The sequence below is a fragment of the Grampus griseus genome (assembly GCF_964374135.1).
Source record: "Grampus griseus genome assembly, chromosome: 5".
Classification (NCBI taxonomy): domain Eukaryota; kingdom Metazoa; phylum Chordata; class Mammalia; order Artiodactyla; family Delphinidae; genus Grampus; species Grampus griseus.
The window spans coordinates 90,199,486-90,487,843 of NC_138998.1; the positions used below are offsets into that span (position 1 = coordinate 90,199,486).

At 36.8% G+C, this 288,358-nt stretch overlaps 1 protein-coding gene across 1 annotated transcript; it reads left to right on the plus strand.

Moving 5' to 3' along the window:
• The first annotated feature begins 34,503 nt into the window (after nucleotides 1-34,503).
• On the plus strand, nucleotides 34,504-214,606 carry LOC309823267 (zinc finger MYM-type protein 6-like). The gene is made up of 2 exons (XM_082655438.1): nucleotides 34,504-34,551; nucleotides 213,193-214,606. Exon 2 carries the CDS (start codon nucleotides 213,211-213,213, stop codon nucleotides 214,240-214,242), a length of 1,032 nt encoding a protein of 343 aa, XP_082511564.1. The 5' UTR covers nucleotides 34,504-34,551; nucleotides 213,193-213,210; the 3' UTR covers nucleotides 214,243-214,606.
• Nucleotides 214,607-288,358: the final 73,752 nt, after the last annotated feature.

Sequence of the window (288,358 nt, forward strand, 5' to 3'; positions counted from 1 at the left end):
ATAATTATTGTATATTAATCTTATAACCAACCACTTGACTGTTTTCTCATCAATTCCTACAAACTTTGGATTTTTTTTCATTTTCTTGATTGTACAATATTATCTATGAGTAATGAGTTTTGTCTCTTCCTTTCAAATCGTTAATCCCTTATTCTTTGTCAAGCCTGATGCTACTAGTTAGACATTCTCACTAAACGTTGAATTGAAGCAGTTGAATCTTTGTCAAATTTCTGACTTCGAAAGAGATGCCTCTTAAATTTCACCCTTAACAGTAACATTTGCAATATGTTTTTATTAGACTTATCAGGTTAAGTAAGTTCATTTCTCTTGCTATTTTGCTTAGAGTTTTTATCCTAAAGGAGTTTCTATCTTTCCTGTTTTAAATATCTTTATTGAATCTATATATCACAGTTAAAACTTTAAGACCAGTGTACCATTCTCATTGATTTGGGCAATATGCACCTGTCCTTTTTTTCCATTATTTGGAAGACTTTGTATAAATTAGAAAGATTTTATCATTGAAAGCATATTAGAAATTGCATGGTAAATCACCCAAACCTGGAATATTGTTCTTTTTAGTTATTGATTAATTTTTATAATAATTCTAGGACTCTTCAGACTTTGTACTTTGTCTTGAGTTTTCAGTTCTGTTTTTTTATGAATTTGTCAATTTTAGCTGAGTTTATAAGTTTATTGACAAGCCTCTCTTTTATTCTCTCTTCTCTCTCTTTCTAGTGCTAGTAAACTAAATTTGGATCCTCTTACCTGTGCACAGTAAAGCCAATCTGCTGACACCAAGTTGTAAAAAAAAAAAAGGGGGCAACATTTATTGTGAGCCCAAACAAGGAGTATGGGTGGCTAATGCCCAAAAAACCCAAAGTTTCCTATGGCTTTCAGTGAAGGATTTTTAAAGACAAGGTGAGGGAGAGGGTCACAGGATGCTTGATCAGCTCATGGACATCCTTCTCATTGGTTGGTGGTGAAGTAACTTGGTGATGTTTCAGGAATCTCAATCATCAACCTTCTGTTTCTAATTTGCCTGAGATCTACATGCTGGTGGTCAGCAGTTAACTTCTTCCACCTGATGGGAATTCTAGTATCTGCAAAACAAAACAAGGATATGGCTCAGGATATTATCTGTAGCCTTTGAGGGGGAACTAAAGTTTCTTGACTTGTTTTGTGGCTAAACTATTATTATGTTGTCTTGCTTCACTGTTTTCCTTTATTTCTACATTTTCTCATTTCTGGTTAAACTATTTGCTCTTTAGAACTTGGAAAAGGCCTAGGAAGCTAAAACTTTTCTACAAAGAAGCGTGGAGGACACAGGAAGGTTGTGTCCTTGGGAAGATCCCCACAAGGTCCTGCTCAGTTTCACTATGACTCCAATTAGAATTTATTAGATCCATATTGCAATAAGTGAGTCACATGAAATTTTTGGTTTCCCAATGCATATAAAAGTTATGTTTACACTGTAATCTATTAGATGTGTAAAGCATAATATCTTAAAAAAATGTACATACCTTAACTGAAAAAATACTTTATTGTTAAAAAAAATGCTAACCGTTATCTGAGCCTTCAGCAAGTTGTAATCTTTTTGCAATAGTAACATCAAATATCACTGACCACAGATGACTATGATGAATATAATAATAATGAAAAAGTTTGAAATATTGCAAGAATTACCAAAATGTGACACAGAGATATGAAGTGAGCAAATGCTGTTGGAAAAATGATGCCCATAGACTTGTTCAATGCAGGGTTGCCACAAACCTTCAATTTGTAAAAAATGCAATATCTGTGAAGCACAGTAAAGCAAAACACAATAAAACGAGGTATGCCTGTATATATTTCATTTTTATATTTTCTATCCCATTCTATTGCACTTCTTTCATTTCAACAATTACATTTTTCATATCTAGAAATTCCATTTAATTGCTTTTCTAGAATTGCCTGATCATTTCTGAAAATCTCTTGAGGCTTGTTCCATTTCTGAATTTATCATTTTTTTAAATACGTTTTCCATTTTATATTTTGCACTTGACATTTCCACTCTCTTAAGGTTTTTGGTATATTAAACCTTTTTTGTTTGTTTGTTTCTGCTGCCTCACTCAGGAAGCATCTGCTTAATGATATTAGAAACTTACACTTGATTGATCTTAATCTGAGAATACCGTGGGCTTAAATTGTGAATGCTTTCCTTCACCTTTTGTTTCTGAAGAGAGCCCTGGGGGACCATAGATTTAGGACTCCATTAGTCTCTTAAGTGTCAGCTTTAAATTCTTCATTTGGTTGCTGGCCCAATGTTTAATGTAGTACAATTACAGTCGTATTATGGGTACCTGCTCTTAAGGGGTATGTTTCTCCCACTTGATTGCCTCTCCCTGCTTGCACATTCAACTCATAGTTTGTTCCTTCTGAGGGAGGGATGACAGACTTCCCTGCTCCTTGCAAGCACTGCATGCATTGAGAACTATGTTATCCATTATCTAGTTGATTTATTGTAGGAGAATCTCTCAGAGAATTCAGTCTGCCACACTGCCAGATGGAGAACCCTCACACTTACTCTTGGAGGATGGTTGAACTAGTACAGAATTCCTTCAGCTCTTTGACGATGTCATGTCATTATTTCCTAGCATTTATTTTTTGCTAATGAAAATTTTTCTGCCAATGTGATTATTATTTTTTGGTAAGTAACCAACTTTTCTTTCTGGTAACTTTTAAAATTTATATTTTATTATGCCATTTCAAATGTAGGCTTAAATTCCAGCTTGGTAATTGGAAGTCCTTTGGATTTGAGGTCTCTTTTCCTTCTTTACTTTGGGAAAAAACAGTCAGCCATAATATCTTCTAATATTGCTTCTCTTCCACTTTTTTTTGAGGGGGTAGATAAATTCCTATTCAAGCTGTCTTGGAGACTTTCAGTTATTCTCCATGTCTAGAAACTCTCCTTCTCCCTCCCTTCCTCTCTCCCTTCCTCCCTTTGTTTTTCTTTCTTTTTAAATATTTTTTACCCTCTGCACATGTTCATAGTGAATATCACTCTCTTCAAATTTAATAATTCATTAACTCAATAATATTATATCTGACCTATTGTTTTAATTTCAGTGACCATATTGTCAATTTCAAAAAAAAAAGAAGTGTTGATTGGTTTACTTTCATTTCTACCAGTTCATGTTTTATAATATCTGTTTTAAAAGTGTTTGGTTTTTTTTGGTTTGTTTGTTTGTTATTTGTAGCATTATTTGTCTTCATGTATTTTGGAGTTTTACTTTGCACAGTGTCTTCAATGAGATATTGTATTTTCTCTCTTGCTCTTGTCCTTGGCTAGTAGTTTTGTGGCTGCCACCACATGGCTTCTGGATCGTCTTCCACTAAGGGGGTCTCACTTCAGCAATTCCGAGTTTTTTTGCTGTGAGGGCTCTTGGAGAGTTTCATAGACAGTGCGACCTGTCCAGTGCGTGGCTTGGTTTAGGATCCAGTTTTAAAGCTGTGACCTTCCTTCTTAAGTTGGTAGCTTTATGTAAGCTATTCCCACATTCAGTTTTTGTTACTGAACACAAGTTTGTGTGCTTGATGCACACTGAGGCCAGACAGTAGCAAAACGTTGGAGTTTGGAGCAGAGAAATGTTTATTGCAGGTCAAAGCAAGGAGAAGGGAGGCGGGTGGGCTCATGCTCCCCAAACCCCTGAATTCCGTGAAGAGTTTCAGCGAAGCATTTTTAAAGGCCAGGTGAGGGAAGTGGGTGTTGCAGGGTATGTGATCATCTTGTACACAGTTCTCTGATTTGTTGATGTTGAAGTAACAGGGCAGTTAACATTATCAGTCCTTGGGTGCCAGTAAGCCTGGGGAACTACGTACTCATCATCATCAAGTATAGTAAGTCCCCTACATACAAACGAGTTCCGTTCCGAAAGTGCGTTCGTAAGTCCAATTTGTTCATTAAGTCCAACAAAGTTAGCCTAGGTGCCCAACTGACACAATCGGCTATATAGTACTGTACTGTAATAGGTTTATAATACTTTTCACACAAATAATACGTAAAAAGCAAACAAACACAAAAAATAAACATTTTTAATCTTATAGTACAGTACCTTGAAAAGTACAGCAGTACTGTACAACAGCTGGCATACAGGGTCTGGCATCTAGTGAACAGGCAAGAAGAGTTATTGACTGGAGGAAGAAGAGGAGGTGGGAGATGGTAGAGCTGAAGGATCGTGAGCAATAGGAGACGGAGGGCAAGCTGCAGTTTCACTCACACCTGACGTTGATGACACAGGTTCTGGTTCCTTGCTGGATTCAATTCTATCTACCCTCTTGAAAAACCGATCCAGTGATGTCTGGGTAGTAGCTCTTTTTTTCTCATGATAGTTGACACGGTAGCCCTGGATTGCATTTGGAACGGCTGCTGCACCCTTCCTGTACCTCTCCACATTCGGGTCCTGTGCCTCAAAAACTAACAGTGCCTCCTCAAATAAAAAAAAAATTTCCTTGGGGCTTCCCTGGTGGCGCAGTGGTTGAGAGTCCGCCTGCCGATGCAGGGGACATGGGTTCGTGCCCCGGTCTGGGAGGATCCCACATGCCGCGGAGTGGCTGGGCCCGTGAGCCATGGCCGCTGAGCCTGCGCGTCCCGAGCCTGTGCTCCGCAAAGGGAGAGGCCACAACAGTGAGAGGCCCACATACCGAAAAAAAAAAAAAAAAAAAAAAAAATTTCCTTGCCATTTCCTGCATTGTGAATCTTTTCGGTTCTTCAGTTACTTCTTCCTCTTGTCTCTCTTCATCCTTTCTCTGGGCCTCCAATTCCATCAGATCTTCATTAGGAAGCTCTTCGTGTTGCACAGCAACAGTACTGTACAGTAAAGTACACAAAAGCACAACCACTTGTAGAGGATGCATGGACATCCTCTTCAAGTTCACAACTTGAAGGTTTGTATGTAGGGGACTTACTGTAGTTAATTTCTTCCATTTGGTGGTGATTTTTAGCCTCTGAAAAACTCAGGAAATATGCATGAGAGATTATCCGCGTACTTCACAGAGGAACTAAAGCAGAGGATTTGGGGGAGGGATCTGTCCCGGGAAGGCACTAGAGGGTCCTGCTCAGTTACATTTTCTGGAGCAGTTTATCAGCCTCCTTTTAGGCACCAAGAAGGCCAGTCCTGGCTCATTTCTAAGCGATAAACCTGGTTAAGGTTTCCCCTCTTACCTTGGCCACCTTATGCCCTGGTGCTTCTTCCTGCTACTGGACTCAGAGCAAGGAGACCAGCAGCTTGAGGACTACTTGCCTCTTGATGTTCGTCTTCCATTTCCTGTTCACAAAAATATTTTCTTAATATCTATGAAGGCATTTGGATTTAGTTATAGTTGATTTAAACATGTATATCCTGGGCCATGTATAAACCATTTTTATAGGAATCTTTAATGCTTATTTTTATGATACATAATAAAATTATTTTGAAAGTGATGAAAATTAATTGACTGTACTTGCTGTTCAGTAAAAGTTTAAATTGCGTACTACTTTTTAAAAAAATATTTCAAATTCTCTTTTTTCAATGTAATATCCCCTAGAGATATCTCATTATATGTCCTTGGAAAACTTTATTTCGTGTGTTATCTAAATACTGCAATATGATATAGTGAAAGCAAAAAAGATTTTATTGTCAGGCAGAAGTAGGTTCCTATCTGAATTTCAATAGCCAAGGGATTGTGGAAGTTTCTAAACTGTGTTTTCTTTCTAAAAACAAAACATCATTTCAAATATGAAAGGGGAATTAGATCAACATGCAATATAATTCTTATTCAGCCTTATTTCATAAAAAGACACAAAATACTGTACTTGGCATGCAGATCTTCATTTATTTATTCATCTTGTGGTCATGGCAGGAATCACTAGTTAAACTTTGTAGTTTCCATCTGAGCCAAGATCCAGCTGCAAAATTCTCCACAAAGAGCACCTACCAGTTGATAAGGGATGACACTGTAGAAAACTGATAGGTGATTTTAGCTCTAAACCTATACCTTTCACCTTTTTCCTAATATGCTGCTTTTATTTATTGCTGATATGCATCTAACAAATAAATGTATTCAAAGGTCCAGGGAAATGTTAATATCTCACATGGTTTAATTTCACATGTGTCACTTTTCTTAAACAGATTAGGCTACAGAATAAGCCATTTTACAGAACGCATTCTATTCGAGTGGCAATAATTATCAAGTGGTAGAAAAGGATATGGATAAGAAATGGCTCAGCAGAATAATAGTTTAGCATAAAAGCACTTGACAGAGCATACTCTACAGGCTGTGAATAGGTGTTGCCAGAAAAAAGTTTTTCATGAGAAAATAATTTTATGATAAAAGTCTGCATTTAATGATGTTGAGGATATTTTTTTTTCCCTGACAAGAACTCCCAAGAAGAGGAAATAGTATTATTTTCCCAAAGTACTTGGCCATGGAACACTTTTTCCTAGGGTTTTAAAGGCTGATATGCCCACTATGTTGTTCTAGACAGTCCTTTCTGACTTCTGGGCAGTCATTCTTACTGGTTTCTGCCTGGTCCATACCAGTTGCTCAGTATTTTTAAATCACATTATGCAGAATATATTTTAGAAAATGCTATTTGATAGGTTGTGTCACTGATGAGTTAAATGTTATATAGGATTTTAATATATTATTATATTAAAATCATATTATAATGGAGACATTTATTTGTCTATTTTAAATTGTTTCAGATTTGTTGTTTTTTTGCAAAATAAATTTAACTTTGTATATTGATTGCTATGTGACATATAAAGTGCTGTTCTAGGCATTATATTTGTAAAAACACATTTATATGAAACACAAGTAATTCATATCCAGTAAAAAATTTTGGAAAACACAGATAAAGAAGAACTTAAAAATTAAAATATCATTTGGGATACTTCCCCCTATTCCTTTTGATAAGTACAGCTAAAACCCTGGACATTAAATGTTAAACAAACATAAGAAAACTCTGAAAGGTGGAAAGAGGAAGGCAGATGACCCAGGAATTTTGAGACCCAAGAAACAATATAGTGATGAACTCCTTGGGTGTTCTTCTTGCCTCATATATCCCAGACTTGGAGCTGAAGAAGCAAGCAACCTGAAACATCAAGGGCAGAGACATAATTAAGGATCCAAAAAAAGCAATCTCACGACTTTTCCTCTAAAGAATACCCCTCTTTCAAAAGTCATCAGTGAATTCTGTATTGCAAAATTCAACTCTTACATAGTGCATTAGTTTCCCATTGCTGTTGTAACAAATTACCAGAAAATTAGTGGCTTATAACAACATAAATTTATTATCTTACAGTCCTAGAGGCCAGAAGTCTGAAATGAATCTGCAGGGCCACATTCCTTCTCTCTAGGGGAGGATCCAATTGCTGGTGTCTTCTAGCTTCTACAGGTCATTGGTATTCCTTGGTTTATCTCTGTTTATCACCTCTTCCTCTTCACATCTCCTTCCCCAACTCTGACCCTTCTGCCTCCCTTTTGTAAGGACCCTTGTGATTGCATTGGGTTTGCCCAGATAATAATACAGTAAAATTTCCCATCTCAGGATCCTTAACTTAATCACACCTGCAAAGTCACTTTTGCCCTTTGTGAAGGTATCATATTCACAGTTTCTGAGGATTAATGCCCAAACATTTTTTGGGGGGGCATTATTTTACCTACCAAATATGGCTTTCCTTGAATTCCCTGGCTCTATACTGCCCTGATTTATATTTCTTAAATAAGTGGCCATTTTTTCTCAATTTCCTTTCCAGGATTTTATTCTCTACTCTTTCCTTAATTATTGGGTCTTTTCAGGTTCTCTTCTTAGCCCTATCTCCTCCTGGGCAATTTAGATCATCCTCTATGTGAATCCTAAAGATCTCTATATTTCTGACTCTGTTATTGAAATTTCATACAAATGACACAACACCTCAGATATAGCCTATCTCAAACTGAAATCAGTTTTGTACCATCAAAGGTGAACCATTTTGCACCCTTAGTGACTGCCACCTCTATGCACTCTTTGCCTAAATCAAAGAGGGATTATCCTTGATTCCTCTATCTGCCTCATATCCCCAAATCAATTAGTCCACAAACCACATAGGTTTGATTCCTCTATAAATATCCACATGCACAGCCACTCCCCAATTTAGGTTCCTTCGTCTTTTTTTCATATTTTGGCAACAGGTTCCCAAACGGTCTTCTATCCAAGTTTGTTTCCTTCTAATTTGTTCTCCACATTGCAGCCTATGATATTCCTGTTTAAAACCGTCCAACGACTTCTCAGTGATGTTAGGATAGAGGTGAGACCACGTGCTCAACTTGGTGTCAAAACTCCTATATAGTGAGTTCACTGGCTTTCTCTCTAGTCTCATCTCTCATTGTATTATTTTACTTCTTTACAGGCACTAATAATATCTCTTTCTCTCTCCTTTGGCCTCTACCAGCTGTCTTTCCTCCTGAGCCTCCTATATGCTGTTTATGCTATTTCTTCTATCTGAAAGATATTTTTCTCTCCTGTCACCTAGCTAACTGTTACTTTCTTTTCAGTTTTCCAATTCTTCCTGGAAGCATTTTCTGGCCCTGACTTCAGGTCAAATGTATTTTTTTAAAGGCTCCTGTAACACTAGTACTCCTTTGACGTGCATTGTAACAAAATAGCTTCAACCGAGGAGGTCAACGGAAGACCTGGACCAGTTATCTCCATCCCACAATAGTAAGCAAAGAATTGCAAACTACCACTTGAGGCTTAAGCACAAAGCAAAGTTTATTTAAGCATAGATACACTCTCAGAGAGGGGGAGAGAGAGCAAGAGAGAGAGTGGGCTGTTTCTGAGAGCAGGCAGTTTCAGCGAAGTGAAGCAAGCCCAAAGCAAAGTTTATCGAAGCAAAGGTACACTCAGAGAGAGAGAGAGAGAGAGAGAGAGAGAGGGAGCGGGCGGCTCTTTTCGCGAAATGAAAACAACCTTCCTGTACAGGCTTAAGGGCTCTATTAAGGAGCATTTTGCAGGGAAGCAGGGGTGCGTGACAGGGGATCGTTATTTCATTGACCGTCTGGAGCTATGGCACAAGTTTACTGCTGCACATGCTCTCACCTTTGAATCGCTAAGAAACGCCCACGGGGGCAGGGAGGGCAAAACCACATGTAGATTTTATTATAATGATGGTATAATGAGTTTGGGTTTACTATAGGTTCTACGCCTGTCTGGTCTGGGCATGCGCAGCTCGGGGGCGTTCCCTTGTGTTACTGTGCCCGTCTTTATCAGGATAAGCTGCCCACTACACAACCATAGTTTCGCCTGTTGTGAGTGGGGTCAGGGGAGAGTCCCCAGATGGTTGGGTGTGACTTGATTGCTTGCTCTTGTCTTTCTCGCCACTGTCACCTTCTTGCTGCAGATATCTAACTACCTAACACTTGTACATTGTTTCAGGTTACCCTCATGCCCTTTCATAACTGCCCATCATCAGCAGTAGACTGTACACACTGTGAGGGCAGACATACAGAGTTTGTATTAGGCATTCATTAATTATCTGATGAAAGAAGAAGTAAAAAATTACAATATTTTATGAAATACTAATTGTGTGTGAGGGATTGTAAATCTTCTTTGAAAAATAGAAACGTGCTTGAGTGTAAGATCTCATGTTTTCTTAAAAAGAGAGGAAGAGAGAAAAAGAACGAAGATAATCTTTAATATCTCTTGAGATAAAGTATTAATGCAAATGTTTCATTGATGGATTGACATTTTTGATATTTTTAACATTGAGAGCTTTAACTGTTTACTGTCTTTATCAAGGAACTTTACTGTGATAAGATATAAACAAAATCCCATGTTGTTTTTAGAACTGACAAACCTAATTTGGAATTGCCAACTATGTAATTGTGACTACCTGTAAAATGGGGATGAAACACTTGCTGAATTTAATTTTAGAAGGCTTCAAAAAGAAACTAGGGCTTCCCTGGTGGCGCAGTGGTTGAGAGTCCGCCTGCCGATGCAGGGGACGCGGGTTCGTGCCCCGGTCCGGGAAGATCCCACATGCCGCGGAGTGGCTGGGCCCGTGAGCCATGGCCGCTGAGCCTGCGCGTCCGGAACCTGTGCTCCGCAACGGGAGAGGCCACAGCAGTGAGAGGCCCGCGTACCGCAAAAAAAAAAAAAAAAGAAACTAGTTTATTTGGGGTCCTAAGGATTGCAACTTGGGGAAAAAAATGAGAGCATGTTCCTGGAAAGAGAAAGAGTCAGGGGCCAATAAAGACAAAAAGCCACAAGGTTGTTAAAGTTGCCTGGATAATTGTGGTCAACTCTGACACAAGTTGGGAAATATTTGGCCTTAAGGAATTATGAGTTATTTTGGGATAAGGGCCCGATAACTATGAGTTTCTGGCAGATATTCTGGATGCCTTTGTTAGGACAGTAGTGGTCAAAAGGTCCAATTCTATCCAGGCATAAAGGACTTGTATGATAGTCACACTTCCTGAGTGGCCTCCCTGCTCCATTTTCGAGAGCTCTATTAGCAATACTCCATTTTGAGAGTCCTTTCATAAGACAAAATACCATTGGTTCTTACAATAATTAGAAAAAGTTAAGGTTCAGAATTTGCATCTTCATTTCAATAGTATCCTTTTCTGTAAGTCTTAAACACATCTTAAATTGGACTTTTAAATTTTATGAGATAAATAGAGTTCTAAATTGTATGAAAGCACTCTGTATGTTAAAACTGCTAAGGTCTGAACATCTGTGTTCTTTGGTGCCCTATTTCCTTTGATTTGAAGTTTGAAATGAAAGATATTAAGTTCAAATGCAAAACAAAAAGCTACAAAAAATATGCTCCAACATAAAAACTGTTCCAAAAGAGTAATCATTCTTGAAACTCTGTAACTGTTTTGCAGATGATTTATTCACTTCCCTTCTCTAATCACAGGTTTTTCTGTACAGTCACAGAGTTAAGATTGTTTCCTTGAGGCGAGAAAGAAATGCAGAGGTCCTGACAAATAAGAGGTTGCCTTGGGGAAAGGAACTACAGTAAACACTCAGAAGTTCTTTCCTTAACAAGAAAACCTTTCAAAGTAAACATAAAAAGTGGTGTGGGTTACTGACTTTTAACCACATAACTTAACATTTAATCTTTTATAATCTGGTCATTTACAAAATGCTTCATATATGTTAAATATGTGGACTAAGAATGCCACCCACCATATCAGCAAACAAAGGATGTTGTGGCCCTCAAGTCATCAGCCACTGCAGCTTCCCCCCACGGTGAGCCCTGAGGGGACTCAGGATGGGAAAGAAGAGGATACTGGCCCTAGATAGCTGAGGTGCACATCAAGGGAATGATTTCATTGAGCCCAGACTCTTGCATCTTCCCATACATAGAAAAGGGCTAAATTCATTAACTTAACGTGTCTTTTTTTTTTTTTAAGTTAACAGTGATCTTTCGATGTTCTAACTACCTGGTTTTTGTTGTAAAAACTCCTATATATCCAGGGACCTCCCTTACCTCTGCGGAGCAGTCCCTCAGAGCTACCTGAGGGGCTGTCTTCTGGACTTAAGTCCTCAGAGTCCATTGAATAAAACATAATTCTCAACTTATAGGTTGTGCATTTTTTTCCAGTTGACAAATAATTGTTCCTAATAATACTACTCCACTGTAGATGAAGATTATTCAATATTAAAATTTTATTTATAAATACACAAATAAGAGTCATTCAGGTTTGAGAAAGTCACTAAGTAAATGTAACAAAGAGCTATAGAAAGGAATCCAGGATACTAAGGCATCTTTAAAATAAAAGAAATAATAAAGACCAGCTTAGTGGAGGAAAAGGCATTTTAGTTTTAATTAAAATCTGTATTACCAATGTTGGGCAAGTAATTTACGTTTCTAAAAGTCAGTTTACTTATCTGTAAAAGAGGTTTCTTCCTGGGGAAGCAGCGAGGATGCCTCTTTCAGTTTGTAGAGTAGTCCCTCGTTATCCAGAGGGGATCGTTTCCAGGACCCTCACAGATACCAATGTCTGAGGATGCTCATGTCCCTTATGTAAAATGGTGCAGTATTTGCACCTACACATATCCTCCAGTATACTTTAAATCAGCTCTAGATTACTTATAATTTCCAATGCAGTGTAAATGCTCTGTAAATAGTCATAAATACAATGTAAATGCTATGTAAGTAGTTGCTGGTATGCAGCAAATCCAAGTTCTTTTTGGAACGTTCTGGAATTTTTTTTAAAATATTTTCCATCCCCGGTTTGTTGAATCCATGGATGTGGAACTGGTGGATATGGAAAGATGACTGTATTCCATTTTTCTGACATATTTTGAGTTAAAATATCAGGGGGAGAAGAAATGGGGGTAGGGTTTCTCTGTGAGAGGCAGTAAACATTTGCTAGATTCCAATGGTAATAATCAATTACATCAGTTCCCACATGTTTGTTTTTAACAGTTGTTAAAACAACAAAGTTAGTTAACCCATATTAACAATTGTGTATACCCTCAAGTCTATCTACAGCTCATCTTCAAAATCTGGAATAACTGGATCTGTGTTTATTGTGCATGTAAACAGGTGCTGGAAGGGGAAAAAATAATTACTGCTATGGAGGGATACTAAATAGAAAATAAATGCTTAGAGAGATCTGAGACGTTTTAAAAAATAACAGAAATTAAAGCAAGTTCCATTTGATGATATTTGAGTTAAATATCAAAGTTTTTTCATAGTTTGAAATCATCAGGACAAATCTCTTTAAAATGTCATGGATGACAGGTTTGTAAAACTGTGTGAACCCATCATCCTCTCGAAATGTTAAACAGTGATGGTTCTAAAGAAAGTAAATGCAATTCTCTTGAATTTAATAGGAAATTTTGGCGGTGGTTTTTTTAACTTAATGTACCACCACATAGAGGTCGAAAATTCTTAAAGTGAAAGGAAATAAAGAATTATGCCAGTTTATCTCTTAAAAGAGAATTAACTGGTATATGAAGAAAGATGTAAAAGATGGATGAATGAAGAATTAGATACTTAACTGTGGTCAGAAATATTGAGAAAAAGAACTGAAGATTGAACCAAGCGTGAATAGCTGTAGATATTCACAGTTTCTCAGGCTGTGTATTGCTGTTGTAAAACATGAATAATTATGTGATCACTTATTTGGCAGCTATGAAACCAGTGCATTCTTTAACCTAAGATCATAGAAAAAGAATAAGAAAAAACATTTTCAGATTTTTATCATAATCAGACCTCTCTAGTTCCATATTTCTCTGAGGTTTTCCTTCTTTTCTAATTGTGTTCGGAACTTTTGATTTTGGACTGTGGAACACATTGAAAATTTTAACATATGTTTTCTCTTACTCTTTTCTTCAAGGATAGTCTTAGAGATGTTTTCAAACCACATAAATCAAAGACCTTGAATAAAATCTATCTCACACCTTCTCTTTGATCCTATTTCCTTTGCCCTCAAATGCTCTGTCCCTTTCAGAAAGTAAATGGGGTTTCAACTTTGCATTGTTCTTTTCCAATATGACTTTCAAAGACATTAAAATAATCCTTTCCACTTCACTAAAAGTGATTGTGCCCTGGGTTTTTTTCCCCCCTTTCTCAGTTATTAAACACCCCGAATCATTACATTTTTTGTGTGTTGATCTTAATTTGGGATATAGCCTCACTTATGAAATTAGTGAAAATCCTAAACTTTTTAGGGAATAAGGAATAAAGATTCCAGCCTTGAAGGGCATTGAGGTTTTCAGCATCATAACAATTTCTAACTTCTTAATTTACTGTAGTTAATTAAATCATCAACTAGACATATCCTGTTTATTGCTCTTTTGGATTAAATTAAAGCAGAAAGGAAATACAACCTAATTGGCCTTAGATAAGTTGTTACTGTTACTACAACAGTTCTCTTGGAATTCAGTAATCATAATTATGTGACTCTTAATTAGATAATTATTGTTGTGCAGTTTTTCTTGACTTAAGGGGGGAAATTCATTGGCATAATCAGCCATATCATGCTGTGTCAGAAACTTTAAATCAGAAAAAATGTTAGAGTAAGTTGTAGAGTGCTTTATTATTTATAGGAGTATAATCCCCTAGGCAACTAACAGAGGAAAAGTCTGAAAATACTCCTTGCTTGAATATTTGTTCTTTTGCGTAGTTGCCAAAGTATTGCTCTGATTTGTCAGAGTAAGACTAATGGAGGAAAGACAAGTCATCGTGCATGGGTGATTTTTCATCAAAGTAGACACCTGATAAAAGAGGCTCATGGATTTTTGGTTCTTTCAAGAATACATTTTGAATAAAATTTGAATAAATTTTTGTGTTAGCCCATCAGAGATTGAGTTTAGCCATTTCGTTTCTACTTTTCATATACAAACAAATCAAAGAAGGAGGAGAAATGAAGTGTTTCTACCATAACACATTATATGCATTCCTAGAAATTTACATATTCTGCAAAAGAGAAGAATGTGAATTTTGAGAAAAGTAGAGTTAATTAAAATAAAAATTTCTAACCAAAATGCTAACAAAAACAATGATAGGTATTTTAAGAGATAACTTGAACAAACCAGAAAGGCAGTTCAACATGGATAGAGGATACTGCAGTTACAGAGTAGAATGACTTATGGCATCAATAGAGTAGATAGAAGTGGATCTCTTAGCCAATATAGCTTTCATTGAGATGGTCACAGAGGAAGAACAACCTGCTCTGACGTTGGATCTGGCAAAGCTGAAATACTGCCTCTTGGGAGATCTGGGTTTAGGCGGCATTTGATTTTTTTACCGATAGAATTAATGAACCAGCTTTACAGTCCTCCTGGTTTTTTCATCAATGAATTAAACACATTTTTTCTCAACTTTATTCTAACTCAGCTTTTTAAATTTTGAAAATTGTAGCTTGATTGCTTTGGAGGTTACACCAGAGATTTCCAAGTAAATACATTCCAGAGCCATTTAAACAGTGTAGCGAGGGAATAAACATCTTCTTTCCTTGGCTCCCGAAGCAAATCCCAAGGACCAATATAACTTTATTTACCTTCACTGACTCTTTGTTTCTCCTCCACACCCCACACCCCGATTCTGTGCTTTTGCTTTTGTTTCTGCTTCTGGTTTCCTAAAACCTGGAAGTTATTCTTTTTTTTTTTTTTTTTTTGCGGTATGCGGGCCTCTCACTGTTGTGGCCTCTCCCGTTGCGGAGCACAGGCTCCGGACGCGCAGGCTCAGCGGCCATGGCTCACGGGCCCAGCCGTGCTGCAGCATGTGGGATCTTCCCGAACAGGGGCACAAACCTGCGTCCCCGCATCGGCAGGCGGGCTCTCAACCACTGCGCCACCAGGGAAGCCCTGGAAGTTATTCTTAATTTGCCACCACTGTATGTGAATTTGGTTTTATGGCCTATTTGATGGTCTTTATCAGGCAGAGACCTATCCTGTTGGGTGAGAGATGACAGAAAATTTTGTTTGTTGGTTTCCTTGTTTATTCAAGAATACATCAGCCTTCCACTGAAAAGGTTAAGAGCATTTCGACATGCAGTTTTGTGAGCTTTTGTTCTCCATGTTTATTTTAAGTTATGACTAATGGTATAGAACTAAAGCTACAAGCTGTGTGTCTGTGTCTGTAATTGCAAAAAAGTCTTTATCTCTCATTTTGTGTTAGAAATATTCTCTTACTTCTGGAAAAATAAGTAAATTAATTAGATATAAAATCTTGTAAATTAAGGAGTTCTATATTGATTGGTTTATAAATAAGGTTTATAAAAGTCTAATATAAGGGAACATACAATTTCCTAGAGAATTAAAGACACTAAATATCTAATGCTTTAAATATGGAACTCTTAAAAAACAAAAAATACCAAAAGAACACTTTTCACTGAAAATGCCAGTTTAAAAGCATTTAAAAAAAATACACAAGAATCCCGACTTCCGTAATTAAAACAAATTTTTAGACAATTCTGACTAGTCTGAAAATGTTTTTTCACCTACCTCAGTTACTTTATTTTTTTAATTGAAATATAGTTGATTTACAATATTAGTTTCAGATGTACAACATAGTGATTCAACATTTTTATATATTCTGTTCCACTTAAAGCTATAAAATAATGGCTATATTTCTCTGTGCTGTACAATATACCCTTGTTATTTATTTATTTCATATATAATAGTTTGAATCTCTTAATCCTTACCCTATCTTGCCCCTCCCCCTTCTTTCTCCCCACTGGTAACCACCAGTTTGATCTCTATATCTGTGAGTCTGTTTCTGTTTTGTTATATTCATTCATTTTATTTTTTAGATTGCACATATAAAGAATTACATAGAGTATTTGTCGTTCTCTGTCTGACTTATTTTATGAAGGATAATGCCCTCCAGGTCCATCCACATTGTTGCAAATGGCAGAATTTCATTATTTTTTATGGTTGAGTAATATTCCTCTGTGTGTGTGTGTGTGTGTGTGTGTGTGTGTGCGTGCATGTGTGTGTACACCACATCTTCCTTAGCCATCTGCTGATACACGTTTAGATTGCTTTCATATTTTGGCTATTGTAAATAATGCTACTGTGAACACTGGGGTACATGTGTCTTCACGAATTAGTGTTTTTGGTTTTTTTTGGATTTATAAACAGGAGTGGAATTGCTGGAACATATGGTGATTCTAAGCTTAGTTCTTTGAGGAAGCTCCATACTGTTTTCTAAAGGGGCTGCACCAATTTACATTTCCACCAACAGTGTATTAGTGTTCTCTTTTCTCCATATCTTTGCCAACATTTGTTATTTGCAGTCCTTTTGATGATAGCCATTCAGAAAGGTGCGAGGTGATATATCATTGTGGTTTTGATTGGCATTTCTCTGAATAGCAATGTTGAACATCCTTGCATGTGCCTGTTGGCCATCTGTATGTCTTCTTTGGGAAAATGTCTATTCAGGTCTTCTGCCCATTTTTTTAATCAGGCTGTTTTTTTTTTTTTTTAATATTGAGTTGCATGAGCTATTTATAAATTTTGGATATTAACTCCTGGTTAGTTATATCATTTACAATCATTTTCTACCATTCAGTAAGTCTTTTCATTTTGTCAGTGGTTTCCTTTGCTATGCAAAAGCTTTGAAGCTTAATTAGGTCTCATTTGTTTATTTTGTCTTTTGCTTCTTTTGCCTTAGGAGACAGATCCAAAAACATATTGCTATGATTTATGTCAAAGAGTGTTCTGCCTATGTTCTCCTCTAGCAGTTTTATGTTTTCTGCTCTTACATTTAGGTCTTTACTCCATTTTGAGTTTATTTTTGTAGATGGTATGAGAAAATGTACTAATTTCATTTTTTAACACGTAGCTGTCCAGTTTTCCTAGCACCACGCATTGAAGATACTGTCTTCTCTCCATTGTATATTCTTCCATACAAATTGTGAAAATTTTTGTTCTAATTCTGTGAAATATGCCACTGGTATGAAGAATAAAATATAAAGAATATTTTATTTTATTTTATTTTATTCTTTTATAAAGAATAAAATATCTAGGAATAAACCTACCTAAGGAGGTAAAAGACCTATACTCGGAAAACTGTAAGACATTGATGAAAGAAATCAAAGATGACATAAACAGATGGAGAGATGTACTATGTTCTTGGATGGGAAGAATCAATATTCTGAAAATGACTATACTACCCAAAGCAATCTACAGATTCAATGCAATCCCAATCAAATTACCAATGGCATTTTTCACAGAATTAGAACAAAAAATTTTACAATTTGTATGGAAACACAAAAGACCCCAAATAACCAAAGCAATCTTGAGAAAGAAAAACGGAGCTGGAGGAATCAGGCTCCCTGACTTCAGACTATACTACAAAGCTACAGTGATCAGACAGTGTGGTACTGGCACAAAGACAGAAATATAGATCAACAGAACAGGATAGAAAGCCCAGAGATAAACCCACACACATCTGGCCACCTAATCTATGACAAAGTAGACAAGAATATACAATGGAGAAAAGACAGCCTCTTCAAGAAGTGGTGCTGGGAAAACTGGACAGCTACATGTAAAAGAATGAAATTAGAACACTCCCTAACACCATACACAAAAATAAACTCAAAATGGATTAAAGACCTAAATGTAGGACTGGGCACTATAAAACTCTTAGAGGAAAACATAGGAAGAACACTCTTTGACATAAATCACAGCAAGATCTTTTTGGACCCACCTCCAACAGTAATGAAAATAAAAAGAAAAATAAACAAATGGGACATAATGAAACTTAAAAGCTTTTGCATAGCAAAGAAAACCATAAATGAGACAAAAAGACAACCCTCAGAATGGGAGAAAATATTTGCAAATGAAAAAACTGACAAGGGATTAATCTCCAAAATATACAAACATCTCATGAAGCTCAATATCAAAAAAACAAACATGGGCTTCCCTGGTGGCGCAGTGGTTTGAGAGTCCGCCTGCCGATGCAGGGGACACGGGTTCGTGCCCCGGTCCGGGAAGATCCCACATGCCACGGAGCGGCTGGGCCCGTGAGCCATGGCTGCTGAGCTTGCGCGTCCGGAGCCTGTGCTCTGCAACGGGAGAGGCCACAACAGTGAGAGGCCCGCATACCACAAAAAAATAAATAAAAAATAAAAATAAGTAAATAAAGTCTATTTTGTCTGATATGAGTACAGTATGTCCCCTACATACACCTTCAGAGATGCAAACATGTGTTTGCATGTCCAGTCATGTAAATTAGTTCACGTGTCTGGTGTACGTTGTCACGTGCATGCGTTCTCTACAAGTGGTTGTGATTTTGTGTACTTTGCTGTACAGTACTGTATAGAGTACAGTAGTATAGCATCTTTATTTCAAGCTCAGGATGTCCAGGAGCAAGCGTAAAAGCAGCAGTATATACTGATTATGTTAGTTGGGTACCTAGGCTACCTTTGTTGGACTTACGAACAAATTGGGCTTCTGAACACTCTCTCAGAACTGAACTCGTTCGTATGTAGGGGACTTACTGTATTGCTACTCCACTTTCTTGTCGTTTGCATTTGCATGAAATATTTTTTCATCTTCGAACACTTTCATTTTTTGTGTGTCTTTAGCTCTGAAGTGAGTGTCTTGTAAGCAGCATATAGATAGGTCTTGATTATTTTATCCAATCAGCCAACCAATGTCTTTTGATTGGAGCATTTAGTCCATTGACATTTAATGTAATTATTGATTGGTATGTGCTTATTGCCATTTTATTACTTGTTTTCTGGTTGTTTTCTGTTCTTTCCTTCTTTCTGTTTCTTTCTTTGTGATTTGATGGTTTTCTTTAGTAGTATGCTTGTGATTCTTTCTTTCTAGTTTTTGTGTATCTATTGTAGGTTTTTGATTTGTGTTTACTGTGGGGTTCGTGTATGCAGATCTATAACTATATCTACTTGTTTTAAACTGGCAGTCATTTACATTCAAGCAGATTCTAAAAGAGCTACATTTTCTACTCCCCTTGAGGTAAAATTTTGATGTCATATTTTACATCTTCACGTTTATAACTTTACTGATTATTATAGTTATACTTGATCTTATAGTTTTTTCTCTTTTAATATTTACACTAGCTTATTTAAGTGGTTGATCCTCAGCCTTACTATATATTTGCCTTTAATAGTGGGAATTTTCCTTTACTACAGATACTTACTGTTATATCCCCTTCCTTTCCAGTTAGAAAAGACCATTGAGGGTTGGTTTAGTATTGATGAACTAATTTAGTTTTTGCTTGTCTAAGAAGTTCTTTATCTCTCCTTCAATTCTAAAAGATAATCTTTCAGGGTAGAGTATCCTAGGTTGCAGGTTTTTTTCCAGGACTTTGAATATATCTTGCCACTCCCTCCTGGCCTGCAAAGTTTTTGCAGAAAAATCAGTGTATAGCCTTATGGGGGTTCCTGGGTATATGACTCTGTTTTTCCCTTGCTGTCCTTAGAATACTCTCTTTATCTTTAACTTTTGCCATTTTAATTATGATATGTCCTGGTTTGGGTCTGTTTGGGTTCATCTTGTTAGGGACCTTCTGTGCTTCCTGGACCTGGTTATTAGTTTCCATCTTCAGATTCAGGATGTTTTCAGCCATAATTTTATCAAATACATTTTCTACTCCTTTCTTCCTCTCTTCTTCTGAGACCCCTATAATGCGAATGTTGGTATGCTTGATGTTGCCTCTTAGGTCCCTTAAACTGTTATCTTTTTAAAATTTGTTTTTCCTTTTGCTGTTCTGGTTTGGTGATTTCCAGTATTCTGTCTTCCAGATCACTATTCATTCTTCTGAATCACCTAGCCTGCTATTATTTCCTTCTAGTGTGTTTTTCATTTCAGTTATTTTATTCTTCAGTTCCAACTGGCTCTTTTTTAAAAAATATTTTTTAGTTCTTTGTTAAAATTCTTACTGTGTTCATCTATTCTTGTCCCAAGTCAGTTAGCATTCTCACTACTAATGCTTTGAACCCTTTATCTGGAAAATTGTTTATTTATGTTCATTAGTTGTTTTTTCAGGGCCTTTGTTTTGTTCTTTCAATTGAAACAAATTTCCTCTGTCTTCTCATTTTGCTTAACTTTCTCTGTCTCTATGAAATTAGGTGAAACAGTTTCCTATTCCAGTCTTGAAGGGGTGTCCTCGTATGGGAGCATCCTTATATAGTCTGTGTGTACCCAGTGGCTTTGGTGCGAGAGCTGGATCTGATGTGAGCATGCGTCATATCTTTCCCCAGGGTTTGCTGGCAGGTATCACCTTGGTAGGAGGTGGGGCTGAGGATGGAGAGGATAGGACCAGAGTCAAGTGTAAGCCAGGCCTTCTCCTCTACTCAGTGTGCCCAGTGGCCAGCACCACCCTATTGGGGGTGGGCTCTAAGTTGCTGGAGCAGAAGCCATGAGGGTCAGCCCTGAGGTGGCTATGTTCCCTTTAAAATTTGTGTTCTTCCCACTCCCAGCACTGGCTGCCTTGTCCCAGAGGGGAGCAGTGCTGGATCAATAAGGGCTGTTGCAGGTGCTTGGGGTGGGTCTGGGTATGAGCTTTGGTGGCCCCAGCTACAGTCAGAGCCCAGAACTGCTTTTGATGGCTGCCTCCTTAGGCGCTGTAATGGCTGCCCCTACACTGTTCAGAAACTGATCCGTGTCTGTGCTGGTCCCGCCCCTCACAGTGGAGCTCTCTCCTTGACGGTGGCAGTGCTTACTCCAGTGTGGAGCTGCATCGTGAAACAAGCAGGGCCAGAGTAGGCCCTTGGCTGAGGCCGGGGCGCCCATTGGGCGGTCATGGGAAACTGGCCAGCATCCCACGCAGTTTCAGTCTACCTCTGCTCTATTTTAGGAGTAAGCAAGCATATGTGTTCCTCCTGAGTGGAGTCCAGGCTTCCCCCAGCCCTTCTGTTAGTCCTACCAGCTCTAACCAGCCAAGGGGACTTGTCTTCATGGTGTTGAACCCCAGGGCCGTGTGCGCAATCTGTTGCTCAAACCGTTCACTCTGTAGGGAGGTTCTCTGCCCATGTAATCCCCCTCCTCTTTTGAGTACCCTCCCTGTGGTGCAGGTCCCAACCTGATCACTTCTCTTCCCTTTCCCCATTCTTTGTGGTTCTTTCTTATAGCCTTGATTGTGTAAGAGTCTTTCTGCCAGTCTCCAGTTAGTTTTTACTGAAAATTGCTCCACGTACAGATGCATTTTTGTTGTGTTCCTGGGGAGAGGTTAATTCCGTGTCCTCCTACTCCACCATCTTGATCTATCTCCTTTGGGTTTGACAGTTTTGGTTTTAAAACAGCTATATGCATTTACCTTGTCTTATCTGTGTGATTTTTATTTAAACTTCCTAAACATATTATATACATTCTATACTTCTGGTATATCAATCAGATAAATAACATCATTCCTACAAAATGTTTAAGAATTTTAGGGGACAGAGATCAAGATGGCAAAATTGGAGGACGTGGACTCACCTCTTCCCACAAATGCATAAAAAAAGTATATCTACATGAGGAACAGTTCTCACAGAATACCTGCTGAAAGCTGGCAAAAACACTCATATAACCAAAATTGCAACAAAGATCATCACATAACTGAGTAGAACAAAAGAAAAGAAAAGAAAAGAAAGAAAAAGGAATCAGTACATGGCCTGCACCTCTGTGAGGGAGCTGTGAAAGAGAAAATGTTCCCTCACCCTCGGAACTCCCTTCAATGGCTAGAGGATTGGCCAAGACAGAAAGGGAGCTTCAGAGGCTCAGAGGAGAGTGCAGCACCTGGATTGCGGCAGGCAGAACAGAGAGAGACCAGTGCAGAGGGTCTTGGCCACCTGCCTGCAGTCCCCAGCCTGAGGTGTGCGTCTGCTGGTGTGTACGGGGGCTGGGAGCTGAAACTCGGGCTTCAGAGCACAGACTCAGGGAGAGGACTGGGGTTGGCTGCATGGAGACAACCTGAAGGGGCTGGAGTGTGGTCTGAGCTGCAATGGGGGCGTCCGCAGGACTGAGCCTAGGTCTGCTATAGGATCCCAATTTTTAACACAAGTGCTGAAGGGAGGCGTGGACCCCAGACATAGCGGCCTCATTCTCGGTGTGCTCACAGGAGGCATGGCTCCACCTCTACGAGACCTGGGAGCACCCAGGCACTGGCAGGTTGCCCACACATGGAGAGGCTGAAATCTGAGCCATCTCCTAGTGGCTGTGCTGCCCCCGGATTTACGTGCTGCCAGCAGCTTTGTAAGCTCAGTGCCTGTGGGACATCTGAGCAGATTACTGGTGCCCCCGTGGCAGGGGCAGAGCCGGGGTTAGCAGCTGTGGGCTTTGCGGGAGTACGCATGTGGAGGCAGGGCTGGGGTGTGGTCTGATTCTGTAGCTCCTGGCAGGGGGTCCAGGTGCATGACTATGGAGGTCCTGGTACCTGACTTCAGCAGATCTGTGCCAACAAATCTGCACTGGTGGCTGTGTGAGCACAGTGCCTGAGGGACACCTGGGCTGATTGCCTGCATTCCCATGGTTGAAGTGGGGCCAGGGGCAGTGCCAACAACAGTGTATTTTGTGAGCCCACACAGCTGGGGGTAGGCGACACCATAGAGTGCACTTCCTGGTGGACAGCTCCTGTGGAGGAATACCCAATGGTTCCTCTCCCAGCAGAAGTGTTCCAGTCCTGCCTGCCTCACACCACAGCTCAGAAATGGCTCTGGGGGCTTCTGCTCCAACAATCAGGGAGCAGACCCTGCACTCGACGGGGCTGTGACAGCCACAGAGCAAAGAGGAGGCCCCACTCAACATCCAGTGCAAGCTCTGGTCATCACAACACTGATCACACCCCTTATCAAAGGGGTGATGGCCAGCACACACTGAGGAAAGACATGACAGGCATCCATACTGAAAACAACCCTTATACCAACAATATTAATTTGAACAGACTGATCGCTAGAAGTGAAATAGAATCTGTAATTTAAAAAACTCCCTGCAAAGAAAAGTCTCAAGATCAGATGTCTTCACTGGGGAATTCTATCAAACATACAAAGAAGAACTTATACCAGTTCTTCTCAAACTCTTCCAAAAGATTGAAAAGGGGTGAACACTTCCAAAGTCATTCTATGAAGCTGCCATCACCCTGATATCAAAACAAGACAGGCAGTACCAAAAAAGAAAATTGTGGGCCGATATTGATGAATATAGATGCAAAAATTCTCAACAAAATATTAGCAAACTGAATCCAGCAACGCATAAAAAAGATCATACACTACGACCAAGTTGGATTCATCCCAGGGTCACAAGGATATTTCAACATACGCAAATCAATCGATGTGATATACCACATCGACTAAAGAAAAGACAGAAAACACATGATCATCTCGATAGGTGCAGAAAAAACACTTGATAAATTCAACATCCATTCATGATAAAAACTTCAAAGTGGTTATGGAGGGAACTTATCTCATCATAATAAAAGCTATTTATGACAAACCCACAGCCAACATAATACTCAGTGGTGAAAATGAAAGCCTTCCCACTAAAATCTGGAACAAGACAAGGATGCCCACTCACACTAGTTCTATTCAACATAGTATTGGAAGTCCTAGCTACAGCAGACAAACAAGGAAAAGAAATAAAAAGTATCCAAATTGGAAGGGAAGAGGTAAAATTGTCCTTATATACAGATAACATGATACTATATATAGAAAACCCTAAAGGTGCCACACAAAACTACTAGAACTGATAAATGAATTCAGCAAGGTAGCAGGATACAAGATTAACATACAGAAATCTGTTGCATTCCATTACACTAGCAATGAAATATCAGAAAAAGAAAGTTAAAAAAAAGTCCAGTTTAAAATTGCATCAAAAAATACTTAGGGGACTTCCCTGGTGGCACAGTGGTTAAGAATCCACCTGCCAATGCAGGCAACACAGGTTCGATCCCTGCTCCAGGAAGGTCCCACATGCCGTGGAGCAACTACTAAGCCTGTGCACCACAACTACTGAGCCCATGTGCTACAGCTACTGAAGCTGCACACCTAGAGCCCATGCTCCACAACAAGAGAAGCCACAGCAATGAGAGGCCTGCACACCACAATGAAGAGTAGCCCCCTCACCGCAACTGGAGAAAGCCCGCACGCAGCAACAAATACCCAATGCAGCCAAAAATAAATAAATAAAATATATAAATGTATAAAAAAATACTTAGGAATAAACCTGACCAAGGAGGTGAAAGACTATAATGCTGAGAAGTATTAAACATTAATAAAGGAAATTGAAAATGATTCAAAGAAATAGGACGATATCCCATGCTCTTGGATTGGAAGAATTAATATAGTTAAAATGGCCATACTGACCAAAGCAATCTACAGATTTAATGTGATTCCTATCCAAGTAACTGTGACATTTTTCACAGAACTAGAACAAATTATTCTAAAATTTCTATGGAGCCACGAAAGACCCAGAATTGCCAAAGCAATCCTGAGTAAAAAGAACAAAGCTGGAAGCATAACCCTTTCAGACTTCAGACAATACTACAAAGCTACAGTAGTCAAAAGAGCATAGTACTGGCACAAAAACAGACATATAGATCAATAGAACATAATAGAGAGCCCAGAAATGAACCCACATACCTAAGGTCAATTAATCTTTGACGAAGGAGGCAAGCATATCCAGTGGAGAAAAGACAGTCTCTTCAGCAAGTGGCACTGGCAAAGCTGGACAGCTGCATGTTAATCAGTGAAGTGAGAACATTCCCTCACATCCTACACAAAAATAAATTCAAAATGGCTTAAAGACATGACATCATAAAACTCCTAGAGAGAACGTAGGCAAAACATTCTCTGACATAAATCATAGCAATGTTTTCTTAGGTTAGTCCCCCAAGGCAATAGAAATAAAAGCAAAGATAAACAAATGGGACCCAATCAAACTTATAAGCTTTTGCACAGCAAAGGAAACCATAAACAAAATGAAAAGACAACCTACAGACTGGGAAGGAATATTTGCAAACGATGCAACCAACAGGGCTTAATTTCCAGAATATACAAACAGCTCATACAAGTCAACAACAAAAAACAAACAACCCAATCAATAAATAGGCAGAAAACCTAAACAGATATTTCTTCAAAGAAGACATACAGATGGCCAATAGGCACATGAAAAAATGTTCAACATTGCTAATTATTAGATAAATTCAAATCAAGATCACAATGAGGTTTAACTTCACACCAGTCAGAATGGCTATTATTAAAAGTCTACAGTTATGCTGGAGAGGGTGTGGAGAGAAAGGAACCCTCCTACACTGTTGGTGGGAATGTAAATTGGTGCAGCCACTATGGAAAACAGTATGGAGGTTCCTTAAAAACTAAAAATAGAGTTGCTGTATGATCCTGCAATACCACTCCTGGGTACATATCCAGAGAAAACTCTAATTCTAAAAGATACATGCACCCCAGTGTTCATAGCAGCATTATTTACAGTAGCCAAGACATGGAAGTAACCTAAATGTCCATTGACAGATGAATGGATAAGGAAGATGTGGTATATATACATGATGGAATGCTACTCAGCTATAAAAAAAATGAAATAATGCCATTTGTAGTAACATGGATGGACCTAGAGATTATCATATTAAGTGAAGTAAGTCAAACGCAGAAAGACAAATATCATATAATATCACTTATTTGTGGAATCTAAAATATGATACAAATAAACTTACTTACAAAATGGAAACAGACTCACAGACACAGAAAAATTTATGTTTACCAAAGGGTAACAGGGGAGGAATAAATTAGAAGTTTGAGATTAGCTGATACAAACTGCTCTGTATAAAATAAACTGTATAGTACCAGGAACTGTACTTAATATCCTGTAATAAAGCATAATGGAAAAGAATAGGAGAAAGAAATACATATGTATAACTGAATCTCTTTGCTGTACACCAGAAACTAATACAACATTGTAAGTCAACTATACTTCAATAAAAAAGAATTTTAGAAAAACATATTCTTTAAATTAAATACTAATTTCAATGATTTTTATATCAATAGTAATTATCTTCTGGATGCAACAGCTGAAAATATAATTTTTCAGGATTTTAGTTATTTTTAAAATATCAGATTTATATTTTCTTGTCATTAATTGATAGTTCTTTGGACTTGAATAATTTCTAAGCAAGATAAAATACTGAAAAATTGGTCATCATTCATGGTTTTACTATATATATACATTGTTTTAATATGTAATGCATATTTAATATAATATATGTGTATTTTACATATATAATATATTATATATTCCTGTGTTTTTTAATTTGATATGTTATAGAGTTGCTGTACCTTTGTGTGAGAATACTGTGATATGCCATTCAGATCTTCTTTTAGGAATAAAATGTTTATTCATCTAGGAGCAGAGAGTGCTAATAAAAGAAGACCCTTATCCCATTTGGAGGAGTGCCCCAGTTAAAGAAACCTGACTTGCCCTTGGTCACATCTTCCAGAGGCAGCTTATATTCAATGACTAATCAAACATGGGCATAAGAAAGTCCCTTTTATCAATTTGGACATCTCTCAATGGCTATCCCAGTCCTGAGATGTGTGGTCACCTGTGGCCTTCGTAATACTTGCATCCCAGCTCTACTTCTCCCCCTGCTCAGTACTGCTTCCTTCCCCCTACTTCCACAGGTCTTGATCCTAAAAGCACTCCTTGATAATTGTTGTGCATGCTCATCTCCATTTCATATTCTCATATGCTTTTCCTTTATGCATTGTTACAGGATATTGAATATAGTTCCCTGTACTATACAGTAAGACCTTGTTGTTTATTTTACATAGAGTAGTTTGTATCTGCTAACCTCCAACTTCTAATCTATTCCTCCCCCATCCCCTTTCCCCTTTGGTCACCATAAATTTGTTTTCTATGTCTGCTTCTGGGGAATCCAGACTAGGGCACTTTGGGTCTATCTATATACCTACCTACTTGTTATCTTTATCTTCATTATCTATCGATCTATCGATCTAGCTATCCATCCATCCACTCTAAGAAAGTGTAAAAAGGATGTGTGCACCTATAAAATTTTTGATACACCAAATGCTTGTAACAGTTCTCATTACCTATTCTCTAGTTCTCTGAAATAAAAATCAGTTATTTCATTACAAGTTGTAATGTGCATGAGTGATTACGGGTCTGTGAGCAATAGTGCCAAATTTTTTGACTGTATATTTAAGATTATGAGATGTGTTTTTGTTTATCAAGAAAAAATATGAGCTAATTGGTCTTATAGAAACATGTGCTGATGTAGAACAGGCTGTACCTCGGTAAATCTTGAGAATGTAGCAGAGAGTTTTACTGAGGAAACTGCAGTCAGTGATGTGAGTATGATACTTGGCAGAAACTTCTGAAAACAGTGTAGACAGAATTCTTTGGCACCTAAGCAACAATTCAGGAAGGATGACCAATGTTAATGACAACTAAGCAAACCTTTCTTATTTACCAGTCTCTGTCAAAGGAGGGCTATTGAGCAGTATTCATTTTTCAAAAGACAGAAAATAGATGCAGTTGGCCGAGGCTCCAACTCTGATTTATTTATTACCCTTTTGCACATATCATATAAATTCAGAACTTTATGACTATCACCATTTTTATTGGAATCACTAGCAGTAGCTTTATAATTTCTATTAACCCAAGTTTCTTCATGGCATGATCTCTGTTTATCACTTCTGCTTCATCTCTTGTGCTCTTCTTTCTGTCACACCCTGCCACCAACCCCACAAACCACCAATGTCACTTCTGTTGGTAAAATACTCTGTGCTCGTGCTTCAATACAGTCAAGTGGTTAAGAGGGTAGACCCTGCATTCGGTCCAGCCCTACATGTTTTCTGCCACTTCCAAACTGTGTGTCTACAGTCAGTTACTTTCCCACCTTGTGCCTCAGTTTCCTCAACTGAGAACAATGTTAGTACCTCACTTGGATGTGGAAAGATTAAGTGGAGAGTGCTTGATTCATAGTAGCTTACATACTGTTTGGTGCTGTGTTATTTGGTAGAAATTACATATTCTTGTTTAGGGGCTGTTCTGTTCCGTTTTGCTCTCCAAACCTATTACTGTGATTGGGAGTATAGTAAATGTGTGTGCTTAAACATTTCAAGTTCTACTTTATGAATATGTATGATATGTATGAATATGTATGATAAAAGGATTCATTTTGATAGAGTACTTGCACATGTAGATTACTGCGTAACTGTTGAGAAATTAATGAAAATTTTATTTAAAATGTTCCTGTTGCCTGGAGACAACACAGATGCTTGAAAGTATCTCTACAAATTTTGCATTGAACAACTGAGGTTTATGTGTGGATTTGTTTCTTCCTATAAAAAAAATTAGATGTGTAGAAGGCCCCAAGAAAAGTCTCTTTCCTTGTACCTTGACTGGTTCACTACAGGGAGAACATTCTGGAATTCTCTGGTAATCAGGCTTAGGTGTGATTCAAGAAGAGGGGCTGACCTGTGTGAGGAGACTGAAGTGCTAGTTCACATTCAGTTCCTCACTCTGGCTGTTATTACCACTAACGGAAATGCTGTGTGCCCAGCCCAGCTGCTGTGTCCGTATCTCTCTCAAACTGCAGAAAGGCTGCAGGAAGTCTTTAGAAAAGTAGATATTTGTTTTTCCAGGGATTAATGGCACCCTCCTTTGTCTAAGTAATGGATCTTACATGGTATATTTTAAACTTATTGAGCATTACTTAATTCCTATGATGCAGGCCAACAATGTGATTAAAGCTGATTTGCACTAGATCATTTGTCAGATTACTTGGTTACCAGTTAGCCTCCCCAGGTACAAATTTCCACTTCTAAGCACTAAAAATAGCATCTTTACAGAATCCTAAAAAATGCACACTGTAAACCAGTTGCCACATCCAAAAATGAAATTATTCAAGTATTTTATTTGCAACTGAATGTTTGACCGTTGTGGGAAATAGCAACGTAACAAATATGGGGAAATGTTTTGGACGTAATTTTTGCTCTTTTGACACTTAATTTGCTGTCATACATTGACTTCAAAACACTCAGAATCCCAAAACATTCCCTTCATTTGTTTGTTTTCCTTGATTCCATGTTAGCTTTCCCTGACTTCCCACAGACACTGCATTCTATTCACTTTTCTTCACATCTAAATTTTTATTTTCCTAATTCCTGTGGGAAAAAGTGAACAAACCAACATAGCATGCATCAGTTAACCAAAAGACCACCCAAATGTGATTATATATACATATAAATATATAAAGCCCAAGACTAGCATTTGTTTTTTTCTGCTCACTCAGCAAATCAGTCAATATATCCTCATATTGATTATTTTCTTGTCATTCTTTCTCAACTGTCTTGGTCTGGGCCTCATCGTTCCCTGCCCATGTTATTGCAATAGCTTCGTAACAGGTCCCTCTGTCTCTGGTTTATCCCCTCACTAGGTTCTTCTATTCAGCATGGCCAGTATAATTCTCCACTTTCATCATGTCATTTTTTTGCTTAAAACCTGACAATGCCTATTATTTATTTATCATAATGAAACTTTTCAACCCTTCTAACTTAAAGTCAAATACTGAGTTCTGGCCAGCAGAGTGTGGCCAGAGTGCCCATCTCCATGCCTGGACCACAAGACCTTCCACACTACATGCTTCCTCTCTTCCATCATCTGTTGACTGAATGTAGGCAATCCAGTGGAGAACTTGGAGGTGATAGGGGATGGAAGAACCAATAAAAGAGTAGGGTCTTTGAATAACTTCATGGTGCAGAGCTTCTTGCCCCCAAATCCCACTCTTGCCATTGGACTCTTATGTAAACCAGAAAGAAAATTCCATTGTGTGAAGACAGTGAAGTTGTTTGGGGTATTTGTTGAAGCAGTCAGCCGGTTATCCTAATATGTATCACTTTTGCAATAACAGTGTTATCAGTGCAAATCAAGATTAATGAACTTGCTGGGAGGTTATTATTTGGATTTGGGACTTTTTATGCACAGTTTTTTCATTAGTTCCTTCTATATGGCTTTTGAATATAATTGTCTTTTTACTTTTATAATTCTTTAAGCAAGTAATATTTAATACTGTTTTAGAGCATTCGAAAATGTCTATTCATTTGTTCATTCGTTCATGGATGCAACAAACATTTATTTAGCATCTATTTTGTCCTAGGAACAAAGAAGAAGAGAAAAAAGTTATCTTCAATATACTTTTAAAAAGTTAATGGTATATTACAGTCTTATCCTGAGCCCATTTACTACTTAATTTTTACACTCAGTGTAAAACCTCAACATTACCACTCTTCTCAGGGTTCCAAGGGATTAGAATCATTTTCAGTTCTTATCTGAGACACCCAGAATTGTTCTGTTGCCTGATTCTTCCTAGAGTTTGATGGTAGTGGAAGAGTTTTTGTTTGTTTGTTTTTCATTATTCCTTCTGAAGGAAAAATTCTCTTTTACTGAATTCCCACCCTTGTACAAAATCAGTATAGGTTTTCTTTTGCAAGCACCCATTACTTTAGGCATTCCTTTTCATGGCTTGAGAACTTTGATGGCAATACCTTAGTAAAGAAAGCACCTCCCATCACTCCTAGAAGCTGAGTTTTTGTTGGGTAACTAGGTCTAGGGACAGAAGAAGGAAATCACATCTTCTGACATGGTCCAGGACTGAAAGAGTGTGTCATTCTTGGCCAATTCTTTTTCAACCATTCTTCTCTCTGCCATCTGATAAAGTCTGTCTTGTATCTGAGGGCTTAAAAATGACATTTACTAGCTCCCCACTATGGAATTCACATTTTGGACAAGTACAGGGATGTCAAGAAGGTCTTGACACTTTATTTCAAAATCTTGTTTTGCTTCCCAATAGCACCAGTGGCTCATTCTTTGCATTTCCTGCTATAGGAAAATATATATGCCAAGAGCTTTAGATTTGACTCCTGGGTTACTTAAAATGCGAATTAACAGGTAAGCTTGGTCAATGCCATTCTCAGGTGTGTGTAAGAGCGTTAAACAATCCCTGATAATATCTTTCATAACCTTTCTGAGTGAGTAGGGGTTGAGGCATGTCAAGAAAGGTCAAGAAAGGGGAGAGGGAGGTTAAAAAGAAGCCTGATATTTGGTTTCTGAGCCTGGCTCTGGAACCAGATCTAACATATATACACTACCAAACATAAAATAGATAGCTAGTGGGAAGCAGCCGCATAGCACAGGGAGATCAGCTCGGTGCTTTGTGACCACCTAGAGGGGTGGCATAGGGAGGGAGGGAGGGAGATGCCAGAGGGAAGAGATATGGGAACATATGTATGTGTATAACTGATTCACTTTGTTATAAAGCAGAAACTAATACACCATTGTAAAGCAATTATACTCCAAAAAAGATGTTAAAAAACAGAACAAAAACAAAAATAAAAGCTCTAGGGACCAGTGCCAGCAACCGTAGAGACCATGCTGCTAGCCTTCTTTGTTTTTCCTATACATTAGTGGGCTCAATAAAATGATGACACTTCACGTTGTATTGTCATTGCCTGTCATTGTCATTTGTTTGTCTTCCATGTTTGAAGGAAAGGACCATGTGTTACCTTTGAATCTTGAAACAAACACATTCAATAAAGTTTTGGTGGCTAAGGGAGTGAATAAGTGAAGTGACCTCTACATTTGACCATCATTGTAGTATAATAGGATGATGTAATTGAACTATAGACTTGATCACGTATGAATCCTGTTCTCCCATTTAGGCTTTTTACAGAATAAGGGTGGAAAAGGAAGAAATTAGTAGCAAGAAAGAGGAATGAAGGGCAGGGTAGTGTAGATGGGGAGGAATGAGTGAAAGTTAATCATTAGAGAACAGAAGAGATTGCAAGGTGAGAGGAAATAAGATTTATAGATGGAGAGAGAGAGAGAGCTATGGAAGAGATGAACATGTTGGTGGAATCAGCCAGTAAGCATCCAGGATTATAGTCAAGTAGTTCTCTGACCCACCAAACAGCATGTTGGGAAGATGGAGTACAGTAAACCATGGAGTTTCTCAGAGGGAAGCTGTTGCATAGATAAGAGAGTCTGATTATTCCATATTATTATTTTCCTTTCATGTTGGGAGGATGTACCAGTAACAGTTGGAGTCTCCTTTCAGCCAAATAGCTCCCATATGCTACATAATTCTGCTGCTGATTAAAATCCTATGGAAGATTCAGGCTGTATCTGGAACAATAGCAGGCTGAATTCGATTTATCAGCCTTCAGGGGAAGAAAAGATAATCAAATTTCCCCCTTCAGCAACTTTGGGACCATGCCATTTGCCGAGATGACAATGGATGTGAGTTGTACACTTTCTGTTTGTACACCTGCTTCCTGTTAATCACAAGTTCCTGGCATTTTGTGATATATTTTTCCCTATTGATATCTTATGGGCTTTGTCATTTAAAGGCAAGGGCATTTCTGTAAAAACTGTTACTGAAACATGTATGAAAAATTAGGGAGACCAGTAGGGAGACAGAGTTGTGGATGATGTGAAGAAAAACAGTCTTTAGTCAGAGAAATCTGGGTTTCAGTATGCTTTTTAACGTTTTAGTATGTGACCTGGACAAGTGATTTAAGTCCTCAGAACTTTGATTCCCTTATCTGTAAAATGGGGATAATGATATTTACATCAGATGATTATTTTATGGATTAAATTACATAATTTATGTTTGGCTGTGCATTCTGGAAAAATCTAGGTAGTGAGAATTGCAGAGAACTCTCGGCTCGAAAACACCATTCAAACCCCGGCCCTCAGAGACTTGGCCAAACTTTAACATGGCTTCTAGCAGCCTAAGACCTCGTGTCCCTGGGACAACGAGCCCCCTTTGGAGTTCTTGTTTTGAAAAGCTCAGGGATGTCAGAAGAATTTACTGTTTGTTCTAGCCAACACCAGGTCTCTTCTTAGAGCATCTACTAAGAAAGTCTTGCAATTGTGAATCCTTCCTCTGAACCTTTAAGATGTAGATGTATCTTCCATAACTCAGAAGTGTCTTTCTCAAGGACCTGAAAAACATTCCTTTGAAATGTAATAATCAGGAAGGCCAGGGGCTCTATCTCCTACACTCTGGGAAGATAGGATCCTAACTTTAAGAATTGCCAGGTAGCAGAGTCAGCTGGCTGGCCTAATCATGTTTACACCGATCAGCCCTTGGTAATTTTGAGTCCCTGCTCGCTTCCCTTTTCTACACCGTCATTCTGCCTTTAAAATCCCAGTCACCACTGTGCAAATCAGAATGGAGCTCAGCTCTTTCCCCTACTGTCAGTATTTACTGAATAAAATCTGTTATCACTCTAACTAATGTCTGGCTTTGTTTCTCTTTGGAAGTAAAAGCTGGCTTTGTGGTAACACCTACCAAACCTCTGCCCCCAGGTCTCTTTTAATGGTGTGTGTGTGTGTGTGTGTGTGTGTGTGTGTGTGTGTGTGTGTGTGTGTGTGTGTGTGTGTTTTCCGAAGGAGAGAGTGAAGTTCAGTCTTGTCAGGAAAGGTCATGGGAAGAAATTGGGAAAATGTGAGAAGGCTGTTGTGTGTTTCCTGACTGTCTCTGGGGAATAGGCTTGAGGGTTAGTTTCTTCTCATACATTTTTCAAAGGCCAGAAATATAACTTAAACAGCTTTCATTATTTTAGCTTAAACCAAAATGGAATTTAAGATGGATCCAGCTTAGGGCAAGGTGGGATGCAGATATTTAAAGGATGAAATTAGGGCTCTATTTCTTCCTCTAGATTATGCTGTTCAGTAAAATGCTCTGTGTTTACAGAAATGTTTTATATCTAAACTGTCCAATATGATAGCCTTTGTGACTATTAAGCACTTGAAGTGTGGCTAATAGCAACCGAGGAAATGAATGTGTTAACTTAATTTTAATGACTTCAAGTGTAAAGCCACATGTGGCCGGTGGCTGCCCTGGTATAGGGCACAGCTCTAAATCATGCTCTGCTTGCCTCTTCTTGGCTTTATTCTCAGGCTGTCTCCATGTGGTGTCAGTGGCTCCTGGAAACTGCAGAATTAGTTGGTCCTCAAATAATATGATCTCACAGAAGGAGAGAAAACCACCTCTTCTTCAGCAGCCTTATCCATCCCTGAGAAGGATTCGAATTGGCCTTGTTGAGGTAAGTCATGATGTGCAGGAGGGTGGACACTCATGGTCCACCCTGAGTCACATCCCGTTGTGGGCCATTCAGTTCACTGTCTTCCAGAATTGCTTTGAGTTTGAGAGAAATAGTTATCAAGTAGTGGTTAAAGCAAAAGTAGACCAACTTTTTGAGACAGGGCAAAAGTAGTGGTACCTTGTGGCCTTGGTGACAGAGTGCTGCACGTTGTTGAGGAATGGAGCATTTCTTCTTCATCACAGAGAGGGTTTGGCACCTAAAGTCCTGGTCAGGCAGCAGCAGAAACCGTACAATTTATAAAGCAGTGTCGTCAAAACAACAACAGCAGCATCCAATACGCATTCAAGGAATCTTATGTACAGAGAGCAATAAAAAGGTAGGAGAGTAAAAGACAGTAAGAGCATGACAGGTGTTATGTGGCCCCTGCTTCATGAGCACATGACAGACACTCTTCAGGAACTCTCAGAACGCTAGAGAGGATCTGATAGGCATCCGGAATACCTGTGAGTAAAGGTGGGAGTTAAATACAGGAAATAAGGCTTTACTATTAATGTGACAATAGCTGTGTTCAAGGGCTGGTAATGCTGAAGTATTTGAATTACATATTTAAGCACTTGGAACTATTAGGTGCTCAAATTTTACCTGCCAGTACCAGTGTATGCACGTACACAAACACAGCCTACATTCATTCCTCCTTGAATAAGTACACAGTTTTTCTGTGCTTTATCGAAGTTGGTGGTATGAAGGGACATGCTAGAGTTAACTTCAGGATTTAGCATATCCTTTAGAACTCTGAGGGTTCATTTTCTGAAACCATAAGAGTTAGAAAAATTCACTGTTGAGAATGTTGGAAGCAAATCTATAGACCAGGACTAACATTCAGCATTGTACAACATATAGCCATATCTTTTATTAAAATATAAAATGATTTTGGATGGACCTGTTATATATAGCAACTTTCCTGAGTCTCTCAAGTTTCCTCCTACCCCTTATTGCTTAAGGCACTTCTGCCTCTTGCCACAATCCAGCAATGGAAGGGTTGAGTCTCAACACGGGCAGGGGCCTCCGGGACCAAGGCACTCTAAACCAGCTTATGTTCACATTTGTTAGTGGTCTTGCCATTCATTTTCTCTAAAATCCCAATTGCTAAGCACCATCTTTGGCTCCTCAGGAAAACCCACAATGACCATTCATGTTCCACTAGCGTTTTATTTTGCTTGTGTTTATTCATCCACCTAAGTTGTTACTGATTTGCTGATTACATAACTTTTACATCCTCTTGTGATCAAACAGTAATGGAAATTTTAAGATATGTTGCCTCGTTTTAGGGAAGCTATAAAGTCTTTGCTTTATATCAGATGAATATATTAAGAAAAAGGTGTTAAAATTTGATTTTGTAATGATAGAACGCACAGAATCTGAAAAGAAATGTTGCAAGTGTGCCAGGAGACTGTGTCTTTTCTAAAGAAAACTGCCATTGGTAGCTGTAAGTTAGATAGTCATGATTAAAGATTTATGAGTGCATAGGGGGCACAAGCAACTGGGACGAAAACTGTGATCCATAGGCGCCATCACTTCCAATATAATCGCCTCAAGTCCTTGCCTTACAGGTGAACACGTGGTTCACCGGTAGAGAAATCTGTGTCCTGACTGGCTGAGGGTGCTCATTTTCTGTCAGGAATTCATATGCCAATGGTTTGGGCTTTCCTTCAGGAAATGAATATTCACCTTCTTTACCACAAAACCAATTTCTCTCCATGGTTTTATCTTTATGATATATAAATTGGTATCTTGTCAAATACACACACACACACACTTTGCATTCTAGTTATTGGCATACATAGGTTGATTTAGTTAGGTTATGATAAAATTGTTTATGGAGATTTCTGTGGAGGCTAAGTGATTGAAAAGTTTGGAAAAAGCTGTGGCCTTAATTCAAGGCAGTTTGGATCAATAATTCTGAAGGCAAAACTGTAGCTATTAATAAGCCTAAAACCTTGAGGGAAACAGAATTTTTCAGCTTTAGGCCATAGGGAATAAGAACACATTGTTTTGCAGTGTTTTTATGGTTTAAATTTTTGAGAGCTTCTGCAGTATAAGTCTCAACTCTTTTGCCGGGTGATAAACTCATCATGCTAGAGATGAAGCAATGAGTTCAGATAGGATTTGACTTCTTTAAACCATTTTCCCTTTTTGCTCAAATATGGATCAAAACCTAGAGAGGTGACTCTTGTTTCCTCTGCCTCATTACCCTAAAACTGTGAAGAAACTTTTGAGTTTGTAAATTCCAAATGTGAATATCTCAGAGGTCAAATTTCTCTAACTCAAAATCATGTCACAGAACAATAATACATGAGCCAGCAACTCAGATCTATGTTTCTTTAGTTAGATTTGTTTACTGAGGAACATTATGGCAACGGCTATGACTTCTGAAAGTCCAACCTCAGCATTTGAGAGCATTTAATATTTAATCAAGTGGCAGAGCAGCAAACTCATTTTGAGTAAGACATTAAAAAGAAGAAAGAAATGTCATATGTCATCAGCTGGAATAATTTAACTTGCAAATCAGATGTTGGCAAGAGCTGGTTGACAGCAGATGGCTCAACTCTTCTGTGTTTGACTCCAAACCTATCCTTTCCCATTTTGCATTGGAAATCTAATTAAAAGCCTTTTTATCACCATCAGATTAATTATAAACATGCCTTTTTATCTGGTAGGAAATTGACCTGTGCTTAACAAATTTCCCCCAAAACCCTCTATTTTCCAAGATTTTCAAGAAGAATTTTTTTCCAAGCTTATTTATTCAGACTAAATGCACCTAATCTTTATAGGTTAAATCCCATGAGCTACTACTTAGGCCAAATATGAGTTACTTATTTACTATTTAGGACATAAACTGATATTAACTTAAGAGTACTTGCTAATTTAATTTCTTTACTTCTAGTTAATTTGATGAAATTCATTGAAAGACAACTTTCTTCCAAGTAAATAATTTGCCATGGCAAATAGAATCTTATAAAGCTTAATTTTAAAGTCTTTTATCATATGGTGGTGCAATTAATATCAGAAAAAAGAACGTGTTTCATTAACTTGTCTGTCACTCCATGAGTTTATGATGTGAGAACTGACACTTCTGTGCCATCTGTTTGTATATGACCATAATAGAAGCCGTACATGCCAGCGGACTGAAGTATTTTCATAGAGTAAATCCACAGGTATGGGCTCAACATTTCAATAAGTGTTAGATTATTCCCCACACATAATTTTGTCATTATTAGACTAATTCTTGTAGTAATGCATAAATTTTGAAAAAGCTAGTGCTATAAAAATGGGCAGGAATGAGTATATTTCCTCAATATACAAAGGAACTGTGTATTTCAGTGGTTAAAATAAAAGAGAGAGTGATCATCTGGCTTTTACTTAGGATGTAGAAAGCTGGAAAGAGCATCATTACTACCCTTACAATGAAAAAGAGAGATAATCTGCAAATTAATAGTTGTCCTTGAATTTATCAGAGAGCTGAGGTTGTAGAGCAGTCAACTAACTCAAAATCTAAAGAAAAACATTCTTCTGGAAGGAGAAGGAAAATATGAGCAATTTCTTTCCTGGGGTAAATGCTAAACCCCATGCAAGCTGTTCATGAGAATTCAGCTAAAATTTCTGACGAGTTACTTCAGACTGTGGACCGGCATGAGTGTATAGAATCTCTTGGGAGCTGCAGTCACAAGGGGAAATTGCCCATATGTACACGATCTTCTCCACAGACCATGTATGTACTTATAAGAGAGATTAGGGGCTGGGTTGGAGACCTGAGAAAGCCTCTATTTTGGTGAAGGTATGGGAGAGGAGAACAACAGCTCTTGTGGAAAAGGTGTAAAGCCTCACCTAGAACCTTCTCTCTTACCTTCTTTATGGGGTAAAAGCTTAAGCTGATGTGGGAAGGACAGCAGATATTGTCACCCTCAGGCCAGAAGTGAACATGCATTGCAATTAGGTGAAGGAAATAACAAAACACCATCTGCCCTTAGGGGAGGGACAGAAAAACACCCTGAGCCTAGACCACTTAGAGCTCTACCTTTGGGGGAGGAGTATGACCACAAAAAAGGCCTCATATCCAAGATCTGGACACACAGTGCCTTCCTCAGATTGAGGTTGAACCAGAACAACAGAAAATGATTCCCTGTTCCCCCTCTTCCATTCTTCTTTATCAGGCTGGCAAGTGACCCATAGCAGTTGTCATATGTATAATGCTGGGAGAAGGGCAAAGTGAAGAGAGAGATCTTTTCTCAGGCACAAAGGAAAAACCTAAAACTGAGAGGCAAGCAGCCCTTGAGAAAAAATCTTCTGAAAAAGTATTCCTCACTCTAAGTACAAGTTAAAACCAGAGAATTTTGTGGTGCCCTGAGGGTAACCATAGAAGCCAAAATAACAACAACAACAAAAAAAGACTCAGCTCAATTCCTGACTAGACTGACACAAACTCTTATAATCCAAAGAGAAAAGGCATGCCTATTTCCAGGCATAAATACTATTTACAGTCATCTCTACTCTTCCACACAAGATATTCAGCTTTCAGCTAAAATGCAGGGCATACAAAGAAGCAAGGGGGAAAAAAAGCAACAATACACTGTCAAGAGACAAAACAATCAACAGAACCAGATCAAATATGATTCATATTTTAGGTTTAAAATAGCTGAATAATGTGACAAAGATTCTGGAGGAAAAAGTAGACAATATGCATGAATAGATATGGAATCTCAGCTGAGAGATGGAAACTATGATAAAGAACCAAATGGAAATGGAAGAAATTAAAAGCATGGTTATCGAAGAGATGAATGCCTTTGATGAATTTATCAGTACAATCAATACAGTAAAAAAAAAAAAAAAAAAAAGAAACAGTAAAGTTGGAGATAGGTCAAGGGAAGTTTTCCAAACTGACAAGCATGAAACAAAAAACCATAACGGTTCTTCTAAGAGCTAAGGGACAATAGTAAATGGTATAAAATAAATGGAATTGGAATCATAGAGAAGAGAGACTGAGCAGAAGAAATGTTTGAATAGATAATGACCAAGAATTTTTCAAAAGCAGTAAATTATAAGAACTATAGATCTGTGAAGCTCAGAGAACACCAAACAATAAATACTTCCAAACACACCTAGAAACATAACTGTTCAAACTTCTGGAACCTGAAGATAAAGAGAAAATATTGAAGGCTGCCAGATAAAAAGTACACATTGTATACAAAGAAACAAAAATAAGGATTGGAACAGACTTCTCATCATGAACTATGAAATCTAGAGACAAGGGAGTAACATCTTAAAGTGCTGGAAAAACAACAACAAAACCTGTCAGCCCAGATTTCATACTCAAAGAAAATATTTTATAGAATTGAAGGAGAAATAAATACTTGCAGAAAAAAACAAGAACTGAGAGAATTCCTTACAAGCATACCTATTATTTATTCCTTAAAGGAAGTTCTTCAAAAATAAGGACTAAGATACCAGACAATAACTAGGATCTACACAAAGAAAGAGTGCTGGAAATGGCATTCATGAAGGAAAATTTAAAATTTAGTTTTCTTATTTTGAATTTCTGTAAAGATAGCTATGAAAAGCAAACATTATATCAAAGTATTACATGTTTATGGTATATATAAAGTAAAATGCATGACAATAATAGCACAAAGGATAGGAAAGGAATTTAAATTACAATGTTATAAGTTCCTTATAGTGCACAATTAATTAAATGTGAATATTGTAAACTCTACGGCAGTCATTAGGGTGTGTAAAACTTTTAAATAATAACCCCAAATTGGAGATGTTAGTAGATTTAAAACCAATCATTTAAATAATTACATTAAATTTAAACTGTGAAAATATACCAAATAAAAATTAGAGATTTTCAGATTGGATAAAAAAGTAGCACCCAACTGTGTCCTGACAACAAGATCTACTTTAAATATAATGAAATAGATTAAAGTAAAAATATGAAAATAATATAGTGTGGAACCATTAATCAAAAGAAAACTAAAGTGTCTATATTAATGTCAGAGAAAGTGGACTTCAGAATAAGGAATAGTACTAGGACAGTATTCATAGTGATAAAAGGGACAATTCAATAAAAGAATAGTAATCTTAAATATGTATGCACCTAACAACAGAGCTTAAAGTATATGAAATAAAACAGACAGAACTGATAAGAAAAATAAATCTACAAGTAGAGTTAGAGACTTCAACTTTAAGTATTAGATTAAACAAATAGAAAGTTGGTAAGGAAACAGAGGATTTCAACAACACTATTTACCAAATGGATCTGTTAGATACATAAAAAACACTTCAAATCACAGCAGTAGAATATATGTTTTTCTCAAGAGCATATGGAACTTTCACCAAGATAGATATTATTCAAGATAGACCAATAAAGATTCAAAATCATTTAAGGTTTGGTCTCAGATCAAATGGGATTTAAACTAGAAACCAGCAACAGTAAGATATCTGAAAGATTTCCAAATATTTGAAAATAAACACTTCAAAATAGCCCATGGTTCAAAGAGAATGTCACAAGGGAAATTCAAGCATGTTTTTAATCAAATGAAAATAAAAGTTCTATGTGTCAAAATTTGTGGGATGTAGCTAAAGAAGTTTAGAGTTAAATATATAGCTTTTAATGCTTTTTATTTGAAAAGCAAACTTTTATTTTTTTAATTTATTTTTAAAATTAATTAATATTTATTGGAGTATAGTTGCTTTACAAGGATTTTTTTCCTATTATAGATGGTTTATTATTTGTCGACCACATTTATGAAGACCATTATAAAATTTTGTTGAAATACAGTAAGGAAGATCTAAATACATGGTGAGCTATAACTTGTTCATGGATAGAAAGAGTTAGTATCATTAAGATGTTAATTCCTCCAAAATGGTCCTATGGATTACATGTAATTTCATCTAGACTCCCTATGGGGATTTTCATGGAATTAGACAAGTGAATTCTACATTTATATGGAAATGCAAAGAGCTGAGATGATCCTGAACAAAAGCAAAACAGAACTTTCCCTACCAGACATCATGATGTAGTCACAAAATGGAATAGTATACAGCAAAGAAAATGAACAAACCACAGATAATATGCATCAATATGCATGAATCTCAAAAAATATTAACATTGAGCCAAAACAAAAAAAGCCACAGATACGTAAAATATTCCAGTTTACACATTTAGAAAACAGGCAAGTGGAGCTATATTTCTTAGGGATACATACACATGAGATGAAACAATGAGGAAAAGCACAGGGATTATTAATAAAATCCAGAGAAATAGCTACAAGGGACTGATAATAATTAAGTTAGGTGGTGAATACACAGGTGTTCATTTTATTATTCAAAGTGTCTTCTTACACATTATTCTCTTTGTGTATATTTTATAATAAAACAGTTTAAAAGATGGAATGCTCAGAAAATAGTGAGTCATGTTGAAACCCTAAACAAAGAATGTATTAAATTTTGCCATGCTTTTTTAGAATATTTTAACAAAACAACCGTAACTGAAAGGGAACAGGAGGGGTCCCTCAAAAGTAATGTGGTCCAAAGTTTAAAACTCCAATTTTTTTAACATCTTTATTGGAGTATAATTGCTTTACAATGTTGTGTTAGTTTCTGCTGTATAACAGTGAGTCAGCTATATGTATACATATATCCCCATATTCCCTCCCTCTTGCGCCTCCCTCCCACCTTCCCTATCCCACCCCTCTAGGTGGTCACAAAGCACCCAGCTGATCTCCCTGTGCTATGCAGCTGCTTCCCGCTAGCTATCTGTTTTACATTTGGTAGTGTATATATGTCAGTGCTACTTTTTCACTTCATCCCAGCTTACCCTTCCCTCTCCCTGTGTCCTCAAGTCCATTCTCTACGTCTGCATCTTTATTACTGCCCTGCAACTAGGTTGATCAGAACTATTTTTTTTTTTTTTTTAGATTCCATGTATATGTTTAGCATACAGTATTTGTTTTTCTCTTTCTGACTTACTTCACTCTGTACGACAGACTCTAGGTCCATCCACCTCACTACAAATAACTCAATTTTGTTTCTTTTTATGTCTGAGTAATATTCCATTGTATATATGGGCCACATCTTTTTTATCCATTCATCTGTCAATGGACACTTAGGTTGCTGAAAAGCAAAGTTTTAAATCAACAATTTAAGATTCCACTTCAGGAGACTAGAAAAAAAAAAAAAGAGAAAATTAAGCCCAAAGCAAATATCATAGAAGAAATAATAACAGAGCAGAAGCCAATGAAATTAAAAACAGAAACATATGAGAGAAAATCATAGTAAGCAAAAGCCAGTTTCTTGAAAATGACAGTAAAATTGATGAACCTTTAGTCAGGTTAACCAAGTAAAATGAGAGACAACACAAATTGTAAATATTGGAATGAAAAGGGGTATGTTACCACAAACCTTGTAGACATTAAAAGAATAAGCAGAGACTACTGTAAAGAATTCAGTGCACATGAGTTCAACAATTTATATAAAATGGACAAATTTCTTGAATGATAAAAACTGCCAACGATCACTCAAGAAAAATAACCTGAATGGATCTATAGATCTCTGTAGATTTCTATCCATATTTAGAATACATCCACAATGTTTAAACAACCTGCCCTTTGCTCCAGAGAAAGACACTGTCTCTCTCCTCCATGGCTGTTCACTATAAAAACATTCTTGAAAGATAGTATGGAACAAAGACAGTAAGTTCCTCTGCTTATAAGATGTGAATAAATGCAAGAGACCCATGGAGAATTGTCTCCTAACTGGATTGAGATGACTTAGGGATGGTTGAAATTCTGTAGACTCTGGTTCTTCTTATATCTTATGTGTAGCTCTTCAGAAGTTCCAAATGAGAAACTGAGAGCCTGGGAATTTTCTAAGTCCCCTGTTTTTTCGATGGTCTTGAACAACAATTTCTCTCTCTTTAGCAGTGGAAGATTACAGAAAAATTCATCCTGCATTTCACTGGTTTTGTATCTTTTGTCCCACGAGATTATTCAAAGCTCTTTTGACTTCTCTGCCCCTTAACAGAGGTCATGAGACTCCTGGGTCAGAGTCAAAGGACAGTTTCTTTTAGCAGTGTGTCATAGCACAATTTTCTAGTTTTAGTTTTCCACACCCTATCACTCAGATGTGGACACAACGAGCGTCAGTTGACACCTGCACACACAGAGGGGTGTGTAGTCCCTTGACTTAATTCTTGACATTTAGTCTCACTCCAAGAATTGCCTGAGAGAAGAAATGGCCAACAGATTGTCTGCTCACCTCTCTGTGGTTCCAGTGTCTCTGTGATTTTGGCTCCTCGAATTCTAGAAGCTTCAGCCAGTCTCTAATGCCTTAAATCAAATGCTTCTTTATTTTCCTTTTACCTGGCTCTTCTACTTTTTCCTGAGAGGACTACTGGTTTCTGCAAGTAATTCCACCTTAGCTGCTTGCAAGATTCTTCAATTTAGTCACACTTCAAATTATATTACATATTAGTTTCTTGTTTGTTTTCCGTCTTTCTTAGGACTATAAGCTCTGTGAAATCAGTTTACTTTTGTTAATTCTTCAGTGAATCCCCAGTGCCTTGAAAAGCACATGGCAACTGGTAAGCATTCAGTAATATTAAGTAAGTAGACAGCTGGACTCATTTAGGTGAAAAATGATAAAATCACAATTTAAAAAGTTTCTAGCTGGATGTCTGCTGACATATCTAATCATTTCTACTTCTACATATATCTCTGTTAGTACATATTTTCTCAGTGAAAATAGCTCACATTTTAGCATATAAATTTATTAATGCACAGATATGTCTTTAGCTCTAACCAGGGGGAGATACATAAATGTTCTGTGAGTTTAGACATAGTTACCTTTTTCTCTGTGACCTAAAAGAAGGTGTACATAGAGATTATTTTGTGCACACATCCTGTTTCTTCTCCTTGTAGAGCTTTTCAACTCTCTGCAGCTTCATGCCTGCTGTCTTCTTCCTTTCATCAAAATTACACTCATTTTGGATCCAGTTAAAAAGTCACCTTTTATAAAAAGTCTTCTGAGACTTTTTCATGGTAACTCAATTATTCTCATCTCCATGCTCCCACAGCTCTGCATACATTTATCTGTTACAGCCCTTATTATACCATCTTTTAGTTAATTGCTTACATGGCCTGGGTTCCTACCTGATTACTGAACTCCTTTCGTAAATGTCTTTGTGTCCTTAGTACCTAGCACATGGTCCGGCACATAGAAGTGTTTTAGAAAATGTTGCTTGGATGCTTTAGTAAATTTAAAATGCTATCTTAGGAATATGCACATTTAAAAAAGACAACAAAATGAAACTAATTTTGGAATTTTGACTAGCAATCAGCTGTGTATGGAAGCCACTGAAGGAAGGGGAGGCCTTCCCAGAGCCACTTGACTCTATTATTCTGTTTATTCATGAACTTACACACTTTAAATCCTTTTTCCACAAGTTATATTTTTGGAATCAGCTTTGATTTGCGGGGAGGGGAGGCTATAGGGTGTCATCTATATGGTATAATTTTAAGAGAACCAGCAAGATTTTCCTCTCTCTATTTGTGTTAGGAATTCCACATATAGTAATCTACTGCCTTGTTTTAGCTCTGCAATCATGCTGTAGACTCATCTTTAAAAATACTTTTACGTAGGGACATATATCAACTTATTAAGTAGATAGTTTCTCTTTGTGATAGAAGAAATCTGATCTGGTGATACCATGCACATCTGGAGAGGGGTATGAATAACAGAAAGGGTAGAACAGAGATAGCAAGGTTGACAAATGGGGAAACCAAAGACCACTGGTGAATTATTGGCACCTTTGTAAAAAATTTAATCTTCCCTCGAGATGCTATTTTTATATTGTATTTTCCTACTCTACCAAAATAATGCAAATAGTGCTCTGTCTCCTTAAGTGTTTATTTAGTAGACTGTTATATGTCTCAGATGTTGAAAAAAGTTTGGGTTTGTTTTGAAAAGCATATGAAGGCCATTTAGTATGAGAACAAATTTACAGAGACATGAAAATATCCCAATATTTTCTGTTTCTGACTTAACTATTCAAATCACATGTGAAAATAGGTATTTTATCCTATTTTTGCTCTTTACCACCAAACGTTAAGAATTATAATAGCTTTAATGCAAATCTATTTTGGTTTGCTTTTTATAGGTTAATGGCAGTTTAAGTATCTTGGACCATGAGTACTTCTGTTTGGCATGACGTTGCTCTATACTTGCAAAAGAATTTGCTTTTGTAAATAGACTGCTGTGTCTCTCACCGGCAATATTTAGAGGCTGTAGATATAGGTAAAAGGATGGTGATGGTAGGCTTATTTAAGTTGGCCACAACCAAAATCAATATCTGTAAACCTTTTCTCGACATGTGCTTACAATATAGAACCATGTGTTGCATGTATATGATATGATTAAAGAATCCTTAGCTTCTGTGAAAAAGCATACCTATATTTTTGCGTTGAAGAGTTTATCTACATAATGAGATGTCACCTCACACCTGTTAAGATGCCTATTACAACAACAACAAAAAAGGTAACAAGTGTTGAGAAATTGAAACCCTTGTGCACTGTTGGTGGGAATATAAAATGATGTAGCCACTATGGAAAATAGTATGTAGGGTTCTCAAAAAATCACAAATAGACTACCACATGAACCAGCAACCCCTTTTCTGGGTATATAGCCAAAAGAATGGAAGTTAAATCTGGAAGAGATATCTGCACTCCCATGTTCATTGCACCATTATTCACAATAGCTAAGACATGGAAACAACCCAAATGGCCAAACTGATAAAGAAAATGTGGTAAGCACACAAAATTTTTTGAAGAGTGTAGATGTCGTATTAAGTGTTCTTAACAAACACATATACACACACACATACACAAAAGCAGAAGGACACAAAACTTTTGGAGGTGATGGATATGTTTATTACCTTAATTGTTGTGATGGTATCACAGGTTCTGCCTATGTTCAAACTCATCAAATTATATACATTAAATACATGCAGTTTTTCGTATATTAATTATACCTCATTAAAGCTGTGGGGAAAAGAAGAAAGAACATGCTTAAAAAAGTTTAACAGTGGAACGGTAGAACTAACCATGCAGAGGATGTAGGTTACAGCTAAGCCGAGGGCCTTTGTTAGTTCCCCTGTCCTCCTGGTAATATATGGGACTTGAGCTCACCTCATTCCTTATCCAGTCTCTTTACTTTCTCTTTTTTCTTCGGAGTACTTAGGAGCTCACAGCCCTCACTTGCAGGAGGCAGAAGGGTGTAGGGGTTGAAGCACAAACTCCAGACTTTGGCTCTTCATAACTATGTAACGTTGGGCAGGGAACCAATCCTCAGATTCTGTGTAGTTATGTGTGAACATGAGGTTTAAAAACAATACCTACCTATGAGGTTGTGGTGAGGGTTTAATTAGATAATACACAAAGCACAGTGCTGGAAGACAACAAATATTTAATAAATAATAGTTGCCATTATTATTATGGTTAATGTAATGATATTTCCCCCCTCCTCATACTTCCAAAAGGGATGGAAAATGAGCACTTCACTCACCTCGAGGAAAAGTTATGGTGGATTAGGGGAAGAGCCTCTTTTCACTCTCAGTTCACTCCTACCCATGGATGAAAGACTAGGAAAGTTTATGTTAGGAACATTCAATTCCTAATGTGCCCAGTCCAACTCCTTCTTACTTTTTAGAGCCTGTTTGCCCACAGGGCATTAAATTCTGGTATTTTCTCCACCAAGTCTGCCTCTGGCTTGCTGTTGTCCAGCTATGCCAGTGTCTAATTTAGGATGAAGTGTAAACAAGCTCATTTAACTGCAGATCTTGAGCCACATTCTGCAGTCAGCTTTATCAGTAGTAAGTGTGATAATTTTATCTCCATCTGTCTGACTTTCCTCCCTCTGTTATGAAGTTGAACATGGAAAGTGAAAGGGTTATTTACTTGCCCCCTTACTCCCCCAGGTTTTCATTTTCTAAATTATTGCTGTGTCTTTGGTGCTATTAACTGGAGTTATCATTGTGGAATTTCTTTACAGTTTGAGCCTTAGGCATTATTCCCCCACCTGCTGGCTGCCCCCTTGCCAGGCAATAGCCATTGCCCCTGTTGGACTGCTTCCACAAATGCCTTTGGCCCTGGTCCCATCACAGCTGCAGGCTGATGTGGGAGATAGTGCTGCCTTAGACACTTTCTCAGTGTTTGCCACCGCCCCTTCCACTGTTGCCATCACAGAGATATGGCCGCCTGATGTGGCCAGCATCCGGAAGGCACATTCCACACAGTTTAGGAAACAGTATCTTTTAGTGCCAGGCCCCATGGACTGGCCCTGGGAGCTCTCTTCTGCAAACGAAGTAAGACACTTCTCCAAATATTCAGGATATGTGCTGTGTTTAATCTGCCTACACTGTGAGAATGGTTGCTTTTCCATTCCCATGTAGATTGCCTCCTTGTTGAATATACAGATTTCCTCCTTAGAAGCACTCCCATTATTGTGTATCAACACTTAATCCTTCTCTTTTAGGGATCTTCTCCTCTATAGTGAGAAAAACTCTCCTCTCAAGGTTTGGCTGACAGCTGCTGAAATGAATACCTGGTCAGAGATTGTGTGGCCAGAAGCAAAAGCATATTGTCAGTCATGCAGGAATTTCCTGGCCTATGTTCTATGCAAACAGCTGCTGCATTTTCAGTTTTTAACTTGGCAGGCCTTATTTTAAATATGCATTGCCAAAAATTATGGCTCATTTACTGTACTTTCCTTCTCCCAATTGGAAAAGGAGGGTCAAATAGAGAGCTAAAGTGGGGTCGATATGGAGTTGGACCTCTAGTAAATGACAATATTTACTTATCAGCATCAGATGTTTTGGGGGTATTCGTGTGGTCTGTTCCATTTATGTATGTATATATGTGTGTGTGTGTGTGTGTATACACACACACACACACATATATATCTTATGTATATATTATATATATATATTATGTGTGTATGTATTTATGAAGCAAATCAGCCATAGGTTTTTACAGAGTAGACAACCATGAAATTAACGGTTTGTGATGGTTTCCTAATGCCTACGGAGATTTCTGGTCTAGTAAAACATGATCTTTTACAACCCTGAAATAGTGTTTATTTCCGTTACTAAAATTTCTTATATCAGGTATTACTCTTACAACTATTCCCCACCAGTTGATTTTCATGTCTTGTTAAAAAAATAAGGGAGAGAATTTGTGATACTTGGGACTCAAAAGTCCCCATCCCTTTTTATTGTCTCATTTTTGATAACTGTAACTGCTGTGGACATAGTTCTGGTGGTCTGCATTACTGAACCTCTTTTCTATGCCACACCCTCTCCCTTCCAGTGCACTTTCCATATTACTATTGGTGATACAGATCAAAATGTAAATCTGACCATGTCACACTCCCCTGTGTTCAAACTCTTGCCAGTTTCTAATTTCCTACTGAATAAATCTCCTACTCTTTATCTTAGCATAAAGGGAAGACCCTTCAATATCTAATGTGAAACTCTTTCCAGACTTCTACCTTGGAGCTCTTCTTTCTAGCTTCTTCCCTACTTCTTCCTCATCCATTCCTTCCCTGGTAACCATAATTCTAATTAAGTACTCTTTTGGAACATATCATGCACTTCCATGCCTCTGAGAACTTCTTCATGATATTCACATTGAATGTTACCTCTAGATTCCTTTGTCTCCCTTGTCTGCTTGGAGAATTTATACCCATCCTTCAGGACCCAACACAAACAATACCTTATTATGAAGTCCTCATGTTAATTGTACAGTATTTCTTTGTTTGCACGTTTGTCTAACCAACTAGTTGTAAGCTCTTCAAGTGTGGAGATAGTACTTTATTAAGTTTCTTCCTGAGATTTATGCCCATTGTATTGGAGCAGGAGGGAGAGAAAAACAGATGTCTACCTCCTCGTACAAGTGCCTGCAAAGACATCATTTCCTCTTTCTGTTTGTCATCACAGCAGGTCTAAATTATTGTCTAAGGGCCCAGCATGTGTGGGTGTTGGTAGCCTCAACTGGCCCTACTGTTGCGGCATTCAGACCTAAGCAGCTCCCTCAGGTATCGTTAGCTCTTGAGAGATGCTGCCTCATCTTCTGGCTGGTGGTGTCTTGCTCATGTTCTTTTCCTCTGAGGCTAAGCTCTGCCCTGCATTAGTTGACTAGCCTGGAGGCTCCAATCTCATCTTCCCCCTATGGCTCAATTGTGTGGACTAAAGGCAATGTGTGCTTTACTCTGAAGAGCTGGTACTCCATGCAGCTTCCTGGCCTCCTTTCACCTTGGCTGATTTCCCAGGCCCTTTCTCCTCAGTACAAATAAATGAACTCAGTTTACCCTCATAACAATCCTATGCAGTATATACTATTATGAACCCAGTTTTACAGAAGAGGAAACTGTGGAACAGAGACACAAAGTCAAAAGAACCAGGATTCAAACCCAAGCAGACACCAGAGTCGTGGCGCCAGACTCCATGCTCTTAACCAGTGTACTGCAGTCTTTATATTAAACATTGTGCTTAAAACGGGAGATAATTAATATATGCTTATTGCCTATAACATGACAGTTAATTATATATATATGATGTATATGAAATGTATATATTCATTGAATCATTGAATCCTCCCACCAAATGTGAGAAAATGGTGGAACCATGATTGAAATTCTGGTTTTATCACTCTAAAGTAAATGATTTTTTCACTTAATACAATTTTTTTTATAGTTTGTATGCCAAAAGTAGTTTTTGAAGATCTTTTTTAAAAGTAAATTTATTTTATTTATTTATTTTTGGCTGCGTTGGATCTTTGATGCTGCATGTGGGCTTTCTCTGGTTGTGGTGAGCAGGGGCTACTCTTCGTTGCAGTGCGCAGGCTTCTCATTGCGGTGGCTCCTTTTGTTGCAGAACATGGGCTCTAGGCACACGGGCTTCAGTAGTTGAGGCTTGCAGGCTCTAGAGCACAGGTTCAGTAGTTGTGGTGCATGGGCTTAGTTGCTCCGCGTCATGTGGGATCTTCCCGGACTAGGGCTCGAACCCATGTCCCCTGCACTGGCGGGCAGATTCTTAACCACTGGACCACCAGGGAAGCCCTGAAGATTTATTTTTAAAGGAGGGGTAACTTCCCCGTTTTATAAAAGTATTCATAACAAAGGTAGCTATAGTAAGGATAGTGAACAATCTTAGGACCTGAAAGGTTTTCGTGTGCATTGACATTTTGTCTTTTTTTTCAGCCCATAGTGTCAAATAGCCTGGCTTTTTTCTTTTTTTTTTTTTTTTAAAGGTAGACTGAATGAAAGCATCAGTTTTTATTCCAGTGACTCAGTCCCCATTGTTTGAAGCAGATTAGAATGGATAAGTTGAGCTCTGTATGTTGTACACCTCAGTTATCCACAGAGACAGGCTGTCAAGTTTACTGTGGAAGTTCTTGGTGTTGCAGGTATGAATGTTTATCTGTTTGTGCTATGTCATCATAACTAGGTTTTTGCCTTTTAAATAGACCATCAGATTAACACATTAAAGCAACATCCCTGATTCTCATGGAACATTTGAATTATGTACAGCAGTGTGTGTTTTAATCGTTTATTTTAATCATGTTCCTCACCCTGCAGCTTAAAATGAAAGATACTGAAATCAAAATATGTAGCATCAAATCACTCTGATTATTTCAGATAGATTACACTTGTTAGTACCTAAATGGAGAGGTGCTTTTGTAAATTTTTGCATTTTTGTTTGTTTGTGAGGCCCCCTCCTTTAAAAATTTTTTTTTTCTACTAAAAATTTGTTAGGTTGCAACGTCAGTTGACACTATAATATTTCTTTTTTCTTTTATGTTTGGATACTGGTTTTCCAGACTAACTGGCTTTCCTGGGAACTGTGACTCTGGCTACAACATGAAGACTGAAAGCTTTCCTTTCTGTACTTCTAGAGGAGACTTCAGTGCACTCATGGAGAGAGAGACAAGGACCAGACTTTTGACATAACTGGCTTTGGCCCTGTGAATGAATGTTTCCTGAGCATTGGAAAGCTGGTGGCAAGATACGAGAACCACAAATGGGCTATGGGGAAATGCATTCAATGAAGCAAAAAATCTCTAAAAAGATGATTTTGCATCTCCAATGCATTTCCAACACATGGCAGATAATCTTAGCTTCTGCTATGACTTATAAGCCCAAATAAGGCAGTTCTTTGAGTTCTCTGGCACATTTGCAACCGATGGCTTTCCTTGAATGAATATTGTGGCGGTGGATTCATTGGCTGTGTAAAAACAAACTGCTCATTCCTTATCTATGCTGAAAGGTCATCTGGCTTGTGTATCAGGTGCCACCTCAGGGATGTCAGCCAGTATCCTGTGGTGCATTCAGCCCAGTCATTGTGCCCTGTCAGCGAGGCAGTCATAGAGTTCCATTTGTACAGAGGTACAAAGATAGAGACAAGCTGTATTGGCTTTTTCTTCTTTTTTTTTTAAATTAATTTTTATTGGAGTATAGTTGATTTACAATATTGTGTTAGTTTCAGATGTACAGCAAAGTGAGTCAGTTATACATATATCCACTCATTTTTAGAATCTTTTCCCATAGAGGTCATTACAGAGTATTGAGTAGAGTTCTCTGTGCTATACAGTAAGTTCTTATTAGTTATCTATTAATATTTTATATATAGTAGTGTGTATATATCAATCCCAATCTCCCAATTTATCCCTCCCCCTTCCCCCTTGCTAATACATAAGTGTCTTTTCTACACCTGTGACTCTATTTCTGTTTTGCAAATAGGTTCATTTGTACCATTTTTTTAGATTCAACATATAAGTGATATCATATGATATTTGTCTTTCTCTGTCTGACTTACTTCACTTGGTATTACAATCTCTAGGTCCATCCATGTCTCTGCAAATGGCAGTATTTTGTTCTTTTTCATGGCTGAGTAATATTTCATTGTATATATGTCCTACATCTTCTTTCTCCATTCATCCATTGATGGACATTTAGGTTGCTTCCGTGTCCTGGTTATTGTAAATAGTGCTGCAATGAACATTGGGGTGCATGTATCTTTTCGAATTATGATTTTCTCTGGATACATGCCCAGGAGTAGGATTGCTGGACCATATGGGAGCTCTATCTTTAGTTTCTAAAGGAATCTTTATAGTGGCTGTACCAATTACATTCCCACCAATAGTGTAGGAGGGTACCCTTTTCTCCACAACCTCTCCAGCATTTACTGTTTGTAGATTTTTTTTTTAACATCTTCATTGGAGTATAATAGCTTTACAATGATGTGTTAGTTTCTGCTTTATAAGAAAGTGAATCAGCTATACATATACATATATCCCCATATCTCTTCCCTCCCCCGCTGCCTATCCCACCCTTCTAGGTGGTCACAAAGCACCGGGCTGATCTCCCTGTGCTATGCAGCTGCTTCCCACTAGCTATCGGTTTTACATTTGGTAGTGTATATGGGTCCATGCCACTCTCTCACTTTGTCCCAGCTTACCCTTCCCCCTCCCCATGTCCTCAAGACCATTCTCTAGTAGGTCTGCATCTTTATTCCCGGCCTGCCTCTAGGTTCTTCATGACCATTTTTATCTTTTTAAGATTCCATATATATGTGTTAGCATACGGTATTTGTTTTTCTCTTTCTGACTTACTTCACTTTGTATGACAGACTCTAGGTCCATCCACCTCACTACAAATAACTCAATATTGTTTCTTTTTATGGCTGAGTAATATTCCATTGTATATATGTGCCACATCTTCTTTATCCATTCTTCTGATCATGGGCACTTAGGTTGTTTCCATGTCCTGGCTATTGTAAATAGAGCTACAATGAACATTGTGGTACATGACTCTTTTTGAATTATGGTCTTCTCGGGGTATATGCCCAGTAGTGGGATTGCTGGGTCATATGGTAGTTCTATTTTTAGTTTTTAAAGGAACCTCCATACTGTTCTCCATAGTGGCTGTATCAATTTACATTCCCACCAACAGAGCAAGAGGGTTCCCTTTTCTCCACACCCTCTCCATCATTTATTGTTTGTGGATTTTTTGATGATGGCCATTCTGACCGGTGTGAGATGATACCTCATTGTAGTTTTGATTTGCATTTCTTTAATGATTAATGATGTTGAGCATTCTTTCATGTGTTTGTTGGCAATCTGTATATCTTCTTTGGAGAAATGCCTGTTTAGGTCTTCTGCCCATTTTTGTATTGGGTTGTTTTGGGTTTTTTTTTGATGTTGAGCTGCATGAGCTGCTTGTAAATTTTGGAGATTCATCCTTTGTCAGTTGCTTCATTTGCAAATATTTTCTCCCATTCTGAGGGTTGTCTTTTCATCTTGTCTATGGTTTCCTTTGCTGTGCAAAAGCTTTTAAGTTTCATTAGGTCCCATTTGTTTATTTTGGTTTTTAATTCCATTTCTCTAGTAGTTGGGTAAAACAGGATCTTGCTGTGATTTATGTCACAGAGTGTTCTGCCTATATTTTCTTCTAAGAGTGTGATAGTGTGTGGCCTTACATTTAGGTCTTTAATCCATTTTGAGTTTATTTTTGTGTATGGTGTTAGTGAGTGTTCTAATTTCATTCTTTTACATGTAGCTGTCCAGTTTTCCCAGCACCACTTACTGAAGAGGCTGTCTTTTCTCCATTATATATTCTTGCCTCTTTTATCAAAGATAAGGTGACCATAGGTGCGTGGGTTTATCTCTGGGCTTTCTATCCTGTTCCATTGGTCTGTATTTCTGTTTTTGTGCCACTGCCATACTATCTAGATTACTGTAGCTTTGTGGTATAGTCTGAAGTCTGGGAGCCTGATTTCTCTAGCTCCATATTTCTTTTTCAAGATTGCTTTGGCTATTCAGGGTCTTTTGTGTTTCCATACAAATTGTCAAAATATTTGTTCTAATTCTGTGAAAAATGCCATTAGTGGTTTGATCGGGATTGCATTGAATCTGTAGATTGCTTTGGGTAGTATAGTCATTTTCACAATTTTCTTCCAATCCAAGAACATGGTATATCTCTCCATCTCATTGTATCAACTTTAATTTCTTTCATCAGTGTCTTATAGTTTTCTGCATACAGATCTTTTGTCTCCTTAGGTAGGTTTATTCCTAGGTATTTTATTCTTTTTGTTGCAGTGGTAAATGGGAGTGTTTCCTTAATTTCTCTTTCAGATTTTTCATCATTAGTGTATAGAAATGCAAGAGATTTCTGTACATTAATTTTGTATCCTGCTTCTTTATCAAATCCATTGATTAGCTCTAATAGTTTTCTGGTAGCATCTTTAGGATTCTCTATGTATAGTATCATGTCATCTGCAAACAGTGACAGCTTTACTTCTTCTTTTCCAGTTTGGATTCCTTTTATTTCTTTTTCTTCTCTGATTGCTGTGGCTAAAACTTGCAAAACAATGTTGAATAATAGTGGTGAGAGCAGGCAACTGTCTTGTTCCTGATCTTAGTGGAAATGGTTTCAGGTTTCATCATTGAGGACGATGTTGCCTGTGGGTTTGTCATATATGGCCTTTATTATGTTGAAGTAGGTTCCCTCTAAGCCTACTTTCTGGAGGGTTTTTATCATAAATTGGTGTTGAATTTTGTTGAAAGCTTTCTCTGCATCTATTGAGATGATCATATGGTTTTTCTCATTCAGTTAGTTAATATGGTGTATCACATTGATTGATTTGTGTATATTGAAGAATCCTTGCATCCCTGGGATAAACCCCACTTGATCATAGTGTATGATCCTTTTAATGTGCTGTTGGATTCTGTTTGCTAGTATTTTGTTGAGGATTTTTGCGTCTATGTTCATCAGTGGTATTGGTCTGTAGTTTTCTTTCTTTGTGACATCCTTGTCTGGTTTTGGTATCAGGGTGATGGTGGCCTCGTAGCATGAGTTTTGGAGTGTTCCTCCCTCTGCTATATTTTGGAAGAGTTTGAGAAGGGTAGGTGTTACCTCTTCTCTAATGTTTGATAGAATTCGCCTGTGAAGCCATCTGGTCCTGGGCTTTTGTTTGTTTAAAGATTTTTAATCACAGTTTCAATTTCAGTGCTTGGGATTGGTCTGTTTATATTTTCTATTTCTTCCTGGTTCATCTTGGAAGGTTGTGCTTTTCTAAGAGTTTGTCTATTTCTTCCAGGTTGTCCATTTTATTGGCATATTTGCATGTAGTAATCTCTCAGGATCCTTTGTATTTTTGCAGTGTCAGTTGTTACTTCTCCTTTTTCATTTCTAATCGTATTGATTTAAGTCTTCTCCTTTTTCCTTGATGAGTCTGGCTAATGGCTTATCAACTTTGTTTATCTTCTCAAAGAACCAGCTTTTAGTTTTATTGATCTTTGCTATTGTATCCTTCATTTCTTTTTCATTTATTTCTGATCTGATCTTTATGATTTCTGTGATTGCTAACTTTGGGAGGTTTTTGTTCTTCTTTCTCTAATTGCTTTAGGTATAAGGTTAGGTTGTTTGTTTGAGATGTTTCTTGTTTCTTAAGGCAGGATTGTATTGCTATGGACTTCCCTCTTAGAACTGCTTTTGCTGCATCCCATAGGTTTTGGGTCGTTGTGTTTTCATTGTCATTTGTTTCTAGGTAGTTTTTGATTTCCCCTTTGATTTCTTCAGTGATCTCTTGGTTATTAAGTAGTATATTATTCAGCCTCCATGTGTTTGTATTTTTTACATGTTTTTTCCTGTAATTGATATCTAGTCTCATAGCCTTGTGGTCAGAATATATACTTGATATGATTTCAGTTTTCTTAAATTTATTGAGGCTTGTTTTGTGACCCATGATATGATCTATCATGGAGAATGTTACATGAGCACTTGAGAAGGAAGTTTGTTCTGTTGTTTTGGGATGGAATGTCCTATAAATATCAATTAAGTCCATCTTGTTTAATGTGTCATTTAAAGCTTGTGTTTCCTTATTTATTTTCATTTTGGATGATCTGTCCATTGGTGCAATTGGGGTGTTAACGTCTCCTACTATGATTGTGTTACTGTTGATTTCCCCTTTTATGGCTGTTAGCATTTGCCTTATGTATTGAGGTGCTCCTATGTTGTGTGTATAAATACTTACAATTTTTATATCTTCTTCTTGGATTGATCCCTTGATGATTATGTAGTGTCCTTCTTTGTCTCTTGTAATAGTCTTTGTTTTAAAGTCTATTTTGTCTGATATGAGAATTGCTACTCCAGCTTTCTTTTGATTTCCATTTGCATGGAATATCTTTTTCCATCCCCTCACTTACAGTCTGTATGTGTCCCTAGGTCTGAAGTGGGTCTCTTTTAGACAGCATATATACGGGTCTTGTTTTTGTATCCATTCAGCCAGCCTGTGTCTTTTGGTTGGATCATTTAATCCATTTACATTTAAGGTAATTATCGATATGTTTGTTCCTATGACCATTTTCTTAATTGTTTTAGGTTTGTTATTGTAGGTCTTTTCCTTCTCTTGTGTTTCCTGCCTAGAGCAGTTCCTTTAGCATTTGTTGTAAAGCTGGTTTAGTGGTGCTGAATTCTCTTAGCTTTTGCTTGTCTGTAAAGCTTTTAATTACTCCATCAAATCTGAATGAGATCCTTGCTGGGTAGTGTAATCTTGGTTGTAGCTTTTTCCCTTTCATCACTTTAAATATGTCCTGCCACTCCCTTCAGGCCTGCAGAGTTTCTGCTGACAGATCAGCTGTTATCCTTATGGGGATTCCCTTGTATGTTATTTGTTGTTTTTCCCTTGCTGCTTTTAATATTTTTTCTTTGTATTTAATTTCTGATAGTTTGATTAATATGTGTCTTGGCGTGTTTCTTCATGGATTTATCCTGTATGGGACTCTGTGTGCTTCCTGGACTTGATTGACTATTTCCTTTCCCATATTACGGAAGTTTTCAACTATAATCTCTTCAAATATTTTCTCAGTCCCTTTCTTTCTCTCTTCTTCTTCTGGGCCCCATATAATTCAAATGTTGGTGTGTTTCATGTTGTCCCAGAGGTCTCTGAGACTGTCCTCAGTTATTTTCATTCTTTTTTCTTTATCCTGCTCTGTGGTAGTTATTTCCACTATTTTATCTTCCAGGTCACTTATACATTCTGCCTCAGTTATTCTGCTATTCATTCCTTCTAGTGAATTTTTAATTTCATTTATTGTGTTGTTCATCATTGTTTGTTTGCTCTTTAGTTCTTCTAGGTTCTTGTTAAACGTGTCTTGTATTTTCTCCATTTTATTTCCAAGATTTTGGATCATCTTTACTTTCATTATTCTGAATTCTTTTTCAGGTAGACTGCCTATTTCCTCTTCACTTGCTTGGTGTGGTGGGTTTTTACCTGCTTCTTCATCTGCTCTCTGTTTCTCTGCCTTCTCATTTTGCTTAACCTACTGTGTTTGGGGTCTCCTTTTTGCAGGCTGCAGGTTCATAGTCCCTGTTGTTTTTGGTATCTGTCTCCAGTGGCTAAGGTTGGTTCAGTGGGTTGTGTAGGCATCCTGGTGTAGCGGACTAGTGCCTGTGTTCTGGTGGATGAGGCTAGATCTTGTCTTTCTGGTGGGCAGGTCTGCGTCCAGTGGTGTGTTTTCGGGTGTCTGTGACCTTATGATTTTAGGCAGCCTCTGTGCTAATGCGTGGGTTTGTGTACCTGTCTTGCTAGTTGTTTGGCATAGGGTGTCCAGCACTGTGGCTTGCTAGTCACTGAGTGGAGCTGGGTCTTGGCGTTGAGATGGAGATCTCTGGGAGATTTTTGCCATTTGATATTACATGGAGCTGGGAGGTCTCTGGTGGACCAGTGTCCTGAACTTGGCCTTCCCACTTCAGTGGCACAGCCCTGACGCCCGGCTGGAGCACCAAGACGCTATCAACCACCAAGATGCTGTCATCCACTCGGAAAAAGAGAAAAAGGGAAAAGTATATGTATATCGTTGCTCCCAAAGTCCACCGCCTCAATTTGGGATGATTCGTTGTCTATTCAGGTACTCCACAGATGCACGGTGCATCAAGTTGATTGTGGAGATTTAATCCACTGCTCCTGAGGCTCCTGGGAGAGATTTCCCTTTGTCTTCTCAGAAAGGACGGGGTTACAGTAGCGTCTGATCTGGGGGCTCTGGCTCACTCAGGCTGGGGAGAGGGAGGCGTACAGATGCGGGGCGAGCCTGTGGCGGGAGAGGCTGGCGTGACGTTGCACCAGCCTGAGGCGCCATGTGTTCTCCCAGGGAAGTTGTCCCTGGATCACGGGACCCTGGCAGTGGCGGGCTGCACAGGCTCCGGGGAGGGGAGGTGTGGATAGTGACCTGTGCTCGCACACAGGCTTCTTGGTGGCGGCAGTAGCAGCCTTAGCGTCTCATGCCCGTCTCTGGGGTCCGCGCTTTTAGCCGCGGCTCCCGCTCGTCTCTGGAGCTCCTTTAAGCAGCGCTCTTAATCCCCTCTCCTCGCGCACCAGGAAACAAAGAGGGAAGAAAAAGTCTCTTGCCTCTTCGGCAGCTCCAGACTTTTCCCGGACTCCCTCCCGGCTAGCTGTGGTGCACTAGCCCCCTTCAGGCTATGTTCACGCCGCCAACCCCAGTCCTCTCCCTGCGATCCGACCTCAGAAGACCTGAGCCTCAGCTCCCAGCCTCCGCCCGCCCCGGAGGGTGAGCAGACAAGCCTCTCGGCCTGGTGAGTGTCGGTCGGCACCGATCCTCTGTGCGGGAATCTCTCCGCTTTGCCCTCCGCACCCCTGTTGCTGTGCTCTCCTCCACGGCTTCGAAGCTCCCCCCTCCGCCATCCACAGTCTCCGCCCGCGAAGGGGCTTCCTAGTGTGTGGAAACCTTTCCTCCTTCACAGCTCCCTTCCACGGGTGCAGGTCCCATCCCTATTCTTTTGTCTCTGTTTTCCCTTTTTTCTTTTGCCCTACTCAGGTACGTGGGGAGTTTCTTGCCTTTTGGGAAGTCTGAGGTCTTCTGCCAGCGTTCAGTAGGTGTTCTGTACGGGTTGTTCCACATGTAGATGTATTTCTGGTGTATCTGTGGGGAGGAAGGTGATCTCCGCATCTTACTCTTCCACCATCTTGAAGCTCCTCACATTTGTAGATTTTTTGATGATGGCCATTCTGACTGGTGTGAGGTGATACCTCATTGTAGTTTTAATTTGCATTTCTCTAAGAATTAGTGATGTTGAGCAGCTTTTCATGTGCCTCTTGGCCATCTGTATGTCTTCTTTGGAGAAATGTCTATTTAGGTCTTTCATCCATTTTTTGACTGGGTTGTTTGTTTATTTGTTACTGAGCTGCATGATCTGTTTGTATATTTTGGAGATTAATGCCTTGTCAGTTGCTTCATTTGCAAATATGTTCTCCCATACTTTATTGGCTTTTAAGAGACGCATCTGGTGTCCCTTGGGCTGGAGGCCAGATATTTCTACTCTGGAATTTTTATAACATTGTGCAAGTTTCAGTATTTTAGAATAATTATGCACTTGATAATCATGACTTTTCTAAAGTTTTGGGGAGAATATTTTGTTTAGGTGCTATCCAGTACTACAATTGACATACTGACTGTAAGAGAAGGTTGCACAGCTAATTCTTGGTAGATTTGTGGTAGTATTGAATACTAACATCCTTTGGCCTTTTGTCAGGTACTCTTTCCTTTATACCAGACTTTTAAAGGATGTTTAATGCCTTTTAAAATTAAATTATATTGGATATAAGATAGGCTACAAGGATGTATTTTAATCTTCTTAAACCAGAGACAACTAATTGTTCTTAGTATTCTTTATCCTTTTCTTACCTAATAGTAGAACTCCTAATTTTAACTTGGCATGTGTTCACCCAGAATAAAGACTACATGTCCCAGACTCCCTTTCAGTTTTGGGTAACTGAATTAAATAAGCTCCAGTGGGGTAGGGGAAGAAATGATGTGTTCAACTGCCTGGTCACACCTTTATAGGAAAGGTATAACCTTACGTCTTCCTTTCCTCTTTCCTACTCATGAGAGTAGTGGTGTGGTCATGCTTCATTTTGGAACACACTGATAAGGGCAAAATCCTAAAGATAGAAAAGAAATTAATAAGAACTTGGGTCCCTGTTACTAGAAAGTGTCTTGCCAACTTTGGTTTGCTTATGCCTAGACTTTTATGCAAGAGAGAGATACATATTTATCTTGCTCTCATCACTGATACTTACGTCTCAGTTACAGCAACTGAACATATAGTGCAATTTAATAATTTGCAAATTTAATGCTGCAAGTTAATATTTTATAACCACCAAATTTGAGTGCTTTGTATGGACATTATGCTTGTATATATGTCTAGCAGTCTTGGAATTAAGCTGCTATCATCACATGTTACAGGAGATGGCTTTCCATTTCACTCAGACTTCTTATAGTAACCTTCACAGTGTGATCCCATATGTGGCCTCTTTAACATTCCCTACAGCTCTCTCCTCTCAGTGGGCTCCAGCCATACTTACCTCTTTGCTGTTCCTAAACATTCTAGGCATGCTTCATGTTCCATCCTCAGGGTATATGTTGTTTTTGTTGTTCCTAGTTTTTTTTTTTTTTTTAATCTCTCTTCTGCAGATCTCTTTGCCTAGCAATCTGCATATATCTCTGTTTCCACAATTTTAGAATTTTGCTCAATTGTGACTTTTTCACTAAATCCTCCCCTGACCACTTAAATAAATTTTCTTCTCCTTTGCTTGATACTTACATCCTCTTTGTACACTTACTTTTTCTCCATTTATTTCGATTTTTTTCTCCTCACTGAAATACTAGCTCTATGAGAGCAGGGACTTTGCCTGTTTAGTCCATTGGTGTGTTCCCAGCATACTGTCTGACACCTAGAAATCAGTGGATAAATATTTATTGAATGGGTGTATGAATCAACCACTTAGTGTGTGTATAGATATAAATGATGTTATATCTATTTAAGGGGATAATATTATTCTGATAACTCATGTTGTTTTCTGAAATATCTATAAAAGAAACATGTTGGCTTTTCTAGAAATATGTTCTCTTTCAGTGAAGCTATGAATGATGAAAATTTCATAGACTGGTAGGAAAAGCTCATTTATTCACATCCATTATTAAATTTCCTTAACAGACTACTAATCTCTGATCTTGAAATAATTAAAAAAAATCCTAAAATTGCAGGGTTTTTAGGGAACAGTTTATTATACATATTCTGCAATGTAATTATGTGTTTTAATATTATATTTCCTATCTTTATTTTCACAAAGTAAGAAATCTGTGCTAAATCAGCTTTGAAAGTAAAAGTAACCACAGAACAAATAATCCTTTCTTGTAATGCCACTAACCAAAAGCTTAATACTATAGTGAGAATGGATTTATTATACTATATTTGAGTTTCAAAAATGTCACATTACTCTACTTTTTAAGTCAAATGAAGCCCGCTGTGAGTCCTGAGTCCTGGGGTTAGAATAGAAATTTAGGCTTTTAAGATACCTTCCTCTAGTCAAGAACTCTGGGCTTACATGGATCTGGAAAGCTAGGAGTAGGGCTCATTCCTAGTCTGTGGGAGTTGCAGTCCATACCACTGCATCAGATAGAACATGCAACTCCATATTGGGCTCAGCTGCTCTGCATGAGTTAGTGCTGTCCCTCACAGCTGTGCTGCCTGCTGACACAGACCCAGCCATACCTCTTTGGTCTCTGCTTTCATAACTTTTCCACTCCATCAACACTCATTACCTTTTCCCCTAAGAACACTTGTTTCTACCCTTTGTGGAAACTCCCCAAGTCTTATTCTCTCTCTCACATATAGGAAACTACTTCCTTTTTCCAATATACTCTATAAATTCTGTGTGAGACATAAAATGCCGTCCTATCACTACCTATAGTCTTGAAAACTAAAGCTATTTATTTCAGCTCTAATTAGAACACAACTTTAAGGAGCTTAATAAGACTTTTAAGGAGACTTTTAAGGACATTTTAGTGTCAGAGAAAAATATTGAAGGACTTTGAAATGGTCAAACAAATTAGTAATTCTTCTACTTAGTGCAACCCTCTCGGCTTTCTTTACCTTTCGTTTTCTTTGAGCTATTTTACATAGCTATTTTCAGAAAACTGATAATAATACAAGTAATTTTTGCCCACAGAAATACAAATGAAATGTGTCAGGTTGAATGTAATTGATTATTGCCCTATAGGTAGTGACCAGTTTTGCATCTATTTGTAAATTCATTTCAGAATTCCTGATTGCCTATATATGACAATTTTAAGAGTTTTAATATGTTACTAGTTCCCTCACTAAGGAGTTAAATATAGCATTTGACAAGCATTAGTTTTGTATTTGTATGAGAGCCATGATTTCATCTTTAAAAACTTATTTTACTTTAGAGGCACAGTGATGACCTCTCCTACTTAAGAAGGGGCCATGGAAAGGAAGTGCATGAATATTATTCTTTCTTAGAGCACCCAGTGTAGACTAAAACAAACTAGAACAAAAAACATTAACCACAAAGAAGGACAGAAGTTAGTCAGATTTTTCTTTTTAACTCACCATTATATAGTCTTTTTATGCCTGCCAACTAAAGGATGTCACTCACCATCTGACTCTACAAGGATTGAGTCCTTAGCCTCTGCAGCCACTTACCTTCAGCACACCCTGAAAGGAGTTCAGGGCAGAGATCAGGAATGAGGCACTCTGTACTCTGAGAAAAACTGGCAGAACAGGCCCTCAGATCGTTAGATATTTTCAGGAGAAAAATTTTATAAACCTGGATTCTTCTATCTTCCCATACTTAGAAAAGTTCTAAAACCATTAACCAAGATATCTGTTCCTTGTGACGAGTAGCAACCTTCTACTGATATGTGTGCTTGGTTACGTGTACTCCCTTTGCCAAAATCACATATGTGCTGCCCTCTCCCCTTACCTCTTTGGAACAGTTCCTCAGAGCTCTCTGAGAGGCTGTCTCCCAGGCTAGAGTCCTCAGTAAGACACTGAATAAACTCGACTCATAGCTTTTACATTGTGTTTTTTTTTCTTTCAGTCGATATGTAAGAATTCTGAGCTTTAATAATACTCATAAAACAGTTGAATTAAGGTATTTTATAAAAAGAACAGCTTTGTCTTGCTGATCCTTTGCCGCATACTAAGAAAAGTTTAGTATCTATCTATCTATCTACATATGGAAGAAAAAGACTAGCAATGATGAATGAAACCTTAAAGAAATCTGTTATTAATTTGAGTTATATTAAAATGGAATGTGTGGAATTTCATTCCAGATCTGAGCTAAATTTTACATTTGCCTATAAAAATTAACATATTTCAAACATTTTTTTAAAAAGAAAATTCTTAAGTATTTAATGTAAAAATGATTCTAGGGGGTATACTCACACTGTTAAGTAACAAAAATTCAACTAAGTGAGTTTCAAAGACCTAATTGGCGTTATTGAATGAGCCATGACTCAACATCCTATCTAGCAAGTAGAGAGGAGCTCCAGGGAGGTGTACAGTATAGAAGGTTGTTAAAGGCAGGTGGCGGAGGGAAAAGGAGAGAGCAGGTGACCTCATTTTCCTTTGGTTGATGGAAAAGGGCCTGTGTGGCAGATTACCTCATTGGTGCTGACCAGAAAATTCCAGACTGACAGGTTAAGTCTCCATTCATGGGGGAGGTTGTAACTGCAATTAAGTTAGGTATTAAGCCTTGGTCTGGTGATGTGGGCTTAGCATGAGGACTCCATTTTGGGATTGTTGTCTCTTTTTTTCAAGACTGTTAGGAATAAAATGGTGATTGGTGTCCCAAGAAATCTCTCTTTATTAATATGTTTGTATGAATTATATCATACCTTATCCTTATCTGCTCATGAAATATATTTCTAAACCCTAAAGTTAGTTGGTTTAATTTTAATGGAAAGTAGTATTGAGGAATTATATGTGGTTTTTGACAGATCTTTCCATAATTTCTTTATTTTCTACCCACTTTTCTCAAATTATTCTATGATAGAGAAGACAAGATAGTTTTAATTTTTTTCGCTGTTGCTATTTAAGAGGTCTGTGGATGAGCAGTAAAAGTGATAACTGATTTTTAATATTTCCACTTGAGAAAGAATCATCCCCACTTGACTCTTCCCTGACCCTTGGTTTGAAAAGGCTCTGCTGATTATTGAAATAGATCAATATTGAAGAGGGTTTTTTATTTGTTAAATAAAAAACCCAATTACTAAAATTTGCAAATACTAATAATTCAGAGCATATAAATTTTTTTTTTTTTTTTTTTGGTACGCGGGCCTGTCACTGTTGTGGCCTCTCCCATTGCGGAGCACAGGCTCAGCGGCCATGGCTCACGGGCCCAGCCGCTCTGTGGCATGTGAGATCTTCCCGGACCGGTGCATGAACCCGTGTCCCCTGCATCATCGGCAGGCGGACTCTCAACCACTGCGCCACCAGGGAAGCCCACAAATTTATTTTATAAATGATCATAAGTTGGCCAAAAATAGAATAGAAAACTATGTTTAATTATTTTGAGGGGGAAATAAAAGGAATTATGTCAAAATCACATACTCAAAATAACTTATGATAAGCAGCATGATTAAGAGGAGAATTTCTGAACAGACTGAATTATATACTAAGTCCTTCAGTAGCTATTCAGTATAACTATTTCAAAAAGTTTTCAGTGGTTTAAAAATTCAATAGCTAATCGAAACTGGCTGAGATCTGAACAGTGTCATGAACCTTTAGAACTAAACAAAGGATAAGAGATTGCAGAAGCAACAGGGATGATTAAAATGCTTTGATTGGGGGGAAAAGTAAAATGGAATAACTGTAGATGAGTAACTATTAAAGTAAAACATCTTTCACTCAGATATATGGATTTATATCAAAGGCTAAATTTTTAAGGCCACCACATAAGTAAGTTTTATAATCTGCTCCAAATGCATCCTGTGAAAACATGAATACCAACTAATTGGGATGAACTATTAGGGAATAGTTTATTTATTTATTTATTATAAATTTATTTATCTATTTTTGGCTGCGTTGGGTCTTCTTTGTGGTGCACAGGCTTCTCATTGTGGTGGCTTCTCTTGTTATGAAGCACGGGCTCTAGGCGCGCGGGCTTCAGAGGTAATACTTTATATGGTATATTTCCTGAATAAAATAAAGCTTTCATAAAAAGCTCTGTTATGTTTATCAGTATCTGTGTTTTGGAAAAAGTTAAGTATGAATACAAATAAATTCATTTTGAATACTTATTGAGGATTTACTCAATCCAGACACCAGCCAAGTAATTTTTCATGTCGCACCTCATTTAATCCTCACAATATCCCTAAGAAATGTCACTGAATCCCTCAGTCTCCTTCGATTATGCTAATATTAGCATTTTACCTTAATTGCAGCAGCTTCTCCAATCCGTTTTTCTTTTATCCTTCATCCATCTCTCTCTCTCTTCGCTTGTGGATATCGTGCATTAGAAGACAATTAGAAGACAATTCGGTCTAAGGGAGAAACCACTATTTCCCTTTTAAAAAAAAATCTGCATCTTAATCATAACAATTTTTACTACTCTTGAGCACATATTATATGCTAGTCACTGTTCTAAATGCTTCCATACATTATATTATTTAATCTTCAGGATAACTCTGTGTGATGGATATTGTGATCACTCCAGTTTTCTGCCTGGAGAGCACAGGGCCAGACAAGTTTATGTAGATCATCCAGTGCTACAAAATGGGAGGTGGCAGACCTGGGATTACAGTTCTCTTTGTCTGATTTCAAAGCTAATTCTCATAATTTTTGTAGTATACAAAAATTGATATTATATGTCACTCCCTGGAAATTGGTATTATATGTCACTCCAGTTTCACACACACACACAATTGAAGTAAAATTTACATATAGTGAATGAACAGATCCTAAGTGTATAATTCACTGAGTTTTGATAAATGAATATCTGTCTAATCACCACACAGTCAAGATACAGAACATATACTTCACTTCAGAAAGCTCCCTCATCTTCCTTCAAGAGAATCCAGAGTCAAATAGGTAAACATGGTTCTGGTCTTTATTACTATGGAGTAGTTTTTCCTCCTCTTGAACTTCATATAAATAGAATAATACAGTATATACTCTTTTATGTCTGGCTTCTTCCACTCACCATAATGTTTTTAAGATTCATCCATGTTGTGTGTATGAGCAGTTCATTTTTTTCAGTATCATATTGCATATCTTTAGTTAATTTTTACATACATATTTTCTGGTTTTAATGCTGTTATAAATGAAATTTTTGTCTTTTAAAAAAAATTTATTTTCTATTTGTTTTTGCTGCTAATGTATTGAAATGTCATTGATCATACCCTTCAAAATTGGTAAATTCACTTATTAGTTCTGATTATCTCCTGAATTATGTTCTCTCAAAATTATGTTGAAGCATAACCCTCAGTACCTCAGAATGAGTGTATTTGGAGATAAGGTCTTGAAAAGGGTGACTAAGTTAAAAGGAGGCCCTTACAGTAGGCCCTAATCCAATTTGACTTGTGTCCTTGTAATAATAGGAAATTTGGATACACAAAGAGACACTAGGTATGCACACACATTGTGAGATGTTCGCCATCTACAAGCCAAGGAGAGAGGCCTTAGAGGAAACCAAACCTTCCCACACCTTGTGTTTGACTTCTAGCCTCCAGAACTTTAAGGAAATAAATTTCTGTTGTATATGCAACTGAGACTGTGAGTTTGTTAGGGCAGCCCTAGAAAACCAATACAGTTCCTTTGTGTTTAGGGGTAGATTCCTTAGGACTTTGGGGGCATAAGTGTTTATGCCCTCATCAAATATAGAAACTTTTATTTCTTCATTTACAATCTTCATGTCTTTTTTTTTTTTTTTTTTTTCGGGCCTCTCACTATTGTGGCCTCTCCCGTTGCGGAGCACAGGCTCCAGACGCGCAGGCTCAGCGGCCATGGCTCACAGGCTCAGCCGCTCCGCGGCATGTGGGATCTTCCCAGACTGGGGCACGAACCCGCGTCCCCTGCATCGGCAGGCGGACTCTCAACCACTGCGCCACCAGGGAAGCCCCATACAATCTTCATGTTTTTTAAAATTGTATTTGTATTAGCTAGGTGTATCATAATAATGATGAAAGGAAATAGAAACCATATGTTCCTTGCTCCCAATCTTAGAAAGTGTTCAATATTTCATATTAAGATTATGTATGACATTAGCTGTAGGTTTTTTATGTATGTCATATATCAGTAATGAATGCTCCCTTCTCTTCTTAGATTTCTGAGTTTCTTTTTAATAAAATCAAATGCTTTATTTGAAGTGGGAATGATTATGTGATTTTCTTCTCTGTATTTTGTTAATATGGTGAATTACTTTTATCTTCAAATGTAAAGGCGACCATTTATTCCTGGGATAAACCTTGATGTATTTTTTTATGTATTGCTAAATTCTATTTTTTAATAATTTGTTAAGGAATTTGTTTCCCTATTTTTGAGAGATTTTGGTCTGTGATTTTCTTTCGTGGCAATATTTTTGCCAGGTTTTGGCATCAGAGTTATGCTGGTCTCAGAAAATAAGTTGGGGAGTGTACTTTCTGTTTTCTGAAGAATTTTCTATAAGATTGATATAATTTCTTCCTGAAATATTTGATAGAATTGGTCATTGAAATCTTCTGGATTGAGGTTTTAGATAAAAAATTCATTGTCTTTAATAGATACAGGACTATTCATATTTTCAATTTCCATGTGTTAGTTTTGGTGAGTTGTGTTTTTTTCTTCCATTTTTCGCATTTAATCCATGACATTGTCATACAGTTGGTTTGTCATCATTTCTATATCTTTAGTATCTGAAGTGGCATCTTTTAATTCCTTACTTGTTAATTTGTTTTTTCTCTCTTAATTTCTAGACCAGTCTAGCTATTTTTGTTTTCTGTTTCTTTAATTTCTGTCCTTATTTTTGCCTATTTACTTTATGTATAATTTGCTCTTCTTTTTCTAGTTTCCTAAAGTGATAATTTGTCATTAATTTTAGACTTTTCATCCTTTTTAGTATAAATTTATAAAGCTATGAATTTCCTTGTAAGCAGTTCATTTTATGAATTTTGATATACTGTATTTTTATTATTAATTATCATTAAATCATAAATAATTCTAGTGCCTTTGTGGTTTCTTCTTAGATCCATGTAATTTAGAATATAGTTTAGATTGTTTAATTTTCTTATATTTGGAGCTTTTTTAGATATCTAGGTTATTATTAATTTTTAAACTTAACTTTATTATTGATTTCTAATTGAATTTTGATGTGAACTAAATGTGAATATCTTGCCATTTAAGATTTATCTTGTTGGCCAGATATGGTCAATCTTGCTGAACATCTCATGTGCATTTTTAAAGATGATTTTTTCTGCCTTTGTGGGATGAAATGTTTGTTCTATGAATGTCAATTACAACAAGTGGTTTGATGTTGTGAATTCTATAAATTTTCTATTTCTTTGTCTAGCTTTTTTTTAATCAATTTCTGCGAAAGATGTGTTTAAACTTCCAGCTATGACTGTTGATTTATCTCTCTTAATTTTTGTTTTTTTGTTTCTTAAGTTTTGAACCTTTGTTATTAATGTTATTAATGTACATACACATTTAAGATTGTTATGTCTCCTTGATTAATTTACTCATTTATCAGTATAAAATGTTCCTCTTAATTTCTAGCAATATTCCTTGTCTTGAACTCACAGTTTGCTTATGAATATACCCACTTTAGTTTTCTTATTATTAGTGTTTGAATGACATATATTTTTCTTTTAACCTATTTCTTCATATTTAAAATGCTTTTTTTATGGGCAGCATTTAGTTGGGTTTTGCTTCCCCTATCAAATCTAAGAATCTCTTCCTTTTAATTGGAGTGTTTAGTAATTTACATTTAGCCTAATTATTAATTCAGTTTGAATAAAGCCTATCACTATGCCATTTGTTTTCTATTTGTCCCATCTCATTTTTATTTCTCTGTTCCTTCTTTCCTGCCCTTTTAAAATATGAGTTTAATATTCCAGTTTAATATTCTAGTTTGATTCTTCCATTAACTTTAATTATATACCTCTGTGTTATTTTTACTGGTGTCTCTAGGCATTATATATGTATCTTTAATTTATCAGTCTACTTAGAATTAATATTGTACCTTATTATCCTCCTGTCTTTTGTGTTATTGTTTTAATACATTTTATATTTACATACATCATAAATCCAACAATATAATGCTATACTTTTTTGCTTTTAACAGGCATAGGTCCTTTAAAGAAATTAAGAGAGAATTTTGATTTTATATTTACTCACATATTTATCATTTCCAGTGCTGTTTCTTTCTGTAGATTTATGTTTCATCTTGTATATTTACTTTTAGCCTGTACACTCCCTTTTCCATTTTTTAATAATACAGATCTGATGTTTGATGGTGATACATTCTCTCAACTTTCACATATCTGAAAATGACTTTATTTCTCCTTAATTTTTGAATTATATTTTTTATGGAAAAGAGAATTCAGAGTTGACTTATATTTTATAGGACATCAAAGATATAGTTCCCTTGTCTTCTGGCTTTTATTGCTTCAGGTGAGAGCCAGCTCTCCTACATATAGTTATTCCTTTGTGTGTTATTTAACTCTTTATGTCTGTCTGCTTTCAAGATTTTGTTTTTCAACAGTGTGACAATAATATACCCAAGTGTGATTTTCTTTGTATTAACCCAGTTTGGATTTAATTTAGGTTTATGAATTTGCAGGTTGATACTGTAACAAAACTTAGTAAATGTTTGACCATTTCTTTGAATATATTTTTAAAAATCTACTTCTCTCCTTTCCTTCCTTCTGAGACTGTACTTCATATATGTTAGACTGATGCGTATTGCCAGACAGGTCACTTAGAACCTGATGTTTATTGTTCAGTCTTTTGCTTTTCAGTTCTTTAGATTAAGTCATTTCTATTAATCTGTCTTTAATTTTACTGTTCAATTCTCGTTTCTCTCCAATCTGCTTGTATGTCCATCAAGGAAAAGTTTCATATTATATATTGTAATTTTCCATTTTAGAATTTTTATTTAGTCCTTTTAAAGATAGTTTCCATTTTCTATGTTAAGATTTCCTATTTTGTAATTCATTGTAAGGATAGTTTTTGCTTTACTACACTGAGACTAATTCTAATAGCTACTTTAAATTCCTTGTCTGCTAATTCCAATATTTTAGTCATATTGTGTCTTTTTCTATTGACTGCATTTGTGTGTGTATGTGACAATTGGTTATATTTTTCTGCTTATTTAATTATCTGCTATTTTTTTTTTCCTGGAAATTCTGATTTATTGTAGATTGTTGATTCTGTTATGGTCCTCTGAAGAGTGTTGCTTTTTGTTCTATCAGACAGACTAGTTGCCTGATCACTTTGAATTCATGGAGGCTTGTTTTTATGTAAACACCTTGCCATAAGGCAAAGACCTGAGGTGTTTACCAAGTCCCTCTGACGTGGAAGGATTTGTACTCCACACTTTTTTGCAGTGGGAAGTCCCTGAGATCTCTGCTCAGTTCTTTCAGCCTTCTAACTCTTGTTTTCCTCTAAGGTTTTTCAAGTTTTCCTTATGTGTTTGCCATTCAGGGGTCAGCCAAGAGTATATGGGAAGTATGTATGATAATTTTGGGTCTTCCTCCATTGTGAATCCCTTCTTTATGGGATTTCTTCCCATAATTTTTCACCATTTTGGTAGGCACAATTACTTCATTTGACACCTTAAGCAACAAAACAAAACAAAGTAAAATAAAATAAAGTGGAAAAAAAATGCTGTAACTTTTTGCTTGAGTTCTATTTGCCAGCTCTATACAGACTTGAGAATGTCCTCAGGGGAAAAGCAATATAAATGTGAGTTCTATCGCATGCATTTTTTTTTCTTCAAGAATCAAATCCCTTCTAGTTTTTGCCTTTTTTGGTCGTTCTCCAATGTGTTATTATTATTATTATTTTTACATTTTGTTCAGATATTATAATTATTATCTGTAAGAAGGATAGTCTGCTAACAGGAAGGCACATTTAATCCATTTAGACTAAATGGCTTAAGATTTGTAGGATTCAATGGTCTATACTAGTTTGCCGTCTTTTTTCAATCTCTCTCTTTGGTCACCTACCCTAAAGTTTAATCCTTAGACCCACTGCTCTGCTAAGGAACCCTATCTTTAAATGCCTGATCATATGGCATTTAAAGTGTTTCCAGGTCTTGTTCATCACAGTCCAAAAAGGACCAAATGAAAACCTGGCCAATAATGCATGATTCTGGCCTTAAACATCTCTCAGAGGTTCTCCTTCCCTTTCTTTTTCTCTTTCTCTCTTTACACAACCCAAACCCCTGAGCTATTACTGAACTATTTTTCTTACTACAATGATTTTAAGCACAAGTGCCACAAATGAGACTCTCATCTACAAACAAAAGTCACCTTCCTATTTCTATCTTTAAACATTTTTCTTTTTTCAATTGAAAAGTAATGGACAAAACAGTCATGCATGCTATGAAGAAGAGATGGTTTGCAGTCAAATTATTTCTGTGCCAATAGGAAAAAAAAAGCAAGCCAAACAAAATCTTTCAGTATTTCTATTTTTCATTCCTATTCATTACAGAGAAGGCTGGTTTTGGTTGAAATTGTTTTTAAAACTCATTTACTATGCAGCTGCATGTAAAAGTAAAGGATAAAGGAGGACCAGCTCCCAAAATAGTACGTTTTCACCCTCATCACAATGAAAGTGAGGGCTAATCTAGGCATCTAAAAAATTTTCAGGCAGCAGTTTGACCTTGGTTCTAGGGTAGTATTTTACATGGGAAAAATCATTCCATATATTCCTATTATGCAATATTACCAGGAAAAAAGTTAAACAAATAATTACAAGATAGAATTTGAGACAATTTAAATTAAGTATTAATATCATATTGGAACTACTATTATAATAAGTATGAGACAAAATGATACTACATTTCAGAATTTAAAAAAATAACTAAAATCAATAAAATTTATTTTCAGATACTTTTATCTTTGGTATTATCTAAATTTTAGTGCATTTTAGTTCTTCATAGAACAGAATTTTTACCTGTGTGAAAGTGATGTATCTACACTATAAAAATGAATCAGAAAATATAAAAAAGAAAAATGTGCCCTATTTGCCCACTCTAATACATCTCCTTTTGGATTTACTTGTTCTAATTCTATGAATTATTTATTATATTTTCATTGAATTTCTGTCCTTTTTCGTACATAAATTTCTAAAGATTTGAAATAAGAGCTTGCATATACTTTCATGTATTGTTTTTAATAATAATATGCTCAAATATTTTTTATTGTGCTCCACTTTTTTCATAGTCATCACTATAGGTGGGCTTACCACAGTTGACTCATTTTTTTAAGTATGAAAACATTTTTCAAATGTTTAATGTTATATACAGTGAATTCTGTCATCTGTATAACTGTGGGGTTCATTTTTCTTGTTTTTAAAAGGAAATGATACCTATCTTGTAGATTGTGGTGAGAATATTCTATATTAAATGTTTAGTATACTACCTGAAACATCTTTGACTAAAAGAAATTGTTAGTCCCTCTTATCTTTTGAGACAAATCCTTAGGTCACAGATGCCATTGCCATACTACAGATGAGTAGATACATATGGTAGAGAAAATGAAAAAGCACCTGATGGTGAATATTTGTAGCACTTGAAGCAGGTCATACACTAAGGAAGAGCTTGGGACAGATATGTTGTGAATATTAAACTGTAATGTACATAAGAAGTATATCTTTCAGGCATCAGATATTTGCTAATATATGGGTTTTGGGAAGATAGTTTATTTTCTTTATGTCTCATCTTCCCATCTCTACAAATGGTATTTTTTCTGTTACAATCCCATGTCAGAAGTTTGGAGTTGGAGGTTGACTGTGACCTTTTGCTCCATGATGAAACATCCTATTTTAAAAACTCAAATTCTCACTTAAAGTAAATGTCTAAATTGACAGGCATCCATAGGAGATTTCAGAAAAAAAAAAAAAAAAAGAAAAAAGAAGGGCATATTAAAGAACTCTGGATCAGGAATGAGAAGCCCACTATCTACGTTTAACGCCATCACTAACATTCTCAGAGATTAAGCCTAGTTAGTTAGGTTCTGTTTCCTCATTTATAACATAAAATGTGTGATGGTTAATTCTGTGTATCTACTTGACTGGCCATGGGGTGCCTGGATTAAATATTATTTCTGGGTATACTGGTGAGGGTGTTTCCAGATGAGATTGGCATTTGAATTGGTGTACTCAGTAGATTATGCTCCCCAAATTTTGCGGGCATCATCTAATCCATTGAGGGTCTGAATAGAACAAAAGGCAGAAAAGAAGGAATCTGCTCCTTTTTTTCCTGTCTGTGTTGAGCTGGGATATCTCATCTCATCTTCTCTTGCCCTCAGACTGGGATTTGTATCATTGGTTCCCCTGTTTCTCAGGTGTTTGGACCCAGACCACATTACACCACCAGCTTTCCTGGGTCTCCACCTTGCACATGGTAGACTGTGAGGCTACTCAGCCTCCATAATTGCATGAGCCAATTCCCCATAGTAAATCTCTGTTTTGAGAGACTTACTTACTAATAAGAATGGAGAATGCTTACTAATACAGATGTATTTTATCTTTGAGATTCCATGACCAGACGTATACACAGGAAACAAACATTTTAAACATCTCATTTTAATTTGAATGTGTAGTTGAGCAAATATCAACACATTTAGAAATAGTGTGGGGAATATCTGATGGCTACATCTTTGATACAGAAAGACTGATAAATTAAAATTTTTAAATTTAATTATTTTTTCAAAATGAATGTGAGTGGAAAATGAAATAATTTCATTATATCTCCTAATGGCCTAGATCCATGTTTCTATTCTGTTGTGGCTCTATGACCTCCAGAGAACATATGTTTATTTTGCTATTAAAAAAAAAAGTATTATTGAGTCTAACTTTCATTGAAAACTAAGAATCTTGACACATCAGGTATCATCATTAGAGTCACCTCAGTTGGGGTAATTCTAATCAAGTGATTCTATCAGGGCTAAAATTATCATAGTTTTTGCCAGATTAATTAGTAATGATATACATATTTCTTTAAAAATTATCTACTGCTAAATTAATATAACAATAACAATATGAGTTTGATTCTGATTTTTCTGGGAAAATTTACAATTACAATTCTGGAAATCCAGTTTTAATATTCTCAGCATCAAAGTGAACCTCCATTATATGGAATACAAGTACATTTCACTGAAGCATCCTCTAACACTAATGGCAGAACTAAAAGCTGGGGAAGATGGAGCCAAATTCACTTAGCTGAGAAGGCCTCAAGAAATAAGTACACTTTCTTCTTTCAAAGCTACACGAGTGGAAAACTAAATGTACTGCTCTGTAGCAAATGTCTGTGCTCCCTAAAAGGAAACCTGTAGAAATTGAAAACCCAATTGCTGAGGTCACGAGATATAAGTAGAGATTGGGATGTTGGTTGTGTTAAGATTTGTGGTGGGAAAGAACAGGCAGATAAGAATGTAAGAAATGTCTTGCTATGCTGGACGGTTCACTGTGAATTCCATAAGAAATGGAAGTTGACATAGTCCCTTACCTAGAAATAAAACACATTTTTAGATCAAGCAGCCATTTTTCAAAAGGTCACAAAACCTCAGCCAGCAAGAAAGCCAAACAGGCATGGAACGAATGGGCGCACTCAGGCCATTTTAGGCTGATTAGTCATTCATATCATTTTCAGGTCATAGACTAGTTAGTGGGCAAATTGTGAGACCTTAATATTATGTATCTGCATCAGTGAAAGAAATGATACAAGCAGGAAGAACGTGTGCATCAGTTCCGTTACCCTGGCCTATGTCATAAGGTAAAAATGGAATGTGAACAGTGCTAGTCATGGTGGCTAGTACTTGTGTAGAAAACATTTATAGCTGGCTTGGTAGCAACACTTGTTCTACAGTGTGAAACATGCATTATGGCAATATAATGCAAGTGTCTATATGCCTGGGATGTGATTAAAATCATGTCCTGAATACTCTAAGTCAAAATTCAAAACCACCATATTTTTTCATTTATTGTAGGAGAATCTTTACTCTTGTTTTCACACATGCAATTGTTTTCCCATTAATTGTGGTATAATCTTTACCATATTTCTGAAAAATAGGAAGGAGATATAGCAAGTAGAAATAAAAAAACTCAACAGAATAAGAAAATTGTCCCAGCTATTTTTTGCCCTAGAAAAGGTTTGTCTTCCAAGAATTCTCAAATATATTGAAAGTAATAGTATACGTTATAGTTGTGTAATTATAATAAGGAGTGAGTTTCATCACTGCCCTATCCCTCATGTAACTATACTGTGATTTTAACTGTTCTAGTGGGATATACAAATGCTAAATGATCCAAGACGTTGAAAGCATCTGTGGGCAAAAGGCGTTTACTCCACATCTGTTGGACAGATGCCTTACAGTGGATGAGACACAATTCTCACCTCAGTGGTGACCCGTGGTATACAGGCATTGGCTCAAGCTTCCACGTGGACCTCTACCCTGGTGTTTAATCTGCCCTACCTCTGCTTCTCCCTTTGCTCTCTGTTTTGGAAGCTCACTCTTTCATATTTTTCTTCCTGTTCCCAGCCAAGATGATCTTCCCTCATTCTCCAGAGATAACCAGAGAATAGCTCCCACTGGCTATGCCTGGAGAATTCCGTCTCTGGTTATTATTGTAGATGAAGAAGAGGCTCACTGAATATGATAAATTGTGCTAGGCCCACAGTTTCCAGACTTCCGAGGGTAAAAACCTCATTTTGAAGGCCAAAGCAATTTCAAGAAACTACAACATAAAAGTAGTAATACTGATGGTATTGTTGCTGAACCAGGTTCCTTTGCCTGATATGCAGCAAGCCAAATGCCAAGATGCCAAGGTTTGCAGCAGAGAAGATTTATTCATGAGGCAGCCAAGTGAGCAGACCAGAGAACAAATCTCAGATCCACCTCCCTGAAGATAGGGTTTAGGGACATTTATGGAATGAAGAGGCAGGGTGATCTGAGGTGTGGGGAAGGATATCGGAGGTAAGAAAAGAGAGGTAATTGATGGTCTGAGCAAGCATAGTCAGGCTTCATGGCTCTTCACACAATGTGTGTTCAGAAAATGGAAGCCTTAGCGTGTCCTGAGGATGGAGTTTTTGGCCCTCTGAAGTCAAAATGTCATTCATGGGACACTCATGAGGACCCAGTTGAATGGTCAGTGGTCTCAACTGGTCTAAACTGGGCAAGAACTAGCTCCATGTTCCTGAAAAAAAGCTTAAGCAACCATTACTGTAGTGACCCAAAAGTCAGATGTGTTGCCTTTAAGGAAACTAGTGGGAGTTTAGTTTAATATCTACTAAAAGCAAGAGACTAAAAGCAAGCAAGGCAGGTTAGGTTTGGAGGGCCTCATCAGATCAGCCCTCAGTTTCAATATCTATTGGCTTCTAAGAACAGTGCCTACTTTTCTACTATTTATACTTTATTAATCATAGCAGCATCAACATACATTGGGAACATATTTGTTACTATAAGAAAGGCAGTCTAACATTATGCATGCAAGCCGTGGGACTGGTCTGCCTGGGTTTAAACATGAATGTGGCTCTGCCACTTAGTTGTGTGACCTTGGGCAAGGTACCCAAGATTTCCATGCTTCAGTTTCCTTATCTGCAAAGTGAGCCTAAAACTAGTAGCTATCTTGTAAGGTTGCGATAAGCATTAAATGAATTAATACAAATAAAGTGCTTAGAACAGAGTACTCAACAAATTTTAGGTATTACTATTAGATGTGAGGCATATTGTTTACTGAGCCTGTTCATAGCACAGCTTGTTCATAACACAGCTTCTCTAAGATTTTCAGGGACAACAGTGTTTTTTGAGATTCTGTTAAATAACATAACTGATTTAATAGCACATGGTCTACATATCTACTAAGATGTGTTTGGTCTTGTACGTTTAATGTGGGAGAATTAATAAATTGGACCTTGTCAGTATTAAGAGACAGAATATTTTAAGCCTAGCTGATTAGGAGGCAAGATATAATTTAGAGGATCATGAAAGGTGAACATTAACCTGCGGATCTACATGTAAGAAATCCCCATTGCCTTTAGTCGTGTTAATCACGTCTCCCTGGACTCCACTTCTATCCATTAACAAATTACCTCATTGTCTCTTCTGGGGCTGACAGGCAATTTTAGTGATAAATAAAGTTGAAGACTTTAAAAGTAAAGTTTGAATTACTTTGCATATATTTACACACATAAACAAAACAACATTTGGCAATTTAGGATTTGTCAGGCTAAAAGGCATTTAATAAATTTATCACCACCTAGATGTTCCAGAGGCAAACACTAATTTTGATGCAATTAATCTAAGCATTCAAAGAGTGAATTAATGAATTTCTAAGTAACTTACTATGGCTTACTTCTGCCTTTGCAGATCTTACATCCACTCGTGTTGAAATCTCTTTCATTTAATTTCTCTCACCTCTTCTAAATTTGGGGGGATCAAAACAAACAAATAGTTAAAGACAAATGGGAAAAGGAATTTCTCACTCTTCCAAATGCAAATATACATGGAAAAGAAGAACACAATGTTTTGATGGTGACGTATTTTTTATTATTTACCTGATGCCTAATACATAATAATAAATCACTTTCATGAGTCCAGAGATTGAGAAGTTTACCTCTACTTTGTAGAGCACTATATACTTCAGAGTATTCAATAGGAAGGGTGGGTAAAAACATTTGGAATAAGAGAGTTATAGGGAGGGGGCGGTAGTATAGCACAGCTTCTTTTACAGATTGAATTGGGCAATGTTCCTGTGCATAGGTTGCCAGTAAGTGAATAAATGTTACCAGTGATCAATAGAGGGTGTTAGAAAAGGCTAAGTTATCAAAACAGAGAACAGTTTAGTTTGTTCCGGGAGACCAAGCATCAGACTGTCATTGAAGTAGTGATAACCTCAGGCAACTTTAGATATTTATTTAGCCAGCCACTTACCTTGGGGGCTCACCCTCTATAGTTTGTAGTTCCTTAAGTTGGTTTGAAAAATGTGAGGTCAAACAGTAGGTGGTTATTCCTAAAGCAGTGGTAGGGGAGAAAAAATAATTTCCCAACTACCTTTCTAGGTTCTCCAGCTGGGGCCCTGAAAATTTGACTTCCAAACGACATAGATAATAAGAGAAAAACAAAGTTTGTTAGCAGGTGCATTGTGCTTACACATGGGAGTATCCAGAGATAAGTAGCCCAAAGGGGTAGTTAGACCTTGGGTGTATAGATAGAGCATCTTAGCAAAGGAACAATACATTTTCAGATAAGTGAAAAGACAGACTGATTTTCTAGGAGTGATAAATTGTAGAAAAGCAAATATGTGGGGAACTAATGGAAGATAAGGCTAATTAGTAAAGTTTGTTGTGGAGATTCCTCTGATGCCAATGGGCTGATAAAGGTTGAAAGTTGTCTCTGGTGATTAACTTTTGTCCTTCCAGGTAGAGGGGGGAAAGGGGACACTTTGGCAAATTTATGTCCTGCTTTTAGGCAGATAGAGGGAGGGCAGAGAGCTTTTCTTGTATCTGCTTCTTTTCTATTGCCTTTAGCTAAAAATAATCCTGTTGCCAAAGTGGCATATTTGGGGGTGGCATATTCTGCTACCATACACAGTTAAATTTTCACTCTCATCTCTAAAACTGAAAACTCCAAACTGCTTAGGATGAAACTTGAGTGGACGTAGATAGCAAGCTACCCCAAATCAAATGCCTGATAAAAAACTTGGAGAACATTAACTATTTTCTTGAGTCTAGAAAAGAAAAGCTAGACTGATCAATAATATAATGTTTTAATTTAGTAGGAGGTTTTAAATTCACGCACATCTTGTTATATTTCTCTAAAATTCTCCCTATTCACATCTTATGTTATATAAATCTTAGAATACTAAAAATTATTTTGATAATAAGTTTGAAATATATAAGTCAGAATAAAATATTTGCAGTTCCTTTCTTGTAGCTTTCCATGTCCAAGTGGAGATCACTTTTTGCCTATATATCAGTTAAAAGGCACTACTCTTTACGTAGCAACAACTAACAGAGATTCATTCAAACTCTCCTCCTGTTTGAGAGGTTTACATCAGCATAACTGATAGTAGTGTTTTAATATTTTGTTTTAAATTTATGCCCCAAATCATGATACTACCACCACCATCATAGTTAACAATAAAAATATATTAAACATCTACTATTTACCAGATTCTACGCTACAATTTTATAAAATTTCTCTACTGTATGTCTCAGTATCTACTATGATCCAATGACTGCCCTAGGTGCAAGGAAAATAGCAATGAATAAAAGAGACAAAACCTAGAGAATGAACTTGAGGACACGGGGAGGGGGAAGGGTAAGCTGGGACGAAGTGAGAGAGTGGCATGGACATATATACACTACCAAATGTAAAATAGATAGCTAGTGGGAAGCAGCCGCGTAGCACAGGGAGATGAGCTCAGTGCTTTGTGACCACCTAGAGGGGTGGGATAGGGAGGGTGGGAGGGAGGGAGATGCCAGAGGGAAAAGATACGGGGATATATGTATATGTGTAACTGATTCACTTTTGTTATAAAGCAGAAACTAACACACCATTGTAAAGCAATTATATTCCAATAAAAACAAACAAACAAAAAAACCTCTGCCTCAATGGAGCTTATATTTTAGGGGTGAAAAACCTGAGCTTAGACAGATTAAGTAAATTCTTCAAGATCACAACAAGCAATGACAGTCTGTGAGGAAAGTAAGATTCCACGTCAAGTCTTGTGATTGCATAGACAATCAAATAGTCTATTCACATTAAACAACTGTTCTATTCTTATGAATCCAAAATATTTTTTCCTAAAAATATTATCTACAGTATGATAGTTGGTTTGCTGTTTTAAATCATTTGTCCACAGAACTGGTCTTCTTTTAAAAAAATAAAGTATAGTTGATTTACACATTATATTAGTTTTAGGTGTACAACATAGTGATTCAATATTTTTACAGATTATACTCCATTTAAAGTTATTATAAAATATTGGCTGTATTCCTTGTGCTATGCAATATATCCTTATATCTTATTTATTTTATATATAGTAGTTTGTACCACTTAATCCCCTACCTCTATCTTGCCCTCCCCCAACCTGTCCCCTTACCAGTAACCACTAGTTTGTTCTCTATTATCTGTGAGTCTGTTTCTGTTTTGTTACATTCATCTGTTGGTCTTTTTTTTAGATTCCACATATAAGTGATAACATAAATATTTGCAAATGATATGTCTGTTAAGGGGTTAATATCCAAAATATATACACAACTCGTACAACTCAATATCAAACAGGTTTTTTAACCAGTTTAAAAATGGGCAGAGGACCTGGATAAATATTTTTTTCCAAAGAAGCCATACAGAAGGCCAACAGGCACGTGAAAAGATGCTCAACATCCCTAATCATTAGGGAAATGCAAGTCAAAACCACAATAAGTTATCACCTCACACTGGTCAGAATGGCTGTCATTAAAAAGGCCATAAATAACAATGTTGGCGAGCATGTGGAAAAAAAGAAACCCTAGTAAACTGTTGGTGGGAATGTAAGTTGGTGCAGCCACCTTGGAAAACTGTATGGTGGTTCCTCAAAAAGCTAAAAATACAATTACCATATGATCCGGCAATATCCACTCCTGGATATATATCTGAAGAAAATGAAAAGGCCAATTTGAAAAGATACTGGTATCTGCACCCCAATGTTCACAGCAGCATTATTTATAATAGCCAAGATATGAAAGCAACCTAATTGTCCATCTACAGGTAAATGAATAAAGAAGATGTGGTATATATGTGTGTGTGTGTGTGTATATATATATATATATATATATATATATATGCAAAGGAATATTACTCAGCCATAAAAAGAGAATGAAATGTTGTCATTTGCAACAATGTGGGTGAACCTGGAGGATATTATGCCTGGTGAAATAAGTCAGAGAAAGGCAAATACTGTGTATTATTACAGAGCTATTCTTATCACAACACAAGGATTTGCCATTCTAACTCTTGTCCAGATGTAAGGAAATTAAATCTTCCTTTGGTTTTTGATCTGTTTTCTCCCCTATAGTTCATCTATATGGACTATAATTTTACCCAAAGTGAAAATTACTAAGTAAACAACTCATGTTTAAACTATGTGAGGTTTTTCTTCAGAATGAACCTTATTAAAACAGTAATACTATATACATTTGAGCAAAAAGTAAGTCTCAAGTAGCAGCTCAGTTAACAGCTTAACCTCCCTGAACACAGTCTTGCCCAGTCACTCTGGGACCAGCATCCAGCCTCTAGAGTGGTCCAGAAAGAGAGAGCTGAGGCCAGAGCTTGCTTGTGAGGTGACATAGAATCTACAATAGAATCTACAGACCCTGACTTGATGAACAGTTTCTTCTTGTTAGCTGTTTTTTGTTTGTTTGTTTGTTTTTTAATTGTTTCTCATGTGGCAATGAAGAGGATGTTAGGAAAAAAGGGCTGACACTCAAAATGGCCCCTAGCCATTTATTTATCATTCCAAGTGTGTGATTAAATTTCTTCTGTTTGCACTTTTGTCAGTGCCGTTCAGCCAAGACCATCAGGAACACACCTGCAGTTGAACAAAGTTGGGTTTATTGACTCGTTGCAATGAGGGAGAACATGTGCCGTGGGGAACCATGGAATATCTCAGTAAGAAGGTTTTAGAGGGGACTCCCTGCAGAATTTCAGCTTCTGTTAGTTGCTTTTTAGAAGGATTCAAGGAAGCAGGGCTTTGCTGTGTATTGGATGCCATTAGAAAGTAGAGGTAACTCTGTTTCTTAACAATTCTTATCTAAAAAACAAAAGGAATGAAGCAAGGCTAAAGCTATGTTTGGTAAAGAAGTAGCATTCACTCATATTAGCCAGGACGGAAAGATGTTTGGTCATTTTTATGGTTGGAAATGTATATGATACTGTCTGTGATCAGACATGGTTTTCAGTAGTCTTGATTTTTGCCTGGCATAATCACTGATTCAGAGTGGCCTTCTCCCATGTTGCTGTTCTGTGAGACTGTTGATGTTCCACAAGAGAACATGAACTAGCCGGGAATGCTAGTCCAGCTCGTGGTAACACTGAAGCCCAGCTAATAGTGCTGTACCAAGACCTGGCTGTCACTGTCAGGGGTTGCCTTTCTCTCTCACTATTAACAACTTGCTTCAGAAATTTCAAGATCAGTTGTTGTTGTTAAAATATTGGTTGGTTTGAGCACAGGAAATATTGGGAACTTAAGATTTCATGAAGTGGGATTGTGGAGGACCAACACATTTCTTCCTCAGACACAACTTTTTGTTCGCTAGGACAAGGAGCAAGGTGCACACATATATGAGGGGGAGGCTCTTAAGCATTCCTGTGGGTATGTCTCTGTATAGCTGTATATATGTGCGTATGTGTTACATGTTTAAATCATGCATTGATTACCACTGCAGTCAGGTGAAGATAATCACAATTACATTATACATTGGTATCATACTTGAGCATTTCATTACCCAGTTGACCCTGGAACACTTTAAAGTTTAAGGAGATCTCTCCAAAAAGTTTTAGTTACTACTTTTGGAGGGACTTAGTTAGGATACAAGCTGTAGAAAAAGAAATAGTGCATTAGAATTTAAGAGGTCTGGATTCTAGACTTTATCATTAAAACACTGTATGACCTTGGGCAGGTCACTTCACATCCTTCCCTCTCGTTTTTTCCAAAAAACAAAAAACTAAAAAGGTTGACATACAGAAGTGGTTTAAAATTTTTCTTTTAGCCTTAGAATTCTTTATTTTAAAAAGTTTCTGTAGAGTCCCATTAGACAAAACAAAAGAAACTTAAGTGTTATCTGGTTGCAGTGGTTGAAAAGGGGAGGAGACTAGGGTTTCAGGGAGTTGAGTAACACTCACGTGACCTCCTTTTCTCTGAGGCAGTTGTCAAACATCTTAGACAATGTTCAAACTCAGACAGTTGATACCTTCTGAATCAAATAACCTCTCTGAGGTTTCCTATATTTCAAGCACTCTATGAATCCATGATTCTTTTCAGGAATGGAGTCATGGACTAGACCTTGAGAGTAATGATTTGAGAAGGGTTGATTGTGCCTTGTGCTATATATATATATATATATATATATCAACTGGCCAATACTCTGCTAATGCTGAGATTAAAACAATAGTGATAAACTACTACAGTTGATTTCTCTGATTGCTTTTAGGAACGTAAAGCAGAAAATGTGTTCTAATTCTAAAATCTTATGAGAAGAGGAGTTAGATGGCATTTAATCCAAATCACATTAGATTTTTAGATTTTATTTTATAAAATCAATGCAGTGTTTCTGTGTCTATTGGTTTTCTGCTAGCCTCATGGCAACTTGAACACATAAACATAGTCCCTTCAGTGCAGCAGGTACTTTCATTAGATTTCTAAAACCATTTATCTTTGAATAACTTAGACTTCCAGAAGGGTTGCAAAGATAGCACATAGAGTTCCTGTACATCCTTCACAGTTTCTTTGTTTCCATAATATTAACATCTTACATAACCATGGTGAAATAATCAAAACTAGCAAATTAACATTGGTACAATACTGATTACTAATCTACAAACTTTACTTGGCTTTTACCATTTATCTACTAATGTCTCTGTTTCGTTGTAGGGTCCAGTCCAGGATCCAGTATTGCCTTTAATTGTGATGTCTCCTTAGGCTCCTCCAATCTATGACAGTTTCTCTGATTTTTCTTGCCTTTCACTATCTCAGTACTTTTAAGGGTATTGATCACTATTTTGTTCCTTAATTTGGATTAGTCTTATGTTTTCTCATGATTAGATTGATGTTATAAATTTTTAGTAAGGCCATCACTTCTCAGCAAATTATTATCAAGGATTACTGGTGATGTTACTCTTGATCAGTTGGTTAAATGCTGTCTGTCAGTTTTCTTTATCACACTTTTTGAACGATTCTGGTTTTTGGCAAATGCATAGAGCTGTATTTCTACCACCACAATAATGTATAGTATCATTTCATCACTCAAAAATTTTTCTCATGCCTCTCCTTTGTCCCTACCCCTCTTTCTACCTCTAATCTCTAGCAAACACTAATCTGTTTTCCATCCTTATAGTCTTGCCTTTTCCAGAATGTCATATGAAGAGAATCATGTACTATGTAGCCTTTTGTGTCTGACTTCTTTCACTTAAAAATGCATTAAAACAAATACACTTTAGACCCATCCATGCTGTTGTATGAATCAGTTGTTTGTTCATTTTTTATTTCTGAATAATATTCCATTGCGTGGGTCTACAATTATTTATTTATTAGATTTTGTCTTATAAACACACGTGAATGAGAAGGAAGTAAAAACAAGTAAGGAGGTGATTTTTTATGTATTATCTTGTACATATATTTCTTTATTACTGTTATTGTTTGGCATTTTAATGATGTAATTTTTTTTCTTGGAGTAACTGTGAATTGGAGATAGTCTGAACTTAATTCCATGGAGAATTTAAAATACTCCACATGCAAATCAAATAGAATCTTTGCTTTTCTTATAAAAAGGAGGGTTCTCAGTAACCTATGTTAATAGTTTTAATATGCCAGCAGAAACTCTTGACTAAATGTAATGTAGTATGTCTTGCCATTGCCTGGGGCAGGGAGGTGGGCACCAAACTCAGTTTACCACCTAGGGTTATCTTGCAGTTGTCTAATTTACTGAATATTCCACTTCCTAGTTATTCAGCCCCAAATTCGTAGCTTTTTTACTCTTAAAAAGGTCAAAGAAAATTACCCATGTAAGTGTCCAGAAAAAGCAGAAGAGCTGAATATATCTTTTAACAATATAGAGTTTAGGAAAAATTCAATGTAAAAATGATCATGTAAGCATAGAGTGAAATTGGAGAAATCTTATGTTTTGTAAAGATTTTTTCTAAAAAGTCTTAGCAACTAGTTCTGGTTTTTTATTAATTCTCCTACTGATAATGTTAAGGGTTTGTTAGCAATTTCTTATAAAGTATAGGCTGTATTAGTGTTCTGTGATAATATGCATTAACTTGGTAGACAAGGGACCATTACAGTCTGTCACTGCAGTGATCCATACAGTGAAGACTCCCTCAGTACATGTTGACACAATATTACAGCAGTGATCCATGAATTAAATACGCTTTGGATCCGAGTCATTACAAGTTTAATGGGAGAAATGCGCCAATCCCACTGGAAAGTGCCAGTATCGACTCTGTGATCGATTCTTCCATAAACACATTTCCATTGTTTCTCAGTAATGAATATTCTTCCTAAACCATCCATGCTTACTGTTTAGTGACTTCATCAACATTTAAAGTCCCATTTTATATTTACTACATTTGAAACTCCTGAGTGTCACAGAAGAGATCTATGGAATAATTGCACAGTAGTATCCATACAAATGTAATTCTTTTGTGAATAATGGAAAGCATTATTTTATCCTTTTTAAGGACCAGGCATAATAAGTACTCAATAAGCTTAAAATGGAAGAAAATTAAAGTTTTATTTGGGCCATTATTCAGTCCATCCTTCATCATAAAGTGTTCCTGAAGTTGTTGTCATGGCAGAGTGAGCACAAGAAATGTGACAGTGTTCCCTGGTACTTAGCATTTATTCCTTTTATTCCATCATTTTTCTTTTACATGTATTAAATTTTTCATAGTACATGTTATGCAAGGTAATAGTAGTAGTTTCTCAAATATTTATAATAGAGTTATTATATGTATTAGACTTACAAACATTCTTTACTCTGCTGAACATACTGGGCATTACTTCTGAAGAAACAGGATGCTAATTATGGAAAGAGGAATCGAAGAAAAGGGAAAGGAATGAAGGGTGAAGAAAGTTTGAAGGAATAGTCCCCGAAGTATTTGAGTCAGATGTTCATCTGAAATGGGAGACAAGTTAAAAAGAACAGATAGAAGGACAGAAAACAGTGAGAAGGAATTTAGACAAGATAAAAATATTTTCAATGGCTTCACTTGAATCAATACACCAAGGAATGAATTATTTTGCCTTGAGGCTGGGTGTAGAAGCAGCGGCCCGAAGACAATGAAAATTCAGGTGTCTCATTGAGAGGTGCTTCATAGTCTTTTCCCACCAGAATGTCCATTCTCTGATCCTTCCCCAGAACAACTGTCACCCAATACTGTCTTCTCTGCTCTCCTTTTAGGATGGGACTTTCCAATCCTTGAGTCCTTGAAAGCAAAACAAAACAAAAAACTGCTACCTTTATTTTTAAACTAATTCTCATTCTATTTCTTGCTTTTCTTTGTACCTTTTCTGACTCTGTCATTTTTTTCTCTCGTTTTTTCTGTCCTTTGACTTTTCTTCTCTTCACTTTTTCAGAATCATAACATCTGGGACGTTTCTGTGGGGCTTTGTTCAGGTGTAGGATGCGCCAGGGATCGGGCTGCCCCTCTAACAACCTGTGAATTCCAGGGATGATTCCGCTCTTCTATCTGGTCTGCCTTGCCTTTCTCAATGCTGAGTTGTAGAGAGCTGTAGAAGAGAACCAGAACTGGGAGGTGTGTGTGTATGAGAGAGGCAGTGGGTCAAGGAGCAGACTTGGAGGGTGAAGGCATTGCTACTGCTGAGGCCATGGACCCGAGATGGGCATGGAGTTGTCAGCAGATGTGGCACATTCTCACAAAGGTGAGAGAAAAGGAGGCTGAAGACTAAAACAAGAAAGGGAAAGAGAGCAGGTGGCAGGGGTAGTAAGAAGAGGTGAAATAATGCATAAAGGATTGACTCACTTAGAAAGTATTTCTTAACCGCTATTTTCAAGGGACTGTGCAATGTGCTTTCACATACATTATCTCACTTATTTCTCACAACAGCCTTGTAAGGTGTATGCTGAGTGTCTTGGGTATGAAATTGTCAATTTAGGTAGCTTGAGCAACTGAAGCTCCAAATCTCTGTGGCTACCTGAGACTAAATGTGAGCAGGGATGATTGAGCATGGTCCCACAAAATCTCAGCAGTGACAGAAGGAGGAGGAAATCACTAGGGAAGAGGAGAGGACAGATACAGAGAAAGGTGGGATAACGCCACATGTGCAAAATACTGCATTATCATTGAAATAAATGCTTTAAATATATTAAAACATATCGTTAAAAAGACTAAGCGGTCTCCTTCTATGGATCTAAATATACAGTGAAATTATGTAGCTTTATCTACTTATAGATTAGCTACTGACCAAGATGGCTTAATGTTTTCCTCCGTTTGACTATACTTTAGACAAGTTTTGTCCTAACTATAGGCCCCTGACCTTCTTTTACGTAGAGCATTTACTTTAGAAAATTTATAATTATAAGTTCTTTCTCTGTCCCTTTGAGATATAAATCTTGTCCAAGGCTCTTACCAGTTGTACAGCCCAGGAATGTTTTTCTCAAGGACCTGGGAACCATCCTTTGAAATGTCATCTTCAAGAAAGATAGCACCTGTATCTCCCAGTCTCAGTGGGAGGGTAGGAGCCTAATTTCAATGAGTGCCAATTAGCAAACACAGGTGGTCTAATCAGATTGACCACAGCCCAGTAATGTCCTCCAGAACTTTTCACTAGCTCTCGCCAGCACTTAAAACCTCTCCTGCTTTTTGTTCCGGAGGAGATGAGTTCCTCTCTCCCTTATTGCTGTCCTCTTGAACCCTATTGCAATAATCTCTAATAAAATCTTCCTTTCATGTTTAACTCCATCAGGTGCAATTTTCCTCTGATAGTTCTAACCCTAGGTGAGTGTCCATTTGTAAGACTAAGTACACAGTATTCTGCATCTATCAAAACAAACTTCAATAAAATAAATGACCATAAATCTGTAATAATTCAGGTGTTGTCCCCTCTAGAGATAAAGGGTGGTTCAGATCATCTTTGAGGTCAGGACATCTTTTGACCTTTGAAATTTAACCTCACAGGTGGTGAAAAGGAAGTGTTCATTCAATGGGCAAAAATCACAATTTCAGACAGGTGTAGTATATATTTTAAGAAAAAAATGTGATGAAGGAAAACACCATAAGGTGAAATTTAATACTATACACACACACCCCCCACACACACATTGTATAATCTAGTAGGCAATATAATTAACGCTGAACTGAATACAGATGAAATATACTTTGTAAGGTTATTTTATGTCTCTTATTTTTAAATTAATTAATTAATTCATTTATTTATTTTTGGCTGTGTTGGGTCTTTGTTGCTGCGCGTGGGCTTTCTTTTTTAGTTGCGATGAGCAGGGGCTGCTCTTCATTGCCGTGCGCGGGCCTCTCATTGCGGTGGCCTCTCTCATCGCGGAGCACCGGCTCTAGGCGCGCGGGCTGTAGAGCTCAGGCTCAGTAGTTGTGGCGCACGGGCCTAGCTGCTCTGCAGCATGTGGGATCTTCCTGAACCAGGGCTTGAACCCATGTCCCCTGCATTGGCAGGCGGATTCCTAACCACTGAGCCACCAGGGAAGCCCTCTTATGTCTCTTGATATAAAGTTGGTAAAAAATTTCCGAAGTTAATTTCTATAAAAATTATCGTATAGGGACCAAGATACTTAGCACCTGGTTCTCTGAGAGTCTTGTCTAGTCTGTAATTTAAACTATGTAGAAAAATTAATGAAATACAAATTCTTAAAAATATGAGATTCCACAAGTTGAGGTTTTTGTAACAATTGGGCTGTAAAAAGAGTCAAGTTATATTCTTGGGCAAATTTCTATGACTGCTAGATTTAAGACAAAGATGTTCTAGGCAAGATGAAAAGAAACTGTTATTTTGACCTTAAATTATTGTTATTGCAAAGAAAAAATACTTTTTCTCTAATGATTAATTTTTAAAACTTGAAAAATAAATAAAGCACAAAATAAAAATTATCTACAATTCTATTTATCTTAGAAGAGATGGAAATATAGAGATTAAAAATAGTATTACAATTTTGGCTATGTGCATCCTATATAAAACTCTCATACTATTTTGAGAGATAGGATAGTACAGTACTTAGAGGTTAGAGTTCCAGTGTTCAAATGCTGAGTCTGTCCTTTACGTCTTGTAGGACCTTGGGTAAATATTCCAACTCTTGGATCTGCCTTAGTTTGTTTTTAGTTTAGCTTAGTTTTTTTTCCCCATATGTCTCATTCTTGCCTTATGATTTTAATCCTTTCTTTTTCTGTCTCTGATTATTTTAACATACTTGTTTCAGTGTCCTTAATTTTATTCCATTATTGCATTTCTTAAAATTTGGGTTCTCCAGGTGGTTGTTTCCATCAAGTCTCAAAGTGATCTGTTTCCTTGTGTTATGACATTTCCTGCGAATATGGATTTAGCATGCCTTCCTCCAGGGTTGTTCAACCTGCTCTGGTTGTAGAGACACACCTATGAAGAAGTTTTATTTTCCTCTGCTGGGAAATATGCATTTTACCCATTTTATGTCATGGGGTTTCCATCTGAGTACTGTTAAATTCAGATCCAATATCCACAGATGGTGTAGGTTTGGGCTTGATTTCTTGTACAAGATTCTTTCTTCCAACCATGGCTACTGGTGAACAGCTTAGCCTCTTTGCCATTTTCTATAGCCAGTGAGTGGAGTTGCCTCATTCGTATTTCATGGACTGACAGCCCACTGTGGTTCCTGGGTTTATGCAGAAAGCTTGCATCCAACTCTCCACTGTGTACAGGCCTGAGGGTTCATCTCCTGACATAGTGAAGCGTTAATATCCAGTCCTACAAACGGTGTCTCATCTTCAGTAATCCCAGGTTTCTTTCAGTTTCAGTTCTACTCACCTCTGTAACTTTGAGTTCTCTCTTTTTTTTCTTATGTATGGAAATTCTCCTTTCTTTTATATGGTTATACTTTGTCCAGCATCTTCATTTGCTTGGTGGAATTGGCCAGGGTGAAGGTGAGATGGAGAGTGGACTTTATACTATAACCGAATACACTATTCGGCTAAAAACCAATTTAGCCTATCTAAAACTCCATTTTCCCATTATATCTTTATCAGAAAAGTGTTGCTTTTGATAACTCAATGAGATAATACATGCAAAGTTCTGGTACCTGGTACATGGAAAGTGCCTAATAAATATTAACTAGTATTATCACTAGCTAACCTACATTAAAATTTTTATATAGAGGGCTTCCCTGGTGGCGCAGTGGTTGAGAGTCCATCTGCCGATGCAGGGGACGCAGGTTCGTGCCCCGGTCCGGGAAGATCCCACATGCCGCGGAGCAGCTGGGCCCGTGAGCCATGGCCGCTGAGCCTGCACGTCCGGAGCCTGTGCTCTGCAACGGGAGAGGCCACAGCAGTGAGAGGCCTGCGTACCGCAAAAAAAAAAAAATTATATAGAAATATAATGTATTGATAGATTATTATATACTAATAATAGATTATTATATATCAATATATTATCAATAATATAAATTTATATAAGTATAAAGTATATACAAGCATATATTTAAACACTGGGACTTACTATGTGCCAGAAAGTTTTCTAAGAACTTTATAAATGCTAACTTATTTATTTCTTACAACGACCCTATGAGGTACAATTATTATCCCTATCTTACAGGCGAGGAGACTGAGGCACTGCGATCTTAAGCAAATTACCCAAAGTCACACAACTAGTCAGTGGAGAAGCTGTATTTTAACATATGTGATCTGGCTCCAAAGTCAGTTCTATCGCCTGTGCCATGCTGCCTTTTTAATGTTTATCTGTGTTAGTTTTTATCCATAATATTGAGTCATCTCCAACAATATTTTTACAGTAAGCAATGTTTTCTGATAGAGATTAGATATCAGGGTTTCTTGTAGCAATTCTATGTTTGGAAGAATCAAAACCACATAAAAGAATGCAGAAGAGCTCATGTGATGGCTTCTTTCTCTGTTGTGGCTTTTTAATGAATCCAGGTAAAGCTGAAGCAATATCAAGGTGCTTAGAATGGTTTTCTTAAAAAAAAAAAGAAAGAAAGAAAAACAAAAAGTTAGAATAGATACTTCACAAAGGACGATATATAAAATCACATAAAAAGTGTGCACGATCGTTGTTCATTGTATCAATTATCAGTATATTGTCACTCAGCTCGAAATTCCCCCTTGAATCTGTGCCCTGTGATAATAGGGTTCCTTTAAGCCCTTCTTCTTTAAAGTAAGCACAATGTTAAGCTTTCTCAATAGAAGGTGCTAGATGAGCATCACAGGAGGAAAGGGCTCTCTTGCAGTTTCCAGGTACTACGAGGAGGGTGGGCAGCGTGGCTGGGAGGATGTGCAGCGGCTCTGCTGCAGACAGAGACACCAGCACCCCAAAAACCTCCTACTGCCACAAGCAACCTGATTTCCCTTGCAGGCAGCAGCGTAGCCCCTCTGAGACCCAGAGGATCCCACCTGGCTGATGCTATCTCAGCATGTATAGCCTGGGACCTGGAGGATTCCTACCCCATCTGAACAACAGCATTCCAGTTGCTAATGAACTAGTCCCCAGCAGCATACCAGAGGACTGCTTTGTGCTGGCCCAGTTTTGCAGATAAGCTTTAGCCTGGAAAAACCAGGGAATTTTTCACCATCCAGTGAGCTAAACTGTAACTTCTCCAACAAGGTCTGAACCTCAGCCTTGAGGAGGAAGTCCCCTTCTAAGTATGTCCTTCCTTGGGTATGCTCTCTCAGTCCTAGGGTATGTACAGCATTTTCTTATCTGTTATAGTTATTCTTTTATCATAGCTTGATAATTCTTTATATTAAACTTCTGTTTGATCCACTGTGTGGTTTCTATTCCGTGTTTGGACCCAGATTAGTTCAGTCACTGGACCATGCAAATTAAAACCACAAAGATACAATTACATATACACTTGAATGGATAAATTTCTTTTTAAAAAATTGAACAATGTCAAATGCTGGTGAGGATGTAGGGTGCCTGGAACTCTCATGCATTGTTCGTGGGAGTATAAAATATTACTAGCACTTTGGAAAAAAAGCCTTGAAGTTTCTTATAACACTAAACCGACACCTATCCTATGATTTGTCCGTTTCACTCCAAGAACAATAAAAATGTACGTCCACAGAAAGGCTTGTGTAGGAATGTTCTGAGAAACTGTATTCATAATGGCGCAAATCTGAAAGCAAACCAAATGTCCAGCAAATAGGTACATGAATAAACAGACTATGGTATATTCATACGATGGAATACTACTCAGTGATAAAAGGAAAGAATAAAAACTACTTATATGCAACAACATGAATGAATCTCAAGAGTATGCTGAGTGAAAGAAGCCTTCAATAAAATGTTCATACTATATAGTTCCATTTTTATGATGTTCTAGAGCCTAATGTTTGGTGGAAAAAGTAAAAAACAGTGATAGTCTCTGGGAGGAGTGGGGATTAATTGGGGAGGAGCATGAGGTAAATTTCTGGAGTGATGGTAATATTCTACCTCTTGATACTCTATATCAAAGTACTAAGAGTGTATCTTTTAAAAAATGGGGGTTTAGGTTAATACAGGTTGTGTATTTGTCAAAACTCATTTAATGGTACTGTTAAGATTTGTGCATTTCATAGCACCACATTTAACCTGAAAAATTTTAAACAAATAATAATATATATGCTGAAGTATTTAGATGGGAAGTATACTGGTATCTGCAATTTATTTTGAAATGCATTCAAAATATAGATGAATTGATGGATGCAAAGAGGGATGGATAGGTGAATAGACAGACAATAAAGCAAATCTAGAAAAATGTTAATTGTGGACTCTTTGGTGATTGGGATACAGGTGTTCACTTAATTTAATTTTTCAATTTTACTGTGTTTTTGAAAAATTTTACACAAAAGTAATTGGAAATAAAACTGGAGGTAGTCAAAACCATCTTAGATTTTGTCTCTTAAAACTGCTCAAACGATTCCCTGGCTTGCTGTGACAGCAAAGTGCTAGTTTTGAACGTGTATTGAGAGCTGAGGGTCTGTGTTGAGTTTGTGCAGCCTCACTCATGATATAGGTATTTCTCCAGTGCTAAAGACTGAGGAAAACTGACTGGCTTGAATTTACTATTATAGCACCTCTCCTTTCTTGCAATTTATCATGGTCTGTGTAATGGCCTAGAGTGTCTTTGTTTTATGTGATGAAGGCGTGTGTGCTTTTATGAAGGTATATATTTGTATTCTATAACTGTTAAAGACTTAGCCTGACTTTAAACCATACCACCTGGAACTAATGTATAAAGGTTTTTTTTTTTATCTATTGGCTTTTCATTTCATCCATGTACATCTTGATTAAATTGTAAATTCCTCAATGTAGGATCAATCTTCTATTTATTTTGCCCTCTATACCCAGATAATATTGTATACTGCCATAGACACAGGGGATACTTAAATGATGATGGTGTCAATTATGTAGATCTTTAAAACATTTTTGAAATATCCAGGTAAGGCCAGGACTCTCACCAAATAATACTTATTTCACACAGGGTCAGTAGTACAACTAAAAATATGTAGTTCACTCAAATACACAATCTTTGATCTTTAAGAAAAAATTCTGTATTGTAGAAAGTGCCGAATAGCTTTCACATTAGGAACTGATTTTATTTTTATGCAGGAGAAAAAAGAATTAGAAGCTACTATGTCCATTTTGGACATAAGGTCCCCCTACACTCCCAATATATCTACCATAAGCATGCCAATGAAGGGTAATAACCTCTGGGGAAACAAGCATCTATTTACCTATAAGCCATGGACAACAGAAGTCAGATGAGATTGCAGGTCTTAAGTGGTCATAGAAGAGAGAAAATTATCAACTTTCCAAGTAACAGTAATACTGTCTATCTTCTATATAAACTGTTAAAATGAAAAGAAGTTGTTTTAACAATAGGTAAAAATGACAGTTAAATGTCACACATTTCTTCAAAAGTCAGTAGGCCGTGGATATACTTGAAGACCCCAAAGCATGCCAAAAGTATGAATCAAAAAAACACCAGGGCACTTACCAAGAGCCATCATGTTATTGTTGCAAGTAACAAGAATCGAAAAGGGTGAGGTTAGCTATCTTCAGGAAGTTTTCTGAGAAGGAGTCAGTTCTGTACCAAGATTTATAGACATTATCTTTGAGATTAATGAAGCTGGCTATTAGGCAACTGGAAATGACCAACAGAAAAGACAGTCACTGAAAAAATCCTATAATGTGTGACACATGATGAAAATATGCTGAAATGACAGAGATATATGAAATCTAGAAAATGATACTGGAGGCAGCTGGAGGAAATAAAAACTTGTTAATATTTTACCAAATATTAATATATTATCTAAAATATATAAAAAGAGGTAAGCAGTCTGGTCTCTAGAAACTCAAAGTTACCCATCTATTTTAACTTAACTCAAATTAAATAAAATATTCATTAGGACTGCAAGCATCTTTTTCTCTCATGACATATTGACCAGAAAACATTGTAACTATTAACCTGACTTTTCAGGTATGATGTTACTGAGGAGGTAAACTTGGTAGGAAATATGAACATTCCAGTCCACTATAAGGTTTACCTTTAGTTTCAAATTAATCAAATTTCTAGTCCCAAGCAGTCTAAGTTTGTACATTCCATGGCTATAATTTAAAATTTACATAACCCCTGAATCAAAAGACATTAAATTTTCAGACTTGTGGAGTGTTGTAACTGAGTTATAGCTGGCATTTACACAAGTGTCTTGTGTTTATTTCTGAGCTTCCCAAACAAATCAGTAACACAAATGCCTATTTGTTGGGTTTAATTTAATATTTATGCCAATTCCAATCATCCCATAAAACACATATTTTCACCTAAACCCTTTTATGAGTATGAACACACCCATATAATTTTAATTTCCTAGGAAATAAACATCTCCCTACCAGTTATCAAATCATTTTCTACCATTGCATAAACCCTGTAGTAAAATTTTTGCTGCGAGTGTAACCATAAGTTTTTACTAAAAATACTCATCACACTAAGAGTGATGGGATATTCTTCCCCCAAAGCCTTCTTCTCTACAATTTAAGGTACAATGGGGTTTGTTAGTCTTCCTCTCTTGTAAGTTTTCAGTACTTCTTCAGCAATGAGAAGAATATAATGTCTAGTATCTATTGATGGTTACACATTTGACTACTTGCTTTGAACATGTCAATCGTAAGCCAGCGTCCAGAATTAAGTAGATTTTTATTTTTAGGCTCTGGCCTTGATCTACCTATGACATGTCTGCTAGTTAAGAGACAGTAATGAAGGCTATTTAGCCCACATTGCTTCAGGAAACAAGTTTAGCACTCTATAAATCCTACGTTTTACCTTATTTATACCAGTCACACATGCATCCTTTATTCTGTTCATCTACTTGGAGTCTAATTTAATCTACTGAAGAGTGTGCATTATTCACTCAACCTTAACATGGATTTGATTCAGCTGTAACTACTGTAAGCTAATTGTGCTGTGTTGGATTTGAAGCAGATAATGATGTACAGTGACAGGTTTAACACATTTTTGATGACCACATTCAGTTATTTTGGTTCATCCTACTTATCAGTGAGCCAAACACTTAATTCATTTAAGGTTTTGACAAAGAATATGGGATGCCATGATTCATTCGGGAGATTCCCAGGACAGGTCTTCCTCAATAGATGTCATTAAACAACTCCCTCTATGTAGTTTCAGAGGTTGATTTTAGAGTCTAGTTGTGTTGTAGGAAATGTACTGCTTATTTGCCACATGTTCCTGTCTGGAAATAGATTATTCAGCATGCTGAGATTTGCATTAATGTGTATGTCAGCAAAGTAATGTTTGTGGCTTATGAATTCATAAGTAAAAATGAAGTTATTTTCATTTTTGATCAGTGATAATATGAGTAATTTATTATCGGTGATAAGATGAATGATAATATGAATAAATTATTATTTGTTTTATAATTGACTCATTTCTGAGTCTACTTTTATCAATACTATCCTGTTAAAAAGAACAAGGGTTTTAAAAATAAAGTGAAGATCACCTATTTCAATTATAAATCTGTAATTCTCCATAGATGAGGTTAGCTAACAGGAAAATTTACTTAGAAAATTTCACCCTTTGAGCCAATAGAAAACAAAAAAATATTTAGTAAAAGATCATTTAAAGCCCTGTCTATAGAAGAAATAAAGTTCATCTTATTCGTATCAACCTAAAGGTGGATGAGAATCTGGAAGAAGATTCTTAAGGAAGAAAAACAAAAACTGGATGGTGACAGTTTGTTTGAAACAAATTAATCCATATATCAAATAGAGGATCATTACCCCTTACAAAACAAGCTATAATGATATCTGCACTGATTAGGGTCTCTTCTTTCTTTTAACCTTCTTTATCAAGAAGAAGGTATTTGAGTCATACTGACATTCATTACTGTGTTTATTTTGGTTTTTATATTGCTCAATAATCAGATGTGGTGTTGAAGGGCTACTTCTCAGGTTTTGTGTGGGAAACCTGGTTCATTATTGGATATGTGTATCCAGCAAGACAGTGATTAAAAGTAATGCATAATAGGTACAGAAGTCTCTTTGTATACATATTTGCTAAAGGCAATTTTATTTCTTTATTTAATTGAAGTATCAGAGTTGATTCACAATGTTGTGTTAAAAGGTGAGGACATGGGGTGGGAGGGTGAAGCTGGGGCGTAGTGAGAGTAGCATCAACATATATAAACTACCGAATGTAAAATAGTTGGCCGGTGGGAAGCAGCGGCATAGCACAGGGAGATCAACTCGGTGCTTTGCGATGATCTAGAGGGGTGGGATAGGGAGGGTTGGAGGGAGGCTCAAGAGGGAGGGGATATGGGGACACGTGTATGCATATGGCTGATTCACTTTGTTGTGCAACAGAAACTAACACAGTATTATGAAACAATTATACTCCAATAAAGATCGATTAAAAAAATTAGAAAAAAAAATCAACCCCACATTGCCCAGAGTGTAATGATGCGGTATGAGGGCCTCTCACCGCTGTGGCCTCTCCCGTTGCGGAGCACAGGCTCCAGATGCTCAGGCTCAGCGGCCATGGCTCACGGGCCCAGCTGCTCCGCGACATTCCACCAGCAGGTGAGCCTGGAAGATCCTGAGCCCCAGATGAGATTGCAGCCCTAGCTAATACCTTGACTTCCTCTGGGGAGACCCTGAGCCAGAGGACCCCTTTCACCTGAGTCCAGACTGCTGCTGCATGGAACCCGTGAGATAATAAATTTGCATTAAGCCACTAAGTTTGTGGTGATTTGTTATACAGCAATAAAAAACTAATGCAATATCCAGTATTTATTTAACTCTTTTAATGTACCAGCACATCTATGGAATACCCATCTCTGTGCAATGGATAATACATAGATAATTTTATTTAATACAACAGGCTTGTGAAGCAAGATCTATTTTTAAAATTTTACAGATGAGAAAATGAAGTGTTAGAGAAGTCAAAACACTTGGTGCAGGTCACAGAGCTGGTTGATGAAGGAACTGGGATTTGTACTTGAGCTTTAATCACTTTTCTAGACTATGTTCTTTAATGTGAAACATTCCATAGAATAATGCGAGTCAATATTGTCCTGATCACCACCTTTTCAACTACTCTTTATCTTGTACATATCCAACAAAATATGATAAATACTATAGAATAAGCAGCCTTTGATGAAATCCATTTTTTTAGATGATTTCATGTGAAGATCTTTTTACGAATACTTCACCAATTATAGAAGAAAGTTTTCTGAAAATAAATCCTTTTTAAAAGGTTACTTAATTGCTATTTTACCTAGAAGAAGAACAATCTATTTCCATCTATCAGGTGGTAATGAGAAGTCATTATCTTGCACTCTTCTTTAATTAACATCAATCCTGATTAGTCAGAATAAATTAGGCTCTTTGTCTTTGTCCATAGTTGTAATTCTTCTGGTACAGGAGCCATTCAATTATGTGTTATCATGTGTTATCACTCACAAAAGATGTCAGTATAATTATATTACTGTATTTCAAATTTTACTTTTAAACATACTTCACTGTTAAGATGTAAGTTTTTTGTTTCCTTTTTTCCCCTTAAGATATGGGCAAGTAATGTTCTATAAATTTTTTCATATTAAAAACAAACTACTCAAAGTTTAATAAGGCTCAGTGATTTTAATAGCTATTATTCATCATAATATGCATTGGACACAATAGTAAAAATATCAGAGGTATTAATTGACTGTTACTACAAATTGGAGGGGGTTGTAGTGAAGGACAGAGTTATTCTGACTATAATTTAGAACAGATATTGAAAACTCAAATTGATAGTTTGGCATATCTACATGGAAACTATGGCCATCATTTAAAACATCATTCTCCATTCCTTTTATAGGGTTTTATGTATGCATTGATTTAGCCACTGTTTTATTGGCTTTAGGATTAAAATGACACCTCTTCCCACTGATCACTAAAAACTAAGTGATGTAAATACAACTTTAATTTGTTTTGGATGGGATGGAAGTAGGTATACAGGTCCTGCATTACCTAAGATGGAAATAATTATTGGCTGCCACCCAGATAAGCTAGAATGAGAACAAACATCAGGCCCCTCCAACCTCATCATAGAAGTACAATTTTCTGGCTTAGGAATCTATCAGTTTGAATTGATTAGCTAGCTACTCTATCAGTTTGAACAAAAATCAAATTGTACCATATCTAACAATGCCTTAAAGAGAAAACTTTATTCTCTAGACATATCTAGAAAACCCTTTTGAGATCAGAACTGGAACAGGAGGAATTTCCAGACCTGTACAGCGGACATCAGGGTAAAGGCAATGCTGATTTGCTGCTCTGGCAGCGTCTATAAATCATACTTCTCAGTGTGGCTGCACCTTTCTTTCTACACTTCCTTTGCTTTCACATTCTCATCAGTTCAGCATCTCTACCGTGCTTTATCAACCCAAACATCCCATCTTCCTTTCTTTTTTTAACTACAGAAATATACCTGAAGTTATTTTTTCTCTAAGAATTTTAGGTTGTGCTCTTTTCTGTGGCATTTATTTGGTATTTTTAAGGTTAACCGATCATGCTGAAACATAAATGAAAGCAAAACAGTCTTCGTCTTTCTTGAGCCAACAATGTTACAGATCATAGACTTTGCCCAGGAGAAACTAGGTTCTTTATTTGCAACTAAAATGGTTTTTATTGGGATCATTTTCTGTTTCCATTATTTGACATGGCCATCTGACAAAAAGAAACTTATTGTTTGGGCATAGCAACATTATTAAAGATAAAGCAATTTTAAATATTGTCTTCTCTGTTCTAATAGAGCTGATTTAGAAATAAAATCAGAGAGGGGAAGGGAAGAATGCCTTTGTGGATTTTGCATCCTTCTACTAATAAATTGTTAATTCTTCTATTAACATAGAGGAAAAATATCAGTGCTATTGTAGAAATTTGGATATCAGGAGTAAAAAAGACCATGTATTTAAAAACAAGACTTACATTACAGTATAAAGCTTGAATCAGTAATTTATTATCTTTGATAAGCAATTCAGTATAATGACCATTTGAAATTTAGAAATTCAGTTCTTTTAAATAAAACCAAGGTTTGGTGGGCACATGCTTTGTACTTTGTGAACTGAGTGATTACAGTTCAAATGGGCAAAATGGGTTATATATGACAAACATATTTTTAAAATTTCAAAATAATTTTGGAAGTAATCATAGGAGACCCCAAAGGAAATTTCACTTGTTTATGTAATAGTTTCTAAACAAATGAGCCTACTTTCTGCGAGCCTGAGGGTCTCACTCAGCATTCAGTCCATATTTGCTCAGTTGAAACAGGCATATTTAAAAGGGTATGGATTTATTTTTCACAATCCTGTAACCCTAGTCCCTAGTAGAACACCTGAGACATTAATAATAAATTCTGACAATATTTTTTCCAAACAAATAAATGTGGCTGTGTCTTCTGAATTCCATTTTAACTTTGAGCACAATGTGTTATTTTTCAGCCTGATTTTGAGTCTTCCTAAAATTACAAGGTGTGTTAAAAACAATGTCCAGATGGCAGGAATTAGAAAACATGTGTTAATCTTGGAGACTTCTAATGAAGAAATCTTTATAAACTCATCAATCAGTGCTTTATAAAAGTGTTGTCTGAGTACCATCTGCATTGAAATCACTTGCATTACTGGACCATGCTGAGACTGTTGTCTCAGAATATCTAGCTGTAGGGCTTAAGAACCAATAGTTTTTCCCAAGGTCACCAGGTGAAAGTTTTGTACCCTAAGGCTTTGCTACTCAAAGTGTGGTCTGTGGATAAGCGGCGTCTAAGCACCTGGGAGCTCGATGCAAATGTGTAAGTCTCAGACCCCTACGCCAGAGCTGCTGCCTCAGAATCTGCATCTTAACAAGGTCCCCAGGGAATTTAATCACGCTTGAGAACTCGGGAATCTGAAGTTTCAGAATCACCATTGCCATCTTAAATTATAAGTTGACTTACATGCTCAAGGATCCATTTATCAGTTTCTACTATCAGAACATACTCTCACTATTTCCTGCTGTAACTGGAAAAAAAAATCACCTATTGTTCAACCTTGCACCCATGAACATGTGAGATGATGTTATAATTGTCTTTCTCACTGGGCTGTGGGTTCCAAGCGGAAAACAATAGTATCTTGTCATGTTTTACCTCCAACATCTAATGCTTACACAGAGTAAGTACTTGAATGTTTAGTGAATAAATGGAAACTATCCCCAGATTGGGGGAGGTATGCATTTCAAAAGAGAGAAGAAACTATTTTTATTAAGGTACTGACTACAATTCTGATTTTTACCTTGTTCCCTGTTGATGCATAAATTGGCTTTAATGGGAAAGTTACACCTATTTTTGTGAACTTCATGATAAAATGGTCTAACCACATCACTATCCACCAAGTTTCCCAGGCTCAGACACCACAAATTCGCTCCAATTGGTTTTCCACCTCTCCCTGCAGAGCTAACGCACCATTACATTGATCCAGTTCTTGATTTTCTGTGACTTTCAAGTCACCACCCCGAACCCTTCAATTCAATAGCCATAATTCTAATGTCCTAGTAAGATCCTAGTAACCAAGAATATAGGGGAGGGAGAGACCAGAGTGACAATAAGTGGCCACAGGCTGGGAGAAGCAGGGAGTCAACAAAACTCTGCTACTTAGAGGCCTTTTCTCATTTTCAGTGTGAAGGTCATGGTCCAGGTAACTGTACAAGAAATCTGAGCTTTGGATAATTGATGTGTATTATTTTGCAACTATATCTATCAGTCAATCTTTCTGATGCTCTTATTTATATTGCCTTACAATATATCACCACAGGTAAACCGTGCCTTTCTAAAAATCAAATCCAGTCAGTTCTCATTATTTATGATAGTTAAACGTTTTGTAAAATTACCACAAATATTGAATTAGGAGATACTGAACAATTGCTCACAGGAAATGCAGGATTAGGTTCCTGGGAACTTTTGTTCACAACATTTTCATCACAACATCAATATATAACCTTGTTTTATGTGCTTTTTCTGCTTGAAAACTCCTTATTTAATATATACTGTTGATTCATTAAGATTGATTTTGGGGCCAATAATGCTATAACTCATGCTTGAATGAAGCTTACCCAACACAGGTGCTTTTTCCATAAGGCACATCACAGCCTTCTTGCACTTAGAAACACTAGACAGCATTTCAGCACTACACTTGGGGGCCATTATAAACAGCAAAATCACCTACAAAAAGCATAAAAATGTGAAAAACATGGCAAAATAAACCTTCTAAAGGACACTCAATTACACTGCAAGACCTGTAATAATAAGGCAGAGGTTGCCTTTTAGTGGGATGTGCATGTCAAGTGGCTCAAAATTTTCACTGCTTTGCATATCCAGGAATAAATTTTAGCAAGTAAACCAACTAGAATCTATGGAATTTGCAAATAATGTGAATCAACTATACCATGTTTTGGTGTTCAGGGACTTTCCTTACTGTTAAATACAATCTATAGAGAGGTACATATTGCATTAATGAAGTGAATCTATCTTTTTCATGGATGGAAAAGTCTTTAAAATAAGCCTATGATTGACAAGTGAGGATTAGGCACTGAGAGTTTATGTATATAAATATAAAGCATTGTGTAAATACACAAAACATATCAGGCCGTGCTCCAAGCAAATATAAATAAAATTTGTTGGACCCTAAATTTGTGCTAGAATTCTGCTGAGAACATCACATATACAGTCTTCTTTATGGAGGCTTAGGGTGGTGAAGTCCTATATTCAAATTCATACCTCTAATAAGTGTCATTATTTTCTTGGCTAGAATGAATTAAATTGTATTGCTTCTTTGTTTAAAATAACTGCTGAGCTTATTTATTGTGATACTAGCATAATTTAGTGATGATGAGAGCACTGGTTAAATATATGTATGAGAGAGTGAGTGTTTTGTTTGGCTTATAAAGTCACGTTATTCAATCACTGGTTTCCATATCTATTTTTCACTATATTTTCATGTTCTGTAGAATCCATGTCTGCTCTATATTTTCTGACATATAAATTGTTAATGTATGTCTATATTTCTACATATGCACAGATTCTGAATTTAATAATTTTTGCATGTTTTTCTAGTGCATACAGCCTAAAGTACTTTTTGTGTCTTTGAACAATTGCTTAAATGTTAAAGATAACAATGAGGCTTATAATTGCAGTCATTGTCTCATTTCTGTAATTGTACTTTCACAAATTCGCCTCTAGACCAAATCTAGTTGTTTGAAGGATACTCTCCACTTTCATCTTTCCCAGCTCTCCCTTTCCCCTTCCTCCTCGCCTTCCCCTACTTCCCTGTCCCTGTTCCTTTCTCTCTCTCTCTCTCTCTCTCTCTCTCTCTCCACACACACACACACACACACACACACACACACACACACACACATTTAGGTTTGACTTTTCAATTTTGGGCCTTTGAATTAGGTATCCTATTTACAGCAAATCACTGAGTTACTGTGATCCTCTTATTTTAACCCTTTATGACCATTTGCCTGCCTCACTGAACTAAAATAAAATAAAATGTGACAGTGTTCGGAATTATTAGCAGTCTTGCTTTTGGAGAAACCCCAAACTGGAACTCCAAAAGAGTTTCAGGTCAGGATAAACACATAGAGTAGATATGAACAGAGAATCAGATTAGTAATCTATTTGAAAATCAGTGATTTGTCTTATTCCCATGCTACATGTGGAGTCCTCTTAGTTCTATGCCCATAAAGTCTTAATTTTCTCTGGCATCTGTCATCATGTTTCACCATATCATGCTAATTCATCCTGTTATAAAAGTTATAAAATGCAGGAAGCTTACATAAGTCTAGAAAGTGCTATTCATCACTTTTTAAAAAATGAAACAATATATTTGCCTTATTTTGCTTTACTTACAGTATTGGCATCATGCAAATCAAATTTATGTGAAGTATTATTGCATCAATAGGGTATAATGTATATTTCTTGCATGGTACTAAATTTATCATTAGGAAGCTAAGACAAGTGAGATGACAGTAGTCTGTAGTCTCAACTTGCTAGGTAATCTCTGGCATTGTACTAGTACTTTTGTGAGTTAAAAGTTATGCTTTTGATCCTAATTATTTATACTATCAATTCCAGTATTGCACACATGTCCATAGTCTATTAATTTTCAAAAAGTTTCATTTTATTAATCAGCATACAGTAGGGCAAAGGGCATTACTATATCTATAAATGAGACATTTATTGTCTAAACTGGTTGGTGAAAACCTGGCCTAACTACATCCTAGGGGCAGTGGTTGAGGCAGTGTTGTGGACCCAGCAGCCTGGGTTCAAATCCTGCCCTCTCCTAAATTAGTGAGTAAGGCCAAGGTACCATGGATACTGCTAATCATAGAGGGAGCCATAAAGAGGTGTTAAGACCCAACTCTTGCCCTGACAAAGCTTTCAGGCAAGATCTTTGATCAGTAGATATTGAGAATGTGAAAGTGAAACTTTTTCCACTCTACCCAGAGCAATACTTAGGCAAGTTAGAATGGATTATGCTATAGGATGTATAATCTGGGTTTTTACTTTAAGAGAACCATTTAATTAGCTAAGCATTCATACATACTGAGTTCAGTTGAAAATTTGTGATATTGCAAAGTGAAACACCTCAGAGTGGGAGCAGAGGAAAAAATACTCAGAAAAGAAATAAAGATGTCAAGGTGTAACCAAGCACAACTTCTTTGGCCTCAAATATCAATAATATCAGAAAGAATACACTTTTAAAGATGGAAGGCATTTTGGAGTCATTAAATCAATTTCTTTGTTTTGTAAAGTACAGGAGGTCAAGGTCTTAGGAAGCTATGTGGTATACTGAGTATTCAATATATGTTGTTTGAATGAAGCCTAGAAAATTGAATATCTTGCCCAATGTTCACAAATTCAAAATCAACATTAACCTTGGTGTACTAAGTTGTTATTCAATACCTCACCTATGTTGCTTCTTTGTAGAAACATGTGAATGTCAATGACACCCAAAGGGACTGTTTTAGGTGCAGGTCAAGATAATGACTAAAATTTATGATAATCAAATTCAGATTTTAAGTTGTTGAGTTAACTTCCAGGGATACTAAGAACTTATCTTTGTGGTTTTGAAATTTCCCTATTTGTTTTATTCTCTATTTCTCCATCTTCCCTCCCAACCCCCATTCCTGTAGGTAAAATTCATGTGAAACCTATAATAGTATTATTTTAGTATAAGGAAGAGTAGCAGAAAAGTTCAATATGGAGAAGTGCATCTGGTTCATCCACAGATAAGTGAGAAGAGCCCAGGACCTAAGAGGTTGTACTTCAAGAGAACACCAAAAAGGACATCAGTCAGACTCTCCCCAAAGATTTAGAAATAGGTACCAGGGACCACTCTATTTGGTTCAGGATTACAAGGATTAGAAGTGAAAAGCTGAGGCCTCATGAGTCCCCATCCATTATGTAATGAAAATGATTAGTTTTCTGACTTGCTGAATAAAATGGTATTCCTAATAGAGTCAAAAACTTTCCTGAAGGTCAGACATGCTATATTTATTGCTTCCTCCTTGTCTGTAAGCCAGAACATTCTGTCACTGTTGTAATACAAGCCAACAAGGGCCAAATAAATCTTTGATTCTTTTGGCTTGCTCTGCCATTAAACATAAGCCGTTGTAAAGTCATGAAAATTACCTGAGAAGGATGTGGAGAAATTGGCTGGTTCAGAAAAGACCGACCACAGTGATTACAGGGATGAAAAATGTGACCTGTCTAGACTCTTCTGAAACTAGTCATATTTAGTTGAAAGAAGAGGAGGCTGAATGGTAACTTAATAACCATCTTCAAATTTCAAGAGGATTACTACCTCTGTTTTTATCCATCTCTACAGAGTTCGAACCACCAAGAAATTTTCCTGTAACCAGCACATTTGACTGATTTTATATTAATTATTATAATGTTTTTTCATTAAAAATATCTGACCTTGTATTTATCATTCTTTCATTTGAAAGAGTAAGTGGTGAGAAGAGACAATAAGTGAAGGGTATCGTTTTCTTCTCCTGCTTCTCACATCTGAGGGAGAGCATTTATTTTTCTTTGTATAAACAAGTTTTGACAGGTTCTTGCCATTTATCAAACTCAAATACCTATGGATTAAACTCTTCTGTTACTTGGCTCCCACTATACTTGGAGTTATTATTGTCAAGTCTTAATGATAATGACAAAAAGGAGGAAATAAACCTGTTAGAAGTTAAATTGCACTCCTTGTCACTTTATAAAGTGAAATAACAAGACTTGGAATCATTACCTTGTGTATTTCTGAATAAAGATTAATTTATAGAGTCTCAAAGTTGTTTTGAATCAGTCAGTGAGCATTTACTAAGTGTCAAATATTGTTTAGTGCTAGGTGTTTGGATGAAAGAGAAGAGAGAGAGAGTTAAGACAGGACCTCAGAGCTCAAGATGCTTATAATCTGGAGGTAAAGATAAGGTAATGAATTAAAGGTTGGTGAGCAGTACTTATTCACATAAATGTGCAAGGCCTCAAGGGAAGCACAAATCCAGAGCCAGGACACACAGAGCTAGGAGTCTTATTAGAAGCCTTTCTTGGCTGTTAACTCTAGTGATCTACATTCATATCGCTCTGTTCCTTTTAGCGTCCCTATACTTGAGTATATTTCCACCAGACTATTCCTTCTCCCTGTTTGTTTGAGTTTTGTTTTGTTTGTTCTTTGCAGCTGAGCTTCTCCTTGCTTATATTTTCTTCATAAGTTTTTGCCTGTAAAAGCCTCAATCTTTTGCTTCTGAGATTTACATTCTTTAATTTCCAGCTTCTATGAGCCACCTACTTCTGTTTTTTAATTCTAATTCCAGAGAATGAACTTCTTATTATCCCCATTTATTTGCACATCAGGTCATGTCATAGGTCACTAGCCAACCCCTGGGTCAGGAGCCATGGTACATCAAATTCGCACTCTCCCTAGGGCTCTCCCTATAACAGGCACTGTCGTCTGGGCAGTTTCTGTTGGAATGAGATAAGAGCATAGCCAGCATCATAATTTGCATTTAAATTTTTAAGAAAATATGTAATTTAGAAAGTTGAAAAGAAAAAGATCAGTTTGAAGGGACATCTGGAGAAGATCCAGATATGCAGATGAACACAATGATGATAGGGCTCAGAGAAATGACCTACTTACTGGGGGAGAAAGCAATAGTGTAAATAAATATATCTGGTTAGGTAGGGTGAGGAATGGAAGCAGAAGCTGCCTAAAGCAGGATGAGATTTTAGTCTGTGTTCTTGAGTCAAGAATTTAACAGTTAAACAATAGTTAAAGGGATATGGTTGTGCCATGTTCAAATTAAATGCCTGAGGTGGAGTTCTAAAATCAATGAGGAAAAAAACCTTTTTATTTTGATTAGTAAGGGACTCTTTTAGAGAGGGACTTGGGCATGTTGCACTACAGCAAGAGATTGCATTCTTTTTTCTTGGAGAAATATATAACACTAGAGGAGCTAGAATGTGATAAGTTGGGAAATAAAGTATCACTGTTAAGTGTGGACAGAGGAAATTCACATTTCAGCCTGACCCATTCCCCAACCCAAACACTAACCCTAATTCTAATCTTTAGAGAGATCATCTTTGAAATGGTCTTTAATCCTGGAGAACACAGAAAGCTAAACTTTTCTAAGTTTTAGTTTTAAAGAGACATGCTATTTAGGATTAAATAAAAAATTATATATATACACAGACAGACAGACACAGGTATACATATTGTGACTGTTTTGAACTTTTTCCCTTTTAAATAGATATGAGACTATATTATTTTCCCTCTATTTAGAGAGACATATGTCATTGATCATTATTTTATCACATGGTAACCCTGGTTTAATTTTTAGTCTATGTTCACATTAAAGGAGAAAAGGACAAATGACAATGTAATAAAGAAAATTAAGAAAATTAAATATAAGCTTGATGTTCTTCTAATTACAGAGTTTAGTGCTTATGAGTTCCAATCTATTACTAGATAGCTGTTTTGTATCCATCAACAAATCAATTTACAATATTGAAAATCTTCTGTTCCCAGTACTATGCTGTTTATCAAATGATACATGAAAATATAAGATATGACTGCTGCCCACAGTAAGCTCATGATTTATTTGAGGACACAAAACTCATACACATCAAACAGTTCATGAATGAGACATATTCGTGTATCATATGTAGGCAGACCCTGCTTTCGCTGTGTTTGCAGAGATCCAATTTTAAAATACATTATTGCAGGATAAATTTTCAATTGGGGGTGTGCCATATTCTGATAGTATTATCTTTGTCTTTTGGAACATATTTGATTTACCTACTAGTTAAAGAATAACAGTTAAAAATTTTGTTAAATTCACATTTACCTAACATATATTATTTCTTATATATAATGCATCCTTTTAATAGGTATTTAATCAGCAAAAAATTTCAGTTCAGTACATGTTCCTTATTTTCAGATAAGAAATGGCTCAGAGAAGTTAAGTTGCGTGGCCAAAATTACATATTTACTAAATGTCGACACTGAGATTTGAAAATTGATTTTTCTCATTCCAACTTCAGTAGTCTTTTTGCTATCTATCCCATGGACTTCATCCCATGATTGTGTGGGTTAGGGATTGAGAATTGGTTATAGCTATTTACTAGGCACTGCTAATGATTAAAGCTCTAAAATGAAAAACACAGAGAGTTAGATACTATTTGCCCAGATATGATAAATTCTATTGTCCAGATTATTTGAATCAAGGACTGTTATACTTAAGGTGCTAATTGAGGGATACACACATACACCAATTTTTAAAACGGTTAAAGAAAACATGGCCAATGTGGACTAGCATCACTAGGAAAACTTCATGGGGAATTTGACTAAGTTCTGGAAAGTTTAATAACAACCATTCGAATAAATATCTGTTTCACTTCTTTCTTTCCTCCTCTGTCCTTTCCTTCCTTTCTTTTTTCCTATTTGCTATGTAACTGCTGTGTGCAGCTTTGGGGATTTTCTATTGTAAGTGACTTTCAAATATGATATATCATGTTATTCTCAAGAATCTTTTGTGTTAGGCATAGCAGGTGTCACCTTCTCTTTCTGATGAGGAAATATGTAAACCTTGTTTCCCTAGTTCTTGCCTTGCATATTAATATAGGTCCCAACACCATACAAGTCCCATCAAGAATTGCCAAGTCCCCAGGGACTGTCTTATATGTATTCGTGGGCCAGTCTGCAGCTAGCTCATTTTCGAGGTTCTGGTAGGGTTTCTTCCAGGTGGTGCTTCATCTGTCGTGTCATGTTCACTGGGTGCTACCACCCAAAAATGTCACTGCTGCCACTTATACTGTCTCACCACTAGTGCAATATGCCCTCAGGGAGCCAAAACTAGACAGAGCTCTCTGGCACAGTTGAGAGATTGCTTTTACTCTCATTCTGTGTATTATGCTTTTTAAAGATTCCAAATAGCTCACAATTCTTTTTAAGGAATCAGCTTTTAGTGACAGCCCATTTTCAAAATCCAAGATGTAAGTTCACAGGGAGCTCAGGTAAGAACTAACACTAGCACTTAGTCTCGCCTCTTAGCATATAGCCATCAAGACTATTATTCAACAAACTTCTGCTAAAAATGTCTCTTTTTTTTAGGAATAGTTTCTTCAGTCCCTCTTGCAAACAGGTGGCAGACTTACTTCTTCTTTTTTTTTTTTTTTTACATCTTTATTGGAGTATAATTGCTTTACAATGGCATGTTAGTTTCTGCTTCATAACAAAGTGAATCAGTTATACATATACATATGTTCCCATATCTCTTCCCTCTTGCGTCTCCCACCCTCCCACCCTCCCTATCCCACCCCTCCAGGCGGTCACAAAGCACTGAGCTGATCTCCCTGGCTGTGCAGCTTGGCAGGCTTACTTCTTCCTCTGGCCAGGCATGCCTTGCTTTTTTCTGACTCCTACTGATGGTAGATCAGGGTGGAACCTAAGAATAATAGGCAGGTCAGAACTGAACTTTCTTGTTGTAGAACTAAAAATCTTTAATTTTTCAAAAAATTAATTAAAAATAAATTTTGTAGTTAAAATTTAAATATTTTATCTGTTAAAATTAATACATTTTAACTACTTCATTCCAGGGTAGAATACAGATATGTAGACGGTGGAAACTCAGACAGAAACAACTTTGACAAAGGTACAGACACGTGTATGAGCTTTTTTTGTAATGGGAAAATCAAGGGTTCCCGTATGACATAAAAGGTTGCTGCTGGGTAAGAAAATGTGTAGACCCTTAAGTGCTAGACAAAGAAATTTGCAAATCTCCTTTTAACATCCTATTAAACTTTTTCATGCCATGGTTTATTGTATACTCCTATGATATAAAACTTACAGTTTTCTCTAATTTCCCATGATTTCAGTCACTTCATGGTTATAAATACAAATAGAATTTCTGTATTAAATCTCATATTTTAGTAAGATGAATTCCATTGATTAATACTCTTTAAGAATATAGAAAACACACCTTAAATTCAGTTTTTATAATAGAACAAATTGATTTACTCATAACACATTCATATCTTCCAGCAACCATCTGCTGCATTAGGAACCTCAACATTGTCTTCTTCTGCAAAGAAAATAACGTAAAGAAAATATTTTAGAGCTACTTTCAGATCCAAATTTCAAAATCTTGGCTTGGACTAAGGACTCAGTGGGGCTTCATTAGAATTGCTACAGAGGATTTGATTGAAAATTCAAAAGAGTTTCTGCATTCCTTCTGCGGAGAGAATTTTTAGGGCAATGAAAATACTTTATAGATATCATAATGATGGATAAATCTCATTATGTGTTTGTCCAAACCCATAGATTGTATTCTGCAGATTCATACCTCACCACCACCTCCAACCCCTGGTAACCACAGGTCTACAGAATTTAGAATAACACCCCTGAGAAGCATTAAGCAACAAGTCATGATTTCTCACTTTCTGGTCTCATTTGTTTGAGAAAGTCGTTTTTCTTTCATGAGAGAGGGTAAGAATGAGGCCATTAGTTTCAGTTTTCACTGTTCCCTAGTTTTGTGCCAAGCTTAGGTCTCAAGTTAAATTTTCAGCTGTTTCTCTACATGGGTGGATAAAATGTGTCTTTTATAAATAAGATTACTATTGAGAATTAACATATTAACAGATAGCATTGTAAATTGATAGATTTCCAAGTTAACCTGTGATCCACAAATCAAGTTCTATTACTGTTTCCTCATATCACATCAGTGATGAGGAACCTCCACACCAAATGCAGAGTAGCACGGGCTACCACTGAACTTGCCTTTCCCTTTGATGGATTCACTACATCATGCAAAGCTTTTTGTTCTTCTCCTTTAATATTGTGTTGGCTATTCTGAGTCTTTTGCCTCACTACATAAACTTTAGAATCAGTTTGTTGGTACCATGAACGTGTTTCTTAGATAATCTAAAACATATTATTTATTTGAATACTGATGTAGCACTGTTTTTTAAGATATTGATAGAATGAGCTATAATATTACTTTAAAAATAAGACAGAAAATAGTAGTGGCTAATGGTTACTTTTTTCCCTTTCCAACAATTTTATGATTCCAATAATTTTCTGCTGTAATCAGAGACATTCACAGAGGTAAAACAGAAGGTTACTTGGAGTCTGTGATTCGAGGGGCGGGAACCAAGACCATCTTTGAAATAACAGCCTCCAGCTTATCCGTGAGAACTCCTGGTATTCTCTCCTTAGAGGTCCAATTCTTTTGGGAGTTAAGGAGGGAATGCTACAAAAGTAGAGACAGCAGCATTATTCCCTCAAAGGGGTGAGAGGGTGTGCTCTCCAGATTCTTTGAAATCTTTTAAATTATTATTTTAAATAATATTTGACATCCTTAAAAATTATTATTATTCAGTGTTATTTTTAAGAGCAGTATTTGGGTCACAGCAAAAGTGAGGAGAAGAAACAGAGATTTCTCATATGTGCCCTGCCCTCACACATGTATAGCCTCCCCCATTGTCAACATCCCTCACCAGAGTGGTACATTTGTTACAGTTGACAAACCTACATTGACACATTATATTCACCCAAAGTCCATATTTGCATTGTAATCACTCTTGGTGTTGTACAATCTATGGGTTTGGACAAATACATAATGAGATTTATCCATCATTATGATATCCTATAAAGTATTTTCATTGCCCTAAAAATTCTCTGTTCTCTGCAGATTCATACCTCACCACCATCTCCAACCCCTGGTAACCACTGATATTTTTACTGTCTCAATAGTTTTGGCTTTTCCAGAATGCCTTATAGTTGGAATTATACAGTATATACCCTTCTCAGTTTGGCTTCCTTCTTAGTAATGTGAATTCAAATTTCCTCCATGTCTTTTCATGCCTTCATAGCTCTTTTTTTTAGCACTAAATAGTATTTCATGGTCTGTATGTACCACAGTTTATTTATCCATTTACTTACTGAAGGACATCTTGGTTGCATCCAAGTTTTGGCAATTATGACTACAGCTGCTATAAATACCCTTGTGCAGGTTTCTGTGGGGACATAAGTTTTCAACTCCTTTGGGTTAATACCAAAAAGCTTGATTGCTGGGTCCCATGCTAAGAGTATGTTTAGTTTTGTAAGAAGACACCAAGCTATCTTTCAAACTGACTGTACCAATTTGCATTCCTATTAGCAATGTATGAGAGTTCCTGTTGCTCTGTACCCTTGCCAGCGTTTGGTGTTGTCTGTGTTTCAGATTTTGGCCATTCTAATAGGTGTGCAGTGGTATCTCATTGTTTCGATTTGCATTTCCCTGATGGCACACATATGATGCAGAGCATCTTTTCATATGCTTATTTGCCATCTGATGTATCTTCTTTGGTGTGGTGTATAAAAAGGTATTGGCATCTCCAAGGTCATCTAGGTTTCCTCCTATGTTATCTTCTAGGAATTTTATAGTTTTGCATTTTACATTTAGGTCTGTGATCCATTTTGAATTAATTCTTGTGAGGAGTGTGAGGTCTGTGTCTAGATTTTTTTTTTTTTTTTGCATGTGTATGTCCCAGCATCATTTGTTGAAGAGACTATCTTTGCTCCATTCTATTGCCTTTGCTCCTTTGTCTAACATCAGCTGACTATATTTATGTGGGTCTATTTCTGGGTCCTCTTTTCTCTTCCACTAATCTATTTGTTCTTTCACCAACACCATACTGTCTTGATTACTGTAGCATTATAGTAAGTATAGAAGTCAGGTAGTGTTAGTCTTCCAACTTTATTTTTCTCCTTCAATATTGTATTGGCTACTCTGAGTCTTTTGCCTCTCTATATAAACTTTAGAATCAGTTTGTCAATATCCGTAAAGTAAAGTGCTGAGATTTTGATTGGGATTGCATTCAATTTATAGATCAATTTGAGAAGAACTGACCTCTTGACAACATTGAGTCTTCCTATCTATGAACATGGAATATCTCTCCACTTATGTAGTTCTTCTTTTATTTTACTCATCAGTTTTGTAGTTTTCTTCATATAAATTTAGTATATAATTCATTATATTTATGACTAAGTAGTTCATTTTGGGGGATGTGAATATAAATGGCATTGTGTTTTTTTAATTTAAAATTCCACTTGTTCACTGCTGGTTTATAGGACAGCAGTTGACTTTTTCATATTAACCTTGTATTCTGCAACCTTGCTATAATTGCTATCAGTTCTGTGAGGTTTTTGTTGATTCTTTTTAATTTTCTTCACAGACGATCAAGTCATCTGCAAAGACAGTTTTATGTCTTCCTTCCCAGTCTGTATACCTTTTATTTCATTTTCTTATTGCATTAGGTAGAACTTCTAGTGTGATGTTGAGAGTAATGGTGAAAGTGGACATCCTTACCTTATATCTGAACTTTGTGGTGAAGCTTCAAGTTTCTCACCATTTAGTATGACGTTAGCTATAGGTTTTTTGTATAGTCTTTATCAAGTTGAGAAAGTTTCCCTCTTTTTCTAGCTTACTGAGAGTTTTTATCATGAATGGGTGTTATATTTCAGCAGCGCTTTTTAGGCATCTATTGATATGATCATGTGATTTTTCTTTTTTTGTCTATTGAAGTGATGAATTACATTGTTTAATTTTCACATATTGAGCCAGACTTGCTTGCCAAGAATAAATCCTACTTGGTTGTGCTGTGAAATTATTTTTATGCTTATTGGATTAAATTTGCTAATATTTTGTTGAGGATTTCTGCGTCTATTTTCATGAGATATATTGGTCTGTAGTTTTCTTTTATTGTACTACCTTTGTCTGGTTTTGATATAAAGGTAATGATGGCCATAGAATTGTTAAACTCATGAATGAGTTAAGAAGTATTCCTTCTGTTCTAATTTCTGAATGAGATTATAGATAATTAGTATAATTTCTTCCTTAAATGTTTGGTAGATTTTACCAGTGAACACATCTGGACCTGGTGCTTTCTATTTTGGAAGGCTGTTAACTATAGATTCAATTTATTTATTAGTTACAGGCCTATTCTTATTTTCCTTAATATCTTTATATTGTTATATATCACAGGTCTTGTTCTGCACTTCATTGTTCAGTACTACTTGAAGTCATTTAGTTTCCACATCAAGATGTTAGCTGCTTCAGCCAGGGAATGAGGATATCATTTGTATAAGGAGATGAAAGGTACAATGAAGGGAGATTAAGAAAACTAAATGGCCCTTAAATTTCAGGAAGGATGATGATATCACAAAACAAAGTTAATATTATGTACAAAGACATTTAGTGGATTAGATTGAGAAGGTAGAGTAACTAAGAGACAACCATGTCTAGTGCCACCATTAACACAAGCAAATAGGCCCCTGGACTAGTCCCCCTGATTTAGAAGTCCCCACTCTAATTCTTCTCTGACTGTGTCCCTCATCTCAATATGAAGATTTTCTGGGTCTAAGGGTATGTGTCCATCTTGAACCCATGGCCCCCCATTCTAAACCATGTTCCAGCAACCTCAGAATTCATCAGCTTATATCCAGTGCCTACATAGACTTCTTCCCTATATCCATCTTCCAAGCTAGACACATGTGTGTTTCCCTTGATCCAAACAGGACATCTATTTGTGCTTTTGCCTAAGTTCAGAACATGTTAGGGGCAATCTGACTATGTTTGCTCATAATAAGATTTAGACTGGAGATGTGTGTGTGTGTGTGTGTGTGTGTGTGTGTGTCTGGAGTTTATTACAGAGTTAAGGGGAGAAAATATAATCAACTCTTTGGTTATGTTTCTAGAGCTTTGGCAGCTTAGGCCTGAATTTGCTCCCATCTGTCAGCAAATTAACACAGAAAAGATCAATGGTGTGTGCATGAAAATCTGAAAAAAATCAGTTTTACAACTTTGGAATCAGTTTATCCTGTTACGGGATATATGGGAGGAAGGTGGAAAGAAGACCATTGCTGCAGATAGAAACCCTAGTAATGGAGAAATAATAGTTAAAGTTGATATCAGGGTTGGTAGAGGGTTTGAATTGGAAAGGGGATGTCAGAACATGCTTGTATGCAGAGAGATATAAACCAGTTGAAAGGGAAAGAAAAAATTGCTTTATTATATATTGACATTACTAAAACATATCCTTTGAGTTTACTGGGTAGTAAAAATTCCTTTTTATATTGCAAATACTTTATCTTTACTTTTTTTAGTGTACAGAGTTTTCCTATAATGTATTTCTATAAATAAAATATGTATATATACATAAAACTATAATATTTATAAGTTTATATATACATATAAACTATAATTTACTGACACTTAAATGTAGGCCTGGTAACACTAATTCATCTAGTGTTGATGATTCAGGATTGTTCGTAGGCATGACAGTTGCTATAATGTCCCATGGAGGCACCCACAGATTTGCAGATTGCTATGGATTGAATTGTGTCCTGTCAAAACTCATATGTTGAAGTATAATCTCCAGTGTGATGGTGTTTGGAAATGGAACCTTTGAGAGATACAATCATCCTTTGGTATCCATGGGGGATTGGTTACAGGACCCCTTGCAAATACCAAAATCCAAGGATGCTCAAGTCATTTATATAAAATGGTATAGTATTTGCATATAGCCCATGCACATCCTCCTGTTAACTTTAAATCATCACTAGATTACTTATAATACCTAATACAATGTCAATGCTATGTAAATAGTTGCTGGTGCAAATTCAAGTTTTGATTTTTGGAACTTTCTGGAGTTTTTTTTTTTTTTTTTTTTAATATTTTTGATTTGTGGTTGGTTGAATCTGCAGATGTGGAACCTGTGAGTACAGAGGGCTGACTGTAACTAGGTTCAGAGGAGGTCATGAGGGTGGGTCCTTCATGATGGGATTAGTGCCCTTATAAGAAGAGACATGAGAGATAAGAGCTTGCTCTCTATCTCTCTCTGCTATGTGAAGACACAGTGAGAATGTGGCTGTATACAAGATAGGAAGAATCTTCACCAGAAACCAATCATGCTGGCACTCTGATTTTAGACTTCCAGCTTCCAGACTGTGAGAATATAAATGTCTATTGTTTAATCCACCCTGTCTGTGGTATTTTGTTATGGCAGCCAGAGCTGCCTAAGACACAGATAGAGACTTAATGTTGACGATGTGGGGCATAGAGCTCAACAGATGCTGAGTTTTGTAGCGCCTGTCCCTCCAACTTGCTTTTTTAAAAAATCTCTAGAAGTCATCTTTCTTTCTTGGATTCCTAAAGGAAGCATATACAGCTGCATGCCAGGATACAATAACATAGCTACCTTTCAGTACAATTAATTATAGACCCTACAGATATAGCATTTTTCTTCCTGGTCCCCAGAAAACCATTTCCTCTGCTATTGTCATCAGTATTCTCCAACTGGATACCATTCAGAGCCCTGACTCTGATTTATATATCAGTGACCCAACAGACCACAGACTTCCATATTCACTTTGCCACATTTACTTATCTTGCATGCATAGTTGATAGAGGGTAGGGAAGTATACCTATTTCAAGAATATGTACATGTACAACTTGGAGTAGCTTATTGCAAAGCGTATGTATTGGTATCAGTCAAAATAAATGTTGACCATTCATCAGATGTAGTATTAGATCCATTGATTTATTCCCTATTTGAGTAGAGCTGCAAGCACAAACAATAGCAAAAATTGTGTTTTTTGGGGGGGTAAGATTAAAAACTATAATAAGTGGCTGGATAATAATTCAATCTGGATTAACATTTATTATAATGACTCACATTTTGATCCATGTATTGAATCAATGATGTCATATTAAGGAGAGAGAAAAAATGGTTTTAAAATAATTCCCAGCCTCTGTTGTTGACTGGAAGTAGATTTCCATTTTTTCATAGATTATTTAGAATGGACCATGTGTTCTAGAAAAGAGGTAAGGAGGAGCTACTGTGAGCAGTTTCTTGATGCTTCACTCCCCTGGGGAAGCTGAGCTGTAAGGTAGCCTTCTATCGAGTAGAGAGTATATGAACTGGGAAGGATCCTGCTAGCTGGCTGGGCATAGTTCCTCTCTGAGAAAGCAGATGCTCTCATTCAGAGCTATATTCCAGCCTTTGCCTGCACCACACTGTGGATGAATTTTTCAAAATATAATTGTGTCATTACTTCTAGTTGGGACAAAATAGTATAGACCCATTTTCCTTGCTCCTCCCTGCAAAGCACAAGTATAAAGCACAGGAAACAATCAAAACATAACTCTAAAAAATGCTAAGAAGGCGAGTTGTCTTGAGACCTCAGGAGAGAGAAATGGTACAGCAGCAGAATATCTTGCATCCTTCCACCCAAAAGAGGAAGCCTGCTCAGACCTGACATTTCTAGACCCCCAATATAGCATGTGAAGGCAGCCTAAGTAGGATCATTTACCCCCGATTCAATGGGAGTCCCTCTGATGACACTAGCGGAGCATGACACCACCAGAAAGGAGAATCAACTGGGACTCCTGCCAGAAAAAACCATCCAGGAGAGTCTCCTTCCCTGCTGGCTCTAAGACTTATCTTTCCACCAAAAGATACTGAAGCTGGTAGGCAGAACCAGTAAGAGAGACTCAGCTACAGCAGGTAGTCTCGTCTTGGAAGCTTCTTTCTCTTCTGGGATGATACTTTCCTCCCTGACCCAGAGACATCAGGGTAGGTGGGTAGAACCAGAAAAAGAGACCCAGTCACAGCAAGTGACATGGTATGGGAAGCCTCTTTGTCCCCACAGATCAAGATATTAGAGCAGACAAGCACAGGTAGGAGGATCCTACTGGACTCCTCCACCATGGGGAGACACCCAGAAATACTCAAACACCGACAGCAGGGACCAGTGGGAGCCCCAGAAAAGTTAACTGTACAGAAGAAAACCAAAATAATACCACTAAGGTCCTGAAAATTAAACTGCTATAGAACCACAGCCTATAAAATTAAACTAAAATACAAGTGCTAAAACTAAACAAGGTGACTACCTGCTAAAATAAAAGATTTAAATAGGATGCAGAGTCTCCTAAATAACAGATGAATGTTCAGGATACAATAAAAATCCATTCATCATACCAAAGACCAAGAAAATCACAACTTGAATGAGGAAAGACAATCAACTGATGTCAACGTTAAGATGAATGAGATGTTGGCATTATTTGACACGTATTGTATGCAACATTATAAAAATGCTTTAATAACCAATTGCAAATTCTCCTGAAGCAAAAAATATAAAATATTACTAAAGAAATAGAAATTATAAAAAGGACCCAAATGGAACCTTAACAAAAATATGGTAAGAGAAATTAAAAACTCACTGGATGGGTTTATTAGTAGGGTGGAGATAAAAGAAGGTAAGTTAGTAAATTTGAAGACAGAATAATAGAACTTATCAATTCTAAACAACAGAGAGAAAATAGACTGAGGAAAAAAAAAAAAAAAGACAGAGGCAGGGTCCTGTGGCATGAGAGCAAATGATCCAGCATTCATATTGTCAGGGTCCCAGAAGGAGGCGAGAGAAAGTGGGGCTGAAAGAGAATTCAAAGAAATAATGGCTAAAACTCCCCAAATTTGGTGAAAGACATAAACCTACAGATATGATAAGCTGAGTGAACCCCAAACAGATAAACCTGAGGAAGCACATGGCAAGAAATATCTTAATTAAAATTTTAAAACTAAAGATAAATTTTCAAAAAACTTAAAAGGAATCAGGGAGAAATAACATTACCTGTAGGGAATCCTAAATCAATTGGCAGCAGATTTCTTATCTGAAACCATGGAGACGAGAAGGAAGTGGCATAATATTCTATAAATGCTAAAAGGAAAGAACTGTTAGCCACAAATTCTATATCCATCAAGTCTATACTCATGGGGAATAAATAATAAAGGGGAAATAAAAACATTCTCAGGTGAAAGAAAATTAAAGATCTCTTACTAGAGTATTTTCATTAAAGATTGCCTAAAGGAAGTTATTTTACAGAAAGGAAATGATAAAAAGAAGGAACCTTGTAGCATCTGGATGGAAGAAGGAACAACAGAAAGAGCAGAAATAGAGGTACAAACATAAGGCTATCTTTTTCCTCCTGAGCTTTGTCAATTATATTTATCATTAAAACAAAAGTTATGTGATCATCTGATACTCAAGACAATTATATTTAAAACTGGGGGAAGGAAAAGAGACCTAAATGGAGGTGAGGTTTCCACACTTCATCTGATGTCGTAAATGTTGATCTCAGTAGACTATAAGTTACACAGCTATTTATCTATATTTCTATTTCTATATCTATCATTGATATCTATATCTATATCATCTATTTCTATATGTAAAATATACAGAGCAGCGTCTCTAAAAATTATGCAAAAATATACTCAAACACTATAAATAAATCAAGATGGGCTCCCAAAATTGTTTAATTGCCAGAAGGCAGGCAAGAACAAAGGAACAGAATAAAAAGAAGAACCAAATAGAAAATATATAATAAGATGGCAGATGTAAGTATTAACATATAACAATTACCTTATATAAATATCTTAAACCTACCAATAAAAATGCAGAAATTGCAGAGAAAATAATAAAAACATTACCTACATATTATTGCTTACAGGAAAGTCACTTTTGACTTAAAGGCAAAATAGATGAAGGTAAAAGGATGCCTAAAGATACACCATACAAACATTAATAAAAAATTAGGAATAGCTATATTAATACCTGAAAAAGTAGATTTCACAGAGAATAAAATTACTAGAGACAAAAAGATAGATATTGCATAATGATGAAATGATTAATCCACAAGAATTAATGATTCTAAATTTTTATATATTAAGAAACAGAGTCTCAATAGACAGGAAATAAAATCTCGTAGAGCTGAAAGGAGAAGTAGATAAATATGCAATTATAACTAGAGACTTCAACACCCCCTCTCAGCAACTGATAGAAACACTAGACAGAAAAGTCAGCAATGATATAGAGTATTTTATTAATACCGTCAACCAATGGGATCTAAATGGCATATGAAGAAGACTCCACCCAACAACAGTAGAGTACAGAATTTTTTCAAGTATCCGTGGAACATTCACTGAGATAAACTATGTCCTGTGCTAGAAAACAAACCTCAAAAATTTAACAGAGTTGAAATCATACAGAATATGTCTTCTTTCCATAATGAAATCAAATTAAATAGCAATAACATAATGACAACAAGAAAATCTGTAAACACATGGAAATTAAACAGCGTACTTCTAAAGAATCCATGGGTCGAAAAGGAAGTCAAAAAGGAAATAAGAAAATATACAGGTATGGATATAAACAAAAAAGCAGCATATTAAAATTTGTGGAATTCAGCTAAAGCAATGATGAATAGAAAGTCATACCACTGAATACATATTAGTAGGGAATAAAAGTCTAAAATCAATATCCTAAGTTTCTATCTCAAGAAACTAGAAAAAGAAGAGCAAAGTAAACCTAAAACAAGATGAAAGAAGGAAATAATAAAGAGCATATTTCAATGGAATTGAAAATAGGAACACAGTAGAGAAAAATAAATGAAACAAAACCTGCTTCTTAAGAAAATCAGTAAGGTTGATAAACGCTTAGCAAGACTGACATTAATAAAAAGAAAGAAAACATGCTAACAAATATAAAGAATAAAATAGGGAATAATTGTTACAGATTGTGCAGCCCTTAAGAAGATAATCAGGGAATACTATGGACAACTTTACTCATAAATTTGATGACTTAGAACAAATGAACCAATTTCTCAAAAATCTCAAATTGACAAAACTCAATGAAGATGAAATTGATAATTTAAATAGACTTATAACCATAAAATAAATTGAATTCATAGTTTAAAAGCTTCTGTAAAAGAAATCTTCAGGCCCATATGGATTAACTGGAGAATTCTACTAAACATGTAAAGAATTACACCAGTTTTATACAAGTTGTTTCAGAAAATGGAAGAGGGGGGTACACTTCCCAGCTTATTTTTTATGAGGCCAATATTATCTGGATACCAAAACCAGACAATGGCAGGACAAAAATATGAACCTACTGACCAATATCTCTTATGAACTTAGACACAAAAATCTTCAACAGAATGTTAGTAGGCAGAATTCAACAATGTATACAGATAATTATACACCATGACCAAGTGGGATTTTTTTCCAGGTATATAATGCTGGTTCAACTTTGGAAAAGTCAATCCATCTAGTTCACCATATCAACAAGCTAAAGGGAAAAAAAATCACATGATCATGTTATCACAGAAAAAAGCTTGACAATACCTGACCTCCATTCATGATAAAAAAAATAGTGAATTAGGAATAAAGGAGAATTACCTAAGCTTGATTAAGAGCTCCTACCAAAAAACACCCCAAAAAACAAAACAAGCAAAAGAAAAAACCAAAAACAGAACCCTATAGTTAACATACTTAATGTACTTAATGGTAAAAGACTGAAGGCTTCCTTCTTTAACTTTAGAAACAAAGCAAGGCTGTTCCCTCTCACCACTCTTATTCAATGTAGTACTGTAAGTCCTAGAAATTGTAATATGGTAAGAAAAAGAAATTAAAAGCATGCAGATTAGAAATAAATACATAAAGCTATATCTATTCACAGATGACATAATTGTCTACATAGAAAATCCTGAGGACTCTACCAAAAAATATCTTAGAATAAGTGAGTTCAGCATGGTCACAGGATACAAGATAAGCATGCCAAATTAATTGTATTTATATATAGTAGTGATGAACACATGGATACCAAAATTAGAAATATGATACCATTTATATTATATCCAAAATATATGAAATTCTGAGATCTAAATCTAATGAAACATGTGCAAGACTTGTATGCTGAAATCTACAAAATGCTGGTGAAAGAAATCAAAGAAGACCTAAATAAATTAAGAGATGTACCATGTTTGTGGATTAGAAGACTCAACACAGTAAAAATAGCAATTCTCCAAATTGATATTTGGGTTTAACACAATTCCTATAAAAATCCCCCAGTTTTTTGTTTTTTGTTTTTTGGTTTTTTTTTTAGATGTAGATAAACTCACTTAAAATTTTACATGGAAAGGCACTGGACCTAGTATAGCTAAAAGCATATTGAAAAGAAGAATAAAGTGGGAAGAATTACTCTACTAAATGTTAAGGGTTATACAGTGTGATATTGGTAGAAGGGTAGAAACAGAGATCAATGAAACAGAATACAGGATTCAAAAATAGGCCCATACAAATATGTTCAAGTGATTTTTGACAAAGTGCAAATGCAACTCAAAGGGAAAATATAGCCTTTTCAACAAATGCTACTGGAGCAATTGGGTATTCAGAAGCAAAAAATTAACTTTGACCTTAACCTATATGATATAAAAATTAATTCAAGATGGATCATAGACTTAAATGAAAATGTAAAACTATAAAATTTTACAAAAAGAAACTTAGAAAAATCTTCAGGATCTTGGACTATGGAAGAGTTCTTAGATATCACACAGAAGCACAATCCATTAAAGGAAAAATTGATAAGTTGAATCTCATCAAAATTTAAAACTGTTCTGGAAAGCCCACCTGAAGAGGATAGAAGACAAGCTTCAGACTGAAAGAAAATACTTGCAAACCGTATATCTGTTGAAAGACTTGTGTCTATATTATATAAAGAAATCTCAAATTCATCACTAAAAGGTATAAATAATTCAATTAGAAAATGGACAAAAGATATGAACAGTTATTACACTAAAGCAAATATACAGATAGCAAATAACCATATGAAAATATATTTGACATTATTAGCCATTAGGGAAATGCAAATTCAAACTACAAAGTTATATCACTACATACTTATCAGAATGGCTAAAATTAAAAAACAAAACAAAACACTAACAACACCAAATGCTAGTGAGGATATGGAGAAATTGGAGCACCCTATGTTGTTGGTGGGAGTGTAAAATGGTAAATCCACCCTGAAAAACAGTTTGACAGTTTCATAAAAAACTAAATATCTAGCAAACACATGACCCAGCATTTGCACTACTATTTATTCCAGAGAGATTAAAATTTATGTTCACACAACAACTTGTATATAATTATTCATAACAGCATTATTAGTAATGCCCAAACCTGGAAACAGCCCAGATGTCTTTCAATGGGTGAATGGTCCAACTGTGGTATATCCATACCATGGAATACTGGTGAGCAATGAAAAGGAACACACTGGTGATACATGTGTAACAAATCAAATGAATCTTCAGGGAATTATGCTGAGTGAAAAAACGCCAATCCCAAGATTACATGTTGTGATTCCATTTCTACAACATGTTTGAATGACAGATTTTTAGAAATGGAGAATAGTCTGGTAGATGCCCGGGATTTGGGAAGGAAGGAGATGGGCTGGGCACGGTTATAAAATGGCAACACAGGGATTCTCCTTGTGGTGTGGGAACTGTTCAGTATCTTGACTGTGGTGGTAGATACATCAACCTACACAGATGATAAAATTGTATATAACTTAATACATGCACTGCACATGATTACAAATTCACCTGGGGAAATCTGAGTAAGATTAGTGGATTGTATCAATGTCAACATTCTGGTTGTGGTATTATACTAAGGTTTTGCAAAATGTTATGATTGGAGGAAGCTGGGAAAAACATGCATGAGAACACTGCATTATTTCTTACAACTGCATGTGAATCTGTAATTAATGAATAAATATGTCCATTAAAAATAATTTAGAAACAATGAACTTCCTCAGGAAAAAGCCTAAAACTCTCCAGCAGTAGACTTACTTCCTTTTCCTTGGCTTGTACCAAGTAATGTGATAATAGTATTTCACTTCCTATATAAGACAAAGAAACTAAACCAAACTGAACAAAATGTTCTCCATCCAGTTATTGACTTGCTTCTTTTAAGCCACAGGTAAATTCTTAACATTTTTTAAAGCTTGCATGGATGACACTTTCAAACAACCTAACGTGTTCATTACAGTAGTTTCTCATATCTTAAATATAACTCAATTTATACTTTTTAATTTTCATAATTCAATTTGTTAACACCAATCAGTGAAATTTGGCAAAAATTGGCAATTGTAAATAATTAATATAACTAACTGATTTAAATTAATTATATACAGTTTTTTAATGCCATATCATTTAAAATTTTGAGTCAGTCTTTTTAAAAAATGTTCTCAAATGCAGTCAACTGCCTATGCAAACTAATGTCTTCTTTATTTACATTCAGTTAGAAATAGGGGCATTGCTGTCTTTTTATTGTAAACAAGCATTAAAAAGCAGATCAGTATATGTACAATACAGGGGTAATATAGTGTCACACTTAAGGTCAGGATTTGAGTCCAAGATTTGCCACTTCATAGCTGTTATACATTTTACCAAGGTACTTCAGCTTCCTCATCTCTGAAAAAGAAGAAATATCCAGAACTTCCTCCAAAAGTTTCCTGCTTAACACAGTACCCGGCACATAGAAATTTCTCCATGAATTTTAACTACCATTATAGCTCCAGGTGCACCAATTTAGACAGCTTTCTAGAGTTTTGGATAACTTTTAGTCTGCAAAGATTTTTGAACTTTTGTTCAGCTCATTCAGCATTCTGATCTCAGTGTTGATAAACTAATTTTGTAATAAAGCATGAATGTTCATCTGTGCTCAAACTTTTCAAGTAATGGAGACTTACTCTATCTTTTAACAATGCAGCATTTTCAGATTTCTACCTTTTGTTTTTCTCTAAATGTAGTTTGGAATTCGTATTGTATAATGCATTTTGGGATTCACCTAACCCTTAGATGTTACAATAGAAACACTGTATTTTATTTATGGCTTAGCTAGTCGTATTTTCTTACACGGTTTTACATAAAATAAATATTCCTTTCTCTCAGATTGCTGAATTACTCTGGCTAGCATGCTTTTATTTATTTATTTATTTATTTAGGCATGCTGTGTAGGCATATGGGATCTCAGTTCTCCCACCAGGGATGAACCCATGCCCACTGCAGTGGAAGCTTGGATTCTTAACCACTGGACCGCCGGGGAAGTCCCCTAGCATGCTTTAGGAAAGTATATTATTGCTACATTATTAGGAAGTATTATTCTGCTATTGAAAAAAGTCTCCCTCAACCCCTTCCCATTAAAAAGAAATTTTTATGTGAGTATTTATTTCTCCATCTAAAGCTGTTCTAGAAGACAGTGAAGGCTGATTTCAGACAGAAAAGCTTTTAATTGTATTCTACTAAATGTAATAATTGTAACCCTTTTCTCTTTTAACACATAATTTCTCTATGGTAACTAAATATATATCCTTCCATGTTAAACAGATTGTTGTGACCTGCCAATGATCATCTGAAATACGTAATAACATTTCTGAGTCATTTTGATCTACATCATTATTGATGTTGGTTTAAAAAAAACCACATCACTGTAATAACTACCCAAAATAGAAACATGCTTTCGATAATTATAGTGACTTAGTGAATATATAACAAAACATTTTAAAATAAATTTTTATTCCTCAAATGTAAATGCGTCCAGAGGCAATTTATATGAAATATGACATGAAAAATTATTTATATATTTCTGTAATTATGCATCGGTCCATTCATTGTTTGAATGCAAACTGTTTCTAGAGCACCATTTGAAACTTTGTCTTTTAAGTGCTGATATTTACCTTTTTAAAATATGAATTTGTTTACATTTGCCAAACAGTATTGTTTAGAAAGAGCTTTCAATCAACCATTTTCTGATGGCTCAATATGTACCATTCTCTAGGGTTAATGAAGATAATGGATTTCTTGCACAAAAATGTTTAGGTAACCCAAATTCGCACATCCAGAAAGTGTTAGAGTTAGGATTAAACGTTAGGGTTCCTATTCATTCCACTATTATTTCTAACATACTGCACTATTCATCAGAGCTTTTCTTAACATTATTTCAAAAGTAAACTCAAATTGTTTCAGATTCTCAAATTCCAATTTAATGCCTGAGTTAAAATTTTTCCTATTTGTCCACATAAAAGTCATGGTTACTTTTGCTTTGACACTAATAATTGTTTTGGTAGAAATTTTTATGGAAGTCATACTCACAAATGATAATGTCTTTTGTCCAGCTATAAAAAAGGAAGGGACATATATAGGTCATTGACAGTTTATATTTACATTTTCCCTTTACATGCACATTACTTGTAGACTTCTCCAGAACACTAATTTTTAGAGCCTAGCGCATTAGCTGTAAAAATCCTGGGTTTGTTCATGTTTTAAACTGAGGGAGAGCTAGCTGGGTTCTGCCTTTTTTTCTGTGTCCCTCCCAACCTGCTCACAAATACACAGGGTGACCATAATGCTGGTCTGAGGCAATGGTGCTTTTGAACATAGCTTCACTGCTTTTAGCTGAAGTTTTGGCAGAGGACTAAATGCAGAATCTGGTATCTTGGCTGCCTTTACTCATAACTTGAATTTAAAAGAAAGAAAAAAGCTTTTTGAGTTAAGTACAAATTTTAGCTTACTTTCCATCATCTAATTTCACCTGCCACCAGTCAGTGGGTTTACCTGGGGCAACTCATATTTGCTACATTGAATTTTACCAGTCAGCATTATTGAATTAATATTTAATTCTTAATGAACACATTGGACTTACAAGATAAGCAACTTGAGAAATCATAAATAACTGCTTTTTGTTTTTCTGTGGCATATATTGTACCCTTGCCAGTCAGCTATTGGTTAGAGTTTTTTCTCTTATATTGCAAATCTTCTGTGTTTTAGGATATGTGTCATAAATTATATTATCCATTCTCCACTTTGCTGGTTTTAACTTTACTCTGTGGGTACTTAGTCTTTTAAATGTTCCAGAAAGTCATCATTCTTCATTTTGATTTGTTGGAGGTGAAATCCATTTACTGAAAGAAAAACCATTCTCAAATCATAATGATTTTCTTTGTTCTGCTTTTTCAATTTTGATGCAATAGACAGAAGCAAGAGGTTAGAATTTTCTGTAAGCCAAATAATAAGATTAAGGAAAAATGCCAATAAGAAAAATAATTTGAAGTTTAATAATTTGAAGTTTTTCATCAAGATATAAAGGTTAAAGTATGAAAAAGGATTGTTTCCAAAAAAGAAAAAAGAGGATTGTTTCAATCATGCTCAGAAACTCTCATGACTTACATATTGTTTGGTGGGCCCAAATGTAAGCTTTCAAATTAATATGAAAATGGATTCCTTTACCTGGTATTTTTTCTTACTTAGAAAGTTAGTTAATGTGCCTTTTATTTTCTTCAGAAAATATTAGAAGTGCAAAGAAAAAGATTTTGAAGAAATTATGCTAAAAATATCTTTGTGATTTTCTGCATGGCAGTGTTTTCAGTAAACATCAAACATCACAAAGTTATATCTAAACAAATATACTTCTAAAGAGATCATTTTGTTTCTATGCACAAACATAAGTATTCTTGACCTGTAAACTCTTTGTTAATGTGCATTCTAAAAAATGGCAGCATCCCTTTCAGCTTATTCAGTATCCAATATGCCCCTTCAGCTGCTAACAAGCATCATTTAGCATTAGACTGACTTAAACTAAATTATACCAAGAAAAATTTAGTATGAAGGGTATTACCAGTTCAGTGAAGAATAAATTGATTTAGTAAAGAAATACTATAAAATAATTAATGTGAACATAATATATCAGTTTGAAATATTTTTATTAATTTTTTTATTTTCATTAAGGAAAAATTATGGGGTAATTTAATAAGTAATATTTCAATTACCTCCTGTAATAAGAAGAGTAATTTCTAAAAATGGATAATGTAAGGTTTTAGATTTACTTTCCCGAAAAACCATTTATTTAGCTATGTCACAACCGGATGTTTACATGGCACAAGTTTACCCATAGTTTAATAAACCACATAACCTCTTTTCATGTAGAAAATTATATTTTTACAGCTAATCCAGATTTCTCATATTTGGCAGTTTTGGATCTTGGTTGATCTTTATATGTATACCGTTGAAATGTGACTTTCACAAAATCCATTTAGTTCCTAGAATCCTTTTGAGCACTTTCAGCTCCCTGAATGTTCCATGCTTTCTTCCCTTTCTGTAGGTATTTATGCTGTCTTTTCTCTCCAACTTGACGGTCTCTGACCCCAACCCTCTTCTGAGACTATTTTAAAGTGGGCATAATCCCTTTCCTATCTCTGTTAATGTCCACAATACCACATTGCAATGCCTCATTTAATTGTCTAGGCTGAGCCATATAGACTGCACCAATGTAATAAGAACTGGCACATAATAACAATTCCATAATTATTTGTAGAATGAATGAGAATTTGAAATAAATGCTGCAGAATGTTGCTGAACCACTTCCTTTTAAAACAAAGCCCAATGAAATCTTTCAACCCTATAAATACACATGAAGATAGAAATAAAAGGAATTAACAGTCATTGATATCATGCTGCTATGGGTTAGACAAGAAACCAGGTTCTTTGCATACAATATCAGAGAGCAAAGCATCAATAATTCTAAACCCCACCTGTATTAAATGAATTGATTAATGGGTAATAATCTCAGTGTAATTAATTATTAATCTTGCTCCCTCCCTAACCCTATTCTTACACACTAATCGCTAAAAACCACACTCAAACCTATAACGTTGAAGGCAAAAATAAAACCATCATGATGTCAAAAACATACAAATGAAAAGTTCTTGGGATAATCTATATGTTGAAAATAATTCCCTGTCCTGTGGTAATATATGAAACCACATATATGAAAGGTAATATATCCTTCTCATATGTGCTGAATCATGATTGTAATAGGAAATATATGTATTTGTGATGGATAAAGTTCTGAGATGTAGTCACCAATGAATGTAGAGGAGAGTAAGAGCAGTCTAGAGAATAATGGCTTTTCTTGTCCCCACTCACATAATCTCTGTACAAGAGAGCCAGTGTTGCCTCTGTATTTTATATTGCTGTTATTTTGTTTGTATATAGTTTTGTGATTAACCAACCTCCGTACATTTCTCATCCTGTGTCAGATTTTAAATTGTTATACAGACCATATTTTTTCTTTCGTCAATTTCAATAATTTTTTTTCTGTGTGCAAAAATGAAGCTGCTGGGCCATAATTAGTAGTTAAAATTGACTTTTCTATTCCTAGTGATGGATTTTTATTGATCCAGCTAAACGTTCTCAGCTGTTTTGATCAGCAACACATTAACACACGCAAACATACACATGCAGTGGCTTTCCATGTAGATCATGAGACCCTAGAATGAAGCAACATGTGTAACTCATGGGCTATAGAGGTATAATCTGGATCGAGCTTAGTTAGCAGAACATGCTAAACCGGGAAACTAACTAACTAGCTACTACTCTGGTCATAGCTATTTCTCGAGAAAAACTGATGAATCACTTACTAATTCCTATATATTTATCCTGAGTTTAAGACTACAAAGAGTATAGGACAATATTGTAGAGTTGTGGCATTAATAAAGGTTTAGAATTACACAGTTACGGGGACTTTCAAGTTGGTGGAGGAATAAGACGTGGAGATCACCTTCCTCCCCACAAATACATCAAAAATACATCTACATGTGGAGCAGCTCCTATAGAACACCTATTGAACGCTGGCAGAGGACCTCAGACTTCCCAAAAGGCAAGAAAATCCCCATGTACCTGGGTAGGGCAAAAGAAAAAAGAAAAAAACAGAGGCAAAAGAATAGGGACAGGACCTGCACCTCTGGGAGGGAGCTGTGAAGGAGAAAAGTTTCCACACACTAGGAAGCCCCTTCACTGGCAGAGATGGGGGACGGGCAGGAGGGAAGCTTCGGAGCCATGGAGCAGAGCACAGCAACAGGGGTACAAAGGGCAAAGCGGAGAGATTCCCGTACAGAGGATCGGTGTCGACCAGCACTCATCAGCCTGAGAGGTTTGTCTGCTCACCTGCCAGGGCAAGTGGGGGCAGGTAGCTGAGTCTCGAGATTTGGAGGTCAGACCCCAGGGAGAGGACGGGGGTTGTCTGCATGAACACAGCCTGAAGAGGGCTAGAGCTCCAGAGCTAGCTGGAAGAGAGTCCGGGGAAAAGTCTGGACCTGCCTGAAAGGCAAGAGACCATTGTTTTAGGGTGCGTGAGGATAGGGGATTCTTTCCCTGTCTGCCCACAGAAGGCAGAACAGCACCTAAACAAGCTCCAGAGATGGTGCAAGCCACGGCTATCAGCTTGGACACCAGAGATTGCATGAAATGCTAACACTGCTGCAACCACCAAGAATCCTGTGTGAAGCACAGGTCACTGTCCACACCCCCCTTGGAACCTGTGAAACATGCCTCTGCCAGGGACTTGTGATCCAGGGACAAGTTCCCTGGGGGAACACACAGAGCGCCTCAGGCTGTTGCAACATCATTTGAGTATCTGCTGCCTGCAGGCAGGCTTGCCTCGCATTCCAATTATAACTACCTTACCCCTCCCTTGCCCCCAGCATGAGTGAGCCAGAGCCCCCTAATCAGCTGTTGCTTTAACTCTGTCCTGTCTGGGTGGGAACAGATGCCTGAGGGCAACCTACATGCAGAGGTGGTCCCAAAACCAAAGCTGAACCCCAAAAGCTGTGCAAACGAAGAGAAAGGGACATTTCTCTGTACAGCCTCAGGAGCAGCAGATTAAATCGCCACAATCAACTTGAAGTACGCTGCATCTGTGGAATACCTGAAATAACAAGAATCATCCCAAAATTGAGGTGGTGGACGTTGGGAGCAACTGTAGACTTGGGGTTTACTGTCTGCAACTGATTTTGTTTCTGATTTTTATGTTTACCTTAGGATAGTTTTTAGCACTTGTTATCAGTGGTGGATTTGTTTACTGGTTTGGTTGCTCTCTTCTTTTTTTTATTACTATTTTTTTATTAAAAATTTTTTTTTCTTTCTTTTTTTCTGCCTTTTCTTCTGAGCCCTGTGGCTGAGAGGGGCTTGGTGCTCTGGCCGGGTGTCAGGCCTGAGTCTTTGAGGTGGGAGAGACGAGTTCAGGATATTGGACCACCAGAGACCTCCTGGCCCCACGTAATGTCAATCAGTGAGACCTCTTCCAGAGATCTCTGTCTCAGTGCTAAGACCCAGCTCCACCCAACAGCCAGCAAGCTCCAGTCCTGGATGCCCCATGCCAGTCAACTAGCAAGACAGGAGCAAAACCCCACCCACTAGCAGAGAGGCTGCCTAAAATCATACTAAGTTCACAGACATGCAAATACACACCACTGGACGTGGCCCTGCCCACCAGAACACAGGCACCAGTCCCCTCCACCAGGAAACCTACACAACCCACTGAGCCAACCTCACTCACTGGGGACAGACACCAAAAACCATGGGAACTACGAACTGGCATCCTGAGAAAAGGAGACCCCAAACACAGTAAGTTAAACAAAATGAGAAGACAGAGAAATATTCAGCAGAGGAAGGAGCAAGGTAAAAACCCACCAGACCAAACAAATGAAGAGGAAATAGGCAGTCTCCTTTAAAAGAATTCAGAGTAATGACAGCAAAGATGATCCAAAATCTTGGAAATAGAATGGGGAAAATACAAGAAATGTTTAATAAGGACCTACAAGAACTAATGAGCAAACAAACGATGAACAACATAATAAATGAAATTTAAAATTCTCTAGAAGGAATCAATAGCAGACTAACTGAGGCAGAAGAATGGATAAGTGACCTGGAAGGTGAAATAGTGGAAATAACTACCACAGAGCAGAATAAAGAAAAAAATAATGAAAAGAATTGAGGAGAGTCTCAGAGACCCCTGGGACAACATTAAATGCACCAATATTTGAATTATAGGGGTCCCAGAAGAAGAAGAGTAAAAGAAAGGGTCTGAGAAAATATTTGAAGAGATTATAGTTGAAAACTTCCCTAACATGGGAAAGGAAATAGTTAATCAAGTCCAGCAAAATCAGAGAGTCCCATACAGGATAAATCCAAGGAGAAACACACCAAGACACATATTAATCAAACTATCAAAAATTAAATACAAAGAAAAAATATTAAAAGCAGCAAGGGAAAAGCAACAAATATCAGATAAGGGAATCCCCATAAGGTAAACAGCTGTTCTTTCAGCAGAAACTCTGCAAGCCAGAAGGGAGTGGCAGGACGTATTTTAAGTGATGAAGGGGAAAAACCTACAAACAAGATTACCCTACCCAGCAAGGATCTCATTCAGATTTGACAGGCAAATAAGAACCTTTTTAGACAAGCAAAAGTTAACAGAATTCAGCACCACAAAATCAACTTTACAACAAATGCTAAAGGAACTTCCCGAGGCAGGAAACACAAGAGAAGGAAAAGACCTACAAAAACAAACCCAAACCAGTAAAGAAAATGGCAGTAGGAACATACATATCGATAACTACCTTAAATGTAAATGGATTAAATACTCCAAGCAAAAGACATAGACTGGCTAAATGGATACAAAAACAAGACCCGTATATATGCTGTGTACAAGAGACCCACTTAAGATGTAGAGACACATACAGACCAAGAGTGAGAGGATGGAAAAAGATCATCCATGCAAATGGAAATCAAAAGAAAGCTGGAGTAGCAAAACTCATATCAGACAAAATAGACTTTAAAATAAAGACTATTACAAGAGACAAAGAAGGACACTACATAATGGTCAAGGGATCAATCCAAGAAGATATAACAATTGTAAATACTTATGCACCCAACATAGGACCACCTTAATACATAAGGCAAATGCTAACAACCATAAAAGGGGAAATCAATAGTAACACAATAATAGTAGGGGACTGTACCCCACTTTCACCAATGGACAGATCATCCAAAATGAAAATAATCAAGGAAACACAAGCTTTAAATGACACATTAAACAAGATTGACTTAATTGATATTTACAGGACATTCCATCCAAAAACAACAGAATATACTTTCTTCTCAAGTGCTCATGGAACATTCTCCAGGATAGATCATATCTTGGGCCACAAATCAAGCCTTGGTGAATTTAAGAAAATTGAAATCATATCAAGTATCTTTTTGGACCACAATTCTATGAGACTAGATATTTTTTACAGGAAAAAAATCTGTAAATAATATAAACACATGGAAGCTAAACAATACACTACTTAATAACCAAGAGATCACTGAAGAAATCAAAGAGGAAATCAAAAATGACCTAGAAACAAATAACAATGAAAACACGATGACCCAAAACCTATGGGATGCAGCAAAAGCAGTTCTAAGAGGGAAGGTTATAGCAATACAATCCCACCTCAAGAAACAAGAAATATCTCAAATAAGCAACCTAACCTTCCACCTAAAGCAATTAGAGAAAGAAGAACAAAAAAACCCCCAAAGTTAGCAGAGGAAAGAAATCATAAAGATTAGATCAGAAATAAATGAAAAAGAGATTAAGGGAATGATACCAAAGATCAATAAAACTAAAACCTAGTTCTCTAAGAAGATAAACAAAATTGATAAACCATTAGCCAGACTCATCAAGAAAAAGAGGGAGAAGACTCAAATCAACAGAATTACAAATGAAAAAGGAGAAATGACAACTGACACTGCAGCAATACAAAGGATCATGAGAGATTACTACAAGCAACTCTATGCCAATAAAATGGACAACCTGGAAGAAATGGACAAATTCTTAGACGAGCACAACCTTTCGAGAGTGTACCAGGAAGAAATAGAAAATATAAGCAGACCAATCATAAGCACAGAAATTGAAACTGTGATTAAAAGTCTTCCAACAACAAAAGCCCAGGACCAGATGGTCTCACAGGTGAATTCCTTGAAACATTTAGAGAAGAGTTAACACCTATACTTCTCAAACTCTTCCAAAATATAGCAGAGGTAGGGACACTCTCAAACTCATTTTACAAGGCCACCATCACCCTGATACCAATACCAGACAAAGACATCACACAAAAAGAAAACTATAGGCCAATATCACTGATGAACATAGATGTGAAAATCCTTAACAAAATACTAGCAAACAGAATCCAGCAGCACATTAAAGGGATCATACACCATGATCAAGTGGGCTTTATCCCAGGATTGCAAGGTTACAATATATGCAAATCAATCAATGTCATACACCATATTAACAAACTGAAGGAGAAAAACCATATGATCAACTCAATAGATACCGAAAAAGCATTCAACAATATTCAACACCCATTTGTGATAAAAACTCTCCAGAAAGTAGGCATACAGGGAACCTACCTCAACATAATAAAGACCATATATGACAAACTCCCAGCAGACATCATTCTGAATGGTGAAAAAGTAAAACCACTTCCTCTAGGATCAGGAAGAAGACAAGATTGCCCACTCTCACAACTATTATTCAACATAGTTTTGGAAGTGTTAGCCACAGCAATCAGAGAAGAAAAAGAAATAAAAAGAATCCAAATCAGAAAAGAAGTAAAGCTGTCACTGTTTGCAAGTGACATGATGCTATACATAAAGAATCCTAAAGAAAACTACTAGAGTGAATCAATGGATTTGGTAAAGAAGCAGGATACAAAATTAATGCACAGAAATCTCTTGCATTACTATAAACAAATGATGAAAAATCAGAGAAATTAAGGAAACACTCCCATTTACCATTGCCACAGAAAGAATAAAATACCTAGAATAAACCTACCTAAGGAGGCAAAAGACCTGTATGCAGAAACTATAAGACACTGATGAAATAAATTAAAGATGATACAATGAGATGGAGAGATATACCATGTACTTGGATTGGAAGAATCAACATTGTGGCAATGACTGTACTACCCAAAGCAATCTACAGATTGAGTGCAATCCCTATCAAACTACCAATGGCATTTTCCACAGAATTAGAACAAAAAAAATCACAATTTATATGGAAACACAAAAGACCCTGAATAGCCAAAGCAATCTTGAGAAAAAAAATGGAGCTGGAGGAATCAGGCTCCTGGACTTCAGACTATACTACAAAGCTACAGTGATCAAGACAGTATGGTAATGGCACAAAAATAGAAATATAGATCAGTGGAACAGGATAGAAAGCCCAGAGATGAACCCATACACATATGGTCCCCTCATCTTTGATAAAGGCGGCAAGAATATACAACAAAGACAGCCTCTTCAATAAGTGGTGCTGGGAAAACTGGACAGCTACATGTAAAAGAATGAAATTAGAACACTCCCTAACACCATACTGAAAAATAAACTCAAAATGGATTAAAGACATAAATGTAAGGCCAGACACTGTAAAACTCTTAGAGGAAAACATAGGCAGAACACTCTATGACATAAATCACAGCAAGATCCTTTTTGACCCACCTCCTAGAGAAATGGAAATAAAAGCAAAAATTAACAAATGAGACCTAGTGAAACCTAAAAGCTTTTTCACAGTAAGGGAAACCATAAATGAGATGAAAAGACAACCTTCAGAATGGGAGAAATATTTGCCAACAAAGCAACAGGCAAAGGATTAATCTCCAAAATATACAAGCAGCTCATGCAGCTCAATATCAAAAAAACAAACAACCCAATCCAAAAATGGGCAGAAGATCCAAATAGACATTTCTCCAAGAAAGATATACAGATTGCCAACAAACACATGAAAGGATGCTCAACATCACTAATCATTAGAGAAATGCAGATCAAAACTACAATGAGGTATCAACTAACACTGGTCAGAATGGCCATCAGCAGAAAATCTACAAACAATAAATGCTGGAGAGGGTGTGGAGAAAAGGGAATCCTCTTGCAGTGTTGGTGGGAATATAAATTGATACAGCCAGTGTGGAGAACAGTATGGAGGGTCCTTAAAAAACTAAAAATAGTAATACCATATGACCCAGCAATCCCACTACTGGGCATATACCCTGAGAAAACCATAATTCAAAAAGAGTCATGTACCAAAATGTTCATTGCAGCTCTATTTACAATAGCCAGGACATGGAAGCAACTTAAGTGTCCATTGACAGATGAATGGATAAAGAAGATGTGGCACCTATATACAATGGAGTATTAGTCAGCCATAAAAAGGAATGAAATTGGGTCATTTGTAGAGATGTGGATGGACCTAGAGTCTGTCATAGCGAGTGAAGTAAGTCAGAAAGAGAAAAAGAAGTACAGTATGCTAACACATATATGTGGAATCTAAAAAAAAAAAACATGGTTCTGATGAACCTAGGGGCAGGACAGGAATAAGGACTCAGACGTAGAGTATGTAGACTTGAAGACACGGGGAGGGGAAATGGTATGCTGGGACGAAGTGAGAGAGTAGCGTTGACATATATACACTACCAGATGTAAAATAGATAGCTAGTGGGAAGCAGCCACATAGCACAGGGAGATCAGCTAGGTGCTTTGTGACCACCTAGAGGGGTGGGATATGGAGGGTGGGAGGGAGATGCAAGTGGGAGGGGATATGGGGATAGATGTATACATATAGCTTATTCACTTTGTTATGCAGCAGAAACTAACACAACATTTTAAAGCAATTATACTTCAATAAAGATGTTAAAAAAACCCAAAAGAAACATGGAATATTTCTAAGTATAAATTAGATAAAACATAGAAAAAGTACATGCCTTGGTATAAAATATCATTGAAGAGTAGTAAATTTTAGCATCATTTTCAAGATCATCATCATCACCATCATTAATCTCTCATATTATTCACTTCAATTGCAGGATGATAAAATTTCAAATTATTTTCATATACTATGTGCATTTGATGCTCACGAAATCTCTGGAAGTTTTTTTTCTGGTGTTATTAGTCTTTTACTGAAAATTTATTGATGTGTACAGGAAATTAAAAAATAAATAAAGTGCATAAATTTAAAAAGAATTATACAATTAATAGAAATGGAACAAAAGCATTCTCATTTTCCTTCAGTCTTGCTTAAAGGAAAAATAACCTCCCTGTTGGTTGATATATATATATATATATATATATATATTTTTCGCTCAAAATTTATTATGTCTCAGTTAAAGAACAATTAAAACAGCATATTAGCCTGACCAAAGCTTAAAATACACTCCTAGCATTTAGCATATTTCTTATTCAATGCATACATGAATATCCTTTGAAAGGATTACAGAGAAACCCAGCTCTTTAAATGAGGTCTCTGCCATACAGAAGCGCATACTCTAACCTCCAATACGTTCTTGAAATATATTCTTTAGGTCCCTGTGCAAAACATAAAGTTATGAAAGTCTGAATGATGATTGCAAATCACATATCCTAGTAACTTCAGTCTGATGGCACGTTTTTGCCCCTCCTTGAAATATGAAATAGGCAACAGTTGATGAAAAATGGAAAAATGTAAGGATGTAAGTATAACTGTACTATTTGTAACAAATGTCATACATGGTTTCCAAATGGATTTTTCATAGAGCATGAAATTATATGAAAACTGCTTCCAAATTGTTTGAAATTATTATTTGGGCTCAGATGCTAGCTCATCAGATTATACTCTGAAGAAATAATTATTTGTATCTTAATTCCTTTCCTTTTTGGAACTGATAATTCTGATTCAGGATTTCAGCAAATTGGGCTTTAGAAGAAAACAGAGTCTAATTTGTAAACTATAAAAGAACATCTATAAAAAACAAATCAAACTTTTAAAGTAATTCTCCTTCTAACATACTGTTGCTTAATCTGAAAAAGCCCAAATTTCTCTGTTTATCAGTTCCCAGGTTCTGCAGTTAATCACAATGGTAATTGTTGTCATTTGCAAGAATTCAAAGTAAATAAAAATATCTGTAATTATTTTATTTATGAAATCATCAAAATGATATTTATTGATTTGAGACTCTTCTTAGAACTGAAAGCAAGATAGAGACAGTAGACTTCTTGAACAGTGAAAAATATAATTTCTAATGACAGCATTATGAATATTTTTGAGAGAAAGGGTTGGTAAATTATATTAGTGATAAAAATTTTCTCATATTTTCCCAGTTATCTTCGTGGAAGATTGTTTACCATTATATTATCTATTCTTTTAACTGTGTGTGTGCAGGTAGGGTGAAACTAAAGGAGAGAAAGGTGGATTTAATGGCTCAGGACAGCTCTTCATGGCCATCTAATAGAATCTTCAAACCGTGCTGATACGTGCCTCCATTGATTTCTCTTTTGGAAGGTAGAGTAGACAGGTCAAAGGTAGAGAGGTGAGCAGCAAGTCACAAATTTGGCCTTTTCAATTCAAAATTAAGATCACTTGTAAAGGAAGTTTGTGTGCCTATTCAAAGGAAATGTGTATCCAGAGGGAGTGTTCCTCTTGTAGGATTCTGGTTTTTTCTGTTTTGATTTTAAATTTAATATTCAAAATAACATTTCAGCCAATATCACAAATGGGGCATACAATATATGTTTACCAGAAATCTCTATAAGTATATTAACTTACTATTCTATGGATGAATGGTGGTTTTTAGGTTTCAGAATGCATTAAAGTCACTTAGAAGAGGATTTCATTTTCTTTTTCTTTATGTTTTCTTTTTCTGCCTGCAGTTTACCTGTTATCCTCTTCCTAACCTCCATTCCAATCTATAGCTTATTCGTATGTGTATTCTTGCTTAAGCACTCTACCCAAAGACCATTCTAGAAGAAAAGTAATATAAGCATTTTAAACAAATCTCTAGTCTTGCCCTGTGTAGAACAGTTGGGGAGGAAGGATGGGCTAATGAAGGGAGTCTGTTAGGAGTGGGTCACTTGCATTTAAATGTCTTTCTTTCATTTGTATAGCATTTATAGTATTATCTTACAGTGCTATTACTTTTACTTAGGAATTCATGGTTTTTGTTTTCAAAATGGCATTAAATTTTAAGCACCACTGCATAACATTTTTATCTTTGGTTAGCATTTCAAGAAAGCTGAGAAAGCATTATTTGTACTTGTCCGTCTCTAACTCACCGAGTTAAGAACTGCACCATCAGAAAGAAAAGGGAAAATGTTAAAATGACCTTTCCTCCTCTGTTCTTCCAGAGATCCAAGGCTTGAAGCATTTTAAACAACACAAATACCATGCACTAGACAGTCTCAGGGTCTGTCTCCTCCTGTTCATCAGGGACCAGGTTCAATAGCCTGCATACTAAACAGTATGACAACAGCTCACAGAATCCTTTCCTGAGTCTCCATAATGGGTAATGAGAGTTGTGATGAGAGGTGCAGGACTTGGGGAACTAGGAAAATAGCCTGGATTCCTCTGATGCTCTTTTTATTCTGGTTTCATAATTTTCTCAAGTTAACAAGAGAGCAGGGATACTATTTGGAATTAGAGTTAAGGAAATGAAGAGAGCTCACAGAGTTCCCTGGTAAACTTCCCTTCTCACCAAGGTGGATTTGACCAGGTCTCAAAGCACTATGACATTTGACTGATTTCATATTGCTGATCAAACAAAATTTTAATTTTGTTTGATAAATGAAAGCTCTACCTTGGGCGAGTAAAAATGTAGCAATTAAAATAGACTCTGCTTAAATAAACAATTTTTTTTAAATGGCCTGCTTGTATCTAAGATCTTCTGGGGATCTTACTTTAGTCTTTGGTTGACAGTAAGATCAGCTGTACTGATGAACTCAGCCTTATCTTTTTGTTTCATGTATTCTCCATAAAAATATTTTCCAAGTGAATTGATTGCTTTATTATGCCTTTATTAGCAAGTTATCTTAAAATACATTTAATTTGCATTATAGATGCTACTTTTTGTATGCCTTTTTTAATACTGATTCACCGTCACATTGACATGAGTTTGAATTATTTTTCCAATAACGGAAGTTGATTGTGCTGACCTATCCACACGTTTTTGCCAGTATTTGATGAATCCACCTATTTTCTGGAATGGTGAGGTCTACATAGTGTGATTTTAGAAGAAATTCTACAGGGATAAATGCCCCAAATAATTTTATCCAACCTGGTGCTAGCAATTCCACCAGCAGAGAAACATTCTTTTGGTTCTTAGGAGTTTTAAGAATTCTTATTTAAAATAATGTATCTCTGGGTGGCATAACATCTTAAGTTACCATAAATAATATTTTAAAAAAGAGATTGGATGATAGTCTTCTATGGAAAGGTCCTTGTAGTTCCTAAAAGGTAGACCCCAAGGGAGAAATCAGCTGTCAGTTATAGGAGAAAGGATTGAAGAGAAGAAATATGAAACCACCAAAGGCATATTGCCTATGAATAATTCTACCCTGCACATGATCTCTCCTGGTGCTGTTGCAGTAAAATGAAAATATTCGTTTGAGAATGCTCTAAGTGAATCAGAATCTATGTGTGTATGAGTGTACGTGTGAATGTGTGAGTGTGTGTGTGTGTGTGTGTGTATGTAGTGAATCTGTTTCTATACATGCCCCTACATCCTCCTTAACCCCTGGCAACTGCTAACCTGTTCTTTTCTATGACTTGTCATTTTGAGAATGTTATAGAAATAGAATCCTACAGTATGCAAATTTTGGGGGATTCGATTTTTTTTACTAAAGCATAATTCTCTGGAGATGCATCCAAGTTTTGTGTATCTATAGTTTGTTTTTACTGCTATTCCATGGTATGGATTTACCATGGTTTGTTTAACCACTCACCTGTTGAAGGTTTTCTGAGTTGTTTCCAGGTTTTGGCTAATATGAATAAAACTGCTGTAAACATTCATTTACAGGTTTGTGTGTGAAAGTAAGTCTTTATTTCACTGAGATATGTGACAGAGGGCAATTACTGGTCATATGGTAATTGCATGTTCAGTGTTTCAGAAGCTATAAAGCTGTTTCCTAGAGTGACTATTTGTACTGCCTCAAGCAACGTATGAGGAATTCAATTTCTCCACATTTTTGCTAGTATTTGATGTTGCCACAGTATTTCTTTCTTTTTTTTTTTTTTAACATCTTTATTGGGGTATAATTGCTTTACAATGGTGTGTTAGTTTCTGCTTTATAACAAAGTGAATCAGTTATACATATACATATGTTCCCATATGTCTTCCCTCTTGCGTCTCCCTCCCTCCCACCCTCCCTATCCCACCCCTCCAGGCTGTCACAAAGCACCGAGCCAATATCCCTGTGCCATGCGGCTGCTTCCCACTAGCTATCTACCTTACTACGTTTGTTAGTGTGTATATGTCCATGACTCTCTCTCGCCCTGTCAGCTCACCCTTCCCCCTCCCCATATCCTCAAGTCCGTTCTCCAGTAGGTCTGCTTCTTTATTCCTGTCTTACACCTAGGTTCTTCATGACATTTTTTTTTTCTTAAATTCCATATATATGTGTTAGCATACGGTATTTGTCTTTTTCTTTCTGACTTACTTCACTCTCTATGACAGACTCTAGGTCTATCCACCTCATTACAGATAGCTCAATTTCGTTTCTTTTTAAGGCTGAGTAATATTCCATTGTATATATGTGCCACATCTTCTTTATCCATCATCCGATGATGGGCACTTAGGTTGTTTCCATCTCCGGGCTATTGTAAATAGAGCTGCAATGAACATTTTGGTACATGACTCTTTTTGAATTATGGTCTTCTCGGGGTATATGCCCAGTAGTGGGATTGCTGGGTCATATGGTAGTTCTATTTTTAGTTTTTAAAGGAACCTCCATATTGTTCTCCATAGTGGCTGTATCAATTTACATTCCCACCAGCAGTGCAAGAGGGTTCCCTTTTCTCCACACCCTCTCCAGCATTTATTGTTTGTGGATTTTTTGATGATGGCCATTCTGACCGGTGTGAGATGATACCTCATTGTAGTTTTGATTTGCATTTCTCTAATGATTAATGATGTTGAGCATTCTATCATGTGTTTGTAGGCAGTCTGTATATCTTCTTTGGAGAAATGTCTATTTAGGTCTACTGCCCATTTTTGGATTGGGTTGTTTGTTTTTTTGTTATTGAGCTGCATGAGCTGCTTGTAAATTTTGGAGATTAATCCTTTGTCAGTTGCTTCATTTGCAAATATTTTCTCCCATTCTGAGGGTTGTCTTTTGGTCTTGTCTATGGTTTCCTTGGCTGTGCAAAAGCTTTGAAGTTTCATTAGGTCCCATTTGTTTATTTTTGTTTCTATTTCCATTTCTCTAGGAGGGGGTTCAAAAAGGATCTTGCTGTCATTTATGTCACAGAGTGTTCTGCCTATGTTTTCCTCTAAGAGTTTGATAGTTTCTGGCCTTACATTTAGGTCTTTAATCCATTTTGAACTTATTTTTGTGTATGGTGTTAGGGAGTGATCTAATCTCATACTTTTACATGTACCTGTCCACTTTCCCAGCACCACTTATTGAAGACACTGTCCTTTCTCCACTGTACATTCCTGCCACCTTTATCAAAGATAATGTGACCATATGTGTGTGGGTTTATCTCTGGGCTTTCTATCCTGTTCCATTGATCTATCTTTCTCTTTTTGTGCCAGTCCCATACTCTCTTGATTACTGTAGCTTTGTAGTATAGTCTGAAGTCAGGGAGCCTGATTCCTCCAGCTCCCTTTTTCGTTCTCAAGATTGCTTTGGCTATTGGGGTCTTTTGTGTTCCCATACAAATTGTGAAAATTTTTGTTCTAGATCTGTGAAAAATTCCAGTAGTAGTTTGATAGGGATTGCATTGAATCTGTAGATTGCTTTGGGTAGTAGAGTCATTTTCACAATGTTGATTCTTCCAATCCAAGAACATGGTATATCTCTCCATCTATTTGTATCATCTTTAATTTCTTTCATCAGTGTCTTATAATTTTCTACATACAGGTCTTTTGTCTCCTTAGGTAGGTTTATTCCTAGATATTTTATTTTTTTTGTTGCAGTGGTAAATGGGAGTGTTTTCTTGATTTCACTTTCTTATTTTTCATCATTAGTGTCTAGGAGTGCCAGAGATTTCTGTGCATTAATATTATATCCTGCTACTTTACCAAATTCATTGATTAGCTCTAGTAGTTTTCTGGTAGCTTCTTTAGGAATCTCTATGTATAGTATCATGTCATCTGCAAACAGTGACAGCTTTACTTCTTCTTTTCCGATTTGGATTCCTTTTATTCTCTGATTGCTGTGGCTAAAACTTCCAAAACTATGTTGAATAAGAGTATTGTGAGTGGGCAACCTTGTCTTGTTCCTGATCTTAGTGGAAATGCTTTCAGTTTTTCACCATTGAGGATGATGTTGGCTGTGGGTTTGTCATATATGGCCTTTATTATGTTGAGGAAAGTTCCCTCTATGCCTACTTTCTGCAGGGTTTTTATCATAAATTGGTGTTGAATTTTGTTAAAAGCTTTCTCTGCATCTATTGAGATGATCATATGGTTTTTCTCTTTCAATTTGCTAATATGGTGTATCACGTTGACTGATTTGCGTATATTGAAGAATCCCTGCATTCCTGGAATAAACCCCACTTGATCATGGTGTATGATCCGTTTAATGTGCTGTTTGATTCTGTTTGCTAGTATTTTGTTGAGGATTTTTGCATCTGTGTTCATCAGTGATATTGGCCTGTAGTTTTCTTTCTTTGTGACATCCTTGTCTGGTTTTGGTATCAGGGTGACGGTGGCCTCATAGAATGAGTTTGGGAGTGTTCCTCTCTCTGCTATATTTTGGAAGAGTTTGAGAAGGATAGGCGTTAGCTCTTCTCTAAATATTTGATAGAATTCGCCTGTGAAGCCATCTGGCCCTGGGCTTTTGTTTGTTGGAAGATTTTTTTTTTTTTTAACATCTTTATTGGGGTATAATTGCTTTACAATGGTGTGTTAGTTTCTGCTTTATAACAAAGTGAATCAGTTATACATATACATATGTTCCCATATGTCTTCCCTCTTGCGTCTCCCTCCCTCCCACCCTCCCTATCCCACCCCTCCAGGCTGTCACAAAGCACCGAGCCAATATCCCTGTGCCATGCGGCTGCTTCCAACTAGCTATCTACCTTACTACGTTTGTTAGTGTGTATATGTCCATGACTCTCTCTCGCCCCGTCACAGCTCACCCTTCCCCCTCCCCATAACCTCAAGTCCGTTCTCTAGGAGGTCTGCGTCTTTATTCCTGCCTTACCCCTAGGTTCTTCATGACATTTTCTTTTTTCTTAAAATCCATATATATGTGTTAGCATACGGTATTTGTCTTTTTCTTTCTGACTTACTTCACTGTGTATGACAGACTCTAGGTCTATCCACCTCATTACAGATAGCTCAATTTCGTTTCTTTTTAAGGCTGAGTAATATTCCATTGTATATATGTGCCACATCTTCTTTATCCATCATCCGATGATGGGCACTTAGGTTGTTTCCATCTCCGGGCTATTGTAAATAGAGCTGCAATGAACATTTTGGTACATGACTCTTTTTGAATTTTGGTTTTCTCAGGGTATATGCCCAGTAGTGGGATTGCTGGGTCATATGGTAGTTCTATTTTTAGTTTTTTAAGGAACCTCCATACTGTTCTCCATAGTGGCTGAACCAATTCACATTCCCACCAGCAGTGCAAGAGTGTTCCCTTTTCTCCACACCCTCTCCAGCATTTATTGTTTCTAGATTTTTTGATGATGGCCATTCTGACTGGTGTGAGGTGATATCTCATTGTAGTTTTGATTTGCATTTCTCTAATGATTAATGATGTTGAGCATTCTTTCATGTGTTTGTTGGCAGTCTGTATATATTCTTTGGAGAAATGTCTATTTAGGTCTTCTGCCCATTTTTGGATTGGGTTGTTTGTTTTTTTGTTATTGAGCTGCATGAGCTGCTTGTAAATTTTGGAGATTAATCCTTTGTCAGTTGCTTCATTTGCAAATATTTTCTCCCATTCTGAGGGTTGTCTTTTGGTCTTGTTTATGGTTTCCTTTGCTGTGCAAAAGCTTTGAAGTTTCATTAGGTCCCATTTGTTTATTTTTGTTTTTATTTCCATTACTCTAGGAGGTGGGTCAGAAAGGATCTTGCTGTGATTTATGTCATAGAGTGTTCTGCCTATGTTTTCCTCTAAGAGTTTGATAGTTTCTGGCCTTATATTTAGATCTTTAATCCATTTTGAGCTTATTTTTGTGTATGGTGTTAGGGAGTGATCTAATCTCATACTTTTACATGTACCTGTCCAGTTTTCCCAGCACCACTTATTGAAGAGGCTGTCCTTTCTCCACTGTACATTCCTGCCACCTTTATCAAAGATAAGGTGTCCACATGTGCGTGGGTTTATCTCTGGGCTTTCTATCCTGTTCCATTGATCTATCTTTCTCTTTTTATGCCAGTCCCATACTCTCTTGATTACTGTAGCTTTGTAGTATAGTCTGAAGTCAGGGAGCCTGATTCCTCCAGCTCCCTTTTTCGTTCTCAAGATTGCTTTGGCTATTCGGGGTCTTTTGTGTTCCCATACAAATTGCGAAATTTTTTGTTCTAGTTCTGTGAAAAATGCCAGTGGTAGTTTGATAGGGATTGCATTGAATCTATAGATTGCTTTGGGTAGTAGAGTCATTTTCACAATGTTGATTCTTCCAATCCAAGAACATGGTATATCTCTCTCCATCTATTTGTATCATCTTTAATTTCTTTCATCAGTGTCTTATAATTTTCTGCATACAGATCTTTTGTCTCCTTAGGTAGGTTTATTCCTAGATATTTTATTCTTTTTGTTGCAATGGTAAATGGGAGTGTTTTCTTGATTTCACTTTCAGATTTTTCATCATTAGTATATAGGAATGCCAGAGATTTCTGTGCATTAATTTTATATCCTGCAACTTTACCAAATTCATTGATTAGCTCTAGTAGTTTTCTGGTAGCATCTTTAGGAATCTCTATGTATAGTATCATGTCATCTGCAAAGAGTGACAGCTTTACTTCTTCTTTTCCGATTTGGATTCCTTTTATTTCCTTTTCTTCTCTGATTGCTGTGGCTAAAACTTCCAAAACTATGTTGAATAAGAGTGGTGAGAGTGGGCAACCTTGTCTTGTTCCTGATCTTAGTGGAAATGCTTTCAGTTTTTCACCATTGAGGATGATGTTTGCTGTGGGCTTATCGTATATGGCCTTTATTATGTTGAGGAAAGTTCCCTCTATGCCTACTTTCTGCAGGGTTTTTATCATAAATGGGTGTTGAATTTTGTCAAAAGCTTTCTCTGCTCTATTGAGATGATCATATGGTTTTTCTCCTTCAGTTTGTTAATATGGTTTATCACATTGATAGATTTGCGTATATTGAAGAATCCTTGCATTCCTGGAATAAACCCCACTTGATCACGGTGTATGATCCTTTTAATGTGCTGTTGGATTCTGTTTGCTAGTATTTTGTTGAGGATTTTTGCATCTATGTTCATCAGTGATATTGGCCTGTAGTTTTCTTTCTTTGTGACATCCTTGTCTGGTTTTGGTATCAAGGTGATGGTGGCCTCATAGAAGGAATTTGGGAGTGTTCCTCCCTCTGCTATATTTTGGAAGAGTTTGAGAAGGATAGGTGTTAGCTTTTCTCTAAATGTTTGATAGAATTCACCTGTGAAGCCATCTGGTCCTGGGCTTTTGTTTGTTGGAAGATTTTTAATCACAGTTTCAGTTTCAGTGCTTGTGATTGGTCTGTTCATATTTTCTATTTCTTCCTGATTCAGTCTTGGCAGGTTGTGCATTTCTAAGAATTTGTCCATTTCTTCCAGATTGTCCATTTTATTGTCATAGAGTTGCTTGTAGTAATCTCTCATGATCTTTTGTATTTCTGCAGTGTCAGTTGTTACTTCTCCTTTTTCATTTCTAATTCTATTGATTTGAGTCTTCTCCCTTTTTTTCTTGATGAGTCTGGCTAGTGGTTTATCTATTTTGTTTATCTTCTCAAACAACCAGCTGTTAGTTTTATTGATCTTTGCTATCGTTTCCTTCATTTCTTTTTCATTTATTTCTGATCTGATTTTTATGATTTCTTTCCTTCTGCTAGCTATGGGGTTTTTTTTTCTTCTTTCTCTAATTGCTTGAGGTGCAAGGTTAGGTTGTTTATTCGAGATGTTTCCTGCTTCTTAAGGTGGGCTTGTATTGCTATAAACTTCCCCCTTAGAACTGCTTTTGCTGCATCCCACAGGTTTTGGGTCGTTGTGTCTCCATTGTCATTTGTTTCTAGGTATTTTTTGATTTCCTCTTTGATTTCTTCAGTGATCACTTCATGATTAAGTAGTGTATTGTTTAGCCTCCATGTGTTTGTATTTTTTACAGATCTTTTCCTGTAATTGATATCTAGTCTCATGGCGTTGTGGTCAGAAAAGATACTTGATACAATTTCAATTTTCTTAAATTTACCAAGGCTTGATTTGTGACCCAAGATATGATCTATCGTGGAGAATGTTCTATGAGCACTTGAGAAAAATGTGTATTCTGTTGTTTTTGGATGGAGTGTCCTATAAATATCAATTAAGTCCATATTGTTGAATGTATCATTTAAAGCTTGTGTTTCCTTATTTATTTTCATTTTGGATGATCTGTCCATGGGTGAAAGTGGGGTGTTTAAGTCCCCTACTATGAATGTGTTACTGTCGATTTCCCCTTTTATGGCTGTTAGTATTTGCCTTATGTATTGAGGTGCTCCTATGTTGGGTGCATAAATATTTACAATTGTTATATCTTCTTCTTGGATCAATCCCTTGATCATTATGTAGTGTCCTTCTTTGTCTCTTCTAATAGTCCTTATTTTAAAGTCTATTTAGTCTGATATGAGAATTGCTACTCCAGATTTCTTTTGGTTTCCATTTGCATGGAATATCTTTTTCTATCCCCTTACTTTCAGTCTGTATGTGTCTCTAGGTCTGAAGTGGGTCTCTTGTAGACAGCATATATAAGGGTCTTGTTTTTGTATCCATTCAGCCAATCTGTATCTTTTGGTGGGAGCATTTAGTCCATTTACATTTAAGGTAATTATCGATATGTATGTTCCTATTCCCATTTTCTAAATTGTTTTGGGTTCGTTATTATAGGTCTTTTCCTTCTCTTGTGTTTCTTGTCTAGAGAAGTTCCTTTAGCATTTGTTGTAAAGCTGGTTTGGTGGTGCTGAACTCTCTCAGCTTTTGCTTGTCTGTAAAGGTTTTAATTTCTCCATCAAATCTGAATGAGATCCTTGCTGGGTAGAGTAGTCTTGGCTGCAGATTTTTCTCCTTCATCACTTTCAGTATGTCCTGCCAGTCCCTTCTTGCTTGTAGGGTTTCTGCTGAGAGATCAGCTGTTAACCTTATGGGGATTCCCTTGTGTGTTACTTGTTGTTTTTCCCTTGCTGCTTTTAATATGTTCTCTTTGTATTTAATTTTTTGACAGTTTGATTAATATGTGTCTTGGCTTGTTTCTCCTTGGATTTATCCTGTATGGGACTCTCTGTGCTTCCTGGACTTGATTAACTATTTCCTTTCCCATATTAGGGAAGTTTTCAACTATAATCTTTTCAAATATTTTCTCAGTCCCTTTCTTTTTCTCTTATTCTGGAACCCCTATAGTTCGAATGTTGGTGCGTTTATTGTTGTCCCATAGGTCTCTGAGACTGTCCTCAGTTCTTTTCATTCTTTTTTCTTTATTCTGCTCTGCAGTAGTTATTTCCACTATTTTATCTTCGAGGACACTTATCCGTTCTTCTGCCTCAGTTATTCTGCTATTGATCCCATCTAGAGTACTTTTAATTTCATTTATTGTATTGTTCATTGTTGCTTGTTTCATCTTTATTTCTTTTAGGTCCTTGTTAACTGTTTCCTGCATTTTGTCCATTCTATTTCCAAGATTTCGGATCATCCTCACTATCATTGTTCTGAATTCTTTTTCAGGTAGACTGCCTATTTCCTCTTCATTTGTTAGGTCTGGTGCATTTTTATCTTGCTCCTTTATCTGCTGTGTGTTTTTCTGTCTTCTCATTTTTCTTATCTTACTGTGTTTGGGGTCTCCTTTTTGCAGGCTGCAGGGTCGTAGTTCCCGCTGTTTTTGATGTCTGTCTCCAGTGGCTAAGGTTGGTTCAGTGGGTTGTGTAGGCTTCCTGGTGGAGGGGACTAGTGCCTGTGTTCTGGTGGATGAGGCTGGATCTTGTCTCTCTAGTGGGCAGGTTCACGCCTGGTGGTGTGTTTTGGGGTGTCTGTGGCCTTATTATGATTTTAGGCAGCCTCTCTGCTAATGGGTGGGGTTGTGTTCCTGTTTTGCTAGTTGTTTGGCATAGGTTGTCCAGCACTGTGGCTTGCTGGTCGTTGAGTGAAGCTGGGTGCTGGTGTTAAGATGGAGGTCTCTGGGAGATTTTCTCCGTGTGATATTATGTGGAGCTGGGAGGTCTCTTGTTGACCAGTGTCCTGAAGTTGGCTCTCCTACCTCAGAGGCAGAGCCCTGACTCCTGGCTGGAGCACCAAGAGCCTTTCATCCACACGGGTCAGAATAAAAGGGAGAAAAAGTAGAGAGAATTAGTAGAAGTATGAGGAATGAAAGAAGGAAAGGAGGGAAGGAAGGAAGGAAGAAAGAAGCAAAGAAGGAAAGAAGGCAAGAAGGAAAGGAGGGAGGGAGGAAGGAAGGAAGGAAGGAGGGAAAGAAGGAAAAAAGACAGAAAGAAAGAAGATACAGTAAAAATAAAATAAAGTATAATAAAGTTATTGAATTAAAAAATACTTATTTAGAAAAATAAAGGGACGGATGGAACCTTAGGACAAATGTTGGAAGCAAAGCTATACAGAGAAAATCTTACACAGAAGCATACACATACACCCTCACAAAAAGAGGTAAAGGGGGAAAAATCATAAATCTTGCTCTCAGAGACCACCTCCTCAATTTGGGATCATTCCTTGTCTATTCAGGTATTCCACAGATGCAGGGTATATCAAGTTGATTGTGGAACTTTAATCCGCTGCTTCTGAGGCTGCTGGGAGAGATTTCCCTTTCTCTTCTTTGTTCTCACAGCTCCCAGGAGCTCAGCTTTGGATTTGGCCCTGCGTCTGCGTGTAGGTCGCTGGAGGGCGTCTGTTTTTTGCTCAGACAGGACGGGGTTAAAGGAGCCGCTGATTCGGGGGCTCTGGCGCCCTCAGGCTGGGGGCGGGGAGGGAGGGGCACTGCGTGCGGGGCGGGCCTGCGGCGGCAGAGGCCGGTATGACGTTGCTCCAGCCTGAGGCCCGCCGTGCGTTCTTCCGGGGAAGCTGTCCCTGGATCCCGGGAACCTGGCAGTGATGGGCTGCACAGGCTCCGCGGAAGAGGGGTGTGGAGAGTGACCTGTGCTCGCACACAGGCCCCTTGGTGGCGGCGGCAGCAGCCTTAGCGTCTCCCGCCCGTTTCTGGGGTCCGTGCTTTTAGCCGCGACTCGCGCCGGTCTCTGGAGTTCCTTCAAGCAGCGCTCTTAAACCCCTCTCCTCGCGCACCAGGAAACAAAGAGGGAAGAAAAGGTCTCTTGCCTCTTCGGTAGGTGCAGACTTTTCCCCGGACTCCCTCCTGGCTAGCCGTGGTGCACTAACCCCTTCAGGCTATGTTCAAGCCGCCAACCCCAGTCCTCTCCCTGCACTCCGTCCGAAACCGAAACCCGAGCCTCAGCTCGCAGCCCCGCCCGCCCCGGCGGGTGAGCAGACAAGCCTTTCAGGCTGGTGATTGCCGGTCGGCACCGATCCTCTGTGAGGGAATCTCCCCGCTTTGCCCTCCGCACCCGTTGCTGTGCACTCCTCCGCGGCCTCGAAGCTCCCTCTTCCGCCTCCCGCAGTCTCCGCCCGCGAAGGGGCTTCCTAGTGTGTGGAAACTTTTCCTCCTTCACAGCTCCCTCCCACTGGTGCAGGTGCCGTCCCTATTCTTTTGTCTCTGTTTTTTCTTTTGCCCTACCGAGGTACGTGGGGAGTTTCTTGCCTTTTGGGAAGTCTGAGGTCTTCTGCCAGCCTTCAGTAGGTGTTCTGTAGGAGTTGTTCCACGTGTAGATGTATTTCTGGTGTATCTGTGGGGAGGAAGGTGATCTCCGCGTCTTAATCTTCCGCCATCTTCAAGGTCCCCCCCCCACAGTATTTCATTTTAGCCATTCTGATAGCTGTGTATTGATAGCTCATTGTAGTTTTAATCACATTTTCCTAATCTCTAAATTGTTTAACATTTTTCCATGTGCTTATTTTCTATCTAATATCAGCCTTGGTGAAATTTTTTGTGTAACTTTAGCCCATTTTCTAACTATATTGTTTATGTTTTTACTTGGTATTGATGTATAATTCTTTATATATTGCTAAATTCTAGTTTCTATTATTGTATTTTGTTAAGATATTTACATTTATATTCATGAGGGATATTGGTCTCTAATTTTCTTTGGTTGTATTGTCTTTATCTGCTTTTGGTATGACAGTAATACCAGCTTCATAAAATCAATTGAGAAAGTCTTCTTTCTATTTTCTGGAAGCGAGGACTCTTCTAGTCCTTTTGCAATAAATCAAAACATTCATGTGTGAATTTCTGAATGTTCATCCCTGAGTGAATCGGGGTGTGTGTGTGTCTGTGTGTATGTGTTTATGTGTGTGTATATATAGTGAGCCTGTTTCTGAACATGACCTTATAGCTGCTAATAGCTTGAGCTACTCTAAAAGTATCTCTTAAGAACAGGGAAATTATCTTATGTGAATTCCTACTACAGGACTAAGAAAAAAGGTAGGTGAAAATTTTATTAGTAATTTTCAGTAATAGAGAACTATTCCACAACAAGTTCTATAATATACCTCTTGTTAATCAGGACACTTCACAGAAATATCCAGATTCTTTGAAATTGTCTCCCCAGACAGGTATAGGCCAGGATAAGGCAGTATTCCATAGGGATGATGTTGCCTGATTTTGCGTACAATTGGTGCTGGGATTTTGACTGCAATAGTCTAGTAGGGTCCACTTAAGCCAGATGATCTTATGTAACATGTGGATGGGTTTTTATAGTTTAGAACTTCATGAAGAAGACAATGAAATGATTAGTTGATAGAAAGTGAAGCAACACTCTGAAATATGAACAATGAACACTGTGATTCTCAATATAGTTCCTTAAAAGTTATCACAAGAAAAAATTAATACAAATATACTTATGGTCCTTATAATAATGTCCATTTTTTTCCTAGCTAAGAAAATGATGAAAACCTTAAGACTGCTGTGGACCTGTGTTCTAGGCTGGATTTATCATCCCTGCATTATTCAGATTCTGCTCATACTTTTATAATATCCCATATTAATGTTCCTTCTTGTTATTCTGATTTCTTTTTGTTTGGTTGTATTAGAACTTTTTGTTATTTTTCGTGGACCGATTCATATATTCAGAGATGCTTGTTAATATGATTTGATATGTACTAAATCTTTATCCCATATTATATTCTAAAGATGTTTTGTATTCTTCTAACATATTCTGAACAAACTTTCCTAGACATTCCATGGAACACTATTCTTATAAAATATTCCACATCCATTACAAGAAAAAATATTTTTTAAAATTGAATAATAAACTTAGCACTGATCTGGGCATTGTGGATACAAGGGAAAAAGGTGGCTTTCTTGTCTGGATAAAATTAAAGTTCCTAAGGTTATTCCTAGGTTATAATTCCCAGACATTTTTTTTTTCTGGTGATAAGACTCAAAGGTTTTATTTTTAAAACATATTTTTTTCCTCAAATCCATATGGAATCTTGGGAACCTAATGTGAGATTGTGAGATTAAAATTTATAATACATAGTTAAGATAAAAATGAGAAAAACCATTGAAGATATATTCTTGCTGCGCTTGGTCAATTACCAAGGGTTCTACCTCAGTGGGCTTAAAAAAATAAGAGGAGGAAGGTTAAAGTACTCAAAAAGGGCTGGTTGGCAAGCAGACAAATACTACTTGTATAAAAATGGTTACTATGACAATTTTCTTCTAAATTCATTGTTTGACACAAGATAGGTGTCTTTTCAACATAATCTATTACAAATCAAGTTGAGGAGATTACTAAATTGATTCTCAAGAAATTGAGTCTCCAAGCCTAGCAATTACAAGTAGCTAAATACTTTAAAAAAAAAAAATCATGATTGAGGGGGTGGAAAAAAGCAGATTTGGTAAATTGACATACTCATTTATTTTCAATCACTTTCACTTCCTAAAATTCCTTTGAGTAAGTTTGCAACTTTCCACAAAGACAAACATATAGGGGTATCTGAAGAGTAATGGTAGGAGTTTCCTACTAAGTGACTGGTGAGCCGAGATCTGAAGGATGAGGAGGAGTTTACTGGGCTAAAGAATGGTGGATGGGGAGGAAGCCCTGCAAAGACCTTGTGGGAGTTGGAGCATGGAGTCCAAGGACCTGAAATTAAGCAGTGTGACTGACACAGAGACTTGAGGTGGGGTCCTGGTGTGGGAAGAGACTAGAGAGGTGAGTTAGACCAAGACCATACAAACTTGAAGGCAAGTTGAAATTTTATTCTAATCCTAAGAACAATGGGAAGGCTTTTCTAACTTTTAAAAGATGGTGGGGCTGGTATTCATTCACATTTTGAAAAGATAACTGTAGCATCAGCAGGAAGAGCTCCTCGGGGAAAACAAGAAGGCAAGGTGGGCAGTTAGGATGTGAATGGCTTTAGTAAGGGTAAGATATTTAGTGGCTTGTACTTTGGTGATGATAGTTTGAAATGGAGAGGAATGGGTAGCTCTTAGGGCTACTGAGTAAAACTGACAGGAGACTAGTGGTGCTATTCATAAAATAGAGACACCAGAAGAGGATCAGCTGTTAATAGAGCTGTAATCATAGTTGGGATCGTTTAGGAAGAGCAGAGAGAAAAGAAAGCATGCTGTGAACAAATTTTAAGAAATTCTAACGTGTAGTCTCTAGACAGTGGAGGATAAGCCTGCAGAAGAGACTCCAAAGTAGTAGCCAAAGTTGGAGGCAGCAACTTGGGGAATGAAGCATCTCAGAAGCTCAGGAGAGAAGTGTGCTCAACCTTGTGCTGATGGAAGGTTCTTTGGTGTCATAACATGAGACTATCTATGGATTTAGCAAGAGGCCTTTCATTAGAGAAGAGAAAATCCAGACTAAAGTGGAATGAGGAGTGAATGCTAAGTGAAAAAACTGGGAACTGAAACAGAAATTTAGAGAACTCCTTTGAGATGCTGAGCATTGAAAAGAAGGCAAAAACTAGGATGGTATTTAGGGACTGGGATTCAGACTTGCCCTTTGTCATGAATCTGTTCCTAGTTATCTGATGTAGAGAGTTTTGCAAACTATTAAGGTACTTATCTTGTAGATTCTTTTTCTTTTGAATACTATCACTTTTTTTTTAACCTCTTTATTAGAGTACAATTGCTTTACAATGCTTCTGCTTTATAACAAAGTGAATCAGTTATACATATACATATGTCCCCATATCTCTTCTCTCTTTCATCCCCCTCCCTCCCACCCTCCCTATTCCACCCCTCTAGGTGGTCAGAAAACACCGAGCTGATCTTCCTGTGCTATGTGGCTGCTTACCGCTGGCTATCTACTTTACATTTGGTAGTGTATATATGTCCATGCCTCTCTCTCACTTTGTCCCAGCTAACCCTTCCCCCTCCCCGTATCCGCAAGTCCATTCTCTAGTAGGTCTGCATCTTTATTCCCGTCTTGCCACTAGGTTCTTCTGACCATTTTTCTTCTTTTTTTAGATTCCATATATATGTGTTAGCATATGGTATTTGTTTTTCTCTTTCAGACTTCACTCTGTATGACAGTCTCTAGGTCCATCCATCTCACTACAAATAACTCAGTTTCGTTCCTCTTTATGGCTGAGTAATATTCCATTGTATATATGTGCCACATCCTCTTTATCCATTCATCTGTTGATGGACACTTAGGTTGCTTCCATGTCCTGGCTATTGTAAATAGTGCTGCAATGAACATTGTGGTATGTGACTCTTTTTGAATTATGGTTTTCTCAGGGTATATGCCCAGTAGTGGGATTGCTGGGTTGTATTGTAGTTCTATTTTTAGTTTTTTAAGGAACCTCCATACTGTTCTCCATAGTGGCTGTATCAATTTACATTCCCACCAGCAGTGCAAGAGGGTTCCCTTTTCTCCACACCCTCTCCAGCATTTATTGTTTCTAGATGTTTTGATGATGGCCATTCTGACCGGTGTGAGGTGATATGTCACTGTAGTTTTGATTTGCATTTCTCTAGTGATTACTGATGTTGAGCATTCTGTCATGTGTTTGTTGGCAATCTGTATATCTTCTTTGAAGAAATGTCTATTTAGGTTTTCTGCCCATTTTTGTATTGGGTTGTTTGTTTTTTTGATATTGAGCTGCATGAGCTGCTTGTATATTTTGGAGATTAATCCTTTGTCAGTTGCTTCATTTGCAAATATTATCTCCCATTCTGAGGGTTGTCTTTTCGTCTTGGTTATGGTTTCCTTTGCTGTGCAAAAGCTTTTAAGTTCCATTAGGTCCCATTTTTTAATTTTTGTTTTAATTCCATTTCTCTAGGAGGTGGGTCAAAAAGGATCTTGCTGTGATTTATGTCATAGAGTGTTCTGCCTTATGTTTTCTTCTAAGAGTGTGATAGTGTCTGGCCTTACATTTAGGTCTTTAATGCATTTTCAGTTTATTTTTGTGTATGGTGTTAGGGAGTGTTCTAATTTCATTCTTTTACATGTAGCTGTCCAGTTTTCCCGGCACCATTTACTGAAGAGGCTGTCTATTCTCCATTATATATTCTTGCATCTTTTATCAAAGATAAGGTGACCATAGGTGCGTGCGTTTATCTCTGGGCTTTCTATTCTGTTCCATTGGTCTATATTTCTGTTTTTGTGCCACTACCATACTGTCTAGATTACTGTAGCTTTGTAGTATAGTCTGAAGTCAGGGAGCCTGATTTCTCTAGCTCCGTATTTCTTTCTCAAGATTGCTTTGGCTATTTGGGGTCTTTTGTGTTCCCATACAAATTGTGAAAATTTTTGTTCTAATTCTCTGAAAAATGCCATTAGTAGTTTGATAGGGATTGCATTGAATCTGTAGATTGCTTTGGGTAGTATAGTCATTTTCACAATGTTGATTCTTCCAATCCAAGAACATGGTATATCTCTCCATCTCATTGTATCAACTTTAATTTCTTTCATCAGTGTGTTATAGTTTTCTGCATACAGATCGTTTGTCTCCTTAGGTAGGTTTATTCCTTTGTATTTTATTCTTTTTGTTGCAGTGGTAAATGGGAGTGTTTTCTTGATTTCACTTTCAGATTTTTCATCATTAGTGTATAGGAATGCCAGAGATTTCTGTGCATTAATTTTGTATCCTGCAACTTTACCAAATTCATTGATTAGCTCTAGTAGTTTTCTGGTAGCATCTTTAGGAATCTCTATGTATAGTATCATGTCATCTGCAAACAGTGACAGCTTTACTCCTTCTTTTCTGATTTGGATTCTTTTTATTTCTTTTTCTTCTCTTATTGCTGTGGCTAACACTTCCAAAAGTATTTTGAATAATAGTGGTGAGCGCGGGCAACCGTGTCTTGTTTCTGATCTTAGTGGAAATGGTTTCAGATTTTTACCATTGAGGATGAAGTTTGCTGTGGGTTTGTCATACATGGCCTTTATTATGTTGAGGTAAGTTCCCTCTCTGCCTACTTTCTGGAGGGTGTTTATCATAAATGGGTGTTGAATTTTGTAAAAAGCTTTCTCTGCATCTATTGAGATGATCATGTGGTTTTTCTCCTTCAATTTGTTAATGTGTATAATGTTGATTGATTTGCGTATATTGAAAAATCCTTGCATTCTTGGGATAAACCCCATTTGATCATAGTGTATGTTCCTTTTAATGTGCTGTTGGATTCTGTTTTCTAGTATTTTGTTGAGGATTTTTGCATCTATGTTCATCAGTGATATTGGCCTGTAGTTTTCTTTCTTTGTGACATCTTTGTCTGGTTTTGGTGTCAGAGTGATGGCGGCCTCGTAGAATGAGTTTGGGAGTGTTCTTCCCTCTGCTATATTTTGGAAGAGTTTGAGAAGGACAGGTGTTAGCTCTTCTCTAAATGTTTGATAGAATTCGCCTGTGAAGCCATCTGGTCCTGGGCTTTTGTTTGTTGGAAGATTTTTAAACATAGTTTCAATTTCAGTGCTTGTGATTGGTCTGTTCATATTTTCTATTTATGCCTGGTTCAGTCTTGGAAGGTTGTTCATTTTAAGAATTTGTCCATTTCTTCCAGGTTGTCCATTTTATTGTCATAGAGTTGCTTGTAGTAATCTCTCATGATCCTTTGTATTTCTGCAGTGTCAGTTGTTACTTCTCCTTTTTCATTTCTAATTCTATTGATTTGAGTCTTCTCCATTTTTTTCTTGATGAGTCTGGCTAATGGTTTATCAATTTTGTTTATCTTCTCAAAGAACCAGCTTTTAGTTTTATTGATCTTTGCTATGCTTTCCTTCATTACTTTTTCATTTATTTCTGATCTGATCTTTATGATTTCTTTCCTTCTGCTAACTTTGGGGTTTTTTTGTTCTTCTTTCTCTCATAGCTTTAGTTGTAAGGTTAGGTTATTTATTTGAGTTGTTTCTAGTTTCTTAAGGTAGGCTTGTATAGCTAATAACTTCCTCTTAGAACTGCTTTTGCTGCATCCCATAGGTTTTGGGTCGTTGTGTTTTCATTGTCATTTTTTTCTAGGTATTTTTTGATTTCCTCTTTGATTTCTTCAGTGATCTCTTGGTTATTAAGTAGTGTGTTGTTTAGCCTCCATGTGTTTGTATTTCTTACAGATTTTTTCCAATAATTGATATCTAGTCTCATAGTGTTGTGGTCGGAAAAGACACTTGATATGATTTTCAATTTTCTTAAATTTACTAAGGCTTGATTATGACCCAAGATATGATCTATCCTGGAGAATGTTCCATGAGCACTTGAGAAGAATGTGTATTCTGTTGTTTTTGGATGGAATGTCCTATAAGTATCAATTAAGTCCCTCTTGTTTAATGTGTCATTTAAAGCTTGTGTTTCCTTATTTATTTTCATTTTGGATGATCTGTCCATGGGTGAAAGTGGGGTGTTTAAGTCCCCTACTATGAATGTGTTACTGTCGATTTCCCCTTTTATGGCTGTTAGTATTTGCCTTATGTATTGAGGTGCTCCTATGTTGCGTGTATAAATATTTACAATTTTTATATCTTCTTCTTGGATTGATCCCTTGATCATTATGTAGTGTCCTTCTTTGTCTCTTGTAATAGTCTTTGTTTTATAGTCTATTTTGTCTGATATGAGAATTGCTACTCCAGCTTTCTTTTGATTTCCATTTGCATGGAATATCTTTTTCCATCCCCTCACTTTCAGTCTGTATGTGTCCCTAGGTCTGAAGTGGGTCTCTTGTAGACAGCATATATATGGGTCTTGTTTTTGTATCCATTCAGCCAGTCTGTGTCTTTTGGTTGGAACATTTAATCCATTTACACTTAAGGTAATTATCGATATGTATGTTCCTATTCCCATTTTCTTAATTGTTTTGGGTTTATTATTGTAGGTCTTTTCCTTCTCTTGTGTTTCCTGCCTAGAGAAGTTCCTTTAGCATTTGTTGTAAAGCTGGTCTGGTGGTGCTGAATTCTCTTAGCTTTTGCTTGTCTGTAAGGCTTTTAATTTCTGCATCAAATCTGAATGAGTTCCTTGCTGGGTAGAGTAATCTTGGTTGTAGGTTTTTCTCCTTCATCACTTTAAATATGTCCTGCCACTGCCTTCTGGCTTACAGTTTTTCTGCTGAAAGATCAGCTGATAACCTTATGGGGATTGCCTTATCTGTTATTTGTTGTTTTTCCCTTGCTACTTTTAAAAGTTGTTCTTTGTATTTAATTTTTGATAGTTTGATTAATATGTATCTTGGTGTGTTTCTCCTTGGATTTATCCTGTATGGGACTCTCTGTGCTTCCTTTCCCATATTAGGGAAGTTTTCAACTATAATCTCTTCAAATATTTTCTCAGTCTCTTTCTTTTTCTCTTCTTCTTCTGGGACCCCTATAATTAGAATGTTGGTGCATTTAATATTTTCCCAGAGGTCTCTGAGACTGTCCTCAGTTGTTTTCATTCTTTTTTCTTTACTCTGCTCTGCAGTAGTTATATCCACTATTTTATCTTCCAGGTCACTTATCTGTTCTACTGCCTCAGTTAGTCTGCTATTGATCCCTTCTAGAGAATTTTTAATTTCATTTATTGTGTTGTTCATTACTGTTTGTTTGCTCTTTAGTTCTTCTACGTCCTTGTTAAACGTTTCTTGTATTTTCTCCATTCTGTTTCCAAGATTCTGGATCATCTTTACTGTCATTACTCTGAATTCTTTTTCAGGTAGACTGACTATTTCCTCTTCATTTGGTAGGTCTGGTGGGTTTTTCCCTTGCTCCTTCATCTGCTGTGTGTTTCTCTTTCTTCTCATTTTGCTTAACTTTCTGTTTTCGGTCTCCTTTTTGCACTGCATGTTCGTATTTTCCATTGTTTTTGGTGTCTGTCCCCAGTGGCTAAGTCTGGTTCAGTGGGTTGTGTAGGCTTCCTGGTGGAGGGGACTAGTTCCTGTGTTCTGGTTGATGTGGCTAGATCTTATCTTTTTGGTGGGCATGTCCACGTCTGGTGGTGTGTTTTCGGGTGTCTGTGGACTTTTTATGATTTTAGGCAGCCTCTCTGCTAATAGGTGGGGTTGTGTTCCTGTCTTGCAAGTTGTTTGGCATAGGGTGTCCTGCACTGTAGCTTGCTGGTCATTGAGTTGTGCTGGGTCATGGCGTTGAGATGGAGATCTCTGGGAGATTTTTGCCATTTGATATTACTGGAGCTGGGAGGTCTCTTGTGGACCAGTGTCCTGAACTTGGCTCTCCCACCTCAGTGGCAGAGCCCTGATGCCTGGCTGGAGCACCAAGAGCCTGTCCTCCACGTAGCTCAGAATAAAAGGGAGAAAAAAAAAAGAAAGAAAGAAAGAAAGAAGAAGATAAAATAAAATTAAATTTAAAAGTTATTAAAATAAAAATTTATTGAGAAAAAAAATTTTTAAGTAAAAAAAAAAAAACGGATACACTGAACTCTAGGACAAATAATAAAAGCAAAGCTTTAAAGACAAAATCACACACCGAAGCATACACATACATACTCATAAAAAGAAAAAAATGGAAAAAAATATATATATCGTTGCTCCCAAAGTCTGCCTCCTCAATTTGGGATGATTTGTTGTCTGTTCAGGTATTCCATAGATGCAGGGTACATGAAGTTGATTGTGGATATTTAATCTGCTGCTCCTGAGCCTGCTGGGAGAAATTTCGCTTTCTCTTCTTTGTTTGCGCAGCTCCTGGGGTTCAGCTTTGGATTTGGACCCGCCTCTGCGTGTAGGTCGCCTGAGGGCGTCTGTTCTTTGCTCAGACAGGACAGGGTTAAAGGAGCCGCTGCTTCGGGGGCTCCGACTCACTCAGGCTGGGGGTAGGGAGGGTTACGTATGCGTGGCAAGCCTGCGGGCGACAGAGGCCGGCGTGCCGTTGCAGCAGCCTGAGGCGCGCCGTGCGTTTTCCCGGGGAAGTTGTCCCTGGATCACAGGACCCTGGCAGTGGCGGGCTGCACAGGCTCCCGGGACGGGAGGTGTGGACAGTGACCTGTGCTCGCACACAGGCTTCTTGGTCGCGGCAGCAGCAGCCTTAACGCCTCATGCCCGTCTCTGGGGTCCGCGCTCATAGCCGCGGCTTGCACCCTTTTCTGGAGCTCCTTTAAGCGGCGCTCTTAATCCCCTCTCCTCACGCACCAGGAAACAAAGAGGGAAGAAAAAGTCTCTTGCCTCTTCGGCAGCTCCAGTCCTTTTCCCGGACTCCCTCCCGGCTAGCTGTGGCGCACTAGCACCCTTCAGGCTGTGTTCACGCAGCCAACCCCAGTCCTCTCCCTGGGATCCGACCGAAGCCAGAGCCTCGACTCCCAGCCCCTGCCCGTCCTGGCCGGTGAGCAGACAAGCCTCTCGGGCTGGTGAGTGCTGGTCGGCACCCATCCTCTGTGCAGGAATCTCCCCTTTTTGCCTTCTGCTCCCCTGTTGCTGCGCTCTCCTCCGTGGCTCCCTCTGCCACCACGCAGTCTCCTCCCACGAAGGGTCTTCTAGTGTGTGGAAACCTTTCCTCCTTCATAGCTCCCTCCCACTGGTGCAGGTCCCGTCCCTATTCTTTTGTCTCTGTTTATTCTTTTTTCTTTTGCCCTACCCAGGTACGTGGGGAGTGTCTTTCCTTTGGGAGGTCTGAGGTCTTCTGCCAGCGTTCAGTAGTTGTTCTATAGGGGTTGTTACACATTTAGATGTATTTCTGATGTATTTGTGCAGAGGAAGGTGATTTCCGCATCTTACTCTTCTGCCATCTTGAAGCCCCTAACTTCTAATCTAATTTCTAAAGAGGAAAAAATTATCTTCTAAGTTTTCTGTGTCAGTCTGGGCATTTGCTGATGAACCCAGTAGTGCATAACTTTAATTAACATTATCATTTTTCTTAAGTGATTCAATTTCAGAGTGTATTAATGCCATTTATATGATGTATTTTAATTTAATTCTATGCCATTAACTGGGAAATGTACCAATTTGCCAGTAACTTATTTGCCCTGTAAGAGGACCAAGATACTGATTGTGTTTACCTACAAAATAACTTGGTTCATTATGACTCAAGAGTCACAGAATAATTGAGAATCTACATTAGAAAGGTTTAAATGGTTCTGAAAGAGTCTTTTCTATATTATTGACCTGAGAGTTAGTGAATAATCTTTAGTAGAATTATTTGTATTGTTACATGAATTCTGTGTTGTAGTACTATAACAATTTTTTTTCTCTATTTTCAGAGAAAGTACATTTATATTTTCTCTGATTAAAATATTACTTCACTTGGAATATAAATAAAATATATTAAAATTAAAGGAAGGGGAACATGAAATGTTTTGGCTGGAAATTTATAACAATTAGAGATAGTACTTCAATAATTAATGTGTTTTGAAATAAGATCACAAAGTTCATTACAATTGTTATTTGATTTCTCAAGGAGTATAAAAAGAGACACATAATTAAGAGGGAAAAAGTTAATTGCTAATTTTTTCCCACTATGAAAATTTACCTAAAAGCAAGTTACAAGATGTTTTAATAAGGCTGAATTTATTAGTAGAATTTTAAGTTTAGGAGAAACATAAGAGGACGTAAAACTCTATTGATGACATTTTTTACTTTGGGAAGAAGTGATCAAAATGTGAAGGAATAATTAATCCAAAGACATTTTGGGTACATTTATGCCAGCCACTAAACAAATTAGTTTGAACTTAAAACTTAATCCACTTTTTGTTTCTTTATAAAAATGTCTTTCTCTCTAGCACTGTACTTTATAACTTTTACCTTAGGAATCTATTAAGTGACTAGAAATCCTAACTCATTCCCAGTACTTTTTCTAGTCTGATTAATTGTCTTTTATGAAAACTGTGGCTGTCACCTTTACTGAATTAGTTATTATGTCCTCTTATGTGTCAAACATTTATTCATTATGTATTGCATATTCCATGTGCCAGGCAGTGTTACAAAGTCACATAAGTGTATTTTAAAAGTTTAGTTTCTAATGAAGTAAAATAGACATTGGAGTACCTTGATTCAATTAAGGTTACATGGGCTCTGATAGGCAAATTTTCAGGTTATAAGGTGGGGGGGCGGTCAGAGAAGACAGATCATAGAAAGTGCTAGACAGATGATAGGAAAAGTAATCCACAAGCCTTCAGAGAAAAGATGACCCTTGAGGTGAGTTTTGACAGATGACCATGAGTTCTATAAAACTAAGAAGGCTAAGGAGAAGAGGGAATGGGCATTACCAACAACAAGAATTGTGTAAATGAAGATGGGAGGCTGGCAACATCTTGTTTCAGTCTAACAATTGTCCGTTGTGTGATGTAGCTGGAGATTGTGATTGGAGTACAAGTGTCACAATATACAGGGGCCGAAGCATGCAGAGCATGTGGAAGATCTTTCTTGGATGAGTTTATTCGGTATCCTATGGAATGGCATGCTTATGAGGAGTTTTAATCTGTGAAGTATCATGATAAGATTTGGATTTTAGAGATACTGTCTGGGCAAATATGTAGTGGAAGATGTGACAGCCAGAAACCAATTAGGAGTCTACTATAGTACCTCATAGGGGAGTTAATGTAGTTTGAACAAAAAAGTGGCCCTGAGTAAGCATAGATAGGACAGGTCAGAGATCGATAAGGAAATAAGTCTTCAGGATTAGCTAATTGATTAGATATATTGGGAGAAAGAGACTTCCAGGTTTCCGAAAATTCACCTTTCTCCAAAGGGAATACAGGGAAAGAAGCAGGTTCATTTTGAAAAGATAGAGAGGGCTTGTACCTAATGCATTCACTTTTTTGTGCCATCGAGTTTAAGCTAGGTGTCAAGTAGTCAGCTGCATATTTAAGTCTGGCATTCAGTGGTCTACTCCAGATGGAGATAAAGTTTAACAAGTGGATGTATTAATACTTATGATATGCCAAGCATTGTTTAAAGTGTATTAATCCATTTATTCCTTGTGTGAATCATATAATATAGACAGTATTATTATTATCTTCATTTTACAAGTGAGGGAACAGAGGTACATACTGTTAAGCAACGGCTCAGCGCCCAGCTAGTAAGGGGCGGGAACAGGATTCAAATCCAGGTAGCCTGATTCCAGAGCCCAGACCCTTAACCACCATGCTGCATTGCTTCTCTGATGTCTGAATCCCTGTTACATGGAAGGAAGCATCCTGGGAATTAAAAATTTAGTGGCAACATACAATACTCTATCATTTCAATCCAGGTACTTCAAAATGATTATCTTTTTTCATGATAATCATTTATCATAAAGAGATATTTAACCTTAAATTTATCTTTTTTGAATACTGTATTTCTATTAAAAGAATCAGTCTCAGAGACACACTGATTAACCTGGGGCATATTTGATTTATTCCATTTTCTGCCCACCCTATCTCAATAAATACTTAGCCCAATCAATCCTCTCACATCTGGCTTCTAACTATGCATTCTGTGACAGTTACCTAAATTCATAACCTCATTATTTCTTGCCTGGACTATTCTGATAGCCTCTAAACTGTCTTTTTACCTTCAGTATTTCCTTGCTACAAATTTATCACACATACTATTACCTATAGTACAACTCAAAAGCCACCAGTTCCAAAAAATTATTTATAATGTTATGCATAGATTGTAAAGGCCTTAAAGACAAGGACTATTTTTTATCTCTTTATCCCCAATGCCTATCACAATTATTCACACATAGTAAATTCCTGATAATATGCTATTGAATAGGTAGGTGATCTCTCTCTGTCCTCCACACTGGTGATGTTTTCTACTGTTACATATCACATTTTTAAGTTCTGTGAGAAAGATATGTTACTTACCTTTAAATTTACTAAAAATTACCTAGCATGATGTGTTTCCTATACCAGGGTTCAATACATAATTGATGAATGGATGGATTATTAAGTCAATCAGTCAATTAAACAACTATGGATAATAATAGAATGCTAGCAAGAAGAAATTGTAAATTCACATCAACTAGTAAATAATGGGGACTAAAACTTAATAAAAATTACATATGGGTACTTTAAAAAAAGATTTATAAAATATATTTGTCTACATTTATTATGCAACAGTTCGGAAGCAGTTGAGTTACTATTTCTTTCCCATTTTATGGTCAAATTCACGTTTCTACATTAATTATACCTCAGAACATACCTTCTGCAGGCAGACCATATTTGTTTGACTTCAGAAGTGGAAAAACAAAGGCATAATAGCATTCTAATTTTTTGTGTGCTTCTAATTCAATGTTCAGGTCAGAGCCGATGTTCAATAAATGTTTCCCTAATGTTTAATAGTACTCTTTTTTTGACAAGGTATGTTGAGATGATTCCTTTGTTTGGTTGGAAAAGTGTTGTAGAAATAATTTATCTGAATTGTATGAGTATTTAAAAGTTATTGTAGCTAAAATATGGAATTGTCTGTTGGGAAATAATACAATCAAGTACATTGGTAACTGGCTGAGTGCTACTTCTTGAATTAATGTCAGCATAGAGGCCAGAGTACTGTTCTCCATGGTATTATTTGAGTTCACATTTTAGTTAATGGCATATGTGAGTAAGTGGGAGATGTAAATTGAATATGACATGCACACAATGGGCTATGAGGATGTAGGGGAAGAAAAATCCTCCTCTGCTCTCTTAGGGTCTCTGGCTGAGCCTAAGAATTAAACTGACATAAAACAGATTAGGAGAAAAGCATACAAGATTTATTAAAATTTTACATGTACATGGGGGGCTTCATGGGAGATTGGAGACCAAAAAAAGTGGCCAGGGAAAAAAGCTTTATGCCTTTCAGACAAAGAAACAATAAGTTTGTGCAGGATTGATAAGTCAAATGGTTTGGGCTAGGGGTAGTAAATTGTGGAGAAGTGACTAGAAAGATGGAGTTAGTTTAACAAGGTTGGTTTGAACAGATTTCTTGGCCTGAATTCTCTGTCTCTGTGATAGGAATGTCTTCCTTCCTCCAGGTACAGGAAAGGTACCTTTCACCTGGGAGTTTTAACTCTTGCTTTCAGGAAGAAAAAGAGGGTCAGAGTGCTCTTCTTGCACCTAATGTTTCTGAAGTCTTTCAACTCAAATAGTCAATATGCCAAAGCAGCATGTTTGGGGATGACATCCTCTGGATTCCTTTAAGGAGAAAGGAAAGAAAGATAAGGTGTACAAATGATGCATTCAGTGACCACATTCAGGATCTCAAGAAATATTAAAGGATCTGGATGAAAGGCTAAATCTAATGATGAAATCTAATAAGAATCAATATATTTTGTATCTAAAAATATCTACCTTGAGGAGCCATAATTCAGAATAGCACATGTAAGAAAAAAGTTAAGGTAAACTAAACTAGATTATAGGCACAGTGAGTCAACCTTTTTACATGACTTCTAAAGATGTTATTGCCACTTTGAACTGCTTCATAGAGGTATGGAGTTCCAGTCCAACTAATGATAACCCTATTATACTTTTCACAAACAAAACAACCACAACAATATTGCAGAAATCGTCCAGAGAATTGTGTCCAGTTGTAGGCACTAAAATTAAAGTAAATTAAAGTGTCCAAGAAAATGTTAAGAGGGTATTAATGGTGATTGAAAACCATGCTTTGATGAAAGATTTATGACATTAGAGACATGTGGTCTAGAGAAGAAAAAACTCAAAGATGGAAAATATCATGATTTCAAATATTTGAAATAGAGATGATCCTTGTTCTTTCTGACTCCAAATGCCAAGATGTGAATTAGAGCTGCAAAAATGGACTTTTTAGCTAGATAAGCAAAAGTGTTTTTTTGAAAATGTGAGTTTTCATATATCTATCAAACTATCATACGTTGTGCAAAGATTGGAGTGAGTTCCTGGTATAAGTACCAAACTAAGTAAAACATGCATGTTGCCTTTGAGGAGTTCATAGTTAAGAAAAGAGCTAGTCTTGTGTTTATTAAAATATGGCATGAGCTGATTGTGGAAGTAATAAAGGGACTGTTAACGAAATGTTCAAATATATGTGTGGCAGGCAGAATTCTAAGATGGCCCTCAGTATCTCCAGTTGCTAACATTAAGATATTAATTTTAACTGTACATCAGTTATTTAATCAAGCCCTAATTTAGGAGCTGTTTTGAAGGTGTTTTGCAGTTATAATTAAGGTCCTAATCAGTTGACTTTATGAAAGGAAATAGGGTAATTTATCCTGGGGGCACCTAACCTAATCAGGTGAGCTCTTAAAAGGGACTGGGCTCCCTCAGGAGGGAGAGATTCAAAGCAGTAGGATTTTTTTTTTTAATTTTTGAATTTTATTTTATTTATTTTTTTATACAGCAGGTTCTTATTAGTCATCCATTTTATACACATCAGTGTATACATGTCAATCCCAATTGCCAAATTCATCACACTACCCCCCCCAACACCCCACCGCTTTCCCCCCTTAGTGTCCATACGTTTGTTGTCTACATCTGTGTCTCAATTTCTGCCCTGCAAAACGGTTCATCTGTACCATTTTTCTTGGTTCCACATATATGCGTTAATATATGATATTTGTTTTTCTCTTTCTGACTTACGTCACTCTGTATGACAGACTCTATATCCATCCACATCTCAACAAATGACTCAATTTCATTCCTTTTTATGGCTGAGTAATATTCCATTGTATATATATATATATATATACCACATCTTCTTTATCCATTCATCTGTCAATGGGCATTTAGTTTGCTTCCATGACCTGTGTATTGTAAATAGTGCTGCAGTGAACATTGGGGTGCATGTGTCTTTTTGAATTATGGTTTTCTCTGGGTATATGCCCAGTAGTGGGATTGCTGGATCATATGGTAATTCTATTTTTAGTTTTTTAAGAAACCTCCGTATTGTTCTCCATAGTGGCTGTATCAATTTACATTCCCACCAGCATGCAAGAGGGTTCCCTTTTCTCCACACCCTCTCCAGCATTTGTTGTTTGTAGATTTTCTGATGATGCCCATTCTAACTGGTGTGAGGTGATACCTCATTGTAGTTTTGATTTGCATTTCTCTAATAATTAGTAATGTTGAGCAGCTTTTCATGTGCTTCTTGGCCATCTGTATGTCTTCTTTGGAGAAATATCTATTTAGGTCTTCTGCCCATTTCTGGATTGAGTTGTTTGTTTTTTTAATATTGAGCTGCATGAGCTATTTATATATTTTGGAGATTAATCCTTTGTCAGTTGATTCGTTTGCAAAAATCTTCTCCCATTCTGAGGGTTGTCTTTTGATCTTGTTTATGGTTTCCTTTGCTGTGCAGACGCTTTGAAGTTTCATTAGGTCCCATTTGTTATTTTTGTTTCTATTTCCATTACTCTAGGAGGTGGATCAAAAAAGATCTTGCTGTGATTTATGTCAAAGAGTGTTCTCCCTATGTTTTTCTCTAAGAATTTTATAGTGTTCAGTCTAACATTTAGGTCTCCAATCCATTTTGAGTTTATTTTTGTGTATGGTGTGAGGGAGTGTTCTCACTTCATTCTTTTACATGTAGCTGTCCAATTTTCCCAGCACCACTTATTGAAGATACTGTCTTTTCTTCATTGTATATCCTTGCCTCCTTTGTCATAGATTAGTGGACCATAGGTGCATGGGTTTATCTCTGGGCTTTCTATCTTGTTCCATTGATCTATGTTTCTGTTTTTGTGCCAGTACCATATTGTCTTGATTACTGTAGCTTTGTAGTATAGCCTGAAATCAGAGAGTCTGATTCCTCCAGCTCCGTTTTTTTCCCTCAAGACTGCTTTGGCTATTCGGGGTCTTTTGTGTCTCCATACAAATTTTAAGATTTTTTTCTTCTACCAAAATGCCATTGGTAATTTGATAGGGATTGCATTGAATCTGTAGATTGCTTTGAGTAGTAGAGTCATTTTCACAATATTGATTCCTCCAATCCAAGAACATGGTATATCTCTCCACCTGTTTGTATCATCATTAATTTCTTTCATCAGTGCCTTATAGTTTTCTGCATGCAGGTCTTTTGTCTCCCTAGGTAGGTTTATTCCTAGGTATTTTATTCTTTTTGTTGCAATGGTAAATGGGAGTGTTTCCTTAATTTCTCTTCCAGAGTTTTCATCATTAGTGTATAGGAATGCAAGAGATTTCTGTGCATTAATTTTGTATCCTGCAACTTTACCAAATTCATTGATTAGCTCTAGTAGTTTTCTGGTGGCATCTTTCGGATTCTCTATGTATAGCATCATGTTATCTGCAAACAGTGACAGTTTTACTTCTTCTTTTCCAATTTGTATTCCTTTTGTTTCTTTTTCTTCTCTGATTGCCGTGGCTAGGACTTCCAAAACTATGTTGAATAATAGTGGTGAGAGTGGACATCCTTGTCTTCTTCCTGATCTTAGAGGAAGTGCTTTCAGCTTTTCACCTTTGAGAAAGATGTTTGCTGTGGGTTTGTTGTATGTGGCCTTTATTATGTTGAGGTAGATTCCCTCTATGCCCATTTTCGGGAGAGTTTTTATCATAAATGGTGTTGAATTTTGTCAAAAGCTTTTTCTGCATCTATTGAGATGATCATATGGTTTTTATTCTTCAATTTGTTAATATGGTGTATCACATTTATTGATTTGTGTATACTGAAGAATCCTTGTATCCCTGGGATAAATGCCTCTTGATCATGGTGTATGATACTTTTAATGTGTTGTTGGATTCTGTTTGCTAGTACTTTGTTGAGGATTTTTGCATCTATATTCATCAGTGATATTGGTCTGTAATTTTCTTTTTTTGTGGTATCTTTGTCTGGTTTTGGTATCAGGGTGATGGTGGCCTCATAGAATTGAGTTTGGAGTGTCCCTTCCTCCACAGTTTTTTGGAAGAGTTTGAGAAGGATATGGTGTTAGCGCTTCTCTAAATGATAGAATTCACCTGTGAAGCTATCTGGTCCTGGGCTTTTCTTTGCTGGAAGATTTTTAATCACAGTTTCAGTTTCATTACTTGTGATTGGTTTGTTTATATTTTCTATTTCTTCCTGGTTCAGTCTTGGAAGTTTATACCTGTCTAAGAATTTGTCCATTTCTTCCAGGTTGTCCATTTTATTGGCATAGAGTTGCCTGTAGTAGTCTCTTAGGATCCTTTGTATTTCGGTGATGTCTGTTGTAACTTCTCCTTTTTCATTTCTAATTTTATTGATTTGAGTCCTCTCCCTCTCTTTCTTGATGAGTCTGGCTAATGGTTTATCAATTTTGTTTATCTTCTCAAAGAACTAGCTTTTAGTTTTATTGATCTTTGCTATTGTTTTCTTTGTTTTTATTTCATTTATTTCTGCTCTGATCTTTATGATTTATTTCCTTCTGCTAACTTTGAGATCTGTTTATTCTTCTTTCTCTAGTTCCTTTGGGTGTAAGGTTAGATTTTTTATTTGAACTTTTTCTTGTTTCTTGAGGTAGGCTTGTATAGCTATGAACTTCCCTCTTAGAACTGTTTTTGCTGCATCCCATAGGTTATGGATCATCATGTTTTCATTGTCATTTGTGTCTAGGTATTTTTTGATTTCCTCTTTGGTTTCTTTAGTTGTCTCTTGGTTGTTTAGTAATGTATTGTTTAGCCTCCATGTGTTTGTGTTTTTACGTTTTTTTCCCCGGCGATTCATGTCTAATCTCATAGTGTTGTGGTCAGAAAAGATGCTTGATACAATTTCAATTTCCTTAAATTTACTGAGGCTTGATTTGTGACCCAAGATGTGATCTGGTCTGGAGAATATTCTGTGCACACTTGAGAAGAAAGTGTAATCTGCTGTTTTTGGATGGAATGTCCTATAAATATCAATTAAATCTATCTGGTCTATTGTGTCATTTAAAGCTTCTCTTTCCTTATTTATTTTCATTTGGGATGATCTGTACATTGGTGTAAGTGAGGTGTTAAAGTCCCCCACTATTATTGTGTTACTGTCAATTTCCTCTTTTATAGCTGTTAGCAGTTGCCTTATGTATTGACGTGCTCCTATGTTGGGTGCATATATATTTATACTTGTTATATGTTCTTCTTGGATTGATCCTTTGATCATTATGTACTGTCCTTCCTTGTCTCTTGTAACATTCTTTATTTTAAAGTCTGTTTTATCTGATATGAGTATTGCTACTCCAGCTTTCTTTTGATTTCCATTTGCATGGAATATCTTTTTCCATCCCGTCACTTTCAGTCTGTATGTGTCCCTAAGTCTGAAGTGTGTCTCTTGTAGATAGCATATATATGGATCTTGTTTTTGTATCCATTCAGCAAGACTGTGTCTTTTGGTTGGAGCATTTAATCCATTCACGTTTAAGGTAATTATTGATATGTATGTTCCTATGACCATTTTCTTAATTGTTTGGGGTTTGTTTTTGTAGGTCCTTTTCAGCTCTTGTGTTTCCCACTTAGAGAAGTTCCTTTAGCATTTGTTATAGAGCTGGTTTTGTGGTGCTGAATTGTCTTAGCTTTTGCCTGTCTATAAAGCTTTTGATTTCTCCATCTAATCTGAATGAGATCCTTTAGTAATCTTGCTTGTAGGTTCTTCCCTTTCATCACTTTAAGTATATGATGCCACTCCCTTCTGGCTTGTAGAGTTTCTGCTGAGAAATCAGCTGTTAACCTTATGGGAGTTCCCTTGTATGTTATTTGTCATTTTTTCCTGCTGCTTTCAATAATTTTTCTATGTCTTTAATTTTTGCCAATTTGATTACTATGTGTCTTGGCATGTTTCTCCTTGGGTTTATCCTGTATGAGACTCTCTGCACTTCCTGGACTTGGGTGGCTATTTCCTTTCCCATCTTAGGGAAGTTTTGGATTTTAATCTATCCACATATTTTCTCTGGTCCTTTCTCTCTCTCTTCTCCTTCTGGGACCCCTGTAATTCGAACGTTGTTGCCTTTAATGTTGCCCAGGTGTTTCTTAGGCTGTCTTCATTTCTTTTCATTCTTTTTTCTTTATTCTGTTCCACAGCAGTGAATTCCACCATTCTGTCTTCCAGGTCACTTATCCATTCTTCTGCCTCAGTTATTCTGCTATTGATTCCTTCTAGTGTAGTTTTCATTTCAGTTATTTTATTGTTCATCTCTGTTTGTTTGTTCTTTATTTCTTCTAGGTCTTTGTTAAACATTTTTTGCATCTTCTCGATCTTTGCCTCCATTCTTTTTCCGAGGTCCTGGATCATCTTCACTATCATTATTCTGAATTCTCTTTCTGGAAGGTTGCCTATCTCCACTTCATTTAGTTGTTTTTCTGGGGTTTTATCTTGTTCCTTCATCTGGTACATAGGCCTCTGCCTTTTCATCTTGTGTATCTTTCTGTGAATGTGGTTTTTGTTCCACAGGCTGCAGGATTGTAGTTCTTCAAAGCAGTAGGATTTGATGCACCATTACTGACATGAAGTTGGAGATGGCCAAATGCCAAGGAATGGTGTCTTGGAACTAAAAGCAGTGCCTGCTGACACATAGCAAGGAAATGAGGGGCTCAGTTCTCCAACTGCAAAGAACTGAATTATGCCTACAAGAAGAATGAACTTAAAAGCAGATTTTCCCCTAGAGCCTCCAAATGGGGGTTCAAACTGGCTGATACCATGATTTGTGTTGTGATTTCTTGAGATGAGAACCCAGTTTTGCCACGCCAGATTTCTCAACTGTGAGTGAGGATGTGGAGGAAACTAAACCCTTGTGCACTGCTATTGGGAATGTAAATTGGTACTGTGGAAAGCAGTATGAAGAGTTCTCAAAAAATTAAAAAAAGAATTACCATATGATCTTGTAATCCTACTTCTGGGTATATATCTGAAGGAAATGAAATCACTGTCTCTAAGAGATACCTGCACCCCCATGTTTCAGCATTATTTATAATAGCCAAGACAGGGAAACATCCAAAGTGTCCATTGATGGATGTATGGAATATTATTCAGCCTTAAAAAAGAAGGAAATCCTGCAATTTTCACAACATGGAGTAACCTTGAGTCATTGTGCTAAGCGAAGTAAGTCAGAGAGAGAAAGGCAAATATTGTGTGATCTCACTTATAAGTGGAATCTAATAAAACCAAACTTGTAGGAAAAGAGAGTAGATTGATGGTTGCCAGGAGCAGGGACTGTGGGTAGGTGGGGGAAATGGGTGAAGGTGGTCAAAGGGTACCAGCTATAGGATAAGGAAGTTCCAGGGACATAATGTACAGCATTAACTATAGTTAACAATACTGTGTTTTATATTTGAAAGTTGCTGAAAGAGTAGATCTTAAAAGTTCTCAACATACCCTCAAACACACAAATTGTAACAATGTAAGTGGTGACTATTGTTAACAATACTGTGTTTTATATTTGAAAGTTGCTAAAAGAGTAGATCTTAAAAGTTCTCAATACAATAAAAAAAAAGTTCTCAGTACACACAAACATAAAGATAGTAACAATGTAAGGTGATGGATATGTTAACTAATGTGATAATCACTTCACAGTATGTATATATATGAAATCACCATATTATATACCTTAAACTTACACAATGTTGTATGGCAATTATATCTCAATAAAACTAGGAAGAACATCCTGTAAAACTTAAAAAAGCTAATACAATTTGCTGATTAGCAATTATCAGGTATCTCCAGACATCAATTGAGGAGCTGCCAAGTCAGGCTTCAAGGGTAAAAATATGCTCCTCTCCTTTGTTTCTGAGTTGTCAAATGGAAGTCAGAGTCACAGAACAAAAAAAAATGAATTCAATTTGTTACAAAAGAACAGTAGGTCTATCAGAGCCCCAAGCCAGATGTGCACATATAAAGCTATAAACAACATAAAATGCCTAGAGGCACTTAAATATCAAATTCATCTCAGGTAGCCACCAGAAACAATAATACATACATTAATGAAATAAATAGCTGGTAGCTTTTCAGATTAAACTTCTCTATGACTATAAAGAAAGTAATTCTGAAACAGACACTGTCTTATAGGACACTTTCATAGGACAAAAGGAAAAAAAATATATATCCATAGAATATTTGCCCTTTAACTATGATTTCTACCTTTTTTACATTCATTTATGGAACATATCATGATTGCCCAGAAATGAATGAGTTTTAAAGATCTTACTATTCCAAAGATATTATTGACCTTCATATGTGACTTTATCCATTCATTTAAATATTTTTTTGTTTTAATATAAAACTACTAAAAATATTGGTGTTGGCTCTTTCAAAAAGGAGATATCAGAAAGAAGCCAGAAGAATTTTTTAAACCCAGTGCTTCTGCAATTCTTGCGTGATGGATAATTGAGTTGCAAACCATTTAGCTGTGCTGTTGTCATTCCAGTGAATTCAGTCTGAATTGTGATCATAGAAGAGCCTATGTCAGATATACTTTCAAAGACCTCAGACCAAATATGCGTAATTATTTCTATTCTCTGGAACATTTTTTTCTTAGAAGGAAGTAATAATCAAATGCCTGACTAAAAGAAGATCCAAGAAAAAAAAATCCCTGTTTCCTGTCCCAATTATCCAAGTTGTAGAAGAAAGTGTAACCTTTAAATTTCAAATGATGTAGAAATAATTCTATTATGAGAAGAGAAACATCAACTATAATAAGGGCTTTAATTAATCAAAAATAGAAAAGATGGTTTATTCCTTATTAACTTGAAAAACATGTATATTTCTATAGTAAATATATATGAATACATATACAAATATATATGGATATATACATATATGTACACACATGTATGAGAGGTTTTTTGTAGTATGTGAGGTTGTAAACCAGTGTTCCAGAAGACTATTTTTATCAATTTCTGTGTTGATTCAAACTTTTAGGGTGCATTACAATATAATAATATGCTTCCCATTGTCAGGCCTGCATTTTGCATAGTATTCCACAGCATGAATTCTTTTTCCACGTTGGGCGTAAGTTGTGAGTTACTAACTCTGTTTACAAAGTGGCGTTAAGCAAGTGTCTCTTTTACAAGCACACTCTAGTCGTAAGCAAGCATTCATCATTCGTCTTCTCAGTTGTGTGCTTATCCAAAGATGAATTTCCATTCAGCTTGAAATGTTTTGCTGTTTCTCACTTCACTCATTAGCGTGTAGAGATTGGCAAGTTACCCTCCAGACAGGGCACCATCTTCTATGTGTCGGTTTAGGAGCAAGAATCCAATAAAACATAGAGAAAAGGAAATATATAAATCTGTTTCAAAATTCAATGAATTCATAAGCCATGCTACTCACCAAGGCCTGTGGGAGCATATACATCATAAAACACCACTGTAAAACTATAAATATTTCAAGCAGTTAGTAACGGCTGAGAGCCTACAGCTGAAAGCCTGGTTAAAGATGGGCAATGCACGATGCCCTATTAAGAACCAGTGCAAGGTCTTTGGTGGAGCAGTTGGTTTGTTTTTCCAAGTAAATGCAAAAAGCACAGTCCCAGCTGGCATCTAGTACTCCTTTATTTCAGGTCGCAGAGGCACTGGAAATCATCTTAAGCCGAACTCCCAGTTCTGTTTGTTCTCTCCTTCTTTCCTTCTGTCACCCATTCTGTGGGTCCTGTTTCTCACCAGCTCAGATATGAGGAAGCAGTGACCCATACAGGTGTGGAAGGTAAGCTAGGGTTGGCACACAGCAGGATCGGCCTCAGCACTTTCTTGGGTTATTGGGTCTCCCCCATCAGCTTTCAGTCCAGAGCAACCACATTCAACCCCTCATTTTAGTCTTGCATACCACTGTGTTTAATTTCACGAATATTTGCTCTTTGTTTTTCTTCCTGCTGCCATATTTGGATATAGTCTGATTCTTTTTCCAACTTCTTAAGGTGAATGCTTAAGTCATTTACTTTCAGCCTTTTTTCTTTCCTAATATGAGCATTTTAGGTTTAGCTCCTTTCTATGAGTATGTAGTTTTTAACACATCAAATCTTTTATTATGACTGAAAAAATCCAGTTTGTGGTCAATTTTGTAAATTTTGGCCATTTTCCCATTATTGATTTGGAAGCTGTAGACATTTTTTTAGTATATTATTCTAGTATTGTTCTAGTATCATTTAGTCTATTAATAATCTTTTAGTGGTTATTCTAGAAATTTTGATATACATTAAATATTAAATACAATAAAATCTAAAATTAATTATTACATTCTTCCTAAACTAAACAAACATCTAAGAGTATTTTAACTTCATTTAATTCATCCCAATTCACATGCTATTTTAGTCAAATGTTCTTTGCTCACTTTTTTTTTTTAACATCTTTATTAGAGTATAATTGTTTTACAGTGGTGTGTCAGTTTCTGCTTCATAACAAAGTGAATCAGTTATACATATACATATGTCCCCATATCTCTTCCCTCTTGCATCTCCCTCCCTCCCACCCCTCCCTATCCCACCCCTCTAGGTGGTCACAAAGCACCGAGCTGATCTCCCTGTGCTATGTGGCTGCTTCCCACTAGCTATCTATCTTACGTTTGGTAGTGATATATGTCCATGCCACTCTCTTACTTTGTCCCAGCTTACCCTTCCCCTTCCCTGCTGACTTTGTTTTGCCCCACAAATTATATTTTATTGTTTTATATTGTTAATGTTTAAGATTTAACCAAACAAATATTGTGATTTTTGTTCATCATTATTCATTCTTGAATCTTATACTTTCCTTCTGAAATCTTTTTCCTAAAGTACTTCCTATAGAAATGTCTCTTAGTGAAGGTTTTCTGGTGGTAAAAACTCCAATTTTGCCTAAAAAAGTTATAAAAATAATATAACTTCTCTTCACTCTTCACATTGAGATACCATTTCTCATTTTTGCTGCTATTGTTGATATTAAAAAGTTAAGTGACTGTCCAACTGCAATTTCCTGTGATTACTTCTAAATCTTGACCTTGCTTTTGGTCTTGTGCATTTTCACCACATTGTCTGGTGGAAATCTTGAATCTGATCATTGGTGGTTTTCATCACTTTTGAAATATTCTTAGCCACTATTTCTTCTAATATGGCTTCTTTCTCCTTAGATCTGTGTTGGATCTTCTAATCTTTTCTTCACCTCATTTTCATATATTTTATTTTTTCTTTTTGCTTCTGTGCTACTTTCATCTTTAGATGTTTCTTTCAATATTTTGGTGTCATGTTCACCTGTGTTTTAATATGTCATGAGACGTATTTGTGATGATACTAGTATTTCTATTTGGTAAATAATAGTATTTCTCTTTGGGTGGAATTATGGGGTCAGAGGTAAGGTAATTATTTAAGTGTATGAGAAATTTTCTTGTGTTTATACTATTTCACATTTCCATAAATAATCTCTAGAGTTTCAGTATCGCTATCATACTATGATGCTTATATTGTCACTACTTTTTATTTTAGATAGTATAGTAATTTAATATTTTATTTCATTGTGATTTTAATTTATGGTTCTCTGAAATCTAATAACATTAAATACCTTTTTTGTGCATTTACCATTGTTTTATTTGATAAGTGCCTGTTGAAATCATTTACCTATTTTTATTGCATCGCTTGTCCTTTCATCGTTGTATTATCAGTGTTCTTTTCATGTCCTGATATTACTCTTCTCTTAGAAGAGTAATATGTATTATATATTTTTAAACAGTATTTTTGCTTGTCTTTTCATTTATTAACATTGTCTTTTGAAAAGCAGAGTATTCTTTATTTTATAAAGGCCAGTTTATCAATGATTAATGTATTTTGTGCCCTTAGAAGTCTTTCAATTTTATTCTTCTTTTATAATTCTGTTGTGGTTATTCTAGGTCTTTTATATTTTTATCTACATTTTTTAAAACAATTTTGTCATTTTCCACCAAAAAACTTGCTTGAATTTAGACTTGAATGGGCATGAAATCTATAAATCAGCTTATTGATGATTAACCTATTTTGAATCTTCTAATCCATGAACATTGAATATCTCTTCATTTATTTAAGTATTCTCTCTGGCTGTGCTGATAAATATTTAATAACCTTCTCTCTAGAATATACAGCTCTCATGTGTAGCATTTGCCAATTTCTGTGAGATAAATAATCCTATTACTCATTTCTAGTAGTTACTGGTATGATATGACTGAGCAAGAAGCTGGGAAAGCCAGTAAATGGGCTTCAATATACCGTGAGGGCTTCACTAATCTAGTGGAGTGATCTTGTACATTGTTTATTAAATTTATTTTTCTAATAATTTTATGTTTTGTGGTTATCAGAAGTGATACATGTAATTTAATTTTATTTTGCAAATGTTTATCTCTAACATAATAGGAATATTATTTATTTTTATATTATCCTGTATTCTGTTACTTTGCTTTATTCACTTATTAATTCTAGCAAGTTTTTCTGTAGTAAGAATTCTTTAGATATGAAAGGAATTATATAATCTATTAATAGAGACATCTTTGTACCTTTATGTCATTTTCAGCTTTATGTTTTTGGTTTTTCTTGTGAAAATCAATACTTACACATAGAATTTGCAATATTCATCTGTCTAAGAATAAGTCAAATACTACCCCCATTATGTAAATTAAAGTTTTATCTCTTTTTTGGGGGGTGAGATACAGGTAGTATAATTTCTAACCCCAAACACATGAAATTTTATTATTAGAAATTTCGAAGAAGACATGTACTTGTTATTAATATGTCAGTGATTTTAGTATACTCATTATATTATGCACTCATCATCACTGTCTATTCTCAGAGCATTTCTATCACCCTAAAAAGAAACTCTGTCCTTATTAGCAGTTAGTCCCAATTTTTGCCTCCTCCCATCCCCTGGCAACCACTAATCAACTTTCTGTCTCTATTGATTTGCCTATTCTAGATATTTAATATAAATGGAACTGTACACTATTTGGCCGTTTGTCTCCACCTTCTTTAATTTACAGTAGTATTTTCAATGTTCATCTATGTTGTAGCACATAACAGTACTTCATTCTTTTTATGAAATATCATTCTGCTGCATGGAAATACCACATTTGTTTATCCATTAATCAGTTGATGGACCTTTGATTTATTTCCACTATTTGAGTATTGTGAATTAATGCTGCTGTGAACATGCATGTACAACTTCTTTTGAATATATGTTTTCAATTCTCTTGGTATAAAACTAGGAGTGGAATTGCTGGGTCATATAGTTATTTTCCATTCAACTTTCTGAAGAACTGCCAAATGATTTTCCACAATGGCTGCACCATTATACCTTTCCACCAGCAATGTATGAGAGTTCCAATTTGTCCAAATCATCACTACTATTTGTTAGTTTTTGATTTGTTTTTTTCCTTAATAGCCATCCTAGTGGGTATGAAGTTGTATCTCATTGTGGTTTTGCTTTGTTTTTTTCCTAGTTACTCATAATGTTAAGCATCTTTTCATGTGCTTTTTGGTTATTTGTAGTATATCTTCTTTGGGGAAATGTCTGTTTAAGTCCTTTGATCAAGTTTTAGTTATCTGTCTCTTTGGTGTGGATTGTAAGACTTATTTATACATTTTGGATATTAGACCTTTATCAGATAGTTTGCAGATTCTTTCATTCTGTGTCTTTTCACTTCCTCGATTGTGCCCTTTGACACACAAAAGATTTTAATTTTGATGAAGTCTAATTTATCTATTTTTTCTTCTGTTATTTGTGCTTTTTGTGTTATAAGACTATCATCTAATCCAAGATAAGGCAGGTTTTCGCCTATATTTCCTTCTAAGAGTTTATAGTTTTAACTATTACATCTAGGCCTTTGATCCATTTTCAGTTAATTTTTATACATAGTATGAAGTAGGATTCCAAATTCATTCTTTAGTATGTTGATATTCACTTGTCCCAGCACCATTTGTTGAAAAGACTATTCATTCCCCATCGAATGGTCTTGGCATCCTTGTGGAAAACGAATTGTACGTAAATGTGTGACTTTATTTCTGGCCTCTCAATTCTAATCCTTGTGCCATTGTTCTGTGTGTCAATCCTAGTGTCAGCACTCAATCCTAGTGTCAGCACCACCTTGTTTTGATTACTGTAGCTTTGTACTAAGTTTTGAAATCAAGAATGTAAATCCTCCAACTTTGTGTTTTTCAAGATTGTTTTGTCTATTCTGTGTTGGAGGAGACTATGCTTTTAAAAATTCTTTCTGTTTTTCTGGAACTGAGATCAAGACTGGAAAATGCTGCCATTAACTTTCTGCAGGTTGTATTTTTGTCCTGGCTAATTCATCTGAGCGTGCCCTTCTGTGCAATATCTCTGACCCCAATTGGGCCCAAGACTTTTTTGCCTCTTCTCGGGCATATTGCCTTTTAAAATCCAGGCTACATTTATGAAGACTCAATAGCACACATAATACTTAATAGTGAAAGACAAAATGGTTCCATCCTGCATTCATTTCCTAAGGCTGCTGTAATATATTAGTATAAACTTGGTGGCTTACAACAATAGAAATCTATTCTCTCATAGTTCTGAAAGTCAGAGGCTGTAATCAACATGTCAGCAAGGCCTTGCTCCCTCTGACGTTTCTAGGAAGAAACCTTTCTTGCCTCTTTCAGCTTCTGGTAGCCCTTGATATTCCTTGGATTGTGGTATCCTAACTCCTATCTCTGCCTCCATCTTTACATGCTTAGTTCCTGTGTGTGTGTCTTTGTGTGTAATTTTCCGTTTCCTATGAGGATACTGTCATTGGATTCAGGGTCCACCTTAATTCACTCTATCTCATCTTGATTCTTATTTTATTACATAAGCAAAGATCCTATTTCTAAGTGATGTCATAATCTGAGGTCCCAGATGGATATGAATTTTGGAGGAACACTTATTTCATCTACCACCCTTGATTTTTCTAAAATCAAGAAAAAGTCAAGATAGATGTTCAGCACTATACTGGGGAGGTGGGGTCCTAGCCAGTGCAATAAGGCAAGAATAAGAGGCAAACAAATTTAAAAGGACAAATAAAATTGCTTTTATTTTGCTTTTATTATGAATTGATTGTATATGTGAAAAACATAAGGAATTTATGAAAAAGCTCATAGAACTAGTAAGTGTTAAGGAATGTTACACAATACAAATCAATATTTTAAAAAATGTATTTCTGTAGTTAGACAATGAACAATTGAAAATTGAAAGTAAAATTAACATTTACAGTACTGTAAAGACATGACAAAAGTTAACATTATAGTTATCAAAAAGCGTATAAGGCCCATATACTGAAAATTACATTTCTTATATTTAGGACTAAACATTATGCAAAATATTCAGCATTCAGAGATTGGTAAGTAAGTGTTGGTGATGCCAATCTTGACACATTTATTAAATATTTTGGTTTGTTAGCTTTAATCATTTTTTTAGGTTTCTTCTTCTTCAATCTCTATTGATTCCTGGTAACTACCAAGGCATTACAGAAGCAGGTGGCATTATTATTTTTCACTAAAATCATATCTTGCCTTATTCTAAATATGAACAGGGTATAAATAAATGTATTAAAATATTGTAAGGAACATAGGATTTTCATTAAAAATGTGCCACTTGAAATTTTTTCCAGCTTTATTGAGGTATAATTGACAAAGAAGATATTTAATTGGTGCAATGTGATGATTTCATATATGTATACATTGTGAAAGATTCCCCTCCATCGAGTTAAGCATATCCATCACCTCACTTACGTGTCTATCTATCAATTTATTTTAAGAACATTTAAATTCTACTCCCTTAGGAAATTTTAGTTATTCAATACCGTGTTATCAACTATAGTCACCATGTTATACCTTAGGTGCTTGGACCTTATTCATTTTATAACTGAAGGTGTGTGCCCTTTTACCAACCTCTCCCTACTTCCCCAACACCCACCCCGCCCAGCTTCTGGCACTTTTCTACTCTCTGTTTATATAAGTTCAAAAATGGTTCACATTGTTTTAGTAAGGAATGGTATTTTTTTGATTGTATATGACCAAAGAAAGAACATAATTCTCAGAAGTTCATGAATTCAATATATAGCTATTGCAGACTGTAGGAAATTATAGCTGAAAAATTCAGTATATAAAAGTAATAAAATAAGTTTTATTTTTATGAGAATACATACACTTAATATACAAAGAGAGTGATGAGGCAGGCTGTACAGTGAAAAATATAATTCTTCCTAAGCAAGCTTGCAAACAAAAGTATTCACTTTAGTCCTCTGTTTTAGTCCATATGTTTGATAACAAATAAGTTGAAATGAAATTCTCTTTACAAATAAGTAACTATCATCTTACCTTGAAATAAAAGAGTTCTTAGAGAAAAGAAAACAAAATAGATCCAAACCATCTATTAAAATACCAAGAAAAACTGGGAAAATAATTCAGAGAGATGCTTCTCTATTAACTGAAAATTTTCATGTTACTGGACATTTTTCTTGAGGAATATGGATAAACTGCCCATTTTAGTGTTATCCCAACTCAGCAATGTCGATCTGGCCTCCAAAGCTTAGTGTGAGAACAGAAAAGACATTTCCTGAGCCTGAGCTATGACTTCCTACAATTCCTCCAGTATCCAACTGCCTCATAAAATATTCTTAAGATGACAAGTTGTTTGTTATGACACTTTTAAGAGCTTTAGTGTATCAACTTAGAGATATATTGGTCATTTGGATGCCCTGGTCTTTCACAGATTTTAATTGCTCCCAGTGCTTAAAATGTGAACTCCTCTTTGAGTCGACTAAGAAAATCTTTTTTCTTTTTTTTTTTTTTTTCTTTTTGTGCTGTTTCACATAGTCTAGTGATTAATGGCTGGTTGGTCTTTGACTAAATTGATTCTAAGTTTCATCTTAGTGTCTTGAAGTGTGACACGTAGGAGCAATTGTATTACCTAAAATATTGCAGAAAGATTTTTCTAAATGTGCCATTGATTTAGCTGGAATCTAGAAATTAGATAATTTTGATAAAATAATCAAATGTACAATGATTTTAAAATGACTATTTTTTGTTGGTCACCTATTAATAATACCCAGTTGTTTCCAATCCTCACCTAACCCTTTGCCATTAGCTACTTGTAAGCAGAAGCTAAGTAACATGACATAATTTGATAGTTCTTGATTTGTGACTTCTTTCATCAACCTTCAGTTTTGATAAATCTCTCCCATCTCAGTTCCTTTTCAACCAGATTGTTAACAGCATTTTAGGCTTTTCGTGGAACATTTTGCACATCTGTAAATTGTTCCATACTTCGCATGATGTCAGATGTACAAATATGTGAAGCACGTAAATCATTTTTGTAAATCATTTTCAGGAGGGAATGCAAGCTGAATTGTATTCCCAGTGAGGTTGATGGATTAAGGCTGAAATACACATTTAAAAATTTGCATCCTTGTTAACTGACGCATACATTTACTGCGTGGCAAGTTGAAATCAGAGCAGCCTTCCATGGCAAAAGGTCAAAGAGAAGTGAGGCCTTATCAGTCTCTTCTACTGCAAACAGAGGAAATGCAGCTTCTCACTAGTGCCACTGCAAGCTGGGAGCTGAATATATGTAAAAATGGGAAATCTGTCAAACTCACCAGACTCCTTGATTTCAAGAAACAAACAATTACTGACCTGAAACTATTCTACTGCAAGCTCACGTGGGTTAACACGTTATCTTTTCCTACATGTCAGTGACAGTCATGGATCCTTATTTCTAATATTCATTTCTGTGTGCTTCATGAAACGGAATATTAAGAAGCACACAACTAGAAGCAATGGATGCATACGAAGACATTCTGTTTAGCTGGTACTTGTTTAGCCTTTTTCTCATCTCCAGACGGTGTCAGACAGGATTAATATTTAAGTTTTACAAAGAGAACTGGTTATATTGACTGTCAAGGGTATCACTACTTTTTATTTCTGTAGGCATATCTACACTAAGCAGTTTCCAAATCAATTTCTCTGGAAAATCTTTATTAGCAGCAATTACCCCCCAACCAAATGAGTTAGATAGGAATATTAAATTGTTGGCACAGGAAACATTAGTTATAAAAAATTATATAACTTTAGAAATGTTATAAAACATGATTGAGGACTGAAGGCAATTACAGACACCTAGCTATGTGTCTCCCAATAATAATACCAAAAAATACAAGAAGAGGAAAAAAAAGCTAAGAAAAATCATCCCCGCAGAATAACTTGAAGACAGAGAATGCTGAAACTTCAAAGCAACTATGAATAAAGAGGAAAAAATCACCAATCCTATTGTATGACCTAGCACACTCTGACACATCCCTGCCCTGCTTCTAGGCTTTTTGGTGAGCAAAGGTAAACCATGAAAAACTGCAAGGAAGACAGAAAAAGAAAATGAGAGAAGGGACCTAAAGTTGATCTAAAATTATTGTATGAAAGACTAGACCGTTCTAAGTCTGAAATTACTGAAAAAGCTCTGGGCAGTTAGGAGCATGAATCATAGGGAAGGGACCACAAAATATTTATAAATTAGAAGGGTATCTTTAAAAGGTATAGCTCTGGGGCAGAAGAAGGAATCCAAAAAGGGAGAAATACATTTTAGCCATTGGGTGGTGAAGGGGAAAAAAAGCAGAAGTGGGAAATGCAGGGTACTATGAATAAAAGGGAACTCATCAGCCCTTTCCCCACTACCAGACAAACAAAATCTGCTAAAATATCTGGACGTTGGTGAAATAGGAAACTTTAACAAACAACCCAATACCATAAAAATTAGGAAAGGTAAACAAATCCATATAGAGTCCCCTGGTTCCCATGGGAGGATGTGATTGGCTTGTTTGAATAATTCCTCCACCTGGCAGGGAACTGAAACCTCAGGGATAAGCAGGAACTGCACCTGCTCCCGTGATAAGGAGGTCACTGGGTTAGGGCACAGAGTGAGGAGGGAAACTTGTCATTAGGCTATTTGAGCCATCCTGATTTTACCAGATGTCAAGGCAGCACATAGTAGTGAGCCTTAGTTTTAGGTCATCCACGACATACAACCACACCAAAGAGAATTGGGAAGGGATGAACTAATCTAGAAGAAATTGGAAAGAAGTATTTTGACTCAAGACTAAAGAAAAATAAACCATTTCAGTACTGTACTCTAGTTATTAATATTTTCTTTGCAAGGGTATGGGTTATCAATTCTGAAAATATTTTTATATAGTAGGATTGAACAAATAAGCAAATTTATTGTAGGTAATGAAAACCAGGTAACTCACTGGTGGAGGAAGATGATATAGATAAATGATTGATAGATAGATAAGGAAAATGGGAAGGCTTGAAAAAACTCTGATGGGTTGGAATATGAGGTAGGAGTGTCAACTCACAGGATACATACATAGATTGATAGGTACATAGATACACATGTAGAAAATTAAATGTAGATGTGTATACATGGGTTAGTGTTTATAAATATATTTTCTGACTTTCTATGTGGAGTGCCTAGAAGAAATGCAATGAAATCTCTGTAGTAAAGAGCACACCTAGTGCTGAGATTATGGTTTCTAAAAGTCATTCTCTAATAATGGAAGCCAGTGCTCCTTGGAGAAATAGTTGCTTCCAGGACTAGGGAAAAAAAAATATGAGAAGCTTGGAATATCTTGCGGTGCCAGAAAATAAGGAAGTGTTGAAAGTGGTTGAAGATGTTTTGAAAGGAACTCTCAGTTGCCAAAGCTGGAACATTTTGAGCAAAAGAAAAACAATAATGATAGAATTTATAACATAATTATAATGTATAATGTAACTTTACAGTGGAGACATGGTAGAAATCACCTTAACCAAGTGACAAAGTTTAACCTGTATCAGCATCATCTATATCATATATCTCCTGATAGAATGCACTGAGAAGGCTTCACCACTTTTGTGGTATTTTTGCCAACATACATAACCTCAATCTAATCATGAGAAAACAGACAAGTCCAAGTTAAATAAAATAACAAGGCAATACTCTTCCAAAGTGTCAAGGTCATGTGAGACTTGGGGACACTAGGGAGACACAAGTAAATACAATGTGGAATCCTGGGTTAAATACTGGAATGGAAAAAAGGAGTTTAGTGACAAATTAGTGAAATTTGAATAAGATGTGTGTTTAATTAATAGTATTGCATCAGTGTTAATTTCCTGATTTGATAATTGTACTATGGTTTATAAAAGATATTAACATTAGGGGAAGCTGAGTTAAAACTATAAGCTAACATAAAAGCCAGTAGGGAAAGGAAAATCAAGAATCATCTTTGAGTCTGAAAACGGGCCCTTAAGCTGTGATAAATCCAAATGCATATTAGAATTATAGAAGGAGCCCTATCACTTGCAGAGAACAGTTTAATAATTTTATGTCTGTGGCATTGCCTCTTAGGTTATATGCTTTCCAAAACAGCTTATGATAGAGGTGTGTCATCTGTCTTTGTCATACTCAACTTATCAACCTCATAAAGATAGTGAGTCAGGGCTAAATTTAAGAAATATACAATGTTGTCACTTTCTATATGGGGCCAAATTAGAAGGGAGTGTAGGTTTTAAATTACCCATTCATTCTATCATCTATCTATCATCATCTATCTAGGTTAATAGAATCTAGATAGATACTTAGATAGACAGATATGTAGATACATGATAGATAGGATGTATGGGATAGATGGAATATAGATATAGATAGATTGATGTATAGACGTATATAGATATCTATATCTATGATGTTATAGTATAGTACAGTCTAATAACTCTTCATTAGCAAATATCTTTCTGAATCTCAATTAATTCTTCAATTTTTCCCCAAGGCTTTTCAGGAAAGTCATTATCACCTTGCCTGTCCTTTCTAACAATGCAGTTAGCTCTTTATTGTAAGTCAGGAAATCCTTGAAACTATTGTCCCAATCCTTCAAAAGGTTTCACCAACCAGCATTGAATATTTCAGGTTTTTCTGTATCCACTGCTTGGGATATACTTGTACTGATACTGAGTGAAAGAGCAGGTGCAATTTCAAGAGAATTCAAATTGATCTTCTTTTTTCTCTATGCTCCTCTCTTCTTTTTCATTCTGTATTTCATGATCCCAAGTTATGCAGCATTAATGACACTAAGGCAGACTGCTGAGGATTACTCTTATCTTTATTAAAATGCAGAGTACCCATTACCTCTGCATGGTAACAGTCATTGCAAGTTTATGAAGCACAGTTAATCAGGGGTTACAGCCTTCTGTCACTAGACCAGTCCAAAGATGTAGATCTCATCGTCCTGTGAGCCCAATATGGTGTTGGAACGTGGAGGTCTGTCAGTTCCACTAGGTCTCTCCTCCCTGTAAAATGCACGGAGTCAGAATTCTTTTCAGTGGCCTTGGTAGAGAAAAGGTTGGAAATCTCATGTATTCATTATGTGCTAGGCAGATAAATGCTCAATCAATGTAAACAATAATGATAAGCATCATTATAGCTAATAGAGGATCACAACCCTTGTCTAATAGTCTGCAAAATTTTACAAGTGATATTAAATTCTTTTAAATGTGTTGGATGGTAAATACGGCAATGCTAATTGCCCAATTTACCTTCTCTATAGATATGTCATTTTATAGTTTGGTCATCCTTGCTGTGATGGCCAGTAATACAGAGGATACTGTACTTTTCTGTAGATCCATATCCTGACCCTTAATTAAGGTATCATTCTATTTCTTTTGGTCTGCAATTTTAAGTATCTGGTTCCATGGTAATGACATTTTTAGGGTCTCTGCTGTAATGATAAAAACTGAGAATCTTATGGAAATCTTTCTGTGAAAAATCTCTCCTTTTTTGGAGTAATATAATAATAAATATCATTCCTCTATCAAGGCCATCAAAATGTGTCAAGGGAAGGAGTATCCAATATTTCATAATTTAACTTCTGGTAAGGTAAAAATGATAAGAATCTAAAATAAAATAAATTCTGTGAAGTAAAATTTGAAAAATTCATGTTTTTAAAGCAGGTACTTGAATTCTTTTTTTTTTTCTTGAATTCTTTTTTAATGTTTCTTCATTAGATTGATAGGATCTAGACTTCTTTGCTAACAGCCTTTATTATAGGCACATATAATTCATCATTGCTCTTGCATGTAATTCATCATTGTTCTTGCTCTCATTAATCTTTTTTTCCCTTTTCTCTGAAATAATACCTCCTGCTTTAGCTCATACATTTTGAAAACAATGAAATGATGTTCCATCAAGTTGATCTATGTGTCCCACATGTGTTTAAGGTACTTTAAAGACTTTGGCACTTACCCATCTTTTGAATACTTTTTTTCTAAGAGGATAGAAGAATATATATTCTGTGCTACTTTTCCTTTTCAAGGGATGTTTATGACCTGATTTATAAAATGAAAAACAAAAAATGAAGAAAAAAAAAGAAACAAAATTAAATAGAATTTTAAATTATTGTTCTATTTATTTAAAATAGTATAATACTTAAAAGAAGAAAGAAAAGGAAAGAGGAAGTGAGTGAGAGAAGGAAGGAAGGAAGAATGGGGAGGGAGGGAGTGATAAAACTTGAATTGAAATTGAGCATTAAAATAGATAATCGGAAAGGAAAGGAAAGTACCCTTTTTTGAATATCCTTCTGATTGAATAGCTATGGAAGATAAACTACCTGAAGATGAATCATTCATTATTTTTTTTCTCAGATATGGTGTTAGTACTGCAGAACTATTTTTAACATGTTACATTTGCACATTAAGTAAAAAAATTAAATTTTTGTTCAAACTTATGTTATAAACTTGCACATGCGCATAGTACATAATAAGCTCCTCATAATTTATAGGTGGTGAGATGATGAGTAGTAAGACTTATATGAATGCTTATTTGCATACAAAGATGATCTTCAATAAAAGTAAGGAAAAATATCAGGACAGTGAATTACAAGCAGAGATAAAGAAAACTTTATTGTTTAGAGTTTCTAAAAAATCAGTTTTTTTTTTAAATATCAAAAATTCTTTATTTTGAAAAACAATGAAATCAATTTGACATAATTTGTATATTGAACCTGTGGTATGCACACACAATAAAATTAATTTAAATTTTTTTTTGCATTTAAAAAATATTTTCAAGAGTAGTTGATTTACAATGTTGTGGGTTTTTTTTTTTTTTTCTTTTTTTACATCCTTATTGGGGTATAATTGCTTTACAATGGTGTGTTAGTTTCTGCTTTATAACAAAGTGAATCAGTTATACATATACATATGTTCCCATATGTCTTCCCTCTTGCGTCTCCCTCCCTCCCACCCTCCCTATCCCACCCCTCCAGGCTGTCACAAAGCACCGAGCCAATATCCCTGTGCCACGTGGCTGCTTCCCACTAGCTACCTACCCTACTACGTTTGTTAGTGTGTATATGTCCATGACTCTCTCTCGCCCTGTCACAGCTCACCCTTCCCCCTCCCCATATCCTCAAGTCCGTTCTCCAGTAGGTCTGCGTCTTTATTCCTGTCTTACCCCTAGGTTCTTCATGACATTTTTTCCCCTTAAATTCCATATATATGTGTTAGCATACGGTATTTGTCTTTTTCTTTCTGACTTACTTCACTCTGTATGACAGACTCTAGGTCTATCCATCTCATTACAAACAGCTCAATTTCGTCTTTTTCTTTCTGACTTACTTCACTCTGTATGACAGACTCTAGGTCTATCCACCTCATTACAAATAGCTCAATTTCGTTTCTTTTTAAGGCTGAGTAATATTCCATTGTATATATGTGCCACGTCTTCTTTATCCATTCATCCGATGATGGGCACTTAGGTTGTTTCCATCTCTGGGCTATTGTAAATAGAGCTGCAATGAACATTTTGGTACATGACTCTTTTTGAATTATGGTCTTCTCGGGGTATATGCCCAGTAGTGGGATTGCTGGGTCATATGGTAGTTCTATTTTTAGTTTTTAAAGGAACCTCCATATTGTTCTCCATAGTGGCTGTATCAATTTACATTCCCACCAGCAGTGCAAGAGGGTTCCCTTTTCTCCACACCCTCTCCAGCATTTATTGTTTGTGGATTTTTTGATGATGGCCATTCTGACCGGTGTGAGATGATATCTCATTGTAGTTTTGATTTGCATTTCTCTAATGATTAATGATGTTGAGCATTCTATCATGTGTTTGTAGGCAGTCTGTATATCTTCTTTGGAGAAATGTCTATTTAGGTCTACTGCCCATTTTTGGATTGGGTTGTTTGTTTTTTTGTTATTGAGCTGCATGAGCTGCTTATAAATTTTGGAGATTAATCCTTTGTCAGTTGCTTCATTTGCAAATATTTTCTCCCATTCTGAGGGTTGTCTTTTGGTCTTGTCTATGGTTTCCTTGGCTGTGCAAAAGCTTTGAAGTTTCATTAGGTCCCATTTGTTTATTTGTGTTTCTATTTCCATTTCTCTAGGAGGGGGTTCAAAAAGGATCTTGCTGTCATTTATGTCACAGAGTGTTCTGCCTATGTTTTCCTCTAAGAGTTTGATAGTTTCTGGCCTTACATTTAGGTCTTTAATCCATTTTGAACTTATTTTTGTGTATGGTGTTAGGGAGTGATCTAATCTCATACTTTTACATGTACCTGTCCAGTTTCCCAGCACCACTTATTGAAGACACTGTCCTTTCTCCACTGTACATTCCTGCCTCCTTTATCAAAGATAATGTGACCATGTGTGTGTGGGTTTATCTCTGGGCTTTCTATCCTGTTCCATTGATCTATCTTTCTCTTTTTGTGCCAGTCCCATACTCTCTTGATTACTGTAGCTTTGTAGTATAGTCTGAAGTCAGGGAACCTGATTCCTCCAGCTCCCTTTTTCGTTCTCAAGATTGCTTTGGCTATTGGGGTCTTTTGTGTTCCCATACAAACTGTGAAAATTTTTGTTCTAGTTCTGTGAAAAATGCCAGTAGTAGTTTGATAGGGATTGCATTGAATCTGTAGATTGCTTTGGGTAGTAGAGTCATTTTCACAATGTTGATTCTTCCAATCCAAGAACATGGTATATATCTCTCCATCTATTTGTATCATCTTTAATTTCTTTCATCAGTGTCTTATAATTTTCTACATACAGGTCTTTTGTCTCCTTAGGTAGGTTTATTCCTAGATATTTTATTTTTTTTGTTGCAGTGGTAAATGGGAGTGTTTTCTTGATTTCACTTTCTTATTTTTCATCATTAGTGTCTAGGAGTGCCAGAGATTTCTGTGCATTAATATTATATCCTGCTACTTTACCAAATTCATTGATTAGCTCTAGTAGTTTTCTGGTAGCTTCTTTAGGAATCTCTATGTATAGTATCATGTCATCTGCAAACAGTGACAGCTTTACTTCTTCTTTTCCGATTTGGATTCCTTTTATTCTCTGATTGCTGTGGCTAAAACTTCCAAAACTATGTTGAATAAGAGTATTGTGAGTGGGCAACCTTGTCTTGTTCCTGATCTTAGTGGAAATGCTTTCAGTTTTTCACCATTGAGGATGATGTTGGCTGTGGGTTTGTCATATATGGCCTTTATTATGTTGAGGAAAGTTCCCTCTATGCCTACTTTCTGCAGGGTTTTTATCATAAATGGGTGTCGAATTTTGTTAAAAGCTTTCTCTGCATCTATTGAGATGATCATATGGTTTTTCTCCTTCAATTTGCTAATATGGTGTATCACGTTGATTGATTTGCGTATATTGAAGAATCCCTGCATTCCTGGAATAAACCCCACTTGATCATGGTGTATGATCCGTTTAATGTGCTGTTTGATTCTGTTTGCTAGTATTTTGTTGAGGATTTTTGCATCTGTGTTCATCAGTGATATTGGCCTGTAGTTTTCTTTCTTTGTGACATCCTTGTCTGGTTTTGGTATCAGGGTGACGGTGGCCTCATAGAATGAGTTTGGGAGTGTTCCTCTCTCTGCTATATTTTGGAAGAGTTTGAGAAGGATAGGCGTTAGCTCTTCTCTAAATATTTGATAGAGTCGCCTGTGAAGCCATCTGGCCCTGGGCTTTTGTTTGTTGGAAGATTTTTTTTTTTTTTTACATCTTTATTGGGGTATAATTGCTTTACAATGGTGTGTTAGTTTCTGCTTTATAACAAAGTGAATCAGTTATACATATACATATGTTCCCATATGTCTTCCCTCTTGCGTCTCCCTCCCTCCGACCCTCCCTATCCCACCCCTCCAGGCTGTCACAAAGCACCGAGCCAATATCCCTGTGCCACGTGGCTGCTTCCCACTAGCTACCTACCCTACTACGTTTGTTAGTGTGTATATGTCCATGACTCTCTCTCGCCCTGTCACAGCTCACCCTTCCCCCTCCCCATATCCTCAAGTCCGTTCTCCAGTAGGTCTGCGTCTTTATTCCTGTCTTACCCCTAGGTTCTTCATGACATTTTTTCCCCTTAAATTCCATATATATGTGTTAGCATACGGTATTTGTCTTTTTCTTTCTGACTTACTTCACTCTGTATGACAGACTCTAGGTCTATCCATCTCATTACAAACAGCTCATTTTCGTCTTTTTCTTTCTGACTTACTTCACTCTGTATGACAGACTCTAGGTCTATCCACCTCATTACAAATAGCTCAATTTCGTTTCTTTTTAAGGCTGAGTAATATTCCATTGTATATATGTGCCACGTCTTCTTTATCCATTCATCCGATGATGGGCACTTAGGTTGTTTCCATCTCTGGGCTATTGTAAATAGAGCTGCAATGAACATTTTGGTACATGACTCTTTTTGAATTATGGTCTTCTCGGGGTATATGCCCAGTAGTGGGATTGCTGGGTCATATGGTAGTTCTATTTTTAGTTTTTAAAGGAACCTCCATATTGTTCTCCATAGTGGCTGTATCAATTTACATTCCCACCAGCAGTGCAAGAGGGTTCCCTTTTCTCCACACCCTCTCCAGCATTTATTGTTTGTGGATTTTTTGATGATGGCCATTCTGACCGGTGTGAGATGATATCTCATTGTAGTTTTGATTTGCATTTCTCTAATGATTAATGATGTTGAGCATTCTATCATGTGTTTGTAGGCAGTCTGTATATCTTCTTTGGAGAAATGTCTATTTAGGTCTACTGCCCATTTTTGGATTGGGTTGTTTGTTTTTTTGTTATTGAGCTGCATGAGCTGCTTATAAATTTTGGAGATTAATCCTTTGTCAGTTGCTTCATTTGCAAATATTTTCTCCCATTCTGAGGGTTGTCTTTTGGTCTTGTCTATGGTTTCCTTGGCTGTGCAAAAGCTTTGAAGTTTCATTAGGTCCCATTTGTTTATTTGTGTTTCTATTTCCATTTCTCTAGGAGGGGGTTCAAAAAGGATCTTGCTGTCATTTATGTCACAGAGTGTTCTGCCTATGTTTTCCTCTAAGAGTTTGATAGTTTCTGGCCTTACATTTAGGTCTTTAATCCACTTTGAACTTATTTTTGTGTATGGTGTTAGGGAGTGATCTAATCTCATACTTTTACATGTACCTGTCCAGTTTCCCAGCACCACTTATTGAAGACACTGTCCTTTCTCCACTGTACATTCCTGCCTCCTTTATCAAAGATAATGTGACCATATGTGTGTGGGTTTATCTCTGGGCTTTCTATCCTGTTCCATTGATCTATCTTTCTCTTTTTGTGCCAGTCCCATACTCTCTTGATTACTGTAGCTTTGTAGTATAGTCTGAAGTCAGGGAACCTGATTCCTCCAGCTCCCTTTTTCGTTCTCAAGATTGCTTTGGCTATTGGGGTCTTTTGTGTTCCCATACAAACTGTGAAAATTTTTGTTCTAGATCTGTGAAAAATGCCAGTAGTAGTTTGATAGGGATTGCATTGAATCTGTAGATTGCTTTGGGTAGTAGAGTCATTTTCACAATGTTGATTCTTCCAATCCAAGAACATGGTATATATCTCTCCATCTATTTGTATCATCTTTAATTTCTTTCATCAGTGTCTTATAATTTTCTACATACAGGTCTTTTGTCTCCTTAGGTAGGTTTATTCCTAGATATTTTATTTTTTTTGTTGCAGTGGTAAATGGGAGTGTTTTCTTGATTTCACTTTCTTATTTTTCATCATTAGTGTCTAGGAGTGCCAGAGATTTCTGTGCATTAATATTATATCCTGCTACTTTACCAAATTCATTGATTAGCTCTAGTAGTTTTCTGGTAGCTTCTTTAGGAATCTCTATGTATAGTATCATGTCATCTGCAAACAGTGACAGCTTTACTTCTTCTTTTCCGATTTGGATTCCTTTTATTCTCTGATTGCTGTGGCTAAAACTTCCAAAACTATGTTGAATAAGAGTATTGTGAGTGGGCAACCTTGTCTTGTTCCTGATCTTAGTGGAAATGCTTTCAGTTTTTCACCATTGAGGATGATGTTGGCTGTGGGTTTGTCATATATGGCCTTTATTATGTTGAGGAAAGTTCCCTCTATGCCTACTTTCTGCAGGGTTTTTATCATAAATGGGTGTCGAATTTTGTTAAAAGCTTTCTCTGCATCTATTGAGATGATCATATGGTTTTTCTCCTTCAATTTGCTAATATGGTGTATCACGTTGATTGATTTGCGTATATTGAAGAATCCCTGCATTCCTGGAATAAACCCCACTTGATCATGGTGTATGATCCGTTTAATGTGCTGTTTGATTCTGTTTGCTAGTATTTTGTTGAGGATTTTTGCATCTGTGTTCATCAGTGATATTGGCCTGTAGTTTTCTTTCTTTGTGACATCCTTGTCTGGTTTTGGTATCAGGGTGACGGTGGCCTCATAGAATGAGTTTGGGAGTGTTCCTCTCTCTGCTATATTTTGGAAGAGTTTGAGAAGGATAGGCGTTAGCTCTTCTCTAAATATTTGATAGAGTCGCCTGTGAAGCCATCTGGCCCTGGGCTTTTGTTTGTTGGAAGATTTTTTTTTTTTTTTAACATCTTTATTGGGGTATAATTGCTTTACAATGGTGTGTTAGTTTCTGCTTTATAACAAAGTGAATCAGTTATACATATACATATGTTCCCATATGTCTTCCCTCTTGCGTCTCCCTCCCTCCGACCCTCCCTATCCCACCCCTCCAGGCTGTCACAAAGCACCGAGCCAATATCCCTGTGCCATGCGGCTGCTTCCAACTAGCTATCTACCTTACTACGTTTGTTAGTGTGTATATGTCCATGACTCTCTCTCGCCCCGTCACAGCTCACCCTTCCCCCTCCCCATAACCTCAAGTCCGTTCTCTAGGAGGTCTGCGTCTTTATTCCTGCCTTACCCCTAGGTTCTTCATGACATTTTCTTTTTTCTTAAAATCCATATATATGTGTTAGCATACGGTATTTGTCTTTTTCTTTCTGACTTACTTCACTGTGTATGACAGACTCTAGGTCTATCCACCTCATTACAAATAGCTCAATTTCGTTTCTTTTTAAGGCTGAGTAATATTCCATTGTATATATGTGCCACATCTTCTTTATCCATTCATCCGATGATGGGCACTTAGGTTGTTTCCATCTCCGGGCTATTGTAAATAGAGCTGCAATGAACATTTTGGTACATGACTCTTTTTGAATTTTGGTTTTCTCAGGGTATATGCCCAGTAGTGGGATTGCTGGGTCATATGGTAGTTCTATTTTTAGTTTTTTAAGGAACCTCCATACTGTTCTCCATAGTGGCTGAACCAATTCACATTCCCACCAGCAGTGCAAGAGTGTTCCCTTTTCTCCACACCCTCTCCAGCATTTATTGTTTCTAGATTTTTTGATGATGGCCATTCTGACCGGTGTGAGATGATATCTCATTGTAGTTTTGATTTGCATTTCTCTAATGATTAATGATGTTGAGCATTCTTTCATGTGTTTGTTGGCAGTCTGTATATCTTCTTTGGAGAAATGTCTATTTAGGTCTTCTGCCCATTTTTGGATTGGGTTGTTTGTTTTTTTGTTATTGAGCTGCATGAGCTGCTTGTAAATTTTGGAGATTAATCCTTTGTCAGTTGCTTCATTTGCAAATATTTTCTCCCATTCTGAGGGTTGTCTTTTGGTCTTGTTTATGGTTTCCTTTGCTGTGCAAAAGCTTTGAAGTTTCATTAGGTCCCATTTGTTTATTTTTGTTTTTATTTCCATTACTCTAGGAGGTGGGTCAGAAAGGATCTTGCTGTGATTTATGTCATAGAGTGTTCTGCCTATGTTTTCCTCTAAGAGTTTGATAGTTTCTGGCCTTATATTTAGATCTTTAATCCATTTTGAGCTTATTTTTGTGTATGGTGTTAGGGAGTGATCTAATCTCATACTTTTACATGTACCTGTCCAGTTTTCCCAGCACCACTTATTGAAGAGGCTGTCCTTTCTCCACTGTACATTCCTGCCACCTTTATCAAAGATAAGGTGTCCATATGTGCATGGGTTTATCTCTGGGCTTTCTATCCTGTTCCATTGATCTATCTTTCTCTTTTTGTGCCAGTACCATACCGTCTTGATAACTGTAGCTTTGTAGTATAGTCTGAAGTCAGGGAGCCTGATTCCTCCAGTTCCTTTTTTTGTTCTCAAGATTGCTTTGGCTATTCGGGGTCTTTTGTGTTTCCATACAAATTGCGAAATTTTTTGTTCTAGTTCTGTGAAAAATGCCAGTGGTAGTTTGATAGGGATTGCATTGAATCTGTCGATTGCTTTGGGTAGTAGAGTCATTTTCACAATGTTGATTCTTCCAATCCAAGAACATGGTATATCTCTCCATCTATTTGTATCATCTTTAATTTCTTTCATCAGTGTCTTATAATTTTCTGCATACAGGTCTTTTGTCTCCTTAGGTAGGTTTATTCCTAGATATGTTATTCTTTTTGTTGCAATGGTAAATGGGAGTGTTTTCTTGATTTCACTTTCAGATTTTTCATCATTAGTATATAGGAATGCCAGAGATATCTGTGCATTAATTTTGTATCCTGCCACTTTACCAAATTCATTTATTAGCTCTAGTAGTTTTCTGGTAGCATCTTTAGGATTCTCTATTTATAGTATCATGTCATCTGCAAACAGTGACAGCTTTACTTCTTCTTTTCCGATTTGGATTCCTTTTATTTCCTTCTCTTCTCTGATTGCTGTGGCTAAAACTTCCAAAACTATGTTGAATAAGAGTGGTGAGAGTGGGCACCCTTGTCTTGTTCCTGATCTTAGTGGAAATGCTTTCAGTTTTTCACCATTGAGGATGATGTTTGCTGTGGGCTTGTCGTATATGGCCTTTATTATGTTGAGGAAAGTTCCCTCTATGCCTACTTTCTGCAGGGTTTTTATCATAAATGGGTGTTGAATTTTGTCAAAAGCTTTCTCTGCATCTATTGAGATGATCATATGGTTTTTCTCCTTCAATTTGTTGATATGGTTTATCACATTGATAGATTTGCGTATATTGAAGAATCCTTGCATTCCTGGGATAAACCCCACTTGATCATGGTGTATGATCCTTTTAATGTGCTGTTGGATTCTGTTTGCTAGTATTTTGTTGAGGATTTTTGCATCTATGTTCATCAGTGATATTGGCCTGTAGTTTTCTTTCTTTGTGATATCCTTGTCTGGTTTTGGTATCAAGGTGATGGTGGCCTCGTAGAAGGAGTTTGGGAGTGTTCCTCCCTCTGCTATATTTTGGAAGAGTTTGAGAAGGATAGGTGTTAGCTCTTCTCTAAATGTTTGATAGAATTCGCCTGTGAAGCCATCTGGTCCTGGGCTTTTCTTTGTTGGAAGATTTTTAATCACAGTTTCAATTTCAGTGCTTGTGATTGGTCTGTTCATATTTTCTATTTCTTCCTGATTCAGTCTTGGCAGGTTGTGCATTTCTAAGAATTTGTCCATTTCTTCCAGATTGTCCATTTTATTGGCATAGAGTTGCTTGTAGTAATCTCTCATGATCTCTTTTATTTCTGCAGTGTCAGTTGTTACCTCTCCTTTTTCATTTCTAATTCTATTGATTTGAGTCTTCTCCCTTTTTTTCTTGATGAGTCTGGCTAGTGGTTTATCTATTTTGTTTATCTTCTCAAACAACCAGCTTTTAGTTTTATTGATCTTTGCTATTGTTTCCTTCATTTCTTTTTCATTTATTTCTGATCTGATTTTTACGATTTCTTTCCTTCTGCCTGCTTTGGGGTTTTTTTGTTCTTCTTTCTCTAATTGCTTGAGGTGCAAGGTTAGGTTGTTTATTCGAGATGTTTCCTGCTTCTTAAGGTGGGCTTGTATTGCTATAAACTTCCCCCTTAGAACTGCTTTTGCTGCATCCCACAGGTTTTGGGTCGTTGTGTCTCCATTGTCATTTGTTTCTAGGTATTTTTTGATTTCCTCTTTGATTTCTTCAGTGATCACTTCATGATTAAGTAGTGTATTGTTTAGCCTCCATGTGTTTGTATTTTTTACAGATCTTTTCCTGTAATTGATATCTAGTCTCATGGCGTTGTGGTCAGAAAAGATACTTGATACAATTTCAATTTTCTTAAATTTACCAAGGCTTGATTTGTGACCCAAGATATGATCTATCCTGGAGAATGTTCTATGAGCACTTGAGAAAAATGTGTATTCTGTTGTTTTTGGATGGAGTGTCCTATAAATATCAATTAAGTCCATATTGTTGAATGTATCATTTAAAGCTTGTGTTTCCTTATTTATTTTCATTTTGGATGATCTGTCCATGGGTGAAAGTGGGGTGTTTAAGTCCCCTACTATGAATGTGTTACTGTTGATTTTCCCTTTTATGGCTGTTAGTATTTGCCTTATGTATTGAGGTGCTCCTATGTTGGGTGCATAAATATTTACAATTTTTATATCTTCTTCTTGGATCGATCCCTTGATCATTATGTAGTGTCCTTCTTTGTCTCTTCTAATAGTCTTTATTTTAAAGTCTATTTTTTCTGATATGAGAATTGCTACTCCAGTTTTCTTTTGGTTTCCATTTGCATGAAATATCTTTTTCCATCCCCTTTTTTTCAGTCTGTATGTGTATCTAGGTCTTAAGTGGGTCTCTATTAGACAGCAAATATATGGGTCTTATTTTTGTATCCATTCAGCCAATCTGTGTCTTTTGGTGGGAGCATTTAGTCCATTTACATTTAAGGTAATTATCGATATGTATGTTCCTATTCCCATTTTCTTAATTGTTTTGGGTTTGTTATTATAGGTCTTTTCCTTCTCTTGTGTTTCTTGCCTGGAGATGTTCCTTTACCATTTGTTGCAAAGCTGGTTTTGTGGTGCTGAACACTCTCATCTTTTGCTTGTCTGTAAAGGTTTTAATTTCTCCGTCAAATCTGAATGAGATCCTTGCTGGGTAGAGTAGTCTTGGTTGCAGGTTTTTCTTCTTCATCACTTTAAATATGTCCTGCCAGTCTCTTCTGGCTTGCAGAGTTTCTGCTGAGAGATCAGCTGTTAACCTTATGGGGATTCCCTTGTGTGTTATTTGTTGTTTTTCCCTTGCTGCTTTTAATATGTTTTCTTTTTATTTAATTTTTGACAATTTGATTAATATGTGTCTTGTCATATTTCTCCTTGGATTTATCCTGTATGGGACGCTCTGTGCTTCCTGGACTTGATTAACTATTTCCTTTCCCATATTAGGGAAGTTTTCAACTATAATCTTTTCAAATATTTTCTCAGTCCCTTTCTTTTTCTCTTCTTCTTCTGGAACCCCTATAATTCGAATGTTGGTGCATTTAATGTTGTCCCAGAGGTCTCTGAGACTGTCCTCAGTTCTTTTCATTCTTTTCTCTTTATTCTTCTCTGCAGTAATTATTTCCACTATTTTATCTTCCAGGTCACTTATCCGTTCTTCTGCCTCAGTTATTCTGCTATTGATCCCATCTAGAGTATTTTTCATTGCATTTATTGTGCTGTTCATTATTGTTTGTTTCATCTTTAGTTCTTCTAGGTCCTCGTTAAATGTTTCTTGCATTTTGTCTACTCTATTTACAAGATTTTGGATCATCTTTACTATCATTATTCTAAATTCTTTTTCAGGTAGACTGCCTATTTCCTCTTCATTTATTAGGTCTGCTGGGTTTTTATCTTGCTCCTTCATCTGCTGTGTGTTTTTCTGTCTTCTCATTTTTCTTATCTTACTGTGTTTGAGGTCTCCTTTTTGTAGGCTGCAGGTTCGTAGTTCCCGTTGTTTTTGGCGTCTGTCCCCAGTGGCTAAGGTTGGTTCAGTGGGTTGTGTAGGCTTCCTGGTGGAGGGGACTAGTGCCTGTGTTCTGGTGGATGAGGCTGGATCTTGTCTTTCTTGTGGGCAGGTCCATGTCTGGTGGTGTGTTTTGGGGTGTCTGTGGACTTATTATGATTTTAGGCAGCCTCTTTGCTAATGGGTGCAGTTGTGTCCCTGTCTTGCTAGTTGTTTGGCATAGGATTTCCAGCAGTGTAGCTTGCTGGTCGTTGAGTGAAGCTGGGTGCTCATGTTGAGATGGAGATCTCTGGGAAATTTTCGCCGTTTCATATTATGTGGAGCTGCGCAGTCTTTTGTGGACCAGTGTCCTGAAGTTGGCACTCCCACCTCAGAGGCAGAGCAGTGACTTCTGGCTGCAGCACCAAGAGCCTTTCATCCACACGGCTCAGAATAAAAGGGAGAAAAAGTAGAAATGAAGAATTAGTAGAAGTAGAAAGAAAGAAAGAAAGAAAGAAAGAAAGAAAGAAAGAAAGAAAGAAAGAAAGAAAGGAGGGAGGGAAGGAAAAAAAGAAAGAAAGAAGATAAAGTAAAGTAAGATAAAATGTAATAAAGTTATTAAAATAAAGATAATTATTAAAGGAAAAAAATTTAAAAAAAACAAAAAACAAAAAAACGGACGGATAGAACCCTAGGACAAATGGTGGAAGCAAAGCTATACAGACAGAATCTCACACAGAAGCCTACACATACACACTCACAAAAAGAGGAAAAGGGGAAAAAATCATAAAACTTGCTCTCAAAGTCCCCCTCCTTAATTTGGGATGATTCGTTGTCTATTCATGTATTCCACAGATGCAGGGTACATCAAGTTGATTGTGGAGCTTTAATCAGCTGCTTCTGAGGCTGCTGGGAGAGATTTCCCTTTCTCTTGTTTGTTCTGACAGCTCCCAGGGGCTCAGCTTTGGATTTGGCCCCGCCTCTGCGTGTAGGTCGCCGTAGGGCGTCTGTTCTTTGCTCACACAGGACGGGGTTAAAGGAGCCGCTGCTTCCGGGGCTCTGGCTCCCTCAGGCTGGGGGGAGGGAGGGGCACGGAGTGCGAGGCGAGCCCGCGGCGGCAGAGGCCAGCGTGACGTTGCACCAGCCTGAGGCGCGCCGTGCGTTCTCCTGGGGGAGTTGTCCCTGGATCCCGGGACCCTGGCAGTGGCGGGCTGCACAGGCTCCCTGGAAGGCGGGTGTGGATGGTGTCCTGTGCTCGCACACAGGTTTCTTGGTGGCGGCAGCAGCAGCCTTAGTGTCTCATGCCTGTCTCTGGGGTCCGCGCTTTTAGCCGCGGCTCGCGCCCTTTTCTGGAGCTCCTTTAAGCAGCGCGCTTAATCCCCTCTCCTCGCGCACCAGGAAACAAAGAGGGAAGAAAAAGTCTCTTGCCTCATCGGCAGGTCCAGACTTTTCCCCGGACTCCCTCCTGGCTAGCTGTGGCGTACTAACCCCCTGCAGGCTGTGTTCATGCCTCCAACCCCAGTCCTCTCCCGGCGCTGCGACGGAAGCCCAAGCCTCAACTCCCAGCCCCGCCCGCCCCGGCGGGTGAGCAGACAAGCCTGCCGGGCTGGTGAGTGCCGGTTGGCCGTGATCCTCTTGCTGGAATCTCTCCACTTTGCCCTCCGCACCCTTGTTGCTGTGCTCTCCTCCGGGGCTCCGAAGCTTCCCCTCTCCACCACCCACAGTCTCCACCCTGGAAGGGGCTTCCTAGTGTGTGGAAACCTTTCCTCCTTCACAGCTCCCTCCCACTGGTGCAGGTGCCGTCCCTATCCTTTTGTCTCTGTTTTTTCTTTTTTCTTTTGCCGTACCCAGGTACTTGGGGGGTTTCTTGCCTTTTAGGAGGTTTGAGGTCTTCTGCCAGTGTTCAGTACGTGTTCTGTAGGAGTTGTTCCACGTGTAGATGTATTTCTGGTGTATCTGTGGGGAGGAAGGTGATCTCCGCATCTTACTCTTCCGCCATCCTCCCGGAAGCCTCAAAATAAGTACTTAAAATAAGTATGTGTAATTCATTTAGGCAAATGGGAAGTATGGTCAATATGGTCGTCCCTCGTTATTCACTGGGTTTTGGTTCCAAAACCCCCTCAGATACCAAAATTTGCAGATGGCCAAGTCTCTTATTTCTGTATTCTTTAAATCAATTCTAAATTACTTATAATACCTAATACATGGTATTATATAAATAGTATGTAAATATTTGTAAATACAATGTAAATCCTTTATCAGTAGTTGCCAGTGTGTGGCAAATTCAAGTTTTGCTTTTTGGAACTTTGTGGATTTTTTTTTTTTTTGGAATATTTTAATCCGTGGTTGGTTGAATCCATGGATACAGAACATGGGGTAAAGAAGGCCAGCTGTATATTAAAAATTCTCACAAATTAGAAAAGAATAAGCTACTTAACATAAAAATGAGAACAACAGGTAATCCAGAGAAAATTGAATGCAAATGACTAATTAAAATCACAAGTAGGCAACAGTGCTGTTGCCATGTCACTTTTAAGGTAAACAACAACTAGGAAAAATCATTGCATCCATTGCTGGAGGATGCAGGAAAATGGCTCGTCTCGTGTAATACCAGTGAGACTGCAAGTCAGCATACATTTTTTTGGAAAGAATTCTATCAGCATTTAAATTAAAGTTTAAACTATCATACTCTGTAACCCAGCAACACCACCTTTGGGACTCTAAACCATAAAACTAAAAATAAGATATATAAGGATATAGGATATATGTAAAAAGATATTTCTTTTAAGTGGTTTTTTATGTCAAAAAAGCTGCAAAAGTCTGAATATTAAGTAGGGAATGGTTTACCAAATAATATATTTCATACTTTCTCTTTTTCTGTTTTTCTTCTCTTTCTCTACCTCTCTGTCTCTAGCTCTGTATCTTAGTCTCTATCTAACTATATATAAATCTGAAAATAAAGTCATGATATTTGTAATCACAAAAAAAAGTTGAAGTAAATATATTGGGATATTATCCTATTTTTGTCAAAACCAAATCTATATATTTGTGCATATAGAGAATGATCTGGTCTATACATCCCACATCAAAATATTTCTTGCAGTGACTAGACTGAAGAGAAGTATGCGGGAGGGTACCAAGTTTTTCTTTACACATTGCTGTCTTGCTTGATTTGTTAAATCAAGCATTATTAACTTTGTAATAAATTTAAAAAACTGACAAATATCAGTTTAAAAATCAAAGTCTGTCTCATCCACATTCTCCTTTCTTTGGTTAATTATTATATTAGTCTTCTGCTGTACCAGGTGCTATGTAATGACTTTGAGAAGGCACATTCAGGCTGTACCCTGGAGTAGATTTAGTTCTAATTCTGCCAGTCAGGGACTGTTCTGGCCACTTGAAAGTTCTTTCTGTTTGGTATTTTTCCTAGCCTATATATTTCTTTAGGTAAATTCAATCTATAATAGTGATTCTGAACATGGTGTGAGAAGGACATATCAGAATTAGCTGAGGAGTATTCATCCACATATATCCCCCTCTGCATTTGATACCCAACTGTCCCAACCCACAAGTGGTCAACACTGTGGTGAGGACTGTTACTAACCGGAATGTGCTTCATGACTTAGTATGTTGGATTGGGAAAAGTTTGGGAGCCACTGATCCATAAAGTGCTCATGCAGAGCATCCGAAGTCAGAGATGCTCAGTTCTCTTCAGCAGAATCGATCCATTCACTCCAAATATAAAAACATCAAATTGAAAGCAAGAATAACTTAATTCTTACTGCCATTTTAAAGCTATCGTCACAGACTTTTGGACTGAAAGAGAATTCTTCATTATATAAAAGGGCAACTATAAGTCAAGGGTGTGAAGTGACTTGATCATTTTCTCATAAGTTGATGGTTAACTGGGATGCGCTTAGATTCTAGAAGTTCCTAGGACTTCCATGAAGGAGATAGGGATATTCTTTTTGTCTGAAGAGAAGGCTCAATCCAAGCCTGAAGAAGAGGGAGGGCCCATTAGGCACCCAGAGTGGTCTTCCTTAGCTGTATCTTTAATTCTGCCTTTTTTTAAATGGGAATTTTAGTACACTTTTAGCAGGGCTGAGCTGAGTTCTCCATTACTTTCCTCCCTGATGCTGTTGGAATTTAAGACCCCAGGCAGTGTGACACAGACAGTGTCGCTGTGATCCAAGCATTCTGTCATTAGGGTGGTCAGTACCATTTCTAGTATGTGAGCTACTTTTCAGGAACCAGTAAACCTGTGCCTTTGTGCACATACCTTAAGGTCTAGGATTTGAGTCCCATGAGAAATATATACCCAGTGCTGTGTTCTGTGTGGCTCAGAGTCCTGAGACCTGGAATGTTTCAGACTGCGGCAGGAAGGGGAGATAAACCGGCTGGCCAGCTGCTGTTGAAAGAATATAGTGTTATATCAGGCATATATTCAACTCAGACAGCTCTTCACTGTGGAGACCACAGCACTGATACTGGATTCTTGGCAGCCAGCACCCCCCATTTAACCCCATGGATGTAGAGAGATAGCAATTTTTGGCTTAGTTTCCGTAACCCCTTCCCTGGCCAGTGGGGTGGGGTTGTGCTAGTGGTTGCTCGTTGGCAGCCAGAGTACTGTCCAGGGGCTGGAGCCAGCAGAGTAACCTTGTGGTTGGAGTCAAAGGTCAACCTGTGCACAGTCTCCTATGGGAGTGCTGGGTCTGAGTCTTGCAGAGGACCATGTGATGTCTGCTATTGAATGAGACAGGAACATGGCAAAAGACATGGCAGTCAAGGCACAAAGTCAAGTAAGACTAGACATAAGGGCACATACTGAGAAAGGGTTAAACAAAGGAGGATGGAAGAAAGCCTGGAACAAGACAGAAGCCAATGATAAACGTCTATAGCCACTGGGTGAATGTGTCCATTGCATGTCAAGGAGTATTGATGTTAGGAGTCCATATCATCTCATTTTGTTCTCTCAGAAATCTTTCAAGACAGTGAAGGAGCTAAAGTGCAGAGAGGTTGGGTGACTTATCCAAGATAAGTCATCCAGTTGACAAACAGAAAACACAAACTTAAAGCCTAGATCTTCTGATTTCAGATAAACTCCTTAGGCTGTAGTTTCCATTTGGTAACATTCTTCTTCTTCTCTTCCTCTAAAAGTTATCTTTAATTTATGATTAAGAAAAAACTTTATGTATAATTTTAAAATTTTTGCTTTTTTTTCCGATTTTTGGATGGAAAGAGTAAGGAACAGACACTGAATATGCTCCAGGTCTATCATCTTCCTGATGATGGCTAGTTATACAGTAGGTTGGACAGTGTGATTATAAATATCTTTGAGCGTTTTGGAGAAGACATCACACTGCTTATAGTCTCCTTATAATAACACATTTTAAGAATATATGTAACAAATCAGTTTTCTTCCTTTAAAGATTATACCTGTGCATCTCTTTCCTTTAAACTATTTTGACCAGTATTATCCCATGTCTGTATCCTAATGTCTCTGGTTTATCAATTTGAGGTCCAAACATACATGTTCAGAGTTTTGTAATGGGGACTTTGAGTAAATTTGAACCTCAATATTCTCTCAGTTCTATCAGCACAGCTCCTTAAGGAACTGCAGGCAGCTCAAATCCTGTGTGAACTTGCATAGGCATTACTACATGTGCTTCCTCTGCCCAATAATAATAGCTATGAATCTTCCTTAATACTTATTGAACACTTTATCTGTGCCAGACACCATATAAAGAAGCATTCATATTTTCCTCATTTAATCCTCACAACTGTACTATAAAGTATTATATCCAATTTATATATAAAGAAACAGGCTCAGAGAGGTGAGGTAACTCTCACAAGATAAGACAGTAATTTGGCCAGACAGGTTTCAAATCAGGTCTACTTAACTCTGTAGCCCATACTCCATCATGCTTTGTGGAAAGAAAGAAAAAAAAAGGATATTTAGTATTGTGAAAACCTGCATAATATATAGAAAGCTACTTTAAAAATGTGGGAGGATATCTTGAAAAGCAAGTCTCATCTTATTCTGTTTTAATGAACAGAATAAAACAAAAGTATATATGCATTGCTTCCTTGGAATGTTTTCCTGTAGTGATCTCTAATGATTTCTCCCTGCCTTATGTAGAGAATTAATCTGGTCTCCCAGACTGTGGAGATGTGGTTTTGTATTATATGGGTTTTTTTGCTGAAAAATAATTTTTATCCTCTAGTTGAACTGAAGTGATTTGTAAAATAGCAAAGGGCTGTGCAACATTCTAGAACAGCAAGGGAATTCATGTGGGAAGTTAGTGGCTATGAGTGAAAATAAAATAGCGGCTAAATCAGCTGTTGATGTGTGAAATTGTAAGAAGATGATTGGATCTGAAAATTCCTACTCATGCTTTCAGTTTTGGGTTTTTTTTTTTTTTTTTGAATATTGAAGAAAGAAATAAACTAATATTCACTGAAGGCTGTCTGGGCCTGGTATTATACTAGGTAATTTTCACAAAAGTTTCTAATTTACTGCACTCAAAAACCTTTTGTGAAATGCCATATTATTCGTATTTTACCGAAGAAGAATGCAAGATTTTGCAGTTAGAATATGACAAACCCAGGAATCAAATGTATGTCTTTATGACTTCAAAATTTGAAATTAGGGCTTCCCTGGTGGCGCAGTGGTTGAGAGTCTGCCTGCCAGTGCAGGGGACGCGGGTTCGTGCCCCGGTCCGGGAGGATCCCACGTGCCGCGGAGCGGCTGGGCCCGTGAGCCATGGCCTCGGAGCCTGCGTGTCCGGAGCCTGTGCTCCGCAACGGGAGAGGCCACGACAGTGAGAGGCCCGCGTACCGCAAAAAAAAAAAAAAAAAAAAAAAAAAAAAAAAAATTTGAATTATTAGCCATGTGGAAATTTTACAGATGCATAACCTGACTCTCCCTCAAATTATTTCAACTTCAAACTTCTAATAGAAGTTGCCATTCTGAGAATCTGAACAAGCCCAGTGAAAAGAAGTTATGAAACATTTCTCCAATTTCTCCAGAGTTATTTGGCTGGAATGTTACACACAGAAGACTACACATATGGCTATTGATTTTGTTATTACATTGATAAAACCCAGTTTCAATAGTGGCTCTCTCCATGTTTTAGACTGCCAGTAAGATACCCAGCCACATAGTAGGTAAGGTATTAGTGTTTATTAAACTGAACAAAAATCTCTATCTTCTAAGAACTAGTAGTCTCTCTGTTTGATATAGGAACCAGTTAAGAATCCATATGTGATCTGGATTACAACTTCGACTTCCTTTCTGAAATCCCAGCCCATCTGACAGATTTCTGCTGCTCTGAATTTCCTTTAGTCCCACAATTACTCTTACTAGTTCTTTATTTAGAAACTTACAAAGGTGGTCTTTTGCCTAACTACTTAAACACCTTTTTCTTAGATTTCAGTCTTTAATAATCTATCCTACCATAACCAGCCAACTTGAGGATAGGAGGATGGAAAGGAACATTTGGGTGAGAAAAGAAGGAAAGAGAAGCAGAACACTACTATTATGAAAGTTTTTTGGCTTTAAAACTGTTGGTGTGAGACTTGTGTGACTATTTTTAACTCTCTGAGTGATATGTCTGTGCCTTGTTAGTCTGTAAGAAAAATTTACTGCTTTTCTCATTTACTCTTCCCTACTTTCTCCATCTCCATTCACATACTTGGTCACTCTCTGTGAACATCCTGCCTGGTCTCCTGCCCACTAGTGGAAAGATCCCTGTCTATCCCCAAATTTGTCCTTAGGTTCTCCTCCCAACCCATTTCTCCAGTGTCCTTTAGTCAACACCCTTGGTCTGTCTGGACCCTGAATACAGGATATAAAGAATGGAACTTTTATAAACTCAAGTGCAATATAATTAACAAAAATGAGATGGAGAGATATCATTGCAGTGAGAATGGGGTGCTGTATACTCATGAAAATATAAAGCCAAAATTTGATCCAGAGTTAATTTTTAACTCCCAAAGTTTCTTTAAGAACATTAATTCTGAAACAAGATTATTGGATCCAAGTGAGCATTTCCAGATACGGATCAGAAAAAAGATAGATGAGGCTGGAGACTGATTCTTTTTTCTGGTATTTTTGTTGTTTTAACTGTTACTGTCAGACATTAGTATAGTATACCCAATAAATCTACACTGGTGGTGCAGTAACTTCCCATACGATTGCAATTTGGAATTCATGCAGTAAAATACTGCATGGAGGCAAACAAAAGAAGGCTACTGCATGGATCGACAGATCCACTGGTTGTCAGCATGGAGTAAACTAGCAAAATGGCTTCTAACTCATTATCATCTTAATCAATGACCCATCCACTGTGGCTCTTTGTGCTACGGATTCTAGAGTGTTCTCACACCAAGTGGGCTCCTCTTCTTTTCTGATTTCCTTCGAAGACCTTAGTTATATGTGGAAGTCATCTATTAAAATACTCATGTTTGGTGAGCTTTAGGCTTTACCATCTGTTTCCTACCCCATGTGGCCATCAGAATGGTGTCTCAAAGTCTCCAAGAATCAATAGAAATTTCCTTGGTGAAAACTGGTTTCATGGATCATTTATCTTCTGTTATTTCTGCTTTCACATAATTCTTGACCTATGCAGAGTCCTTCCTTTTGTGACAAACTTACCTGTATGTTTTTCATTCCAGCATTTTAGGATTTTAGTTAGAGGAGCCTTCCAGAATTCTTATACTACCCGCTTGTCCCTGCTGCAAATGGAGTCTGGCCTCCCTTGATGCTTCAGTTACTGAGGAGGGATTATTTTGGACCAAACTCTATCTTAGAACATTTCAGTGAAGTGATAAATAGCTGGTTTTTCTGCTTAGAACACCTAGATTTTAATCATGGCTTCACAAGCTCTTGGCTCTTGAACTTGTAGAATTATTTATCGCTGAGCCTCAGTTTCCTTGTTTATGAAGTAAAAATAATGATATTACCTTCCTCATAGGATTATTGTAAAGACTAGATATGTGTAATGGGAAATGGGAGTGGTAAAAGAAGCAGACTAAAAGATGATAGAGGGTGTTGTGTTTTATTTCTCAAATGGCAGAACTACCATCTTCCCTCTGGAAAGGAAGCAACAGACAAACGTCCTTAAGCATAAGGGGTCTTATTTTACTGCTTCATTTACCATATACCGGAATGGCTCTAGCTTTACTTAAAAAGAGACAGAAGTTAAAAAAAAAAAAAAGAGAGAGAGAGAGGAAAAACTCCAACACCTAACATTTACTAAACATTAGTCATATGTCAAATTCGAAATGCTTAATATTAAGTATTATTAAGTTGTCAAGACAATCCTCAGATGTATATTCTATTCTTTCCCCATTATAGAGGTGAGGAAACTGAGGCTCAAGTTAAGTGACTTGTCCAAAGTCACACAGTTAGAAATGAATAGAGATAATTCGACTTTTTAGCCTGTACTCCTGATTAACATGCTGTTACTGCAGTGTTTATGTATGAAGTCAAGGGTCACAAATAATTTGTGTGAATATTCATATTTGAATATTCCTACTTCCTGATATTCATCCCTCCTCCACCAATAGTGTGGTTGACAGCATTTCACATTTCTAGTGAAATATCCTTGTCTCTCTGAAGACTTTCCAAAGACTAGCAGAATTAAATATTCCCTGTTCTCTGCTCTCAGAGCATTGCACACAAGCTGATAAAACACACATCACCCTCTTTAGTTATTTCTCCCCTGCCCTCCATCCTGTGACTTCCTGAGTATGGAAGTGTTGCCTGATTTCCTAACACCCCTTTATGATCATCATTGTTTTTATTATTGTTGCCGATATTGCTATTACTTTAATTATCAGAGATGAGCACAATATCTGGTATATTGGAAGGTCTCGATATTTGTTTTTTAAATGGACAGTCTATTAAAATTATTTTTCGTACAATTAATAGTTTATTGAAAACCTGAGACCTTCTTACCTACTAATTTTTCATTACTGACTGTGGATTTTTAAAATTTATTTATTTACTTTTGGCTGTGTTGGGTCTTCGTTTCTGTGCATGGGCTTTCTGTACTTGCGGCGAGCGGGGGCCACTCTTCATCGCGGTGTGCGGGTCTCTCACTGTCACAGCCTCTCTTGTTGCGGAGCACAGGCTCCAGACGCGCAGGCTCAGTAGTTGTGGCTCACGGGCCCAGTTGCTCCGTGGCATGTGGGATCTTCCCAGACCAGGGCTCGAACCCGTGTCCCCTGCATCGGCAGGCAGATTCTCAACTACTGCGCCACCAGGGAAGCCCCTGACTGTGGATTTTTGAAATGTGTTTGCTTCTGGTCCATGCAGTTCTGCTTCCTCTTGGCAGCCTTTCAAGGTGCAGGAACCATGCCTCGGCTATTTGTGTTACACTGGTCCCCAGATCACCATAGGTTCCTAATGAATCTTCTTTCTAATCAGCTTTTGAAAATGGAGCTTCGTGCTTTTCTGCAGTCAGTTATGAAGATGGCTGTCTCTAGAGCCTTCTCTTTAGCTACAACCACCTTCCCAGAATTACTTTTCTTTCCTCAGCTCCATTTATGAGACTGCAGCTCTCCAGAACCATATGTTGCAGCTGAACTGTGCTTTCCCCTAGTAGCAGGATATCATTTTTTTAATACCATGTTATTTGTTGGTCCCTTGATTATTCAAGAAAACTAGGAATCTCACACATGTTAGCAATTGTAGCTCCAGGAGCTAAAGATTTATACTACAGGCAAGCATACATTTATAAGCCAGTTTTCAGATCTCATATCTTAACTTCCTGGCGATATAGCAGAAGTATAACTAAGCCTGAAACTCGTGCATGCTCCAGAACTGACAGACATTTGTGTGTGTGTGTGTGTGTGTGTGTGTGTGTGTGTGTTGATCCAAATGAGTACATAATGGGAGAGAATGATGCTTCTAAATTTAGTTGTGTCTTTAATATTGTTACCAGTGTTACATGTCTGTGATCATTTTTCCCCTGGCAAATGTAGTCTTCATTACAAAATCCAGTCATGCAATTTGCATGCTTTGGAGATAAGGCTGAGGCTCTGTCAGAGCACTTAACCACAGGTGTAAAAATGTTGTGATTAAAAAGAGACTGCACATTTAAGTAGGAGTAATTAGAAGTGAATTCTTAATTGCAAAATTACACAAGCATTTATGCTTTGCTTTGTGATCCTCAGCCTTTGAAAGGTGCTATATAAATGCAAATTGCTTGTCACATCATTCATGCCATGTATTCATGACATTGAAAAATGTGCATTTATACTGAACTAAGCTTAATAATAAAATACTAAACATAAAGTATGTATTAAATAGACCTACATTTCCATCAACCAAGAAAGTACATTTCTGTATTTTCCTTTTGAACATGTACCTGGGCTGATGAGTTACAAGTTCTGTCTTATTACATCTGATTAAGGGAATGAAGTATAAAAATAGAACTCTTCAGACTGATTAAACTACAAAACTGTAAACAGTTTTTTTTTTAAATATTATTATTGTAGCTTAACAGCATTAAAATTTTCTGAATGTGAACTCGCATGTTGGTTGTAGTACCTTTATTGCCTGTTGGTAATCTAAAGAAGGCCTTCTTTCAAGACTTATAGATATGGTAATTTATCAGTTATTGGAATATTCCATTGCTATAAATATTTCATCCTTCTTTATGACCTCTTGATATAATTCCCACATCAGGAGTTTGGGTTGTGAATTAAGAAATGTAATTTTTATGAATATCAAGGTTTAAAACCACTTGGGAGAGAGTGAGAATCTCATCCTCACAAGATGGATGCCAGAAAATGATAAACATCTGGTCCCCCTACACCCCATGTTTCATGTGTTTGTCAACAGAAAGAAATTATTTCAGGGAGGTGCTTCTCAGTCACTGATGTGTCATTATGTCATTTGGAGATCTCATTAAAGTATAGATTCTGATTCAGTAGATTTGATGTGGGGCCTGAGATTTTGCATTTCTATCGATAACAATCTTTCTTGTGATGCAGATGCTACTGGTCTACAGACCACATGTGGAATAGTGAGGATTAAGGCAGGGCTCTGCAAACTTTTTCTGTAAAGAACCAGAAGATAGATAGTTTAGCCTTTGCAGGCCATAGGCTCTCTGTCACAGCTAGTCAGTTCTGCTGCTGAAGCACAAAAGAGTCATGGTTAATACATAAATAAGTAAGCATGGTGGTCTTTCAGTGAAACTTCATTTACAGGACACGAGGCAAGAGGATTTGGCTCCGGGGCTGTAGTTTGCCCAGGCCTGTTTTAGGGAATTATGAGTGTTTTTTTTTTTTTGTAATATATCTTTTTTTTTTTTTTAAGATTTATTATTTATTTATTTAATTTATTTTTGGCCGCATCGGGTCTTAGTTGCGGCACGCAGGATCTTCGTTGAGGCATGTGGGATCTTTCGTTGTGGTGCACAGGCTCTTCATTGTGGTGTGCAGGCTTCTCTCTAGTTGTGGCACTAGAGAGGGCGCATAGGCTCTGTAGTTGTGGCAGGTGGGCTTAGTTGCCCTGCGGCATGTGGGATCTTAGTCCCCTGACCAGGGATCGAACCCACGTCCCCTGCATTGTAAGGCAGATTCTTTACCACTGGACCACCAAGGAAGTCCCACTATGAGTGTTCTAAGAAATTCATTTTTGTTCCAAAATTGCCCCTCTTCAGAGTTAACACGGCAGAGGCTAACTTAAATTCTCGAATAGTCTTCAGTGACAATCTGTCCCTGAAAGTTACTAATAGAAATCTATATAGGCCCCATTTGCATTTATCCATCTTCCATTTTCTTCCCCTCCTGGTATCTTTATCTTCTTTCCTCATTCTCCCAGTTGAAGAGCTCCAAGGCAACATTCAGTTCCCCATAACCAAAATCCACGGATGCTCAAGTTCCTTATAACAGGGGTCCCCAACCCTGGGCCATGGATTGGTAACAGTCCGTGGCCTGTTAGGAACTAGGCCACACAGCAGGAGGTGAGTGGCAGGTGAGCGAGAGAAGCTTCATCTGTATTTACAGCCACTCCCCATTGCTTGCATTACCGCCTGAGCTCTGCCTCCTGCCAGCACCATAACTAGACGAACTGATGAAATAGCAGAGGATATTGAGGCACAATTGTTAGAGAGGATTAATGAGTCACCGTGGTATGCAGTCCAGGTTGACAAGTCTACTGATGTTGACAACAAGGCAACAATGCTTGTTTTTGTGTGATATATTTTTCAGGAGGATGTGCATGAGGATATGTTATGTGCACTTTTGTTGCCAACCAACACCACAGCTGCAGAACTATTCAAGTCCTTGAATGATTACATATCAGGAAAACTGAACTGGTCATTTTCTGTCGGTATATGCACAGACAGAGTGGCTGCCATGACTGGACGGCTTTCTGGTTTCACTACTCGGGTCAAAGAGGTCGCTTCTGAACGTGAGTCTACACACTGTGTCATCCATAGAGAAATGCTGGCTAGCCGAAAAATGTCACCTGAACTTAACAACGTTTTGCAGGTTGTGATTAAAATTGTCAACCACATTAAAGTACATGCCCTTAACTCACGTCTGTTCGCGCAGCTCTGTGAGGAGATGGACACAAAGCACACACGTCTTCTCTTATACATAGAAGTGAGATGGCTTTCTAAAGGTAGATCACTGGCCAAAGTTTTTGAGTTACGTGAGCTGCTCCAGAGATTTCTTTTAGAGAAACAGTCACCACTGGCAGCACATTCCAGTGACACAGAATGCGTCACAAAACTTGCTTACTTGTGTGACATATTCAACCTGCTCAGCAAACTCAGTCTGTCATCACTTCGGGGGAGAATGGTAGCTGTGTTCAAGTTGGCACATAAAGTGGCTTCATTCAAAGCCAAACTGGAATTATGGGGGCAACAAGTGAACATTGGGACTTTTGTCATGTTTCAAGCATTAGCAGAGATTTTGAAAGAGACTGAGCCAGGGCCTACTTTCTCCCTGCTGGTGCATGTTCACCAATCTCAGCTTTCAAAAGAGTTTGAGCATTACTTCCCAACCACAAAAGACCCCCGAACTGGGAAGGAATGGATCCACAACCCATTTGTGAATAAGCCAGTTGAATCGACTTTATCCGTGCTAGAAGAGGATCAACTGCTTGAGATCGCAAATGACGGTGGCCTTAAAAGTTTGTTTGAGGGCTTCCCTGGTGGCGCAGTGGTTGAGAGTCCGCTTGCCGATGCTAGGGGACATGGGTTCGTGCCCCGGTCCGGGAAGATCCCACATGCCGTGGGGCGGCTGGGCCTGTGAGCCATGGCTGCTGAGCCTGCGCGTCTGGAGCCTGTGCTCCACAACTGGAGAGGCCACAACAGTGAGAGGCCCGCGTACAGAAAAAAAAAAAAATTTGTTTGAGACAACTTCAAATCTCCATACGTTCTGGATGAAAGTCAAGGCGGAGTATCCTGAGATTGCCACAAAAGCACTGAAAAGCCTGCTTCCGTTTCCAACATCCTATCTTTGTGAAGCAGGGTTTTCTGCAGTGACAGCAACCAAAACGAGATCACGGAGTAAACTGGACATAAGCACCACACCTCGGGTGTCACTGTCTCCCATCACCCCCAGATGGGACCATCCAGTTGCAGGAAAACAAGCTCAGGGCTCCCACTGATTCTGCATTATGGTGAGTTGTTTAATTATTTCATTACATATTACAATGTGATAATAATAGAAATAAAGTGCACAATAAATGTAACGCACTTGAATCATCCCGAAGTCATCCCATCCCCGCCCCCGGTCCGTGGAAAAATTGTCTTCCATGAAACCGGTCCCTAGTGCCAAAAAGGTTGGGGACCGCTGCCTTATAAGTATAAAATGGCATAGTAGAGCTGGCCCTCCAGTCCTCCAGTTCTGCACCCACGAATTCAACCAGCCTTGGATTGAATTTGGTCCGGAATTGGTTGAATCCAATACTAGGTTGGTTGAATCTGTGGATGTGGAAGCCGCATAGCTAGAGTTCCAGTTGTAAATATCAGATGTTATTTAATATACTCAGAATCCTCAAGAGTCTCCTCAAAGAGCAGAGCAGTAGACCAATAGAGTTTTATATTTATTGGATGATCTCTCCCTTGTTCTTTTTTCCACGTTCTTTTTTCTTTTTATTCTCAAATAAAGCCACACAAACAACCAGTGTTGTTTACCAAAGGTGAACTGTCCAATCAGATGATCTACATCCAATCCTTTTTTTAAATCTCAATCAAGATCAGAGTCCTTCTTCTAGACAAACCTTTTTATCTTTCCAATTATCTAGCCTCCCTCAGTTCTTCCAATGGCTATGTCATTTGACAACTCCAGAGCTGACATTTCATTACAGTGATCAGGTAGGCAGGTTTACTCTTCCCCAGAATGACCAGCCTCAGTACTAATGTCTAAAGTACCCTTTACCTTATTTTTACATTTCAGAGGAAATAAAATTAAGGAATGTGCCAAATTGTGTTAGAAATTTTTAGCATTAACTACTAGGACTGTTAATATCACAGTAAAATACTAGGCTATTGATAGGGCATATTCATTAATTTCACCAGTAAATAGTCAAGAACGTTGAAAGAATTTATATATAATTTATCTTTAAATACAAGCTATAACGATTAAACAGTTTTAGTAGAAATAATGGATTAGGAGTTCAATAAACTATAGCCTGAGGGCCAAATACCATTCACTTCTAGTTTGTGTGTGGCCCGCAAGCTAAGATTGTTTTTGTTTTACTTTTTAAAAAGGTTGAAAAGAAAATCAAAATATGAATAATATTTTGTGCCACTTGAAAATTGCATGAAATTCAAATTTCAGTTTCCATAAATTAAGTTTTATTGGGCCACAGCGACACCTGTTGATTTGCGTATTGTCTGTATTATCTATGGCTACGTTGGCACTACAGCGGCAGAATTGACGGCAGCAGAGGCTATGGCTCTCAATATTTACTGTCTGTCTATTTACAGAAAAAAGTTCGGCAACCCCTAAGTTAGGTGAAAACATGTCTTATGACTTATATCTATGTGCTTCACTAAAACTTGATTACTTTAACATCAGTTAGTTAAAACAAAACTAAGAAGGTTGAGCACAATGCATGTGGTATTTGGAAGAATGGAAAAAATTGTTTAAAATATCTGGATCTTGTCTAGTTCACAATATAATAACAGATTTATAAAAATTAACACTGAACACATCCTTACTGTTTATGTCAGGTGTATGCTAAGAACTTGTGGGTCTTATATTTTATATTACAGCTAGTCAACTGGCATTATCTCACAACCCACAATTACCATTTGAAATAGGCACCACTGTGATCCTTATTTTGGCAACGAGGAGGTGAGACTTAAGTTAAATGACTTGCCCCATGTCACCCAGCCAGCAAATGGCAAAGTCAGATTTGAACAGAGACAGTTTAACTCTTGAGATCAATATTTTAACCCTATAATATAGTTCATCAACATTTTACAAAGATAGTACAGTTGTCCCTTGGTGTCTGTGGGGGATTGGTTCCAGGACATACCCCCCTCCGCAACAATACAAAAACCTGAGGGTGCTCAAGTTCCTTATATAAAATGGCGTAGTACAGTTGACCCTTGAACAACTCAGAGGTTAGGAGTGCTGACCCTCCTCACATTTGAAAATCTGTGAATAAATTAGAGTTGGCCCTCTATATCAATTCTTCTGTGTCCAAGGATTCAACCTTGGATCGTGTAGTACTGTAGTATTTACAATTGAAAAAAATCTGCGTATAAATGGACCCGAGCAGTTCAAATCCTTGATGTTCAAGAGTCAGCTGTAGTTGCATATAACCTATTCACATCTTCCCATATACTTTAAATCATCTAATCATCTTTATATCTTCCACATACTTTAAATCATCTTTATACAATGTAAATGTTGTGTAAATAGTTGTAAACACAATGTAAGTACTATGTAAATAGATGCCAGTGTGCATCAAATTCAAGTTTTGCTCTTTGGAACTTTCTGGATTTTTTTAAAAAATATTTTTGATCTGTAGTTGGTTGAATCTGTGGCTGTAGGACCCACCAATATGGAGGGCCAACTGTACCAATTTTCTTATACACATACTGATCAATTCAGTAACATGTATGTGGGAAGTATCCATTTGCTCACTACCTTGTGATCTTCTGGCCTGAATGTGGTCTTGTTCAATTTGAGAGGAAATGGAACTCTTGTAGATTATTATTAAAGTCACTGAGGTATACACTTCTTTTAAAATTGCTTCTCCTATTTCCCTTAGTGTTTGAGTGACTGTGAAGTAAAATGACAACAGGCAGGTTGAAGTTTAATCCAGGTAAGATGGAAGCTTTTGGAGAAGCTGAAGAGTATTTTCTTTACACTGAATTAAAGTCTTCACAGAGCAGAAGTGATTTAGATGGTGCCTCAGGAAAGAGAAACTTTGCATTATGCTTTGCATAGCACACAAGTTGTGACCATTTTTTTTTTTTTACCTGGTGGCCTCATTACAATTCTTAAAGGCTGATAACCTTTACTTAAATACCTTTTTTACAATGCCATGTTTATGCATGTATGCCTACGTAAACTCAGATGAGCAAGGGAGCACAGTCAGGGCTCTCAAAGCTGAAATTAGATGCATCACCAGCTTTTTCCTCCACCAAAAATTTAGCTAGCACAGAAAACAATAGGCCACGTGCATAAAGCAATTAGTGATATCAAGGCCTGGACAATCACCTAATTCTGTAGCAAGCTACTCTAGACTGGATTATTTATTTACCCTTGCCTTATTTTACTGTGCTAGTGGGATTTCTTAGGGCTTAAGGAGAGTTAATTCTGCTGGTAGGCATGATCTTTATGCAATTCCAGTGTTGGAATTATATGTATTGAGATAAATGTGGGATTCATTGTAGATTAAAAAGGTTCTTTTGTTTGGAGTTGAGGAAATAACAAGGAGAGTGTTTTGAATTCTCTGTTTGTTTGGTTTTTTTCCCCTCTTATTGCATCACACGTTTCCACTGCTGACCTTCAGGCAGGCCTCTTTGTAGAGGTTTTTGCCCAAATGATTTGTGAGGGTCTTTTGAATGGGTAATTGGACATTCAGTTGGAAGCTTTATTTTGACAGTGGGCTAATAGGTTAATTCTGTATTCAAAAACAGATGTGTTTGTTTGTTTGTTTTAAATAATGAGGTGTCAAGCCAATTCCCATTTTCCGGGCATTTTGCTTTCTTTTGATGGCAGGTAATTTGGTAAACAGATCACGTTACTTAACTGTATTCACTTCTTCATCCACAGCAGAAATCTTGTTTCTCCTCTAAAGAGAAACTTAAATATGATATTTATAATTCACGTGAAGGCTGTAGGAGCTAGCATCAAGTGCTTATGATTATATTCAGATGATAAGAAAATGTAATGAAAGTCTAGTAGAGCTTGCTTATTACCGTTGACCTCAAGTGCAACATCATTTAAATTGAAACAGCTCTGCCCTCTACTATGAAAAATTGTCCAAAGGGCAAAGAGTTGTCTCTAGGGCTATTCACTGATGTACATTAAACCTTCGTAGAGAATACATTTCCATTGATAGTATGAAAGGGAAAACCAGAGTGTTTTTTGGAAAACTACTTATTTCAGTAAATAATTTCCAAATGATTTCATTAGATGATTGAGGCTTTTCAAATATGAATATACAGAGAATTAGGACAGAAAGACAAATAGTGACATTTAGTAATGCCGCACCATGAAAACAGTCTTGGCTACCACTCTAAAAGCGAACAAATAATTATTAAAACCCCATCATCTTATTTTATTATTTTATTAGGGGCCATGGTCTATTAAGTTTCCTATATCCTGATAAAAATGTGAATTTTTCCTTAGCAGTACTGTGAATAATACAAATCTAATATCGTATTTCATTTTATTAACCAAAGGAAGACAGCAAACACACACACACCACATCAGACTGCTCTAAGGGAAAAAAAAATCAGCAAACAAAACAAAACAACTGAACAAGTATATAAAAAAAGCAGAAAATATTAGGAGGGGAAAAAATCAACTAATTTCTCTGGACAATCACCTAAATCTGTAGCAAGCTACTTTATAGTGGGTTATTTATTTACCCTTGCCTTATTTTACTGTGCTAGTGAGATATTTAGAGAAAAGAAAAGAGAAGCCTAAAAATATTTAAGAATATTATTTCTTAAATATTGATGAATATATGTATCAAATAATATCTGACTTCTTAGGCAAAAAGTATACACACATTTCTTAGAGAATGTTAGGAAATAGTTTTGAAAATATTGGTGGAATGGTAAAATAACAACTTCTTTAATTTTTTTCCATTTTTAAAAATATTAAAGTAAAATTTTTGTCACTGATTTGATAAATAATCATGAACATTTATCATTACGTTAATTTATCATAATTTTGCTTTAATTATCTTTAAAATGAAATGTGGACAAAATAGTATTTACCCTGTTTACCTCATGGGATACTGACAGTGTCAAAGGAAAGATCTTATTAAATATATCGACTTTATTTCAATTTGTTTCCAAGCTACCCCAAAATATTTTAAATAAACTAAGTATTGTATTTTCTTTAAGAAAACACGCAGAACTTTATTTTTTAGTGGAAGGAGAAAGTAAGTAATATTGACCAAATTCAGATCAATTCAGTTAAGCAGTTATTTCTGACTCTCTCTCAAAGAAAGTAATGCAGTGGCAAGAAAACATATTCACAATTATATGTGATTTAAGAAAAATGAGTAAATTTTCCCAAGTGTTGAGACACTGCTCATCAGCTCCCGACCTGTTATCCCCATATCCCTGTGTGCCACTGAGTTCTAGTATCATCCAACAAAACCAAATTTGCTCTCTGTCTTCCTTTAGTGTTTTGCCCCGATGAATTTTATTCCATTAGACCATTCTACTTAGATAATTCCTTATTTAATACTACCCAAGTTTTGATTTTCCTTCTTAGTCTGATCCTTGGTTTTTCTGATTAGATCATCAAGCTTCTCTCTCTCCCTCCTCTTTATTTTCTGAAGAACTAACCCATCCTTACCTAATAAGGCCATCTTCTCCGTCAGTAGCTCAAATGTGGAGCACGTATGAATGCCGCCAAATAGGCATCATAGATAAGCTCAGTTACTTCTTCCACTTGACAAAGCGGATCTTCCATTTTGAAATCCAGTGCACTGCAAATAACTGAGAAATAACATGATGAAAGGTAAAATGAGATAGCACAAGCACAATGTTTTGATCCACAAACAAAATCTGATTTTTGGTCTGTTGAAACCTTTACAGTCTCTTTTTTGTTTGTTTGTTTGTTTATTTTTTAACATCTTTATTGGAGTATAATTGCTTTACTAATGTTGTGTTAGTTTCTGCTGTATAACAAAGTGAATCAGCTATATGTGTACATATATCCCCATATCCCCTCCCTCTAAATTTTCATATGGAACAACAACTAAAAATATGATTAGTCATTTTGGTTTAATAATTTGTTCTCATTTTCCTTAAAAGTAGATTTGACATTTATCCTCTCTAAACCACATCATTACTTCAGCATAGCAAATTCCTTCTTCCCTTCCTCCTTTTTTCCTTCCTTTCTTGATAGTTTCTGCATTCTCTCTCTCTCTCTGAAATAAAAGTTCTCCTGAACAACAAGAATACAAATAGCCATGAAGATAACATACATCTAGAGACTACAAACAGAAATGATGTGAGAAAACCATCATCCCATTTTTAATAACTTAATAATTAGAGATGTCTTTGCATCAGTCTAAAATTGACTTCTTTCCTATCCCTGGAAATGACAATCATGTTGCCGGAAATAGATGGTGGACATATCTGGTAGATTATTTTTTCATGGTGGTCAAGCACAGGTTTTTCATGTAGAGCACTTTTCTGATACATTTTAATGTTTCTTACAGGCATATATATGTATCACAGGTGATAATTGTTAGAATTGTTTAAATGAAGGCCTTGCACCCTGCTTTATGATCAAGATTTGTACATTTACTGCCGCCAGTGACCTACACTTCATTTTACAATAACAACAGTTGAAAACAGCCTCTGCCAAGTATTTGCTTTATTCATCATTCTTTGCTATTTTCCTTGTCCATTAGATTATAAGCTTTCTGCCAGTATAGCTCCTGTTGGTACTACTCAAAGGTACATGTCCATAGAACTGCACTGTCCAATATGGTAACCACTAGCCACCTGTAGCTATGTAAATTTATATTTAAATTAATCAAAATTAAATTTAAAAAGTTTAGTTTCTCGGTCATGCTGACCACACACCAAGTCCTCAATAGCTGCATGTGGTTAGTGACTACCATATTGGATGGTGAGGATTTAGAACTAGTAGACTAGCTAACCTAGCCAGCGATATTTTAGAGCCTAGCACTGTTCATAGAGAAACAAAATAAATATTATCTGAATAAGCTTACTAATTAATCTTTAGGGAGCAGCAATTCCATTTAATTTCTCTTCATGATGGAGTGGTAGATTTGGGATGCTGATATAGGAATATGCACATTTAAAAATTTTTTTTACATCTTTATTGGAGTATAATTGCTTTACAAGGTTGTGTTAGTTTCTGCTGGATAACAAAGTGAATCAGCTATATGTATACATATATCCTCATATCCCCTCTCTCATGCCTCTCCCTCCCACCCTCCCTATCCCATCCCTCTAGGTGGTTCCAGAGCACCAAGTTGATCTCCCTGTGCTATGCAGCTGCTTCCTACTACCTATCTATTTTACATTTGGTAGAGTGTATATGTCAGTGCTACTTTCTCACTTCTTACCACATACCCTTCCCCCCAACCCTGTATCCTCAAGTCCATTCTCTACGTCTGCATCTTTATTCATGTCCTGCCCCTAGGTTCATCAGAACCATTTTTTTTTTTTAGATTCCTTATCTATGTGTTACCATACTGTTTTTGTTTTTCTCTTTATAACTTACGACAGTTTGTTTGACAGACTCTAGGTCCAACCACCTCACTACAAATAATTTTGTTTCTTTTTATGGCTGAGTAATATTCCATTGTATATATGTACCACATCTTCTTTATCCATTCATCTGTCAATGGACATTTAGGTTGCTTCCATGTCCTACAATGAACACTGTGGTACATGTCTCTTTTTGAATTATGATTTTCTCCAGGTATATGCCCAGGAGTGGGATTATTGGCTCATATGGTAGTTCTATTTTTAGTTTTTAAAGGAACCTTCATATAGTTCTCCATAGTGGTTGTATCAATTTACAAAGTGCCAGAGGGTTCCCTTTTCTCCACACCCTCTCCAGCATTTAATGTTTGTAGATTTTTTGATGATGGCCATTCTGACTGGTGTGAGGTGATACCTCATTGTAGTTTTGATTTGCATTTCTATAATGATTAGTGATGTTGAGCATCCTTTCATGTGTTTGTTGGCAATCTGTCTATCTTCTTTAAAGAAATGTCTATTTAGGTCTTCTGCCCATTTTTGGATTGGGTTGTTTGTTTTTTTGTTATTGAGCTGCATGAGCTGCTTGTAAATTTTGGAGATTCATCCTTTGTCAGTTGCTTCGCTTGCGAATATTTTTTCCCATTCTGAACGTTGTCTTTTCATCTTGTTTATGGTTTCCTTTGCAGTGCAAAAGCTTTTAAGTTTCATTAGGTCCCATTGTTTATTTTTGATTTATTTCCGTTTCTCTAGGAGATGGGTCAAAAAGAATCTTGCTATGATTTATGTCATGTCTATGTTTTCTATTTATGTCATGCCTATGTTTTCCTCTAAGAGTTTGATAGTGTCTGGCCTTACATTTAGGTCTTTAATCCATTTTGAGTTTAGTTTTGTGTATGGTGTTAGGAAGTATTCTAAGTTCATTCTTTTACATGTAGCTGTCCACTTTTCCCAGCACCACTTCTTGAAGAGGCTGTCTTTTCTGCATTTTATATTTTTGCTTCCTTTGTCAAAGATAAGGTGACCATATGTGTGTGGGTTTATCTCTGGGCTTTCTATCCTGTTCCATTGATCTATATTTCTGTTTTTGTGCTAGTACCATACTGTCTTGATTCCTGTAGCATTGTCGTATAGTCTGAAGTCACAGAGCCTGATTCCTCCAGCTCTGTTTTTCTTTCAAAGATTTCTTTGGCTCTTTGGGGTCTTTTGTGTTTCCATACAAATTATAAAATTTTTTGTTCTAATTGTGTGAAAAATGCCGTTGGTAGTTTGATAGAGATTGCACTGAATCTGTAGATTGCTTTGGGTAGTATAGTCATTATCACAAGGTTGATCATTCCAATCCAAGAACATGGTACATCTCTCCATCTGTTTGTATCGTCTTTGATTTCTTTCATAGGTGCCTTATAGTTTTCTGCATACATGATTTTGTCTCCTTAGGTAGGTTTATTCCTAGGTATTTTATTCTTTTTGTTGCAGTGGTAAATGGGAGTGTTTCCTTAATTTCTCTTCCTGATTTTTCATCGTTAGTGTATAGGAATGCAAGAGATTTCTGTGCATTAAGTTTGTATCTTGCTACTTTACCAAATCCATCGATTAGCTCTAGTAGTTTTCTGGTAGCATCCTTAGGATTATTTATGTATAATATCATGTCATCTGAAAGCAGTGATAGTATTAATTCTTCTCTTGTGATTTGGATTCCTTTTATTTCTTTTTCTTCTCTGACTGCCATGGCTAAATCTTCCAAAACTGTGTTGAATAATAGTGGTGAGACTGGGCAACCTTGTCTTGTTCCTGATCTTAGAGGATATGCTTTCAGATTTTCACCATTGAAAAAGATGTTTGCTGTGGGTTTGTTGTATATGGCCTTTATTATGTTGAGGTAGGTTCACTCTATGCCCACTTTCTGGAGGGTTTTTATCATAAATGGGTGGTGAACTTTGTCGAAAGCTTTTTCTGCATCTGTTGAGATGATCATATGGTTTTTTCCTTCAGTTTGTTAATATGGTGTATCACAGTGATATATTTGCATATATTGAAGAATCCTTGCATCCCTGGGATAAACCCCACTTGATCATGGTGTATGATCCTTTTCATGTGCTGCTGGATTCTGTTTGCTAGTACTTTGTTGAGGAATTTTGCATCTATGTTCATCAGTGATATTAGCTTGTTGTTTTCTTTATTTCTGACATCTTTGTCTGGTTTTGGTATCAGGTTGATTGTGGCCTTGTAGAATGAGTTTGGGAGTGTTCTCCCTCTGCAATATTTTGGAAAAGTTTGAGAAGGTTAGGTGTTAGCTCTTCTCTAAATGTTTGACAGAAATCGGCTGTGAAGCCTGGGCTTTTGTTTGTTGGAAGATTTTTAAACACAGTTTCAATTTCAGTGCTTGTGATTGGTCTGTTCATATTTTCTATTTCTTCCTGGTTCAGTCTTGAAATGTTGTAGTTTTCTGAGAATCTGTCCATTTCTTCCAGGTAGTCCATTTTATTGGCATATAGTTGCTTGTAGTGGTGTCTCATTGATCCTTTGTATTTCTGCAGTGTCAGTTGTTACTTCTCCTTTTTCATTTCTAATTCTGTTGATTTGAGTCTTTTCCCATTTTTTTCTTGATGAGTCTGGCTAATGGTTTATCAATTTTTTTTATCTTCTCAAAGAACCAGCTTTTAGTTTTATTGAACTTTGCTATTGTTTCCTTCCTTTCTTTTTCATTTATTTCTGATCTGATCTTTATGATTTCTTTTCTTCTGCTAACTTTGGGTTTTCTTCTTTTTTTCCTTCTTTCTCTAACTGCTTTAGGTGTAAGGTTAGGTTGTTTATTTGAGATGTTTCTTGTTTCTTGAGGTAGGATTATATTGCTATAAACTTCCCTCTTAGAACTGCTTTTGCTGCATCCCATAGGTTTTGGATCATCGTGCTTTCATTGTCATTTTTTTCTAGCTATTTTTGGATTTCCTCTGATTTCTTCAGTGATATCTTGGTTATTTAGTAGTGTATTGTTTAGCCTCTATGTGTTTGTATTTTTTACTGTTTTTATCCTGTAATTGATATCTAGTCTCATTGCATTGTGGTTGGAAAAGATACTTGATATGATTTCAATTTTCTTAAATTTATTGAGGCTTGGTTTGTCACCCAAGATATGATCTATCCTGGAGAATGTTCCATGAGCACTTGAGAAGAAAGCGTGTTCTGTTGTTTTTGGATGGAATGTCCTATAAATATCCATTAAGTCCATTTTGTTTAATGTGTCATTTAAAGCTTGTGTTTCCTTATATATTTTCATTTTGGATGATCTGTCCATTGGTAAAAGTGTGGTATTAAAGTCCCCTACTATTACTGTGTTACTGTCATTTCCACCTTTATGGCTGTTAAAATTTGCCTTATGTATTGAGGTGCTCCTATGTTGGGTGCATAAATATTTACAATTGTTATATCTTCTTCTTGGATTGATCCCTTGATCTTTATGTAGAGTCCTCCTTTGTCTCTTGTAATAGTCATCATTTTAAAGTCTATATTTTCTGATGAGTATTGCTACTCCAGCTTTCTTTTGATTACCACTTGCATGGAATATCTTTTTCCATCCCCTCACTTTCAGTCTGTATGTGTCCCTAGGTCTGAAGTTGGTCTCTTGTAGATAGCATATATATGGGTCTTATTTTTGTATCCATTCAGCAAGCCTGTGTCTTTTGGATGGGGCATTTAATCCATTTACATTTAAGGTAATTATCAATATGTATGTTCCTATTACCATTTTCTTAATTGTTTTGGGTTTGTTTCCATAGGTGTTTTCCTTCTCTTGTGTTTCCTGCCTAGAGAAGTTCTTTTAGCATTTGTTGTAAAGCTTATTTGGTGGTGCTGAATTCTCTTAACTTTTGCTTGCCTATAAAGGTTTTTATTTGTCTGTTGAATCTAGATCATTGCTGGGTAGAATAATCTTGGTTGTAGGTTTTTCCGCTTCATCACTTTAAATATGTCCTGCCCCTCCCTTCTGGCTTGCAGAGTTTCTGCTGAAAGATCAACTGTCAACTTTATGGGGATTCCCTTGTGTGTTATTTGTTGCTTTTCCCTTGCTGCTTTTAATATTTTTTCTTTGTATTTAATTTCTGACAGTTTGATTAATATGTGTCTTGGCATGTTTCTCCTTGGATTTATCCTGTATGGGACTCTCTGCTCTTCCTTGATTTGATTGACTACTTCCTTTCCCATGTTAGGGAAGTTTTCAACTATAATCTCCTCAAATATTTTCTCAGTCCCTTTCTTCTTCTCTTCTTCTTCTGGGACCCTTATAATTCTAATGTTGATGCATTTCATGTTGTTCCAGCGGTCTCTGATACTGTCCTCAATTCTTTTCATTCTTTTTTCTTTATTCTGCTCTGTGGTAGTTATTTCCATTATTTTATCTTCCAGGTCACTTATCCGTTCTTCTGCCTCAGTTATTCTGCTATTGATTCCTTCTAGAGAATTTTTAATTTCATTTTTTGTGTTGTTCATCATTGTTTATTAGCTGTTTAGTTCTTCTAGGTCCTTGTTGTTTCTTGTATTTTCTCCATTCTATTTCTGAGATTTTGGATCATCTTTCCTATCATTACTCTGAATTCTTTGTCAGGTAGACTGTTTCCTCTTCATTTGTTTGGTCTGGTGGGTTTTTACCTTGCTTCTTCTGCTGCATATTTCTCTGTCTTCTCATTTTGTTTAACTTACTGTATTTGGGGTCTCCTTTTCACAGGCTACATGTTCGTACTTCCTCTTATTTTTGGTGGCTGCCCCCACTGGGTGAGGTTGATTCAGTGGCTTGTGTTGGCTTCCTGGTGAGGGGGACTGGTGCCTATGTTCTGGTGGGTGGGGTTGGGTCTTGTCCCTCTGGTGGGCAGGGCTACGTCTGGTGGTGTGTTTTGGAGTGTCTGTGAACTTAGTTTGACTTTAGGCAGCCTGTCTGCTAATGGGTGGGGTTGTGTTCCTGTCTTGCTAGTTGTTTGGCATGGGGCATCCAGCACTGTAGCTTGCTTGCCGTTGGGTGGAGCTGGGTCTTTGTGTTGAGATGGAGATCTCTGGGATAGCTCTCACTGATTAATATACGTGGGGCTGGGAGGGCTCTGGTGGTCCAATGTCCTGGATGCGGTTCTCCCATGTTGGAGGCTCAGGCCCGACACCCAGCTGGAGCACCAAGACCCTGCCAGGCACGTGGCATGGAAGAAAAGGAAGAAAAAAACCCAAAAACGAACAGACAGAACCCCAAAACAAATGGTAAAAACAAAACTAAAGAGACAAAATCACACAAGGAAATATACACACACACACTCATAAAAGGAAAAAAAACAACAAAAAAACCTGAACAGACTGAACCCTAAGTCCAATGGTAAAGCAAACCTAAACAGACAAAATCACACCAAGAAACTTACATACACACACTCACAAAAAGAGAAAAAAAAAAAAAATGGAAGAGAGTAGCCAAACCAATAAATAAACCCACCAATGAAAACAAACACTAAAACCTTAACTAAGATAAACATACAAGCAAAAACAAATCAGATGCAGAAAGCAAACCCCAAGTCTACAGTTGTTCCCAAAGTCCAGCGCCTCAGTTTTGGGAACATTCATTGTCTATTCAGGTATTCCGCAGATGCAGGGTTTATCAAGTTGATTGTGGGGATTTAATCTGCTGCTCCTGAGGCTGCTGGGAGAGATTTCCCTTTTTCTTCTTTGTTCCACAGCTCCTAGGGTTCATCTTTGGTTTTGGCCCTGCCTCTACGTGTAGGCCACCCTCAGGAGTCTGTTCCCCACCCAGACAGGAGGGGATTAAAGCAGCCACTGATTAGGATTCTATTGCTCACTCAGGCCAGGGAGAGGGAGGGGTATGGTAGTCATAAGTGGAATGCAGGGTGTGCCTGCGGTGGCAGAGGCCAGCATGACATTGCAGGAGCCTGAGGCACGCCGTGTGTTCTCCCCGGGAAGTTCGCCCTGGATCACGGGACCCTGGCAGTGGTGGGCTGCACAGGCTTCCAGGGGGGTGTGGGTAATGACCTGTGCTTGCATACAGTATTCTTGGTGGCAGCGTTAGCGGTCCTTGCCCACCTCTGGGGTCCGAAATGATAGCTGTGGCTCGCGCCCATTTCTGGAGCTTGCTTAAGCAGTGCTCTGCCATCTCTGGGCACACGGAGCAGGAAGCCCCTCTCCTTGCTCACCCTGAAACAATGGTCTCTTGCCTCTCTGGAAGGTCCAGACTTTTTCCCAGACTCCCTCCCTGCTACACACTAGCCCCCTTCAGGCTGTCTTCACACAGCCAATCCCAGTCCTCTCCCTGGGGTCTGACCTCCAAAGCCCGAGCCTCAGCTCCCAGCCCCGGCCACCCCGACCGCCCTGGCGGGTGAGGAGACAAACCTCTCAGGCTGGTGAGTGCTGGTCGGCACTGATCCTCTGTGCGGGAATCTCTCTGCTTTGCCCTCTGCACCCCTGTTGCTGTGCTCTCCTCTGTGGCTCTGAAGCTTCCCCCCACACCCCCACTTGTCCCCACCAGTGAGGGGACTTCCTACTGTGTGGAAACCTTTCCTCCTTCACAGCTCCCTCCCACTGGTGTGGTCCCGTCCCTATTCTTTTGTCTCTGTTTTTTCTTTTTTCTTTTGCCCTACCCAGGTATGTGGGGAATTTCTTGCCTTTGGGAAGTCTGAGGTCTTCTGACAGCATTCAGTATGTGTTGTGTAGGAGTTGTTCCGCATGTAGATGTATTTTTGATGTATTTGTGAGGAGGAAGGTGATCTCCACGTCTTACTCCTCTGCCATCTTGGAGGTCTCCCCAGTACGTGTACCTCTAAGGGTTTTGCTATTGTTTTTGTTTCTTTGTTTTTGTGGAAGAAGTCTTAATGCAATTCCTAGCTCATATAATCTACTTCCTAGACCAGAAAGGCAGTCAAGAATGATCACATTCTAAGAATTCAATCTTATCAATCCTTATGAACATTGATAGACATTAAGGAAATGGTGGTAGTAGTGGGGACCTGTCTTAGTCTGTTTGGGCTGCTATAACAAAATACCACAGACTGAGTAGCTTATAAACAACAGAAATTTATTTCTCACAGTTTTGGAGGCTGGACATCTAAGATCAGGGTGCCTGCACAGTCAGGTAAAAGTCAGATTGCAGACTTCTCATTATATATATATCCTCACATGGCTGAAGGGGCTAAGGAGCTATGTTGTGCTTCTTTTATAAGGGCACTAGTCTCATTCATGGGGGCTCCACCCTCATGACCTAATCACATCTCAAAGGCCCTACCACCTAATGCCAAAACTTGGAGGTTCTGTTTCAACATATTAATTTCAGGGAGACATAAACATTCAGACCATTGCAAGACCTTTTAGAATTGTGATGAAAGATTTCAGCAGTGAGAATCTGAAGTTTCAATTGTATCATGATAACTTCTTCGACTCCATAAGATTGAGGGAAAAGCTTTGAATCAAATATGTGAGTTTAAGATGATAGCAAAGGGACTATAGAAAAATAATTGTTAAAGAAATTTGTTTTTTAATTAAATGTTCTTTCTTTAACTTTCTGTCATTCTAGATTTTTTTTCATTAAATTCCCCAAAGCTAAATCCAATTTAAGTCCTGTCACTCCATCTTTGGTTCACACTGCTAAGATACAGTACCACACTGTAGTATACAATATTGTGCACTGACCACAGACCCAGAAAGAATAGAATTTATTGTTTTCTCATCATTGATGAAATTTAGCCAGGCATTAATATCTATTCACTGTATAGAACTGTTTCCTTTTGGGGCTATAATATTAAAACACAGAGAAGAAAGTGATGAGATTCTTTCAACATGCTATTTGTAGATTTAACTGAAGTGAGAAGAACATCTTAAGGCACAGATTAGGGAGGACCATAATGAAAGCATGACAATTTGAAGAAAAAAATACTCATTAGCCTTTCTCCCAGTGTTCTTTTATCTAAGGAATTCGCTAATCTAGCAGAATAGTTAAAATAAGTGTAAATCAATAGAATGTGAGCTCTGAAGTTATTTAACCAAAATTCCTTTTGGGTAGAGAGGACATGGAACCACCAGAGATCTCCTAAGTGTCAGCAGCTAAAATTAAAAATCCTTGACACTATGCTAGAGAAAAGGGAGTTTTGAAATGCATTCTTATACCAGCAAATATTTATTGAGCATTTATAAATGTCAAGGTATTGAGAGGTTTTATTCAAACATGAGACAGACATAATTTCAAAGATCACATAGTTTAGATAATTGCGTTGATTTTCCCTGTCTCAGAGACATACTCTTTAGCATCTACTCTCATCAAAGATAATAGGATTGTATATGACTTAAAAGAGTGTCTGCCTCATTCTGTTTAATTGACATTTTATAAAGTAACACTCATCAGACTTTAACAGTAAAGCACAGTATTTAAATAGCAATTGCTCTAAACACTTAGCAAAAATATGCCCTGGAAGAATTATATTCATTTATGTTTCCCTGGTGAAGGATTGGCCAACTAAAATATTTATTGACCCTTTACCCTGCAGCTCTGAAACACAAGATGGCTATTTAGAGACCAATTTTGGTGGGAGAATGTGAAGATGCTTTCATTCATCCACTCTTTCATTCAACAAATATTAGTTCAGTATCTACTATTTAGGAACTGAACTAGATGCTTGGGATTCAACAGTGTTTGTTTTGTTAAACAAACATTCCTGCTCTCCAGGAGCTTACCTTTTAGGCAAAATGGTTATAAAATTTAAAAAGTGTATGTATTATATATAGGTTTTCTTGTGTGTTAGAAGATGATAACTGGCAAAGCATATGTAAGAGGAGCAAGATGAGGAGTATCAGTGGAGGGAACATATTTAAATAGGATGGTCAGGATTGGCATTATTCATGTCTTCTAGCAAATGCTTGCAGAACAAGAGGGCATCAACCATGTTGAAATTTTGAAGAAGATTCTAAAAAGAAGGACCAGCCAGTAAATGCCTTACCTTAGGATGGTACCTAGTTTGTTTGAGAAGTAGCCAAGAGGCCAGAGGGGACTGGAGCAGAGTGACTGAGAGGGAGAGCAGCAAGAGAGAGATCAGAGAGGTAGCAGGTGCCAGTTCATATAAGATCATTGTGAGGACTTTGACCTTACTCAGAGGGTAATGCAAGGCCATTTCAGGGTCTTACGCAGAGGAGTGGCACGATCATGACTCATATTTCTACTTAACTTTTGTTGGACAAAATTACCTTTAGCTGATTATCCAAAGTAAATCTTATGTAGGTTACACCGTAAAACAGCTATGGAAAAGAGTTGGACCCGCATTCAAGTTACAGTCACATTGCTCATTCAATAGTAAATCGTTATCAAACACACTTTGTATGCCCTAGTCGTGACTTCCTGGTAGAAAAATTTTATGCCAGATTTAATGCTTTTTAAATATTTAATTCAAGCTTAGATATTCATATTTCTAATTAGGTATTATTTGTGCAAAGTTATTTAATAAGCATATCTCTAAAGAAGATAGGTGAGATCTAACAAAAATCAGGGAATGAACTCATTGTTATTCTTACTTTTTCATAAGAATCTGTTTTGGATGAAACTTTGCAAGAATTTACTGTGAGCAGATTTTTAATGCTTTCCTACTTTCCTATGTCTTCCTAACGCTTTCCTTTAATGCTTTCCTTACTCCAAAAGAAACTGAAGAAGAATAATCAGATGGAAAGATGCCTTTAGGAAACATAGGTAAGGACAAAGCTAATTTTTCCTTAAGAGACCTGTCTGCAAAGCTGGTTTGTATCATTTCTACTGAATACATATGGGGGGAAAATCATTCACACAAAACCAAACCATCACCAGCAGAGCAATCTGACAAAATGAGTCTATTCTGAGACATCTGCAAATTGTTTTCATCTAGAATTTTCTTTCAAACCAGTCTAGGATAACTGACTATCATTAGCATGACCACATGATTCAGGAAAAGGTAGAAGCAAATTTCTGCAAAGAAAATGTGGATAATACTAATACATTCTTACTCAAAAATTTTGTTCCTTAAATGTGTTGCGTTTTCACAGCACTGTTTGATCTGATCTGATTTCCTTCACATTTTCTTTAGCACCCTTTCATTCCTCTTTATTTTCACTCTAGCTTCACAGTAGAGCAACTTATCACAAAAGACCAGTTTTAATTACTTGCCTGCAGGAGTCTAGCTTAAAGACTTACTGCCCACATTAAGTTCTGGCTCATTCATGGGTCAGCTTGGGGATCTGGGGAAATTCTTGAACCTGTCTTAACCTTATCTTCTCCCCTGGAAATAGGAATTACTATAACATCAGTCTCTAAGTACATTTAAGATGACACAATCCATGTTGGTCACCTAGCACAATGCCTATTACACAGGAAGTGCTGAGTAAATTTTAGCTATTAGTATTATCATCCATCCATGTTATTTCTTATATCTAAATTAATTTTTATAAAGCATTGCCACCTCAGATAAAAGGTTTTTAAGAATTTCTCTCTTCCCATAGGATAAAATGCTTTTTCCTTAGACTTGTATTAGAAGTCCCTATGTACTAGCATGTCCCTATGGTCTAGTATGACCTAGATTCCAGCTAGTTTTCAATGGATATATCCTACAGTTTTTTTTTTTTTCTTAAAGTCTATTCTGACCAGATAGATATGTACCTTCTTCCTAAACCAGTCCCCTACCATGTGCTTTAATATAAGTTCACACAATTATCAATGCCTAAAATGGATTTTTCATTTTCCACTGTAAGTCTGAATTCCTTTCACCATCAAGTGATGCTTCCAGTTAAATTTCTTCTATGAAGTAGTGACTACAGACATTTTCCTTAAAAATCTACAGTACCTTATTGCCTTTCTACTCATTTCTCATGTATCGTATGTTGTTGCTGTTCGACTTCTTTGTTGTTTGTAGATCGTTGATCCCTAGATAGTTCAAAAGCTCCTAGAAATGAAGGACCATATTTCTCTGTATAAACTATAGATCCTGGCACAATGTTAGACTCAGAATCAAACCCAAATTTTGATCAATGTATTGTTCCTAATACAATGATCTACATAGTGTATACATTAAATTTAATGGTGGTGAAATGATGAGTGAATTTTTCTGAGACCAGTGCAGTAGGTGTCATAATAAAAACAAGGGCAGTAAATTGTTCAGGCATTTGATGATTGAAGTCCTAGATGTTTTATTAAAGAGTACTAACTTTTTTTTTATGGATACATTTTTAGGTACTGTTGCTACAACTGTATTTAGAACCAGGCAGACTGATAATCTAAGCTGACTGTGATCTCTAGAATAAATTCAATCATTATGAAGATTGATGAATGTGTGTGGGGGGTCAGGGGGGAGAGGGAGAGATCTAAACATTTCTTCCTTCATGATGTTCTGTGATAATAAATACATATAAAGCAACATACACTATATTTAATACTTGATTATTGGAAGAGCATTTTGAAATTAAACCCACGTTCTCAAAAAAGTTACATAAGAAGGCCTCAAGGAATATCTTTTAGAACATGTATTTTAAGGACAAAATCTTGAAAAAAAAAACTAGATTATTATGTATTTTCTCATTTTCAGAGAACTTGAACACAGCTGCGCTTCCTGTATATACCCGTGGTCCAAAGTTTTCCATTTCTCAAATTGCTTGCTAGAAACTGGAGATCTAATAAATTTGTTGACCCTGGTTATAAAAACTTTGTCTGCTACACAGTGATCAGCCTAGTACTGTTTACTCTAGATCTTAAATTCTTCCAAATAAAAAGACATTTTAAATTTCTCTATCTAAATAGAATAATTAAGGATAAATTTTCAAATATCTAAGTCTCCCTCCCTCCCAGTGAAAGATCAAATGAAAAAATAGAGTATGTCATTGAACCATATGTTTGTTCTATACCAGCAGAAATGGTTAGGAGTTAGGAGGCATATATTCACTTTGTTCCGTAATAACTTACCATTTTCAGGGAATTGTGTGATTTTAATGGCTTTAAATGTGAAATCATTCAAATATTGGGCTAATTACTTTCTGCATTGATGACAAATATGTTATCTTATTTGGCATTAATAATTTTGTTTGCTTTTTTGATGCTGCATATTCAAGAAATAATGACATTCATTATTAATATGCCCTAACAATTTATTAACCTAATATAACTAAAATTATAGTTTTATTTTTATTTTAAATCTTACAAACTAGTGATTGCTATCGTCATTTTGTTGTGCTCTTCAAAATTTAATTCCAGTGTTGGCCATCAACTATTTTTCCCAAGGTATTTTCTCTAAGTTTTTATTTATTTATTTATTCATTTATTATCGAAGTATAGTTGATTTACAATATTGTGTTAGTTTCAGGTATACATATACAAATATATATATATATACATATATATATGTTCTTTTTCAGATTTTTTTCCCTTATAGGTTATTAAAAAATATCGAGTATAGTTTCCTGTGCTATACAGTAGGTCCTCGTTGATTATTTTATATGTAGTAGTGTGTAATTGTTAATCCCAAACTCCTAATTTATCCCCACTCCCCCACCCCCACCTTGTTTTCTTCTTTGGTAACCATAAGTTTGTTTTCTATGTTTGTGGGTCTATTTCTGTTTTGTATATAAATTCATTTGTATCATTTTTTTAAGATTCCACATATAAGTGATATCATATGATATTTGTTTTTCTCTGTCTGGCTTACTTCACTTAGTATGATAATCTCTAGGTCAGTCCATGTTGCTGCAAATGCCATTATTTTATTTTATTTTTTTATGGCTGAGTACAATTCCATTGTATATATGTACCACATCTTCTTTATCCATTCATCTGCCGATGGACATTTAGGTTGCTTTCGTGTCTTGGCTATTGTAAACAGTGCTGCAGTGAACATTGGGGTGCATATATCTTTTTGAGTTATGTTTTTCTCCAGATATATGCCTGGGAATGGGATTGCATGATCACATGGTAGCTCTATTTTCGGCTTTTTAAGGAACCTCCACACTATTCTCCACAGAGGCTGTACCAATCTACATTCCCAGCAACAGTAAAAGATGTTTCCTTTTTCTCAGCACCCTCTCCAGCATTTATTATTTGTGGTCTTTTTGATGATGGTCATTCTGACTGGTGTGAGATGATACCTCATTGTAGTTTTTATTTGCTTTTCTCTGATAATTAGTGATTTTGAGCATCTTTTCACGTGCCTCACATTTATATGTCTTCTTTGTAGAAATGTCTATTTAGATCTTCTGACCATTTTTTGATTGGGTTGTTTGCTTTTTTGATATTGAACTGCATGAGCTGTTTGTATATTTTGGAGATTACTCCCTTGTCAGTCACATAGGTTGCAAATATTTTCTCCCATTCTGTAGGTTGTCTTTTCATTTTGTTTATGGTTTCCTTTGCTGTGCAAAAGCTTTTAAGTTTAATCAAGTCCCATTTGTTTATTTTTGTTTTTATTTCCATTACTCTAGGAGACAGGTCCAAAAAGATATTGCTGCAATTTATGTTGAAGAGTGTTCTGCCTATGTTATCCTCTAAGAGTTTTATAGTATCCGGTCTTACATTTAGGTCTTTAATCCATTTTGAGTTTATTTTTGTATATGGTGTTAGAGAATATTCTAATTTCATTCTTTTACATGTAGCTCTCCAGTTTTCTCAGCACCACGTATTGAAAAGACTGTCTTTTCTTCATTGTATAGTCTTGCCTCCTTTGTTGTAGATTAATTGACCATAGGTACATGGGTTTATTTCTGGGCTTTCTATCCTGTTCCACTGATCCATATTTTTGTTCCTGTGCCAGTACTGTGCTGTTTTGATGACTGCAGCTTTTTTAGTATAGTGTGAAGTCAGGGAGACTGATTCCTCTAGCTCTGTTTTTCTTTCTCAAGATTGCTTTGGCTATTTGGGTTCTTTTGTGTTTACATACAAATTTGAAAATCTTTGTTCTAGTTCTGTAAAAATATTTATGTTTTGTTTTGAGTTGTTTTTACAAAATTATCATCTATCTTGTCCATTGTTGATTAACTTTACTCTTAAAAATGGATTATATCTGCACTGTATTAAAAATATGTCATAGTTAGCTGATATAATTTAATATTAACTAAATTATAGTATATATACATATTTACATACATGCTTAGACATAGAAATTTCCCTACTAAGAATTTATCCTACAGTTACATTCACAGATGTGTGCAATATATATAAATATGTAATTATATTATTTATCTAAAAGATAATATATATAAATGTATCCATAACAATCTATCAATTCGTAGAATATGTATAGAATGATCTGCCAAAAGTCATCAATAATGAATTTCTCCATTTTAATATGACTATCCAAATGACCTTTGAGGATAGGAATTAGGCAGCCAAGGCTTGGGAATGAAGTCTATTTTAATCTATAATTTCTCCTATATTATTAAATATTTTATTATGAGTATAAGTTTTTTATAATTAAACAAAATTGACCTAATTTAATTTATGCTTTTCACTATTTTTCTAGATATAAATGATTTTTGATACATATGAAATAAACTTCCTAACCTCAAGAAATAAAAAGATAGGAATTAAACTCCAAAATTTTTATCATTGTTTGTAAGAATAAAAGGTGAATGCATTAAGGATGTGTATTTGTTGTATTCACCAGTCAGAGAAGAGGTTATGGTTGGCACCTTTTGTCATTTTCTAAGAGGACTATAAAACTATGCAATTTCATAAATTTAGAATGGCGTTTTAAAGTATATCCTTCTGTGTAATTGTGTGGCTTTGTTGTCCTACTGTCAGTTTTGATTGACGCTTAATAATTAGGTATGGAGGTATAACGGATGGTGAGTTTTTTTTTTTTTTTTTTTTTTTTTTTTCCAGTACGCGGGCCTCTCACTGCTGTGGCCTCTCCCGTTGCAGAGCGCAGGCTCCAGATGCGCAGGCTCAGTGGCCATGGCTCACGCGCCTAGCCGCTCCGCGGCATGTGGGATCTTCCCAGACCGGGGCACGAACCCGTGTCCCCTGCAGTGGCAGGCGGACTCTCAACCACTGCGCCACCAGGGAAGCCCTAGTTTTGTGTTTTTTTAACATAGCTTGGATACGGGTGGAAATTGTCAAACCTTTTCTCAGAATGCCTGAGTAGAACGTCAAGATCACAAACTATTTTTTTTTTCAATTTCTCTGGGTAAAAGAAGAGGTGTCTTTGTTACAAAGGCAATTTATTAAAAAGTAAGAACACCAAATCCCTTTGAGTATAAATTGAAGGGCATGCCGACTGAAACATTGGTTTACTCTCCTAATAGCATTTAGAAGCAAAATTTCTCCATTTTAATAAGACTGTCCATATGAACCTATTCAACTTTCATAAATACCTTACTCATGCTGAATATATTATTTAACAGTGTTAAACAGTGTCCATATTATATAGAAAATCGGCATTTCTGTTTCTTCATGAATCTAAAAAGGAAGAAATCAGAATGCAACCTTGAATGTAAGTGTAGAAAACAACCAATTTCTTTTTAAAATATGTACTTGAGCACATTAAGCACATTAATGATCCCTAAAATTCTGAAGCATAAGCCAAAAATATATTTTTAGACAGCTCTATGATGTGATTATGTGGATAATTCTATTGATGGATTCCATTTTTTTAATCCAAAGAAAAACTAATGTTTTTTCCCATTTGGACTGCTGAAAAAATTTTTTATTGAAGAGACCATCTCTAAAAGTTCCCCTACCTTATTATTTTAAGATCTTTGTTAACTCGATTTTCTTCAGTTCTTTGGTAAAAGAACTTCAGTAAAATTACCTTTTTTTGCTCATTCTCAATACCTTGCCATTTTTTGTTGGCTTTCAAAAGCCATAGGAAATACCTTTGATTTGTGCTGTTGTGACAACCTCATATTTGTACATTTCAGGTTTCTTTATTATTTCATTAAGCAGATATGCCTTCATGTTACTATTTTCATCTGTTCTTGATATCTTCCCTACTATCTCCTAAAAGTCTGTCTACATAATCACTAGGAAAATAATTTTTAGCAATTGCTTAAGTGTTTAAGAATCAAATATGCCTAGTAGCATTTTGAAATCTTTTATGCATAACATAAAACTGTGATGATTCCTTTTCTGTTACATTTAGATCAGACTTTAGACATATGTTTTTCTAATCATTCTACTTGGAAATTGAAAGAGATAAATTATATTTCATATAATATAAATTTATGTATTTCATATAATACAAGGTACATTGAATACATATTTCATATGAGAAAGCTAAGGTTGGATGAATTAGGGGAGAAGAGAGAAAAATGAATCATGTGTCTTTTGTTGGGTACTGGTTGGAAAACAGAATGGTATCTAAAGGTAGAAACAATGTGAAGTTCAATTAAGTGCTGCCAAAAAATGTTGATAGCTTTATTTTAAAAATTAATTTTTTCTTAACTCCCTTATATCAAAATGATTGTTGAGAGTTTTTCTTCTACCATATTCCAGATTTGAAAATTAGATTAGTAAACCTTAATTTGAGTTTGAATTGAAAGAAATCCCTTCAAGATATTGTGTTAGAAAACATTTTATTTCTTTTTTTCCACTATATTTTACTTCTATAGGGAGCCAGAATAATAGAAAAATGACATATAGAATGGTGCAAAAGAAAGAATGCTAACCTGGTTGTTGAGAGTTTTGGATTCTGACGCAGTTATGCAGCTAGTTAGACCTGATTTCAAACATGTCACTATTCATATCTGTACCTTGGTTAAATCATGTATCAAAGACATGGCTAAATTGGATGAGAGTTAAGGCCCCTTCCAGCCCTAAGATGTTATGGTTCTATAATACCAAGTCTCATTGGGAGTCAATATGGTAAATTAGTAATTCTCATGTAGGTCTTATATAGATAGCATGACTTAATATCTGTGGATTGATTACTGATACTCTTTGTAGAGTTTCTTATTCATCAACAACTATTTAATGAGACTAAGCTGTAGTCTCTGAGCCATGGGGAGCTGTTGAATGAAGCAGTGTGTTCATTTAATTCTGTTGTCATCTCAATTATAATGAAGGATAAAACTTACATGCCACTTTACAGTTAGAAGGATATATAATAAATCAGGTATAATAATTTTGATTTAACACAGATTACTAAATAATGTTATGTTCATATACTAATCTGTACCTTACAAAAGCACTTTTACGTATTGAAATATTTCGGTCTTCACAATAACCCTTGAAGCATTCATAAAACACACACACACACACACACACACACACACACACACACACACACACATAAAAGAAACATACAGAGCTTGCCCTACATTGTATCATTAGAAGGCACCCTAACTGCATGCCCTAGGTCACATAAAAGACAGTAGAAATAGAATTTGAACCCAGGTCTTCTCACTTCCAGACCAGTGCTCTTTCCAAGATGTAATATTTTAGTTGCTTCTCTGAATACTGGGAAGGAGAAAAATGTCCCTAGTATTGATTTCTCTGGCTATCCCATGGAATTTTTTTAAGAATTGAGAGTATTTGCTTTTTTATAAAGTTAATTTTTTGCTATACAATTTAGTGATGTTATTTTATTTTATTTTGTTTTTTAAGTCATAAATTATTTTAAATGACTTTGAAAATAACACACATATCAATCCTTTGTTGATACAATACGTACTGTAAGTATGGTTGTGTATAGTGTACACTAGAACATTGGAAAACATGATGTTAATTGAATTCAACTCCTATGGAGAGACTTAAAAATTGCACTGAACTTCTTTTCAGTTTACTAGTGAACTTTTTATGATATAATCTACCAAGTGGGGGTGTAGTAGACATTGTGACCCCTTCTTTAGGAATAAAGGGCTTCCCCCCAACCTGCCCTGCCAACTGCTGTTAGAGATGTAAACTGAAAGTCCTCAATTATTAGTTCCATTCAGATTGCCTCGGCTAAAAGAGCCTCCTCACCCAAGATCACATCCCCTTCCCTGGGCAGCCTGTATCCACCAACTGGTCGACACAGAGGTATAGCGTTCTGGCTATTTTGCCACAACTTAGAATAATTCTGAAGGGTTATCAAAGCTTCAGTGCTCCCTGTGAGGCCAGCTGAGATCTCTTCTGAGAGAGCATCACAGTTCAATTTTCCTTCCATCCAATCCTGTATCCTTTACTTTTCTGTAGATGTTGATTTTGAGAGCACTCCCCAATAAACTTCCTGCTTAGAAATTGCTATATAAAATCTGCTTCTGGAATAACCATTTACTCAGGAAAGGGAATACCCAACCATTTGGAGTGTTAGACACAGGGTCTGAGTTGACATTGATACCAAGGCACCTTCATACCCCCCATCTCTGAAGAGACTTGAATTATCTGGACATCATCATAATTATCTCACTAGTACAGTATATTGATGACATCATGTGAATCAGATTGGAAAAGCAAGAAGTAACAAGTATGTTAGGGGTGTTTGCAAGACACAAGCATTACAGAGATGGGAAGATTCAGGGGCTTGTCATATTAGTGCTCAGGGATTCAATGGTCAGGGACAAGTCAGTATACATCCCCTAAAGTAAAGGACACATGATTACCTCTGATATCTCTCGCCATGAAGAAGGAAACACAACAAACACTGCGTAGACCTCTTAAGGTTTTGGAATCAGCATATTCTACACCTGGAAAAACTGCTCTGTCCATATAAAGTGTGACATGAAAAGCTGCCAGCTTTGACTGGATAACAGAAAAACAAAGGTTTCTGTAGCAGGTCCAGGCTGTAGGACAAGCAGCTCTGCTTCTTGAGCCTTATACTGTATCGGAGAGGTCTGTAATGGAAGAAAATGTCTGGTGGAGTATTGGGTAAGTTTCAGTGGGACAAACACAATACAGTTTATTCTGGAGCAAGGCTCTGCTGAGAATTTTATGCCTTTTGGAAAATATCTTTTTTTCTGCCACTGGGCACTGGTAGAGATGGAATGTCTCACCATGGGGTCATCATATGACCATGTGGTCAGAGCTTCCTTCATGAGTAGATCTGTGATTAAAATTAGTAGCCCTATAAGGATTTCATTGTAATATAGAAGCAGTGCATCTGAGATCTGGTATAAGCAATGCCCAAAGACTCAAGTTAAGCTTGTATCTTAAGCAGATGGCTGAGCCCACCCCCCTTATCATCACTACAACCATAGCATTCACTCTACCATCACTACCCCACCTCCCCTCACCCCCCACCAGATCATTCACTTTTGCACCAGAACCTCTCACTCTACTTACATTTATAGATAAATGGGGATTTGGAGGAGGAAACGAATCAGAGCTTGGTTCATAAATATGTTAGTTTAGTACGTTGGTTCAGCAAAAAAACATTCTATCCTCGGGGAGTAGACAAAAAATGTGAATTTTTTTTCATTGCAAGCTGATTCCACCAGAGAACACCCATCATGGAAGAGGCACTAAACAACCAAGTAGACAAAATGAATAATCCAATTGATGTCAGCCAGACTCTGTCATGGTCTGCTCCAGTGCTTACAGAATGGGCACGTGAATGTAGCAGACATGATGGCAGGGATGGAGGCTATGCATGGACTCAAGACCATGGGCTCACACCCACCAAGGCTGGTCTAGCTATCCCCCTACTGAACTGTCAACCTCTCAGCAATAGAAACAAACACTGAGTCTAATACAGCACCATCCCTCAAGAAAACCAAGAAGACACTTGGTGGCAAGTTGACTATACTGGACCCCGTTACTCTTCAGTGGCAATGATTCATTTTAAGAAGAATAGGTATATTTTCTGAGCATGAGTTTCCCTTTCCTGACTGCAGGATGTCAAACAGCACCACTATCCAAGGGCCTAAAGAAAGATCCACCAGATCAGGATCTCACTTAATATCATGTCAGATTGAGACACTGAGACACTCATTTTACAGCAAAAGAGGAGTGGGAGTGAACACATGACCATGAGATCAACAGGCCACATTGCACTGCCCAGAAGCTGTCAGCCCAATAGAACAAAAAATGGAATTGTGAAGGCAAAGGTGCCAGCGTGAAGATGATTCCTTGCAAGGATAGGGCACTGTCCTCCAGTATGCAATATATGTGTGCGATCAAGAGTTGGCAAACTTTTCTGTAAAGAGACAGATAATAAATATTCCAGGTTTTGCAAGCCATGTGGTCTCTGATGCAACCACTTAACTCTGTCACTCTAGTGTGAAAGCAGCCTTAAATAATATGTAAATGAGAGTGTATGGCTGAGATCCAATAAAATTTTATTTACATAAATAGGCAAACAGGATGGATTTGGCCTGAGAGCCGTAGTTCACCAACCTCTATACTGAATCTATGGCCTTTATATTTATATGAATTCAAGAATCAAGGGGTTAAAGGACACATGACCCCATTTACTATCATTCCTAGTAATCTTCTTGAGAAATTTGTGCTTTCTGTCTGCACAACTCAGTCCTTCTCCTGGGAAATATCTTCTGTGTTGAATGGCTAGGATCCATCATGGCTGAAGACTCTGGGGCCTTTTCCACAGGTCTGAGTGTCTTCCAATTATCATTTGAGGAGACTCAGGGGCCCTCTTCTGCAAGAAACCTATCTCTAGATCATGCTTCTGGAACCTCCATATATGTCCATAAGGTATTGGATATTATGCAATTAAGTAAGACTTTATGAAGGTGGTTACATTCACCCATTTAAAATTTTTTCTCACATCAATATTCTACTTAATAGTTTGTATGAATGAGACCTACTTGGAAACATATGCTGCTTTTGAGTGTCATGCTTGTTTAAGACATTGCATCGAATCTTCTTGGACTGACTTTCTTGAGGCTGTGTTTTAGAAAACGGGAATGATAATACTGAATGAAACTGGAAATGGATGAAAAACAAGCTTATGAAGAATATACTCACAATCTAATACATTAGGCTGTAAATTACAAAGTGGTAAACAATCCTTGTGGATACATATCAGGTTTGAGCCACCTAACTCTTAAAGTGTATTTTCTGGCAGGAAACCATAGGGTCGGTCAGTGTATTGGGGAGATAATCTAAGCATAATGTAACTCAGTGTTCATGCAGAGCTCATTGCAGGTACCTGAGTGCAGGGGAAAGCTTTGAAACAGATTGGTATCACTGCCTCCTCAGAAGAGCATTTCTTTTGAAGAACTGGTGCACTGTTTGCCCCAAGATATTTAACACCCCTCTCAGGCTCAATACTTGAGGTTTATTGTTTGCATTTTAAATCTGGTTAAATCACTGGAGCTATGGTTGCTAGGACGCCAGCGTTATTTGGAGGCTACTTTACCATCTCCCTTCTAGTCACGCCCTTAATTAGAAGAGCCATCAGGCTGCAAAGTTTTGACTCAATGTATATTTCCCTTTGAAAGGTCATTGAAAATAAAGACCACATTTCCAGCATTTCCACTTCTCTATATTCAAAAACTGTTTGTGTAATACATTCCTTTGTGGACTTGATTAAATTATCCTTATTAAATAGATTCCTATGTCTCCCATTGTATTAATACTTAGCATTTAAAAAATTATCCTGATGTGGATTTCCATCGTGAAAAAAGCAGTGTTCATTTATAACAACAACTAAAGGGTTAACACTTACAGTTGGCAATTTAAATACCAGAGACCTTTAAAGGAGAGCTAATTAGTTAAATAAATCACAGTAATATGCTTTTACTGCTTTCTTCACATTGACAGCATTTTGGGTGCATTGGATAAATATTCACCATTTCCAGTCTGACGTTTAGGATTGTTTCTTTGTTGCCATTTCCTCTTTTTACCTCCCCTATAAAATAATGTTATTTTCTCAAGTTGTTGGGCTGTGACTCTACCAATTTCCTGAATGAAATGGTGGGAACATGATCTTCCAATTCAATATTCTTAAAAGGTTGGACAGAGCTTACTAGCCTAAGAAAATAATATCAGCAAATTATGCATGCTGTCATCTATACCAGTCATGCAGATTACAGAATCTCAGATTAGCATTTACCCAAAGCATAGAAAAGAGAGATTATAAAGACATTTAATACACTTTACATCTCCTTATTATAAACTTGCTGAATTTTCAAGAAAAGATATGGGAGAATGTGTTCTGAGGCCACATCTTTACACGGCAAGTGACAGCAGAGCTAGGCAGTCTGCTAGTTTTTCAGGGGATCAGAGAATAGTTCATTTATTCAATAAGTATTTGTTGGCACCTAACAGCAGCTTTGCTAATGGCCAAGGGTAAAATGAAACAGCAATTATGCTTCCTTTGCTAAAGGAACTTTTATTCCAGTTAAAGGAGAAAAAAGACATGTGCACAAGAAGCATAAAAAAAACCCAGGAATATATTTACTGAGAGAAAGGACTGATTATTTGCACCCCCAAGCTAAAGAGGATGGCTTGCGAATGCCTTGTTTATCCTGGACTGCCATGTATACAACCACAGCCTAATATAATCCCTTGGGTACGCAAAGAATGAAAACTATCTTAACAAGCATTTATTTCCCTCAAATATTCACCTTAAGAGATTATATGACTCTTTCTTTGATATCAACGTTGCTCAAAATATTTCTGAACACATCATTGCAAATGACCTTTTTTTTTTTTTTTCTTTTTGCGGTACGCGGGCCTCTCACTGTTGTGGCCTCTCCCGTTGCAGAGCACAGGCTCCGGATGCACAGGCTCCGGATGCGCAGGCTCAGCGGCCATGGCTCACGGGCCTAGCCGCTCCGCGGCATGTGGGATATTCCCGGACCGGGGCACGAACCCGTGTCCCCTGCATCGGCAGGCGGACTCTCAACCACTGCGCCACCAGGGAAGCCCTGCAAATGACCTTTCAAGTCTGTCACTTTTTGCAGATCCTTATAGTCTATTTATAGAATTTGAAATTGGACTTGGGTGTTGGAAATGAATGAATATCATTTAAAGATGAGTCTGGTATATATTATTGGTCATCCTTGAGTATGGTTTTATTATAAAACTAATATATGATTTAAAGTAATGAGACGCCAAAGAATTTTCTTCTATTTCATGGAAAGCAATCCCTCCTACCGAAAAGAATTAAAAAATTTTGCCAGTTGGCAGCATGGTTTTAATAAATACATGACCTCCAAAGAGTCAACACTTTTATGCACGTATCAGCTGTGCTTTTCCTGACCAACTATATTTAACCTCCTTATAGACTCTGAATTAAAAATGATAGTATTTCTCATTTTGTTTTGTCTATTAGGAAGCTCACAGCAAAATCAATGACTTATATTTAAAGAAATTTTGGTATGCATTTTTTGGGTAACCTTACCTTGAATCTCATTTTCTGTTTATCTTATTTTTCCTTTTTTCTTGTTCTTGTTATCTGTTTCTGTGCCATTGCAGTGTATATTTTTTATAAATTATTTCAAATCTCTTTGAAAAAAATTGAGTATAAATATTTATATTCTTCTTCAATGTTTTTTCTTTATAGATATATCTCATAATTTATGGATAGTTACACATTTTTCTTTTAAGCAAATAATTTAGGGAAGTGAGAATATGTAATTAGGAGATTATTCGGTAAAAAATCAGTAGAAAGTTCAATGAGGTTATGCATTTAATTAAGTCTAGCTTAAATAGTAAATAACTCTTTTGGAATTTCTAACAGATTTATTAAAAAGTTAGCATAATATTAAATAATAACAGCACATTGATTTGCTAGATTGTAGAGATTAACAGTGAACAAGCTAGATACATTTCTAATTTCCAGGACATGAATATGTTCTGGAAGTCATAAACAATACTTCATTTACTTTATGAGTAAAGACATGATTTAAAAGGATCCGTTTTCAAAATAAGAGGGAAAAAATACCTCTATGTACACTTTGTGTCATACACATATATGTTTAATTAGGAATGCAAGGTTTCGTTAACCAATTTGGGCAGAAAGGGATAGGGCTTAGTCTCTTTAAACTTTTATGAATTATTGGAATTTACACTTGAATCAGTGAAGTGAGGTGGTGTCCACGGCAGTGTGTGATGATGATGCAGTATTTACAGATGATGTCTTTCCATAAGTTGCTTTGGGATTTGGAAAGTAGATCCAAATTCAAATCAATATTCAAGATCTGTTTTCATCTCATTTAAGAAGATAGTGTCATACGTTGGTAGTATTAAACATTTGAATCCTCATATGTTAAGTTTTGTGTAAAACACTTTCATCAACTGACAGACCTACCCTAGGACCTTAGGTATTAAGATAGCTGATTACACATGGCAGCATGAGGATACATACTCTCTTACTTTCTGTATTCTCCATAATGGTTAAGAGCCATGGACTTTAAAGTCAGATAGATCTGGATTCATTATTTAACAGGTTATATAATTTCTTTGTTACTCAATTTCTTTACTGTAAAATGGGAATAATTATACCTAGGTTTGTTTTAAAAATTATACATATATAAATTGCTTAGCGTAGTAGGTCATCAGTAAATAATATTAACTAATAGTAATAGGAGTTTCAGTACTAGAAGTAGTAATAAAAGTAGCAGTGATAATAGTAGAGCAATTATTCAAGAAACATATGAGGAATATAGATTACATATGAAAATGCCAATATTAAATAATATTGGGTTGGTCGAAAAGTTCGTTCAGGTTTTTCCTTAACATCTTATGCAAAACCTGAATGAACTTTTTGGCCAACCAATATTTCTCATATGCAAATGCTATCCGTCTTGTGGTTCTATGAAACATAGTTAATAGTTTGCCTTATACGGTCAGAGTACGAAACACATGTGCACAGGGAAGTGAAATGGCAACAGAAATGAGGTCTTAAAACCTTTCATCTCTAAATGTTTTTAATAAGTATGTGGCAGAGGAGACTGTGTAATTGGCAAAATGAGGTGGAAGACGGATATGCATGACAAAGAGCTATTTGCAGTGATAAAGTAACAGATCTTTTGTGTGTATACGAGTATATGTGTGTGCACATGTGTACGTGTGTCTGCTCTGTAATCCTCAGTTGATGATTTATCCCTGAGATTGTTCATGTTCCTAAGAATACAGTGCAGGAATGAAGGATGCCTAAATTGACATATACAAAAAACAAAATCCAACTAAAGTAATTACCTTTAAGATGGAAAATTGTTTAATGGCCATGTCATATTTCACGCAGCTAGGGCAGTTGGTGTCTTGAGGGGAAGTGATGCTGAAGGTGTGCAAAAGGAGCAAATAAGCAAAATCATACTGGCACAGTGTGGGAGGGGATGCGGGGGTAGGAATCATCAAGATTGCAAGTGTTTGCCCAGAATACTACCTTTTATGATCTCCATGTACTGCTTTCATAGGTTCTTTTTTTTTTTTTTTTTTTTTTTTGCGGTACGCGGGTCTCTCACTGCTGTGGCCTCTCCCGTTGCGGAGCACAGGCTCCCGACGCGCAGGCTCAGTGGCCATGGCTTACGGGCCCAGCCGCTCCGCGGCATGCGGGATCTTCCCGAACCGGGGCACGAACCCGTGTCCCCTGCTTCGGCAGGCAGACTCTCAACCACTGCGCCACTAGGGAAGCCCACTTTCATAGGTTCTTTGTCCTCTGTTTCTGCAGTGAGTTTTGAAAGATCTAGACAGGATAAAGCCTTGGAGATTCTTAAGAAAGAAGCTTTCATAAAAAGTAGCCTCTGGAGTTGAACCCAGCAGTCCTGCTACACATTCCATCTTGCTGTTAAGAATACCTTCTTTCATTGAAACTGGTAATAAGTTTGGCTGGCAAATATGGGGGTAGGTCTTCTGAGCAGATTTTAAGAAAGGATTGTGACATTTCTCCCAATGTCTCCACTTGCATTAGGAGAGAAATTGGATAGAGTCGCTTTTCCTTTATCCCCTCCCCTCACCAGTGAAAAAGCTTTGATAGTATGGAACCCTATCTGATTCCTCTATCTCCATGGCTGTGACTGTCCTTACCCTCCCAGCCCCACTTATTCAGCTACTATAAATATATCCTTGTTTATCAAGGATTCCTGATTTTATAGGAAACCTCTAAGCTATGCATTTTTTTGTATGGGATAGTGGCAGCTTGCTCTCATTACTTGTTGGGATAATTTGCTGACATCTCTCCAATTGTAGTGCTAGGAATCAAGATAGGAAGCCAATGGCCTCCCCATTTCATGAGGTATCTGTCTTGATACAATCTGTTTTAAACTGTCTGTTGGACTCAACTTTATGGTCATTGACCCCTAGAGTCCTGGTGCCTAGGTAAGTGCATTGACCTAAGATAAGCCCAGAGACTCCAGTTCACTTTTATTTCTGCTGATCAAACCTCCTGACCTCAACCCAGGATGTGCATGTCTCCCAGTGCTTGATTTTCTCTCTAAATGGCCATGGATCTGACATACAGATCTACACTCTATTGAAAGTTCATATGTTTACTAAAAAAATACTAGAGTGTTGCTGCTAGTTTCTTATATACAGAATAAGTTCAGAATCCCTAGTAGGTGCTCAACACAAATTTATGAAATAAATTATTGATAGACTTTTAAGTTAGTGTCCCGGTGTTGCATGCTTTAGTGATATTCCTGGTAAATGATGGGTATCTGTTGACAACAGTTTAGGGGTACAGCCCAAGGCCAAGGAACTGACATACAAAAACTGAATCCATGACCTTGCCCTCATGACTACAAAATCTCAGTTAACAAGATAAGATCCTGGCAAAAAACTGTATTTTTTGCTGGTACCAGTGCCAAATGCACCCAAAGTGTTCTCATCCCTGAGACCCCCTTGAGATTTCTTCAACATGACCTCCTTAGGTTCCCAAACTCTAGTTTTCGTAAACTCCCTGCCACGGAGTTAAATGTTCACAGAAACTGGTATAATCACAGAACGTCAAAGTGTTCTATTTTGTAGCTGAATTTCAAAGTGAGCTGGATAATCCTATGACAAGCAGTAAAAGTAGTAGTTATGAGAGCTAAATTAAAAAAACTAATCAGATCTCATGTTTCAGGATATAAACTTGTCACCATGAGCATTAACAAGATTTTTCCCTCTTACATGTTATAGAGGATTTTCACGTTTTAGTCATCTGAGCCATATGTTTGTTCCTGGGAAAATTTAATTCAGCTGCATTTATTAGGTGCCTACTGTCCATAAAGCACCATCCTAGGCAAGATTTCATAAGATTGAGAGGCTTGAAAAATAGAATTAGGCATAATCTCGTTGCAGAGGGAGAGGTATGCAGCCAGAGCCTACATCAATGACTCCAAGAGTCATAGAATTTCTAGGAATTCTCATTCCAAAAAGGACCTAAAATTTTTTTGGGGCAACTGTAAATGGAGTATTATGATCAGAAGTTAGTTCTTTTCAATTAAAATCTTTATCAAAGGCTGAGAGGAAGGGTGTCCACCCAACCCTGGAGAGGGTTCCATGTGACAACCCTAAATGTCAGAGAATATTTAAGGGACCAGATGTGAGAGCAGAAGAATGTTAGGAAAAGCCTAGTTTACCATAACCTGGTCTGAATTTCTTATCTAAGGGAGCTTTAAATCTAAAAAAGCAAATATCTCTTTAGGAGATTTTTTAAAATGCATAATTTCTTAGAGGTGAGTCCATCTCTGTGAAAACTTTGTCATGTTTGGAAGAAAGTTTTCTTCTATGGCAGAAAGAGCCATGATTCTACATGGGAATTCATCAGGAATACCAGAGAGTGGAGAAGAAAGGTAATGGCCAGGAAGCTCAGGTCGTTAGGGAGGAGAGGAGAAATAAAGCACAGGCAAGGTCAAATTCTAGGTGCTAAAGGGGTACCTGATAGTGAGAAATACCACTGGGAACATCCAGTATCAAGTTACCCTTGCTACTTGGAGGGAGACAGGAAATTATGGGCAACTGTATTTTCACTGTGGCAATAAAGCAGCTAAGGAGGAAGAAAGCTTTCTAGACTGGAGTGTGGACTAGGAATTCTAAAGCAGTGGGGCAGGGGCTTCCAAGTTGCTAGCATAGCCTAAACTTCAGCTATAAACAAAGATCTACTATAGAAAGCAGAATTAAATAGGTGCTGTATGATAGAGGAACAATGAATGGGCTGCAGAATTTTTTTAAAAGCAGCTAATTCTGAATGGAAGGGCAAGGGAAACTTCCCAGAAAACAATATTTTAACAGATATTTCAAGGATAAGTAGGATTTCATGGGATGTTAAGAAGGCATTACAGTGTGGGGCATTCCAGTATAAGCAGATAGCACAAACAACAACAACAAAAAGTTTAACTGTTCCTGTTTTTCAGCAAAGGACTAATATTCTTTGCTGGACTAATACTCTTTTGCCCTTTGTTGGAGAAGATGAGACTGGAAACAATCTCAAGTTTGTAATTTCTTTAGTAGACAATAGGGAATCTATAAACAGAGGATGGCCATGATCTGAAGTATTTTTAAGGATATAAATCTGTAATCATTGTGAAGCTTGGCACTGAGAGTCAAGAGACAAGAAACAGATCATTCCCCTTGCCTGGAAAAATGTTCCTTCTTTTATTTTGCTTAATTAGAGAAGGGGCTCACCACTGGGTTTTGGCTTAGACATTCACCTGTTCCAGGAGCCTTAATGATCCTCAGCTCTGGGTTAGTACTAAATTTAACTATTGATTTATTTGTCATTATCTACCTTAGACTGTCAACACCATTAAAACAGGTATCTTGTCTGCCTTATTCCCCACTCACAATTTTCTTTTTTGTGCCTGGCCTCAGTGGATACTTAATCCATATTTATTGAATACGTAAATGCAAAATGTGTGAATACATTGAACAAGTCAGTTGGGGGAGAAGGACATCAGAAGAATAGTGATGATGGAAATGAAAAACATGGGAAATATACTGTAAAATTCTATCCAAAGGATTGGAGACATGTGAGATGTGGAAAGACAGATTTAAACATGTCTCCAGTGTATCTGTCCTGATTGGGATAGTGATGCTACTACAATGATGCAGTTAGAGTCTTGTATCCTCCCAGAGCTAATCTCCTCCCTGTACAAAAATTTTCATCCAGGTGTTTGGAGATCCCTTATTAATTTTAGAAATGTGGCCATGGTCTCCCCCTATATGTACCCTCCAGGCTGGTTCCTAGGATGAGAAGATATGAATAAGATCCTGGTGCCAACTAAATAGGGTCTGATACTCCTCTTGGGTGTGATTTCTTATCATCCTACAATCGTGATGGGAAGAGAATCCAGAAGTTGGGCTGCTTAGATTTGATGCTATTGACATCTGAAGCCCCCAAAATTGTTTCTGGACCCCTTCTCTATATTCAAATAATATATCTGAGAAACGTAAGAATATTTATTGAATAATTTCCTAGAGTAAAAGGGTTTAAGTCTATGAAAGTCTGTAACGTTGGCACCGTAGCAATAGAATAATCAAATAGATCACAAAGATTCTCGTTCTACAAAACATGAAAGTGACTAACCTGTACCCAGTTTCATGGAGTAGTCATGGTGCCTGGGCTGGAAGTTAAATCTTCCATTTAAGTTACCTGTTTTGAAGCAGAATAACTGAATAGGATTACTATATAATGTAATATATTTTAATACATTTATTGTAATCAAAATTCATTGTTTCAAGAAAGAAGAAAAAAATTCTATTATTTTAAAAAGAAAGTTAATTTTTATTGAAAAAACATCTGCCTAATTTGCTAGCCAAATATCAGAATGAAAAAGTAAAATTCTCAAAGCCACAATTCAAAATCTGAAATAATTAAATTCTTAATTTAGATTGGAAGCATTGTAACTGGTCATATTTTTCTGCACATTAATCTAAAAGAGTTTTGTATTTGGATTATTTCCATCTTGTGTACCCAGCCACTTGGCGATTTATCCATTGAATATGCACCTGCTTCTCATATTGGCAAAGGAACAATTTACTGTGAAGAATAAGTTGTTTTGAATGACTAATTGGTTACAGGTGCAATGAATTAACCATCTGCCTTAGAGACTGACTCAACTAAGGAAAGGAAAATCCCTTTCCTTTTTGTCACTTTGGGAGCACATCAGGGAGATGTGATTCTAACTTGGAATTTGTAGATCCTATGGTGGTGGGTGGGGTGAGGTGAGTGGGAGGAAGAGAAAGCAAGTTCAGAGGTTAATCAGAAGAATATTACAGAGTCATATGTGAGACTAGTTTATTAGCTTTTATCAGTAATCTAATTATCTTTTGAATTAAACAAACCCACAAACATCTCAAAGTATAAAATATTTGGACTGGATCTGGAAGAGAGCATGTAAACCCATAGATGGATTTATACCAGAACATTTGACATTGTCTTCGTTTATGTTTTTATTTTCTAGCTGTTCTTTCTTGGTTCAAATCTAATTCTCAAAATATTCTGAACATTTATGACATTAATCTATTGACGTGTTACAGTATTTAAAAGCAAATCTTTAATTTACTCAGGTGACTGTCTGATTGGTCCGCTGAGGTGAATCATAACATTTTTAAATGGGCAACAATCACTTTTTTTTCTGGATGATCACAATCTCCTGACTCCAAGATGATAAAATGAAGTTCTTGTTAACTAGGAAATGGCAATCTGCATTGGGTGACTAGGTGGGGAATGATATTAGATAATTTGGTCTGACTCTACCTCTTTGCCTTCAGGTAAACACTTCATTCTTCTTCCCCATAACTGAATTCATGTTTTGTATGTTGTTTAGTTTACTATGCCTAACTTTTAATAAATATGTAAGTGTTCCATTTGGCTTAACATGCTTCCATGTTAACACGTTTCCTCAGTTAATTGTCAGAGAATCACAGAGCCCTGTAACCTGTTCTGATTAGGGATTTTTCTGCAAGCCTCTCTGCCTACCCACATTTATCTTGGGGAATTGGTAAGATGAAAATTAGCATTTCCTCACAAAGTGATGAGGAATCTTTCAAGGTGCATGCACCCAGAAGTACTGTTTCCCTTCCAGCTAGTCTTATAATACATCCTGATGTTTGATTGACTTGGTCAAACAAATTAATACTTTTTCCTTAATTATTTTCAGCAAAGCACAATCATTTGCGTGTATGTTGCCCTTATAAAACCACATGACCTCTTGACATCACTGAGAAGAGCAATCTATGTAGCCAAGTACAAAGGACTTTTCTACATCATTTTAGTTATTAAGAGTATATGAGAGTGAATGGGAATTTTAGGCATGATTTATTCTTTTCCAAAAGTGCTTCATTTCTCTTATAAAATATACTCTAATACAAACAGAATATTTTGGGAGAATCCTATTTTCAAGATTCTTTTTAAGGAATTAACTCTAGTTGGGTTGTTTTAAAAAATACTTCCCATCAAATAATAGTAGGATATTGAATAGATGAGGTACATTATAATTCCAGTTTTCTGTACCTAGTCAAAATGTCATCAAATGAGATATCTTTTAACAGAATGCTATTTTAATTTCCTTTAGTCATTTAGAAAAATACATTTCTGAATTTACCATTCTCTTCGAATACAAATAAAATTTTATTGTGATGAAATCTTTGTACAACAATGAAATATTTCTGACAAAAGCTCACTCTTTTCACGTGCTATTCAGTACAACATTTTATCTGATCAAAAAATTTAGTTCAAGAGTTTCTTAAGATCATTGTAAACATCCATGGTTAATGTATACCTAATAAATTGCTCTAGAAATAATTTGAGTTATTAATTAGCACTACAGAAGTTATGTTCTTTCACTTTCTTTTTTTTTAATTTCATAATTTCACTTACTTTTGTATCCCATTCAATGGAAAACTACCAAATAGTAGCATTCTTTTCTACTTATTTCTGAATGAATACAAATGCTCATATTGACTTTCTCTTTTAACAAAGTGAAGGCCCTTCACTGTCTATCTCCACTATATTCCCTTCCTTTATTAGTGTTTTAGTGATGCCCATTCTCTGATGTAAATTTGTGTTGATGAAAATCCTGTCACAGGAGCTGTGTGCACAGAGGTTACTTAGGGTAGAGTTGAGAATTATACACCTTGTCTACAATACCTTTGCCATCATAAGAGCTGGAAGTCACTTTAGAAACCCTCTTCTAGACTACGAATTTTTCAAGCATTTTATGGCAACAGGACTCCTTTAAATGAAAATGTAAAATGCAATAGAAAAATACAATACTACTGCTCCAGTTGATGCAAGGATAAAATGCTCAGATGCATTTTTAGTTACTGTCCCTGTTGTGTTCTATAGTCCTTAATGTTCCGGGTGAAATAGTCCTTTTCTAACCATATTTTTTCCTACTGGGAAACGGAGGCATGGAAAAATCATTTGGTTTGTCTAAAGGCAACCAATGAGTTATTAACAAAATCAGAGGGAAAACTAAGTACACTTGAATTCTGATCTAGAGTTTCTCTACTGTTAAACTATTAATTTTAGTATTTGAATTATCCATGTGGTTTCTTTTTATTGGTTAAAATGCCTTTGGTCACTTACCACTCTATTTGACCTAACCTCTGTATATGAAGTTACTGTGCGAACCCCTTCCTAGATCCTCCCTTCTCTGAGCTCATGATAACCTTAAATCCCAGTGCCTAGGACTTTCAATCTCTTAGACAGTTGATTGCGTCAAATGCTTAGCGCAGGACCAATAGCTAGCTCCAGGCTACAGATGATTTCATTACCTTTTCCCCAATCTATTTGTTTACACAATTTCAGCTGGAAAAAAAATGCATTGAAATCAAACATCTCATTTCCAGTACTGTCCTGAGGCAAAAAGAGACAATGATACATGCCCCCAATTTAGACTAGATGAAGCTAGCCACATTTCAAATAGAGTTAAGTCACATTGCAAGTTAAAACCAAGTTAACCTGAAAGGAGCCATTTTCTCCCAGCATATCTGTGCACAGCTTCAATTGATGGCACTGTGAACTGTAAAACGGAACCAAAGGCCAACATTTTTTCTAAAGAAACTTTAAAACTAGGAAAGTTGCTCAAAGATTGCCTTAGAGTTGCCTCCTCGATTGTCTTTCCTGTGGTGATGGTCTCTGTGGCATTCACTGGTGGCAAATAGATGAAAGTTTCTTACTGAATTGTCTTGATTGCCATATTGATCAGTTTTCGTGCTTTTGTTCTTAAGACAACAGTAAAAGAAAGTAGTCAAGAAAAGTTTCACTTTGACCAAAAAAAAAAAAAAAAAAAAACATTTCAGGAGAAAGCAGTTGGTTCCAGTTAAGAATCAGTTAAGAACTTTCTTTTGACTTGGAAGGATAGCTTTTGTTTTGTAACGAAGACTGCCAATTGGTCACAAATGAACTTGAGCACATTTTCTTGATAATCATGCAGCTGATGACTGGATGGATGAGCCACACATGCGTTATAGTTAGTCTCACTGCACTGTCTTTACCTACTGTGTTCCAAGTAATAGCAAATATTAAGCCGTTAATAACTGATCAACATTTTAAAAGAAGGTTCCACAAGAAATGTAATTAGATTTTATAATTGAGTTTAAGCTAATGTGTGTTTCTGCAAAAGATCAGGTGCTTAGATTATATTTCAATTTATGCTTGCCATCTGCTAAAGTTTCCCCCCCCCCCTTCTCTCACTATATATATTCAACATCCTGATCAGGTCTCCATATTTCCAAATCAACTTTGATTATTCAAGACTCACTGTAAATTTCAAATACCAGATTGATTTCTTAGTCTCCATGTTCTCCCTGTATGCTTACAGTTTTATATAAGAAAAGCCATTTCTTAGGTATTAAGCACAGTGTATTAATATTTCTTCACTATGCAGTATTCTTGTAGTTCTTGAATACTATGAAGTATTCAAAACATCTCATTGGAAATATTTATGCTCTGAAACATAATGTTTTGAATTGTTGAATGTAAGTCATTTATACTGTAGTACTTTATGGGAGAAGCATATGTTGACTTTTAGTGTTGTTTAATTTGCAGTCCAAAATTGGGAATGCATGGATACAAAACCATGAAGTGGCTAGTGAAGTATTGTAAGCTGGCTACATAAGATTCTACTGTCTGTCTATCTATCTATCATCTATCTATCTATGTTATGTATATCTAATGATATAAAACTTTAAAGAAAAGATTCTTTAATTATCAAGTAAATAATGTTGTAACTCCCCAAATGGTATTCATGTAGACGGTACAGAGATTGAGATTTTGAGAACAACTATTCTAGTTGCTAGACAACTGACTTCAGTAAGCACCAGCATTAGAATCAGTTAGAGAGCAGCTTGACCCCACCTGAACCTCCAGACTCAATCTCCAGGAATGGGTACTGACCTTTGCATTAGGAAGGAGCCGTCCAGGTAACGACACTAAAGTTGGTCTAGAGAGATTTTTCTCTAAGAAAGGGTAAAGGGCTATGCTGTGCTTGCTGTTTGCTTCTGCATACTTCCATGTTTTTGTGCTTTAAAAATCATGTCTGGTAACAGGTTTTTGGAACAAGATTTTAGGGTTTGGAGGAAATAGCCGAATTGACTTTATTTTTGCTTGCTTATATTTTAGCATAGGCCATTAATAGTGTTGGCAGCATTTCCTACAGAAAGACCCTCTAGCACTCTTCAGAAGATGGACCTGAAGGGTAGATAGTGTGAAACCAGGATGTCTATGCTGAAGTGTGTAAGATATCAGTATAATACTAGCCTCTGAGATGCCTCACATGATATTTTGAATTTAGACTACAGATAAAGGTGATACACTGCATTATACTTTTTTATTATCTCTCTACTTTAATGTATACTTTCTTAATTTTGCAAAGTATAATTTATTTAATAGAATTACAAAATAAGAATGAGCTTAAGGAATGAACATCTTCCTTATACTTGTATTTTCAGTGTTAGATAGGAATTTACCTAAAATATAAAAAGGTAAAAGTCTGGGAAATCAACCAAACAAAACTTGAGAATTTCTCCTGACTTTTAATCCATATTCTTATGTACTTTGTCTTCTCGAGCATTTTCTTTTCCCTTTGTTTTAAGTAGAAAATGAAGAAAAGTGTGTCCTTTGTGTGCTGTCTCTGTCACAATTCTTTTCTGTACTTTGTATCATGTAACTTGGTGCCTTCAAGAACATCAGCTTCAGAGCTGGTTCTTCCATCAGGAGGTTCTGGATCTTCAAATTGTGTAGATATGAGGAAAGGTAATGAATGGGTTTCCATCAGATGGATCACCTTGGAAAATTTTAAGGATAGTTTACAGTTCCTGTTGTTATTCTCATGTGCTATTTTGCTACATATAAACAAAATGCAGCACCAAAGATGTTTATTTGTTTAATGGCAATAATGGTATTGCTAGAGACCAAAAGCTTTCTAACAAACTAACAGCATCGTATAATGTAACAAACACAGAATCTAAGTTTTCTTGTTCTTAATGTAAGTTAATAGTGGTGTGGAATTGAGTCTCAGTCGCCTCCTTTCAGAGGAGAATTTCGGCTAAGAGTATAGACTCCATTGCCAGACTGTCTACGTTTAAATCCTGAGCTTGCCACTTAGACGTTATGTGACTTTGTAAACATTACTTAACTTTTCTGTACTTCTGTTTTCCTGTATGTAAAATGGATTCTTACCTCAATGGGTGCTGTGAACAATACATTTTTAAAAATGAGTAACGCTTCTAGAGTAGCCCTTGACATAGTACACATTAAGTAAAAGTTATCAGTATTCAGTTCAGCCTCCAAAGAAGAACTTTACAGTTTACCCCTTGGGACATCAAATAGCAAAGGAAATGGCCAGATTAGCAGAAGGTAATCTTGGCATCATTCTCAAGCCTAAGAGTGTCTGACTACCTGAATGTTCTGATGATGGATCAAGGAGACATGCTTTCATGGGGAAAAAGCTGCTTTCCCGAAGATTTTTCAGGGCAAAGGCTGCATGGATCATGTCCATCCTGTGGTCTTATGGGGACTCAGGCCTGTGAGAGTCACTTGGTGGGGAGTTGGCTCAATAGAGCTTCTCTGGAGCAAACTGCTCAAAACCAGGATGATGAGAGAATATCTATAAAAGATTAGATGGAGGAGATATGACCTGAATTTAGGAAACTAGACCTTATCCCAAGTCAGGGGCAGGAATGGGGGATGGTGAGGGGAGACTAAGTTTGAGCCATTTTCCAAGCCTAGGGGGTCAGATATAAAGACCTACCACACTCAAAGTCCAAAGTCAGAGTTCATTAATGCTGTTCAAGTATCATCTCTCCTTTCCCTCACATCTCCTTCCTTCTCCCTCATCTTTTTTTACCCCCAAGAACCCAGCAGCAGCCTCATTAATGGAGTGGAGTCGTAAATGAGACAGGCAGGAAAAGGAAGTCAACTACACCCCACTTATGCCACTGAAGCATTTCCAAAGCTAACTTCAGTCAGAAGCGTGAGTTTTTTCATCGTACACAGAATGACATTTTAATGACTGAAACAGTACCTTTTTACAACTAAAGTGATTGGAGAACTTTTTCTCTGCTTCCTTTTACAGCAAAACTCAAAAGGGCTGTCAGTATCTGCCAGCCCTATCAGTCAGGCTTTTGCCCACACCATTCATCAAAAAATGCTCTTGTTAAGGTCACAGATGACTTGCAAACGTTCACAAGTCCAGTGCTCTCCTCTCAGTCCTCATCTTGTTTGATCCAAAGCCATCATAAGACACACCACCACCTTTCTCCTTTGTCCACTTTCTTCATTGGCTCCAGAACATAATTCCTTTGTTATGTTTTGTTTTTCTTACAACATTTTCTTAGTCTCTGCAGCTTTCCCAAACTCCTTACCTCTAAATTATGCAGTGCACCAGGGTTTGATCCTTGCAGCTATCTTCCCAACTATAATCACTCCTTAGGAGAGTTTATCCAGTCCCACAGCTTTTAAAAACTATTTTTTAATATGTAGTTGACTTACAATATTATATTTATTTCAGGTGTACAACATAGTGATTCAAAATTTTTATAGTTTATACTCCATTTAAAGATATTATACAATATTGACTATATTCCCTGTGTTGTACAATACATCCTTGTAGCTTATTTATTTTATCCGTAGTAGTTAGTACCTCTTAATTCCCTAATCCTATCTTGCTGCCCCCCCTTCCTTCTCCCCAGTGGTAACCACTAGTTTGCCTTCTATATCTATGAGTCTGTTTCTTTTTTGTTATATTCACTGGTTTGTTTTATTTTTCAGATTCCACATATAAGTGAAAATATACAGTATTTTTCTTTTATTGTCTGACTTACTTCACTAAGCATAATTCCCTCCAGGTCCATCCATGTTGTTGCAAATGGCAAAGTGTCATTATTTTTTATGGCTGAATAGTATTCCATATATAATACATCTTTTTATCCATTTATCTGTTGACGGACAGTTAGGCTGCTTCCGTATCTTGGCTATTGTAAATAATGCTCTATGAACATTAAGGTGTATGTATATTTTTGAATTAGTGTTTTCATTTTCTTCAGATATATACCCAGCAGTGGAATTCCTGGATCTTATGGTAGTTCTATTTTTAGTTTTTTGAGGAAACTTCATACTGTTTTACACAGTGGTTGCACCAATTTACATTCCCACCAGCAGTGCACAGGGGTTTCCTTTTCTCCACATCCTCACCAATATTTGTTATTTGTGTTCTTTTTGATGATATCCATTCTGACAGGTGTAAGGTGATATCTCATTATGGTTTTGATTTGCATTTCCCTGATGATTAGCGACGTTGAGCATCTTTTCATGTGCCTGTTGGCCATCTGTATGTCTTCTTTAGATAAATGTCTCTTTAGGCCTTCTGTCCATTTTTAAACTAGGTTGTTTGGGTTTTTTTGATATTGAATTGTATGAGCTGTTTATATATTTAGGATATTAACCCCTTATTGGTCATATCATTGCAAATACTTTCTCTCATTCAGGAGGTTGTCTTTTTATTTTGTTGATGGTTTCCTTTCCTGTGAAAAATCTTTTGTTTAATTAGGTCCCATGTATTTATTTTTGCTTTTGTTTCCTTTGCCTTAGGAGACAGATCAAAAAAAATATATTGCTACAATTTATGTCAAGGGTGTCTGCCTCTGTTTTTTTCTAGGAATTTTACGGTTTTCAGTCTTACATTTAGACCTTTAATCTATATGGTGTGAGAAAATGTACTAATTTTATTCTTTTACATGCAGTTGTCCAGTTTTAAATATAATTTATAACTTCTTATTGACTCCTATACAATGCTAGACCACTCATATGAACTCCACATGTACTTTACTGTGTATTCAGCTTATTCACTTGGATGTTCACTGGCTTCTCAAACTTGACATGGTTAGAACTTCCCTTTTTTTAATATTTATTTGTTTGTTTGTTTGTTTACTTATTTATTGTCCATGCTGCGTAGCATGCAGGATCTTAGTTCCCCGACCAGGGACCAAGGGTCGAACCTGTGCCCCCTGCAGTGGAAGCACAGAGTCCTAACCACCAGTGCCAGGGAATTCCCAGAACTTAACTCTTGATTTAAATCTGCCCATTAAACCTGTTTCTATCTTGGTCTTCTTCCATCTCAGTATATAGCAACTACAGTCCTCCAGTTGTTCATCAGAAAACTGTAAAGTCATTTTTGATTTCTTTTCTCTGACATCTTATATCCAATTCATTAAGAAATCATGTTGGCTGTACTTGTAAATGATATTGAGAAACTTACTACTTCTCAGTATATCCCGTGTATCACTGACATGCTCATATAAGTCACCATCATTTCTCACCTTTGCTCATTTAAAAGCTGGCTAATGGTAGTCTCCTTATTTTGATGTATGCCATGTACTGTTTACTTTTCAACACAGTAGCCAGGGTGATCCTATTAAAATAAAATTCAGAATATGTCATCTGTCTATTTATAACCATCCAAATGCATTCCTTTTGTTCCATAGAAAAGTCCATAATTTTTAACCTGACCTACAAGGCCCTACACCATCGGGGCCCTGTTGCCTCTTTGATGTCATTTTCCTCTGCTCTCCCCTTTGCTAAGTCACGTACTGTCTCCCCAACTTCTTCTCTGCTCCAAGAACACAGGGAGCCTGCTCTTTCCGTAGAAGTTTGCCTTTGCAGTTCCCTCTATCCAGAATGTTTTTGCCCACCCACATGGACTCCTGGCTTATTTATTCTGTTGGGTTTCAGATATATAACCTTTCAGAGGTACCTTCCCAGACCAGCCCATGTAAAATTGCACCCACATACAAGTCATTCTTTATCCCCAGTTCTCTAGATCACTTGTTTTCACCATATTATAAAGTTTTAAAAAACTTTTTATGCTTCGAGTTTTGTTACCTTCTACTTCGCACACACCTGGCAAATAAGAGATGATCTTATTTGAGAGTGATTGGGACAATCATGGGACCTGTCAGAGAGTTAAAGGAGAGGAAAGGAAGAACATGTTCCCCAGAGCTGGTTTGAAAGGACACAAAATGGGGAGTGGGGGAAAATAAAGTTGTTTTCTGGTACATCCTTTGGACTAACATTTTTTAACTTAGTGTATTCATATATATTAAATAAGCAGTTATAATTAGAACATTGTACATTGCTGTTAATTGGTGATTAAAGTTCATTTATTTGCTTTCACTCCTAAATAGTATAAATATTAACTTTATTTATACTGATATTTGTTTCTTTATCTGTGTTTTAAATGTGCTCCCCCAACCCTTTGTGGTTTTAGCTGTTGCTAGTTTTTCTTGGATCTTACTGTAATTGTTGGCATACTGTCTCCCCTCTCAGACTATATATGGTCGGCAAAGGTAGGTTTTTTTTTTTTAATTTTTAAAAAAATTTTAAATAACCTTGGGGACTTCCCTGGCAGTCCAGTGGTTAAGACTCTGCGCATCCAATACAGGGAGCACGGGTTCGAACCCTGTTTGGGGAACTAAGATCCCACATGCCACATGGCGTGGCCAAAAAATAAAATTAAACAAAAGTGATGTAAAAAATAACGTTGACACCTTGGTCAAGGTGTATGTACTTGAAACATAACAGGAACTAAAAAAGCGCTTGTGAAATTTATTTTTAATAAGTATTTGACTCAGTTATCTCTTTTAACATAAATATTGTATACTGAAGGAGTCTCAGAATATGTGAGCCAGGGATTTTACATCTAAGCAAGTTGTTCTTCAAACGTAAAGTCTACAAATACTGAATTTTTACACAAGAACCCTGAGAATATTGTTTTCTTAAGTCCTCCTTGAGAAAAATCCTTGAGTCCTCCAACAAATCAAGGGTACTTTAGCAAAAGAACTGGCAATAGGGCTTTCCTGGTGGTGCAGTGGTTGGGATTCCGCCTGCCGATGCAGGGGACGTGGGTTCGTGCCCCAGTCCGGGAAGATCCCACATGCCGCAGAGCAGCTGGGCCCGTGAGCCAGGGCCACTGGGCCTGCGCGTCCGGAGCCTGTGCTCCGCAACGGGAGAGGCCACAACAGTGAGAGGCCCACATACCGCAAAAAAAAAAAAAAAAAAGAACTGGCAATAAGCACTGAATAGATTTAATTACAAATCTAAGCCAAAAAAAGTGAATATAAGGCTAAAAAAATGGAATGTAAATTTAAAATTTTCTTAGACATAGAAATGATATATGAATAATAAAAATTGGGAGAAAGAGGAATAAATACTGGAAGTAGAATAAACTCATGGATTACTCATTTGTGAGCGTTGGGGATCAAGGAATATCATTTAAACTGACTATTCTAGTAGTGAAAGTGTTAGCAAATTTAAGGGAACAAAAGCAATCATTCAGTAAAAAGATAATTGTATGACAAAGGAGCAGGGAAGGATGGAAGGGAAGAGGATTAGAGCTGACGTTATTGGTTTTCATAAAAGATAACATTTGTTATCTAAAGGGGGGAGGTCTAAGGGTATTGTATCACAGGATAAGTATAAAGTTAACCACTAGAACAAAAATACAAGAATTCCAAAATTTCAGAGGAACTTCAAAAAGAGGCAAAGAAAACAAATCATGCAGACACATGCACACACATGCACACACATGCATATATGCACGTATGTAATTTATACCTGTTTATATACACATTCACGTGTATTTAAGTTACATAATGTTCATGTATATTATGCAGCACATGTTGTTTTGCATGCTAGCTGTTATATAAGATAAAATTTGAAAGACTGTCATATGTCTTTTTCAGTAAGTATAAATGGGCTTAACTATTAAAAGATAAAAGATTTTTAGCATGCGTGGCAACTCTTTGCTGTCAAAAAGTAATATATCTAAAAACAAATTGATTTGGAATGGTTAAATATAAAAAATGGAGTAGGTATGTCAGGCAAATACAAAGTAAATAAAATAACAGGTAGTGATCTTAATCTCAGTGTAGAATCTAGGCCGAAAGCATTGTAATGCTAAAGCTACAAGATCCAGTAAGATCTAATACTTAGGAATATATACGTACAACTACTGTAGCAGCAAATTTTATAAAGCAAAAGTTATAGATGATATGGAAAGGGGGCTAAAAAAGTAACTTCACAGTGTAGAAACAGAATAGTCATTGCCACAGCTGTGTGGGAAAGCTTACCTTCCATCAGTGATTAAGTCATGTCCTTGATACGATGTGATGAGAATGGCAGCTTTCCCTCTGTGGTTTTCCTCCCCAAGACCCGTAACTGCAGTCTAATCATTAGAAACATAATGGACGAACTCAAATTGAGGGGCATCCTTCAAAACGCTCACTAGCACTCCTCAGAACTGCCAAGGTCATCAAAAACGAGTAAAGTAGGAGAAACTTGTCACAGCCAAGAGGTGCCTGAGGAGACATGACAACTAAATGTAGTGTGGTATCCTGGATGGGATTCTGAAACAGAAAAAGGACATTAGGTAAAATTGAAGGAAATCTTAAAAATATATGGACTTTACATATATATATAATTTATATATTTACATATAATTTATATATTACTACTTTACAGTAGTAATTGACTCAGAAATCTCTTATTAAAATGGCTTAAATTTAAGTCTACCATGTTAGAGTCATGCAAATTCAGAAAATATTGATTCCCAAAATATATTTTTTAGTTGCCTAAATTCGGTTAATATGTCTGGACAACAGTTTGCCAGAGATAGAGTAATTAAGCATATAGTAATGCACTGTATTATAACACTAGTCTTTAAATTGTGTAAAGTACTTTCACATATATTATCTCTTTTATTTATTTGCCTTTTAAAATAAAGAATAATAAGTAGATTTTCTCTCCTCCCTTCCTCCCCCTTCTTTCTCTCTCCTTCCTTGCTTCCTTCCTTGCTTCCTTCCTTCCTTCTTTCTCTCTCCCTCTCCCTCTTTCCTTCCCTCCCTCCCTCCCTTCCTTCCTTCCTTCCTTGCTTCCTTGCTTCCTTCCTTCTTTCTCTCTCCCTCTCCCTCTCCCTCTCCCTCTTTCCTTCCCTCCCTCCCTCCCTCCCTCCCTCCCTTCCTTCCTTCCTTTCTTCGTTCCTTCCTTCCCAATGTGGAGTGGCAGAGGAAATAGGACATAAGAGAATCAAATTTATTCTAGTTCCTAATTCAGTGCTTTCCACCATATTTTGCCATCTATGTGAAATTATCCTACTGGACATAAATTCTGCAGTAAATTGTTCTCTTGAAAGAGAAGATTGCAGTGTAGTTACCTTCAGTCTCAAAATAGGTTGAGTAACATCCCTGTGTGCTGTGAGCAGATAACAGTGAATGAGTAATAGTTTTTAGATAGGATGGGCCAGATTTGAACCAAAAACATGACCAGGAGTAGATTGATAATACATTTACCAGCCTAAGAACTGTCAGGAACTTAATAATAAGGTCTGAGCATTCCCTCTGCTGATTTTCTTCAATTGTGAATGACTTCCAGATAAACTTACAAATAAACCATGACTGGTGTATTTCCACTGCTAGCTTCCCTAGGGAGTGTGTGAATGAAGATCACCACTTCAAGGATAGGAAATCATAGTATCATGTAATGCAGATTCTTATACTCAAGCCTTGCTCCCTTTCTTGAATATATTAAGTGAGCACTATTTTATGTTTTCAAGTTGTATGTTAAAGTCACTAGATGTATTTTCTTTAATTTTTTTTTTTTTTTTTTTTTTTACAGTTCCCTCCCCAAAGTGCAAGTCCCATCCCTATTCTTTTGTCTCTGTTTATTCTTTTTTCTTTTGCCCTACCCAGGTACGTGGGGAGTTTCTTGCCTTTTGGGAGGTCTGAGGTCTTCTGCCAGGGTTCAGTAGGTGTTCTGTAGGAGTTGTTCCACGTGTAGATGTATTTCTGATGTATCTGTGGGGAGGAGGGTGATCTCCATGTCTTACTCCTCCATCTTGAAGGTCCTCTCTGTAAGATCTCTTTTTTTTGATTTTTGAATTCTATTTTATTTATTTTTTATACAGCAGGTTCTTATTAGTTATCTATTTTATACATATTAGTGTATATATGTCAACCCCAATCTCCCAATTGATCTCACCACCACCAAACCCCCCCTAAAAACTTTTTTTATTGAAGTATAGTTGATATACAATATTATATGTTACAGGTATACAATATAGTGATTCGCAATTTTTGAAGTTTAGACTCCATTTATAGCTATTATAAAATATTGGGTGTATTCCCTGTGCTGTACAGTATATTCTTGTAACTTATTTATTTTATGCATAATAATTTGTACCTCTTAATATACTACCCCTATGTTGTCCCTCCCCTTTCCATCTCCCCACTGGTAACCACTAGCTTAGTCTCTATATCTGTGAGTCTGCTTCTTTTGTTTTATTCACTAGTTCATTGTATTTTTTAGATTCCACATATAAGTGATATCATACAGTATTTTTCTTTCTCTGTCTGACTTATTTCACTTAGCATAATACCATTCAAGTCCATCCATGTTGCTGCAAATGGCAAAATTCCATTCTTTTTTATGGCTGAGTAGTATTCCACATATATATACTATATATATGTGTGTGTGTGTATATATATATATATATATATAGTGTGTGCATATATATATATATATATACATTACATCTTCTTTATCTATTCATCTGTTGATGGACACAGGTTGCTTCCATATTTTGGCAATTATAAATAATGCTGCTATGAACATTGGGGTGCATGTATATTTTTGAATTAGTGTTTTGGGTTTTTCTTAGATATATATCCAAGAGTGGAATTGCTGGTTCATATGGTAGTTCTATTTTTAGTTTTTTGGGAAACTGCCATACTCTTTTCCATGGAGACTGTACCAATTTACATTCCCACCAACATTGTACAAGGGTTGCCTTTCCTTCACATCTTCTCTAACATTTGTTATCTGTGGTCTTTTTGATGATAGCCATTTAGATAGTTGTGAGGTGATGTCTCAGTGTGGTTTTGATTTGCATTTACCCGATGATTAGCAACGTTGAGCATCTTTTCATGTGCTTGTTGCCCATCTGCATTTCCTCTTTGGAAAAATGTCTATTCAGTTCTGCCTATTTTTTAATAAGGTTGTTTGTTTTTTTGCTGTTGAGTTGTTTGAGCTATTTAAGTAAGTTGGATATTAATCCCTTATTGGTCATAACATTTGCAAATATTTTCTCCCATTCAGTAGGTTATTTTTTCATTGTGTTGATGGTTTCCTTTGCTGTGCAAAACCTTTTAAGTTTATTTTCCATTTAATTTTTAACTATCCATATTGAAATAATGCATCTCTTTTATTTAGATTTCAATATTATAACACATTAAATGTCTCTTTTCCTCCCCTTTAGATATTTTGTCAGTCATTCCATTCCTTGGTCTAACCACTAGAGAAATAAAAAGTCATTCAAGCTCATCTTTCGGATATTATTTAAATTAATACCTTTGGTATTAATTTAAATAAAGGCTATACCTCTAAGAAGCTTCCAGTCTTTTAGAAGAAAAATAAAGCAGACATATGGATAAATATGTATATGTAGTTTCAAATTGTGACAAGTGATATGAAGGAAAATAATCTTATAGGACAAAATTAATATCTGAGATGGAATTGGAGCTGAATCCTGGTAGATAATTAAGCATAAGCCAGACCATGAGGGACAAGAGACAAAGGTCCAGGCAGAGCTTCAGCTTTCACTAGAGGCCTAACACGTAAAGAGTTCTGCATAGTTAAGGAAACAAAATAAACATGACCATTTCCTATGTTTGAAATTGAGTGCTTCCTTTCTAAAATGTATCCCTGTTAATAGATCTTCAGGACCTTATAGAGGTAGATTATATTCCAGTACAATAGGTGGTTCTTAGAAGGGTTGTGGCATGATTGAATTTATATTTCTAAAACACCCACTCTGACTGCTCTGTGCAGATCACTGCAGAGGACTGCTGGGAAGTGGCTATTGCAACATTAGACCAGATGAGAGACAGAGCACTGGACTAGGGTGGTTTATTAGATGAGTATTTTGCTGCAGTAATGCCGTGTAACAATAACCTCAGAAATCACAAGCATTTATTTTTATCAATCATGGTTCTGCAGGTAGACTGAGGGCTCAGGGGCTTGCCTCAAACATCGGGTGCAAGTCTGTTCTACATATCTTCTCTTTCTCATGGGACGAGAAGCTTCCCCAGGTATGTTCTTTTCAAAGCAAATAGGCAGAAGTGCAAAAGTCTAATAAGCCAAAGTATCCAAGTACATTAAAGCCCCTCTGTCAGATGGGGCATATATTATATTTGCCTACATTTTATTAGCTAAAGCAAATCATATGAACAAGCAAAACATTGGGTGGGGGTTAAAGTCTGACTGCTCCAGTGGGAGGTACTACAAAATTATATTGCAAGAATATATATATGTAGAAAATTCTGTAACAGTGAGTGAAGAATATAATCTAATGGATTATTATAATAGGTTGGATGTATAATGTATTTTGCAGGTAGCATTAAATTAGATATGAGGGATGAGAGAGGGAGTTATAAATGACGATTCCCTCAGTTCAGGCATAAACAACTGTGTAGATGCAAGTGCCATTTACTGATAAAAGGAAACTAGTGTAAAAAAAAATCAAGGCTGAGAAGACCACCAGTATTTCAGTTTGGAATATATCAATGAAATAGACAAGTGATAGAGGTGGGTAACTGCATATTCTTGATAGTGAAAAGTGTGGTTAGGGCTAGAGTTGTTGGCATATCAATAGTATCTCTCTCTCTTTCTTTCTTTCTTTCTTTCATTTTTTTGTTGCTTCTTTTACAAGAATAAGCAGAAGTAAATTGTAGAAGCAGCAATGGGGAAGACCATGGGCTCCACCTCTGTACGCTGAGGTATGACACATGTGGGAGAATAAATGCCTATAATAAAGAGAGACTTCAGGGGAGGAAGAGTGGTCAGGACCAGGTAGTCAAGTCAAAGCAGGGGAGTCAGGGGAAGGATTTAGGAGGACTGAGATTTGGGTCTGACAAAGGGATATATGGAGCACTATGGAAATGAGATATTGATAAACAAATGACCGAAGAGATTTAGAAATCCAGTTTTGATGAACTTAAAGAAAAATGTAAGACATCATTCTTTTGTTTATGTTCCCAACTTTTAAAATATGTACTGTAGAAATGCATGACGTTTCAAGATACTTGTAAAAGAATAGTCACCATTTTAATTTTTTAGCACCTTTTATTTTATTCATATGCATATATCCCCCTCCATTAATTTATTATAAGTCAAATGATATGGAAATTTATAAGAGGAAAATTAATATTTTTCTAACCCTGGCAAATTCTACTCTTTTTCATAACTAACGATAACAGTTTGAGAATTCTTTTATACGTTTCTGTATGCTTGTGGGTATGTGTATACTTATTTATATGGCTTTTTATATTGTTCCAGTTTTTCTCATATAAACTTGCCTTATTCACTTGACAATATGTCTTGAAACATCCCTCTAAGTCAATAATGTAGATATATCTTTTTATATGGGATAGCTGTTATGCTATCAGATGTGATAATGTGATGCTGCATTATTTGTACAATATTAATTCAACCTGTGTCTTAATGATGAACATACATGTTTCAAGAGTTAATATTTTTGTTATTGTTTTTATTCTTTACTTTATTGACCACTATAAACAATGCTTTCATAAATCCTTTATGCATAGGTCCTTATGTACTGAAGCTTTTATTTCTGCCTGATACATTTCCAAAACTACCAAGATTACTGCTCCAAGGAAAGTGGAGACTTTTTTTTTTAATTTTAGTACATGTTGTCGGTTACTTAATCTGAAAGTTTGTGGCAATTCACATTTCCACCAAAAATATATGTGTATCCATTTAGTGGTACCATTTTCAGCATTGTTTGTGATTGCTTTTTTTGTTGTTGATCTTATCTCTCTTTTTTAAAACTAATATTTTTGGTGACCACGTTATTCATTTATTCTAAAAACATTTCCTGTGTTCTTAGGGTACTAGGCACTAAGAAATACATTGACAGGCAAGATAGGAATAATACCAGCCTTCCTGGACTCTAGTAGTCCTGGAAGTTAGTTTATTATTAATTAACAAATTTATTTATTGTCACAAATGCTGTAAGAGGAAAAATACATGGTGCTAAGGAATATTGTCTGCTAGGGCTTCCCAGAGAAAGTAACACCTAAGCCAAAATATAATAGATGAGTAGGAATCAGCCAGGTGAAGGCGAGATGGGGTGTGGAGAACCCTTCTCAGCGGAGGAAGTAAATCAAAGGTAAAGGTCCAGAACTAGAGAACCTGGTTAGCACATAGCATGGGAAGTAAAGGAGAGCCCTGCAGTGAACAACAGTTTGCCTTTTAAGCCTAGTTGAGGAGCGATATACAGTAACAGTAAGAAAACACTGGAAAGACTTATGAAGGAGAGTGACATGACAAGATTTGTATTTTATAAGGATCTGTTGGTTTGTGGTATGCAAAACCTATTGGCCAAGAGAGGAGGCGATTGAAACAATTCCGGTGAGGGACCCCTGGAGTGAGGTAGTAGAAGAGGAGCTAGTAAAGTAGAGAAGGCTTTGTGTTTAATTGGATGAGTCAGTTAAGTAGAGAGGAGGGATTCCCAGGTTTCTCATTGTAATAATGGAGTGGATGGTAGTTCTGTTAACTAAGAAAGAATATATTCTGGCTTATAACCAAGTTTAACGGGTTTAATTTCAAAGCTGCCAGTTGCCCTAGTCGGGCTGTCTAATTGGCATCTGGGTAGATGTGTCTGGAGCTCAGGGTTGAGCTTGAGCGGAAAGTTTTTCCTTCCTTTAGCTCCTTTCTTGAGGATAACTTCCCAAAGTACGCCAAATGGTCATGAATATTTTATGCTTCTCGGTGCTCATTACTATAATTTTTATAAAATCAGTTTCTTATTTACATTCCTACTAGTAATATATGACTATACCATTTTCATCTCATAACTGCTCTCACTGAATAATGCCATTAATATAATTTTTCTTTGAGTAAGTGACTGAAGACAGATTTGTCTTAATTTCTACTTCTTTGATTTGCGTGGTAAACAAGGCATGTTTAATTGATTTTATTTCCTCTTGGGTGAATTGTCTATTCCTCTCCTTTTCCTCGTCACCACTTGTGCTGTCATCTATGCATGTGAGCTCATTCATTAAGTAATCATTTGTTGTGTACTTGTCACCATGCATTAGGCAGTTACATAACAGTTTGGAGCTCAGAAAAAATAATGTATGAGACATTTTCTTTGCCTTCTGGTTCTGAGAAACAGAAACACACATGGTAACTAGAAGATTAAAATAGCATATACTGGGCTTCCCTGGTGGCACAGTGGTTGAAAGTCCGCCTGCCGATGCAAGGGACACGGGTTCGTGCCCCGGTCTGGGAAGATCCCACATGCCGCGGAGCAGCTGGGCCCATGAGCCATGGCCGCTGGGCCTGCACGTCTGGAGCCTGTGCTCCGCAACGGGAGAGGCCACAACAGTGAGAGGCCCACGTACCGCAAAAAATAAAATAAAATAAAATAGCATGTACTTAGTGCCATGAGAGAGATATTTCTAGGTTGGCATGGAGGTATCTGGAGGGGTGTCTGACCCAGACTGGGCAGTGAGTGGGACAGAAAAGGAAACAACATCTGAGCTAAAAGCAGGGGTAACTGGGCCAGGAAAAGGTGGGTTATGGGGATGATTGGGGTGTACTGAGAGTGCAGTGGGTCAGGTAGAAGTAACTGCTTGTAGGAAGGCAGAGAGAGGAACATAGAAGTTCAGGTACAAAAATTAGTTCAATAAGATTAAGGCATTGAGTAGGAAAGCAGAGAAAGGCAAAAATAATACTAGAAAGATGAGCAGAGGTCAGATTACAAGGTTAGCTGTGTGGTAAATCTGTGTTTCCTTGATATGTCCACTTCAGAAACTATTCTATTTATACACAGACACCATACTTATGTCCTACTTCCATAGGATGGAATTTGGCACAAGGCATTACATTTTCTGCTCATTTTGACCCACGTGGATGGAGAAATCAATGAAATAAAGATTTTATTGTTCATAGCAGAAATACAAACAAAAAAATTGAAGCTGGATTGTATTCTATTCCATTTATGTCCCAGACTTCTTTCAAGTCTCAAGACCATCTCCTTCATGTGAGTGTTCAGTGATTTTTTAATGTTTCAAGGTTGATTGCATCCATAATTGTTAGTTTCACAGATTTTGATAAGCTAATACTAATTTAGAAAAATGGGATTAATTACATAGACTATTAAAGACCCTATTCATGAAGTCAGAACTTACAAAAATGAAAAATATAGAATTTGAAATAAACAATAAATGAACTGATAGTTTCTGAATCTCATACTTTCAGATATTCTTTTTTATTTTGTTCTTGGAAGTAATAAACGCATATTTTTAGATTATTATTATTCACCAGGTAGTTTGTTTGTGAGATGCCAGATAGGCTGCCAGTGAATGAAAAAAAATAAAACCAAACACAAAACCAGAAAAATACAATTCTACCCTCTTGTCAGCACAGGAGGATTAGTTGTTATTTCCTGTTTAATAGCACATTTGCTTACATTGTGCTTAATTTGTTAAGCTTCATAAATAGTAGCAAAGTCATCAATTTTAACTGGAACATACAGTTTATAAAGTTAAAAGAGCAATAAAATACCCAACATTTAAATAAAAAACTGTCTTTTAGGATCTTTGATGGCATTGTATTTTTTAAATTTCTAATATAAAACCAGGTACTTTAAATATATAAAAGTATGTTTCTGCATACTGCAAACCATATTTCTTTGTGGGAATATGTTTGGCAACATTTGTTTAGTTCATAATCTCTATCATCATATGTATTCAAATAGAAATGAATTTGCCAGCAAATTTCTCTTCATTTATTTGTCATGCAGTCTTCATGTATGGTCTTAATGTAGAAAATAAAATATGGAAATAAAAACAAAAATAAACAAATGGGACTTAATTAAACTCAAAAGCTTTTGCACAGAAAAGGAAACCATAAGCAAAATGAAAAGACAACCCACAGAATGGAGAAAATATTTGCAAACGATGTGACTGACAATTAGTCTCCAAAATTTACAAACAGATCATGGGGCTCAATATCAAAAAAACAAATAACTCAATCAAAAAATGGTCAGAAGACCTAAATAGACATTTCTCCAAAGAAAACATGCAGATGGCCAAGAGACAAATGAAAAGATGCTCAACATCACTAATTATTAGAGAAATGCAAATCAAAACTACAGTGAGTACCACCTCACACCAGTCAGAATGGCCATCAACAAAAAAATCTACAAATAATAAATGCTGGAGAGGGTGTGGAGAAAAGGGAACCCTCCTACACTGTTGGTAGGAAAGTAAATTAGTACAGCCACTATGGAGAACAGTATGGAGGTTCCTAAATAAACTAAAAATAGAGCTACCATATGATCCAGCAATCCCACTCCTGGGCATATATCTGGAGAAAAACATGGTTCGAAAGGGTACATGCATACCAGTGTTCATTGCAGCACTGTTTACAGTAGCCAAGAGATGGAAGAAACCTAAATGTCCATCAACAGATGAATGGATAAAGAAGATGCGGTACATATATACAATGGAATATTACTCAGCCATTAAAAAGAATGAAATAATGCCATGTGCAGCAACATGGATAGACCTGGAGATTATCATACTAAGTGAAGTAAGTCAGACAGAGAAAGACAAATATCATATGATATTGCTTATATGCAGAATCTAAAAAAAAAGATACAAATGAACAAAACAGAAGCAGACTCACAGACTTAGAGAATGATTTTATGGTTACCAGGGGGGAAGGGGAGGGATGAATAGACTGGGAGTTTGGGATTGACATGTACACGCTACTATATTTAAAATAGATAACCAACAAGGACCTGTTGTATATAGCACAGGGTACTCTGCTTAATATTCTGTAATAACCTAAATGGGAAAAGAATTTGAAAAAGAATAGATACATGTATACATATAACTGAATTGCTTTGCTGTACACCTGAGTATAACACAACATAGTTAATCAACTATACTCCAATATAAAATAAATTTTCAAAAAGTGTTTGCAGAAGTTAATTTTCACCTCAGTCACCTTGACTGATATTCAATCCAATCCCATTCAAACTCTTAGTTTGAAACATATAGATGAAAAAGAATTACTTTCACTGTAAAATAGAGGCTAAAAATTTACAAAATATAATTACCTAGGCAAATAAACCAAAGCAATGTAGCCTAAATAAATATCAAGAAACAGTGTAAAAACCATCTATACTTTGCTTAAAAATAACCCTTGCTACCACATCACATGTGGAAAGACAGGAGTTAGTAACCAATGGCATATACTGATAAATGCTGCAATGTTATACATACAGGTGAGTTGTAACCTTAGGTTATTTCAGATATAGTATAAATGTTCCAGTGTAATGAATCAATAGAACTCTGACTAGAATAGATGAATTGTTGAATACTAGAATTCAACTCATGAATGTGTTATCTAAGTGTCCTTGAACAAGTATTTCTGAGTTCCTTCCATATGTTGAGTACTATCCTAGGTGCTAGGGATACAGAAGCAAACATGATGGACAAAAACCTTGCCATCAAGGAGACTGTATTCCATTAAGGGAACAGGACAGTAAGCAAATAAAGAAAATAAATAAATAAATAAACTAATTTCAAACTGTGGTATGCACCTTTTAGTAAATAAAATAGGGTGATAGTATAGAAAGAATTTTAGATAGACTGACTTCTCTAAGAAGTGAATATTTGCAATGAACCTTGAAGATAAGCGAGAGCCAACAATGCCTGTTAGAAATCACAGCAGAAAGGTCAGACAGACAAATGAATGTATTAATGTGGTGCTGAGGGGAACAAAGCAGAGGTATAAAGTTTGGAGTCATAGTATTCAGTGCTATTTAAATCCATGGAAGTATACTCACCCAGGAAGATAATATTGCTAGAGAAGAGAATAGGGTACGAAACCAATCCCTGGAGTGCTCCCGTATTTTGTGTAAGGGTATTTTATACAGTAAAAAGCTAAAGGGTCACAAGGAAAAGTTAGAAGGTTATGAAGTCTTAAGCCTAAAGATAGGGAACTACATCAACTGTGTTGCCTTTGACAGAAATGAAAAATGATAACATGTTTCCATTGGATTGGACAATAAGGAAGTATTTAGTGATCATTAAAGTAATTTCAGTGGGGAAGTGAAGAAGAAAGCCAAATCAGAGTAGTTCGAAGAGTAAATGGTAGATATAGATGGATTTACTACTTAGTGTATGGAAAATATTTTCAAAAATAGGCCTTTGAAACAAAGAAAAACATGTTGGGGTGATAACTGAAGGAGGGTATAAGCTCAAAGAGTACATTGATAATTCAGGAGAGGAGACAAGTTCCTTGAGCAAATGAGAGGTGATAGGATCTAGTGTCCAAGTGGAGGAATTAATATTATAAAGGAGTAGGAACAATTCTTTTATGAAATAGAAGGAAAAAAATTATATGAATACAGAAAAAGATGGAAAATGAGATTGTATGTATCTATTTGTTTTTTCTCAGTGAGTAAGGATTGGAGTCATAGGCTGAAAAAGAAAGAAAACTCTTTTGGAGGTTTGATATTACATTGTTATGTTGAAGACTGAGAAAACAAATTTACTGGTGAAATGTAGAATAATGGCTTGGTAGTGCTAAGTGCCCACTTGAAATCTGGGTTCAAGATTATAAAGTGAGGGCTTCCCTGCTGGCACAGTGGTTGAGAGTCCGCCTGCCGATGCAGGGGACACGGGTTCGTGCCCCGGTCCGGGAAAGATCCGACATGCCGCGGAGCGGCTGGGCCCGTGAGCCATGGCCGCTGAGCCTGCGCGTCCGGAGCCTGTGCTCCGCAACGGGAGAGGCCACAACAGTGCGAGGCCCACATACCGGAAAAAAAAAAAAAAAAAAAAAAGAATATAAAGTGAGTCTAGGCAATAAGATTCTGTTTTCTCCATTTGTATTCATATGATGGGGTCCTGTCATGGAATAGATTGGATTTGGGGTTTAACTTGTTTTTTCAGGTATATTCAAAGAAGATAGAGGGAACTGGGGGACGTGATAGGTAAATTCAAAAGTATGATTATCATGATAGATCACTGGCCAGTAGCTGAGTAAAGAAGAAAATAAGAACATTGAGGGGAGCAAGAGAGCAGAAATAGTTGGACCAGTAGTTTGTAGATATTGGTGAAATTGAAGTTGGAGGACAAATATTAAGGACCTGGAAAAATAGATGACAGTTGGCAGAGAGAATGGAAATAAGAATGAAATAGCAAAGAAAATGTAGTTAATTTGTTACAGAACAACAGTTTTGTCTATCAGAACCCCAAGCCCAGAGATGCACATATAAGACAATAAAGAATATGCAATCCTGAATACTTTAAAATACTACTTCCAACTAAGAAGCTAACAGATTGAAATAACACACATCTTAATGAAAACAGCTGGTAGTTTTACAAATTAAACTTTTATTGCTCTGTGATGATAAAGTAAGTCATTCTCAAACACAATTTTATAGAGTAGACTGTCTTACAGCAAAACTGTAGAATGACAAAGGAAAAGTATATTTATAAGAGTTTAAATTCATAAGAATATTTTGCCCTTAAACACTGAAATACTTCCTTCATAAATTTAGAAAACATAAGTCATGACTCCCCAGACATGAATGAGTTAGAATTTTTCTTCTTTTTCCAAAGATAAAACTGTCTTTATAGGTAATTCAACCGATCCACTTTTAAAAATGTTTGTTTAAATTTAAAAATATGGATTCTATTTGTAAACGGGGAGGTCTGAAATAAATGAATATTTTCTCCCACTGTCTCTGAGATTCCTGGCTAATTGGTAATTGAGTTATAAATTCCTTTGATATGCTGTTGTGAATTCAGTTTGCAATTGTGAATAGAAGAAAATCTAAGTAAGATATGCTTAAAAGCCTGAGACTAAATGTATGATTATATTTCTGTTATCTACTACATTTTTTTAGAAGGAAGTAATAACAGAATCCCTAACTGAAATTCTAAAATCCATTTCCCTGTACCTATCACACAAGAAGTAGAAGAAAATAGGGCTTTCCGATTGCAAGTGATAAAGAAATATTCTAATATGAGACAAGAAACATCAACCATGATAAGGACTTTCATTATTAAACATAACAACAGCAAAAATGATTTTATTCCTTGTTACATTGTAAAATGTATGTGAGTGTGTTTGTGTGTGTGCACACATGTAAGATTATGTGTGCATGGTATGGAGGAAAAGAAAGGAATGGGTGGAGATGAGTGGTCCTATAACTTTTTTGGATTAATTTCTATGTTGCCTCAATCCTGTAGGATTTTTTGAGTATGACTGTCAGGAGAGTGTTATGCTTGAAAGTGAGATTTCTCTATGAAGAGACTAGGAATCTTAGGACTCTGGATTCAGTTAGAGAGGGTTTATCATGGACAGTATTATTGAAGCAGGAGGAAAATTTGTTGAACATGTTTACGAGATAGTAATTATAATAATGGATTTTGGTTTAAACTTTTCTTCTGATATTAGTATTTAACAGTGTAACTTTAAGTATCTGTACTGCTTTAATTACATCCTACATACTTTGATATTTTATTTTAACTGCATTTCATTCAAAATACTTTCTAATTTATCTTGGTATTTCTTTTTTAACCTATGGCTATTTAGAGTATGTTGTTTAATTTCTAAATATTTGGAGCTTTTCCAGATAACTTATGGTTATTGACTTCTGATTTAATTCACTTGCTGTCACAATACATACTCTGTAAAGTTTATTCTTTTGAGCTGCATTAAGACATATAGTTCAGCATTTTGTCTGTTTTGACACCCGTTCCATCCATACATGAAAAGAATACGTATTCTGCAGATGTTGGGTACAATGTTCTCTAAATATAAACTAGATCAAGACAGTTGATGGCATTATTCAAATATTCTATATTCTTATTGATATTTTAAAATAGTTATTTTGTCAGTTACTAAGAAAGTGTTAAAATATCTCATTAGATTGTAGGTGTTTTTTTTTTTTTTCTCCTTTTAGTTCTACCAGTTTTTGTTATAGATATCTTGAAGCTCTTTGATTAAGTGCATACCCATTTAGGATTGTTATGGTTTTCTGATGGGATTGACCCTTTGTTATTAGAAAGTACCATTTATCTCTGACAATATTCCTTGTCTTCAAATAGAAATTTACCCAGAAGTGAAATCCATAGCAGCTTGCTTTCATTTGTGGGTGTATTTTGATTGATTTAGTTTTCCATGAACTATGGATCACATTTTCCTGTTTCTTTCTATGTCTAGAAATATTTCATTGTATATTAGGCAATGTGGATAATATAATATATATACTGTATGTCCTATTATCTTCCTCTGAAGAGTGTTGATTTTGCTGTAGCAGGCAGTTAAGTTAAAGGTCTATTATCCTGAACATGTGAGGGATTGGTTTCATATGAATAATTTCATATGGAAGAATGGCTTGTCCTGATTTTGCTCTTAGTCTTAAGGTTATGTTTAGCCCTGGCCTGATATCTTTTCTCTTAAGGCTTAACTGTCCTGGGGTTTTTTTGTTTTTGTTTTTTAATTAATTAATTTATTTTTGGCTTCGTTTGGTCTTTGTTGCTGTGTGCGGGCTTTCTCTAGCTGTGGCGAGTCGGGGCTACTCTTCATTGCGGTGGCTTCTCTTGTTGCAGAGCACAGGCTCTAGGCACGCAGGCTTCAGTATTTGTGACATGCAGGCTCTAGAGCGTAGGCTCAGTAGTTGTGGCACACGGGTTAGTTGCTCCGCGGCTTGTAGGATCTTCCCGGAAGAGGGATCGAACCAGTGTCCCCTGCATTGGCAGGTGGATTCTTAGCCACTGCGCCACCAGGGAAGTCCCTGTCCCAGGGCTTTAATGGAATGCGCAAGCTGCTCGTCAAGGCCTTCTAACACAACAAAATTAAAACTTCAAACTCTGTCTCCTTTGTTACGGATATTAGCTGAAATATCTGCTCATTTTTTTCAGCTTTACAAATATCCCCTGCTGCTGGATTTTGGGAGTCTGTCCTATATTTATGTAATTTAGAAGTTAAGCCAGTGCTGGAGATTTCAGAGCTTTTCTCTCTGTGCCTACCTCCTTTCTGGCACTTTTCCCTTCAAATTTCCAGCTGTACTAGCAGCCCTAAATGTCATCCTCTGAGATTTCAAACCAATAAGACTTTGGCTTTTTGCTTGAGTTCAAACTGCACCAGCCATACAGACAGGGAAATGCCCCGGGTCGGGGGTGGGGGGGCATGTAAACATAGATCTTTACTCAGTGTAATTTCCTTCTTTCTTGATGGAATCACTTCCAATTCTAGCCTGCCTTTGGGCATTCCCTAGTGCTTTCAACTAGTTGTTGTCTTTCAAAAGTTTGGTTCAGAGTTTATAGTTATTCTTAGTGGGAGGATTAGTCTGATACAAGCTACTTCTCCATTACTGGGGCCAAAACTAGTGTGATAATGAACTTTAGAATTACACAATTTGGTTAATTTACTTTCACTAACTAAATGCTTACTTACTACCCAGTGTGCTAGTAAACAATGCAAGTATTGTAAATGATAAAGTTCTTGCTTTACAATCTACAGATTCAATGCAATCCCTATCAAACTACCACTGGCATTTTTCACAGAACTAGAACAAAATATTTCACAATTTGTATGGAAACACAAAAGACCCCGAATAGCCAAAGCAGTCTTGAGAAAGAAAAACAGCTGGAGGAATCAGGCTCCCTGACTTCAGACTATACTATAAAGCTGCAATAATCAAGACAGTATGGTACTGGCACAAAAACAGAATAGAACAATGGAACAAGATAGAAAGCCCAGAGATAAACCCACACACATATGGTCACCTTATTGTTGATAAAGGAGGCAAGAATATACAATGGAGAAAAGACAGCCTCTTCAATAAGTGGTGCTGGGAAAACTGGACAGCTACATGTAAAAGAATGAAATTAGAACACTCCCTAACACTGTATGCAAAAATAAACTCAAAATGGATTAAAGACCTAAATGTAAGGCCAGACACTATCAAACTCTTAGAGGAAAACATAGGCAGAACACTCTACGACATGAATCACAGCAAGATCCTTTTTGATCCACCTCCTAGAGAAATGGAAATAAAAACAAAAATAAACAAATGGGACCTAATGAAACTTAAAAGGTTTTGCAGCAAAGGAAACCATAAACAAGACAAAAAGATAACCCTCAGAATGGGAGAAAATATTTGCAAATGAAGGAACTGACAAGGGATTAACCTCCAAATTATACAAGCAGCTCATGCAGCTCAATATCAAAAAAACAAACAACCCAATCCAAAAATGGGCAGAAGACCTAAATAGACATTTCTCCAAAGAAGATATACAGACTGCCAACAAACACATGAAAGGATGTGCAATATCATTAACCATTAGAGAAATGCAAATCAAAACTACAATGAGATATCATCTCATACCGGTCAGAATGACCATCAGCAAAAAATCTACAGACAATAAATGCTGGAGAGGGTGTGGAGAAAAGGGAACCCTCTTGCACTGTTGGTGGGAATGTAAATTGATACAGCCACTATGGAGAACAGTATGGAGGTTCCTTAAAAAACTAAAAATAGAACTACCATATGACCAAGCAATCCCACTACTGGGCATATACCCTGAGAAAACCATAATTCAAAAAGAATCATGTACCACAATGTTCATTGCAGCTCTATTTACAATAGCCAGGACATGGAAGCAACCTAAGTGTCCATCAAGAGATGAATGGATAAAGAAGATGTGGCACATATATACAATGGAATATTACTCAGCCATAAAAAGAAATGAAACAGTTATTTGTAGTGAGGTGGATGGACCTATAGTCAGTCATACAGAGTGAAGTAAGTCAGAAAGAGAAAAACAAATACCGTATGCTAACACATGTATATGGAATGTAAAAAAAAAAAAAAAAAAGGTCATGAAGGACCTAGGGGCAGGACGGGAATAAAGATGCAGACCTACTAGAGAATAGACTTGAGGACACGGGGTGGGGGAAGGGTAAGCTGGTACAAAGTGAGATAGTGGCATGGACATATATACACTACCAAATGTAAAACCGATAGCTAGTGGGAAGCAGCTGCATAGCACAAGGAGATCAGTTCAGTGCTTTGTGATCACCTAGAGGGGTGGGATAGGGAGGGTGGGAGGGAGGGAGACGCAAGAGCGAAGAGATATGGGAACATATGTATATGTATAGCTGATTCACTTTGTTATAAAGCAGAAACTAACACACCATTGTAAAGCAATTATACTCCAATAACGATGTTAAAAAAGAGTTCTTGCTTTAGTTTGGCAGGAAGGACAGACTATAATATTGGGAAGGACAGACTCCACTACATGTCTATGATACAGCACGAGAAGTGCTGAGAGAGGGATACTTCCAAGGGCTATGCTAGCACAGTTCTGGGAGACTGGAACTCTACTTAGTCAAGTTTTCCTAGAAGAGGTGATAGCTGGATTGGATCCTTGAAAAATATGTCAGGGGTTTACCTAAAGAAAGGTGTGAAAGTTGTGAGGAAGGAAATTTTAGACAAAGGCAACATACAAACAAAGAAGTGTGAAGCTGTTTTGAAAATGGCTGATGAACATGAGTAATAAGTTTAGTTGTAAAGATGTTATGATCAAGATTGTAAAGGATGTGTAATAGTAATAACGGTAGTTAAAAATTACCACCACTTAAGGAGAACTGATTATGCAGGTGCTTAGGCTAAGCAGTTAACATGTTTTCTCTGTTGATTACAACTACAGCCCTTTTCAGGAGGTACTATTAGGATTCTCCCATTTTTCAGATGAAGATATTGAGGTTTAAAGGGATTGAATCTGTTGGTAAGTGCAGCGTTGTGATTCAAACTTACTGTTTTTGATTTCAGATTCTACATACTTAGCTACTCCCCTAAAGAGTTTGAAAGTAAATAGGAAAACCTGAATAGTTTAAAAGAGGCCAGTGTCTTTATTAGATCTGAATTTTAGGAAATTTAGCTTTATATTATATATGGAAGTTCACAGAGGAAAGAGATAAGAAGAAAATGTACTGAATTCTACACATAACACTTCATAAAGGCATTTAAATTACCCAACAGTTCATTGCTGTTTGTGGGTTTTATGGTATATAAAGAGACGAATAATGGAGTGTAGAAGGTGGAAAAAAGATCAGGCCAGACAATTCTTATGTCCTTAAATTTAACACCATCATACAATAGTTTAGAGTCTTATAACTCCAGTTGCCATTATCCTCCCCTCTTTCCCCATCCCATTTTGTAAAATGCCACCTGATACACATTAGGGAACATTCTGATTAACCTCGATGACCAAAGATAGATTCTACATTCTTAGCCAGTTTTGGATTAATGTTTATTCTGATAACTGCTGCTTTTTTTCTTTTTTAATTGAAGTATAGTTGATTTACAATGTGTTAGTTTCTGGTGCACAGTGAAGTGATTCAGTTATATATATATATATATATTTTCAGATTCTTTTCCATTATAGGTTATTACAAGATATTGAATATAGTTCTCTGTGCTATACAGTAGGTCCTTGTTGTTTATCTATTTTATGTATAGTAGTGTGTAGCTGTTAATCCCAAATTCCTAATTTATCCCTCCCGTCATCCTTCCCCTTTGGTAACCATAGGTTTGTTTTCTATGTCTGTGAGTTGTTTTCTGTTTTGTAAATAAGTTCATTTGTATCATTTTTTTTAGATATCACATGATATTTATCTTTATCTGTCTGACTTCACTTAGTATGATACTCTCTAGGTCCATTCATGTTGCTGCAAATGCCATTATGTCATTTTTTTTATGGCTGAGAGCTTTTACTAATTTGAAATACCAACTCAAAAAGAGAGAAGTCGGTTTAGATCCACCTTTGAAATAAATTGGGGTGGATAGCTCAAATAACTGTATTTTTCTGTCTTAAAGGGAAATGTTCATCTGCCTGTATTCATTTCCTAGGGCTGCCGTAACATATTATCACAGACTTGGTGGCTTGGAACAACAAAAATTTATTTTCTCACAGTTCTGGAGGCCAGAAGTCTGAAATCAAGGTGTCACCAGAGTTGGTTCCTTCTGGAGTCTCTTGAGTCTGTTCCACGCCTGTCTCCTTGCTTCTGTTGGTTGCTCACAATCCTTGGGATTCCTTGGCCTATAGAAAAATAATCCCAATATTTGTCTACACCTTCACATCATCTTCTCTCTGTAACGAATTTTCCTTTTCTTTCTTTAATAAAGATACCAGTCATTAGACTGAGGGCCAACTCTAAATCTAGGACGATCTTATCTCAAGATCTTTAACTTAATTGCAACTGCGAAGACACTATTTCCAAAAAAAGTCACATTCACAGGTACTAGGGTTAGAGCTTTGACAAATCTTTTTGGCACCACTATTCAACCCACTACACTGCCAAATGCTAGATTAGGGGAATTGTTATAAAAATATTAATATTCCGATGACAGCATAATAACTGACAAGGCACTAAAGATACATGAATTAAATATAAGTTGTCACAAGCGCAATTGAGATGTAGAGAAAATAAACTTTATACATGAAATGATTGTTTATTCAATAGAGCATTTAATAGAATTCTAAATTATCTAGACCAAGGAATTATACAATGCGATAGGTAATATGTTCCACTCAGGAGTCAAAATAGAAACATTCAAATGGAATTTAGAAATAACATTTATTTCAACCTAATTTTTTTTTTTTTTTTGCGGTATGCGGGCCTCTCACTGTTGTGGCCTCTCCCGTTGCAGAGCAACAGGCTCTGGACGCACAGGCTCAGTGGCCATGGCTCACGGGCCCAGCCGCTCCCCGGCATGTGGGACCTTCCCGGACCAGGGCACGAACCTGTATCCCCTGCATCGGCAGGTGGACTCTCAACCACTGTGCCACCAGGGAAGCCCTCAACCTAATTCTTAATCTTGTCATGGGAGCTTGTGTAAGAGAAAAAAATCTCTATATTATGTACTTCACTTTGAATTCTCTTAAGTCAGTTTGCATACTTGTTTTATGGACAGAACGTGGACCTTGCAATTCGGCAGAATTGGGTTTAAATGTCATATCACTACTGTTAGCTATGTGATCCCAGGAAAGTAAATTAACCTGTTGGTGTCCCAGTTACCTCATCTGCAAAACAAGTGTGTTAATCCCAACTTCCCAGGTGTTTAACTAGCTATTTGCACAAAATTTGAGAAATTATATAAAGGGGTCCTGATACAGAAGTGCTCAGTAATGTGGAGTTCTTTCCTGCACTTGGCTGTTCAAGTGATGCCCAATCTGATCAGGCACTAAACTAAACTAAACTAATGAAACACAAAAGGCATTTTTAATTGATATTTTTCGTATTATCTCTCTCCCTGCAAGTTGGAATAGTTGATGAATGACTTTTTATTAATCTTACCAACATCTGTTTATCTATTTGTGTTAGATAAGGGATGAAGCAAAACCCCTCTGTCTCTCACACACACACAAAGGCACACACACACACACACACACACACACACACACACACGCACGCACCTTAATTTTTCATGGCTTGAGTCATACCACAGATCCAATCACTACTCTCTTATTGTAAAAAGTGAAGTCCGGGGCTTCCCTGGTGGCGCAGTGGTTGAGAGTCCGCCTGCCGATGCAGGGGACACGGGTTCGTGCCCCGGTCCGGGAGGATCCCACGTGCTGCGAAGCGCCTGGGCCCGTGAGCCATGGCCGCTGAGCCTGCGTATCCAGAGCCTGTGCTCTGCAACGGGAGAGGCCGCGACAGTGAGAGGCCCGCGTACCGCAAAAAAAAAAAAAAAAAAGTGAAGTCCAATCCAGTTGCTGTGCTTATGAAAATTGACTCCTACTGACATTTGTTTTGTTTGTTTTTATAAATGGGAAAGTGAGGCATGATCAGAGTAATCATACCCTGACAATCTTAAGGTCTTGTAAGAACTCTTGCCAAGTTGGTAGAAACGTTTATGTACGTTCTCTTTCAATCCAGACTGCTGGTGCCTTGTGACAGTTTAAGTTCCCAGGAGTGTGTGGAAAGTGGCTAGCTATATCAGGAAGACTTGCAAGGAGGCTTTTATGTTGGTGATTTGCAGAAACTCATGGTGTGATTCTTAATCTTCCAGGTGCAAAAACTCGATCATGTTGGTGAAATCAGACTTAGGGATCATGAGTCATACTTGTTAACTCAAGAGAGACTGAGGTACATGAACCAAAAAAAAAATTTATTGAGTAAATAGGCCATATTGCTTTCTGATGAGAATTTTAGTAATATTTATTAAGAAACTTAACTATATTGATATGCATTTATTTATATCTAGGTGTAATAAGGAAACCAGAGACCCTCACTTTCCACATAATCATGTTCCTTTATAATTGTCTGTGTATTTAATTAAGAATATTCATGCTTATCAAACATTTTTATAACAGAAAAAAATTAAAACTGCTAAATATTCAAACATAAGACTAGAACAGTGCTTTTCAAACTGTGAGCCCTAATCCATAATGGGTCATGGAAACAATTTACTGTATTGCAAAAAGCGTAGTTTTATAAATTACCCCAATTTATCAATGAGAGAATCGAGGCACAGAAACACTAAATAAAATGTCTAAAGCCACAGAGTTAGCCAGGGGAAGCTGAGCTTCCTGACTCAAAAATCTCATGTTCTTTTATTAGAGTTGGGTCCTTCCAGAAACTGATATGCTATTTGTCTGGTGATGTAACACTGGTCTTAAACAGGGAAAATGGGGACCATGTGCATATGAAGGTGGTTTGGAATGGGTGAGGGGAGTTGGCTCTCAAGGGAAGAAATGGGCAGAGTTGTCATCATTTTTATTCCTAATATTTCTTAAGAGCTTTATTTTTATCTTTGGAGTATCATGACTAATTACAGGCAAATCTCATCTGGCTAGTCTGAATTTTTCAGGTATTGGCCTTAAGAAACTGACAAGTTTCTAACATATAACCCAAGTCTTTCATCCTGTGGAAAGCTAGGACATAAGAGTTACACATACTTTATTAACTGTCCTAAAAGTTCTCATCTTATTTCTATTTCTAATAAAATATTTCAGGCATATAGGAAAGTAAATGTACAGGGTAATGTGAAAAATTTCATGGACCCAACATCAAGCTTTGCCTGCCCTTCCTTCCTTCCTTCCTTCCTTCCTTCCTTCCTTCCTTCCTTCCTTCCTTCCTTCCTTCCTTCCTCCCTCCCTCCCTCCCTCCCTCCCTCTTTCATTCATTCTTTCTTTCTTTTTCTTTCTTTCTTTTTCTTTCTTTCTTTCTTTCTTTCTTTCTTTCTTTCTTTCTTTCTTTCTTTCTTTCTTTCTTTCTTTCTTTCTACCTTTCTTTCAGAAAAACTGTGGCAGATTAGCTTTTGATTTCAGTACAAAGAAAACTTGTCTTCAGTGTTCTTTATAGTCAGTATGTGTATGTGTGTGAATATATGTGAATGCTTATATAGGGAGTATGGCTTGACTTATAGATATACTCCTTTAGAGCTAAGCCTCACTTTTCAAAGTTTTTAAATATACATATAAATATGTATTTTTGCCATGAATAGGTATGACCTAAATTACCCATATTCTTCTTATATAATCACAATTTAATGAAACAATAAAAATATTACAGCTGCTTCTAAGGCTTGAAAGAATGACAGGAGAAAAATACTTCATTAGGATGACTCTATAGATTTTTTTTTCCCAATTAAACTTACGTAGGTAAGGGATATTGATTCATCCCCACAATCTGATAATTTTGTGAGCTTCAGCATCTTTTAGCTCAATGAATTTGCTGATTATTTTACTATAATTATTATAACATTCTTAATATATTCTAGGTACCATTTTATATAGCAGTAAATAAGAAACATGTCTCCCCATCATGGAACTTGCATTAACAGGAGCATTAAGGCCAAATATAATATATCCCAATATATTATTTGCTGGTTTGTTTTTTTAAAGCAAACAGTTTGTATCATTTCTGGAGTTAATTGTTGTGTCAAATTAAAGGTTTGGGAAATGAAGGGGAAATTTTAGATAGAATGGTCAGGAAGGCCTCCCTGAATAAATGACATTTAAACAGAAACTTTATTTGAAGGAACAAACCATTGTAGATCTGGAATGAACATTCTAGAAAGAATAGGTAGTTTAAAGGTCTAAGCTACTTTGTTTAGGACAGAGCAAGATAACACCAAACAACAGGGAGGAGCCAGATCACATGAGGCCTTATAAGAAGTGTAAGTAAGCAGTCTGGATTTAATTCTAAGTGTAATCAAAATCAGTGGATAATTTTGAGCATGAAAGTCATATTCTGATTTACATTTAAAGAAGTCATTCTTTGTGCCCCAAACAGAATAAATAAAAGGTAATTGTTGGCTAGTTCAGTTGTTCTGGCAAGTATATGTTAGTTTGCAGAGAACAGTGGAGGTGGTAAGAAGTTGTAGGATTTTGGATATGTTATCAAGATAGACTATTTAGGACTTGCTCTGATTAAGATAACATTTCTAATAAGTGGTGAAAGAATAGACTATGGAGGGAAGAAAACCAGATACCTTTCTCACTGATAAAAATAAATGTCGAATGAAAGAGCTAGTTGTTAAAAAAAACTCTAGGAGCAAGAGTCAGCTCTACCCACCACAAGTCAGTCCCATGAGGAACCTTACACAAGCCTCTTAGATAGCCTCATCCACCAGAGGGCAGACAGCAGAAGCAAGAAGAACTACAATCCTGCAGCCTGTGGAACAAAAACCACATTCACAGAAAGATAGACAAGATGAAAAGGCAGAGGGATATGTACCAGATGAAGGAACAAGATAAAATCCCAGAAAAACAACTAAATGAAGTGGAGATAGGCAACCTTCCAGAAAGGGAATTCAGAATAATGATAGTGAAGATGATCCAGGACCTCGGAAAAAGAATGGAGGCAAAGATCGACAAGATGCAAAAAATGTTTAACAAAGACCTAGAAGAAATAAAGAACAAACAAACAGAGATGAACAATACAATAAATGAAAACTACACTAGAAGGAATCAATAGCAGAATAACTGAGGCAGAAGAATGGATAAGTGACCTGGAAGACAGAATGGTGGAATTCACTGCTGTGGAACAGAATAAAGAAAAAAGAATGAAAAGAAATGAAGACAGCCTAAGAGACCTCTGGGACAACATTAAATGCAACAACATTCGCATTATAGGGGTCCCAGAAGGAGAAGAGAGAGAGAAAGGACCAGAGAAAATATTTGAAGAGATTATAGTCGAAAACTTCCCTAACGGAAAGGAAATAGCCACCCAAGTCCAGGAAGCACAGCAACTCCCATACAGGATAAACCCAAGGAGAAAAACACTGACACACATAGTAATCAAATTGGCAAAATTTAAAGACAAAGAAAAATAATTGAAAGCAGCAAGGGAAAAATAACATACAAGGGAACTCCCATAAGGTTAACAGCTGATTTCTCAGCAGAAACTCTACAAGCCAGAAGGGAGTGGCATGATATACTTAAAGTGATGAAAGGGAAGAACCTACAAACAAGATTACTCTACCCGGCAAGGATCTCATTCAGATTTGACAGAGAAATCAAAAGCTTTACAAACAAGCAAAAGCTAAGAGAATTCTCAAGCTAAGCTAAGAGCCCACCAAACCAGCTCTACAGCAAATCCTAAAGGAACTTCTCTAAGTGCGAAAAACAAGAGAAGAAAAGGACCTACAAAAACAAACCCAAAACAATCAAGAAAATGGTAACAGGAACATACATATTGATAATTACCTTAAACGTGAATGGATTAAATGCTCCAACGGAAAGACACAGGTTCGCTGAATGGATACAAAAACAAGACCCATATATATGCTGACGACAAGAGACCCACTTCAGACCTAGGGACACATACAGACTGAAAGTGAGGTGATGGAAAGAGATATTCCATGCAAATGGAAATCAAAAGAAAGCTGGAGTAGCAATACTCATATCAGATGAAATAGACTTTAAAATAACGAATGTTATAAGAGATAAGGAAGGACACTACATAATCATCAAGGGATCCATCCAAGAAGAAGGTAAAACAATTACAAATATATATACACCCAACAGAGGAGCACCTCAATACATAAGGCAACTGCTAACAGCTACAAAAGAGGAA

Bases quoted from the DNA above. Each gene is read 5' to 3' on its own strand.
- LOC309823267 (XM_082655438.1), top strand. From the start codon at position 213,211: ATGTTATGTGCACTTTTGTTGCCAACCAACACCACAGCTGCAGAACTA.